This window comes from Oncorhynchus tshawytscha, linkage group LG13 (assembly GCF_018296145.1).
Source record: "Oncorhynchus tshawytscha isolate Ot180627B linkage group LG13, Otsh_v2.0, whole genome shotgun sequence".
NCBI lineage: Eukaryota > Metazoa > Chordata > Actinopteri > Salmoniformes > Salmonidae > Oncorhynchus > Oncorhynchus tshawytscha.
In genome coordinates, this window is record NC_056441.1 from 47,617,916 (window position 1) to 47,833,870 (window position 215,955).

General features: G+C 43.1%; 5 protein-coding genes and 1 long non-coding RNA gene across 22 annotated transcripts; 2 read left to right on the plus strand and 4 right to left on the minus strand.

Moving 5' to 3' along the window:
• Positions 1-4,711: 4,711 nt before the first annotated feature.
• Positions 4,712-160,023, minus strand: LOC112266050 (dedicator of cytokinesis protein 10-like). 10 transcript variants are annotated; one of them, XM_042295808.1, is made up of 57 exons: positions 159,436-160,023; positions 95,469-95,585; positions 94,020-94,109; positions 91,514-91,596; positions 70,811-70,883; positions 70,100-70,222; positions 68,307-68,441; positions 67,220-67,418; positions 63,241-63,326; positions 62,172-62,255; positions 61,740-61,898; positions 61,032-61,265; positions 60,740-60,862; positions 59,669-59,751; positions 59,301-59,423; positions 58,941-59,020; positions 58,327-58,514; positions 56,801-56,866; positions 56,595-56,687; positions 54,415-54,538; positions 53,832-53,953; positions 53,507-53,590; positions 53,067-53,159; positions 52,628-52,746; positions 52,414-52,483; positions 50,920-51,033; positions 49,936-50,007; positions 47,172-47,318; positions 45,811-45,894; positions 43,089-43,185; positions 42,951-42,983; positions 42,304-42,482; positions 41,031-41,147; positions 40,498-40,615; positions 40,280-40,401; positions 38,799-38,913; positions 36,557-36,623; positions 34,629-34,676; positions 30,941-31,045; positions 29,378-29,487; positions 28,924-29,039; positions 28,057-28,194; positions 27,644-27,826; positions 27,227-27,337; positions 26,452-26,667; positions 22,988-23,045; positions 21,955-22,053; positions 18,857-18,963; positions 18,538-18,660; positions 18,310-18,423; positions 17,671-17,676; positions 14,079-14,225; positions 11,475-11,685; positions 10,757-10,947; positions 9,743-9,843; positions 6,452-6,590; positions 4,712-5,850 (listed from the first exon to the last, which is right to left on the minus strand). In XM_042295808.1, the coding sequence occupies exons 1-57, from the start codon at positions 159,541-159,543 to the stop codon at positions 5,803-5,805; spliced, it is 6,495 nt and encodes a 2,164-aa protein (XP_042151742.1). In that variant the 5' UTR covers positions 159,544-160,023; the 3' UTR covers positions 4,712-5,802. The 10 variants fall into 10 exon arrangements, with proteins under 10 accessions (XP_042151742.1, XP_042151741.1, XP_042151739.1 ...); XM_042295807.1 differs by having other exon boundaries at positions 95,469-95,588; XM_042295805.1 differs by lacking the exon at positions 159,436-160,023 and adding an exon at positions 115,653-116,126.
• Positions 80,903-84,868, plus strand: LOC112265048. 2 transcript variants are annotated; one of them, XR_006078641.1, is made up of 5 exons: positions 80,903-82,398; positions 82,600-82,676; positions 82,784-82,967; positions 83,211-83,253; positions 83,409-84,868. It is a non-coding gene; the product is annotated as an uncharacterized LOC112265048 (long non-coding RNA). The 2 variants fall into 2 exon arrangements; XR_002955719.2 differs by having other exon boundaries at positions 80,913-82,676.
• A 1,071-nt stretch (positions 160,024-161,094) lies between the features above and the next one.
• Positions 161,095-169,926, minus strand: LOC112265937 (transport and Golgi organization protein 1 homolog). Of its 3 annotated transcripts, none has more exons than XM_042295821.1 (14): positions 169,827-169,926; positions 166,237-166,359; positions 166,040-166,061; positions 165,815-165,903; positions 165,520-165,597; positions 165,128-165,226; positions 164,960-165,038; positions 164,740-164,804; positions 164,507-164,558; positions 164,309-164,399; positions 164,181-164,223; positions 163,972-164,007; positions 162,159-162,226; positions 161,095-161,340 (listed from the first exon to the last, which is right to left on the minus strand). In XM_042295821.1, exons 1-14 carry the CDS (start codon positions 169,863-169,865, stop codon positions 161,187-161,189), a joined length of 1,038 nt encoding a protein of 345 aa, XP_042151755.1. In that variant the 5' UTR covers positions 169,866-169,926; the 3' UTR covers positions 161,095-161,186. The 3 variants fall into 3 exon arrangements, with proteins under 3 accessions (XP_042151755.1, XP_042151753.1, XP_042151754.1); XM_042295819.1 differs by lacking the exon at positions 169,827-169,926 and adding an exon at positions 167,768-168,425; XM_042295820.1 differs by lacking the exon at positions 169,827-169,926 and adding an exon at positions 167,768-168,415 and having other exon boundaries at positions 164,507-164,546.
• Positions 169,927-170,042: 116 nt separating this feature from the next.
• LOC121839075 (transport and Golgi organization protein 1 homolog) lies at positions 170,043-183,670 on the minus strand. Of its 5 annotated transcripts, XM_042295816.1 has the most exons (18): positions 183,647-183,670; positions 183,519-183,561; positions 183,310-183,345; positions 181,498-181,565; positions 180,209-180,679; positions 175,189-175,311; positions 174,992-175,013; positions 174,767-174,855; positions 174,473-174,550; positions 174,081-174,179; positions 173,913-173,991; positions 173,693-173,757; positions 173,459-173,510; positions 173,261-173,351; positions 173,133-173,175; positions 172,924-172,959; positions 171,112-171,179; positions 170,043-170,297 (listed from the first exon to the last, which is right to left on the minus strand). In XM_042295816.1, exons 5-18 carry the CDS (start codon positions 180,245-180,247, stop codon positions 170,144-170,146), a joined length of 1,038 nt encoding a protein of 345 aa, XP_042151750.1. In that variant the 5' UTR covers positions 180,248-180,679; positions 181,498-181,565; positions 183,310-183,345; positions 183,519-183,561; positions 183,647-183,670; the 3' UTR covers positions 170,043-170,143. The 5 variants fall into 5 exon arrangements, with proteins under 5 accessions (XP_042151750.1, XP_042151748.1, XP_042151749.1 ...); XM_042295814.1 differs by lacking the exons at positions 180,209-180,679; positions 181,498-181,565; positions 183,310-183,345; positions 183,519-183,561; positions 183,647-183,670 and adding an exon at positions 176,515-177,045; XM_042295815.1 differs by lacking the exons at positions 180,209-180,679; positions 181,498-181,565; positions 183,310-183,345; positions 183,519-183,561; positions 183,647-183,670 and adding an exon at positions 176,515-177,042 and having other exon boundaries at positions 173,459-173,498.
• On the minus strand, positions 180,526-187,214 carry LOC121838954 (transport and Golgi organization protein 1 homolog). The gene is made up of 13 exons (XM_042294928.1): positions 187,105-187,214; positions 185,573-185,695; positions 185,376-185,397; positions 185,151-185,239; positions 184,857-184,934; positions 184,465-184,563; positions 184,297-184,375; positions 184,077-184,141; positions 183,843-183,882; positions 183,671-183,735; positions 183,310-183,345; positions 181,498-181,565; positions 180,526-180,679 (listed from the first exon to the last, which is right to left on the minus strand). Exons 1-13 carry the CDS (start codon positions 187,177-187,179, stop codon positions 180,526-180,528), a joined length of 993 nt encoding a protein of 330 aa, XP_042150862.1. The 5' UTR covers positions 187,180-187,214.
• Positions 187,215-201,661: 14,447 nt separating this feature from the next.
• LOC112266051 (fucolectin-5-like) lies at positions 201,662-202,155 on the plus strand. The gene is made up of 2 exons (XM_024443540.1): positions 201,662-201,852; positions 202,005-202,155. Exons 1-2 carry the CDS (start codon positions 201,662-201,664, stop codon positions 202,153-202,155), a joined length of 342 nt encoding a protein of 113 aa, XP_024299308.1.
• Positions 202,156-215,955: the final 13,800 nt, after the last annotated feature.

Here is a 215,955-nt window from a genome sequence, read left to right on the forward strand (position 1 = left end):
CGTCACTCTAAAGCGGGAAGGTGGAATAAACGAGTCAGGAGTAGGTTTTCTTGATTGAACACAGTTCTCTATTGAGGGCATTTGGTCAACACAAACACTCCAACATAATCAATGAAAATCTTCCAAGGAAAAACATACATCTTCTTCTCCAGATGAAACAGGAACACAATAGGATTATCTTTAAACTACAACAAAAAGTCACGGGATTGTCACCGTCTTAGTGGTTCTTCCGGGATAGCTCCTCTCTCTCGGTGGCCATCTTCCAGAGATAAGTTTTCCCCCCTTCTCTGCTGGTTCCATTCTCTCTCATATAGGGGAAGGAGAGTATGTCATTAGTACCGTCAGCTGTGCTTAATTGCCTCTGGTTACCTTGTCTCCCATGCCTTGTTAGGCTACTATCCATGAGCCCAGCCTGCCCTCTGGTGGTCCTTCCACACTTACTATCACTCTGGTATCAAAGACTAGAATTTTGGCAACAACACAAGCTGGTTGAAGCTGTCTCCATGTTATTTTAACTTAGGCTATTGGATTTGCAACCAAAAATGAATATTGAATTCATTTTAGTTGATAACAAATCAAATAATCAAACCGATACCCAGTGGGATGATGACACACAAATGCTCCAAAGCAATTATTGTGCAATCCAGAGTAAAACAGTAGGATAGTGCAGTAAAGGAGCAATCTATTTAAAAAAAACTTGCTGGCATCTTTCAGCATAACAATATTTAATTGAAAAAAATCTATTTTGGCCTCCCTTGTAGCACAGCAGTCTAAGGCAGTGCATCGCAGTGCTTGAGGTATCACTACAGACCCGGGTTCGATCCCAGGCTGTGTCACAACCGGCTGTGACCAGGAGTCCCATAGGGCGGAGCACAATTGGCCCAGCGTCGCATGGTGCTCTAGTGTATCCTAGTGGCGGGCCGGGCGCCTGCAGGCTGAACGGTGTTTCCTCCAGCACATTGGTGCAGCTGGCTTCCGGGTTAAGTGGGCGGGTGTTAAGAAGTTGGGGACTTGCAGCGTTGAGACAAGATCGCAATTGGATATCACAAAATTGTGGAGAAAAAATTCTGCCATGCAACAAAAATCTCAGAGGAAGGAAGGAAGACAGGGTAGGATAGCCTAAACAATGCTGAGTTAAATTACAAAGTTTTACTGAGCTAGGTTATTACATAAATGCCTATGCCTAAAAGATACAGTGCCTTCAGAAAGTGTTCACACCCCTTGACTTTTGCAACATTATGTTGTGTTACAGACAGAATTTTAAATGGTTTAAATTGAAACTTTGTATAACTGGCCTACACACAATACCCTTTGATATCAAAGTGGAATTATGTTTTTAGAAATGTTTACAAATGAATAAAAAATGCAAAGCTGAAATGTCTTTAGTCAATAAGTATTCAACCCCTTTGTTATGGCAAGTCTAAATACGTTCAGGAGTAAAAATGTGCTTAACAAGCCACACAATAAGTTGCATGGACTGACTGTGTGCAATAATAGTGTTTAACATGATATTTGAACAACTAATTCATCTCTGTACCCCACACATACAAGAAACTAAGGTCAATCAGTCGAGCAATGAATTTCAAACACAGATTCAACCACAAAGACAAGTGAGGTTTTCCAATCCCTCACAAATAAAGGGCACCTATTGGTAGATAAGTAAAATTCAAAAAGCAGACTTTGAATATCCCTTTGAACATGGTGAAGTTATTAATTACACTTTGGATGGTGTATCAATACACCTAGTCACTACAAAGGTACAGGCGTCCTTCCTAACTCAATTGCTGGAGAGGAAGGAAATCACTCAGGGATTTCAACATGAGGCCTTAAAACAGTTACAGAGTTGAATGGCTGTGATATGAGAAAACTGAGGATGGATCAACAACATTGAAGTTACACAACAATACTAACCTAAATGATAGAGTGAAAAGAAGTCTGTCCAGAATGTGTTTTGGAAAAAAATTCATCCTGTTTGCAACATGGCAAACAGTAAAACTGAAAAAAAATGTGGCAAAGAACTTATACAAAGCGTTGTGTTTGGGGGAAATCCAACACGACACATCACTGGGTACCACTCTTCATATTTTCAAGCATGGACATGGCTGCATCATGTCATGGGTATGCTTGTTATCGGCAAGGACTAGGGAGTTTTTCTTAGGATAAAAATAAATGGAATAGAGCTAAGCACAGGCAAAATTCTAAAGGAAAACCTGCTTCAGTCTGCTTTCCAACAACAGAAACTTGGAGACAAATTCACCCTTCAGCAGGACAATACCCTAAAATACAAGGCCAAATCTACACTGGAGTTGCTTACCAAGACAACATTCATTGAGTGGGCTAGTTACAGTTTGGACTTGAATTTGCTTGAAAATCTATGGCAAGACTTGAAAATGGCTGTCCAGATGATCAAGCACCAACTTGACAGAGCTTGAAGAATATACAATCCAGGTGTGCAACGCTCTTAGAGACTTACCCAGAAAGAATCAGAGGTGTAATCGCTGCCAAAAGGGATTCTGATGTATTGACTCAGGGGTGTTTCAATAAATGTGCCCCCCAAAAAAATCTAAAAACATTGTTTTCACTTTGTCATTACGGCGTATTGTGTGTAGATGGGTGAAAAAAATATTTAATGCATTTTTTTAAATCAGCAAAAAACAACAAATTGTGGAATAAGTCAAGGGGTATGAATACTTTCTGAAGGTACTGTAATCAGATGATTAAAACTGGATACCGATTTTCTGGTAAAAACAGCTTTAAGAATTGTGACTGGAATTTGTACAAATGTTTAATGTAGACAATTTTAAGCCGTGACTAGGGGCATTTGTAATAGGGAAGCCTGTAATTACACCCTACAACTTTGTTTTTCCAGCGAGCAGCACAGGAAGCTTCTATGCAGGGCAAAGTGATGCACACTAAGTCTGAATAACTGAAAGTTTGACTATGTTTAAGGTAAAGGTAATAACTACTACAACATGCATTGTAAAATAGTTTGGTGGTAAACTATATTGACAAATGCCAAGACAGTGTAGTCCTAATGTAATGTGATCATCACTTCAATGAGAGAATGGAATAATGAAAAAATATATATACTGTTGAAGTCGGAAGTTTACATACACCTTAGGCAAATACATTTAAACTCAATTTTTCGCAATTCCTGATATTTAATCCTAGTAAAAATTCCTAGTCTTAGGTCAGTTAGGATCACCACTTTATTTTAAGAATGTGAAAGGTCAGAATAATAGTAGAGAGTGATTTATTTCAGCTTTTATTTCTTACATCACATTCCCAGTGGGTCAGAAGTTTACATACACTCAATTAGTAATTGGTAACATTGTCTTTAAAATTGTTTAACTTGGGTCACACGTTTCGGGTAGCCTTCCACAAGTGTCCCACAATAAGTGGGGTGAATTTTGGCCCATTTCTCCTGACAGCTGGTGTAACTGAGTCAGGTTTGTAGGCCTCCTTGCTCTCACAGACTTTTTCTGTTCTGCCCACAAATGTTCTATAGGATTGAGGTCAGGGCTTTGTGATGGCCACTCCAATACCTTGACTTTAAGACAGTTTTGCCACAACTTTGGAAGTATGCTTGGTGTCATTGTCCATTTGGAAGACCAATTTGCGACCAAGCTTATACTTCCTGACTGATGTATGGAGATATATTGCTTCAATATATCCACATAATGTTCCTGCCTCATGATGCCATCTATTATGTGAGGTGCACCAGTCCCTCCTGAAGCAAAGCACCCCCACAACATGATGCTGCCACCCCCGTGCTTCACGGTTGGGATGGTGTTCTTCGACTTGCAAGCCTCCCCATTTTTCCTCCAAACATAGCGATGGTCATTATGGTCAAACAGTTCTATTTTTGTTTCATCAGACCAGAGGACATTTCTCCAAAAAGTATGATCTTAGTCCCCATGTGCAGTTGCAAACCGTAGTCTGGCTTTTTTACGGTGGTTTTGAAGCAGTGGCTTCTTGTAGGGAGGTCATACAGGCACGTGGAGGCCACACACACTACTGAGCCTAATTTTGACTTGTTTTAAGGACATTACATCAAAGTTGGATCAGCCTGTAGTGTGGTTTCCTCTTTAATTTTGAGTGCGACTCCAAATCCAGACCTCTATGGGTGGATAAATTTGATTTCCATTGATAATTTTTGTGTCATTATGTTGTCAGCACATTCAACTATGTAAATAAAAAACTATTTAATAAGAATATTTCATTCATTCAGATCTAGGATGTGTTATTTTAGTGTTCCCTTTATTTTTTTTGAGCAGTGTAAGTGAAAAAATCTGTCAGCAAACAATTGTTGGAAAAATTGTGTCATGCACAAAGTAGATGTCCTAACTGACTTGCCAAAACTATAGTTTGTTAACAAGAAATTTGTGGAGTGGTTGAAAAACAAGTTTTAATGACTCCAACCTAAGTGTATGTAAACTTCTGACTTCAACTGTATGTATGTATGTATGTATGTATGTATGTATGTATGTATGTATGTATGTATGTATGTATGTATGTATGTATGTATGTATGTATGTATGTATGTATGTATGTATGTATGTATGTATGTATGTATGTATGTATGTATGTATGTATGTATGTATGTATGTATGTATGTATGTATGTATGTATGTATGTATGTATGTATGTACGTACGTATGTATGTATGTATGTATGTATGTATGTAAAGAAACATACTACTAGAGATTAATTTTCACTTACCCTGTGGTTTATGGACATTAACAAATTTTATTTCAATGTTATACATAAAACATTAGTTTGTTCATTCTTGTTTTTATTTAGCCAAACAAAAAATCATATATTTTTTTAAATATTAATAATTCTTATTTACAATTTAAAACAGTACAGTAAATAATAATAACAACATTATCAATCATAAAAATGTTATAAAACAAACTTTCAATTCGAAAATTTGTGAGCTGGGAATTCCAGAATGTTAGGATACAAAGTAGCTATGCGGAGTTGTTCTACATTCAAACAGGAACTCGAGGTGTGTTCAATCAAACAAGAAGTAGGCTACATGTCAATTTGTTCAACAGGACACAACGTTGTGGAATATTCCGATAGAAATAAATGATGTGGAATAAAACATGTCTCTCTGCCTTATAGAAGGATTCATGTTGGCTGAATCCATAGTATTTCTATCTGCATCATTCAACAATGTTTGGCTACTGAACGTGACCCTTAATTTCCTTTATAGAATTCCTTGAACTGTCATTTGACAATACCTTTTGGAATTGCTTACCCCAGGTGGCAAGCATTTGCAGCATAAATATAACCAACAGAATATGGACAAATTGTTGTGACCAGAATTACAAGCAAACTTTTGCTCTGTTGAACGCACCTCAAGCTCATTAAGGTCACAATTTTCTAAAGGGATGGGGCTGGGGAGAGAAGGCATGTGTTGTCTGGGTGTGTGTGTACAGAGTAAGGAGACGAGGTGGTCGGCAGGGGAGTGCAAACATGGATTGAGCCTTAAAAACAAAACAAAGTAAGAGTACAGCAGCCTGTTCTACTGAACATCATCATCATCACCAGGACTGCAGACCGGGACGCCAGACTACCACAACTCCAGACTACCACGACCAAAGTCTACAGACTTCTGGACTTCCCCATCCACTTCCCTTTTTTCCCCCAGTTCCCATAAAGTCACAGTTCCAGTCCCCTGCTCCTTTCTGTATAATTCCTGGCAGGAGGAAGAACGACATCTGTCACCAGGAGCCATTTTGGGTAAACATGTCCTCCTGGGCACTGTCAGATTCCAGCATGCCTATTGGCTGCTCAGAAGGCGCTGTGTCGTTCTGTTCCTGGTGGTCTTGTGTGAGGGATCTTGGCATGGAGGAGAGACATAGATAGTCAATTCATGTTTCAAATCACACAAACAGACATCTGATGAATGTATGATGCGACCAAGCACGCACCCAGTGAGGGAGATATTAGAAGGAGGAGCAGAAACTGAATGAGAGGAGTTGTCTATGCAGCTGAGATCCAATGAAAGAGAACAAATTAACAAAGAGAACAACACAAAGAGATGAGACCAAGAGACAAAACTCTAGCTAATCCAGCAAAAGCTCATGTGTAAAAATGATATCAGAGAAAGTAATGACGGATTAAAAAGAGTGATGACGTGAGAACAAAACTGTACCACACGAAAGTAAACGAACACATTGACATGAAGAGCGTGAAGGTTAGTACTGTAAGTAGCTAGGCTAATGACTGAACAGCCCATTGGCCGCATGTATCAAGCTTCTCACAATAGGAGTGCTGACTTAGGGTTTGTTTTCCTTAAACATCACAATGAATAAGATAACATGGATGGGGGTGGGAAGCTGATCCTAGATCAGTACTCCTATTCTGAGACATTTGATGCATACAGCCTCGGTTGTCTAAAGAAACAACAGTTTCAATGTTTCGGGGCGGTTCCACAGACCTGCTCATTCATGACGGTGGAGAGCTCTGTGAGCATGTCCCTGTAGTGGGCTCTCATCTCCTCCTGGTACTCCAGCTGGTCCTCCTTGATCAGCCGCTCGTTGACATCCAGCGCCTGGCCGCACGCCTCTGCAAACTGCCTTCAGGGCCAAACAGAGTATGTTAGGGCACTATGAGGGCCAAGAGTTTTCCTGACCATGTGACTTGATCTGGAAAAACTCTGGGTTCTAGTTGACCTTGACCTGAATTGACCCCAACCCTTTTGCTGAAGACAAATCTATCATTGATCTATGTGTGGCGCAGTTGGTAAAAGCGTGGCTCTAGCAACGCCAAGCTCGTGGATCCAATTCCCACAGGGGTCACATAACTAGGGCTGTGGTGGTCACGACATTTCGCCAGCTGGTGATTGTCAGGCAAATAACTGTTGGTCTCACGGTAATTGACCGTTAATATAAAAACATTCAGCATCTCCTGGCTTCCTACAAGCCACTGATGCAGACCTTTGGAACATCTACATCTTTAAAAGTCAAATAAATCCATGTAATATAGCCTACACCTTCATAATAAACCCATGATTTATTTTAGACATGTCTAAAGAAACATGATATGAAGAAAATGTAGTCTATTTCAGAAGAACAGAACAGCATACTCTGAGTTGTCCTTATGTTGGGTCCTGATCTGGCTATGCCAAATGGCTGTTGGCTACATTAGCTGTCAAGATTTCCTTAGAATTCCGTGGCATCATTTTATATTATTTTATAGTATGAAGAATACAATTGAACAAAGCTGAATAAAATAGAAAGGATATTTTCTCCAAAAGATTTCAGGGATAGCGCACATGCAGCTATTCTGTACTGAGCGGTTAACAAAGAAATAGGTACTAAACTCAGCAAAAAAAGAAATGTCCCTTTTTCAGGACCCTGTTTTTCAAAGATAATTTGTAAAAATCCAAATGACTTCACAGATCTTCATGCTTGTTCAATGAACCATAAACAATTAATGAACATGCACCCGTGGAACGGTCGTGAAGACACTAACAGCTTACAGACAGTAGGCAATTAAGGTCACTTAAAGTGCCCTTTCTACTGACTCTGAAAAACACTGAAAGAAAGATGCCCAGGGTCCCTGCTCATCTGCGTGAACGTGCCTTAGGCATGCTGCAAGGAGGCATGAGGACTGCAGATGTGACCAGGGACATAAATTGCAATGTCCATACTGTGAGACGCCTAAGACAGCGCTACAGGGAGACAGGAGGACAGCTGATCATCCTCGCAGTGGCAGACCACTTGTTACAACACCTGCACAGGATCGGTACATGCGAATATCACACCTGCGGGACAGGTATAGGATGGCAACAACAACTGCCCGAGTTACACCAGGAACGCACAATCCCTCCATCAGTGCTCACACTGTCCCGCAGACTGAGAGAGGCTGGATTGAGGGCTTGTGGGCCTGTTGGTTTGAGGCAGTAAGGCATTGAGATATTTTTTTAGACCAGAGGAAAGAGTGCCTCCTACTGGCCCTCCAACACCACTTCAAGCAGCATCTGGTCTCCCATCCAGGGACTGACCAAAACCAACCCTGCTTAGCTTCCGAAGCAAGACAGCAGTGGTATGCAGGGTGGTATGCTGCTGGCAAAGCTGCAGTACATCATGAGCTAATATATGTGGACGAGGCAGGTTTCAACCATGCAAAAACACAGGCCATGGCAGAAATATCCTCGGATGCCGTGTCATCATCAACGTCTTGGGACAATGTGGTGGCAACATAACAATGTGTGTGGCTATTAGTCAAAACGGTGTCCTTCACCATCATGCAATCCTAGGTCCATACAACACTGCACACATTATCACATTTCTGTACCCCCTCCACAACAGACTAATCCCTAATGACCAGGGGCCAGAGCAGCCCAGGTACGTTATCATCTGGGACAATGTTAGTTTCCACCGGGCTGCTGTGGTCCGCAATTGGTTCACAGGTCACCCACTTTTCATCGCACTCAATCTCCCCCATATTCTCCGTTCTTGAATCCTATGGAAGAATTATTTTTCTGCATGGCTTTGGTAGGTTTATGATCGCCAGCCCCACCAATGCATACCCCTTCTACAGGCAATGGAGGAGGCTTGTGGAGACATGGATCAGGGTTCATACCAGGCCTGGATACGGCACTCCAGGCCATACTTTCCACGCTGCCTAGCTCAAGACAACATCGCATGTGATGTGAACACAGTCTTATGGCCAGACCCACAAAGGCGGCGAGATGTAGCCTCATTTTTTTCTGTTCTTTTTTTTTTTTCCCCCGAGTACAAATGTTTTTGTTTTCTCTGACTGCGCTTTTGTTGTTTGAGGAGTTTTAGAACATTCTGAGAAAAAAAAAATGAAACTTTTTCCTCTTATTTGTATTGATAGTGTGTTATGTAGCAGAATACACATCCTTACTTTACACATTTGGATATGTGTGTATGTGTGTTTACTACACGTATGACAAAACTTTATTGCACACTGCTGTGCCCTGCAAAAGAAAAAGCCACACAAGTGTTCATTTATACGATCAGTGCGCAGTTGGTGCTTCGTGTGCTTATTCAAGTTATGGTTTGTGCGTACTGTATTGACACTTTGTTTGAAGAGTTTTGCAAGAATTGTTTGCTGGTTAGATTTAAGGTTTTGTGGTTAGTGTGTAGAGTTTTGCAAAAATAGCCTACAGTTTCAAAGATAGTGCCTAAGCAATCATTAAAAAAAATGTAAATAGTGAATGGAGGACAGTTTTCCTGTCATTAATTTTCCTGCCAGCCAGGTAGGCTATTACTCCTCTATTAAAGATAAGCAATGTGCTTAATATGAGGAAAGTTGAAAAATAAATATAGTAGGCCCAGCCTATAGAAAGCTGATGGGATCCTTTTAATAGCCATCACTCTGTTTTCTCCGCAGTTGCATAGCCTATAGAAATGTTGCGCAACATGAGCTCATGGGCTCTCATGAAGAGTTTGATTAGATTCTCCATTACATTTGCATTGATGTCAAAGTGATTAGGGGGACAATAGAGTGCGGAGTACCAGACAGTTAGCAAGTTTGGGACTAGCGACCATCAGCAGCATCAGAGCTTGGAGAAGCCTAATTACTGTGGCTAAAAAGGTCACATGGAATTTGACTGCCTTCATGACTCGTGACCACTAGTGTGGCGGTAATACAGTCACCGCAACAGCCCTAAACATAACTATACTAAACATTTACCTTTTGGATAAAAGCATATGCTAAGTGGTGCATAAATCAGGCGAAGTGTTGTGATGAATACCTGAAAATCTCCTTGAGCAGTTTGACTTGGTTGTCGGGGTACCTCTTGGCATTTTTCTCTTCCAGGAAGGCTCGGGCATAGGCCATGGGCCCTGCATTGACCTGTAAGGTAAGTTCATGGTTATTCACCTGCACCATTTTCAACAGACACTGCAGTAAGAAGAAGGGAACTGAGGGTAATGCAAATTATGCAACAGGCTAATGCTAGTGATGCAAGAGGCAAATGCTACTGATGCAAGACACTAATGCTAATAGTGATGCTAGAGGCTAATGCGAATTCTGTGGTTGCCATAGCCCCATGAGGTCACTTAGGCAGAGAGCTCCTGTACATTTTGTAAATATTTGTATATAATTAATAGATTTTTATGAAATGTCTGAATCACTAGTATACTGACCAGTGCTGTAATCACTGATCTTGAAATGCAAAACATTTCATAAAAATATATTAATTATAAAGGTGTTTTTTTCCCCCATGCGTTCCGGTACCTCAGAGCCCCCGCCCCTCTCATGCTCGCTTTTTGTTTGGTACCTCCCGATTTACAAATCAAGCACTGTTCTCGCGAGGCCCCGAGCAAACATTTTTATTTATTTAGGAAAATGGCTAACTTCCCACACTTCCACACATTTTGCCATGGGGCAGAAAGAAAAATGTGCAGTTGTATAGCTGATCTCATGCTATTCTACACATTTTCCCATGAGGCTGAGAGAAAAATGTGCCGTTTCATAGCTACATGGGGAGTACTGTACGTGTGTATCAGCTCAGCTATTTCTGAACTCACTAATGTGTGTATGTGTGTTGTTGTGTGTGAGCGTGTCAGTCTGTCAGTTGTGTCTGTCAGCTCAACTCACTTGAGTGGTAGTGTGTGTGTGTGTGTGTGTGTGTGTGTGTGTGTGTGTGTGTGTGTGTGTGTGTGTGTGTATACAGTACGTGTATGTCAGCTCTGCCATGACCTCTCAACAACTCCCTTCTGTGTGTCTCTCTCCATCTTTCTCCTCCTCCACCCCTACCCCTTACCTTGACGCTGACGCTACCCTGCAGTTTGAGCTGCAGCCGGATCATGTCAACCTCTGCCATGGCACACAGCTGGTTGAGCTCGGACACCTTGCAGGACATCTCGTCGATGGCCACCTCGATGGGGTTCATCTCCGTGCTCTGCTGCTCCACCACCTGGATACGCTTTTTCAGGTAGGGGAAGGTGGAGTTCGCTGGGTAGGGAGAGAGAAAGGAAGGGGGAGTAGACACAGGGTATGAGGAACCAATTGGTTAAACCTTGTGGTCCTGGGTGGCTCAGTTGTTAGAGCATGAGGAGCATTGTTAGAGCATAGAGTCAGGACCGTGGGTTTGATGCCCACTGGGGCTACCCATATGAAAAAATGTATGCTTTGGAGAAAAGTGTCTGCAAGATGGGATATATTTTATTGGGTTTGTTTAGGAATAAATTTTATTTTGAACCTACAACATAACTTTACTGGTCAGAATATTATCGCTGATTACAGCACTGGTCAGTATACTAGTGATTCAGACAGTTACAGCTCAGTATTTACTGGTTACTCAGACACTTCCTGTTAGTATAGTGTACTACCATACAAGCCAATGGCTCAGTGGGCTAGAGCGTCACCTGGGTTGTAGGTTCGAATCCTGCACATTCCACATACTGAATATATGTGAGAGTCAATGTCGACAGCTCTTTCGGATGAAAATATTAGCAAAAATGACCTTTTAAATAACTCACTTGTTAGTATGGTGCGTCTCTTGCACTGCTCCTCCACGTCGCCATGTTTCTTCCCCGACAGAGTGAAAGGCGTCTCGAACACGAAGCGATTGATGTTGTGGTGTCGCTCAAAGTCCGTCTTCTTCTCCTGCTGCTCCTTGTCGTCGAAGTAGGGCACTACGTAGGTCACCTGGATGTAGGCGTACTTGGGGTCCAGGTCTTTAGGATTTACCTGATGGGTTATATCAAACAGAACAATCAGTTCACTGTCTGGGTCGTATTCATTAGGTCGCTACGTAGAAAACCGTGGCAAAACATCTGCAAACAAAAACGAGAGTTACTTATGGTGAACGATTGAGTGTATTTTTTAGATTTTATTAGGATCCCCATTAGCCGACACCAATGGAGACAGCTAGTCTTACAGGGGTTCGACACACAACAAAAAATACTTTACAGACTAAATACTTTAGAATTGACATGCATATAAAACATGAACATGTATGAATCTATTGCTTACATACAGATGTCGTATCTTAATTTGATCATCCTGTTGTTACAGAAATTTTCCTGTACAGCTGGAAATGCAAACTTGTAGTGTATTTGAGGTTTAAAAGGCTTCTAAAGTTTGTAATTCCCACTTTAAAATGTCAGACTTGACATGCCGTAATGAAACTTTTATCAACCCCTACACATTTTTGTTCATGAATTATAACACACAATCATTTACATTTCCTGTTGCTGTAGAATTATTTTCCTGCTGTAGCAAACTGGCTCATATTAAGATCCTACATCTGTACACACAAAAAGTAGGTCACACGAGGGAGAGGCGTTGTGCCGTGAGGTGTTGCTTTATTCGTTTTTTGAAAACAAGTTTGCTGTTCACTTGCGCTATATGAGTTCCATGCAATCATGGCTCTGTATAATATTGTTCGTTTCCTTGAATTTGTTCTGGACCTGGAGACTGTGAAAAGACTGCTGTTGGCATGTCTGGTGGGTAAGTGTGTGACAGTGCTGTGTGTAAGTTTACTATGCAAACCATTTGGAATGTCCAACACATGCAGTCAGTCTCTCCTCAACTCTTAGCCAAGAGAAACTGGCATGCATAGTATTGATATTAGCCCTCTGATTACAACGAAGAGCAAAAAGTGACGCTCTGTTCTGGGCCAGCTGCAGCTTAACTAGGACCTTCTTTGCAGCACTTTTCTTTTTCACTTGGCCCCCCACACCCCCTGGTCAATGGTCATGCTGCTCTCCCTATGGTCATTCCCCCACACTCCCTAAACAGTCTTTACTCTTCCTCCAACCCAATGGACATTTATTTATTCATCACTGCTACAGTTCTGATATATGTAGTGTAATTTCAATAATTTTTTAAATGACAATTTTCATTATTTTATTTCACTTACTCCTTCTTGTTGGAGCTCGGAGCCTAAGATTTTCACTGTACTCTGCAATCACACCTGCAACCCCTGTACATGTGACCTTTAAACAATCCGAAATCTCTGAATCATATGACTGGACAATAATCAAGATGAGAGAAAACTACAGCCTGCAGGACTTGCTTTGTGTGGTGTCAAAAAAAGCAAAGATCTCTCCCCATCTTTACAACCATTGTTTTGGCCATGACAGTTAACAATCTAAGGTAACACCAAGTAATTTAGTCTCCTCAACTTGCTCAACATCCATACCATTCATTACCAGGTTCAGCCGATGTCTAGAACTTAGTACCAAATACACTGCTATTAGTTTTTAGAGATGTTCAGGACCAGTTTATAACTGGCCTCCGTTTCAAAAACTGACTGCAACTCTTTGTTTAGGGTTGCAGTAACTTTACTAGCTGTGGTTGCTGACCTATAGGTCTGGAAGAAAACTAACACATTTAGATTTTTGAGTGTAACACCCCATTAATTGCGATTCTGACCCTTTAAATTGCGCATCTAGCGAGTGAGGAACGTGCAGTATAATGTGCCGGTCAAGCGATGCTGCTCATTTCATAGCAAAGTTCGATACAAATGATACAATTACTCATGATATACTTCTGCCAGGCAAACCTACTTTGCAGTTAACGTTTAATTGAGACGGTTATCACATCAACTGGCTACACCAGGAGGGAAAGACAAACGTGCGCACCACACAGACAGACAGGGGCAATATTGCTAGAAATGAATTGGCAGATATTGTGTTAGGTTTGACTTTTTAAGCCAATAGCGGCTAACCGGGGGTGTCATGTTGTGTTGATTACCTAGTAGTTGGGAGCTGGCGGTGTCTGATACTTGTGAGATTTGTTTATGACAGTTTGCGATGGAACACGTGAAACTTGCATATACTTTCAGAATTGCTTGGTGAGCTACTCATACAGTAGGTGGGCTGCGAGCTACTGGTAGTTTCACAATCGACCTGTTGGAGCCCATGGTCTAAATGAATCACTACTTCACTGGCTGCTTTTCTATGGAGAAAGATTGCTGTCAAAATGTAGCAGTACATGAATTAATTTAAAACATTTTGACAACAATTTTTCTATGAAAGAATCAGAGACATGTACTAAAGACACCGAAACACTTTGAATAATACTGTATATGAAACATGTGACAGTGTTTGAACGCTGGGGGGAGGTAGTAGACTGACCTTGTTGGAGTCCTGGATCATCTTGACGTTGTCGGCCCCAAACTTGTCCGAGTAGAGTTTGAGGAGCCTCTGGGAGATCTCGGACAGTCCTGTCAGCTTAGGCTCCTTATAGATGAACTCTTTACTCTCCTCTTCCTCAAAGAACCCCTGTTACAGAAACACCATTTTACCCAACCACCTGTGTGTGTGTGTGTATGCTTGTCTGTGCTTCTGACTGTAAGTCACTCTGAATAAGAGCTTTTGTTGTAAAATCTAATGTAAATGTGTGTGTGTGAGTGTCTGTTTGTCTGAATGCAATGCCTGCGTCAATACTTTGAAGAGTATGTATATGTGCGTGTATTGTTTAGAAACGGTGTCCCTTTGTTTTCTTTCTTCATCCCTTAGCTGAATATTAATAACCCTTAGTTGGAATTTCTAGGCTCACATCACCCCTTAGTGGTTTACTGCGCTTCCCTATCAGTCAGGTCATGTGTTTCTTAGTGTTAGGTCAGCTTGTTAGAACACAATTGTAATCACAAAAGTTACTGACAAAATTGCAATGTTATGTTCTGGATAAAACATGTAGAGGTCATTCTCAAAGCACCGTGGGGTCAAAGGGCAATGAGGGTTATTTTCAGACAGTTTGTTCTTTCCTATGGAAAACCTCCTAGGCTCTGTCTCAATGAGTCTTTCTTCAATTCCTGGCATCCTATATTGTCCATCCCTCCTTTTAATTTATTTTTTGTACTTTAACCCATTTTTCTCCCCAATTTCGTGATATCCATGTGGTAGTTAGATCGCTGCAACTCCCCTACGGACTTGGGAGAGGCGAAGGTCAAGAGCCATGCATCCCCCGAAACACGACCCTGCCAAGCCGCATTGCTTCTTGAAACACAGATCACTTAACCCAGAAGCACCAATGTGTCAGAGGAAAACACCATCCAGATGGCGACCGGGGTCAGCTTGCAGTTGCCTGGCCCCCCACATGGAGTCGCTAGAGTGTGATGGAAAGAAATGGACAAGGAAATGGGACAAACCTTCCCCTTACTTAGACGACGCTGGAATTGTACACCGCCTCATGGGTCACCCGGTCACGGTCGGCTGTAACACAGCCTGGCATTGAACCCGAGTCTGTAGTGACGCCTCAAGCACTGAGATACAGTGCCTTAGACCGCTGTGCCACTCGGGGGGCCATCATCTCTTTCTTAACCGTATTGGAGGAAAAGGTCCAAGGTAGGGTTGAATGGTGGGAACTCGGTTACTGAGGTTTACTGCCCAAAACCACTACCTTTTCCTAGGATAAATAACTGTATAATGCATGTAGACCGATCATCTCATCATGGTACATTTTTTTTCTTGTAACAGGTAGGCCTGCATTTTCTGCGGGATAGCCTAAGCTACAGTAATATAAGAACCAAATGTGCTTCTCATTTACACATCTCTATTTGGCTTAGGCCTTCATTTTTTTATTGTAAAGATTTCATTTTTTTAAATTGCAGCTGCAGAATTTTGAAACAGCCTATCATTCGAATAATAATGTATTGCTTTAAATCAGATCATGTGCGAGCAGTCTGTTCAAGATTGATTTAGACAGTACCAGTCAAAAGTTTGGACACACCTACTCATTCCAGGGTTTTTCTTTATTTGTACTATTTTCTATATTGTAGAATAATAGTGAAGACATCAAAACTATGAAATAACATATGGAATCATGTAGTAACCAAATAATTGTTAAACAAATACAAATATATTTTATATTTGAGATTCTTCCATGTTGCCACCCATTGCCTTGATGACAGCTGTGCACACTCTTGGCATTCTCTCAACCAGCTTCACCTTTGCAGAGTTGCAAAGAAAAAGCCATATGACAGACTGGCTAATAAAAATAAAAGATTAAGATGGGCAAAAGAACACAGACACTGGACAGAGGAACTCTGCCTAGAAGGTCAGCATTCCGGAGTCGCCTCTTCACTGTGGACGTTGAGACTGGTGTTTTGCAGGTACTATATTTCATGATACTGCCAGTTGAGGACTTGTGAGCTGTCTGTTTCTCAAACTAGACACTCTAATGTACTTGTCCTCCTCTTTCTATTGTGGTTAGAGCCAGTTTGCCCTGTTCTGTGAAGGGAGTAGTACACAGCGTTGTACAAGATCTTCAGTTTCTTGGCAATTTCTCGCATGTAGCCTTCATTTTTCAGAACAAGAATAGACTGACAGGTTTCAGAAGAAAGTACTTTGTTTCTGGCCATTTTGAGAGTGTAATCAAACCCACAAATGCTGATGCAACAGATACTCAACTAGTCTAAAGAAGGCCAGTCCTATTGCTTCTTTAAATCAGGACAACAGTTTTCAGCTGTGCTAACATAATTGCAAAAGGGTTTTCTAATGATCAATTAGCCTTTTAAAATGATAAACTTGGGTTAGCTAACACAACATGCCATTGGAACACAGGAGTGATGGTTGCTGATAATGGGCCTTTTATGCCTATGTAGATATTCCATTAAAAAATCATCCGTTTCCAGCTACAATAGTAATTTACAGCATTGGAGCCAGTTTGTGCTGTTCTGTGAAGGGAGTAGTACACAGCGATGTACAGGATCTTCAGTGGACAAAAAAAGTGATTTTCTTTAAAAAACAAGGACATTTCTAAGTGACCCCAAACTTTTGAATGGCTACGTATGTCCTAGCCTACCTCTTTCAGGTAATGAATGATGGATTATGCATAATAAGCTTCTAACTAGCCTCTGTCTCCTGCGCAATATGCACGCACCTGGGCTCCTCTGGCCTCTCTCCTTAGCTCTTGGAGTCCCATGCAGGAAAAGCTAGACTAGAATAGCTTGTTATGTTTTTTCTGTTGTGCGTAATGTGCAGTAGCCTAGAGTATCATATATGTATTGGATAATGGCACAATCATTTAGGCTTTTTTGGGCTTGGGCTCATAAAATGTCTTTAATGTATGGCTCAATAGGCTTGAATTCTCGATCAAAGCGGCTAAGAGGGGATGAGAGGAATCGAGGAGTGATGAGTTGAGAAAGAGCCCTACATTCCAACATTCATGACCAGGGCCCGCATTCATAAAGTACCTCAGAGTAGGAGTGCTGATCTAGGATCAGGTCGCCCCTCTTATTCATTATGACATAAAATGCTAAACAGATCCTAAAATCAGCAGTCCCACTCTGAGATGTTTTGTGAATACAGGCCCTGGTCTGGCCTGCCTGCATGTATACTGCTATGTCATCTTGACACCAACTGTTCTAAGATCTGTTCAAAGGAGCTAGAGATTAGAGATTGGGATTGTTGAGGGGAAAAAGATTACTGGAGATTATAGGATGTAGGTTTCGGGGTCAATTCTATTTAAATTCCTTCAACTCAGGAAGTAAACCGAAATTCCAATTTCCTAATTTCTTTTCAATGAGGGAAATGTAAATTCTGCTTTATTCCTGAATTGATATATAATCGACCCCAAACCCCGGTAGGTATACATATCATGTAACAATATGTATACAGCATGTATCTTAGAAGAAAGGTTAGAGAAGCTACTACCGATGTAGGGAGAAGAGAGAAGGTAAGCGGAACAAAAAAGATCGGAAACATAAAAGAGACAAAAACTTACCGCAATCTTGATACAGAAAAACCAAAAGGAAGAAAAGAAAAAGAGCAGATGGAGGAATTAAAGAGACTGACTAGAATTAAAGAGACTGACTAGAATTAAAGAGACTGACTAGAATTAAAGAGACTGACTAGAATTAAAGAGACTGACTATTAAAGAGACGGATCCACCCCTCTCTCCATTCACCAAAGGTTAAATGTCTAAAGGATTCAGGCTCTTCTAAGATGTGCCCAACCAGCTTAGTGAATGTAGGAGTTTGACGTCCTTTACGGGACAAAATACTCTGTGAGACTGGGTTCGTACCAGAGGGCTATAGCTATAGCATGTACTGACTAGATATCAAGCTAGTCAAAGCTAGTAGAAGCTAGTAGAAGCTAGTTGAAGCTAGTTTAGCATCGCGCTGTGACATCATTCCTCCTCCCCTGAGACCTGAAAGACTGAATCCCAGAGCAGGTATGGTACACGCTAGCCTGAGTGCCAGTCTGTGTGTGCGATCCAGATCGATGCCAAACATGACAATGAGTAACAAGGAGTTAGCATGATAGCACAAACAGACTGTCACTCAGGCTAGGTACACAGTACACCTATCGATAAGGTGTGTTTGTCATTTTCAGTGTCTTCAGTGGCTCTGATGGCACTTACCAGTCCGTAGAACGCCACGCGGTAGTATCGGCCAAACAGACGCTTCTCAGAGTTCACGACCTCTGTCACCTTCAGGTAGGAGCGGTGAATGTCGTAGTACAGCTCCGATAGCCTCTGTGGATCACACACACACAATGTCAATCACATCTGATATTACTTCTGATCTCCTTCCTGTCAGAGTGTTTCTGGCCTGGTCAAGAAACAACCTTGTCCTATCCCCCCGGTCACCTTGAAATCTCGCCTCTTCTCAAAGACGGCAATGACGGGTTTGTTGATATCGGCGATGAGCTCGTGCCTCTCAGACTTCCACAGGTAGTCCACACACAGCTCCAGTTGCTCCACTAGAGTGTCCTACATACACAGGAAGGTTAGGATCTGTGTAGCATTTGAAGTCTAAATGAATAAGAGGGGCGACCTGATCCTAGATCGACACTCCTACTCTGAGACACTTTATGAATACGGGCCCAGGCTCTGCACTGCATTGTCATTGAATGATCTTCCAAATCTATACAATTGTTTGTACTGCAGCCAGTGGTGGTGAGGGTACCTCAGTGTAGGGGGTATCCTGAGTCCCTGTGTCCTCTTTCATGGCCCCCTCTTCCTTCACGTTCGGTGAGATGCACAGGAAGGCCGCCCAGCCCATGGAGAAGGACGCTGAGGTTTCAAACAGGATATGACATCAGAGAAGGAGGGACATAGGAGCAGAGAGCTCATAGGAACAACATGTTGTCACTCCATTCTTTATGCTTCTGTGCATTTTATCATCCAATGGTATGAACCCATACACCGCTAACTCTCGCACACACACACACACACACACAGTGGTACTTAACTTTCCTTGTGTTCCATATCAACAAACCCAAACAAAGAACAGGAACTCCATTCATTGTGAACGTGCTTTCTTTACACATATCAAGTGAAACGTTGGTGGACATCAATAAAGGCATCTCAAAAGGGCAAGGTAGACCACAGACATCAAGACATCTTTCAATAGCAAAGGCAAATCAGTGGACATTATACCTGTCTGGACATTCTGCAGGTCTTTTGAGTCATGAGGTATGTTCAGCATACCACTTAGAATGCATGTCCAATACATTGCTTTGTTCTAAGTGGTACGGCTAAGCCATTGCAGTGGACTTCAAAACACTGTGCATCTGTAATAATTCAGACTCCATTTTGCTAGTTGCAGTCAAAGTTTGGCCCTAGTATTTTCACTGTAAACAGTTTTCACTGTCTATATTGTATACTGTATATAGATTATGTGTACGTTCTATATACTCTGTTTATTGCTGTCAGCACCATTTCACAAGGTTAAATTCCTGGTAGATGTACACTTTACATACACTTAGGTTGGAGTCATTGAAACTTGTTTGTCAACCACTCCACAAATTTCTTGTTAACAAACTATAGTTTTGGCAAGTCGGTTAGGACATCTACGTTGTGCATGACAAGTAATTTTCACAACAATAATTTACATACAGATTATTTCACTTATAATTCACTGTATCACAATTCCAGTGGGTCATAAGTTTACATACACTAAGTTGACTGTGCCTTTAAACAGCTTGGAAAAGTCCAGAAAATTATGTCATGGCTTTAGAAGCTTCTGATAGGCTAATTGACATCATTTGAGTCAATTGGAGGCATACCTGTGGATGTATTTCAAGGCCTACATTCAAACTCAGTGCCTCTTTGCTTGACATCATGGGAAAATCAAAAGAAATCAGCCAAGACCTCAGAAAAAAAATCGTAGACATCCACAAGTCTGGAAATTTCCAAACGCCTTTAGGTACCATGCTCATCTGTACAAACAATAGTATGCAAGTATAAACACCATGGGACCACGCAGCCGTCATACCACTCAGGAAGGAGACGCGCTGTCTCCTAGAGATGAACGTACTTTGGTGCGAAAAGTGCAAATCAATCCCAGAACAACAGCAAAGGACCTTATGAAGATGCTGTTAGGAATGTTATGAATAAATGACTAAACAATATCCCCATTTTAAATAGAACTGTAACTAAGTAAACTTATACTCTGTTTTATTATATCTGATTAACAATATGAATTCATAAGTGAGGGATTGTGGAGCCTGAAACAGGGGGTAATTAAATAAAATAAATACCATTCCAGCCAGGTTGGAGAATATTGGAAGTGGGTTTTTTAATTAAACAGAAAAGGTCTTTAACCTATGGTTGAACCGACGAAACTTAGCTCTGGGGTGTTTTAGATAAGGCAGTGAGTGCATTCCCAGGTTTTCTGTTAACTAGAACTGTCAGCTAAGTGGTGATCGATAATGGTGAGGGGGTCAAGAGTTAATTCAGTTTTATTGTGTGTCCTGTGTGTGCGCTAGTGGGTCGGAATGAACTTTTAAACTTGCTCTGTCTTTGGTCGGGAGGAGGAGATTCATTCTAGAACCTGTGACGTCATATTTTGTATATAAACTGTTGTTCGTGGTTACATGGCATCGCGCCCCGAGAATAAATACTATTATCTATATTTGATAAGACTGGTCTCCGTCTATTTTATGCAAATAAGAATCTTACAAATTCTCATAAAATAGACTAAGTGAATTAATAATGAAATTATATCAACAGGTACAAAAGTATATATATTTATACAGTAAAACGAGTCCTATATCAACATAACCTGAATGGCCGCTCAGCAAGGAAGAAGTCACTGCTCCAAAACCGGTATCAAAAAGCCAAACTACGGTTTGCAACTACACATGGGGACTAAGATCGTATTTTTTGGAGAAATGTCTTCTGGTCTGACGAAACAAAAATAGAACTGTTTGGCCATAATGACCATCGTTATGTTTGGAGGAAAAAGGGGGAGGCCTGCAAGCCGAAGAACACCATCCCAACCGTGAAGAACGGGGGTGGCAGCATCATGTTGTTGGGGTGCTTTGCTGCAGGAAGGCCTGGTGCACTTCACAAAATAGATTGCATCATGAGGCAGGACAATTATGTGGATATATTAAAGCAACATGTCAAGACATCAGTCAGGAAGTTGAAGCTTGGTTCACAAATGGGCCTTCCAAATGGACAATGACCCCAAGCATACTTCCAAAGTTGTGGCAAAATGGCTTAAGGACAACAAAGTCAAGGTATTGGAGTGGCCAACACAAAGCCCTGACCTCAATCCTATTGAACATTTGTGGGCAGAACTGAAAAAGTTTGTGCGTGCAAGGAGGCCTACAAACCTGACTCCGTTACACCAGCTCTGTCAGGAGGAATGGGCCAAAATTCACCCAACTTATTGTGGGAAGCTTCTGGAAGGCTACCCAAAACATTTGGCCCAATTTAAATGCAATGCTACCAAATACTAATTGAGTGTATGTAAACTTCTGACCCACTGGGAATGTGATGAAATAAATTAAATATGAAATAAATAATTCTCCCTACTATTATTCTGACATTTCACATTCTTAAAATAAAGTGGTGATCCTAACTGACCTAAGACAGGGCATTTTTACTAGGATTAAATGTCAGGAATTGTGAAAATGTTTAAATGTATTTGGCTAAGGTGTTCGTAAACTTCCGACTTCAACTGTAAATGTACGAATAAAGTTCTGATTCTGAAGTAAGCATAGCTTGAATCGCCCCCACCCTTTACACATCCCTGTTCCGTGGCGGCACACTCACTTTCTCCATCTCGGGGGGTTAGTAAGGGGCTACAGTTAATGACATTGGGCTCCTCAGGAACCACACTTGACATCCTGGCCTTGTCAAGTTTCCAGTAGCCTGCGTTATAAGGAGGAGTATAGGAGTTTAAGGTACACAATGTAACTTTCCACTTGCTGTTTTGCCTTTTTTCACTTCACGACAAGCCAGTGCTTTACAGGGCATGCTTTCCACACCCGGCGAGTGGCGGCAGAAAGAGAGAGAGCGATGACGGCTCGTGCGCTCAACGGTGAAGCATGCATAGGCTAGCAAGCACATACCCGCGCAGATGGAGACAGAGTTCCCGTGTCATAGTAGCACATCACATACATGAGAGGATGTGAAGTCGCACTCACAGCAGCAGACACTGGCTAAGTCCCAAATGGCACCCTATTTCCTATGTAAGTGCACTACTTTTGTCCAGGGAATATGGTGCTATTTGGGATGCATCCTATGTTTGTGTATGAGAGAGTAAAGAGTGGATGGCCAGTACTGTAGCACATAGAGGCCTCTGTGTACTGATTGGATGATGTCATTGTTTCCAGACACTCGAGTTGTGAGAGAGCACACACAGCTCAGCTCTGACTAACCTCTCTTCTCTCACACACTAAGTAATATGCCAACACACAAAAGCATGCACACATACACAGTGTATAACAAACCCACAAGCACATGTATACACAAACACACGCACAGACACAAGCATACACGCACACACATCAACCCACTCATACCATTTCCACCCCTACACAAGCAGAAGAACTAGTTAGAAACAAATGTTTGCACAGAGAGGCTACAGTAGCCATATGTACAAAGCGCTGAATGATGATGTCACACATGCTGTCCAGCCAATCGATGGACAGAAGTGGCCAGAAGATTCACAAGCAAAGAGGTTATAGGTTCTCCACACACACATGCTGGAGAGAACACGCATGCACGCACACACACACACACACACACACACACAAGCTTGTTAGCAGTACTGCCATGTTATGGCCCACCGGGCTGTGCTCACCTCTCCTCTTGAGGGACTCAGCGATCAGGGCTGAGATGTGGATGTAACACATGGCTGCCTGAGGGACAGAGGAACAGGAGGAAAGGAGGTGAACAGTTTAATCACAGATACCATCACATCATTAACTAGGCGTCTCGAAGTAGGAGTGCTGATCTACGATCAGTTTGGACTTTTAGTTCACAATTAATAAGATTACCTGGATTACATGGACAGTGGGTGAGATGATTCTAGATCAGCACTCCTGCTCTGATATGGCCCCTGAACACTATCACATGGTGACAAACCTAGTCTTGGAAAGTGCATTATAAACACTTCCAATGGAGGTAGGCTTCTTGAGAATGGGTTTGAATTACCCGCTAAAATTGATGCTATGGTGTCAGAGGTGGGATGGTACAGTGGGTATAATAAGTATTCACCCCCTTAGATTTCTACACATTTTATTGTGTTACAAAGTGAGTTTAAAATAGATTTAATTGTGATTTTTTTTCTTCTTAAAAAGTAATAAAAAATGAAAACACAAATATTTCTTGATTAGATTTGAAATCAGATTTAAGTCAAAACTGTAACTTGGCCACTCTGGCACATTCACTGTCTTCTTGGTAACCAACCCCAGTGTAGATTTGGCCTCGTGTTGTACGTTATTGTCCTACTGAAAGGTGAATTTGTCTCCCAATGTCTGGTGGAAAGCAGACTTGAAGCAGGTTTTCCTCTAGGATTATGCCTGTGTTTAGCTTCATCCCGTTTCTTTTTATCCTGAAAAACTGGGCAGTCTTTGCCGATGTCGAGCATACCCATACCATGATGCAGCCACCACCATGCTTGAAAATAAGGAGGCAGTTACTCACTGATGTGTTGTCATAAGGCTTTGCATTTAGACCAAAAAGTTTATTCCAACTTTAGTGCCTTGTTGCAAACTGGATGCATGTTTTGCAATATTTTTTATTCCGTATATATGCATTCTTCTTTTCACTGTCATTTAGGTCATTATTGTGGAGTAACTACAATATTGTTGATCCACCCTCTGTTTTTTCTCCCGACACAGCCATTGAACTCTGTAACTGTTTAAAAGAATCACCAACGGCCTCATGGTGACATCCCTGAGCAGTTTCCTTCCTTGTCTTGCAGGTCAGTTCTGAAGGACGACTGTGTCTTTGTTGTGTTTGGGGGGTTTAATACATCATCCATCATTAACTTGACCATGCATGAAAAGATATTCAATGTCTGGTTTGTTATTGTTATCCATCTGCCAATCACTGCCCTTCTTTGTTAAGCTTTCGAAAAGCTCCCTGGTCTTTGTTAATGAATCTGCGCTTGAAATGCAATACTTGACTGAGGGAGCTTACAGATGTTGTTTGTTTGTTTGTTTGTTTGTTTGTTTGTATGTATGTATGTATGTATGTATGTATGTATGTATGTATGTATGTATGTATGTATGTATGTATGTATGGGGGACAGAGGAAGGGGGTAGTCATTTTTTCATTTTTCACACAGATGTTCATATAACTTATTATGTGATTTGTTAAACCAGATTTTACAACTGAACTACACTGAAGAAAAATATAAACGCAACATGTAAAGTGTTGGCCCCCTGTTTCATGAGCTGAAATAAAAGATCCCCAAAATGTTCCATATTTGTTTACATCCCTGTTAGTGATCATTTCTCCATTGCCAAGATAATTCATCCACTGGACAATAAAAGGCCACTCTAAAATGTGCAGTAATGTCACACAACACGATGCCTCAAGTTTTGAGGGAGTTGGCATGCTGACTGCAGGAATGTCCACCAGAGCTGTTGCCAGATAATTTATTGTTAATTTCTCTACCGTAAGCCGTAAGCTGCTAACTTGTTTTGTAGAATTTGTCAGTACGTTCAACGCCTCACAACCGCAGATCACATGTAGCCACTCCAGCCCGGGACCTTCACATCTGGCTTCTTTACCTGCGGGATCGTCTGAGACCAGCCACCAGAGACTTGAAGATAACCTGTAGCCAGTGGGTTTGGCGACGAGTATGAAGCGAGGGCCAAACAACGAGAGCGTACAGGTCGCAATGGTGGGTAGTGTATGGGGCTTTGGTGACAAAACGGATGGCACTGTGATAGACTGCATCCAGTTTGTTGAAGTAGAGTGTTGGAGGCTATTTTATAGATGACATCACCGAAGTCGAGGATCGGTAGGATGGTCAGTTTTACGAGGGTATGTTTGGCAGCATGAGTGAAGGATGCTTTGTTGCGATATAGGAAGCCGATTCTAGATTTAATTTTGGATTGGAGATGCTTAATGTGAGTCTGGAAGGAGAGCTTACAGTCTAACCAGACACCCATGTGTTTGTAGTTGTCCACGTATTCTAAGTCAGAGCCGTCCAGAGTAGTGATGCTGGACGGGTGAGCAGGTGCGGGCCACGATCGATTGAAAAGCATGCATTTAGTTTTACTTGCGTTTAAGAGCAGTTGGAGGCCACGGAAGGAGAGTTGTAATGGCATTGAAGCTCGTCTGGAGGTTAGTTAACACAGTGTCCAAGGAGGGGCCAGAAGTATACAGAATGTATTGTGTGGGCAAGCGATTCACTGATGTCAACGTTGTGAATAGAGTTCCCCATGGTGGCAGTGGGATTATGGTATGGGCAGGCATAAGCTACAGACAACGAACACAATTGTATTTTATTGATGGCAATTTGAATGCAAAGAGATACCATGATGAGATCCTGAGGAACATTGTCGTGCCATTCATCCGCCGCCATCACCTCATGTATCAGCATGTCGCAATTCTCTGTACACAATTCCTAGAAGCTGAAAATGTCCCAGTTCTTCCCTGGCCTGAATACTCATGTCAGCCATTGAGCATGTTCGGGATGCTCTGGATCGGCGTGTTCCAGTTCCCACCAACGTCCAGCAACTTCGCACAGCCATTGAAGAGAAGTGGGATAACATTTCACAGAACACAATCGACAGCCTGATCAACTCTATGCGAAGGAGATGTGTCGCGCTGCACAAGGCAAATGGTGTTCCCACCAGATACTGACTGGTTTTCCCATTCCACGCCCCCACCTTTAAAAAAAAAAAAAGTTCTGTGAATAACAGATGCACATCTGTATTCCCAGTCATGTGAAATCCATAGATTAGGGCCTAATGAATCTATTTCAACTGGCTGATTTCCTTATATGAACTGTAACTCAGTAAAAACTTTGAAATTGTTGCATGTTGCGTTTATATTTTTGATCAGTGTAATTTAGTCTTGCCTAAACAAAGGGGATGAATACTTATGCCACAACTATTTTTCAGATCTATGACAACAAAATATAGAATTCATTTCAGTTCCACTTTGTAACGCAACAAAAGGTGAAAAAAAATCCAAGGGGGTGAATACTTATGATACCCACTGTACATACCTCTGTACCCTGTATACACAACATAGCATCAGATCACACAACCCATAACATATCCCAGTAACCCAGTCCTACTGTACCTCGGAGAGGTCTCCGTTGCGGACGTGTATCTTGGCCATGCTCTCCAGCCAGGTGCGCCGGAGCTCGGGGGTGCTGGCGTAGGAGTTGGCCAGGCTGTACTGCAGGTCCACCAGCATCTCCGGGTCCTTCTCGTGCTCCTTCATCTGCGACGTGGCCATCAGCACCGTGCGGATCCGCTTGGTCAGGTCTTTCACCTCGGCAGGGAGCGGTGTGTTCTGGGAGGGCAGATGGATCATACACGATGACGTCACAGTTCATAAAAGGTTTTATTGTCCTTTTTGCCCGTAAACACAGGCAAAGGGTTTGTGGCTTCTGTGTGGCTCAGTTACAGAAACAATGTGCATGACGTCACATCAGATCAAACACGGGCAGTATGCACAGTCGCAGCATATACAAACATTATTAGTCACTAGAGGGAGTTAAGAGAGGAATCACTAACTCTCTAATTCCTCAACACCAGGGCTGACACCCAAATAAACGCCACCCTATTGCCATAGCTGGCCCCTAGACTAACTTACCAATCAAAAAATGTTTTGCTGACAAGGGCTAATTGAGTGACTATTAGTGACTGACATTACAAGAGAAAAACTGTTGATACACAGCGAAATATAGAAATTGCACCTTGTGTTGTCTAATTTTCTACCTCATAAGTTGACACCCCAATTGACTTCCCCCGCCAGTTGCCCATCCCTGATATACACTGTAGTGGATTTTAAAGGGAATAGGGTGCCATTTGGGATGCAAAACATTTCTCACTCCGGTCCCTGTTCTCACCTTGAGAGGAGCATCTCCGTTGGCAAAGTTATTGATGATGGCCAGAGACTGTTGGAAGCGTGAGCCTCCGATGCCAGCATCCGCAATCAGCTGACTCACTGCCTTGATCAGCTGGAGGGACGGAGGAGAGAGAGGAGGGAAAGGGAACGAGAGTGAAGGTGACGCTAATCACACCCGCTCTGAAACAGTGTGGCAATGTGTGTCTGGTCTCTGATCGGCTGCGAAACTGTCCGTTTCAGAGGTAAACAAAGCCATAGAAATATCGTGGCCTTTCTCTATCCAGGCCCTGTGTTCACCGAACAAAACAGTGAAAATAAAGAAAGCTCTGGCACACACACACACACACACACACACACACACACACACACACATACCCACCCCCACACCACACACATCCCTCCATCCCCGCTGACTGACCTGTAGGTGGGAGCGGACGATGGACTTTCCCTTGGTGAACTCAAAGTTTTTCCTCATGAAGAAGTAGAGGAGTGCGGAGGCCTCAGTCTGGGTGGAGCTGGAGCGGTGGTTACAACACTTCAGGATCTCGTAGCACAGGCAGCCACACAGGTCCGCTTTACCCTGGAAGAACGCAGAGGGGAACTAGAGAGAGAGAGAGAGAGAGAGAGAGAGAGAGAGGGTGTAAGAAGGGAGAAAGAGGGGAAGTAAGGAAGGGGATAGAGAGAAGAGATGGGGTTAAATAAGAAGAGAGTAGGGAAGGAGAGAAAGGACGAGAAAGAGGGACAGAGAGAGAGAGAGTTCAGCATCAATAATGTAATATGAAGTCAGTTAGTGTGCATGGGTGTGAGAGAGCTATCAGCCAGTACACAGACCTTCTGTATGAAGAGGCGCAGGGCAGCGAAGACATGTCTCAGGGTGCTGGTGGACTGATTGATCTGGAAGAAGAGGAGGTAGGTGTCGAACACCTTCTTCATCAGCAGGTTCTGACCCTCGTCCTGAAGTAACTGTTTCTGTGGGAGAGAATGAACAACAATCAACATATGCGCTTCCCAAATGGCACCCTATTCCTTATCTCGTCCACCAGCCGGCACTGCGGTACCAATTGAGTCTGGGAATAAGGGTACACTATTCCATATATAGTGCACTATTTTTAGACCAGGGCCTATAGGGCTCTTGTCAAAATCAGTGCACTATATAGAGAAAATGGTGACATTTGGGACACAGACGTAATATGAATCATAAAAGAGTCAAAAGACAAAAAAAGCAGCATGTCTAGGTTGCCGGGTTGCTTTACAGAGTATAGCAATTATAGGTATTGAGGGACAGCTAACTTGAGGACTGAGGAGTGCACAGTAACCTACAAGAACAACAGAAGATACAAATCCCTAGCTTGGAATACAAACTGAATATCTCAGATTCAGTGAAGTGAAACAATAGTGAATAGTTAAACAGATTTCAGGCGAAAAAGTCACTGTAGTTCCTAGTAATAACCACAAGGTGGAAGTGGCGTATTAAAATAGGCTCATGAATGACAGGTCTAGGATAAGGCAAAATTCTAGAAATTTCCCCTACAATTCCCAAGTTTTCCAGAAATCCTGGTCGGATTTCCTGTTTATTCCCCCGAGATTCCAGGAATCTTCCAACTGGGATTTCGGGAAAGTTGAGCAACCGTAACAGGTCTGTAGGTTTTCGGTATCGGTGTTTGACCATTCAGACAGTGGTCAGTGATGTTGTCTGACCTTGTGGTGATGGACAAAGAGGCCCAGGACATCCAGTACGATGAGGGCCACCTCGGTGGACAGATTGGCCTCGATGTCCGTCGGGCTCAGGTGGTCACCCTCTGGGATGTTCCCATCTGAGGGAAGGACAGCAAAAAGGGCAACGGTACAGCAGCACAGCTAGCAACAACAGCCCAACCCTAACCCTAGCAATAACCCTCACGCACCTAACAAAAGACAACACTAGAGACAGAATTATAATAGCTAAGTAATGTTACTCAGCACTGTAATAGATAAGAAATAGCACTATTGGCAGTTGGTAAAAGTAAAACAAGCTATTGGCCTAGGACAACAAAAGCTAACTTAACCAACTAAATAACAGAACACATTGATGTGAACTAAACAGTTTTGAAATGGGACCGGGGTGGCATTGCCCAGCAGTGTTGTTAGGCGGGAGTACTCGGGGGGACATTACCAGTCTCCATCATCTGCAGCAGCTTGGGGTTGGTCAGGGCGTTCTTGGCCCGGATGATGGGCATTGTCTGGGAGCGGGCGTGCCGATGGCCATCCTGTCCTGACAGCATCCTGGTGACCGGACGGTCAGGGGTCAAACACACAACACATAACTTTCAACCTCACAAGGGGTGGTGTTCAGCACGAAACAGACGAAACAGGTGAAAGCGTTTTGAAACAAAGAGAGATACTCCGTGAACTTATCCAATAGGAACGCTCATTTTACCCGTTTCATAATGTTTTGCGTTTCGTGAACACGACACCCAATATATTCACTCCACCTCAAAAACAGCCTGTAATTCTGCACTGCCGCCCAAACCCAAACGGACCAGTACACCCTATGCCCTATGCCCTTGTGGAGATCTGAGAGAACGTGATTGGTATAAGCAATATGGGGAAATGTCCAATTAACCTTGGAGGACCATTTATTGACTGCACCTGTCAAATCTTATCAGATCTCCACAAGTGCATAGGGCGTAGGGTCCAGGGGTCCATTTGGGATTGGTCCTAAGTGTGTGAAAATGTCTGAGAAAACAACATCCCCTGTAACGTGACAACACACATGTTAATGCGTCCACGTAGTTAAACGGGATTGCCGTTAAGACAGGGATCCTATTTTTAATGAGGGAGGATATGCAGACAAAGGACTAGCCAATTACACCACGCCACATGTATGGTAGACACTGGGGGGCATGCTGGGCAAACAGTGTGGCCACACTATGTCACATGACACACTCACAATGTCCACCATGGATGGTCACTTGTTCAGGACCATGAAGACGACACTGATGAGCAGCAATGGTGAACTAAACTCATAACAGGACAAATGGTGTACACAAACTCGGCTGGTTTAAGTCCTATTTATAGTCTCCTGGACTAAAAACGTATAGTTTACTGGACTTAACATGGAGTTGAGGGATATAGAGGCAGAAAGGAGCTTTTCTGTTCCACTTTATTTAGAGCTTTCGTCCAGTAAACCCCCCCCAATGTAAGACACCTAGCTATTGTTACATATACTGCCTGTAGAAAGTCTACACCCCCTTTAACTTTTTTAAAACTTTTTGACATCGATCTACACACATTTTACAATAAAACTGTAACGTTAAATTTTTGGGGAAAAGGTCAAGGGGTCTGAATACTTTCTGAACTCCACTGTATTTATTCACCCTTTTCACCGTGGGGACAACCTGAACTATATTATACTGGCTCTGATATCTTACTTTCACATGGTCCTTTCCAGCCCGGTTCCAGCAACTTTAGTGGATGCGTAACCAGGCCAGCAGAGTACAGCTCGGCTCAGCTCAGCTCAGTAGTGTGAAAAGGGTACGTGTGTGTGTGTGAGTATGTGTCGGACGCTGTGTGGAGCTCCGAGGTGAAGTTTTCCCCTAGGTACAGATTCCCCTCCCCCAGTCCTAACCTTAACCATTAGTGGGGTAAACGCTAAACTGATCCAAGAACAGGTGGTAGGGAAAACTTCACCCTGCTCCCTGTGTGGAGGGCCCCCAGGTAGCGACTGTGTGTTTACCATTGAGGGAGCAGGCCTGTGGAGGGCTGGGTGGAATGGTTAGAGCCCTTCAGGGTGCCATTGTTCTGGGTGCCCTGGGCCAGCTTTACCACGGCCGCTAGCTTCCTGTTCACAAGCCAATGACACCAGCGTTAAGTAACAGCATCATCATCATTATCATACTCTTCCTCCTCATTGTCAATTTGAACATCACAACCCAAATTTACCAATCATCTCAGAGTAGGAGAGCTGATCTAGGATCAGTTTAGCCTTTCAGATCATAATGAATCAGATTATTATAGACAGGGGGGTCCTGAACCTAGATCAGCACTCCTACTCTGAAACATGTGGAATCAGGTGGGCTAAAGCCATCAAGCCAAGCAGAAAGAGGAAGGGGTCATTTCAGTATTGAACGCTGCCACAGCAAAGTAGCGGGTTTAGTGGCGTTAGATAGAGAAATAAATTCATTTTTCCAATGTTAGGTTGAGGTTGCCGTTAGTTAGGAACTATTTTAAGGGCTATAGAGCATTAGTTGGAAGATTGTTTGCTTGCTGCTAATACATTAGCTAGTGTATGTGGTGACAGAGATGAACAGATGAATTGAGCCTAACGAGACCAGCTAATGCCATCTCAATTAGCAGATTTGTTAGTGGTCAGGTCACTGATGCTACTACGGTCAGTACACACAGAGAATGTAGAGCAGCGGATGGAGGGATGATGGGGAGGAGGGATGGTCATCATGCCATATGAATGCTACGTGATCATTAGCTTACATATGACAGCGGCAAAGCCATGCAGTAGCTACACACACACACACACACACACACACACACACCCACACACACACACACACACACCCTCACGCGCACACAACAATATCACCAGCAGAAGTTTTAGGGTTAAACAGTAAGAAGTCAGTCTTTGCCGCACATGAAAGTGTGGCCATCAATACATGTGCAGTCACATGGACCATCCATTAACACATCAATACACACATCAACACGTGGAGCGTGGAGGAGAAAACACAGAGGGGGAGGCAAGAGCAAGGTCAACGGACACACATTCCAGTGTGATCAGTGTGTTAACATGTCATATCAGTGTTTACGAGTGTCTCATGCCTTATCAATGTTACAGAAACGCTGACAAGTGTCACGGAAAACAGACGTTTAGTGGATGGGTCCCAAATGGCACCCTATTTGCCTTTGTTTAATCAAAATCAGTGGATTGGTCACATACACAGATGTCAAGTGTTATATGCAGATGCCTGCGAAATGCTTACGTTTCTAGCGTCAAACAGTGCGGTAGGATGTCTCGCAAATACAATACAAACACACACAAATAATAAAACAAATCTAAACAAGAACTCAAGAAATAGCAGAACTGGTCCTATTAACAGTCCAGGGGTAGATCTATTAGAGCCTGTGTCAGAATCTAGAATATAAATACATGATGTGTATAGACAGTATCTAATTAGGAAATAAAATGGTATGTACAGTAGTAGGTATATTAGGATGAGCTATATTGAGAATACAGTACCAGTCAAAAGTGGAATCATGTAGTAACCAAAAATGTGTTCAAGAAATCCAAATATATTTTAGATTCTTCAAAGTAGCCAACCCTTTGCCTTGATGACAGCTTGGCACACGCTTGGCATTCTCTCAACCAGCTTCATGAGGAATGCTTTTCCAACAGTCTTGAAAGAGTTCCCACATATGCTGAGCACTTGTAGGCTGATTTTCCTTCACCCTGCGATCCAACTCATCCCACACCATCTCAATTGTGTTGAGGTCGGGTGATTGTGGAGGCCAGGTCATCATTCCTCTTGTCCAGGTGGGATAGGGCAGTGTGCCCTACTACTACCCATAAGGGTAGTACACCCTGGTCAAAGGTAGTGCACTATAAAGGGAATAGGAGCAGGGGCCATAGGGCTCTGGTCAAAAGTAGTGCACCATAAAGTGAATAGGGTGCTATTTGGGACACAACCAGTGTTACAGGTGTGTTGTGTGTTACTGTATGTATGCTCCTGCTAGGCTGTATCCACTCAACAGAGAGATGTGCTGGAAATAAAAACCAATGAGGCGCAATTTACACGGAAAACGTTATATGAATGTCTCAGCAAAACCTTTACAGAGCGCTGTGGATGCACAAGTCATCAGCATACTTCAAAAAAGAGCTCACACTGAGTTCAGACAGGCATCAAAGTGTTGGCGCCACAGAGAAGGAGAGAAGGAGAGAGAGAGAGAGAAGAGGAGAGAGAGACAGAGAGAGAGAGAGAGAGAGAGAGAGAGAGAGAGAGAGAGAGAGACTATTCAAATTCCCCAGCAGCCTCTCTGATTAAGGTTGCATGTAACTTATCAGCCCCAGACAACGTATGTGACCCAAATGGCACCCTGTTCCCTTTATAGTGCACTTACTGGCTCTGGTCAAAAGTCTCCCAGCCCCTTCGTTTTTATTCTCCTAATGCCTGACATAGTTAAAAACGCCACATTCCCAGCCTTTTGTTGGCTCTGACAAAAAGAGAACAAAAAGAAAAAAATAAACGTCTCTGCTTTTTCTTCTTCTTCTTCACATTGAGGAGGAAATAAGGACAAATTAAATTAGACGAGAGGAATTAAAATTCAGGCGAAGAGAAAAAGTCTGGCTGGGAAAGCCTATGAATGCTCCAGGATCCACGTACACAAACACACAAAGTGTACCCCAATATCTATATCTGAGGTGTGAATTGAACAGCATCACACACTGGTTTGAGCTCACGAGAGCATATCCATGTGATCAGGCTCTTCACCACACACACACACACACACACACCAAACAGACAGACACATACACACCAACAAACAGACACACACACACCAACAAACAGACAGACACACACCAACAAACAGACAGACACACACCAACAAACAGACAGACACACACCAGCAAACAGACAGACACAGCAAACAGACAGACACAGCAAACAGACAGACACAGCAAACAGACAGACACAGCAAACAGACAGACACAGCAAACAGACAGACACAGCAAACAGACAGACACAGCAAACAGACAGACCCCCTCCCCCCAACTACCATGCTCTTGCCAACCACAACAGTGAGAAACGTCCCAGTTCGCCCACCTCGTTGTCAACATCTGTGTGTCTGCCATTAATCACATTTCCCCCATCCTCTCCACCCTCTCTTTCTCCCTCCCTCTATCGACTGCAGCCAGCAGCAGAACTATGGGGTTGGCAGGGGATCCACCCTCTTTCTTGTCTCCCCAGTAGATACAGACACAAGCACGCAAACACACATGCACACAGACAGACACACAGGCAGCAGCAGCTGTGGCTAGGGAGACAGTCAGTGAGCCCCACCCTGGATCCTTGGAGTAGTCTGGGTATGTGTGCATACGCATACAGTACACATATTCCGTTTGTGTGTGACCGACTGTTGCATGCGCATATATTATGCACATTAAGTGTGTATGTGACTGTGTGTCAGTTGGGGGGAGGGTAGTTGAATGTGTGTGTGGTTGAATGTGTGTGTGTGTGTGTCTGGCTGTTGAGCAAACATTACATTTCAAACAATCTGACACAAGGTTCTGTTGCATGTCTTTCATTGATAAAACCAATGAACACACACATACACACATGAACACACACAAAACCTCTGAGTGGGAGCAGGTACATAGTATCAGCTAAAAGCCCCTGTGGAAGGCTGATACTTACCTGGCTATGTGGCGCTTCCCCAGGAATCTAAAGTGTTGGAGACACAGCCTGCATAGAGGAAGAGGAGAGAGTGTGTATTAGGGTGTGTGTGTTGAGTATATAAGTTTATAAGCATGTGTGTGCGTGCTGTCACAATACATGTGTGTGCTTGTGCAGTCACAATGTGTGTGTGTATGTATGTGTGTGTGTGTGTGTGTCCAGTGTGAGCTGAGGAGAGATACTACAGCACTGTGTGTCTTGGAGCTGTGTGTTATAAAAACTGAAGCTCCAGCAGAGACAGGAAAGTGAATTTACTGCAGTGAATTTACTGCAGAGCTGAGTGGAGGCTCGGGGAGAAAAGTTGGAGCCTATTTCTCTATAACTCTCGTCAGTTTAACAGCCCCCCGCTCTCTCTCTCTCTCACTCTTTTATCAGTCTCATTCGTTCCCCTCTGCCAAGTCTCCCATTATTCCCTTCCTCCTCTGTCTCTCTCTGATATGTACACCTTCCTCCTTCCCCCCTCCACCTAATGAGAGGACAGAGTCATTAGGCCTACTAAAGTTCAACTACTAAAGTTCAAGTTCAACTAAGCTTATTAAAGTTCAACTTCAAGTTAGGTTTAGATTCAATCCGGACCGCAATTGGCATGCTGACTGCAGGAATGTCAACCAGAGCTGTTGCCAGAGAATTGAATGTTCATTTCTCTACCGTAAGCTGACTCCAACGTTTTAGAGAATTTGGCAGGGCATCCAACCGGCCTCACAGCCACAGACCACGTGAAGCCACGCTAGCCCAGGACCTCCACATCTGGCTTCTTCACCAGCGGGATCGTATGAAGAGGGGGTGGAGTATTTCTTTCTGTAAGAAAGCCCTTTTGTAGGGAAAACCCCATTCTGATTGGCTGGGCCTGGCTCCCCAGTAGGTGGGCCTAACTCCCCAGTGGTTGGGCCTATGCCCTCCAAGGACCACCCATGGTTGTGCCCCTGCCCAGTCATGTGAAATCCATAGATTAGGGCCTAATACATTTATTTCAACTGACTGATTTCCTTTTATTAACTGTAACTCAGCAAAATCTTCGACATTTTTGCATGTTGGGTTTATATTTTTGTTCAGTATACATCTATGCGGTATGGTCAAACAAAAAATGTAATCATTTCTTCTCTTCCTCTATAGGCTTCTTTACAACCAAGGTTAAAAGGAATGAACCATTTCTGTTACACAATGTACAGTGTTTTAGTGAAGAATGGTGAATTGATCAATAATGTGAGGGGGAAACGGTGGAACAGTGTTCCGTTGGAGGGGAGACACTGTTTATGTCCATTTCAGTGGCAGGACGGTCTTCGAAGCAACATCAATCACTACAACACCGTCAGAGGGTTCTTGTTCTTCAGCATGTGATAGGCCTACAGTACAAGTATGCAGTGCGCTAGATTTTTATTGATTGACAAGACCGTTCATTTGGCAATGAATATATCACAACTGTGAATTAGATCACAACTGTTTTTTTAAACACAAATGTGATTATTTTTGTAAAAGCTAGTGTTTTTATCAGGTGTGGGGTGTTGCATTATCAAACTACGATCACACATTTCATCTTTTGAGAACGTAAGCTTTTCCATTTCACCGGGGGGGGGGTCCTTTAGGAGGTTTCTGCTAGTCATCAAGCAATAATATTGGATTGGAGACACCAGCACCAATACCCAACCACATTAAAGTGTAAGTCAGCGGAACAATTCTCATTAGTGTGCTTGAGTCAGCAAGAACACTCTTTTTAATTCTCCATATTCTCCTTTTATTCAACTTCTTCCCAGCTTTGCGTGTTCAACTACTTATTTGAAGTCTGAAATGGGCAGCCGTGTCTTTGACAATAAACGCAATGTATCCAGCCACCTGTAGTATCTGCCCAGCGACACAGGGACACAGGAAGTGTTAACACTGTGGATACTCACTCCAGGATGTTGAAGAAGTCGGAGATCTCCTGGTGTATGGCTCGGTGCCAATAGGAAACCATCACCTCTGCAAATAGAAGAAAATGCAGTGTTCTTATCACACGTACCTGTACTTGTACTACTTCACTGTGCAAAAGCAAGAAATTGACTATTGATTGTGCCAGTATCGCGATACTCTAAGTATCATAGCAAGCAAAACAAACAAATGAACGGCCTTATTTTCGTCATCCAGAGTCACTTCCCAAGCGTTAGCACCAATAAGGCATAGTTTAGACTTCTTCCCGTTTTCTTTTTGTTGCCATGGAAAATCGAGTATACTGGTATCGTAACAACCCTACTGTAGGCTACGGTCTGGTATGGAAGAGGTTAACACCAAGGAATTGGTACCAGCTTCCCGGCTACTGCAGTGTGGGCTTAGCATATGGTCCGATTGCTAGCAGGCCACTGTCCTATTGGCTATGGTCTGGTAGTGAAGGGGTTAACCATATAACTACGTAAAGAACACATATGCAGTGCACTCCAAAAGGCACTGGGACAGTGACACTTCTTTGTTGCGGTTTTGGCTCTGGATTCCAGCAGTTTGGATTTGAAATGACGCAATGGCCGAGGTTAAAGTGCAGATGATACTTGTGCTTCTGTAACTTTCTCGCTCATCATCATTCGTGACTCATTCAGGATGATCCGTAACCATGGTAGCATCCACATCACTGTAGAAGTGTTTAGAGACTTTATGTTTTATTCTTACTTACAAAAAAAGTGACTTCAAAATGACACAATACATTATGCACCATTCCTTTCTATTGTCCACAAAATGAACTGAAACACAACCAAAACAAACAGCAAATACATCCAACAAATGTGTGTAGTCACAAGCTTGATGTAGACATTGCGTGCCGTGAATATTGGCCCAAATACACTACATGGTCAAAGGTATGTGGACACCTGCTCTTCAAACATCTCATTCCAAAATCATGGGCATTAATGTGGAGTTGGTCCCTCCTTTGCTGCTGTAACAGCCTCTAGTCTTCTGGGAAGGCTTTCCACTAGATGTTGGAACATTGCTGCAAGGACTTGCTTCCATTTAGTCACAAGAGTATTAGTGAGGTCGGGCACTGATGTTGGGAGATTAGGCCTGGCTTTCAGTCGGAGTTCCAATTAATCCCATCCTCAATGGAGTTGAGGTCAGGGCTCTGTGCAGGCCAGTCAAGTTATTCCACACCGATCTTGACAAACCATTTCTGTAGGGACCTCGCTTTATGTATGGGGGCATTGTCATGCTGAAACAGGAAAGGGCCTTCCCCCAAACTGTTGCCACAAAATTAGAAGCACAGAATCGTCTAGAATGTCATTGTATGTAGTAGTGTTAAGATTTCCCTTCACTGGAACTAAGAGCCTGAACCGTGAAAAACATCCCCAGACCATTATCCCTCCTCCACCAAACTTTACAGTTGGCTCTATGCATTCGGGCAGGTAGCGTTCTCCTGGCATCTGCCAAACCCAGATTTGTCCTTTGGACTGACAGATGGTGAAGCGTGATTCATCACTCCAGAGAACGCGTTTCCATTGCTCCAGAGTCCAATGGCAGTGAGCTTTACACCACTCCAGCCGACGCTTGGCATTGCACATGGTGATCTTAGGCTTGTGTTCTGCTGTTCGGCCATGGAAACCCATTTCATGAAGCTCCGACTAACAGTTATTGTGTTGACATTGCTTCCAGAGGCAGTTTTGAACTCAGTAGTGAGTGTTGCAACCGGGGACAACCAATATTCAGCACTCGGCAGTCCCGTTCTGGGAGGCTTGTGTGGCCTACCACTTCGCGGTGACATTTCCACTTCACAATAACAGCACTTACAGTTGGCCTGGGGCAGCTCTAGCGGGGCAGAAATTTGACGAACTGACTTGTTGGAAAGGTGTTATCCTATGATGGTGCCACGATGAAAGACACTGAGCTCTTCAGTAAGGCCATTCTACTGCTAATGTTTGTCTATGGACATTTCATGGTTGTGTGCTCAATTTTATACACACGTCAGCAACTGGTGTGGCTGAAATAGCCGAATCCACTCATTTGAAGTGGTGTCCACATACTACGTAACTTTTTACTACTTTAACCTCAGTCATTGTATAATTTCAAAACCCAAAATAAAATAAGTAAATAAATTGTGTCACTGTCCCAATACTTTTGGAGCGTACTGTAGTGAATTATACAGTTGGACCTGCATGGAGGTAACACTATGTGTCTCACCCTCCGATATGGTCTTCATGATGTGTAGGAAACACATGAGCAGACTGCGAGTCTCGGCCTGGTCCAGCTTGTCAAAGCGAGATCCAAAGCCTATCAGAGACTGAGGCCGGGCAAACTGATGACAGAGAGAGAGAAGGAAGGAAGGAAGAAGTTAGGGAGAGGGGGAGGGGAGAGAGAGGTGGGAGGTGGGAAGAGAGAGGTGAGAGGTAGAGAGGGGGTGGCAGAGAGAGAAGGAAGGAAGAAGTTAAGGAGAGAGGGAGGGGAGAGAGGTGGGAAGACAGGTGAGGGGTAGAGAGGGGGTGGCAGAGAGAGAAGGAAGGAAGAAGTTAAGGAGAGAGGGAGGGAGAGAGGTGGGAAGACAGGTGAGAGGTAGAGAGGGGGTGGCAGAGAGAGAAGGAAGGAAGAAGTTAAGGGAGAGGGAGAGGAGAGAGGTGGGAAGACAGGTGAGAGGTAGAGAGGGGGTGGCAGAGAGAGAAGGAAGGAAGAAGTTAAGGAGAGAGGGAGGGGAGAGAGGTGGGAAGACAGGTGAGAGGTAGAGAGGGGGTGGCAGAGAGAGAAGGAAGGAAGAAGTTAAGGAGAGAGGGAGGGGAGAGAGGTGGGAAGACAGGTGAGAGGTAGAGAGGGGGTGGCAGAGAGAGAAGGAAGGAAGAAGTTAAGGAGAGAGGGAGGGGAGAGAGGTGGGAAGACAGGTGAGAGGTAGAGAGGGGGTGGCAGAGAGAAGGAAGGAAGAAGTTAAGGAGAGAGGGAGGGGAGAGAGGTGGGAAGACAGGTGAGAGGTAGAGAGGGGGTGGCAGAGAGAGAAGGAAGGAAGAAGTTAAGGAGAGAGGGAGGGGAGAGAGGTGGGAAGACAGGTGAGAGGTAGAGAGGGGGTGGCAGAGAGAGAAGGAAGGAAGAAGTTAAGGAGAGAGGGAGGGGAGAGAGGTGGGAAGACAGGTGAGAGGTAGAGAGGGGGTGGCAGAGAGAGAAGGAAGGAAGAAGTTAAGGAGAGAGGGAGGGGAGAGAGGTGGGAAGACAGGTGAGAGGTAGAGAGGGGGTGGCAGAGAGAGAAGGTTGGAAGAAGTTAAGGAGAGAGGGAGGGGAGAGAGGTGGGAAGACAGGTGAGAGGTAGAGAGGGGGTGGCAGAGAGAGAAGGTTGGAAGAAGTTAAGGAGAGAGGGAGGGGAGAGAGGTGGGAAGACAGGTGAGAGGTAGAGAGGGGGTGGCAGAGAGAGAAGGAAGGAAGAAGTTAAGGAGAGAGGGAGGGGAGAGAGGTGGGAAGACAGGTGAGAGGTAGAGAGGGGGTGGCAGAGAGAGAAGGAAGGAAGAAGTTAAGGAGAGAGGGAGGGGAGAGAGGTGGGAAGACAGGTGAGAGGTAGAGAGGGGGTGGCAGAGAGAGAGAGAGGAGGAGGAAGACACACATTCTTCTTTATGCTGTAGCTATTTTCTTTTTGTTCTTTCTTTAATTATGAAATACTGCTGAGTGAGTGTTGTCATCTTTCTCACCTTTTCACACCCGTCCATCTTCTCGCTGTTCCTGTCACTGGTGCTGGGGTTGGACTCTATGCTGATCAGAGAACCCCGTGAGTCGGCATGGTTACCCGTGGAAACAGCCAGGGAGGAGAAGGCTGGGGGGGGAGGAGTTAGATTTATGGACCTTTATGTGCACACACAGTTGCAAACACGCCTACACACATGCAAAAGTATGCACGCACACACACTACCTGTGATAGAGTTGAGCACTTCTTTGGAAAAGGAGGCATCCACCGAGTTACCATGGCGAATGACGTGAGCCACCGGACCTGCCACGCCCACTCCCACACTCAGGTCATCTCTTGAACCCTGGAGAGGGGGAAAGAGTTCTCTAACACCACTAGGACAGAGGAAAACATTTCACAATGACACCACTAGGACAGAGGAAAACATTTCACTGTGACACCACTAGGACAGAGGAAAACATTTCACTGTGACACCACTAGGACAGAGGAAAACATTTCACTATGACACCACTAGGCCAGAGGGAAACATTTCACCGTGACACCACTAGGCCAGAGGGAAACATTTCACCGTGACACCACTAGGCCAGAGGGAAACATTTCACCGTGACACCACTAGGCCAGAGGGAAAAATTTCACCGTGACACCACTAGGCCAGAAAGTAACATTTCACTGTGACTCCAGCGGGCCAGAGGGAAACATTTCACTGTAACTGCACTGGGCCAGAGGGACACAGTTCACTGTTTAAATAGATCTCTTACTTGGTCACTGGAGGTGAAGTAGATGGGGAAGAGGTCTCGGAGGAAGAAGCGAGGCATGTTGTCCAGGATGAGGCCGTACAGAGGCAGGTAGAGAGACGCTATCCTCGCCTGCTTATCCTGGAGAATATGAAGAGAGAGGTAGGAGAGAAAGGGGGAGGGGCAGAGGGAGAAAAGAGAGGGGTGGCAGAAAGAAACAGAGGAGACAGAGAGGAGAGAGAAAAGGAGGGAATAGAGAGAGAGAGAGAATTTGAGACAGAGATAGAGCGAGAGACACCGATAGTGAGCGACAGACCTACAGAGAGTAAATATCAGGGGTTTTAAACCGTGCCTGATTGAGAGAGGAACAGAGATCTGTCAACAGTTGTACAGTGTTGGGTTTGGCAGGCTTCTAATCTCAGATGGGTTCTGGCTGTCTGGGGTTGAGTCCAAAATGGCACCCTATTCCCTACTGTACATAGTGCCCTATGCTTCCTGTACACCGAACCGCAGGATAGGGTGTGTGTGTGTGTGTCCAGATTAATGATTTCCTGCTGTTTCATATCATCCTAGCCACCACTGTAATGCGCCTCACTTTCCTAACACACACACTTTTAGTCAATCCAATATCTGTGAGAAAATCTCGACACAGAGAACACTCCTGGAAGTGTGACGTGATGAAAGGCAAAATAAAAAGTGATTTTTACTGTGTATACGTTTGGGTCAGCTGTAGTACATTGTACACTGTCCAATCAGAACATTTCAGTTTCCTAGGTGGAACATCAATATTGGTACAGCCTGGTCCCAGATCTGCTTGCACTTCAGGCAACTCACAACGGTAATCAGAGGAGTTGGCTAAACTAAAACAGAAACAGATCTGGAAGCAGGCTAATATTGCTACCTGGCCCTAGCTTACCGTCACAACTTTTATTATAGACAAACATTACATGATCAGATCTGGAACCAGAAATATGACAAACTGACTTGTTGGAAAGGTGATATCCTAATGATGGGGCCACGTTGAAAGTCACTGAGCTCTTCAGTAAGGCCATCCTACCGACAATGTTTGTCTATGGAGATTGTACGGCTGTGTGCTCGATTTTATACACCTGTCAGCAATGGGTCTGGCTGAAATAGTCAAATCCACTAATTTGAAGGGGTGTCCACATACTTTTGTATATATAGTGTACTTCTCAACTACAGGGCTCTGGTCAAAAGTAGTGCACTATAGAAAATAGGGTGCCATTGGCGACATTATATTATCATCTGGTGCATGGCGTTGGCGTGTGTGGCGTACCTTCATGGCATAGCGGGCATCCATCGAGTGCTTTGCCATCAGGTTCTTGAGGCTGGCGAGGGCCAGGTGGCGCAGGTCCTGCTCATCCTGCAACGCCAGGCCCAGCTCCCGTAGCAACAAGCCCGTCAGGAAGTGCTTCCGGCAGAACTCGCCCGTCAGGCTGTACTCCGGCACATCCACTAGGGGGAGAATAAGGAGAGAGAGAGAGGTGGTTGGGGGGGGAGTAAGACAGGGGAGAGAAAGAGGCAGAAAGAGAGAGTGTGGGAGGAAGAGAGAGAGAGAGAGAGAGAGAGCTCATGTACAAGTGGTTCTCAACCTTCTTTATAGCAGAGACCAGAAAGCTATGGTCCTTCCTTCCTTAGTTTTAATGTAAGCATTCCTCCAACACTTTAGACTAAATTGATGTCAGCTAATCCTTTTAGTGACTGGTAAGCAACATCTCAGTTGACCAGAGCTGGTCCTAGTACCAGAGGTTGAAAAACTGCCATATACTACTGCTGCCCATACGAGAATTCTCCTGCACAACCACCACTACACTAAATGTTAGAACTAAATGATGGGTTGTTTATTCCATCCAGTTCCGGTCGTATGGTAAAGAACACCAGTACAACATCATGTGAATATCACAACACGGGACCAATAGTTACCCTGAGCACTTTGCTTTTCTTGTGATGCATTGTCTGAAAGAGAAAGAACAGAAAAGAAAAGTGTTAAGCGGTGTAATGAATGCAACGGTGTTAAACGGACTTCGATTGGGTCCCTGTGAACCCCAGATGACCTCTGACCTGTGATGTGAGCGGACGGGAGGGGCAGACTGAGAGGGATGTAGTGCTCGTGGTTGCACACCTCTCGCAGGAACTCAAACTTGAACTCGCACAGCACCTGTTGGGAGAAACATCGGGGTCACAACTAGGGCTGTAGCGGTCACGAAATTTCGTCAGCCGGTGATTGTCAAGCAAATAACACCTTCACAATAAATCCATGTAATATAACCTACACCTTCACAATAAATCCATGTAATATAACCTACACCTTCACAATAAATCCATGTAATATAGCCTACACCTTCACAATAAATCCATGTAATATAACCTAAACCTTCACAATAAATCCATGTAATATAGCCTACACCTTCACAATAAATCCATGTAATATATCCTACACCTTCACAATAAATCCATGTAATATATCCTACACCTTCACAATAAATCCATCATTTCTTTTAGACAGGTCTAAAGAAACATGATATGACGAAACTGTAGTCTATTTCAGAAGAACAGAACAGCATACTCTGAGTTGTCCTTATGTTGGGTCCTGATCTAACTATGCCAAATGGCTGAGGGCTACACTTGTTCATTTAGCAGACAAGATTTGCTTCGAATTCTGCGGCATTATTTTATAGTATGAAGAATACAATTGAACAGAGCTGAATAAAATAGAAAGGATATTTTCTCCAAACGATTTGAGGGAGTGCGCACATGCGGCTATTCTCTGTTGAGCAGTTAACAAAAGAAATAGGGACTCCTATATGCTTAATTTAGAGTTATTAATGTAACTTTAGTTGTTCTATAAACGTTTGGCTATATGTTTAGATTTTTAATACACTAAAGCTGCATGATGAGACTCTAATATTTGAAATAAGTCACTTGAAAGGCATGAGCTCTGCTTTGGTTTTTTTGCGCAGGCCGTATACACTTAGTCAATCTCTCATTCACAATTTGAGAAGCACTTGATAATGCCTTGCATTTCCTGGCGGCATCCACTTTGTGTGGCCATAATCCATGCCTTTTTGCACCCCTTCTCCCGAAATGCTGGCCGCTCTGAAGCACCTCTCATCTCACTCACATGGCTCTCCGTCACTTGATTGGGTCTTTCCTACAGGCTACAAGTGAAGACAGACACATCGTGGACGCAAATGCTCGCGTCCTTTTCCAATTCCGAGGTGCATATTGAAGATATTGGAAGAACTGTCCACATTTACTTTTCGTCAGCCAACAAGATAAGTAGGCCTAACGAACAGCCAAGCACTAGCCTATGTCATTCTACTATCCCCCTAGTACAAAAGTTGACCTATTATTGACCTCCTATTCTGTGCGAGAAATACATATTCCAAAGAGTCTGGGACAGTTGTTGGATGCGATAGTTCCCAAATTAATACAACCACTACCATCAAAAACACTTTTTTTTTACGCACTGAGACTGATGCAGCAGATCAGAACGTTTAGCTTAAAATGTTGATAAACTGTTAAGCTATTTCTTCACATTATAAGTGCAGCAATGCCATTAGCGGGAAAACACCATTATCAAAAGTGACCACAAATTCGATTCTGCATGTAAATGCTTTTATTATAAAGGTGCATTTTTATGGTGAATATTATGTTCCCCAAACTTGAAACTCACGCGCTGACAGTTAGGCTCCACACCCGTTGTAAAGTGGATTAATGTGCTTCCTTTTAAAAGAAGCTATTTGGCCACTATGTTGTGATTACAAACATATAGGCTTATGGGCTAGGCTACATGAGGTGTGTGACTATGATTAGAAAAAGTTCAAAACAAAAAAGGCATTGTTTCTTGCCTTATGCTGGGCATAATTCACAAGTGATAATATATAACTCACAGGTGTTCGGCTAATATTGTCACCCATCAGACTAATCTTGTCTTTACATATACTAAATAATATATGTGTGAAATTCGTTTTTTCAATTTAAAATGGACCATTGTCATGCACCTGTATCAAAACAGGGACAGGGGAAAAAATACATGTCATCTCTGACTTAAATAGTGAAGGGAGGACGCTTCTCCCGTGGTTCATTTTCATGCCAACCAAGAAGGCTATACTCCTGTTGTAAAGATAAGCAATGTGCTTAATATTAGGAAGGTTGAAAAATAAATATAGTAGGCCTAGCCTATAGAAAGCTGATGGGATCCTCCTCTTTTTTTAATAGAGGCCACCATTCTGTTTTCTTGCACAATTGCATAGCCTATAGAAATGTTATGCAGCATGAGCTCATGGGCTCTCATGAAGTGCTTGATTAGATTTTCCATTACATTTGCATTGATGTCAGAGTGATTAGAGGGACAATAGAGTGCTGAGTACCAGACACTTAGCAAGTTCGGGAGGCTACTAACGACCATCAGCAGCATCCGAGCTTGGAGAAGCCTAATTACCGTGACTAAACCGTCACGTGGAATTTGACTGCCTTCATGACCGTCGGTGTGGCAGTAATACGGTCACCGCAACAGCCCTAGTCACCACCTGATTGACCGAATAGAAACACCACAACACCTCTGAAGTTCATTGTTTTCTATTCTAGTAGATATATAATTGTTGTCTATTGCATTCTATTCTACCGTGAGTGACATTGGCTATTACACCGACAGATGAGGAAATGCTTTATTCACATATCCTCCGTCAATGAGAAACAGAATGAGAAGGATGTGTGTATGTGTGTGTTTGTGTATGAGTGTGTGTGTGTGTGTGTGTGTGTGTGTAAGTGTGTGTGTTACCTTGTTGTCAGTGGCTGTGATCATGTTGACGTAGTTGCTGATCAGCTTGAAGGTGAACCCTCGGTCCATGAGGGTGAAGCAACGCTGGAGGGAGGGATGGAAAGAGGGCGGGATGGATGGAGGGAAAGGAGGGGGGAGGGAGATAAGGAGGAGAGGAAGGAAGTAGGGAAAGAGGGAGTGATGGATGGAGGGAGGGAGGTCAGCATTAGTTAATAAAGAACATGAAAGAGAGCGCCCATTTCATAATTTCACAACACAGTAAAACATGCTCTGGAACTCTGGCGACTACTAAGTATCTTTTAAACTTCCCGTTTTAGGATGGATGTGTCAATGTGTAGTTCATACATGCGTAATCTACTCCTCTGTAAACTGGTCATCTCTGTATACCCATCGCAAGACCCACTGGTTGATGCTTATTTATAAAACCCTCTTAGGCCTCACTCCTCCCTATCTAAGATACCTACTGCAGCCCTCATCCTCCACATACAAAACCTGTTCTGCCAGTCACATTCTATTAAAGGTCCCCAAAGCACACACATCCCTGGGTCGCTCCTCTTTTCAGTTCGCTGCAGCTAGCGACTGGAACGAGCTGCAACAAACACTCAAACGGGACAGTTTTATCTTCATCTCTCATTCATAGACTCAATCATGGACACTCTTACTGACAGTTGTGGCTGCTTCACGTGATGTATTGTTGTCTCTACCTTCTTGCCTTTGTGCTGTTGTTTGTGCCAAGTAATGTTTGTACCATGTTGTGTTGCTACCATGTTGTTGTCATGTGGTGTTGCTGCCATGCTATGTTGTTGTTTTTACGTCTCTCTTTATGTAGTGTTGTGGTGTCTCTGTTGTTCCTATATTTTTATTTCTCATCCCAGCCCCCGTCGCCGCAGGAGGCCTTTTGTCTTTTGGTAGGCCGTCATTGTAAATAAGAACGAAAGAATTCTAGCTCATGAGTTTCAGCCCTCGCATTTGAGTGACATCTAGTAAAAGGCACATCATGCCCACAGAGCAGAGTGAGAGAGAGTGCGATGAAGGGGTGCACATATATGCACAATATGTGACGTAGTATGCAATTTCCAGGGAGACCACTTTTGGCTCATGAGTGCTACTTTCAGAAATACTGTCTAAAAAGTATACAAAAGTACCGGAGAATCTCTTTAAGGAAATCAGTATCTAACAATAATTAGCAGTGGAAGCCATTTTCATTTACAGTTAGCTTTAATTGCATTCAACTCGGCTTCCGTATCATTAGTCAGGGAATATAAATGCATTACCCTCGGCAGCATTTGAGCCTGATTTCGACAAGCGCTAAAGACAGCTCCCTAAACATGTAATTTGTGTGCGATGTGTGTGATTCCCACCTTGACAAAGGCTGCCACGGCCAGGTTGGCACTGCGGGTTTCCTCTGCCAGCTCTTTGTTCTTCCAGAAGATGTGGTCGGACACGGTCATGACTAGGCTCTCCAGACGACTCAGGTAGGTTGAAGGGAACCTCTGTGGTCGAGGGAGCTGAGGCCACACATAATATGGAACTTAACAGAGTGTATTCGTTGCCCTAGCAACACCAAGGTCGTAGGTTCAATTCCAGCAGGGATCACATATACATACTAACAGCACTGAATGGAACAGTGGGACATAGGACAGATACAGGCCCAATATAAGGTCGGAAAGTAGGCCGCAGGGAATCTGAATATGTCTGACTTCAGTACTAACTTTCAAGTGTTTTCCACACTGCATGTATTATAGTGTATTGTGTTTGTGTATTTGTATGCGGTCTTTCCAAAATGAATTTCCCTGTAAAAGGACAATAAATTATATTGTATTATTCTGTAAGTTGCTTTGATAAAAGTGTCTGGTAAGTGGCATACACACACCGGACAGTTTATTAGGTACACCACCCCGTTCACAAAAATGGATTGCTCTTAACAGACAGTGATTCACTTGGCCATGGTTTGCTATATAAAGCAGCCATCAAGGCATTCAGTTACTGTTCGAATGAACGTTAGAATGGGCAAAACAAGTGACCTAAGCGACTTCGAGCGTGGCATCCAATATCACAGAAACGGCCACACTGATTAGCTTTTCCCGCACGACAGGACTCAAGGACTTTAAAGTACTTTTCAAGCGCTCATATTTAATTTTCAAGGACCATCAATTTGTAATAGTTAATATTATTATTTTGCAATAGTTGCCAACAGATGGCAGTATATCGCCACAACCTCATGCAAAAAAACGGAGTATTCGTCACTGGCTTACAAGTTCCAAATCAAATCAAATGTTATTGGTCATATACACATGGTTAGCAGATGTTATTGCGAGCGTAGCGAAATGCTTGTAAATAATAATACGTTGTTTCACTACATATTTACTATATATACACACGAGTGTTAAGTCAGTACTTATGATTTTGCAATTTGAGTAGTGATGAGCAGAGTTTTGGGACATGCCTACTGGTGAACCCCCATTTTCTATTTGCATGACCACACAATTCCATCTTAATGACTGTTTTTTGGGGAATTTGGGGATTCTGCTACTTAATAGCCGGCACCTTTAGTGTCGCCGGTCGGGAGAAGGGCTGGTGGGCTGGGTGAGGAAACTGCATGTTAACGACCAACAGAACAGCAGGAGCATGGCTTGATACAGTGGAATATCATGAATGAGGCGATTTGCAAAAAAAAAAGCTCTGGAGGTTGTTGCAGAGAAAAAGTCTACATAATGTAGAACTGGCGCAAGCGCGGGATGCAGCGTTGCGTCTTTCCTCCTTCATGTTGCTCTTCAGGGCCGATTCACCCACGCTCGCAATGTCAAAGTCTGACGCATGTTTTGCACCTTACACAGCGTGGGTTGGTTGTGTCCAGTGTCATAGTGGTGAAGAAAAAAGGTCAACTACAATGAACAAAAATATAAGATGCAACATGTAAAGTTGTCGGTCCTATGTTTCATGAGCTGAAATATAAGATCTCAGAAAAGTTCCATACCCACAAAAGGCAGGATTTAATTGACATTTGCTCTGCATTTTTAGCTATCGATGTGATATTTGGCAACGCCTAAACAGTCCGTACATGCCTGGCTGAGTGGCAGTGTGGGTGGAATGAGTGAGTTCGCCTGGCAACCGCAGCGCGAAACACGTGAGGAAATACAACTCAGTAGGCTGCCTGAAATACATTTTTCTAATATCTTTCATAAACATATTTATCATTATCTGTTCTCCTCTCATTTTAATTGTGCTTTTCAAGTACCAACTTGAGAAAATGTTAGATTTTCAAGGTATTTCAGTACTTGAATTTCAGAATGCCAAATTCAAGTGCTTTAAGCACCTCAACCACCTTGTGCGAACCCTGTGTCTAGAGTTTACAGAAAACATTCAGTCAGTGGGAGTCCTCTGGGCAAAAACAGCTCGTTGATGAGAGAGATTGAAGGAGAATGCCAAGAATAGTGCAAACTAACAGGTGGGCCACAGACAGACAAATAACAGCGCACTACAACAGTGGTGTGCAGAACGGCATCTCGGAACGCACATTTGTCCAGCCTTGTCACGGATGGGTTATTGCAGCAGTCGACCACACCGGGTTCCACTGCTATCAGCTAAAACAAGAAGAAACGAGCGACTCCAGTTGACACACGATCACCAACACTGGACAATTGAGGAGGTGAAAAACATTGCCTGGGACATGACAGGGAGTTCAGTTTACTTGATTGGGCTGTGGAATCCCCAGACCTCAACCCAAAAGCTCATCTTTGGGATGGGATGGAATGGGCTGCATGGACCAAAATCCCTGTGGAATTCTTCCGACACCATGTAGAATGCCCCGAAGACTGTTCTGAAGGCAAAGGGGTGTCCGACTCAGTACCCGATGGGTGTACCTAATAAACTGGCCGGTGAGTGTATAATATAATCATTAGATATACTCTTTGAGTAATAAGGTTTGAGAATGTGATGGTCTCTTTGCGTGAGTTAAATACAACAGGGACAATGATACTAAAATGTCAAAATGTATTCATCAGTGTGACAAAGACAGAATTTGTCTCATGTAGTGTTTATGGGTATGCTAATCGGTCACCTCCCCTCGCACAGGGAGTGTATATGTACATGTATAACAACTTCATATCTTATGTTTTTCTATACCTTGACATTGTCGGAGTCCACTAGATGCTGGGCCATGGACTTGACAATGAGCTCGAAGAAGAACCAGGAAAACTGCAGCAGACAGGGGTAAAAGGTCAAACAGGGGTCAGATCATCCGGGTTACGTTCAGTTAAGCACTCAGGGTCACATTCAACAGCACATTCAGATAGATATACAGTGCCTTGCGAAAGTATTCGTCCCCCTTGAACTTTGCGACCTTTTGCCACATTTCAGGCTTCAAACATAAAGATATAAAACTGTATTTTTTTGTGAAGAATCAACAACAAGTGGGACACAATCATGAAGTGGAACGACATTTATTCAGCCCCTTTACTTTCAGTGCAGCAAACTCTCTCCAGAAGTTTGCTGCACTGAAAGTAAAGGGGCTGAATAATTTTGCACGCCCAATTTTTCAGTTTTTGATTTGTTAAAAAAGTTTGAAATATCCAATAAATGTCGGTCCACTTCATGATTGTGTCCCACTTGTTGTTGATTCTTCACAAAAAAATACAGTTTTATATCTTTATGTTTGAAGCCTGAAATGTGGCAAAAGGTCGCAAAGTTCAAGGGGGCCGAATACTTTCGCAAGGCACTGTATATCACGTAGAGCAGATATGTACGATAAGGAATCCTAGCATGACTATGTGTGACATTTCTAAGTATGTCTTTATTTGGATAGTCCCAAATAGGTTTGTAGATGTTCAGTAGACTGTCAACAACATTTCAATGAACTATCCACTAACCTTAACGCTAGGCCTAACCCTTAATCCTTACTCTAACCTTAAACCCAACCGTAACCCTGTTAACAGAGATGCAGCAGACAGTTTGTTGACAGTGTGAGCATCTGTAGATCAGGGGACTATCCACCCAAATGACACCCTATTCCCTATATAGTGCATTATTTTTTTTAACCAGAGCCCTGATGATCCTATAAAGGGAATAGGGTGTCATTTGGGACTGGGTGTGGCGTCCCTCTAGGCTCACCCTGAGGATGTTCCTGATGGCCAGCTGCTCGTTGCTCTTCAGGTCAGAGGACATGCCCTTGGCCAGCTCCTCGTGGACCGTCCGGAAGCCATGCGACTCCGCCTTGAACACAAACTGACCAACCGCAGTGGAGAGAACAAGGTCAATGAGACAGACGGACATAGAGGCAGACAGAGACAGTAAGACAAACACACTGTACCGACACTTTTGCTCTCTCACTTTCTGTACATGCAATTAGTAGCATCAAGGGAACCAAACATGCAATATGCTTGGCTCTGCATTGAATTAAACCTACATAAAAACAAAACAACGCCCATTAAGGTTGATGGAATCAGAGTTGAGGAAGAAGAAAAAGCTGAGTCTGACAAAATTTGTAATAAATTATGCATCAAAAAAATCTTGATCTAATGTAGTTTTCCTTGGCACATGAAATGCATTGGGGTACGTGCTTCTGTACCGTATCTATAAATCTATGTGATTATTTTGGCACTCAATCTATTTCTCTTTGTGTGCGAAATGTTCCACCCACACTGTACGTGTATGGCACACACACACACCTCATTACCACAGACCCAATTGAGTTAATTCATTAACAATGGTAACCACACGTACCCGCACCCACACATATTGCAACAATGCACGCACACATGCATATGCAACGTGCCAAAACACACACATGCTACACGCACACAAACACACACATCTGGTATCCAGCCACACACACCCACACGGCGAGAAAGCGCTGGTCGAAAATTGCCTGCTGCTAGCCCCACGAGCAGCATGCCAATCAGTTGCCATAGCAACGCCAGTTCCATTACAGTGGCCCTCCCATTCTTTCCTCCCCTCTTCTCCTTCCACCCTCCCTCCATTTCTCTTTCTGTCTCTCTGCCCCTCTTAAAGATCAATTGTAGGATTCTCATTTTCTTTCTACAAGACATGAACAATCTTGTGGTAAGCTGGTTCTATCCTCCATTTCCCTTACTCACTTTGTCTCTTCCTCTGCCTCTCACTCTCTTCTTAACAAGCATGCCTTGCATTCTTATTGAAAAGGCTCGGTGTCCTTGTTTGCCTTCCACCCGACACCCCCCCTTCTCTCTTCCCCACAGCCATGCTTGTCTGTGTGTGAGCTGAGAGCCGTGTGTGTGTGTGGCAGACTCTCTCTCGTCTCTCTGTATCCACAGTGTTCTGGGCACATTGCCCTAGACCCTCAGCCACACTCCTGCACTCACCACACCCCAAAGCCCCCACTGTAGCCCACACACACACACGTACACACAAAGCCCCCTTCTCTCCCTTCACTAATGAAGCTGTCTGTGAGTTATTCTCCTCCCCTTTGCTCTCATTAGCTCTCCTCACCTCACCTCTCCTCTTCTCCCCTCATCTCCACTCAGCCCAACCCCTCTCCTCTACCCTATGACACCACCTGGCTAAACTGCAGAAAAACTGCTCTTCCTGCAAGACAGGGCTAACATCCCAATGAAATGAGCACCATACCTTTATGTAGGAGTGCAGGTAGTGGTCAAGTTTTTCTTCATGGCACTTGGCAACAATGTGGACCAGCACCCTGGTGAAACACAAGGTGGTCACTCAGTCATCATCATTGTCTGGCAACATTAATAGTTGGCAATGTGAATTCTGGCAACATGTATTCCTGCATGATCCGGTGGCAGTGAGAGTGGAGTCCGTGGCCTGCAGTGCCTCATCCTACCTGGTGGTGGTGGTGGTGACTTCGTCGTTGTCGTTCTGGGTGAGGACCTTGAACAGCTGGTTGAAGAGCACAGGCAGGAAGCGAATTATCACTGGAATCTTCTCAATGCTCAGTAAGCCCTGTGGGAGAGAGAGAGAATAAAGAGAATCAGAGAGAGAGGTAGTCAGAGACAAAGCGAGGATAGAGAGAGAGAAAGAGAGAGAGAGAGGTAGTCAGAGACAGAGCGAGGATAGAGAGAGAGAAAGAGAGGTAGTCAGAGACAGAGCGAGGATAGAGAGAGAGAGAGGTAGTCAGAGAGAGCGAGGATAGAGAGAGAGAGAGAAAGAGAGAGAGAGGAAAGACGGTCAGTGAAGGGGTGTATAGTATGGGGGTAAAATGCAGAACGGAAAGATGTGAAGTCATCTCTCTATCCTCCCTCCCTTCCTTCATTTCTCCAGACCTTTAGGCAGTTGAGGAAGTTTGAGGTAGGTGATTGGGAGAGGTCCGTGTCTCGTTTTTGGCACTGTTGAAAGAAGCGGTTCAGGTGGGGGTCCTGGCAATCAAGGAGAGAAGACACAGTCACAACCAGGACCACCATCACTGAGTGATCGACTGTGCACAGGAGATAAGGACTAAATCCAGGAGCAAACTGAACTTGCATCCCAAAAGGCATCTTATTCCCTACATAGTGCACTAGTTTTGACCAGAGCCCTATGGACAAAAGTAGTGCACAAGATAGGATTGCGCCCCAAATGGCAACCTATACCCTAAGTCACAATGTGATAACAAGGATTGACTTGCTGGAGTTGAAACCCATTAAAGGTTGGTTAAATAAGATTAGTATTTTATGTTTTACTTGTGGTGGTTTCATGGAGTGGCAGGGTAAGTACAGACTCTTACCTGAGTATAGACTGTGGAGAGGACGTTGGTGGAGACCTTGAATATGGGCTTACCTCCGTCCACCCACTTCAGATCTGAGCCGTTCTGGGGGGAGAGAGGGAGGAAGGGTCCCTGAGCACCAAGGAGATCCATGCTTGCTTAACACTTTACTGTTGTTCCATTTGGTGTGCTCACTTCATACCTCACTCGCTCTCTTTTTTATTGGCATGACAAAACTTACATTTGTATTGCCAAAGCAACAATGCTTTCTCTATCAATTCCTGCATCTCCTTCCATCCAAATAATTTTTTTCTACTTTCCCTCCCTCCCTCCCTCCCTCCCCTACCTTAGTCGATCCAGGTTCTTTGACGAGCAGGTATCCAGAGGGCAGGCTACAGGCCACAGGGATGTTGAAATCCTGTGAGGCCAGGCGACCCTCTCTGAGCAGAGGCAGCCACGAGTAGCCCACTGCAGTCACACACACACAGTGCACACACACACACACACGAAAGAACACATGGGAAAACACTATACTGTATGTAATGTGTAAATCAAATCAATAAAATGTATTAATAAAGCCCTTGTTATATCAGCAGTTGTCACAAAGTCTTCTTACAGCAAGCTCAATCAGAAGCAAGAGCACAGTAGTATTGGCCTGTAGATGTAGCATGCACCATCACACTCCAGAATCCAATAACACAATCACAACAGTATCGAGGCGATGTTGCTGCACAGTGATAAGCTAACACCAACTAGCTACCATCCAATCCATTGACAAACTTGCCTCAAAGACATATATGCCATCTAACAGATGCTTTCATCCATACATTTTTGGACTGCGAGCCCGAAGCGGGAACCAAACCCGTCGCAAACACCATGCTCTACCAGCTGAGCCACACAGGGTCACAGCATTTCTCCTTCCTCCCTACCTGGGGTCTCCAGGGCCTCCTTCTTCTTGGAGTTGGTCTTGGTGTTGATGTCACAGGTCACATGGTAGAAGGAGAAGAGTAGATGGTGCTTCTCGTGGAGCTGGGTGGGCAACTCAATCTTCACCTGAGAAACAGAGGATGACACAAAGGACCATTTCAGAAACAGGCAAAAAAAAAAAAATGAAAATCACACATTATTTAAAGTGCATTTAACAAACGCCTCAATATATTAAAAAAATTATAATATACAGTGTACCAGTCAAATATTCGGACACCCATATTCATGAAAGGGTTTTTCTTTATTTTGACTATTTTCTTCATTGTAGAATAATAGTGAAGACATCAACACTATGAAATAACACATATGGAATCATGTAGTAACCCAAAAAGTGTTAATCTAATTAAAATATATTTTATATTTGAGATTCTTCAAAGTAGCCACCCTTTTTCTTGATGACAGCTTTGCACGCGCTTGGCATTCTCTCAACCAGCTTCACCTGGAATGCTTCACCTGGAACAGTTTGAAGGAGTTCCTACATATGCTGAGCACTTGTTGGCTGCTTTTCCTTCACTCTGTGGTCCAACTCAGACCAAACCATCTCAACTGGGTTGAGGTTGGATGATCGTGGAGGCCAGGTCATCTGATGCAGCACTCCATCACTCTCCTTCTTGGTCAAGTAGCACTTACACAGCCTGGAGGTGTGTTGGGTCACTGTCCTGTTAAAAACAAATGATAGTCCCACTAAGCGCAAACCAGTTGGGATGGCGTATCGCTGCAGAATGCTGTGGTAGCCATGCTGGTTAAGTGTGCCTTGAATTCTAAATAAATCACTGACAGTGTCACCAGAAAAGCACCATCACACCTCCTCCTTGTTTCACGGTGGGAACCACATATGCAGAGATCATCTGTTCACCTTCTCTGCGTCTCACAAAGACACAGCGGTTGGAACCAACAATTGCAAATTTGGACTCATCAGACCAAAGGACAAATTTCCACCGGTCTAATTTCCATTGCTCGTGTTTCTTGGCCCAAGCAAGTCTCTTATTGTTGTCCTTTAGTAGTGGTTTCTTTGCAGCAATTCGACCATGAAGGCCTGATTCACGCAGTCTCCTCTGAACAGTTGAGATGTGTCTGTTACTTGAACTCTGTGAAGCATTTATTTGGGCTGCAATTTCTGAGGCTGGTAACTCGAATGAACTTATCCTCTGCAGCAGAGGTAACTCTGGGTCTTCCATTCCTGTGGTGGTCCTCATGAGAGCCAGTTTCATCATAGCGCTTGATGTTTTTTTGCGACTGCACTTAAAGAAACTTTCGAAGTGTGTAGTGATGGACTGTCATTTCTCTTTGCTAATTTGAGCTGTTCTTGCCATAATATGGACTTGGTCTTTTACCAAATAGAGCTATCTTCTGTATACCACCCCTACCTTGTCACAATACAACCGATTGTCTCAAACGCATTAAGAAGGAAATAAATTCCACAAATTAACAAGGCACACCTATTAATTGAAATGCATTCCAGGTGACTACTTCATGATGCTGGTTGAGAGAATGCCAAGAGTGTGCAATGCTGTCATCAAGGCAAAGGGTGGCTACTTTGAAGAATCTCAAATATAAAATATTTGGTTACTACATGATTCCATATGTGTTATTTCATAGTTTTGATGTCTTCACTATTATTCTACAATGTAGAAAATCGTATATATATATAAAGAAAAACCATTGAATGAGTAGGTGTGTCCAAACCTTTGACTGGTACAGTATATATATATATATATATATATTAATTGACAAGTGGCAGAACTGGTGTCACAGTGGTGAACAATCAACTGAGCCACTAAGTTCCGTGGTGAAGTTTCCCTTGGGTACAGATCTCGTATAATCTTCCCCTTCCCCCAATCCTAACCAATAGTGGGGGAAATACAAAACTGACCTAAGATCAGCATCTCAGGGCAACTTTATCCTACACCTGACACTACACGGTGAGGGCTCTAGCCTGGTATGCACATGTCTGATTGTGCTTCAGCCTCTCAAATTCATGATAATGAGCAGAGTTGGCCTAGGCAAAAACAAAACTGGCTACCAGGCAATTAGAGCCCTGCACATGCCCCTTCCAATCAATCTCTTCCCATTCCTCTCCCCCTAGCCATACACCTCTTCAACACACTCATTCCACACTCACCTCATCATAGAAGTCTGGGTTCTGGGAGTGGTGAAGAACCGTCGAACAGGCTGCTGTGGTGAAAACTGGACCCCCAGGCTTGCCGTATATGCACTGAAGCAACAAGTAAAAAAACAAATGAAGAGAAAAGTGAAGTTTTTCAAAAAATGCACCATGATACTCTAAATGCTATCAATGACAAAGAAGATATTGAGAAGATACTACACCTTCAAAGGTTTGGCAACTTCCTCATCTGAACTCCGAAACTCCACATAGACTGCAAGGTTACGAGCCTGTGAATGAAAATGACGTTGTTAGATTTAATGCGTGTCTGCAAAGAGGTACCATATGTGTACAGTGTGACTTGTGTGTCTACTACATGTCCTTTCCTTCATATCTAGTACAGTTTTCACAATACCAGTATCACGATACCAGCATATAGGTTTCCTTGCCATCATATTTCTGAGTATATCTAGTATAGATCACAAGTGATGTTTGATAAAGTACGACTAGAATTTATATATAAATGCCTGGATTACTTTAATTTTGGTGAATTTCTTATACAATGGGTTAAAGTTATGTATAAGCAACCCCAGATGTAAAATCGTAAATAATGGTTACTTCTCAGAGAGTATTGAGCTTTTAAGAGGAGTAAGACAAGGCTGTCTGTTGTCTCCATATCTATTTATTATGGCCATTGAAATACTAGCTATTACAATTAGATCCAACAAGAACTTTAATTAGAAATCCAGGGGATAAAAACAAAAGTGTTAATGTTTGCTGATGATTCTAGTTTATTCTTAAGTCCACAATCTGGATCCCTGCACAGTCTCATTGAAGATCTTTATCACTTTTCTAGCCTCTATGGATTAAAACTAATTATGACAAGTGTACCATATTACATATTGGATCGTTAAAAAATACAGTGTTTACACTACCGTACCTTACACTAGGTTGCAAAATAAATGGGAGATTTTCAATGTACCAATTCCATAGCACATGGTTTTATGAACTGGTACAAAAAACTACACCTAATTCGAACCTTCGAGTTTTTCAATTTCAATTATTATATCAAATTCTTGCCACCAACAGAATGCTATATATATGGGGCATACAACAATCTCAGCTCTGTAGATTTTGCTGTGAAGAGACAGAATCACTAGATCATTTATTCTGGTATTGCCCCTATGTAGCTTGTTTCTGGTCACAGGTTCAGGAATGGTTAAAAAAATCTACATGCACTTAAAATTAACCTTACAAATAGCAGTGTTGGGCGATTTGGAAAGCCATAGTCAGTCAATAAATAATATAATAATACAGGTAGGAAAGGTTTTCATCTTTAGCTCACAATCTGTGGATAATATATGATTAGAAAGGTTAGATTTTTCTGTAAAACATCACAGCACAATTGAAAAATATATGGTACATGGAAACCAAACAAGGGTGGTCTATGATGATAGGTGGGATGGGCTGAGAGAGGTGGGATTAAAGAGCTGAGGTCTATGGTGATAGGTGGGATGGGCTGAGGGTTGGGATTAAAGAGTTTATGTTTGGTAATGTATTATTGTTATGCGACTGCTTTATATAAAAGTACCATGTATATGTAACATGTATATGTAAAATGTATGTATATGTAGAAAAACATCTGTAAAAAAAATAAGATATTTATCCTCCTGGTGGAGGGGTTAATAATAAATCATAAAAAATAAAAATAAATTACAAAGTGGTGTGTCGGTTTGGGTGGTTACGGTACCTTGGCGAAGCTCTTCTGGCTGTCGTATTTGAGGTGTCGGGGGTAGACGTAGACGTGGTTCTTGTAGACGTGGTGTGGCTGGGTGAACTTGGTGGAGTCCTGGACAAACTCCTCCACCTCCACGGTGGCCTGGTGCTGGCTGCAGTCCTCGAAGGGCTTGACAGGCACATAGGATGACGTCACACAGTCTGCAGACAGAGAGAGAGAGAGAGAGAGAGAGAGATACATATGTAATACATGTAACACTGATGGCTATCAACAGTAGAGAAAGAGAGGTAGAAAGAGAGATAGAGAGAGGAAGACAGGGGTAGAAATAGAGAGAGAGGGGAGCGGTAGAGAGAGAGAAAATAAGGAGAGAGCGAGAGAGAGGGAAAATGAAGAGAGGTAGAGAAGAGAGAAGACATTTGTAATACATGTAACACTGATGGCTATTCAACAGTAGAGAGAGAGAGGGGGGGGGGGGGGGGTGGAAAGAGAGAAACGAGAGGTAAGAGGGAGAGAGAGAAAGAGAAAATAAAGAGAGAGAGAGAGAGAACAAGAAAGGGAGACATGAGGGTTGTTGAAGTGAGAAAGAGAAAAGAGAGAGAAAGAGAACATAAAAGTGTTGGACTAACTTGGATGCTCCATAGGGACATAATCCACTGTGATGTCCAGGTTCCCTGGAATGGTCTGCAGTTTACTGGTCTTCTCAGCCCTGCAAAGACACAGAGAGAGCCAAGGAATGAGTGAGCAATGAGCACCATACATTCTCTAAGACTAGGGGCAGGAGTTTTCCAGGTCAGATTAGGTAGTCATGATAAACTCTGGACCATGGGTTGAACTGACAGTAGTTGGTCTGCATCCCAAATGGCAACCTATTCCCTATATAGTGCACTACCTTCAACTAGAGCCCTATGGGCTCTGGTCAAATGTTGTGCACTAAATAGGGAATAGGCTATTTGGGACGCAATCTTGATGTCTTTTTGGTGCCTAACCTCCTGTATTCAGACACCAGCTTGATGAGATCTTCGGTGGAGATCTTGTTGCTCTCCTGTTTGAAGAGGGGCGAGAAGCGAGACTCCCGGTCCACCGTCCCCTGATTGTCCTTAAACACAGACCTGAGATAGACAGAAAGACAAGACAGACAGGCAGAACAGACAGGAACAGGTGAGACAGACAGATGGACGGATGCACAGACAAGACAGACAGACAGGAAAATAGTTTCGAGTGTAAGATACTTAATTACCTACACCTTTATAGACATCTGTGTGATGCAGGTTGCTCATTAAAGGAGAAAAGGTCAATAAATGGATACGGAGTGAGTAGGATTACAGAAAACACAGTGTGGCTCAGTGTCCCTCACCTGATGCACCAGGCAAAGGGCATGTGGTACTTCCCCAGTTTACTGCAGAACTGCTTGTTGGATTTCAGCATCTTCTGAACCGTCTTCAAAGGGACAAGAACAGAGAGAGAGAGAGATGGAGAGAGAGGGGAGCAGAGTGGGGGAGAGAGAAAGAGCGAGAGAGTCAGAGAGAAGGAAACATTACTTTAAAAAGGGGCAGCATTGTTGATATTCTTGAAGTCTGTCGGTGGGTTTCGGGAAAACACAGAAATGAATGATCCTCGACGTTGATAAATTGCAAGTCTAAATCAACTCCCGTCTGCTCATCCAGTCAACTTCCCAAACAAAGGCCAGGATTTGACTCTGTGGAATTCTATGGGGGCGTCTTGGAAAAAAATCTTGGAAAATCTGAGGAAAAATGTATTTCCAAACCATCTGATTTTCTGTGTGATTAAGGAGAATTTAAATAGAGCTTTACAAGAAATCTCACTGGAAAGACCTTGTAAAGGTTGTGTATACCACTGTTTCACTACTAAGGGCCAGGGGAAAACAAGCTCTGTTTTACTGTACGTTGTTCTACACACTAACTCCCCTCAACTTATGTTCCATAATAGATTGTCCAATAGGTAGAGTTTACACAATTCCTGTAATTTCCCCAAATGTCACATTTTTTCCAGGTTGGAGGATTCATAGATTTCCTGCTTATTACCTCCTGATTCCCAGATATTTCTAACCTGGATTTGTAGTTTTTATTGGTTGCAAGTCTAGTAGTATTTCTTTCTTTTTTTAGCTATTAATAATGTAAGTTTAAGTTTTATATTATTGTTATTTCATTGTTATTATTACAAATTATTTGCCATATTATTCTTGTTTCTAAGTAGTTTTTTTTGTGGGTTTTTTTGGACACTTGAAAACGAGATTGTGCATCTCAAGAGATTCCATCCCGCAAAACTTCAATTAAATAAATAAATACATTTCTGGGGAATTTGGGGAAAGTTACCTGAATTTTGCAACCCTACCCATAGGTAATAGACTATAAAGGTGAGGGGTGGTAGTTAGAGAGAATTGAACTGTGATGTAGAGTTGCGTCACCTTGCTGGAGTCTGTGTTTTTGATGTACGGCTCTGTTCCCACGGCGATATTTCCCATCAGCACCTTCTCCACCCTCGCCACTAGAACAATGTCCGTGTGGGGGTTTGTCACAGAGAAGATGGCCTGCGTACACACACCACACAACACACACACACACACACGAAAGGAGTAAGTATCTCTCTTTTCTCCCTATGACATTCCCAGTTCTGCCCTATCCCCTCTGTGTGTTGCTGAAACTGATCCTAGATTTGCACCTTTGGGAAACTTCCTCCGGAGCGTTGCTGTAGCGTACCTGTTTGGGGAAGCGGAGCCAGTCGTCCAGGTCCAGGCTGAGATGACAGTCTCCAGGTCTGTTCTCTGCAGGGGAGCTCAGGCCATTCTCCTGCCCCGCCCCGGGTCCTCCCGACCCAGCTCCACCCAGCATCTGACGCACCGTCTCCTGGTTCAGGTCAACATGGAAGTCGGCCGACACCTTCCTTCCCTCACGCACATCCAGCAGGGCCACAGTCACAAAGAAGGGCTCAATCTGATGGGGATATACTACATGTGATGAGCACCAGGGATTTACCAAGGTTTTCCAGCACACAGCTTTGACATGCTTGCTATGTTGTTCTACTGCACTTCAAACAATTTGTAGGCAGGTTGATTAGGATTCAAACCTTCTCTCTTATTCCTACTCCCGTATGCATTAGCATATGAGTATTGCACCAAGCAAATCATTCAAAAGATTAACACTATTCACTTTTCCAGTGACCACTGCACTCAATAGCTGATCTCGGATCATCCATCGCAGCACAGTAAACAACAGAGTGAAAAGTGTTTTGACCATTGAGCACTATCAGTTATGTAATACATGAGCGCATCTCAATATCTGCGGCGCTGTTAGTTGCAACGTCATCATGCTAAGTCGACCTTTAAAAGCTGCGGAGAACTGTACGTGCGCGCGTGCAAGTGAGCGTGAGATGGTGGTGGTGTACTTGTGGTTTTAAGCGGGTCTTACATTGGTGACCGGACCAGTCTCGGTCTCATTGATGCAGCCCTGCAGCGTCAGGTTGAGGGATCCACAGGCGATCATCAGTCTCCTCCCCAGCTTCTCCTCGAAGGGACGGATTGGGAGGCCCTCACCCCTAGGGTACTCCTCACGCGGACTCCTCAACACCTGACACAGAACCAGACAGCATCAGAGGGGCACACAATTGGACTATCAGTGGGCAGCGGGCTGAAGTTGAATGTGGTGTGTAAGCACTGGTCTGGACCAGAAGCCTGCAGACACAGAGGCCCTCCTGGGACAGAGATTATCATCCCTGACCTAACAGTGCTTAATTAACAGGTGAATTGTGCAGGACTGTACCACCAACAGTTCTGCACAAGGTGTGTTAACCCCTATAGGGTACCTACAGTGTCAGTGTATTAACCCCTAAACACTACCTACCGGGGTGTCAGGGTCCAGGGAGAACAGGTTGAGCCTCTCTTCTCTTCTGGCCGATCGGACCACCTCCTCAGTTTCAGAGAAATACTGAGAGAGAGAGAAGATATCCCCACAAATAAAATACAGAATATACAGAATATGTATTAAAGGAGGACTACAGGAAAAGGAGGACTGAGTACACCCCATTCTCATTGATGGGGCTGTAGTGGGGCAGGTTGAGAGCTTCAAGTTCCTTGGCGTCCACATCACCAACAAACTAACATGGTCCAAGCACACCAAGACAGTCGTGAAGAGGGCACGACAAAACCTATTCCCCCCTCAGGAGACTGAAAAGATTTGGCATGGTTCATCAGATACTCAAAAGGTTTTACAGCTGCACCATCGAGAGCATCCTGACGGGTTGCATCACTGCCTGGTATTCTTGGCCTCCGACCGCAAGGCACGACAGAGGGCAGTGCGTACGGCCCAGTACATCACCGGGGCCAAGCTTCCCGCCATCCAGGACCTCTATACCAGGCGGTGTCAGAGGAAGGCCCTAAAAATTGTCAAAGACTCCAGCCACCCTAGTCGTAGACTGTTCTCTCTGCTACCGCACAGCAAACGGTACCGGAGCGCCAAGTCTAGGTCCAAGAGGCTCCTAAATAGCTTCTACCCCCAAGCCATAAAACTCCTGAACAGCTAATCAAAAGGCTACCCAGACTATTTGCATTGCCCCCCCGGAACGCTGCTGCTACTCTCTGTTATTATCTATGCATAGTCACTTTAATAACTCTACCTACATGTACATATTTACCTCAATTGCCTCGACACCTGTGTCCCCGCACATTGACTCTGTACTGGTACCCCCTGTATATAGCCCCGCTATTGTTATTTACTGCTGCTCTTTAATCATTTGTTATTCTTTATCTATTACTGTTTTTTTGTTGGTATTGTTTTTTAAACTGCATTGTTGGTTAAGGGCTTGTAAGTAAGCATGTGACAAATACAATTTGATTTGATTTTAAATTAGCATAATACAAGTAGAAGCATTGATCATTTTTTTACGGGTCAAATGACATCTCCACATACCCACCTTGGCCAGCTCAGGGTTGATGCCGTTCTCGGTCACCTCTTCATTCTCAGGTAAACACACGTCGCTGAGAGACAGATCACAGACGTCTGGTGGGGAAAGAGACAGACAGTTACAGTCAATATCTCCGGTGAAATTCATGTCTCCCATTCCTGTTAGTATTGGCTCATTTCCTCTGGTCTTCAATGACAGCTATAGAATGAGAAGGAGACTGCCAGGCTGTTGTCATGGAAGCCGCCATACCTGAGTGTGTTCTGAGAGGGGTAAAGGTGGGGAGGAGGGGGGGAGTAGGGGAGCGCTCTCTCACACCGGCCTTCCCTGGCCTCTAATGGAGCTTACTGTATGTGTTTATCCTCTCACTACCATCCCTCCATTCAGTCAGTGTAGGTCAACCTTTTATGTGGTACTGTAAAAGAGGCCCCACACAAAGAGAGGGAGGGAAATAGACAGCTGTTTTCTTTCACATAGAGAGAGAGAGAGAAGGGGGAATAGAGAAAGAAAGAGAAAAAGAGAGAGAGAGGGGGGGAATAGAGAAAGAACGAAAGAGACAGACAGAAAGAGCAGAAGTAGTACAGAGCCCTGAATGTGTATTAGGTCTGCTGATGCTGCTCTTCTTCTCTCATTGCATGGTTAAACAGAACAAATACGACCTACGAAGATCGATCCAGATTCCGAGACACAAGTATAGGGAGAAAGTGGAGGAGCAATTCTGCGTGTCGGATACTAGTCATGTGGCAGGGGTTTCTAACGATCATGGATTACAAAGAGACAGCTAAACACTGTTTTCTCACGGTTCATGCAAAACGACTCTGAGCTGCCGAGGAGAGCCCCGGAGGACAACAAGGGCTACGTGCTTACGGTTTGGAGGAAGTCCAAGTCTAGTGGTTAGAGCGTTGGACTTGGACCGAAAGGTTGCAAGATCGAATCCCTGAGCTGACAAGGTACAAATCTGCCCTTCTGCCCCTGAACAAGGCAGTTAACCCACTGATCCTAGGATGTCATTGAAAATCTGAATTTCTTCTTAACTGACTTGCCTAGTTAAATAAAGGTCAAATAAATAAATAAAATGTAAGTCATTCAAACGTGTTGATCCTCGCAAAGCTGGCGGCCCAGGTGGCGTCCCTAGCCACGCCCTCAGAGCATGTGCAGGCCAGCTAGTTGTTGTGTTTTCTGACATTTTCAAACTCTCTCTAGCTATCATCCCTGTGCTCAAGAAAGGGAAAGTAACTGAACTGAATGACTACAGTCACTTCCGTCATCATGAAGTGCTTCGAGAGTCAAAGACCACATAACCTCCTCCTTCCCTTGACACACTCCACCCTCTCGAATTCGAATACCGTCCCGACAGATCCACGGACGATGCGATCACCATTGCACTGCACACCGCCCTCACCCATCTGGACAAGAAGAATGCATACGTGAGGATGCTGTCAAATCGACTACAGCTCAGCCTTCAATACCATAGTGCTCTCTAAGCTCACAAAAGCCCTGGGACTGAACTCTTCCAATGCAAGTGGGTCCTGGACTTCCTGACAGGCCGGACCCGGGTGGTGAAGGTAGGCAACATTACCTCTTCCCAAGGGTTGGAACCGGTTCAGGGAACAGAACCGAAAACCGGAAAATAAGTCATTTTTCAAGGAACCGAAATGGAACCTGGAACAAAAGTGACCCATACTGTTCCAGAAGAGAACTGTTATTTTAAAACATGGAAACCAGTAATAACTCTTTTACATTCCAGACACGCAACAAAAGCACCAAATGCAAAGCCCCCAATCTGTCACTCAGAAACTTATTCCAGCATCTGTCTACGAGCCGAAATCTTTGTGTATGTGTGTTAAGGCTACCTGCCCATCCCCCCTCCGAAGCATACTGCAGGCCACTGTACTGACGTTGGAAGCATGTGAAGATGGGGAGAGAGATGTTTTATTAGCTAGAGAAGAATGGATTCACTTTTTCAATACTAGTTAAAGGATTAGTTAGCATGTTTCACGTTGGATTTATTAACTGCAAAAAAGGTAAGACGTGTTTTTAATTCTGGCGGCGCTCTCACAAGCTTGTTTGCTTGATAACGCAAGCTTGTTAGCTAGCTAGCTCAAAGGACATTCAAAGTTCCTTCATACAGTAGAAGCCGCTCCTCCTGGGTATAATTCTGCGGGCCTAATTAAGATAATGTAACCCTCTCGCTCTCTCCCCACCCTTAACATTTCAGTCTCATCTTGAGCCATAGGCTACACTTGTCTTTCCATGACACATGTAAACAACTAGCTTGCCTGCTCTATCCTCACTGATTGGTGAATTAATGTAATGAGCTAAACGTTTAAAAAAAACTGTAGATTTCACAAGGTTAAAAAAAGGAACAGAAAGGGTACTTTTTTTGGGGGGGTTGAACCAGTTCAGAACTTATTTTTTTCTGGACAGAACTGGGGTTCTGTTCGGAATGAAACGATTAGACATCTCAGAGGAGCTGAAATGGTCTAACCACATGGACACTGTGAAGAATAAGTCACGGCAGCAACTGACAGGAGGCTGACGAAATTAAGTCTGTCCACAAGGGCCCTAACAGTGTTCTATAGGAGCACCATCCAAAGCATACTGTTGGGCTGCATCACAGCCCGGTACGGCAACACCACTGCCACTGACCGCAAGGCAATACAGAGGGTAGTACGCTCAGCCGAACACACCACTGGGTGCACACTGCCTGCCCTCCAGGGCACCTACAACACCAGGTGTTGCAGGAAGGCCAAGAAGATCATCAGGGACCTCAGCCACCTGAGCCACAACCTGTTCTCCCTGCTTCGATCACTCGGGTACGGGCAATACAAGAGCATCATGGCTCAAACTAACAGAATGGCCAACAGCTTCTATCCCCCCTGAACATCAGATTGTTGAATAGCCACCACTACTATAATAACTAACTCAGCATGACTTGTTAGTTTCAGGATTAGCTCTGGGAGCTCCACCAGCCAGCGCGGTTGATGAAACTGTACACCACACCACCTCCAGGTGATATTATATGGAGTTTAATGGCTAATAAGGCTCAGGTCAGTTAGTACACCGAACTTGATTTAACATCATGTTAGTACAGCAACCATGATGACTACGGCTATTACATCATTCGTAGTCGTTTTCACAACCTCAATTCTCCATGGTCCAGGGCGGTGTGTGCAATTTGTTTGGTTATATTCCATACTGAGGCTTTTAAAAAAAACTATTTTTAAGCTATAAAAACCAAGGTGGAGTGCTTTGCCTTGTGTCCGGTCTAATTTCCTGGTGGACCACAAACAATAAGGATCAAGTCACCGCACATTAAGTCTCAACTTAGCCATGGCAGAATATCCTTCAGCGATTATGAATACCAGATTATGAATACCTTAATGCACAAACAGATCTGGAACCAGGCTAGGGTTCTGTTGGGCATATTCTAATCTATATTCCAAACTCCTCTACTCTTTCCTCTCCCGCTCTGGGGCTATGAGGCTTAGGTGTCAGGATCTAAGTTTTTTTTTAAAGGAATATGTCCACTCAGCATTTGCTGCTCCCATAAGTTATTTTCTATGAAACTCAGTGATACTACATAATAATAAAAAAAATCACTTTTGGGAGACAGCAAACAGTCAGGGAACATCTTCCTTTAAGATGTTGTTTTCAAGTCTTGTTTTCAGGACACGTTACGATGAGTGTGTCTCTTCTCATCATCAGGGTTCGTGTTCAGTAGGCACACGGAACAAAAAGGATTCAAAATGGAGTGAGGTACTATCTGGACTCGTCAAAATAAGAAACCCTTTTTCTCATTATCCGTTGCGAAAGATTTTACTACACTGAGTCCTAATAAACCGGAACCAGGTCCAGAGTAGATGTAGGGTGAAGTTGCATCTAGACGCTGATCTTGGGTGAGTTTAGCATTTTCCCCACTAATGGTAACGGTTAGGATTGGGGGAGGGGAAGCTGATCCTGAATCTGTATGGAGGTCCAGAGTACTCACCTTGCCGTGTGTCGATGAGGTCTACATTCTTACGGTCCAGCTGCGTCAGTGGGGTGGGGCCGTCGTTGGGGCTGATCTGGAGGATCCGGGTCAAGGTACTGATCCACTCCTCCATGTCCTGCTCGCTCTCTGCCGCCAGCACGAAGTACGTCACCTCGTTCATCTTCAGCTCAAAGGCATACTTCCTCAGACGGTTGTTCTACAGGGGGTGTTTTGGTTAGTGTTAGTTCGCCCATACTTTGACAGACAAGTCAGTAAATTAGTGACTTTTGTGCATTTGGGTAGTGCACGACTAGTTGCGTCTGTGAAATCTCCTATCGTATCTTACCATATCGTATCCGTATTGTAACAATGTGTTACAATAACCCATAGGGCTGGTCATAAGTAGTGCACTATGTAGGGAATAGGGATGCAGTTGGGACGCAGTTAATAAGAGTTCTTTGGTAGCCTTCCTGCTGCATTTATAGACCTGACTACACCTATACTGAACAAAAAAATATATGCAACATCCAACAATTTCTGAGATTCTTCTGAGTTACAGTACATATAAGGAAATCAGTCAATTGAAATACATGAATTAGGCCCTAATTTATGGATTTCACATGGATTTCACACGGGTGCAGCCATGGGTGGGCCTGGGAGGGCATAGGCCCACCCACTGGGGAGCCATGCCCAGCCAATCAGGATGAGGTTTCCCCCACAAAAGGGCTTTAGTACAGACAGAAATACTCCTCAGCTGTTTAATCAGCTTCTTGATATGCAACACCTGTCAGGTGGATGGATTATCTTGGCAAATGAGAAATGCTCACAAACAGGGTGGTAAACAAATCTGTGAGAGAAATAATATTTTTGTTTTTGTTCAGTTTATTTCCTCTCAAGAGTCTTAGCTAGGGAAAGTTGCAACACTCCGAGCTCCTCGATTGGACAGTCTATAGGGAACCGGTTTTAATGTGTGCCAGTGGCGTTCTACAGATAGCAAGTGTGTCAATCTGTGTGTGTGTGTGTGTGTGTGTATATCCCCGAATGCATGCATGTGTGTGCAAATCTAATTTCACAGTCTGTTGGGACTCTATCATCGCCTACCTACCTGAACCACACCGGTACACGAGTCCAGGAAGATGCAGCCCTTGGGTTCTTTGGAGATCTTCTCATCTTTGTAAAAGTTCATGATGTAGGAGTTATCAGTCAGCTGTGTCAGCTGGAAGTACCTCCTCTTGAACGACTACAAGGACGTCAAAATAAAAATACAACCCCATCAAAATCAATTACAGGCAATAAAGACGTAGTTACCCTAACCCAGACAATAATCTGAGGTTCTGTCCCAAATGGCACACTATTCCCTATAAAGTGCACTACTTTTGACCAGGGCCCTATGGGTAGGGCTCTGTATAAAGGTAAGTAGTAGTGCACTACATAGCGAACAGGGTGCCATTTGGGACTCAGCCACTGACTATGTGACAGTAAATTGGACATGGCCTGGGCCAGTGGTGCTCTACATTAACACAAAGTCTCTTTAGAAGAGACAGGCCATAACTTAAAGCCACGGGGGACTGATGAGGTCATAAAAAAGTGCCAGGACCCTGCAGGGCCGGTCTAACTAAGAGTCTGCTTTTTCAGAAGACAGAATGGGAGGGAGAGGCTGAGAGGGAGACCAGGAAAAGAGTGAGACGATAGAAAGAAGAGAGAATCAAGAAATGTGTGTTTGCGAGAAAGAGGACTGTAGTAGGAAAAAGTCCTACGACGAGGTAAAAAAAAGATGGTGGGGAGAGGGGAAGAAACGCCAAAGAGAGGAGTACAGGCATCAGAGAGAGAGCGAGACAGACAGAGAGAGCAAGAGGTAGAGCGAGAGGAAGACAGGCATCAAAGAGAGAGCACGAGAGACAGAACCACAAAGAATTTGAACATTTCACTTTTGTTTGTAATCTATTTCACTTGCTTTGGCAATGTAAACATACACTTCAACAAGTATGTGGACACCTGCTCGTCGAACATCTCATTCCAAAATCATGGGCATTAACATGGAGTTGGTCTGCTAAAAGAGCCTCCACTCTTCTGGGAAGGCTTTCCACTAGATGTTGGAACATTGCTGCGGTGACTTGCTTCCATTTAACCACAAGAGCATTAGTGAGGTCGGGCACTGATATTGCTCGCAGTCAGCATTCCAATTCATCCCAAAGGAGTTCGATGGGGTTGAGGTCAGGGCTCTGTGCAGGCCAGTCATGTTCTTCCACACCGGTCTCAACAAACCATTTCTGTATGGACCTCGCTTTGTGCACAGGGGCATTGTCATGCTGAGACAGGAAAAGGCCTTCCCCAAACTGTTGCCCCAAAGTTGGAAGCACAGAATCGTCTAGAATGTCACTGTATGCTGTAACGTTAAGATTTCCCAAAACTGGAATTAAGGGCCTAGCCCAAACCATGAAAAACATCCCCAGATCATTATTCCACCGCCAATAAACTTTACAGTTGGCACTATGCATTGGGGCAGGTAGCGTTTTCCTGGCATCCACCAAACCCAGATTCGCACGTCGGACTTTGATGGTGACACGTGATTTGTCACTCCAGAGAACGCATTTCTACTGGTCCAGAGTCCAATGGCAGCGAGCTTTACACCATCCTATGATGGTGCCATGTTGAAAGTCCCTGAGCTCTTCAGTAAGGCCTTTCTACTGCCAATGTTTGTCTATGGAGATTGCATGGCTGTGTGCTCGATTGTATACACCTGTCAGCAACAGGTGTGGATGAAATAGACAAATGCACTAATTTGAAGGGGTACATACTTTCAATATATAGTGTGTTTCCCATGCCAATAAAGCCATTTGAAAAAAGTTAATCGAGAGAGGGGGGTATTGTTGGGGAGTCTGTGCCACACTTCCTCACCCGAACAGTGATGCTGTTGTTGACAGTGCTGTTGAAGTTCCCTTTATAGAGCCATCCTGATCGGAACACACCGATCCCTCCTCCTCCACACCCTCCTTTAGACGAGGACAAAGACGTTGTGTCCTGCAAAAACCAAAACAGACATCTTCAAATCAGGCTTGATGGGTACATCCCACGTGACAAACTATTCTCTATGAAATGCACTACTTTTAGGCAATCTAACTTTATAGGGCTCTGGTCAAAAGTAGTGCACTACAAAGGGTGTCATTTGGGACCAACTATGTCTCAATAACCAAGGTCTAAATATGTCTGCCATTGACATGCAATAAGATACTTTGTTCCATTTCATTCTATGATGCCTAATTTGTCATGAACATACACCTGCTGTAACTGAGCCGAAGCTTGAGGAGCCATAGAGGATATTGTTTTTGGAGAGTCATTGATTCTGGTTCAGTTGAACTCAATTGAATAAAGCTTTTACGCAATGTCCCTAAACCAAAAACAACTGAGTAGAAATATGAGAGCAGACGTGCATTATGACAGTTTAACAGTAGGACTAATCAATGGCCTCTGACTATTCATCATACTCAGGCTACGTCCCAAATGACACCCTATTCCCTATACAGTGCAATACTATTGACCAGAGCCATATGGGCCCTGTTCAAAAGTAGTGAATTGAAAGGGAATAGGATCCATGAAAACAGGCCTGACCTCATCCTTGTCCACGTCTTCATGATCAATCTCAAAGGAGTGGGAGGGCAACTTCTCCACCTTGTACAGCTTCCTGTGAGGGAGAGAGAGATTTGATATGTTTCTTTGTGTTTGCTTTGGCAATGTATGTGATTAACATGTCTCGTGGGCTTCATAACCACGTCTTTATAACAATTCAATAATGATGGGACGGGAGACGGGGATCAGTTCCAGTGGTGTAGAGTAACTAGGTAAAAATACTGAAGTCGTACTCGGTGACTTTCACTTTAATTGAGTCATTTTCTATTCTGTTATCTTTACTTTTACTCAAGTGTTACAATGGAGTACTTTATCCACCACTGATCAGTTCAACATTCAACACCCATGACGCTTTGCGCATACAACTAAGGTAGGTACGGTACCTAAGTACTATAGTATTCACTGTAGTGTTTTTGCAGACTTTACATACAGTATTCACTGTAGTCTTGTGGGGACTGAAGTGGACATACAACCTTTATATACAACCTCATCCTTTGGTCCGTTACTATAGTAATTACTGCATTGGTTTTGTGGACTGTCGTATACTGTAGGTTTTACTGTAGTGTTTTTGCAGACTATAGTATACTGTAGTTTTTAGGGACATTACTGTAGTATTTACTAAAGTGTTTTCGTTTAATTATCTTTGATATCGAAGTGGTGGGCTTTGTCGTTGAGGAAACATACTGGAGAAATACTAAAATAGCACATTTTCCATAACAGGTAGGCAAGGACTGGGTTCTGAATGTAGTTCAGAGCTTCTGCTCTATTCTATAACCTGTAGGGAACACAATATATGGTCTATACTGGGCATGTAGGTTTCTCACTTATGGGTGGCACAAATTGGGAGGGGAATGGGCAGGGGATGGCAAATTAAATGCTGTAGTATTTACTATAGCTAAAACAATCTAGTGTTTTTGCAGACATTTCTGTAGTATTTACTACAATGTTTTTTGTGGATAATACTTCTGTATTTACTATAGTATTCTACAGTATACTACAAAATGCAATACTAAGAACTACTATGATCGAGGAATAGTAGTGTGGAGTATAGTATTCTACAGTATACTACAGTTTATTACAGAATTATATAGTAAGTACCGTAGCATTCTATAGTACAATACTACAGTTTACTGTCTCATTTGCGTTCTTAGGTTTGTGTATGTCAAAGCTTGTGTGTAGCCATCTCTTCAGGAGTAGTTGCGATGCAGGCGAAGCCTTAGTGGTTGCGTGAGGTGTATTCCTGTAGGATACTTAGGAAGCTGTTCAAGCATTGGTGCAGTGTCCCTTGATCCTGAGACACTTTTAATGTTTCATGGTCTCTATGATCCTCTCCGCCAGCCCGTTGGCAGATGGATGCTATGGTGCAGACCTGATGTGCTGTACGCCATTCACCTGTAGGCTTGTAGCCAATTCTTGGGAAAGTAGCTGCGATCTGTTGTTGCTAACGAGTTGGAGTGGCGATCCGAACCAACTAAACACCTCCAAGCATCTCAATGGTCTTCCCTGCAGTAGTAGACCTCAAGATGACAAGCTCTGGCCACTTACTTTGAGCATCCACTACCATGAAAAACATTCAGTCTTTGAATGGAACTGTGAAGTAGATGTGTTTGAGTTGCCACGCCTCTTCCGGTCAATCCCACGGATGAAGAGGTGAAAGTTGTACTTTGCGAACCTTCTGACATGAGGAATGTGTTTTCGCTTTCATCGCAATGCTTCCATCCAATCCAGGCCACCAGAAGTAGGTTATCATTCCACAATGACCTGAGCGTAGCTGTTGCAACACTGGTTTCCTCAGCAAAGGTGGAATGATAACTATCCTCCCCACAGCAGACAACCGGACTATACTGACAGCTCAGTTCTCCTGGAAAGGTTTCAGTTCTGGAGCATCTCCTGTGGATGGACATCTCCTCCTCATGGACATCAACATCTTGGATGTTGATGTCCATGACTTCAGCTAACACCGGGTCGTTTGTGGTGTTTCCCTGCACTTGTGTTGAATTGACTAGTGCATTTTCCACTTGTCTGAAGAAGAAGATGTCCACTTGGCGTGACTCTGGTTTGACCACTTGTAGTGCTAACCTGAGAGTCCATCTGCGTTGCAGTGCAGTTCTGATTTGCGTTACTTGATGTCGTAGGTGTGTGCTGACAACAAAGCCCACCTTTGCACTCTGCTTGCAGCAAGTGATGGAATCCAAGTATGTGGTCCAAAGATGCTTGTCAGTGGATGATAATCTGTAAAAAGGGTGAACTCCCGTACAGATACTGGTGAAAGTTACGCACTCCAGAAACTATGCCTAGGGATTCTTGTTTTATCGGTGCGTAGTTCATTTCAATGTTCACGATGCAAAAACAATCAGCTTCCCTTCACCTGAAGCTATGATATGATATGGGACATGACTGCTCCCACACCATACAGTCTAGCATCACAAGCTAGTTGGATGGGCAATGATTGGTCAAAGTGTGTCCATGCCTCAGATTTCAGAATTGTTTCCTTGGTTTTCACAAATGCTTCCTCGCATTGATCTGTCAATTTCCATGTTTTGTCCTAACAAAGCAACTGATGCAGTGGCTTCAGCTTCGTTGCTAAGCTTGGGACAAAGCATCCATAGTTAGTAACTCAGGAAAGAACGTAGTTCGCTCACATTCTGAGGAGCTGGGCTGTCCAAGATAGCATTGACCGTGGATGGAGCCTTATGGACGCCCGTAGCGTCAATGACGTGTCCAATGTACTCAAATGATGAACTCGCAGTCTAGTCCTTCAGTCTCTGTAAGGTCGAATATACATTTTGGAGATTGTCCTCTTCATCCTAAACAGTAACGAGAAAAACTAATAGCGAGTTTCCATTGAGGCTGCTAGCCAAATATGCTAACGAGGGCAAATAAAAATAAATGAATTGCAAAAACCGGCAATCCAGCTCATAAAGTTATACATATATAGATAGGCAGGAGCTACCGAATGTCCTTTTTGGTGAGTTTGGACCTTTACAAGCGAATGTAAATGAAAGACATTATGCAAATTAACATTTTGAAGCATGCTTGTTTGAAGGAAGAACAATACTGGCTCTGGAGCAGCATGTTAACACGCTGTGTCTGTGTGGAGTCTAGAGTGGATAGGGCAATGGGCCTGCCTGCTGTGCTCTGAGAAGATGGGGGAGGAGAATATGGGCCGAGAATGGAGAGGGAAAGAAAACAGAAGGAAATCAAGATAGCAGCTGTACAGATAGCTCATCCAAAGGGCTTTGACTTCTCAAACACAGCAGACAGCTAACACAATATGATGCCCCGTCACCTTATTAAATCAGCGACTTACTTAGATAACTAGCAAGTAAAACTTAGGGGCCGTGTTAACGCAGAATTCTACAGGACAAAAGATAAAACGCATAAGAAATCTCTTGCTGCGTTTTGTAAATGCAGATCTAAAATGCTTCTTATGGTCTTATCTTTAAATCTGCGTATTTCTCCAAAGCTCAGTTGTCCTGAGTTTGCACAACACTGCCAAGACCTAGGACTAAGGGAGACACTCAAGTTGTTTAATACTCTATCTCTTGACACATTGATGAAAATAGTCTTAGCCTCTAAACCTTCAAGCTGCATACTGGACCCTATTCCAACTAAACTACTGAATGAGCTGTTTCCTGTGCTTGGCCCTCCTATGTTGAATATAATAAACAGCTCCATATTCACAGGATGTGTACCAAATTCACTAAAAGTGGCAGTAATAAAGCCTCTCTTGAAAATGCCAAACCTTGACCCAGAAAATATAAAAAACTAAAATCAGCCTATATCGAATCTCCCACTCCTCTCAAACATTTTTGAAAAAGCAGTTGCGCAGCAACTCGCTGCCTTCCTGAAAACAAACAATGAAATTCTTCAGTCTGGTTTTAGACCCCATCATAGCACTGAGACTGTACTCGTGATGGTGGTAAATTACCTTTTAATGGCGTCAGACCAAGACTCATCTGTCCTCATGCTCCTAGACCTTAGTGCTGCATTTTATACCATCGATCACCACATTATTTTGGAGAGATTGGAAATCCAAATAGGTCTACACGGACAAGTTCTGGCCTGGTTTAGATCTTAACTGTTGGAAGGATATCAGTTTGTTTCTGTGGATGGTTTGTCTTCTGACAAATCAACTGTAAATTTCGGTGTTCCTCAAGGTTCCGTTTTAGGACCACTATTGTTTTCACTATATATTTTACCTCTTGATGATGTAATTCGGAAAAATAATGTTAACTTTCACTGCTATGCGGACGATACACAGCTGTACATTTCGATTAAACATCGTCAAGCCCCAAAATTGCTCTCCGTGGAAGCCTGTGTTTCAGACATAAGGAAGTGGATGCTGGCAAATCTTTTACTTTTAAACTTGGACAAAACAGAGATGCTAGTTCTAAGTCCAAAGAAACAAAGATCTTCTGTTGGATCTGACAATTAATCTTGATGGTTGTACAGTAATCTCAAATAAAACTGAAGGACCTCGGCGTTGCTCTGGACCCTGATCTCTCTTTTGATGAATATTTCAAGGACAGATTTTTTACATCTTCGTAACATTGTAAAAATCAGAAACTTTGTCCAAAAATTATGCAGAAGAATTAATCCATGCTTTTGTCACTTCTAGATTAGACTACTGCTACCCGGATAAAGCACTAAATAAAACTTCAGTTTCAGAAAAATGTATCCATGCTTTTGTTACTTCTAGGTTAGACTACTGCAATGCTATACTTTCCGGCTACCCGGATAAAGCACTAAATAAACTTCAGTTCGTGCTAAATACGGCTGCTAGAATCCTGACTAGAGTCAAAGGATTTGATCATATTACTCCAGTGCTAGCCTCCCTACACTGGCTTCCTGTCAAGGCAAGGGCTGATTTCAAGGTTTTACTGCTAACCTACAAAGCATTACATGGGCTTGCTCCTACCTATATCTCTGATTTGGTCCTGCCGTACATACCTACACGACGCTACGGTCACAAGACGCAGGCCTCCTAATTGTCCCTAGAATTTCTAAGCAAACAGCTGGAGGCAGGGCTTTCTCCTATAGAGCTCCATTTTTTATGGAATGGTCTGCCTACCCATGTGAGAGACGCAAACTCGGTCTCAACCTTTAAGTCTTTACTGAAGACTCATCTCTTCAGTGGGTCATATGATTGAGTGTAGTCTGGCCCAGGAGTGTGAAGGTGAACGGAAAGGCCCTGGAGCAATGAACCGCCATTGCTGTCTCTGCCTGGCCGGTTCCCCTCTTTCCACTGGGATTCTCTGCCTCTAACCCTATTACAGGGGCTGAGTCACTAGCTTACTAATGCTCTTTCATGCCATCCCTAGGAGGGGTGCATCACTTGAGTGAGTTGAGTCACTGATGTGATCTTCCTGTCTGGGTTGGCACCCCCCCTTGGGTTGTGCCGTGGCGGAGATCTTGGCCTTGTCTCAGGATGGTAAGTTGGTGGTTGAGGGCTGTGAGGGCTGTGCTTTGGAAAAATGGGTGTGATTATATCCTTCCTGTTTGGCCCTGTCCGGGGGTATCGTCGGATGGGTCCACAGTGTCTCCTGACCCCTCCTGTCTCAGCCTCCAGTATTTATGATGCAGTAGTTTATGTGTCAGGGGTCTAGGGTCAGTTTGTTATATCTGGAGTACTTCTCCTGTCTTATCCGGTGTCCTGTGTGAATTTAAGCATGCTCTCTCTAATTCTCTCTTTCTTTCGCTCTCTCGGAGGACCTGAGCCCTAGGACTATGCCTCAGGACTACCTGGCATGATGACTCCTTGCTGTCCCCAGGCCACCTGGCCATGCTGCTGCTCCAGTTTCAACTGTTCTGCCTGCGGCTATGGAATCCTGACCTGTTCACCGGACGTGCTACCTGTCCCAGACCTATTATTTGACCATGCTGGTCATTTATGAACATCTTGGCCATGTTCTGTTATAATCTCCAACCGGCACAGCCAGAAGAGGACTGGCCACCCCTCATAGCCTGGTTCCTCTCTAGGTTTCTTCCTAGGTTTTGGCCTTTCTAGGGAGTTTTTCCTAGCCAACGTGCTTCAACACCTGCATTGCTTGCTGTTTGGGGTTTTAGGCTGGGTTTCTGTACAGCACGTTGAGATATCAGCTGATGTAAGAAGGGCTATGTAAATAAATTTGATAAAAATACTTTAAAGTACTACTTAAGTATTTTTTGGGGGTATCTGTACTTTACTATTTATGTTTTTGACAACTTTTACTTCACTACATTCCTAAAGAAAATATATTTATTTTTACTCCATACATTTCCCCTGACACCCAAAAGTACTTGGGCACATTTTGACAGGAAAATGGTCAAATTCACATACTTATCAAGAGAACATCCCTGGTCACCTCTGCTGCCTCTGATCTGGCAGACTAACTAAACACAAATGCTTTGTTTGTAAATTAATGTCAGAGTGTGCCCCTGGCTATCCATAAATACACAAAAAAACTATAAATTATGCTGTCTGGTTTGCATAATATAAGGATTTGAAAGTATTAATACTTTTACTTTTGATACTTAAGTATATAGAAGTATATATTAAAAAAATTATTCAACTTTTGCTCAAGTAATATTTTACTGGCAGATTTTCACTTTTACTTTAGTCATTTTTATACTCAAGTATGACTTGAGTACTTTTTCCAGCAAGTGCTTCTTGTAGCAGGCATTAGGCTAAATTAACACAGGTCTCATCAACAATCTCTCAAGCCCATGTGCTAGTGATTAGCCAGCCTATTTGTATATTTCAAGTTTAGCCAATTTAGACCTATTTGCTAGCTAAGTAGGTTGAACAGTTGAATTGTTATGAACACACTCTTCTGTCTGTCTCCAACTGTTTGAAAATTCAGTGTGTTCAGATGTTGATATCAAGTGTCCTAACTTTTTTCATAAGAATGAGAACGAGTTGCCAATTACTTATATAATTGTGTTTTATGCTTTCTCTACATTTATAAAACCCATTTATAAAACAGACTAGCTAGTATAACAGTTTTTGGCTAAAATGCTGCTAGCGGTACATGGTACACCAATGCTGTGCAACAAACTGAGCATTCATTTTCCAGAATCAATGTTCATTGAAACTCGTTTTAGTAGTGTCTGCTCTGCGCGCAATTTGAGTAGTTGAGACATAAAAAGGGTATTGCTAGAAAATAACTTATCCTCAATTACAGTAAAATAATGTTTCAATGTGTTTTGTGTCTATTCGGTGGGCCCAAAGCTCAAACGCAAATAGCGAGTTCAAACCGCTTGTCATAGAGGAAGATGTGTCCTCTTGTAACGGTATTCGTCGTCTGAAGAAGAGGAATCATCGGACCAAAGCTCAGCGTGGTAAGTGTCCATGCTTTCTTTATTAAAACTGAACACTATAGCAAAATAACAAAGGGGATAACCGAAACAGTCCTGAAAGGTGCAAAACACTAAACAGAAATTAAACTACCCACAAAAAACCTGTGGGAAAAAGTTACCTAACGATAGACAGCTGTCCCTGATTGAGAACCATACCCGGCCAAAACAAAGAAATACAATAACATAGAAAAAGGAACATAGAATGCCCACCCAAATCACACCCTGACCAAACCAAAATAGAGACATAAAAAGCTTTAAGGTCAGGGCGTGACACCTCTCAACTTTGTTGGCGTGACAGGCTGGGGGATAGGCTTGGTGTGTGCAAATCATAGAGGAAGAGGCGAAGCTCAAATCTGTCCAAAATTAGCCCAATGCGTTTCTATGGTCTTATTTTGGATTTGGACCGAAACTTGTTGCCAGCCTTCCTGCTTTTGGGACATTGACTCTCATTGTTAGGGTGGAGAAGTGCATCTCTTCATTATATACAGATCTCTGGTGTAAATGAGGAGGTGCATCCAGCACATGAGGAGCGAAAGACGGGCAAAAATACAACACAAGAACAAGCGGACATAAACGCTCATAAAAACGAAAAATAACAAAACCCTGATTCTTGCGATACAGGCATTTAGAATATCGCACCATACATTGGAATTAATCGAAAATGAGATATATCGCCCAGCCTTATGTGCCCCCCCACCACCACTGGAAATAAGCCTCCCGACTGTTCTAGTCTACTCCCCACCAGAGTATGTGAGCTGAGCGGAGCTGGACCGGAACGAGGAGCTGAGTGTGCCCAATTTGACTGTAGTGTATGCGGGGTGATAAGGGACATATATAAGCCTAGGCCACCGTACCACCTGACATGATACCAACGCCTTACTAATGTCTGCGTGAAGCCTGTATCACGTGTTAATGAAAGTCATAATGTGCATAGTTTATATTTATATGAATTAAATCTCAACCATAAATGTTGAAACGTACAATTTTTCCCGTGCAAGTAGACATTCCGTGGTAGCCAACTTGAACTATAGTGTAGCCTACGGCATGTGTATTTCCTGTTATCGCTAATGGCCTAGAAAAGATGATGCCCAATGTGTATATAATCGGTCTCTCCCTCAACACCTAATGGCATGTTATGATATGTTATCTCGCTGTATACAGATCTAGCTGTTGTTAGCCAATCATAGACTGTGTTGTTACCAGTTCCACATCAGTTTTGTGTCCACGGCTTTCAGAGGAGTTCATAGGTGCTATTCGGGACCCTTGGGATGTCCCTTCAGTCGAATAGAGCAGTTCATAGACTTTCCTAGAGGGTCTGAGCTATTCGGAATCATTGGGATGTCCATACCTCTATCAAGTCTAAATGTTAAAATGGTTAAATTTAGTGTTAGTTTAGGGTAAGGACGTTCCAAGGAATCCGGATTGCAGTGACCGTTCATAGAGTGAGCGACTGGCACGGTATTTGAGAGCTCGGCGGCAACACAGCCATTCATTTGTTGTTGTTTTTTTTTTAAGCAGCAGAAGGGATTTTCGAGTGTCGTCCCCAAATAGTTTCATTCGAGACTATGAAAATAATTACCAAGATGTACTTGATCCAGTTGAGGAGTAAGTAGGCTATACTTAAGTTGTGATATCGTTAGGAAATATTTAGGCCTACTGTATTTAGGCAAATGTTTGTTGATAACGTATTGTCGAAAGCACGTAGGCAATGTTATTTACTGTGTCGATAGTGGGGGTAGGCTAGTGTACAATAACGTAATTTGATGTGCTAGTATTATTTATTTAATGGATTAATTCAATTGTAAATGAAACTATTTTTCACTGAAGGGAAACGAGGAACAACTTCGATCGAATACCTAAAATCATGCCTGACAATATCACAACAGTATCCTAATATAGTGTGGATACAGCAGTAGCCTATTCTACAACAATATAAATGTATGTGCTAGTATTATTTATCTAACTGATCAATTATATTGTAAATGTGGATGGGTACTCTATTTCATTAATTGATTACGTTTTGTACAAGGTAGATACAGGAGTAGTCTATAGCCTACAATAATAATGTAATTGAGTGTGCTATAGTATAATTTATTTACTTGATGAAGACAATTGTAAGTGGGGATGGGTAGGCTACTTCATTCAGTGAATACTGAATATATTGCTATCTCTGGTAGTATGTTAATGACGGCTTTTCATCTGTTGAACCATGGCAATGTTAAACTAATTTCTATATCTCTAAATCTCTTTTAGTGACGAGAAAGACAAAATCGGCTTCACTGCAGGTGCTCAACCCACAAGTAACCACATCCTCTTCTCCTGTTCAACTACTAAAAATGATTGTACATATACCCCTGTTCCCATCTCAGTGTAACATGATCCATCCAAGGCCTCAGCTGGATGCCTAAAATGTGAGAAATGTAAGCGAGATGCTATACTGTGTGTGGATGGATGGAGTTCCAAGTAAAGACTTGAGAAGATGGCAAAGGAGATAGTGATGAGAGTGAAAGCATACGGTATGAAAATAAAGACCCCTTGGGATCTAAAATGAGTGTGGGGGTGCCTCGTGTCTCCTTTTTGTCCGTTTGAGGATACTACAGTCACCCCTGGTGGAGGTTCTTGGAACACTGCGATTTAAGTCGCAGAGGTTGACGGAAACCTCCCAAAGGTGGTGGTGCTATGTTGCATGTTATCTTGAATACCAGGAAGAGTACAGAATCAAATGGTGTAAACTTAACAGGCTCAACTTGTTCGGTACACTCTGAGAAAGGTTACGGGTTCCAAAAGGGTTCTTTGGCTGTCATCAAAGGAGAGAACTTTTTGGTTCGAGGTAGAACCCTCTGTGGAATGGAGCCCAAAATGGTTCTACCTAGACACAGAAGGGGTTCTCCTTGGAACCAAAAAGGGTTCTCCTATGGGGACAGCAGAATAATCCAATTAGTTTGTAGATAGTACCTTTTTATCTGAGTGTAGGCCTATATTGCAGTCGTGGTTCTGTGGATATCTGTGAAAAATAAAGTTAATTGGTGGTGGCGAGTTAAGATAATCAGAAATACTATTAAATATCCCCACTTTTAGCACACATTTGCAAGCAGGCAAAGTAGCCTGTGTGTGCTGAGGCACGTGTGATCACTCAACACTGACAGGACCAACAAAAAATACATGCTTGGGACTCCCGAGTGGCGCAGCTATCACGGTACCGTGTAAAAAAAAAACTGCACTGTTGGTTAAGGGCTTGCAAGTAGGCATTTCACGGTAAGGTCTACACTTGTATTCGGCGCATGTGACAAATAAAGTTTGATTAGATTCGAAATACCTAATCCTGGCTACTAATGTTCTAGCATTAATTTACTGAGGCAAGAAGATCAGAGATGTCAAGGTGGTACTCAATCATATGCCATGTGTTTGTGACACACATGTATGGTGATATTTTGAAGTTTTATTTGGTTTATTTTGCCTCCCAGGTATTTGCATTTAATGTATGTATATAATTACTGCTGCTAGGGGAGCTGTGACGCCAATGAAGTGAGTTAGAGAGATATTTAACATTTCTTCTTCATTATGGAGAATGACTAGTTCTGAAAACTAATGTTTCTCCATCTTATCATTTTACCCTATTAATTTAGGTATGTAATGTGCGAAAATGCAATATGACTCAAAATATTGAGGTAACATGGTTAATTACATAGTCTGTGAGTTTGATGATGTTTGAAGGCAGTTTTAACTGACTGAAAAACTGGTTGGTATTTTCCCCCATTGTAAGTAAGCTAATGGAGTTAGGCTAGATTGCTAATGGTTTACATGAACAAGAAAGGATCAACATGGCGTCCAAACTTTCTGTAAATGTTTTCTCAACGTTTTAGATGCAATTTGTTTTATTTTCTATGAACAAAGACTCAGTTTACTTTAGGTAATATATGTAAATATGCGATGTCACGATAAAATGTATTAAAAAAATTTTTTAACAGTTCGCTAGCTTGATGCTAACCAAATTTAGCTTGGCTAAGAGCTATAGTAGTTACCTTTAGCCTAGTTGGTTTTAGTCCATGTCAGCTTAATGTATTAATGTAATGGTTGTAGCATTGTTTTGCATAGGCGTTTTATAGGAGTTTTTTCTCTCCGAAATTGACACTGATAGTACAGTCCTCGTTTGGATGAACGGACCAACGGGACTACCATGGGCAAAGTCCCTTGACGGGTACCGGGAATGGTGGAATGACAATCTGATGGTAATTATCTTTGCAGACAACACAGCAGTGTCCAGGCCTCCAGAGTATTCACTCTATCGCCTGCTATATGGAGGGGAGCCACAGCAGTGAACTGATGTGAACAATGCAACTGTGTATATAACATTATTGTGTATACATTTTTGGGGATTGACTTAGAGTTTTTCATTTGCTGTTTTTGTATAACATACTTTGTGGTGGAAGTTGTGAAACCAGATCAGAACGCCTTCGAAGACCACCTTCAGGCACGGACTGAGAAGGATGTGGAGGTTTTTGACCAGGTAAAAATTATTGTCCGCTGTAAATGTATTTTCTGGCCTTCCAAGAGATATATAAGAGATGTATTTGTAACAATATGAAATATAATTGCATTTATTTCTATTATCAGTCAAGGTGAGACTGAACATGGACTGGGCACATGAGAAAAAGGAGAGCCACCTGAGAAGAATCAAGGGGACCAAGTGCTTCGACATCTGGGCGAATTACTTGGCTTGGAAGAAGGACGAAAGGAAGGCGAGACCCAGGAAAGCTTGGTGCTCTTTCGCTCCTAGCCGGGGTCAACATCCATTAAGGTGAATATAAAAATCTCAGATGATAACTATTTGCATTTGCTGCCTTGTGGTGGGTGGCATCGCCATGCTGTCAGCAGTACCAACACTGGCCCAGGGGTCAATCCAAATAGTCAATCTTAAGGCTAACCACTGGGTCACGTTAAGTAACCGCCACTTCCAGGTAGGTACTGTTAAGGTGTATGACTCCAGTCGTCATGACACCACACTAGAGTTTCTCACAACTCATCTCTCCATCTTTCCCAGGGACCATCCCTTACCAACCCCACTGACATCAACAATTAGACAGGTATCCTTTAACATTATTGCCTGTCTAATCAAACATCTAAATGAAATAATTCAAAAACTGTATTTCTTTTTACATACCTGAATAATTTAACCTGTGTGTTTGCTTGTTTAAGTCTGTCTCCTACCCTGTTCCTTTACTCTACTCCTGTTCTCCAGGACCTAGGGATTCTGCCTAACACCCAGACATGGATCCATTACCAACCACCCTCCAACTTTTCATTACATCAGCTACTGTTATTGTCAAGTTGTCATTATCCGCTAAGAAAGAGCAAGACAACTATCATACTGGGCACATAATGTGGGCTGCACCGATTTGCTAAAAACACTAGCACTGCAAACACTCAGAACAAAGAGGTCAGCAGCGCCTGGACTTTGCAGTTTCCCTCTTGAGTCCACAACATGTTGAAAAACAAGTGAGGACGCAGATGCAGAACCTCCTATCCACACAAGACTCACCTCCTCTCTATTCCACACACCATAATTCTGTATTTCAGTCTGATTGCCATGTGAGTGTACAAAAGAAATCAGAAAGTAAATTAACACACACGTACCCAAAAAATATCAATGGTTGTGTATTTAAATCAAAAATATTGCTAGATTGGTTTTCACAAGGTGTTTGTTATTGTAAATTGTAACGTATCCCTTGATGGTATTTGTTAGTTCAACATTATTAATTGTATTATAAGACTTACAATAGATATATATTCAACCACAAGGGTGTACTAATGTGCTATGATTTTTTTAAATCATAATTGAGGACTACAATTATTTCAGTGTAGGTAAGGGAATGCCTATTTAAAATGAAAACATGCCAGCCAGACAAGCAAGTGTATGAATCAAATGTATTTGCATATGAATGAGTGGAAATCAGTTAACTTTGTGATCTGTAAGGTAAATAACTGTGTGCGTGGGGGGGGGGCATTGAAATTATATTATGTTTATTTTGATGCCTGTTTATTCATAAAAAGCAGAAGATGGTAAATAACATTAATCACAATGGTAAGCCTATACAAATTAATAGGAATACATTTGGCCGAATTGGTAATATGATGTGGGGGAAAGTCGGGACCCTAGTCAGGCTTTTGTTTGTCAACTCCAGATTAAATATAGGTCTTCATGTGTAGGAAACTGTGGGCTAAATCAATGAAAAACAGCTTAAATGTTCAGGCTTCATCATGATCTGTGATCAAAACAGGCTGGGGTGTTTTTGGTTCCGTTTAGTCTAAAGATATGCGTAAGAAAGCAACTGCACTGAAATGAATAGCCTGATTCAATGGGATTCTCCTGAATAATAAATGTTTTTATCTGTTAAACTGTTTGGTCCATGCATAGATCCATACCAATTCTAACTTTTTGTTATTTTGCATTAGGTATAGCTCTACATTGCAGAGCATTTAATAAACCAACCACATTTTCCTGGGATGTTAAGGCTGCGCAAGACCTTCGATAGGCTAGTAGACTGTGGAAATAATCTGGAGTTTATCATTGTTGTAGCCTAAATCGCTTTATAAAATCTGGACTTGCTTTCCCTATGGCTAAGCAAACAAGTGGTAGCACATTCTTTTGCACGTCTCTATAACAAGGCCTATATCCTCACATAAACCCCTCAATTTGAACCCTGCTTTCCACAGAAATGTATAGACAAAGGATTGCATGGTGACAGTACAGTAAATGTGTCTGTTAATCCAGTAAAGTGGGGGGGGACACAAGGTAAAATCCTGACATCAGTGATTTTCAGGCCAGAGAAAGATGCCAGAGATTCCGAGTTGGATGACTGTTCAAAACAAAATCCCAGTCTGAGCTAATTTTACCCAGAGTTCCCAGTTGTCTTGAACGCATTGAAGTCGGAAGTCAGAGATTGCCAACTTCCGAGTTGTTTTGAATGCGCCACTAGAGACCTAGACTACCCACAGCAAAGAAAAGGAAAGTGGGATACCTAGTCAGTTGTACAACTGAATGCATTCATCCCAACCCCTCAATCAGAGCGGTGCGGGGGCCTCAATTGAAATCCACATATTCGTCGCCCAGGGAACAATGGGTTGACAGCCTTGCTCGGGCAAAACGACAAAAAAAGTTTGTCAGCTTTGGGATTCAATCTAGCAACCTTTTGGTTACTGGCCCAACACTAACCACTAGGCTACCAAGAATCCCTTGTGTTTGTATTGATGTGAGAAATAGGCTTATCTACACAATAATGGTGGCTGCGATATCAACTAGCCTAATAATTTTTGAATCGAGGTGATAGGCCTATTTTAGCTAAATCGACAACTGAAATTGATGAACTAAACACACTTAAACTAACACGTAACACATGTAGACGTTTTTAAGGCGTTCATGGTAAGATCATTCATAATAACTTACACGTGACGTGAACGCGTCGGCAGTTTGACTCCTTAGACACAAACTTGTCTCCACTGACAGTAATTCATGGCGTTATTTTATAGCGCTAGGAAGACGCTCGGTGACTTGGTGAGAGGTATCAGGAGCTTCATGAGGCTTAATTCTGGCATGAATCACCCCCCATAGCAGCGCGGAGTGAGATTCCCAAAGTCTGGGGCGTCAGCCTTCTCGTCCTCTAATATCGCTCCAGTAGTTGTCACTTCACAAGCTCAGGGCATGCCCGGCTCAGCATGCAGCTGTAGTCTACTTGTGTGCTGCTATAGCAAGCATGACGGTGTACTTACTTACGTGCACATGCTAAAAGTAAGGCGGTGGTTAGAATACTAAGTGTGTCATTGTAGCAAAGTATGCATCAACCAAAAATCTTATCTCTTAAATGTTTCGTTAATTTTTGTTCTATTATCTATATAATAGGCCATCATTGATTTTGGTTCAGTAGGCCTGGTATATTCCCAGATTCAAGGAGCTTTCCGTTTTGATTGGGTTATTTTGCCTAAAAACCTAAGACTAGCCAAAAGGGTGTTTAGCATCCACAGTGGCTCTGCAAGTGTGGGAAGGGTATTCTCCGACTTTGCAGGCACCACATCACATGAGCCTGAAGCCACAGACTGGCCAAACTCGTGTTTCTAAGGCACTAATAAGTCATTTTTCAATTCATTTGTATTTAATTACAAGTAAGTCACGATATTTGCAATTTATAGACTTTAATGATTTAATATAACGAAATGTTTAATTGCTGAGAATTTATGTACGTACCAGCTTATTGTGTCGCACTCGCAAATGCTTCTCAATGTATTTCTTTGTAGGCTATATAGCCTTGAAATAATATAAATAATATAGGCTAAATAATTCATGTTTGTTCCATCTTAGGCTCCATGTCTGGCTCCTGACCTATTTAGAGTGTTTACAATGCATTTGGAAACTATTTCGATCTGTTCACTTTGTTACGTTACAGCAGTATTCTAAAAAGGATTACATTGACTCAATCTACACACAACACCCCATAATGACAAAGCAAAAATTGTTTTTTCAATTTTTTTGAAACAAAACAAACTGAAACATCACATTTACGTAAGTATTCAGACCCTTTACTGAAACATCTCTTTGTTGAAGCACCTTTGGCAGCGATTGACAGCCTCGATTCTTGGGTATGACGCTACAAGCTTGGCACACCTGTATTTGGGGAGTTTCTCCCATTAGTTTCTGCAGACCCTCTCAAGCTCTGTCAAGTTGGATGGTGAGTGTCGCTGCACAGCTATTTTCAGGTCTCCAGAGATGTTCGATTGGGTTCAAGTTCGGGCTCTGGCTGGGCCACTCAAGGACATTCAGAGACTTGTCCCGAAGCCAATCCTGTGTTGTCTTGACTGTGTGCGTAGGGTCATTGTCTTGTTGGAAGGTGAACCGTCGCCCCAGTCTGAGGTCCTGAGCACTCTGGAGCAGGTGTCCATCAAGGATCTTTCAGTACTTTGCTCCGTTAATCTTTTCCTTGATCCTGACTAGTCTCCCGGTCCCTGCAGCTGAAAAATACGGTGCCATGTTTCCTCCAGATGTGACAATTGGCATTCAGGCCAAAGAGTTCAATCTTGGTTTCATCAAACCAGAGAATCTTGTTTCTCATGGTCTGAGAGTCCTTTAGATGCCTTTTGGCAAACTCCAAGTGGGCTGTCATGTGCCTTTTACTGAGGAGTGGCTTTTGTCTGGCCACTCTACCATAAAAGCCTGATTGGTGGAGTGCTGCACAGATGGTTGACCTTCTGGAAGGTTCTCCCATCTCCACAAAGGAACTCTGTCAGAGTGACCATTGAGTTCTTGATCATTTCCCTGACCAAGGCCCTTCCACGATTGCTCAGTTTGCCGGGCGGCCAGCTCTAGGAAGAGTCTTGGTGGTCCCAAACTCCTTCCATTGAAGAATGATGGAGGCCACTGTGTTCTCGGGGACTTTCAATTAGTGGAGACATTTTTTGGTACCCTTCCTCAGATCGGTGCCTCGACACAATCCTGTCTTGGAGCTCTACAGACAATTCCTTCGACCTCATGGCTTGGTTTTTGCTCTGACATGCACTGTCAACTGTAGGACCTTATATAGAGCGGTGTGTGCCTTTCCAAATCATGTCCAATCGATTCAATTTACCACAGGTGGACTCCAATCAAGTTGTCGAAACATCAAGGATTATCAATGGAAACAGGATGCACCTGTATGTGGATTGCACCTGTATGCATGGATTTGTTTCAATACTTCAAAACCAAGTGGCAGGTCCAGCGAGTCATAAAAATAGATGCATGTTAAATCGTGATTTTGAAGAATGAATCCAGTTAGGAGCGGCAGTTTTTCCCCCTGTGAGCGCTGAGCGTTTTGTAGCGCCACTGTTTGAAAGGACATGGAAGGCTGGACCACAAGCATCGTTCCATGAGCGGGATTTCCAACCTCTCAACTTTGCTTACTTGCTCTTTCTCCCCGCCCTCCTCTACTCCCCTCATTCTGCCTTCCCCATGTCTCTCTCCCCTCACAGACAGTCGGGGGGGGGGATGTCTTCCATTAGGGATATCAAGAGGGAGAAGACTACACTTAAAAGCCTCCAGGCAGAAAGAGAGACGGTCTCCGTTCCAAAAGGCACCCTATTACCACTACATAGTGCACTACATTTGAACAGGGCCCATAGGGCTCTGGTCAAAAGTAGTGCACTATGCAGTTAGGGAATTGGCTGTCATATGGGACGTAGACAGGGAGGATGTCCTGTTTCTATGTCTCCTTTCATCATATCGTAAATGTACTAGACTCAGTAATGACATTCAACCTCAACTCTACTGTTGATACCTGTGTTGTGATAGCAACATAACAGTCCAGCAGTGTATTGTAGTAGTAGTAGGGCCTGTTTAACTACACAGGCAGGGGCTAACTTGAGCCCAGAGTTGATTCTGACCAGATCACATTGTCAGGGAAAACCCCTGGCTCTGTGTATAAGTTCTAGGATCACCTAGGTACTAACTCACGATTACAAGACACAGTTCGAAACCTTTGGCGCTCTCACTCCCCTGAAGGTGTCTGCATACATAGGTTCAGTTTGCTCCTAGCAAAACCCGGCTAGGCGAAGTAAATACTCCCTTGCATACTCCCTTACAATACCTTTGCTTGAAAAACTAGAAAAAAGTGGCAATATTACGGTTTGTCCCTCTTGAGACGCCATAGCAACAAGTACCCTTCCTCAAAATAGTCCGAATGAATCTAAGATAAGTCAAGAAATCTGTCATTCTTTTTGACGTTTTTGCCGAGGAAGTTTTAGATGTAACTAAGATGTTTGGTGCAGTATTTCTCAAATGAAATGTGCATGAAAACTAGTCGTCTGTTGTTGAATGACAACAAACACTTAATTGAAGAATCCCTGCTTTTGACCAATCACTGATGAAGGGGCATAAACTTTGGCTACCGAATTTCGACAAGCCTCAAGAAAAAATGTTGTGTGCTCAAACAGCCGGAAAAAACCCTGCTGATCGCTGCCGAACACCAAAATGAACAAACGTAAGAAAAATGTTGTGTAATATATCCGTGAACTCTTTTGACTGGGAAGCATACGGTAAGCTTTACTGTAGAGGTGCTGGGTGCATGGAGTTGGATAGAGGGTAGACTTGCTACACAGCTTGTTATAGCATGGGCAGCGCCATCGAGGTCTTTTCCATTTTAAATGGGTTAAAGGGACAATGTTCGGTTTTGGTAAACAGCAGATTGCTATGATAATCTCCCCAAGGGGCAAAGATAGGTGTTCTCTCTTCTCCATCTCTATGGCTGGGTGTCTGAGCTGAGCCCTGACTTACTGTATGTGTGGCCGAGTCCTCTCCATCTCCTCCCGAAATGGACCCGACAAAGGGCTGTGTTTGTGTGTGCACTGAGCCCTCTTTTATACGGACAGCAGACCCAGCACTGGAACTAGTCTCAGCAAATATAATTCATGCCATCTTTTTAAAAGTGTCTCCAACAGGCTTAAAAAAAAGGCCATCTTCAGGGACACCCCTGTGTTTGGACGTCATAGTTTGAATAGTCTTGCATCATGCCAGACTTCAAGGCTCTTGTAAACTCAGCAAAAAAAAAGAAACAGCCCTTTTTCAGGACCCTGTTTTTCAAAGATAATTCGTAAAAATCCAAATAACTTCACAGATCTTCATTGTAAAAAATTTAAACACTGTTTCCCATGCGAAGACACAAACAGCTTACAGACAGTAGGCAATTAAGGTCACAGTTATGAAAACTTAGGATACCATGAGAGGCCTTTCTACAGACCCCGAAAAACACCAAAAGAAAGATGCCCAGGGTCCCTGCTCATCTGCGTGAACGTGCCTTAGGCATGCTGCATGGAGGCATGAGGACTGCAGATGTGGCCAGGGCAAATATTGCAATGTCCGTACTGTGAGACGCCTAAGACAGCGCTACAGGGAGACAGGACGGACAGCTGATCATCCTCGTATTGGCAGACCACTTGTAACAACACCTGCACAGGATTGGTACATCCAAACATCACACTTGCAGGTGCCTTACTGGGGTAACATCTCACAGCAAGAACTGGTGAATCTGGTGCAGTCCATGAGGAGGAGATGCACTGCAGTACTTAATGCAGCTGGTGGCCATACCAGATACTGACTGTTACTTTTGATTTTGACCCCCCTTTGTTCAGGGACACATTATTCCATTTCTGTTAAGTCACATGTCTGTGGAACGTGTTCATGATACGTCTCAGTTGTTGAATCTTGTTACGTTCATACAAATATTTACACATGTTAAGTCTGCTGAAAATAAAGAGGACGTTTATTTTATTGCTGAGTTTATGTAATCTCTGGAGAGACACAGCTTGTGAAGATGACTAGCTTATAGTGAACTGGGCTGTCAATTGGATCCCAGACGTATAGTATGATGAGCCCAAACTGATATCAGATCTGCTGATAACTGTGTGTCCAGGGAAAGACAGAGGAACTGATTCAGAGAGAAAACTCATCATGTGGATATAACCTCTATAAGAGCATGTACATCATCTCTTAGTATCTATGATGTTAACTACTGTACACAGTATCAAAAGTAAACTATGGATCAGTTTTAGAGTCGATGTACAGTATATGAACTCAAAAAGATTGTAAGTTCAACAAACTCAGAAAGGTCACGTGAAATTAACTGGACTCCAATATAACCAACCCATGGGAGACCAGGAGAACATTACAGTGGTCTGGATAGGGGTCAGAGGTCAAAGAGGCCATGCTCTGATGGCTGAGTGACCAATGCACAGCCCTGACATCTCCGCAGCTGGACAGCCTGCCACTCAACAACACATCCCACCGACGTCCACCATTTTGTTTTTTGTTCCCATTGTTGACATCACAGAGAGCTATTTTTCAAGAGGCCCGTTATGCAACCGCAGACCACAGGCTGAATCTTAAGTGGCACCCTATTCCCTATTTAGTGAACTCTGGTCAAAAGTAGTGCACTAAATAGGGAATAGGGTTCCATTGGGGACACGGCCCCTGGATCTTCTGGTCTAGCTGAGGTTTTCAGCTGCGTCTTTCCTGGTGTTTATGTGAAGTACGCTTTTGGAAAGTCTGGCATGCGTTCCTGACAAAGACGCCATGTCAAAAACAGTTAAGCCCTGAAGTGGGCCCTGTCTAACTTAATACCCATAACATCATGACACTTAGAAGTGCACGAAGTACTGTGCTTTTCTTATGCGGAACAATGAAAATACGTACACACACTGCTCTGTACATTGGTGTAATCATAGACAAGGGTTGCAAAATTCTGGTAACTTTCACAACATTTCTGGAAAACCTGGGTATTTTGGGAAAGTTGACGGAATTTTGCAACTCTTTCATAGCCTGTTCTGTACCTGGGAAGTAGCCGGTAATCTCCTGCGTACTCATCATATTTGTAATGGACCACGTGTAGTTGGGAGTTGTAGTACTCGCAGGCCTGGAATAGAGGAGAAGAAAGAGGAAGAGGATGAAGTGGAGGGGAGAGAGGTTCTGTTAATGCCTAGTGCAGGTGAATAACAGACAGTTGATTATGTCTGTATATATGACCGTGTGTGTGAGAGTGTTTTATTTCATGTATTTATTTTAACAGGGAGTCGCATTGAGACAATGGTCTCTTTTGCAGCTACACAACAAATTACACATAGGGAATATACCAGTCACATTCCTCAGCAAAGAGGTTCTCAATCAACAACAATAGAGATTTGTGTGTGTGCGTCTTGGCATGGGCAGTTGATGCTTAAAATCCCCTCTGTCACAACGTGGTTCTTATACAGCTCTACAGATGTCTATCAGAGAGTAGTCTCACACACACACACACACTCTATCCATTGAAATAAGTAGATCCAAGGCACAGTAATGGTAATGTAAATGCAGTGTACAGCTTTGTTTTACATGAGTAGCTGTCCTCATACAACCCAGTGTGACGCAAGCTAGGGCTGCAGAGTCTGCGTCCCTCTTCAACATTAATGTCATGTCCCAAATTGCGCCCCATTCCCTACATAGTGCACTACTTTTGACAAGGGCCCATAGGGAAAAGGGTGCCATTTGGGATACACACTTAATGTTGTTGAGGGAGGCAGACTCCGCAGCCCTAGCTTGCTTCACACAGGTAGTCTTGGAATCCATGATTAGATGAATCAAACCATAAGAAGAATTGAATTAACATTCTGTCCCACGGGCTTGAGTTACAGACTTTCTTTCTCTCCCTCTCGCTCTCTTCTCTCTGTCTCTCACATGCACACAAAGCGCAGATACGCAAGCTCGGCTGCGCGCAAGCGCACTCCCTCTCACTCGTTAACACACACAGACGCTCACGCACGCATGCACTCTCACCCTGTCTATCTCTCGGCAGTATGTTTTCTCTGTTCTGTGGATTCTTATCTTCTTTCTGTCTGAGTGGCAGTATCATTATCTATCACTTAAGCACAGCTCCACTGGCAGTCATCACATTCATTATTAAAGACACTCAAAACATATTTACTTCTACAAGGCAATAACACGTCTGTGAGCACATACTTAAATAGCCATTCTCTTTCTTCCAGCTCTCTCTCTGTCTGTCTGTCTGTGTGTGTGTGTGTCTAGTCTCTCACACGCACCCCATCATCAGTAAGCTGTGACGGTGTGGTGTCTGGTGTGTTTCCGTATGCAGCGAGGATATCTGTGAGACAATGTTTGGCTAATTTGAGCACTTCCTCCTAGCCAGCGTGTGCTGTAACTCTTTCACTTCAGCCACACCATCAAACATGACTTGTCACACGATAAGAGCATGAAAACAGGCACACCCAAATGGCACCCAATTCCCTACAGTGCACTACTTTTGACCACGGCCCATAGGGTACCACCCCAAATGATTGCCCTATAAAAGGGAATGGGGTGCCATTTGGGTCACAGCCACAGTATAGGCTTATCAGATCCACATCTTCAACTGACAATCCAATAGGGGAAATGTATGCAAAATTTTGCTGGTCGTCATCATTTGCATTTCTACGGTTCCTCAAAAATAGATGAAATGGTTTCATGGTGCAAAAGGTCGCAGTCATTAGTGCCCTTAGTGTCTTTGCCAGCCTAACTAAGCTGAGTAGAGCAGAGTTCCTTCAAAACAACAGGATGCAGTGGACAAAATCCCTGCTCTCCCTCCTCCCTCCCTGCATGGTCAGCAGGCAGCCTCAGATGATTCAGCTCCATAGACGAGCTCATTGGAAGCAGCAGTCAGCAGTCCAGTCAGCTCAGCCACACAGCTCTGACAACATGGGCTGGGTCTCCCCCCACACACACACTCCAGATGCTGTTGATTCCCAGAGAGAAACATGATCCAGCAGCAAGCTGCACGGCTGTACTTCTCGTTCCCTCTGGTTCAGAGGAGGAGCAGTAACTCCAAGGCATGGGTTCAGAATACATTTTAGGAACTTTCTCGCATGTATTCCGTACATAGGGACTGAAGTGGGTCAAGGACCAGGAAGCGCTCTCTCTCTCTCTCTGTAGTCTTGCACTTTCACTAATAGAGCTAGCCGGGGAAACTCTCGTTCTCTCTCTCCCACGCACACACACACACACACACACACACACACACTCGCTCGCAGGCACACAGAATCATACACAGCTCCTGGAGGAACAGAACACATCTGTGCTCCTGATGTCATTGCCTTACGAGCTCATGATGTTGATGTAGACCTCTGTGTTGAGGATATGTTTAAAGTACACTAACAACTGCATGTAGTCCGGACCCTTACCCGGACAACCACCACGCCAAGCTGCCTGCCTGCCAGACTGAATGTGGAGTCAGCCCTGCTCCGTAGCCCTCCTCTGCACCCGAGCTCAATCACACAACAAAGCATGGCACTCTCTCTCTCACACACTCACCTGTCTGACCAGCAGACACTCGGCCTGGAGCTCGGCCCCCTGGGGCACGGTGGACTGCAGTGTCCGTCTCTCCAGAGGCACTGTGAACACCTGGGGGACAGAGGGGAAGGAGAAATCAGATGGGGAGGGACAGTTTGATGTCAGGTAAAAGCTCATCTCTTGTGAAAGACTGTCGGGTCTGGAAGGGGTGTGGACTTGACATCTCAACCTCTTCCCCTAGAACAAAAAACTCTGTAGCTGTTGTTGACGCGAGAGCGGGTTTTGGATTACTGAGATTAGGTACTACATGCAGTCGTTGGATAAGATATATGTGCAAGTCTGAAAATGTAAATGCTTGAGGGGACATATGAAATCTAAGGATACAGTCTTTACCACTATGATGTACTGTCAGATCACTGAGCCCTATTCCAGTGTGTCAGCACTTGACGAATAACATCCGACCGAGAGCTCCGGTGTCGTCATAATTCATTCATAAATATTGAGGTCAAAAATAGCAAATGGCTCAAATAAATCATCCATACCTAGAAGGAAAGATTGAAAGTTGGAGAAATACTGATCTCACTGATTATTACGCAGCTAGTGGCAACTCAATGCAATTCTGTCCCAAATAGCACCCTTTTCCCTATGTAGTGCACTACTTTTGACCAGGGCCCATGGGACTCTAGTCAAAAGTAGTGCACTATACAGGGAATAGTGTGTCATTTGGGACGTGGGCCACTGAGCACAGCCAAGTTCCCGCCCTCTCTGATCAATGCTTGGTTCTGATTTACTGTGTCTGCAGTTAGCTGTTTAAAATGCAGCACACTCAGAGGAAGGACATTTAGTTTGGGGTTTTGGAAGCGAATTAGGTTTGTCCATTAGCAAGTGACTTGGAGTTTCAATTAGATTGAGCTATGGAGTCCCAGCAAATGAAACAGAACTGTTTGGTTGCCGTGTGTGTGTGTGTGTGTGTGTGTGTGTGTGTGTGTGTGTGTGTGTGTGTGTGTGTATGTATACATCACGGTAGCAGAGTCATGACTTTAAACATCAACTCGAGAGCCGAGTCATTTCCCGAAAACCAATTAAAACTAGTTAATAGGAAGTGGCGGTCTTAAGGAGTCACATTAGCGCACTAATTAAGTCACTAATGAGCAACAGCCACGGGACATTGGGGAGCAGAAGCAATGGGGGGAATGAGGGGTTGAGAATGCAAAATGAGTGTGTGTGTGTCTGTCCTTCCGTCTTGTTGAAAAACATTGGTGTGGCTGGCATGAGCCAGACACACACACACCAACACCCTCATTCCCACACACACACACAGCAAACGAAATAAGTGAAAGGAGGTCGTTTGTGGGTGACATACAGACAGATTTGACAGAGACAGGATGGCATTCACACACACACACACACGTCTCAAACGCACACGCACATACAACCCCCAAGCACTGACACAGACATGTTTGTACCCACCGTGAAATCGTTGTCGGGGAAGAGGAGCAGCTCTCGGAGGGGGTCTTCCTTCAGCTCATCTCCCAGGTCACAGATCACAGCCTCATAGTCCAGAGGGTCTATCAGCTTGGGTTTCTCCTGCTGGAACACACACACACAGACAGACATTTGACTTATCCCATATGGCAGTGAAATAAATACTTTGGTACTACTTGGGGAAACGCAGATGAGAAAGTGGCGGAGGCAGGATTCAAATCCCGGTCCACGTGGAACACACTCGTTTTCAAAATTGCGAGGTCAGCCATACACTTGATGACTGCTGTAACAGTCACATCATGGGATATCCAACATAGTCAACTATTAGGTCACACAGAAAGTCTTCTACATCTAGGACTTATCCTGCTGTAACACACAGAGAGAGAGAGAAAGACAGACAGACAGTCAGCGACACAAATGACTAGGCTAACACCAAGTGCAATTTGCCTCTACACTGTTGAATAATCATGACTCAAACCTCTCTGAACTCTGAGAGAAGTCAGCCAGTCAACAAGTATTCTTCAAATCAAAGACGAGCCAAATGGTGTGGCTAGGCAAATTGTCTAAAACCTCGGAATATCTGTTAATCTATCAATCTCTTCTTTTTTTCTTTTCTATTGAAACGGCATGAAAAACTAGCTACCACCTCACTTCCTGTGTTCACTCCGTCACAATTGGATCAGCTCCACAAACATCAAGGCTGCACCCAAAATGTGGCCCCGTTCCCTATAGACCCTGGCCAGAAGTGGTGCACTGCATAGTGAAGAGAGTGCCATTTGGGACGCAGGCCCCAGTCTAGAGGGGCGGGGAAGAGAGAAGTAAAATAGAGGATGAAGTGGTTTACATGTCATGTGCCAAACCAAACTGAACCAGAAACATGTCGAGCTGTTCCCCTCTTTCCAACAAGGGAAACTGTTTTACTGACAGATGGAGACTATATCACATTAGCAGTGAACATAACAGCTCAGAAAACATATTTAAATGATAGGCTCAATGTCACCTATTATTTTTAGATTCTGGTGCTTAATAGTATTTCGATGCAAAGGACTACAGAGATTTGAGTTCTGAAAAGACAGTAGACTGATATGTCACAAAGGCAGAAGTTTACAATACGTTTTAGGTTAAGGGTTAGGCTACACATCTGCACAGCACATGGTCTCAACAAGCCCATCCAGACAGAGCGTTTCACAGAAAGCGAAATGGACTGCACATGATGAGACGAGGCTATTTCCGTCCTCAAAGGAAAGCAGTATGTCTTATTCATCACTGCGAACAAAAACTGTGGTCAGAGAAGTGGAAAACTGGAGACCTGTGTTCTCTGTTTACACGCCCATAGTGGGGGGTTCCGACCACTATCCCCTGTTCAGTTAGACCAGGGGGTGTATTCATTAGTGCACAACGTAGCAAAACGTTTTGAAAAGGAAATAGGGTTTATTGGATTTCTTAAAAGGGTTTCTTAAATTCAGCTAGGTCCCTCCACGTTTCAGCCTGTTTGCTTCCGTTTGGTTCCTCGTGAATACAACTGACAGAATGCCCCGCTCACCCACAGGGGAAAGAGGTAGAAACCAAGCCGTCATTGAGGCATAAAACCACGACAAAGAATGTGACAAAAAGCGAAAGACTGAAAAATACCCAGAATCATAACATTCCTTGTTGTGAGGAAGGATCTTGGTGTGACTCCACTGTAAAAAAAACTATTTGTTTATACGAACTGTACCTGACTGGAAGAGAGAATGACGACTGAGGACAATTTCATTTCTCAACCTCACAGAAATGTCTACCAAGACAATATCTTTTGCCTGAGTGGCCTGTGGTCCAGCGGTTAGTGCCGAGTACCCGCCCCGGCACACATGTTTAACCAAAACTATCCATCGGCATGGGTTCGAATCTGCCTCGCAATCTCTCCTACCTTGGTTCCAGTCAGTAGGGATCTTACCATATACAGATGAACCGGGGGAGGGGCAGGGAAACACATGAACAACAGCCTTTCATATTCAGCATTCATTCACGCTGTTGCCAAATCACTTAATCACCCTACTGAGCAGGGCTGTGGATTTGGCTCATTCAGTTTTGACTCTGGACTTGACCAGAGGTACTGAGAGGTCAAATGGCACCCCTTAAGTTTTGGTTCCCCTTTAGTCTGGTCAAAAGTAGGTGCAATGGTGAAGGAGTAGGGTGTCATTAAGACAGACAAAACTGCTTAGAAAATGACACAACAATGTGTAAGGAAATGGGCGCTGATGACAGTCGGCCGAAGCTAGCTTAGCGTCGTACAGTGGCGGTACCTTCCCTGACGCCGGACGTACTATCGGCTCAGTAACACAACAGCTTGGTACTGACTGAGACTTCAGAGTCAGCCGTGTTGCTATCGGCGTCGTATCAAATCTCAGAGCAGCTTGATACACGCTTCGTAACACCTACACGTTCGGGGTCTATATTGCACCAGACTACATCAAACCCGATATAGTTAGGAAGTTGCAGAGCATTTGTACAATCAGACCTACGTATAGAGGCGAACAAGTCCCTTGCTGACAACCTCATATCTCCAGTTTAAATGTTGTGAACAAAAAGATGCCCTTCCTGATTGTACATGGCCACTCCACTGGTTAAAAACTCAGATAGCCTTAGGGAGCAATACTGTTGGAGTCTCTGCCAGTTACAGATACCAACATACCGATCACATAGTCAAACAGGGAGGCATTGGCTAACTAGTATTAGACAAAGGCTAGCAATGTCCAATTCCAAACTGTGCCTCATGTTGACGGACAGGTGCCGTGTCGAGTGAAGTTGCCCCATCGAGACTGATCTTGGGTCAGTTTAGTCTTTCACCCACTAATGATTAAGGTTAGGACTGGGGAACGGGAAGCTGATCCTAGATCTGTACCTAAGGGGAACTTCACCCCGGATCGACAGGTGCAACAGAAAGGAACAGGAAGCCCAGGGCAATAAAAACACACAGGTACAGCACTGCACTAAAGAGGGAGATAGCTAGATAGAAAGAGAAAGAGGGCATACATACAACACTCAGGCGGTTGAAATCGTTCCGCACACGCCTGTTCTTATCCCTGTTCTTCCTTCGGAACGTGATCTTACTCCTGAAACTCATCCTGATTCAAAACAGGAGACTACTGCACACGGATACCGGTGACACACACTGACACGAGAACACGGAGAGGACATGTGTTCCAGCAGGCAGAAGCAGAAGGTCCATTGAAGGGTGTGCGAGACCTGTTGGAGCGCGTGGTGGCCCAAGGAGGAAGTAGAGGCTTGATGTCACACAGTGACAGAGGTGCAGCAGGGGAAACTTACAACAAAAAAAGCAAGTCCAACCACCAAACCACTCTTTCTCTCTCTCTCCGTTTCTCTCTGTAGACCGCTCTCTCGCTCTGTTCTAAATCTCACCACATTTTCGGGATGGATTCCCGCTGGGGCCCCCCATATGGAAAATGTACTGTATGCACACACTACGGTCAGTCACTTGGTATAAAAATGTCTGATAAATGGCATTAATTATATCATTATTATTATTATTATTATTATTATTAGATACATTAGCCATAGTACCATTACAGGGCTGGCTATACTTAGTTGTGCTTGGTACTGCTTGGTAATACTGACACTGCGTACACACTAAAGTGACCACATCCCCTCGCTACGGCACACAACTGAATTCTTACAAACTGCCACCATGACACACTCTCGGTTTTTGTCTCCATGGTTGTAATCAATGCCCAACACTCTCACTCTCTTTTCACAAACATGCATGCACACACGCACGCACACACAAACACACGCACACAACCTACAGTTGAAATCGGAAGTTTACATACACCAAGGGTGGAGTCATGAAAACTCGTAAAAATCCAGAAAATGATGTCATGGCTTTAGAAGCTTCTGATGGGGTAATTGACATCATTTGAGTCAATTGGAGGTGAACCTGCAGATGTATTTCAAGGCCTGCCTTCAAACTCAGTGCCTCTTTGCTTGACATCATGGGAAAATCAAAAGAAATCAGCCAAGACCTCAGAAAATGTTTTTTGTAGACCTCCACAAGTCTGGTTCATCCTTGGGAGCAATTTCCAAACACCTGAAGGTACCAAGTTCATCTGTACAAACAATAGCACACAAGTATAAACACCATGGGACCACGCAGCCGTCTCAGGAAGGAGATGCGTTCTGTCTCCTAGAGATTAACGTATTTTGGTGTGAAAAGTGCAAATCAATCCCAGAACAACAGATTCTGGAGGAAACAGGTACAAAAGTATCTATATCCACAGTAAAACAAGTCCTATATTGACATAACCTGAAAGGCCGCTCAGCAAGGAAGAAGCCACTGCTCCAAAACCGCCATAAAAAAATCCAGACTACGGTTTGCAACTGCACATGGGGACGAAGATCATACTTTTTGGAGAAATGTCCTCTGGTCTGATGAAACAAAAATATAACTGTTTGGCCATAATGACAATTATTATGTTTGGAGGAAAAGGAGGAAAAAAGCGGAGGCTTGCAAGCCGAAGAACACCATCCCAACCGTGAAGCACGGGGGTGGCAGCATCATGTTGTGGGGGTGCTTTGCTGCAGGAGGGACTGGTGCACTTCACAAAATAGATGGCATCATGAGGGACAAAAATTATGTGGATATATTGAAGCAACATCTCAAGACATCAGTCAGGAAGTTAAAGCCTGGTCGCAAATGGGTCTTCCAAATGGACAACGACCCCAAGCATACTTCCAAAGTTGTGGCAAATTGGCTTAAGGACACCAAAGTCAAGGTATTGGAGTGGCCATCCCAAAGCCCTGACCTCAAACCTATAGAAAATGTGTGGGCAGAACTGAAAAAGCGTGTGCAAGCAAGGAGGCCTTACAAACCTGACTCAGTTACACCAGCTCTGTCAGGAGGAATGGGACAAAATTCACCACACTTATTGTGGGAAGCTTGTGGAAGGCTGCCCAAAATGTTTGACCCAAGTTAAACAATTTAAAGGCAATGCTACCAAATACTAATTGAGTGTATGTAAACTTCTGACCCACTGGGAATGTGGTGAACAAAATAAAAGCTGAAATAAATCACTCTACTATTATTTCTGACATTTCAAATTCTTAAAATAATCATTATTAATAATTTTTACTAGGATTAAATGTTAGGAATTGTGAAAAACTGAGTTTAAATGTATTTGGCTAAGGTGTATGTCAACTTCCGACTTCAACTGTACATTTTGTCTTATTTTAAAGCCTCTTAAGGGGAAAGTAATCTAAAAGTAACTGAATGTAATCAGATTAATTTACTGAGTTTGGGTAATCCAAAAGTTATGTTACTGATTTGGGGTACGTGCTCAGTCCCCTCCTGTACTCCCAACCACCCCAGTCATAGAATGTTCTCTCTACTACCGCACATCTCATTCCAAAATCATGGGCATTAACATGGAGTTGGTCCCACCTTTGCTGTTATAACAGACTCCACTCTTCTGGGAAGGCTTTCCACTAGATGTTGGAACATTGCTGCGGGGACTTGATTCCATTCAGCCACAAGAACATTAGTGAGGTCGTGCACTGATGTTGGGCAATTAGGCCTGGCTTGCAGTCGGAGTTCCAATTCATTCCAAAGGTGTTCGACGGGTTGGAGGTCAGGGCCCTGTGCAGGCCAGTCAAGTTCATACAGAAATAGTTGGTCAAAATCAGTGTGAAAGGACCTCGCTTTGGCACGGGGGCATTATCATGCTGAAACAGCAAAGGGCCTTCCCCGAAACTGTGGCCACAAAGTTGGAAGCACAGAATTGTTTAGAATGTCACTGTATGCTGTTGCGTTAAGATTTCCCTACACTGGAACTGAGGGCCTAGCTTGAACCATGAAAAACAGCCCCAGACCATTAATCCTCCTCCACCAAACTTTACATTTGGCACTATGCAGTCGGGCAGGTAGCGTTCTCCTGGTTTCCGCCAAACCCAGATTGGTCGGTCGGATGGTGATGAGTGATTCATTACTCCAGAGAACACATTTACACTGCTCCAGAGTCCAATGGCGGCGAGCTTTACACGGCTGACACTTGGCATTGCGCATGGTGATCTTGGGCTTGTATGCAGCTGCTCGGCCATGGGAACCCATTTCATGAAGCTCCCGACTAAAAGTTATTGTGCTGACGTGGCTTCCAGAGGCAGTAGCAGCACTTACAGTTGACCAGGGCAGCTCTAGCAGAGCAGAAATTTGACAAACTGACTTGTTGGAAAGGTGGCATCCTATGACTGTGCCACGTTGAAATTCACTGAGCTCTTCAGTACGGGCCATTCTTCTCCCGACTGTAGGTATACCTGTAACTGCCAAAATAAAGGAAACACTTGAGTAAATGAGGGATACAATATATATGTTATGGTGTGGGATGCATTTTCCTGGCATGTTTAGGCTCATTGAAGCTGTTCTAGCAGCTCGTGGTGGCGTAAAACCCTTTTAAGACATACGCAATGTCTTTCCTTAATTTTGGCAGGTATGTGTTTGTGATAAAACTATTGATCCTGTGGCTAAATTATGCTCTCTGGTATTATAATTATTATAATAATTGCCTCTTGGGCCACCTACGGGCTTGGGCCCAGTCCCTGACTCACACAATTGACTAGTCACAATTATTTATTATGCAGTTTTTATTATTAATCAGTAACCCAATCAAGGCAGGGCACCCCAGTTACCCACCTGGGCCCCCTACCTCCACTACTCCCCCCAGCTGATGATTAGCAGAGCGGAAGACTGTCTACACTCATTGAGAGCGGGCTCCTGAGTCTTCATGTGGTTGGCGGTTGCATATACATATATATATATATTACACTGAGTGTACAAAACATTAAGGACACCTGCTTTTTCAATGACAGACTGACCAGGTGAATCCAGGTGAAAGCTATGATTCCTTATTGATGTCACTTGTTAAATACACTTCAAATCGGTGTAGATGAAGGGGAGGAGACAGGTTAAAGTAGGATTTTTAAGCCTTGAGACAATTGAGACATGGCTTGTGTGTGTGTGTGTCATTCAGCAGGTGAATGGGCAAGACAAAATATTTAAGTGCCTTTGAACAGGGTTTGGTAGTAGGTGTCAGGTGCACCAGTTTGTGTCAAGAACTGCAACGCTGCTGGGTTTTTCACGCTCAACAGCTTCCCATGTGTATCAAGAATGGTCCACCACCCAAAGGACATCCAGCCAACTTGACACAACTGTGGGAAGCATTTCAGTCAACGTGTGCCAGAATCCGTGTGGAACGCTTTCGACACTTTGAGTCCAAGCCCCGACAAATTGAGGCTGTTCTGAGGGAAAAGGGGAGGGGTGCAACTCAATATTAGGAAGGTGTCATTAATGGTTTTGTCCACTGTATATACCGTATATATTTCCTTAATACACATTTCCTTAATACATACCTCTTAGGCCCCCCACGGCCTGGGCCCAGGGGCTTCAGCACTGGTAAGCCCCTGCATTAATCCAGCCCTGCCTATTCCCTATATAGTGCATTACTTTTGACCAGAGCCCATAGTAATGCATTATATAGAGAAAGTAGTGCACTATATAGGGAATAATAGGGTGCCAATTGGGACGCACACCTCAGATCAACAACTCTCCAGGCATATGTTAGTATAGGGCCATTCCATTTGATTTCAATAACTTTGACACCAAAACATTCAGGAGATAAAGCTGCTCAAAGTTGACCCATTTTGCATACCTCACCCTACAATGACACTGTCATGTCTTCATTACTGAAAAAGAGAAACGGTTGAATTTGATATCATTTGAAAGCTTACAATCAGGATGGTCAAACTATTTTATAATTTCTTGAAAAAAAATTTTTTCTCTCAACATTATGTCAATTTTTAACCTTTAATGGGCAATTATCGAAAAACGTGTAAACTGATTTTTTTTCATTTTCACTTTTGTAGCTTAGTCCCTATTTTATGTCCTCTGAGGTGTTCATCTTGCGCCCGCCATCGGTTGAGACACGGCATGCTCTTGAATAAAGTGTCATGTTTTGGCTGATAAATGTAGCTACTAAACATTACATTTCAACTTTCACATAGTACCACAAAGATAGCTGGAGGTCCACACATCAGGGTTTGTTTACTTGAATGGGAATATCTGTTCTTTTCAAATTCTACTTTCAATCTTTCATAGGAAAGCTATTGAAATCATAGAAATATAGATAATAGAAAATACATTCCCATCTAAGTTTTACATTCAACGGTGGGTGGAGCGGTAGCCATCTATCTTTGTGGTAGTAAATGGAAGTAAAAATGTCAATACAATATAAAAATCAATAGTGTACCAGCTAATTTCAGTGGTCTGAAGGGATAGAAACAAAATCCATAGAATGGACCTATGAGTGAATTGGCACCCACCCTGTATTCAAGAGTATGCTGTGTCTCAACTGATGGCGGACACACCTGAAAAACCCTAGATTATGTCAATTAGGGTCTAAGGTCCAACATACACTGTATATACATAAAAGTATGTGGACACCCCTTCAAGTGTATTCGGCCATTTCAGCCACACCCATTGCTGACAGGTGTATAAAAATCGAGCACACAGCCATAGAAAATCATTGGCAGTAGAATGGCCTTACTGAAGAGATCAGTGACTTTCAACGTGGCACTGTCATAGAATGCATCCTTTCCAACAAGTCAGTTCGACAAATTCCTGCCCTGCTAGAGCTGCCCCGGTCAACAGTAAGTGCTGTTATTGTGAAGTGAAAATGTCTAGGAGCAACAACGGCTCAGCCGCGAAGTGGTAGGCCACACAAGCTCACAGAACGGGACTGCCGAGTACTGAAGCGAGTAGTGCGTAAAAGTCATCTGTCCTCGGTTGCAACACACAAACTGCCTCTGGAAGCAACGTCAGCAGCTGTTCGCCCAGAGCTTCTTTAAATGGGTTTCAATGGCCAAAACAGCTGCACACAAGCCTAAGATCACCATGCGCAATGACAAGTGCAGCATGGAGTGGTGTAAAGCTCGCAGCCATTGGAATCTGTAGCAGTGGAAACGTATTAACTGGATTGATGAATGCCGCTTCACCATCTGTCAGTCTGAAGGACGAATCTGAGTTTGGCGGATACAAGGAGAACGCTACCTGCCCCAATGCATAGTGCCAACTGTAAAGTTTGGTGGAGGAGGAATAATGGTCTTTGGCTGTATTTCATGCTTCAGGCTTTCAAATGATACCAAACTCAACCGTTGATGTTTTTCAGTGATTAAAACATGGATGCCTCATGCTAGGGTGTAGTATGCAAAATGGGTCAACTTTTGAGCACCTCTTTCTCCTAAATGTTTTGGCATTCAGGTTCAAAAAGTCACTTTCTGACCACTTCTGCAGTGGGCAAAAATGTATGGAAAGTTTTGTTAAAATCAAAAGGGGTAAGGCCATAAAGTGATTGAATTCATATAGAACGACCCTATACAGATGGACCTAACTTGTATCTAATGGACAGAGAGAGAGTACAGTCTGAAAACACACCGTGAGCGTGTCATACTCAATATGTTATGTACCTCTCGGTCTTCCCTCTAGCTAGCCCCCTTCTCTCTTGCTCTTAGTGACAGTTAGACCACAGACCACTTTTCTCAGGCAGATCAGGGAAACAGTGTCTCTCTCACACACACACGAGATTAATGGTTGACACCTCTAAACTTCCAGTAAGAGAGGACACATTGATCCCACATAGTAGTACTGCTATTAGTAGTGGTAGTAGTCATTCTACTAGTGGTAGTAGTACAATTCTTCCTCCTTATTTCAAACTATTTTGAGTTCCATAATTGCTTAATATTTAGAAAATCTCCATCAGTGTGCTTCATCAACAGGCTCTGTTGCACGCCAGCCCATTAAGTCCTTTGACGAGCTTCTAAAACACCTGCAGCCCATCAAACATCCAACCACCCCTCTCTCTCTCTCCTTCCTTTCCTCCTTCCCTTATTCCCCCCTCGAATTCTGCCTCAGCTGTCTGGGCTGCTTCCATCCCTCCCTCTTTCCTGTCTACCCACCCTGACTCACTCACTTCCACATCCCACCAAAACAGCCCCTTTCTCCTTCTTTTCTCCCTTTCTCTCCATCCACCCCTGTGCTGATTCTGTCAGTAAACTGCAGCTGTGCAGGATTAAAATAGAATGAGTGCAGGCCTTGGAATTAGCAGCGACTGCTTATCAAACAGGGGTGTGAACGAGAGAGAGAGAGAAAATAGACTGAGGGAGAGAGACACAGAGAGAGAGAGACAAAGAGAAAATAGACAGAGAGAGAGTTAAGTTAATTAGGATCTCCATTAACTACTGCACATGCAGCAGCTACTCTTCCTGGGGTCCACATAAAATGTACAAATATCTGATAAAGTACAGAACAGTTATAGGCAAGAACAACATAAGATATCACAATAAACAAATAGAAAAAGTATTACAGTTAAAGAGAGAGAGCGAGCGAGAGAGAGAGAGAGAGAGAGAGCGAGAGAGAGAGTGAGAGAGAGAGAGAGCAAGAGAGAAAGCAAGAGAGAGAGACACACAGAGAATGTAGGCTGGGGGAGAGAGACACATACAGTGGGGCAAAAAAGTATTTAGTCAGCCACCAATTGTGCAAGTTCTCCCACTTAAAAAGACGAGGCCTGTAATTTTCATCATAGGTACACTTCAACTATGACAGACAAAATGAGAAAAAAAAATCCAGAAAATCACATTGTAGGATTTTTTTATGAATTTATTTGCAAATTATGGTGGAAAATAAGTATTTGGTCACCTACAAACAAGCAAGATTTCTGGCTCTCACAGACCTGTAACTTCTTCTTTAAGAGGCTCCTCTGTCCTCCACTCGTTACCTGTATTAATGGCAGCTGTTTGAACTTGTTATCAGTATAAAAGACACCTGTCCACAACCTCAAACAGTCACACTCCAAACTCCACTATGGCCAAGACCAAAGAGCTGTCAAAGGACACCAGAAACAAAATTGTAGACATGCACCAGGCTGGGAAGACTGAATCTGCAATAGGTAAGCAGCTTGGTTTTAAGAAATCAACTGTGGGAGCAATTATTAGGAAATGGAAGACCACTGATAATCTTCCTCGATCTGGGGCTCCACGCAAGATCTCACCCCGTGGGGTCAAAATGATCACAAGAACGGTGAGCAAAAATCCCAGAACCACATGGGGGGACCTAGTGAATGACCTGCAGAGAGCTGGGACCAAAGTAACAAAGCCTACCATCAGTAACACACTACGCCGCCAGGGACTCAAATCCTGCAGTGCCAGACGTGTCCCCCTGCTTAAGCCAGTACATGTCCAGGCCCGTCTGAAGTTTGCTAGACAGCATTTGGATGATCCAGAAGAAGATTGGGAGAATGTCATATGGTCAGATGAAACCAAAATATAACTTTTTGGTAAAAACTCAACTCGTCGTGTTTGGAGGACAAAGAATGCTCAGTTGCATCCAAAGAACACCATACCTACTGTGAAGCATGGGGGTGGAAACATCATGCTTTGGGGCAGTTTTTCTGCAAAGGGACCAGGACGACTGATCCGTGTAAAGGAAAGAATGAATGGGGCCATGTATCGTGAGATTTTGAGTGAAAACCTCCTTCCATCAGCAAGGTCATTGAAGATGAAATGTGGCTGGGTCTTTCAGCATGACAATGATCCCAAACACACCGCCCGGGCAACGAAGGAGTGACTTCGTAAGAAGCATTTCAAGGTCCTGGAGTGGCCTAGCCAGTCTCCAGATCTCAACCCCATAGAAAATCTTTGGAGGGAGTTGGAAGTCTGTGTTGCCCAGCAACAGCCCCAAAACATCACTGCTCTAGGACATCTGCATGGAGGAATGGGCCAAAATACCAGCAACAGTGTGTGAAAACCTTGTGAAGACTTACAGAAAACGTTTGACCTCTGTTATATACCCTTTGTTGGCAATGACAAAGTATTGAGATAAACTTTTGTTATTGACCAAATACTTATTTTCTACCATATTTTGCAAATTAATTCATTAAAAATCCTACAATGTGATTTTCTGGATTTTTTTTCTCCTCATTTTGTCTGTCATAGTTGAAGTGTACCTATGATGAAAATTACAAGCCTCTCTCGTCTTTTTAAGTCGGAGAACTTGCACAATTGGTGGCTGACTAAATACGTTTTTGCCCCACTGTAGATACATTTGGGCTCTATAACAAAGACCAAACAGCAAAAACATATACATGATCAAATACAAAATCTTCAAATCAACTATTAAACACTACCAGAACACACTGAATTATCCAATTACACAGGTCAAAATACAAACCCTCCAACCCAAATAGGCCTGTGGTGTTGATGTTATCCTAAATTAAATTATAAAATATACAGACCAAAAATTCCAATTGGCTTTACTTAAACTCTTTAACATCATCCTCAGCTCTGGCATCTTCCCCAATATTTGGAACAAAGGACTGATGACCCCAATCCACAAAAGTGGAGACAAATCTGACCCAAATAACTACTGTGGGATATGCGTCAACAGCAACCTTGAGAAAATCCTCTGCATTATCATTAACAGCAGACTTGTACATTTCCTCAGTGAAAACAATGTTCTGAGCAAATGTCATATTGACTTTTACCATGTATTCACCCTGCACACCGTAATTGACAAACAAACAAACCAAAACAAAGGCAGTCTTTTCATGCTTGGTTGAGGTCAAAAAAGCTTTTGACTCAATTTGGCATGAGGGTCTACAATACAAATTGATGGAAAGCAGTGTTGGGGGAAAAACATACAACTTTATACAATCTGTGTACACAAACAACAAGTGTGTGGTTAAAATGGACAAAAACACACACATTTCTTTCCACAGGGCCGTGGGGTGAGACAGGGATGCAGCTTGAGCCCCACCATCTTCAACATATATATCATGAATTGGCGAAGGCACTAGGACAGTCTGCAGCACACGGCCACACCCTACTAAAATCTGAAGTCAAATGTCTATTGTTTGCTGATGATCTGGTGCTTCTGTCCACAATCAAGGAGGGCCTACAGCAGCACCTATATCTTCTGCACAGATTATGTCAGACTTGGGCCCTGACAGTAAATCTCAGTAAGACAAAAATAATGGTGTTCCAGATGTCAGAACTACAAATACAAATTCCATCTAGACACCGTTGCCCTAGAACATTGGTTCCCAAACTTTTTATAGTCCAGTATCCCTTCAAACATTCAACCTCCATCTAGCACATGGGTCAGCGCACTCTCAAATGTTGTTTTTTGCCATCATTGTAAGCCTGCCACACACACACACACACACTATATGATACATTTATTAAACATAAGAATGAGTATGAGTTTTTGTCACAACGCGACACGTGGGAAGTGACAAAGAGCTCTTATAGGGCCTGGGCACAAATAATAATAAATAATTTTGCTCTTTATTTAGTCATCTTACATATAAAACCTTATTTGTTCAAGAAAAATGGTGAATAACTCACCACAGGTTAATGAGAAGGGTGTGCTTGAAAGGACGCACATAACTCTGTAATGTTAGGTTGTATTGGAGAGAGTCTCAGTCCACACTTTCTGTGCCTGTATTTAGTTTTCATGCTAGTGAGGGCCGAGAATCCACTCTCACATAGGTACGTGGTTGCAAAGGGCATCAGTGTCTTAACAGCGCGATTTGCCAAGGCAAAAAACTCTGAGCGCAGCCCTATCCAGAAATCTGGAAGTGGCTTCTGATTAAATTACATTTTCACAGAACCACTTGTTGCAATTTTGATGAGGCTCTCTTGTTCAGATATCGGTAAGTGGACTGGAGGCAGGGCATGAAAGGGATAACGAATTCAGTTGTTTGTGTCGTCCGTTTCAGGAAAGTACCTGCGTAATTACGCACCCAGCTTACTCAAGTGCTTCGCTATAATCAGATTTGACATTGTCCGTAAGTTTGAGTTCATTTGCACGCAAAAAAAACCTACAATAATGGAAAGACCTGTGTGTTGTCAGAAAAGAGCTCCAACTTCTTAATCATAGCCTCAATTTTGTCCCGCATCATTGAATATAGTTGTGGAGAGTCCCTGTAATCCTAGATTCAGATCATTAAGGTGAGAAAAAACATCCCCCAGATAGGCCAGTCATGTGAGAAACTTGTCATCATGCAAGCGGTCAGACAAGTGAAAATGATGGTCAGTAAAGAAAACTTTAAGCTCGTCTCCCTTGATAACCAGCGCACTTCTTCTGCATGTTGTAAAAGCGTTACATGGTCACTGCCCTAATCATTGCATAATGCAGAAAATACACAAGAGTTCAGGGGCCTTTTAACCATTTACACTGTAGTGTCCAAAACCTCTTTCAAGCTGTCAGGCATTCCTTTGGCAGCAAGAGCCTCTCAGTGGATGCTGCTGTGTACCCAAGTGGCGTCGGGAGCAACTGCTTGCATGTGCGTTACCACTCCACTATGTCTCCCTGTCATGGCTTTTGTCCAGTAATTAAAAAATATTCTCTCATGTTGACCTGGTTTCCAGTGGTTTGCAGAAGAGGATGTCTACCTTAATTGGGGCGGCAGGTAGCCTAGTGGTTAGAGCGTTGGGTTACTGGATCGAATCCCCGAGCTGACAAGGTAAAAATCTGTCTTGCTGCCCCTGCCTAGTTAAATAAATGTAATAAATAAATAAAATACCCCCAATAAACGTAACGGACATATAGCAGGAGCTGTAGTAACACTATCCGTCTTACTACTCGAAAGTCGTCTTTATTCTCACTCAAAACACTCCTGTGGGTTATTTTTCAAATGGTCTTGTTTAGTTTCTAAATGTCTGCGCAAGAGTGAAGGTTTCCCGCGAGAGAGTAACGGTTAATGTGATTGGATGTTAATTATTTGACTAGGCTACCTGTATTTGACAATGTGTTATTTTGCCGAAAACTAGATAGTTTAATTTTATTTTTGGCAGTGAAACGAGGCTACTCAGGCGAGGAAAAAAACCTCACCCAAATGTATAGCCCGTTTCTTTTAAAGTGAATTCATGACGCAGTGACATGGCAGGAGATGTTTTGAAACAATTACTGCTTCGCATACATGCCAGTGAATTACAACTGTGTTCCATCACAGCAGCAAGATTTGTGACCTGTTGCAACAAGAAAAGGGCAACCAGTGAAGAACAAACACCATTGTATATACAACCCATATTTATGTTTATTCATTTTCCCTTTTGTAACTATTTGCACATCGTTACAACACTGCATATAGCCATAATGACATGTAAAATGTCTACTCCTTTGGAACAATTGCATAAGTAATGTTTGCTGTTCATTTTGTATTGTTAATTTCACTTTTGTTTATTATCTATTTCACTTGCTTTGGCAATGTAAACATATGCTTCCCATGCCAATAAATCCCTTTGAATTGAGAGAAAGCGAGAGAGCGATATGATGCGAGAAAACACGAGAAGACGGAAGGAAATAGATGAAAAGCAGAGCTGACAAGGCCATGTAATATCTTGGGAGTGTGACCACCTGTAGAAGCTGGGAATGTTTATCTCAATTACAATTTATATCTACGTCCCAAATGGCACCCTATTCCCTTTGCAGAGCATTCCTTTTGATCAGGGCACATAGGGCTCTGGTCAAAAGCAGTACACAGCACTATGTACTGTAGGAAAAAAGGTGCCGTTTGGGAGGCAGTAATAGTCTGTTGTGTGATGGGAGCCAGAGAGTTTATGTTTCCTAGTGCTGAAACAGCACAGGACAGGGTCCAGGACCAGACTGCAGCTATCGCCATCTGGATCACATCAACTCAGTCCACATCTACTACAGAGAGAGAGAGAGAGCAAGGGGGAGAAAGGGGGGTAGAGACAGGGACAGAGAGAAAGAGAGATGAGGGGATAGAGGGGGAGAGAGAAAAGAGGGGGAGGAGAGGGGGAAAGAGTAAAGAGAGAGGGCTAGAGAGAGTACAGAGAGTGAGAATATCATACTCTTATGAACAGGGGAAGGAGGCAGATAAACAAATATATTATTAGGGTTAGAGCAAATTAGGGTTAAGTGCTTGGCTCAAGGGCACATCAACAGATTTTTCACCTTGTCGGCTCGGGTATTCAAACCAGCAACCTTTTGTTACTGGCCCAACACAACCTGCCGAGAGAGGGAGGAGATAGAGAAGCAGAGATGAAGGAATGGAATGGCAGGAAGTCGTTACATATTTCCTCTTAACACCAGTGTCAGCGACATGCAGATAGGGACCATGGAGAGTCTGAGAACAGCCTAATGTCTGGACCTCAATCAACCTTAGTTTAATGAGCTTCATACTGCAGCGCTCACCCTGAACTTGATTACTTTTTTGTTGCTATTTATGGAGATACATTGCAGTCAAAATGCTGGGAAGAGAGTATGCACTGAGCTCACAGTGATGGAAGACGTGAAAAATGTTTTGACAGCAATGTACAGAGCCTTCGGGGAAGTATTCAGACCCGTTGACTTTTTCCACATTTTGTTACGTTACAGCCTTCTTCTAAAATTGATTAAATAACAATTCCCACAGCAATCTATACACAACACCCCATAATGGCAAAGCGAAATCAGGTTTTTAGACATGTTTTCAAATTTATTAAAATAAAAAAACAGAAATACCTTATTTACATAAGCTCAGGTGCATCCTGTTTCCATTGATCATCCTTGAGATGTTTCTACAACTTGATTGGAGTCCACCTGTGGTAAATTCAATTGATTGTACATAATTTGGAAAGGCACACACCTGGTCATACAGTTGACAGTGCATGTCAGAGCAAAAACCAAGCCATGAGGTCGAAGGAATTGTCCGTAGAGCTCCGAAACAGGATTGTGTTGAGGCACCGATCTGGGGAAGGGTTCCAAAACATTTCTGCAGCATTGAAGGTCCCCAAGAGCACAGTGGCCTCCATCATTCTTAAATGGAAGAAGTTTCGAACCACCAAGACTTTTCCTAGAGCTGGCTGGCCAGTCAAACTGAGCAATCGGAGGAGAAGGACCTTGGTCAGGGAGGTGACCAAGAACCCGATGGTCACTGACAGAGCTCTAGAGTTCCCCTGTGGAGATGGGAGAACCTTCCAGAAGGACAACCATCTGTGCAGCACTCTACCAATCAGGCCTTTATGGTAGAGTGGCCAAACAGAAGCCACTCCTCAGTAAAAGGCACATGACAGCCCACTTGGAGGAACCAAAAGACTTTCAGACCATGAGAAACAAGATTCTCTGGCCTTAAGAAACCAAGATTTAACTATTTGGCCTGAATGCAAGCGTCACGTATGGAGGAAACCTGTCACCATCCCTACGGTGAAGCATGGTGGTGGCAGCATTCATGCTGTGGGGATGTTTTTCAGCAGCAGGGACTGGGAGACTAGTCAGGATCGAGGGAAGGATGAACGGAGCAAAGTACAGAGAGATCCTTGATGAAAACCTGCTCCAGAGCGCTCAGGACCTCAGACTGGGGTGAAGGTTCACCTTCCAACAGAACAATGACCCCTACGCACACAGCCAAGACAACGCAGGAGTGGCTTCGGGACATGTCTCTGAATGTCCTTGAGTGGCCCAGCCAGAGCCCGGATTTGAACATCTCTGGAGGGACCTGAAAATAGCTGTGCAGCAACGCTCCCCATCCAACCTGATAGCTTGAGAGGTTCTGCAGAGAATAATGGGAGAAACTCCCCAAAATCCAGGTGTGCCAAGCTTGTAGCGCCATACCCAAGAAGACTCGAGGCAGTAATCACTGCCAAAGGTGATTCAACAAAGTACTGAGTAAAAGGGTCTGAATACTTTGTTTTTTAAATTTTTAATAAGTTAGCAAAAATGTATTTAAAAAAACTGTTTTGCTTTGTAATTATGGGGTATTGTGTGTAGATTGATGAGGGGAGAAAACAATTTCATGAATTTTAGAATAAGGCTGTACCTAACAAAATGTGGAATAAGTCAAGGGGTCTGAATACTTTCCGAAGGCACTTTTTCTCCATAGCTGTGGCTTCTTGGGAGCCTTATCATGTTTGAGCTACATCCGTGTTAGTCATGGATGACTTTAATGAATATTTTTTATTTATTTAACCTTAGTTTAACTAGGCAAGTCAGTTAAGAACAAATTCTTATTTATAACGACGACCTAGGAACAGTGGGTTAACTGCCTTGTTCAGGGGCGGAACGACAGATTTATACCTTGTCAGCTCGGGGATTCAATCTAGCAACCTTTCGGTTACTGACCCAACGCTCTAACCACTAGGCTACCTCCCGCCCCTCAAAAAATGTCTATAAAACATATTAACGTGCTTTTTTTATGTTCTTGTGATTTTTGGCCATCCCCTCGACTCATGTTGGTTGGAGCGCTCTCTACTTCCCTCCCAACATGCATTACATAGATTAATTCATTTAAGTTCTTCATGTCTTCCATCACTGTGAGCTCAGTGCAGACTCTTTTCCCAGCCCATATCTGTCCGTCCTGCTTCCTCTCCTACACCGTCAGGTCAGATGTGGGTCAATGTCTTAATGGACCAGGAGGATTACGAGTCCTCAGCTCCCTGCAGACTACCGTACAGGAGAATGGTCTGCCCGAGCGTCTTACTCGTGCCCCTGTACAGGACCAGAAAAAAGGAGAGGAAAGCAGAGAAGGGAAGATCACCAGACCAGGAGTCTTTTACCCTCCTAGTCTTTTCTTCCTCTGTCTCTCTCCGGCTCCTTCCAGCAGGGAGGACTACACTGTGCATGGGTCCAGTCTGCAGATGAACAAGACTTTAAGTGCCACAAGGAGAAGGTGAGTGGGTAGACAGACAGGTTCCTCTGGTATATGTGAGGAGAGAGAGAGAGAACTTTGTGGTTGCCTGGCTAGCCTCCCCTACGATGTCTAGAATGGAAATACATTCTAGATCGTCTGATTGGTCACAAAAAAACGACGGGTTGCACCAGAGCCAAAACACACGGGGGTAAAGCGACATTTTGAAAACGTATCATTGACTTTGTTCCTCCGATTGGTTACGTCCAAACGTCGATGACTTTGTTTTGTACAACACCCTTCATTTTGACGTCACCACAAACGACTTCAATGATTGCAGTCTCAGACTGAAGTACGTAGCGAGCAACAGAGCAGCGTAAGAACTCAGTTTGAGTCGTCAGGCAAACTTTATGGATCACACCCCTGCCAAAATGAGCCTGACATTTTTTCTACTTCTTCAATGTTGTCATCCATGCAGCCCTCGGGAAACAGAGGCTGATATTGATGCGTGTCCCAGAGAGGGGGATTGTGCATACAACGACCAGGCATATGGACGGTCGGACAGACAGGGACATTGAAATACAGATGCAGCCAGGATTGTCGTCACCATTCAACAGGGGTAACTATTAAATATCTCTACACCCCTGCTCCTCGGCACCACCTTGCCACCCTGGGTATATCCTCACCTCACATACCATCCGTCTCAGACTCCCCACTGATGTCACACCTACTAATTTATGAATCATCATGAACCAAGCTGTCACGTCTCAACGCTGTCTTAATAACTCTGGGGTGAAGCTTCCTCTAGGTACAGATCTTGGATCAGCTTCCCCTCCACAATCATGGCCTTAACCATTTGTAGGGAAAATGCTAAACTGAACCAAGAGCAGCGTATAGGGGCAACTTCACCCTACTGCTCCTAATAATGGATCCAAATGGTATTGCACAATCAGTATCACTGTCACTCACAGACAGAAACATAAGAATGTTGGCCAATCCAGTATCCTACATTTGTTCATTTGCTCATTCATTTACCCGTTGATTTAGACAAACACTCACATCTTATCAGCAGCCTACTAGACGAACCATGAGCAATGAGGCACATTTTTTCCCACAGAAACTAAATTCCTCAGGACTGAACCCCAGCCAGCCCCCCACCCCACTTCTCTCCCTGTACACCCCCGCCAGCCCCCTGCTTCTGTTTTCGCCCCACTCCCTCACACAGCTCTGATCACATCATGCCTCGCTCCTCGATAATACTGTGCATTACCCTTCACACACCCATGCACACACACACTCAGTCACATGCACACACACACACACAGAGGACACACTAACATACAGCAAGGGGAGAAAACCACATGGTAAAACACTCGTATCTAAAAATAGGAGACCAAACAGATTCCCTCTAGCCCTCTTACACACACCCCAACCCCCCCCAACCCCAACAAAGGAACAAGGGAGGCTGCAGCCTACAGCTCCGCAGTCTGATGTTAGTTACCATAACGATGATGGTGAGGGCTCTACTTCCCCCGGAGGTGGCGTGGCCCTCGCCGGGCGGCAGGACGTCCGGGGATAGCTGGTCCTGGCGGGAGCACATGCGGGCACAGTTGGCCCGGCCCACGGAACGCAGGGCCTGGAGGAGCACCAAGCTGGCCGAGCAGCCCATACCCAGGTACCCAACCACGTCACCCCCAGACAGAGCCCTCTGCCCTGGGATCACCACCCAGCTCTGGCCACCTGTCCCTAGCAGTCTGGACCTTGGACCAGCCTAATGGAGCTAAGTTCAGGAAAGCCCAGCTACAGCCTAGTCCAGTCCAGGTTAGGTTAGCCCAGGTTCCCCCTGTAGCCCTGCTCCAGTCCTAAAGCACCGGTGCTCCAGCCCTGCCTGCCTGCTTCGTACTGCAGACCCACTGCTCTCTAGCTCTGCACTGCTGAGCGCTGGGCTCCCTCCAGCTGCAGGAGACAGAGGCTGCCTTGTCTCTCCACTCTCCGCACTGATCTGCCTACACTGCAGCTGAACACAGCTGGCTCCTCCAATCGAAGCAAGCCACGGCCATCAGCTGACCAGAACTGACGGTCAAACACACACACACACACACACACACACACACACACAGGCACGCACTCACTAGCACCCAGTCTCACCCGCTCCCTCTAGGTCTCGTGCACTCCCTCCCTCTTCCACACATACTGTACACACTCACACAAATATTCTGATTGGGAGGGAGATGGTAAAAAGCCTGGAAGTCAATCCAAGCTGGAGCAAGCTCCAGGAATTGCACTATGCATACGCAAAGGGGTGAGTGTGTGTGTGTCTGTGCATGCGTGTCTAAAACAACCAGCTGTGTTACATCAGCAGTTTCAGTGTCGTTCAACTATCCAGACCAGACACCTACTCTCCACACACCATCTCTCGCTCCGTACTTCTTTCTCTTCCTCTCTCCTACTGAAGAATGTTGAAATCTGGCTCATACTGTACACTCACTTCGCGGTACCTGAAGTGCTGCCGCCTGCACCGAAAAGCAGAATAGCACAGAGCAAGAAAAAGAGGAGAGAATTTTTTTATTTTACCTTTATTTAACCTTTAATTCTTATTTTCAATGACGGCCTAGGAACAGTGGGTTAACTGGTCTAGGAACAGTGGGTTAACTGGTCTAGGAACAGTGGGTTAACTGGTCTAGGAACAGTGGGTTAACTGCCTGTTCAGGGGCAGAACGACAGATTTGTACCTTGTCAGCTCAGGGGTTTGAACTTGCAACCTTCTGGTTACTAGTCCAATGCTCTAACCACTAGGCTACCCTACTTAGTGGAATTGACAGAAAGAAAGAGAGGGAGAAAGAGAAGCGAGAAGAGAGTGAGAGGAGTGTGAGGGAGAAAGAGAGAAAGAAAGAGAGGACAGAGTAAGGGAGAAAGAGGGTGTGATTAGGGCTGTTGCGGTGACCATGTTACAGCCATACCAGCAGTCATGAGTCATGACCGCAGTAAAATTCCATGGTAATCTCCTCTTATGCACTCTGGACATCCATTGGTAGTACCCAGCTGACTACTGACCATCAGGTCGCTAATGGCCTGGTACTCAGGGCTCTATTGTCCATCTAACCACTCTGACATCAACGCAAATACAATCTAAAATCACATCCAACACATCACCAAAACAGTATCGTGCTTTTAAAACTCACCTCACTGGGATCAATCAAGTTGAAGAAAGAAGTTCAACAACGGGTTTAAAACATGGTCATTGCGGGACGTTGTTTCAAAGCCAAACACAACGAAATGGACAGCGCTTTCTAAGGTGATGATTTTATATTAAGCCTGAAAAAAAAACTGAAATTAAAATAATGACAATACATAGCCTAGCACATATTATGCATGGCAGAAAAACATATAATAACTGATTTCAGATGGGCACACAATTGGTACATAATTGCTCTAGCTAGCTAGCCTCCAAAATTAAACAAATTCTCGTAATCGCCTTTGAGTGTGGACTGTATTATTATGCATACTGGATGGACTGGTTACCTCATGCTATGCTCCAAACTTTCTATCCATGAGTCTTAGAGAGAAAGTATAGAACTAGGCGATGCTGTTGGTTCACTGATTGTGCAGGGCGGCTTACAGTTAGCCTACAATTATAGTGGATTTGTATTTGATTTTGAATAGCCTAGTAATAGGGATTTTGTTATATTTTCATAATTAAATAGGCTGACACGTTACCTTTAGCTAAAGAATTTCTCCACACCATGCGTTTCCATCTCCTCTCTTTGCTTCAATTCCTTTCTCCAGCTTGCAGAGAGAGGGGCTGCCAACAGTTGAATTGAATATGTTTTGTTTTGAAAACGTGTTACTATCAATATTCCCGAACAGATTTCACTTGGTTCCCCAAAGTAAACACCGGGTAGCTGCAGGAACAGGGTAGGCGAGCCGCTGGCATACAGAGTTTGGGCGGAATACCCAAGAGACTGCATACAGCAAGAGACTGCATACAGCAAGAGACTGCATGCTCCTCAAACAGTGGTTGATGCCTGGAGTGAAATAACCGGGTAGCCTACCAGCATGATTGAAAACCGAACCAGTGGGAAAGCGGCGGCCTCCATTCGCCATTCCAGTGTATACAGATGACAACATTCAGTCATTTCCCCCCTGGCCCTGCCCATTTGATAATGAGCCATTCCAGTGCATACAGATGACAACATTCAGTCATTTCCCCCCTGGCCCTGCCCATTTGATAATGGGCCATTCTAAATTGAATCAAATTTTACATATTAGCAAAGACTCAATTCAATTGAGAATAGTCTGATGGGTGATAATAGGACCACTTGATGAGCGAACAGCATGTGCAGCCTGGACTCAAGGAACAGAGCGCAAGTTTTTTTCCAGACTTTATCAAATCATCAATAGTCTATAGTTGCATCATGCATCCCATTTATGTTTAGATTGGATCATTCACAACTAAAGTTGCCAAATAACTCTAAATCTAGCATATAGGACTTGTTTCAAATGATCACTTTTACACTCAATACAGCCACTTCATATGCATACTCGCTCCCGGAATGGGACAAATATCCTTTCTATTTCATTTAGCTGAGTTCAAGTATATTCTTCTTACTCTAAAATCCTATAATATAAAATAATGGCACGGGATTTATAAGCATATCTTATCTCCTAAATAAACACGCCTACAGCCTATGGCATGGTGTATAGCCAGATAACATACAGTAGTCCAACACATATTCTGTTCTTCTGAAATACATTTTCTTCATATCGTGCTTATTTAAACCTGCCTAAAATAAAACATTGATTTATTGTGATGGTGTATATATTTAATTTATATTTCAATGTAAACGCTCCAAAGGCGTGCATCAGCGGCCTGCATGCGGTTTATATGCGTGGAGGCCTGGAGATGCTAAACGTACGTATCTTAATTAATGGTCAATCACTTTTACATGACCATAACCGGCGGGGAAAATCGAATGACCGCCACAGCCCTGGGTGTGCGAGCAAGAGATGGAGAAAGGATGGAGAGCGAGACAGAGATAGAGGGGGAGAGGGAGAACAGAGAGCGAGAGATGGATATAGAGGGGGAGAGGGAGAACAGAGAGCGAGAGATAGATAGAGGGGGAGAGGGAGAACAGAGAGCGAGAGATAGATAGAGGGGGAGAGGGAGAACAGAGAGCGAGAGATAGATAGAGGGGGAGAGGGAGAACAGAGAGCGAGAGATAGATAGAGAGGGAGAACAGAGAGCGAGAGATAGATATAGAGGAGGAGAGGAGGAACAGAGAGCGAGAGGGATATAGAGGGGGAACAGAGAGCGAGAGATAGATATAGAGGGGGAACAGAGAGCGAGAGATAGATATAGAGGGGGAACAGAGAGCGAGAGATAGATATAGAGGGGGAACAGAGAGCGAGAGATAGATATAGAGGGGGAACAGAGAGCGAGAGATAGATATAGAGGGGGAACAGAGAGCGAGAGATAGATATAGAGGGGGAACAGAGAGCGAGAGATAGATATAGAGGGGGAGAGGGAGAACGAGATGTGTATACTAGAGTAATTATAGGTTACCATGGTTCCAGAGAAAACAAAGAGGGAGGGACTCCCTGAGTTTAATGTCTATTGAGGAAAGTGAAGCATGTGAAATTTCTCTACAAGTTCATTACAGCTCATGGTATCGCATCGGTCCAGCAGTCGCAGACAGTTTACTGGGCCTGAGAGTTGATTGGCCTAAGATTGGCCTAGGGTGGTCTAGAGGTCTAAGCTGCTACCTCTGGGACATATATACTGCTGCAGCATGGGTTTGAATCTGGAAAACTGCTATTTCAACATACTCTCTCTATCCTGTCCAATAAATATGCGAGGGATGGGACTTGACCCACTCCCTTTAAAAGAAAAATAAATAACGCCGAAAAAGGACTGATTGGACCAACAGAGATTAGGCACTGAGAAGGAGAACGAACGGCTGAGGAACAAAACTCCCAACCGTCCAATCTCAGGGAAGACACTAACCATAAGGCTACTGATTTGGTTTAGGGATTTTACTGTATGAGGATGCTATTATCTTGTGTTGAGTCTGCTGTTGCTGCCCTGCTGTGTTTCCAGTCAGGCCTGTGATGGTGGGTCTGATACAAGGGGCCAGACTGTCTACCCAGCGTTTACCTGGAGGACACAGACGTGTTCTCCAGGTCCTCGTGGTTAAGAGCACTGTCTAACGAGATGAGGACTGGGATATATTCACTAGGAAGCAAATGGGCCGAAACGGGGCGGGACCTACTTATTTGTCCAATAAGAAATGGTTGTTTTTCGTTTCCCAATTGCAAAACATTTTGCTACGGTGTGCACAAATTAATGTGACCCAGGTCCAAAAGGTTGGCATTTCCGTGTCACATCGTAAGCCTGGCTTCGCCTTCTACCTTTGAACTCTGCAGGAACTGCCTTATTGACCAATATTGAGAACAGGAAGGAAGGAAGGAAGGAAGGAAGGAAGGAAGGAAGGAAGGAAGGAAGGAAGGAAGGAAGGAAGGAAGGAAGGAAGGAAGGAAGGAAGGAAGGAAGGAAGGAAGGAAGGAAGGAAGGAAGGAAGGAAGGAAGGAAGGAAGGAAGGAAGGAAGGAAGGAAGGAAGGAAGGAAGGAAGGAAGGAAGGAAGGAAGGAAGGAACTCACTCACTCACTCACTCACTCACTCACTCACTCACTCACTCACTCACTCACCACCACTCACTCACTCACTCACTCACTCACTCACTCACCACCACTCACTCACTCACTCACTCACTCACTCACTCACTCGGAATCTGCTATAATTCCCCTGTTCTGCATTCCACAGAATATAACAACCCAGTTTGATCGTTCTCCCTTTCTGGCACTTTCAAACGAAATGCTAAGCAGCACCATAAACCCGGTCTGGCTATTATCTAAACTCTATCCAGACACACACACACGCTTGCTCGCACTCACACACACACTGTATACATAAAACTGATCCTAATTCCCTGATGAGATAGATTGCTGGTGTAGGGATACACTGTATCACAGGGCAGAAATACTTGAAAGCAATGCTATTATCCTCACATCACAATATTGTACACTAAGTGCTGGGTGAAAAAGTCTGAATATAGAAAATGCATAAATAAAATATATTGCTCCTCTACTGTATATACCAACCATAGACTCACATCTCATCAGTTTTCCTCCACCACAAGGTGAGATGAGCCCTTTTCTGTTCTCCCTCTCCTTCCTTGGCAGAAAACCAGTTTGCTATATATACACACCAAACCAATTCTTCTGGATTTACTGTCCGTTAAGTGCAGGAGCCTAGAAAGTAGAGGGCGAGGGTTTGTTTCTGGAGTTGTTTTTGGACTTGCCCTCCAGCACTACACACCTGATTCCACTATTCAAAGACTTAATGATGAGTTGATTAATGGAATCTAGTGTGTAGTGCTAGAGGGCAAAAACTCAAATGCGGCCCTCTTTGGGTTCCCAGGACCAGGATTAAGAAACACTGCTCTACATAGTACAATATTTCTGACCTTCTGAGGACCATGGGCCCTGGTCAAAAGTAGTGAAAAATGTCATAATTCAATAAATGTTCAAGAGAAAAAAGGGAACTTCATAGCACATTTTCTACATTTTCACTTGATGACATATAGTCAGGAGTAGAGGTCGACCGATTAATCGGAATGGCCAATTATTTAGGGCCGATTTCAAGTTTTCATAACAATCGGAAATCGTTCATTTTGGACGCCAATTTTTGCCGTTTTTTTTATTTATGTATTTTCTTACACCTTTATTTAATCTTATTCTTATTTACAATGACGGCCTACACCGGTCCAACCCGGACAACGCCGGGCCACTTGTGAGCCGCCCGATGGGACTCCCAATCACGTCCAGTTGTGATACAGTCTGGAATCAAACCAGGGTGTCTGTAGTAGACTCCTCAAGCGCTGAGATGCAGTGCCTTAGACCGCTGCGCCACTAGGGAGTGGCTGCATGATGCAAGGGGACCGCTACAAAAATATGACCCAGGATTACAGCCTCACGCTCAAACCAAGTTCCATGCTTCCTTCAATACTCCCCACTTCGCAAACAGTTTGACCCTATCATTAAAAAAAACACACACATCTTGAGCACTGTTCCACACCTGGAAAACAAGTTTAAAAGAACCCCCGCGGGTCGTCTTCAGACGCATCCCCAACATCAGCCAGATGGTGGTGAGGTCTGATCTTCAACCGGTACCACGTCGCACCTTCCTAGACAAGGTGCCGGATGGTAATTCCTGATGTGGCCGATGTACCCAGTGTAACTTTACGAACAAATGCACAATGTTCAATCAAACCTATGACGGGAAAAGCCATTTAAGATTAAGGGCATCATTACGTGATTCAACAAACAATGTGCTATACCTGATCGAGTGTATTTGTGGTCTGTGCTATGTAGGAAAAAACTAAACGAGCTCTAAAACACAAGAATAGCGGAACACAGGAGTAATATCAGGACTCTTGACCAGAGATTTCATAGAGGCTCGTCAAAACATCAGCTCTTAGCTCTCAGTACATTGGTATCGAACATGTTAAGACCCCTGGGGGGGGGGGAATATACTGATAATCTATTACTGTAAAGAGAACTGTATTGGTTTCACAGTTTGTCCGCCATGTCTTCTAAAGATCTGAACCAAGAGTTTAATATCAGAGCATTTCTTACATGAATGTTACGTTGATTTGTCTGGTCATCCATGTCTCCACTTGGTCCTTTGGTACATACTGTCTGTCCATAATAGATTTTCTGTAACTACTGCATGTGCTCATCTCATTGATAACAAATTATTGGAGGTACACAAGTTGTTTTTGAAATAGGTCACTGCTATTACAGTATATCTACCGTTAATCCTGCGTGTAATGGTCATATCGGCGGGTATTCCAACATTTTGTACATACATATTTTTTACTCTTGCCTAGACTTTAACTTGGACTGATTTGTAGGTATATAATCCTTTATGATTATATACTTCTGTAGTTGATTATGATTGACTATGCGCAAAAGGGAATTTAATTGTTTCCACACCCACCATGTGTCATGTGCGTAATGGTCATGTGAGGTGAAATGTGTATATTTTGGAATGTGAGCACTCAGTCTGTTTGACCTGACTAAGATCCATTTCGGATCTAAACTTTGTCAATAAAGCAGTGAATTGGGAGCATAAACAGTGTGTGGTCCTTCCTGTTTTTACAAGTATTCTTTATTAGACCACAACCTACATTTTTTAATTTGTATATACTTTTAATGGTAATTGTCTGGAGGAGTGGCTTATTGGAGGTGTGGCGTTCAGATGGGTATTGTTGGCCACCCGTGAGATTAAATGTCATTCCTGTTAATTTTATCACATTGCATATTTTAATATATAATCAATAACGTTATTATTTTAATACCATCACAAAATGATAACTATTCCAACATTAGGATACGCATAGGCACTTCAGGGACTCAACTTGTGTAAGACTCATTAAGCTACAAAAGTGTCAGTGCTCAACCTTAAACATGTGTTGACAAAACAACAGAACAGATCAACTGGAATGACATTTACTCTCACAAGTGGCCAAAAATAACTATCTGAAAGCCTCTGCCCTACTAAACCACGCCTCCAGTCTTCTGAACTGACCCGCAGGGTCAAAAATAACTCACTGTGTCTTCTGTCCACTATTTACCCATCGCTGGGTTGTTTTTAACCCAGCATTTTTTTTGTGCGGTTGCAGTGAATGGTAGACCCTGTCTGGCCCACTCAGGGTTGCCAAGTCTAGCAAAAGAATATATCCCAATGACCTCTGAAAACCCACCCACAAGGCCTGAAAACTAGCTAAAAGAAAAGTGTTTGCACACTTATCCAATAAATCATTTTTTAACATAACGTTATCGAGCGAATTAAGAATATCGACGTAATTTTATAATGATGTAGGCTAAGAAACACAATTTGGTTGTCCATCAAAATTATAATTCTTGCGAGTTTAAGATTAAGTCGCAAGAGAAAATATAAATCCCCCTTATTAAACTCTCTAGATCATTTTCCATCAATGGATGTTGATTTAACTTGTTTTGACTGCTATGATTAAGCAATAAAGCCCGAGGAGGTGTGGTATATGGCCAGTATACCACAGCTAAGGGTTGTTCTTAGGACATAACCCTTAGCCGTGGCATATTGGCCATATACCACAAACCTCTGAGGTTCCTTTTTGCTATAATTTTTTTTCTCCCCAATTTCATGCTATCCAATTGGTAAGTTACAGTCTTGTCCCATCACTGCAACTCCCACACGGACTCAGGAGAGGCGAAGGACGAGGAGCCATGCATCCTCCGAAACTCCACCAAGCACCACTGCTTCTTGACACAATGCTCGGTTAACCCGGAAGCCATGTGTCGGAGGAAACACCGTACACCTGGCGACCGTGTGAGTGTGAATTGCACCTGGTCCTCCACAGGAGTCGCTAGTGCGCGATGGGACAAGGACAACCCGGCCGGCCAAACCCTACCCTAACACCGGACAATGCTGGGCCACTTGTGGGCCGCCTCATGGGTCTCCCGGTCACGATACAGCCTGGGATCAGCTTTATTGCTATTATAAACTCGGTACCAACATAATTAGAACAGTAAAAACTATTTTTTTGTAATTCCCGTGGTACGTGGTCTGATATACCATGGCTTTCAACCAATCAGCATTCAGGCCTCAAACCACCAAGTTTGTAATTGTACATAAATCACATGTGCAAAACTACAGGTAAAACCGACAGGAGAGTTTAAGATGAACGTTTTTTTTTTTTTTAAATTGGCTATTTGTGAGATTGACTTGTTATTTCATTAGGCATAAGCTACTGACTAAAATATGGGTTTATAGTTGCAATTCTACTTTTCCATGGTTTGCTGAGCTAGATGCAGGTAGCCTATAGGCCAACATCTCACGTCAGAGAAAAGTCCACAATGAAACTGACGTTAAATGTGGAGAATGATACAAATTTTAATAGAGCTGAGACCATGATCACAATTGATAACTTTCAATCTAATTAACTAAACATGGTCATTAATTCATTGCGTAATAACAAAAGGCTACAACAACAAACTGAGTTAAAGCTCCATGTAGACGACACAAGTGGCACAAATTGATTTGCAATGTCTCCAGTGATATATTGTCATTTCAACATACAGTTGAAGTCGGAAGTTCACATACACTTAGGTGGGAGTCATTAAAACTGGTTTGTCAACCACTCCACAAATTTCTTGCTAACAAACTATAGTTTTGGAGGTTAGGACATCTACTAAGTCATTTTCCAACAAATGTTTACAGACAGATTATTTCACTGTATCACAATTCTAGTGGGTCAGACGTTTACATACACTAAGTCGACTGTGCCTTTAAACAGCTTGGAAAATTCCAGAAAATGATGTCATGGCTTTAGAAGCTTCTGATATGCTAACCGTCATAATAAGTCAATTGGAGGTGTAACTGTGGATGTATTTCAAGGCCTACCTCAAACTCGGTACCTCTTTGCATGACATCATGGGAAAATCAAAAGAAATCAGCCAAGACTTCAGAAAACAAATTGTAGACCTCCACAAGCCTGGTTCATCCTTGGGAGCAATTTCCATATACCTGAAGTTACCATGTTCATCTGTACAAACAATAGTACACAAGTATAAACACCATGGGACCAAGCAGCCGTCATACCGCTCAGGAAGGAGACGCGTTCTGTCTCCTAGAGATGAACGTACTTTTGTGCGAAAAGTGCAAATCAATCCCAGAACAACAGCAAAGGACCTTGTGAAGATGCTGGAGGAAACAGGTACAAAAGTATTTATATCCACAGTAAAACAAGTTCTATATCGACATAACCTGAAAGGCTGCTCAGCAAGGAAGAAGCCACTGCTCCAAAAACCGCCATAAAAAAGCCAGACTACGGTTTGCAACTGCACATGGGGACAAAGATCATACTTTTTGGAGAAATGTCCTCTGGTCTGATGAATCAAAAATAGAACTGTGTGGCCATAATGACCATCGATATGTTTGGGGGAAAAAGGGGGAGGCTTGCAAGCCGAAGAACACCATCCCAACTGTGAAGCACGAGGGTGGCAGCATCATGTTGTGGGACTTCAAAATAGATGCCATCATGTGGAAATGAAAATTATGTGGATATATTGAAGCAACATCTCAAGACATCAGTCAGGATGTTAAAGCTTGGTCGCAAATGGGTCTCCCAAATGGACAATGACCTCAACCATACTTCAAAAGTTGTGAAAAAATGCCGCAAGGACAACAAAGTCAAGGTATTGGAGTGGCCATCACAAAGCCCTGCCCTCAATCCTATAGAACATTTGTGGGCAGAACTGAAAAAGTGTGTGCGAGCAAGGAGGCCTACAAACCTGACTCAGTTACACCAGCTCTGTCAGGAGGAATGGGCCAAAATTCACCCAAATTATTGTGAGAAGCATATGGACTTCTGACCCACTGGGAATGTGATGAAAGAAATAAAAGCTGAAATAAATAATTGTCTACTATTATTCTGACAGTTCACATTATTAAAATAAAGTGGTGACTGACCTAACTGACCTAAATAAGGGAATTTTTGCTCAGATTAAATATCAGGAATTGTCAGGAAAACTGTATAGTGTATACTGTATAGTGAACTACTTTTGACAAAAGCAATGCACTATGTAGTGAATATGGTGCCATTTGGAACCTAGAGCCAGTGTGTGTGAGGCTGGGGTTGACATGGTGAAAACATTCCGCCGTTGTCATGACGACTGCAACAGGATGCTGACACTCAGAGCCGGGAATTACCAGCAGAAAACTTCTGCTTTGGCCCCTGAGTATCTGACAGGCACAGCAGAGGCACAAAAGGTCCCTCTTTCACTTTCTCTTCCCATCTTTCTTTTGCTCTCTCTCGCTCTCACCCTCTTTCTCTCTTTCCCTTGCTCCATCTCAACTCTCTCGCCCTCTTTCTCTCCCCCTCTCTCTTTCTCCATCTCAACTCTCTCGCTCTCACACTCTCTCCCTGTCACTAGAGTACGTTTACTTTGTAAAGTATTTGCTTAGATAATGTCATTAACACATAATATAGTGGAATACTGTAACAGCATTATTATAACAGTAGTATATTCATAATATATGCCATTTAGAAGATGCTTTTATACAAAACAATTCAGTCATTCGTGCATACATTTTACAGATGGGTGGCCCCAGCAGGAATTGAACACACACCCCTTGCACCATTCTCTACCAACTGACCCACACAAGAGCCATTTGTAACACTATTAACAGAGTGGGAGGGAAGAGCAAACTTTGTTTGAGATTAAGTTTGAGTTAGGTTTTAGCTAAAGTCAAAGTTGTTTGAAACCTGTAACTTCTCAGTTTGCTGCTGGCTGCTGTTCTACACCACAAATGGAACAAATTTCTGTGGTGCATGGTGAGGTGTTGGGACACATGCATGCACACACACACACACACACACACACACACACATACAGTACCAGTCAAAAGTTTGGACACACCTACTCATTCAAGGGTTTTTTGTCATTTTTACTATTTTCTACATTGTATAATAATAGTGAAGACGTCAAAACGATGAAATAACACATGGAATCATGTACTAACCCCTAAAAAAGTGTTTAACAAATCAAAATATATTTAAGATTTTAGATTTTTCAAAGTAGCCACCCTTTGCCTTGATGACAGCTTGGCGTTCTCTCAACCAGCTTCCTTTCTAGGAAGTGTTTCCTAGCCACTGTGCTTCTACATCTGCATTGACTGCTGTTAGGGGTTTAGGCTGGTTTTCTGTACAGCACTTTGTGACATCAGCTGATGTAAAAAGGGCTTTATAAATACATTTGATTGATTGATGAGGTGGAATGCTTTTCCAACAGTCCTGAAGGAGTTCCCTCCCACATGCTGATCACTTGTTTGCTGCTTCTCCTTCACTCTGCGGTTCAACTCATCGTAAACCATCTCAATTGGGTTGAGGTCGGATGATTGTGGAGGCCAGGTCATCCGATGCAGCGCTCCATCACTCTCCTTCTTGGTCAAATAGCCCTTATACAGCCTGGAGGTGTGTTTTAGGTCATTGTCCTGTTGAAATGATAGTCCCACTGTCACACCCTGACCATAGTTTGCTTTGTATGTTTCTATGTTTTGTTTGGTCAGGGTGTGATCTGAGTGGGCATTCTGTTGTGTGTCTAGTTTGTCTGTTTCTGTGTTTGGCCTGATATGGTTCTCAATCAGAGGCAGGTGTTAGTCATTGTCTCTGATTGGGAACCATATTTAGGTAGCCTGTTTGGTGTTGGGTTTTGTGGGTGATTGTTCCTGTTTTGGTTTTTGACATTTCTTGTTTTGTTAGTCTATTCATGTATCGTTTCTTTATTAAAGAACCATGAATAATAACCACGCTGCGTTTTGGTCCGCCTCTCCTTCGACTCAAGAAAACCGTTACACCCACTAAGCACAAACCAGATGGGATGGCGTATCGCTGCAGAATGCTGTGATAGCCATGTTGGTTAAGTGTGCCTTGAATTCTACATAAATCACAGTGTCACCAGCAAAGCATCCCCACACCATCACACCTCCATGCTTCAAGGTGGGAACCACACATGCAGAGATCATCCGTTCACCTAGTCTGAGTCTCACAAAGACACGGCGGTTGGAATCAAAAATCTCAAATTTGGACTCATCAGACCAGTGGTGACCCATCATTCAGGGCAGGTGGTGTGGAGCCCCACCTTTTTTGAGCCCCACATTTTTAGCACCCTTGGGTGCTGCCATATAGTTACATTAGAAGTGCCCATCCAAGAAGGCTCAAATTCATTGGGCACTTTGATTGGATTGATGTCAAAATCATACTTTAAAAATCTTAGCTAGCGGTCATCATTATGAATCAAGTCGACAATCTACTGGCAAATCATTTTTAATCTTTGCCATATGAAGAGAAATAATGAAGAGAAATTATAGATAAAACGTGTCGGTGCTCATCGGCCATTGGACATAAACATTACACAACAAGTTGGAAATCAACAAATCAATCACTGATCACAATCACTGATAGTCTCAAATCTGGGTTTAAGTGTCTCTTTTCCAAGTTTAAAATGATAAACATTCAACATTGGCCATACTGTCAATGAAGCATGATTTGAGCCGTGCTCAAAACAACTGTTTACACGGAACTGCGAGAACTTGACTTCAGTAAGTTCAAGACAACTGGGAATGCAAAAAAAAAACTAGCTCTGACAGGGAAATGTTTTGAACGGTCGTCCAACTAGGAATTGTAAATCGTGAACTCGGGCCTCTTTCTAGAGCTTGACCTGAAGATCAATGACGTCATTATGATTCGACCTTGATTTTTTCAGAGTTCCCAGTTGTCCTGAAAGCACCATAAATCCAGAGAAGGTCACACTTTGTTGACAACATTTGCCCACGAAGGGCCACCTTCCTGTTCAAGTCCAAAAATGTCATGTATGCTACTGCATAAATGATGTAATATGCCAGAGAGATATGTATACTGTAGCTAAGAAAGTAATACTAAGTATATGCTGTGTAGTAAGCTGTTAGTAGCCCATGTGCCTCACACTAATAATTTGGTCTATTTTCCCATCTTAATTTCACCTACTGTTCTGACTTGGTGGTGCACATGTAGCCTATAACCTGTTTTAGAGAAATGTAATCATCACATTTTGTAAGAGCTTTCATTGTCTGCTTATTTGCATCCTTTATTTATCCTATGGTTCTGACTTGGTGTACAGGGATAACACTAAGAACGGCCCATGTTCTGAATTCTCTCACTGTACATTTCAAAAGTGCTAAACAAATAGTTAGTTATATTGACTACGCTCATTGTCTTAAATCAAAATTACGTATTGCATCTTATCCGCTTGTCGCCCCCTTATGCCATAGTTTGTACATCTCAATTGTCATTAGAAGCCACATTAGCTGAAGCAAGTCAGCCATATCAGCTATGTTTATGTAAAAGGAAGTAAATGAGGCTGAATGAACTGTTTCGCTGCCAGACAAGGCTCCGCTGATAGCCAGGTGTAGCATTGGGAAGATGTTAGGACTGCTTTACGTAGGACCTAACAGTTTGTGGGCACCGTTTGTCACCGTTATAGTGCAATATATGTATTGTTTTGTGTTGAGTAGAGGCTTTGCTGGCCAACTTATTATTTTTTTTGCCCCACCAGGATTTACATGCTAAAATCGCCCCTGCATCAGACCAAAGGACAGATTTCCACCATTTTAATGTCCATTGCTCGTGTTTCTTGGCCCAAGAAAGTATTTTTCTTCTGATTGCTGTCCTTTAGTAGTGGTTTCTTTGCAGCAATTCGACCATGAAGGCCTGATACACACAGTCTCCTCTGAATAGTTGATGTTGAGATGTGTCTGTTACTTGAACTCTTTGAGGTGCAATCTGAGGTGCAGTTAATTGCTGATTTCTGAGGCAGGTAATTCTAATGAACTTATCTTCTGCAGCAGAGGTAACTGGGTCTTCCTTTCCTGTGGTGGTCCTCATGAGAGACAGTTTCATCATAGCGCTTGATGTTTTTTGCGACTGCACTTGAAGAAACTTTCAAAGTTCTTGAAATGTTCCGTATTGACTGACCTTCGTGTCTTAAAGTAATGATGGACTGTCATTTCTCTTTGCTTATTTGAGCTGTTCTTGACATAATATGGACTTGGTCTTTTACCAAATAGGGCTATCTTCTGTATACCTTGTCACAACACAAGTGATTGGCTCAAACGCATGAAGAAGGAATGAAATCCCACAAATTAACTTTTAACAAGGCACACCTGTTAATTGAAATGCATTCCAGGTGACTACCTCATGAAGCTGGTTGAGACAATGCCAAGAGTGTGCAAAGCTGTCATCAAGGCAAAGGGTGGCTACTTTATAGAATATAAAAATACATTTTCATTTGTTTAGCACTTTTTTTTGTAATTACATGATTCCATATGTTATTTCATAGTTTTGATGATTTAAAGAGAAATGAAAGAGTCCAACCTTTTGACTGCCACTGTACATACACACACCCACACCTCTGCTCTACAGTCTTCAAACCCACAGCCTTCCTCCCCTACGATCACATTCTCGGTAAAACCTCTATTGCCGGATATAGCACAATTCGCCCGTGTTCTCTGAAACAAAGCCTTGAATAAAACAGGAAGATCTCTCTCTCTCTCTCATACACACACACACACACACACACACACACACATATATATACACACACACACACACACACACACACATATATATATATATATGTCGACAGTGACTATGGTGTATAACAAACTACAGCTGCTCTGCTAGAAGGGGGAAGGTTGTAGTGATCTATGGTCTACAGTAGTCAGTACAGTACTCTGCCATTGCCATCTAGTGCTGAGCCCACAATAAAACATGCACAAACAGCAGAATGCACAGATCAATACTTTTTTGTGAGAGTGGTGTGTGTGTGTGTGAGAAAGAGAGAGTCATAATAGCAGATTGTAAATCCCTGTTTATATTTGTGTTTACTCCAAGGAGCCTTTGAATGAGTGTGTGATAGATGTATAAACCTGGGGTGTGTGTGTGGTTGTGTATGTGTGCGCGTACATCAGATAAACCAGCCTCTTTGTGATGCCCTCCAGGTGGCGCCCTAACCCTGAGATGTATATCAGGGAACTCGCTGAGCGTTTGTTTATGGAAGGAAACCATTAAAGAAGAATTAAAGTCCTGGACAGGGGGTAACAGAGGAACAGGGGAGGAGGGTTGGTGAAAACAGAGGATGTCAAAAGTTTCCGCTCTCTCTCATGCAAGTCTCTTCCTCCCCTCCCTTCCCCCTAGATATGTGAACCTCTCTCTCCGTCTGTCCCTCTCTCTCCCTCCCTCCCCAGCCCAGCCGTCCTCCAGGGGGGAGAAGGAGAGGGAGAGAACCACAGATCACAATCATCAGAAGGAAAAGAGGAGATTAGAGGAGACATGGTCAAGAGGCTGGAAGGTGGTGGTAGTGTAGTGACAAGGTGTCTGTCTGTTCACCTGTCTGTCCGCCCTGCCTTTCTGCCCCCATGGTAAACATGAAGACATTAGGCATGTATGAGCTCACAGAGGGGTTACGTAAACCCAACCTAGCACAGCTCAGCTCAGTGCTGTGATCAGATATGCACCACTGGGGCTGTGTCCCGATTAGTTATCTATTCCCCATGGGCCTTAGTCAAAAGTAGTGCACTAGGGAATAGGGTGCCATATGGGACGCACTACTAGATCTCAGAGAGAAACAGAAAGGGACACAAATAGCCAGCTATCGGTGGAGCAGAGACACACAAACCCTACTGTCAGAAAGAAAGCAGGGTCTCATTAATTAATCCACCCACGTGGCAGTTCACCCCCCCTCCTCCGACCCTGCTGGAATCACACAACACACAGCTCACAAGGCCTTGTCTTCACTTCACTGTACTAACTCTTTTCTTTACTTCTTCCCCCATTATTCCCTCCAAGGATACAGCTCTCATTAAAACCTCAGCTTCTCTCACTGTCCCCCCCCTCTCTCAGTCCGACATTGAGTTAAATGTTTCTTCTATGGATCTAAACTTATGCCATGTTCCCCACTAATCAGCTGGTAGCAGGAAGACAAAGCGGACCATTTAGAGCATGCTGTGAGACATGGGGTACAGAATGGAAGAGGCGTGGAGGCCTAACATAGAGAACAGGGGCTCGGTCCAAAAATCAGCCCCTCTGACCTAATTTACAGTACCAGTGGGACCCAGACCCAAATATGCACACTATTCCCTATTTAGTGCACTACTTGTGACCTATTTTATAGGTAATAGGATGCAATTTGGGACGCTACCCAGATCCCCAGTGCAGAGCAGACCTCCTACCCCCTACCTGGGACAGACTTGCCTGTTACTCAGTGCAGCCAGGGGTCTGGAGACGAGCGCTACTGCAACTATCAACACTACACCGACAACTACGTTGCTGCACCGCTACAGCAATAACTACTGTTATATCAGCCCTATAACAAAATGACAACGACAGTTACAACTAGTCTTAGAACAACCACAACTAAGCTGAGAACAACAACAACAACTAGAGTTCAATTATCTGTATAACAACTGTGGCAGAGCAACTAACTACAGTATAGTACAGTTGCAGTACCATTGTAATATCTACAATAGCAACAACAACAGGCAGGTAGCTTAGCAGTTAAGAGCGTTGGGCCAGTAAACAAATGGTCGCTGGTTAGAATCCCCAAGCCGGCTAGGTGAAAATCTGCCAACGTGGCCTTGAGCAAGGCACTTAACCCTAATTGCTCCTGTAAGTCGTGCTGGATAAGTCTGCTAAACGACTAAAATGCCAAAACAGATGTAAACAATAACTGTAGAGGTAAGAAGTAGCAGAAGGAGCTTTCACAAGTACAACAAGTAGCAGCGAACGAGGAGCGAGCACAATTCTGGGGGTGCGCTTTGTCTTTTTCCATCCAGGAGAACAGAAAGGTAATGAGAACCAGAATGTTAGGGGTCGGCGAGGAAAGCCAAGCTCGCACTCCCTGCGTCCCAAATGACACCCTGTTCCCTTTATAGAGCACTACTGTTGAACAGGGCCCATAGGGTTTCCCATAGGGTTCTGGTCAAAAGTAGTGCACTATGTAGCACGGCTAAAGCGTTATCCTCTGCACTGATTGAATGGGAATTCACCTGGGAGGAAGGCAGGGAGCGAGAGAGGGAAGGAGAAGAAAGAGAAAAGCTTTGGAGGCAAATTTACTGTATGTGTCACTGCGAATACACTTAAATCTCACCCCACATCTTTCCGACTTTATTATCTTGATGCTTAAAGTCATAGGCTTCATCCCAAATGGTACCCCATTACCTTTACAGACCAGGACCGTGGGTGCCATTTGGGACGCAGGCATATAGTTCCAAAACAACACACGTGATGTGAAAGAATACAACGACGAACAAAGTAAAACATGCCACTAGGATTATGTCCATAACGGTGATCTTGTCGCCGCCGTACACATTAGCATTTATTTGCTTAGCATAGCTGTTTATCCATGTCGGCTTACATACTGTATTACATCCCACCTGGACAAGAGGAATTCTTATATAAGAATGCTGTTTATTGACTACAGCTCAGCATTCAACACCATAGTACCCTCCAAGCTCGTCCTTAAGCTCGAGACCCTGGGTATGAACCCCGCCCTGTGCAACTGGGTCCTGGACTTCCTGACGGGCCGCCCCCAGGTTGTGAAGGTACGAAACATCACCTCCACTTCGCTGATCCTCAACACTGCTGCCCCACAAGGATGCGTGCTCAGCCCCCTCCTGTACTCCCTGTTCACCCATGACTGCGTGGCAACGCATGCCTCCAAATTAATCATCAAGTTTGCAGACGACACAACAGTAGTAGGCCTGATTACCAACAATAACAAGACAGCCTACAGAGAGGAGGTGAGGGCCCTGGGAGTGTGTTGCAGGAAAATAACCTCTCACCCAACATCAACAAAACAAAGGAGCTGATCGTGGACTTCAGGAAACAGTAGAGGGAGCACGCCCCTATCCACATTGACGGGACCGCAGTGAAGAAGGTGGAAAGCTTCAAGTTCCTCGGCGTACACATCACTGACAAACTGAAATGGTCCACCCACACAGTGTGGTGAAGAAGGTGCAACAGCGCCTCTTCAACCTCAGGAGGCTGAAGAAATTTGTCTTGGCTCCTAAAACCCACAAACGTTTACAGATGCACAATTGAGAGCATCCTGTCGGGCTGTATCACCGCCTAGTACGGCAACTGCACCGCCCGCAACCGCAAGGCTCTCCATAGGGTGGTGTGGTCTACCCAATGCATCACCGGGGGCAAACTACCTACCCTCCAGGACACCTACAGCACCCGATGTCACAGGAAGGCCAAAAAGATCAAGGACAACAACCACCCAAGCCACTGCCTGTTCACCTCGCTATCATCCAGAAGGTGAGGTCAGTACAGGAGCATCAAAGCTGGGACCGAGAGACTGAAAAACAACTTCTATCCCAAGGCCATCAGACTGTTAAATAGCCATCACTAGCACATTAAAGGCTGCTGCCATATATACAGTGGCAAGAAAAAGTATGTGAACCCTTTGGAAATCCTTGGATTTCTGCATAAATTGGTCATACAATTTGATCTGATCTTCATCTAGGTAAAAACAATAGACAAACACAGTCTGTTTAAACAAATAACACACAAACAATTATACGTTTTCATGTCTTTATTGAACACACCGTGTAAACATTCATAGTGCAGGGTGGGAAAAGTATGTGAACCCTTGGATTTAATAACTGGTTGACCCTCCTTTGGCAGCAATAACCTCAACCAAACATTTTCTGTAGTCGCAGATCAGACCTGCACAATGGTCAGGAGGAATTTTGGAACATTCCTCTTTACAAAACTGTTTCAGTTCAGCAATATTCTTGGGATGTCCGGTGTGAACAACTCTCAAGGTCATGCCACAGCATCTCAATCGGGATGAGGTCAGGACTCTGACTGGGTCACTCCAGAAGGCGTATTTTCTTCTGTTGAAGCCATTCTGTTGTTGATTTACTTCTGTGTTTTGGGTCGTTGTCCTGTTGCATCACGCAACTTCTGTTGAGCTTCAATTGGCGGACAGATAGCCTAACATTCTCCTGCAAAATGTTTTCATAAACCCGGGAACTCATTTTTCCATCAATGATAGCAAGCTGTCCAGGCCCTGAGGCAGCAAAGTAGCACCAAACCATGATGCTCCCTCCACCATACTTTACAGTTGGGATGATAGAACGAACACACAACAGATAGTGTTGTGTGTTCCTTCCAAACAACCCAACTGTAGTTTAATCTGTCCACAGAATATTTTGCCAGTAGCGCTGTGGAACATCCAGGTGCACTTTTGCAAATTTGTTTGTTTTTTTGGACAGTGGTGGCTTCTTCCGTGGTGTCCTAAACATGAACACCATTCTTATCTAGTGTTTTACATATCGTAGACTCGTCAACAGAGACGTCTTTGCAGGATGGCCACTCCTGGGGAGAGTAGCAACAGTGCTGAACTTTCTCCATTTGTAGACAATTAGTCTTACTGTGGACTGATGAACATCAAGGCTTTTAGAGATACTTCTGTAACCCTTTCCAGTAAACAATTCTTAATCTTAAGTCTTCTGAGATCTCTTTTATTTGAGGTATGGTTCATATCAGACAACGCTTTTTGTGAATAGCAAACTCAAATTAAGTGGGTGTTTTTAATAGGGCAAGGCAGCTCCAACCAACATCTTCAGGTTAGCGGACTCCTGACTCCAAAAAAATACAGAAATGTGTGTGTTATTAGTTTAAGCACACTGTCTATTGTTGTGACTTAGATGAAGATCAGATCAAATTTGATGACCAATTTATTTAGAAATCCAGGTAATTCCAAAGGGTTGACATACATTTTGGTGCCACTGTACATAGACTTGAAATCACTGGCCACTTACATAAATGAACCACACTGTCACGTGTGCTCCCTCTCCGGCCTATAGGTCACCAGGCTGCTCGTTATGGCGCACACCTGTCACCATCGTTACGCGCACCTGCACGTCATCAGACTCACCTGGACTCCCTGATTATCTTCCCTATAAATGTCACTCCCTTTGGTTCCTTCCCCAGATGTTATTGTTTCTGTTTCATGTCTGTGTGCTGTTAGTGTTTCTTGTTTTGTATGATGTTCCGTTTATTTTATGTCATCAAGGCAAAGGGTGGCTACTTTGAAGAATCTAAAATATAATATTTTGATTTGTTCAACAGTTTTTTTGGTTACTACATGATTCCATGTGTTATTTCATAGTTTTGACATCTTTATTATTATACAATGCAGAAAATAAAGAAAAACCCCTGAATGAGGTGTCCAAACTTGAAATATTTGTATTTTTGCTCTGCCTCCCTCCTCCTCCTCCTCCCCACTGCTTTTATTTTCTCGTATTATTTTTACAGATCCTCGGTGAGCTCTCTGCCCAGAGTTACACACACACACACACACACACACACACACACACACACACACACACACACCCAGCATGGAGCCAGAGACTGAGTGCAAATCCCAAACAGAGTAGAAGAGACACAAAACACAAACCCTCTGACTCTCCACATAATATCAGTTTACAGAAGCGTGACAGCATTATTCATCTCTCTCTATTGTACCCTCTGCCTTTTAAGTCAGCGGATCCTTTCTCTACTTATTGTTTATTTTGCCTGGACAGAGGGGGACGTTGTTTCCCCGGGGGCGTTTATCAACGTGGCACCTCCCTGAGTCTGTCACCTGGAAGTGGCATTGGCACCGGGCCAAGGGGTCTGCTTTTGATGGGCGCGCATCTCTTCACACACACACACACACACACACACACACACACACACCTCGAGCCCAGAACTCTCTCCTTCTCTTCTCCGTCTGCTAAACATTCTTTTTGGTCATTAACTCACAAAATGTTATAAAAATAACAGGCAGACAGACACTGCAGTCATAATAGCGTAATCTGTGTCTCAAATGGACCATAGGGCCCTGGTCAAAAGTAGTGCACTATGTAGGAAATAGGGTGCCATTTGGGACGCAACCTGAGTGTGAGCGGGCGTTTTGTCTGAGAGCAGATGAAACATGAATGATGCCTCAATGGCGAACGATGATGATGCATGCGGCATGGCAGTGGGATGGTGGGATGGTGGGTACCCCGCGGACCTGACAGACGGTTCCCTGCTCTCTCTCCTCTGCCCACCACTGCCCAGGCAAGGGGCAGAGAGGAGTCGGACGGGCTTCATTATTTCCATCACTGCAAAAAAATATGGCAGAAAAAAAAATGTACAAGACAGCAATGCCCCCCTCTCCCCCTGGGGAAACACCCCCCGCTCTAACTGCTTCTATGACATGTTCACCTGTCCCAACATAAGAAAACACTTTTGGGAGACAAACACACACAATCATATCTCAGCTGGACTGCAGTATGCATGTGCTGATATGCCAACTCATGTTCATCCAGTGTGCCAATCCGGTTGGCACTGTCGTCACTGCCCTGCCTGCCATCACTCTGCCACACCAGCAGCGTGTGGCTCAGCAAAGGCTGGCATCAGAGAGAGACTTGCACACACACACACAAGGTCACTGGTTGGGGTCTTGGCTACAGGGGCTGTGAGCGAGGTCTGTTGACATTGTCCAATCAGCAAAGTCTGCTTTAGCCCCTGCCCAATCAGAACACTTCCCCTCCCTGCAGAGTCCTTATACTGTGTGATTCTGCTGAGTATAACCAACAATGAGCAGCAGGGCTCAACCTGTGTGTGTTTGTTCTGTGCTAGTGCTGAGCTGCTAGTGTATTCAGTATGCATAGAGCGGGGGGGCGTACAGTAATGGCAGCAGCAGCATACTCCGGCCTCCTACTGCACTCGGGAATGCAGCCCTAAGAGCTCTGGAGAGAGCGCTCACTCATCAACATCTGCGTCACAAATGCACCCTATTCCCTACATACTGCGCTTTCAACCAGAGCCCTATAGGCAGATCTAAAAGTAGTGGTGCCTTGGTCAAAAGTAGTGCACTATATAGGGAATAGGGTGCCATTTAAGATGTACCCAAAGCAGAAAAATCCTATTCTTGGAGTCTGATATGGATACCCCCCCATCCCCCAGAAACCTCTTTAGATTGTGGTATCGTTTGGAGTCAGGGTGTTTGCAAAACCGGTAGGGGCGGTAGAAGTGATGTCTGTGCGTCAGTCAGTGAGAGAGAGAGAGGATTGTGTGAATCTCTCTGTGTGTGCATGCGTGGATGCGTGGATGTGCGTGAGTGGATGTGCTCTAGACAGAGTGGATAGGGTTTTGTCCAGGCAGACAGACAGGGGTGAATGCTAAGCTTTAATGAAGCATAGCCTGGTCAGCAGTGGCTGAATGGCACGAGCCCAGAGCCTCTAAACACACTCCATACATACTATTGTAAAGCTCCACCAGCACAATGCAATGCAGCCCAAGCGATCCCTCTTCTCTCTCATTCACCCTTTACCCCACCCCCCCTCTCTCTGCATCCTCCTCTCTCTCTGCATCTCAGTCAAAACAGCCATGGCCAAGGACATTTCACCCCCCTCCCTTTCCACTCTTTACCCATTGGGTTTAATGATCTGCCATCAGAGAGTTAATCCCCTAAAGCTGACACACACACAGTGTGAGCGGGGATTACAACGCCTAGCTACGGGATATTGAGAGGTGTACACACACACACACACACACACACCCCTAGGGTCTTTCTCAAAATGCATACTGCCGTGATCCAAGCACACAGTTTGGAGCACTGGAAAGTCAGAGTATGAGTCCAAATCAAAGTATGCGAAATGGAGCATGGAGGGCACTTCTCGAATGCGTACTCTGTTTGTACATATTTTGAAGCATGCATCGATACAAGCTTCAACAGGAAGTATACGAAGAAATATGACACAACCTCGTTAAAAATTATGCAACATTTCTTGAAATCAATGGCGGCTAATATCTGAGCTAAAGTGAGAGAAAATACACTGACTTCGGAATTAAATGTTTCCTATTCACATCTTATACAGTGCCTTGCGAAAGTATTCGGCCCCCTTGAACTTTGCGACCTTTTGCCACATTTCAGGCTTCAAACATAAAGATATAAAACTGTATTTTTTGTGAAGAATCAACAACAAGTGGGACACAATCATGAAGTGGAACGACATTTATTGGATATTTCAAACTTTTTTAACAAATCAAAAACTGAAAAATTGGGCGTGCAAAATTATTCAGCCCCTTTACTTTCAGTGCAGCAAACTCTCTCCAGAAGTTCAGTGAGGATCTCTGAATGATCCAATGTTGACCTAAATGACTAATGATGATAAATACAATCCACCTGTGTGTAATCAAGTCTCTGTATAAATGCACCTGCACTGTGATAGTCTCAGAGGTCCGTTAAAAGCGCAGAGAGCATCATGAAGAACAAGGAACACACCAGGCAGGTCCGAGATACTGTCGTGAAGAAGTTTAAAGCCGGATTTGGATACAAAAAGATTTCCCAAGCTTTAAAAATCCCAAGGAGCACTGTGCAAGCGATAATATTGAAATGGAAGGAGTATCAGACCACTGCAAATCTACCAAGACCTGGCCGTCCCTCTAAACTTTCAGCTCATACAAGGAGAAGACTGATCAGAGATGCAGCCAAGAGGCCCATGATCACTCTGGATGAACTGCAGAGATCTACAGCTGAGGTGGGAGACTCTGTCCATAGGACAACAATCAGTCGTATATTGCACAACTCTGGCCTTTATGGAAGAGTGGCAAGAAGAAAGCCATTTCTTAAAGATATCCATAAAAAGTGTTGTTTAAAGTTTGCCACAAGCCACCTGGGAGACACACCAAACATGTGGAAGAAGGTGCTCTGGTCAGATGAAACCAAAATTGAACTTTTTGGCAACAATGCAAAACGTTATGTTTGGCGTAAAAGCAACACAGCTCATCACCCGAACACACCATCCCCACTGTCAAACATGGTGGTGGCAGCATCATGGTTTGGGCCTGCTTTTCTTCAGCAGGGACAGGGAAGATGGTTAAAATTGATGGGAAGATGGATGGAGCCAAATACAGGACCATTCTGGAAGAAAACCTGATGGAGTCTGCAAAAGACCTGACTGGGACTGAGATTTGTCTTCCAACAAGACAATGATCCAAAACATAAAGCAAAATCTAGAATGGAATGGTTCAAAAATAAACATATCCAGGTGTTAGAATGGCCAAGTCAAAGTCCAGACCTGAATCCAATCGAGAATCTGTGGAAAGAACTGAAAACTGCTGTTCACAAATGCTCTCCATCCAACCTCACTGAGCTCGAGCTGTTTTGCAAGGAGGAATGGGAAAAATTTCAGTCTCTCGATGTGCAAAACTGATAGAGACATATCCCAAGTGACTTACATCTGTAATCGCAGCAAAAGGTGGCGCTACAAAGTATTAACTTAAGGGGGCTGAATAATTTTGCACGCCCAATTTTTCAGTTTTTGATTTGTTAAAAAAGTTTGAAATATCCAATAAATGTCGTTCCACTTCATGATTGTGTCCCACTTGTTGTTGATTCTTCACAAAAAAATACAGTTTTATATCTTTATGTTTGAAGCCTGAAATGTGGCAAAAGGTCGCAAAGTTCAAGGGGGCCGAATACTTTCGCAAGGCACTGTATGTTTCCTGACTACAATATTTTATCTTGATATGTTCATAAATACATGCTGTGTTGATTTTGGCATGTTTACCTACCTACGTACCGTATATCGCAAGCCCATAATAAGTCAATAGGGCTAACTGGCTAGCTACTAACGTAAACTCATACATCGCCTTGGTCCGTACAATTGCCCTTATTTTAAGTGCCCCAAAAACGTAATACTTCCAGATCAACTGTAATGTCAATACCATTGTAAATCACAATTTCTCCCCTTTCCAACAAAATCAATGACATGACCTAAACGCTGCCCGTTTCTGCATAATTCAAGCAGGCAATGAGCCCCGTCGGGTCTTTTTAAAAATGGCGGGTGGGGAAACTAAACTAACATTTACATACCTATTTGAAGGTTTGTGTCGAATTTGAATCGGGTTTTTAGGGCGATGCTAAAGTGATCTTCTTTGAGAATGATGATCGCTTGCAATGATGACGCAAAACATGACTAGGATTTCACGTCAACACAGTCGCTACAGTCCCATTAGTTTTCTTTGTAGCCTCGTTTGAATGTTGCGGTTGTGCACATTTGTACGGAATGTGGTGAGTTTACGTTAATACTGTTAGCTAGCCAGATAGCCATGAATAATTGTTAGCTAGCTATCCATGAAGAATTAACATTACAGTTTATTGCATAATATTAGTTTTAGGTCATGTTTGCCTGTTAAACTATCTGGTTAGCTACATTATTACGATTCACATATAGCTAGCTGATAGTTATGAAGTAAAACGGTTGCTTTGTGTAGTTAAACAGGCAAAAACGGTTCAGTGAATAGGTAAGTCCATAGTAAGTCAATATGGCTACCTGGCTAGCTACCTTGCATAACATTTTAGGTCATTTTTGCCTGTTTAACTAATTGCCTAACTAGATTATTACAATTTTACATATCTAGCTGATAATTATGAAGAAAACTGTGTGCTTTGTGTATATCTTGTTTCGTCTATTGTTGCCATTGTCCTCGTCTGGAAGACGGTTCAGTGAATGGGGAGATGAAGCGTGAGGTAATACAGTAAGGGGAGTTCTTCTCAAATGTATGGTTTTATGCATTCTCCACACTCTAGTCCTCACAAGAACGTACTCAAGAGAACGTGGTCGGAGAATGAGAGCGGGTGGAGCACCGTTGTATACATATTGAGAAACACCCCTAGACGCATATGGTCAGGGGAGACACACACAGGCACACACACAGCTGAGATCACTGTGCATGGCACCAGCCCCCCCCAGTGAGGTCACACAGAGTTCAAACACTGGGGCGATTCAGCCATGAAATGAAAAAAAAAAAAAAGGAAAACACGGTCACTTCTGAGTTCTGACCAGCTCCAGTTCTCTCCGCTGCCTCATCTTTTCTCTCCTTTATTTCTTTCTCTTTTTCCACAATGAGGCATTCAGGGGGGAGAGACACATCCACGCCGTACATGGTTCCAAACATGTCAGAGTGAGTCTGCGGTTCAGTCATAACACAAGTCAAAGACCCATTCACTTCCCATAATCCCCGTCTCTATTCTTTTCAATGGTGTACAAAAAAAAAAAATGTTGACAGTGACAGAAGCAAACGCCACACACTAGAGGAGTCCTATAGAGGTTTTAGGGTCTGAAATGATCAGAACGTCGTTGTGAGGCTTAGACATTCTACCACTTTTGCACTGGTTACCGTAGTCACACTATAGGGCCGACCCGACCCGAACCTTACTGCGCGGGCTCGGATATTTCCTCTCACATCTTTATTTCAAGCGCCGTTCAAGCAACCATGGTAGATGTGTACCTAGGACAGCCCAGTACAGCTCAGCTTGACACAGCACTGTTTGGCTATGTAGTTAAGGTTAAAGGGAGGATATTTATTCAGTAGCCATCGTGTAGTGTAATCACACCTGGAGTTTTACCTGACCCCGTGACCTGTCCAGGAGAAATCCATGAGCGCTAGTTTTAACCCAGTCCAGGTTACTGCGCCGTATGTTTCACCTTTTAGAGGAGGTCAATATTTGGAGGGTCTCGGAGTAGCAGTCAGTAGGAGGGGGAAACATGGGAAAAGAGGTTAATCCCCCTAATGTAACATTGTGCTTTGGCAATGTATCAATATTCCATTAATGCAAATTCATATTGATGTTGACTGAGCACACAGACCGCGCCAGCTCAGTCGCCTTGCCTCACGCTTCATTCGAAAAGACTGAATCGGCGAAGCCCACACTGCACTCTCTGTGACAGATCGACATCCTGTTGATGTGCGATGTGACCTGTGCATGCACCCACTTTGACACTCTGCAGTACATCAGCCGTATAGCACCGGAACCAACAACCTACTCTTCGGGCCAAGGTTATATTTTTGGTTGCGTCCCAAATGGCACCCTATTCCCTATATAGTGCGTCACTTTTCAAAACAGCGGAACCTTGTACGGCATAGAGTGTGTGTATGTGTCACAAAAGCAGTGCACTAAATGTGGAATAGGGGGTCATTTGGGATGCAGCCTTTGTAAGTGGCTGTGCAGAGGAAAAAGACCTGTAAGTTCCAGTGCAGAGCCTTGCCCCTTGACCGAAGTTAAGGACAAGACATCAGGGTGATGTTCATTAGGCAACAAATGAAAGAAAATTGGACTGAAACGGGGAGGGAATAACTGAACTTGTCGAATAAGAAACACTTGTTTTTCTTTCCTGCTGCAAGTGTTTTCTTATGGTGTGCACCAATGAATACGACCCAGGCTGGAATGGGATGGTAGAATGGTCGTGATATTAGTGCCATCGGTTTTTACTATCCCAGTGAGCCTGTAAAGCTTTGTAGGTAATGGTCTGGTTTCTCCCTCACAGAGCTGGGACACAGCTCCTCTATCCACTACTGCGCAAACAGACAGACAGGCAGGCCATCACCACACATACATCTAGAGCAGATAGATCTGCATAGACCACCAGCACACACAGTCCTAGAGCAGATAGATCTGCATGGACCACCAGCACACACAGTCCTAGAGCAGATAGATCTGCATGGACCTCCAGCACACACAGTCCTAGAGCAGATAGATCTGCATGGACCTCCAGCACACACAGTCCTAGAGCAGATAGATCTGCATGGACCACCAGCACACACAGTCCTATAGCAGATAGATCTGCATGGACCACCAGCACACACAGTCCTATAGCAGATAGATCTGCATGGACCAACACTGCCAGTACAGACAAACATACACCTATAATCCATAGGTCAGTTCTACATGGTGGCAGGCAGGCCACGGTGCCAGACAGACGGACAGTGGTCACTCCCCTAATTGCTTTGGGTGGGATTGAATCCCTCTCATGCTGTTGGTCTGGTTTATAAGCTTGTTTGGGTTCCCCTCTCCAAAAACACAGCTTATGTAAGGAAATGGCAGTGCTGGCATGCAATATGCAACAGGCCTCATTCATATTGCAAAGCAATCTGGACCTAAGGGGAATAGCTACTCTCCCCCATGTGTCACGATCTAGTAGTTCTACAGATGCTAGCTTTAATTGGCAGAGTGCTTGATTTGTTGGACGGCAAGAATTCGGGAAACAAATGCCTGCTGTGATGCTGAGTCTCGGAGTAGAGGACACTGGAGCTTGGCCTTCAATGTGCAGGCATACAGAGAGGTAGACACACACACACACACACGAGAGAAGGGTGTGGTGTATCAGGATGAGCCAGAAGCATGGTCCAGTACAGAATGTTGATGTGGCCCAGAGAGATTAGAGAGAGACACAGTCACATAGTATCAGATGGGAACAGGATTGGCACTAGTGTAGGTGACACAGCTCTGTGACACACACATCCTGTGGTTAAACAGCAGTGTGCATGTGTGTGTCTCTCTGTGCATGTGTGTGTGTGTGACAGCGCCGTCATCAAAGAGTTAACCTTGCTGACTGCTAAAACATGACTTCCTGCTACGCAGACAAAGGCCAGGTACACACCAGCTGCATACCATAATGGCACCTTATCCCCTATATAGTGCTCTACTTTTGACTATGGACCATGGTGCTCTGCTCAAGTGAAGTGCACCATGTAGGGAACAGGGTGCCATTGGGAAACAGACATACCATTTAACGAACCCAGAGGACCAGTGAAGTACCTCAACAAACAGGCACATGATGAATGATTTAGCTGCCTAGAGAACAACGATTGACAAGTCAAAACATTTTCAGGAAACTAGATCCAGGATTAGTAAACAACCAACGGCATCCATCCGAACTCTTCAAGACACACATGCATGCGGGCTAACAACATTCAGACAAAAGGACGGACAGAGACCTGCGCGCGCACACACGGGACAGTGTGTGTCTGGAGGGGGATAATTAAGTGTCTGTGAGCAGTATGAGGGTGAGGACATGCTCCTCAGTGAGGGAGACAGACTGACTCTCTCACTCTCTCACGCACAAGCCTCAGATAGCTTGTGACCCAATATACCCCCCCCCGCCCCATCCCACAAGTAGGTCTAATCAGAGACGTGCGACTGCCATCTCATCCCAGCCCTACTGACAACTTCACATACTATTCATTACTCTAAGAGACAGGGGCAGATAGAGAGAAATGAGTGCCTTATACCCAAAACAATATCTTCTATGGCTTCTGGGCCTTCATACTTAGTGCTCCGGGGTAAAGTGTCCCCTAGGTACAGATCTAGGATCAGTTTCCCCTACCCCAATCCTAACCTTAACGCTGATCTCGGGGCAACATCACCCTACACCGCAGTCTACCGGACACGCAAAGACAAGTCGACCATCTCCTCTATGGCCATTATCTGATCACCACGAGAGTGAAAGAGAGAACAACAAGGAAAAGTATCTTGTTGCGATTACAAATGACTGACGAGATTCATTTCAACGTGCGTCTCTTGATCTGACAGCGTGAGAGAGCCAACGTTGAACCAGATGTCCTGTAGCTAGGCCGTGTAGCTGTCGGGAGGAGGAGAGATACGAGAGGAGTCAAAATGATACAAACATTTCCTTAGTTTACATTCCATCATAATTAAGCCCGCTCTGTAGCTCACACAGCATTGACTGGACAGGGCCCGTGTCCCAAATGGCAATTAGACCATGCCTGAGGATTGGTGAGAAACCAGACTCAGTCTAACCGTCAGACCAAAAGCTCCAGGCCCTGGTCAAAAGTAGTGTAGTATATACGGAAAGAGGTGCCATTTGGGACGCACACAGACACAAAGTAATGACCAGGCAAGCATCCATTTTTCCCTTCATGGGATTATAAATGGGCCCCTGATAAACAGCTGATTTGGGTCTCAGACAAGTGAGACTGAGTCTGGTTCTCACCGATCCTCAAACATAGTCTCAACGCAAACTCTTAAGCTCCTTATGCATGTGCAGTATAAGGTGCTCCATCGTTGCCATGGCAGACCCGGGGATTCGAGCCCACGCCACAACGTACTCCGGAAGCTAGCGTGCTAGCCACTAGCCTACCAAATCCATGGTTGTGGCGGGCCAGGGGCGGCACTATTACAAGTCTCTACTGAGGAAGGCAGTAACGATGCTTACTTAGCCATCCGCTACACATGCATTTATGGTGTGTAGCTTTATACACTACCAAACCAGTAGGTGTTCCCACAACTTCATAAACAACCCCAAGTGGCATTCATGTAAAGAAAATTGCTCCGGGATGAGGTTTCCCCTGGTTGCAGATCTAGCTTCTCCCCTAAACCTAACCTCAACCATTTAGTGGGGAAAATGCTAAACTGACCCAAAATCAGCGTCTAGGGGCAAGTTCACCCTATACACCCAGAAATTCGGGACAGAGACCGAACAACTCGCAGATGATGACTACAGGGCAAACGGACAAAGTGTAACCAGTCAGGCAAGTCCTCATGCCCTGACGCGGAGTGATGATGTGTCACGGAGAGGGAGCTGAGCTGGGATGACAGCAGCTTTGCTTCCAACCACCAAACCACCCATTGAGCCGCACTGGTTGACACACATTCTTAGTTCTTAAATGGCACCCTATTCCTTAGATAGGGCACTGGTAAAAAGCAGTGTACTATGGGAATCCTTTAGGTCCTGGTCAAAAGTAGTGCACTATATAGGGAATAGGGTGCCATTTAAGACATATCCGTAGCGCTGAGAGTCAGACAGAGATATAGATATATATACACAGGGGCCCACGGCATAGAAGTAGTCTGGAACTCAGTCTGACGTGACTGGTGACCATGGAACATGGGGTGAACTGGCAGTCACTGCTCTGTCTGCCTGTGTGTCTGTCTGACTGTTATTCCTCTGTCTGTCTGTCTCAGTCAGATGCACTGCGGTATAGAATTAAGCAATAAGACACGAGGGGGTGTGGTATATGGAAAATATACGACGGCTAAGGGATGTTCTTTCGCACGACGCAACGCGGAGTGCCTGGTACAGCCCTTAGCCGTGGTATATAGGCCATATACCACAAACCCCCATGGTGCCTTATTGCTATTATAAACTGGTTTCCAACGGAATTAGAGCAGTAAAAATAAATGTTTTGTCATACCCGTGGTATATGGTCTGATATACCATGGCTCTCAGCCAATCAGCATTCAGGGCTTGAACCACCCAGTTTATAATTGTTAATAACTTTCGATTCTTGCCACCAGAGACATTGATGGAGAGCTTACTGCGAGTGTGTGTGTTACTCCCATATGGAGGGTACATTTAGAGGGTTTAGCAGGAGAAACCCGCAGCACCTCATCATCTCAATAACACACTAAAGAGCACTGCCTCTCTCCATCCCTCCCTTACATACTCATCCTCTTCTCCCACTCACCATAATTACACTGCGAGTTTAGGGACTTCCTCTGCTCTCATCGTCCCAAATGGCACCCTATTCCCTATTTAGTGCACTACTTTTGACCAGGGCCCATAGGGAATAGGGTGCCATTCTGGACAAAGCACATGTTTAACACCAACATTCTCGATTGCATGTACAGTATTGTATTTATCCTGTCACTTTTTTCAATCTAACATTAGATTTCATGCTATCGTGGGTATATTTGATCCTATAGGCATTTTCGGGTCAAAATCAAATCAAACTTTATTTGTCACATGTGTAGACCTTACCGTGAAACGCTTTAAGAAAATATTTACCAAATAAACAAAAGTAAAAAATAATAAAAAGTAACACAATAACAAACATTATGTACAAAAGAAGTAAAAAAATAAGTTACAAACAACGCAAACGATTGGTTACGGGCATGTAAAAGGTCAGCCATCCTCTTCCGCGCCATCTTACATTCTACATTCTACACTGTTTCTACTGTCTACTGTGTTATAGAGTGCAGCAGTGAAGGAGGATAAGCCCCAGTGGAGAGAGAGGAGAGAGAGAGGAGAGACAGAGAGAGAGAGGAGAGAGGAGAGAGAGACAGAGAGAGAGAGGAGAGAGAGACAGGAGAGTGTGTGTGTGTTTGTTTGGCTCTACTATCCTTGTGGGGACCAGAAGTCCTCAAGAGGATAGTTAAACAAGGAAAATTGTGACAAGTGAGGACTCTTCGCCCCACAAGGAAAAACACTATTTTAGGCTTGGTGGTTAGGTTTAGGATTAGAGTTAGAAGTTTGGGTTAAGGAAAATAGGATTTTGATTGGGAATCAATTAAATAGTCAAACAAACAAATGTGTGTGGTGTAAAAGAGGAAAAGAGAACCTTTCGGAGTCCTATTGGTTGAGGTTTGGGAGAGGGTCAGTGAGAGAAAGAGGGCAGGAGAAGGAGAGAAAGAGAACAGTCTGCATACAGATGTTGTGGGAGAGCAGTGGCATTCCTCTCGGCAACCCCCTCCTCCTCCCACAGCGAGAGAGAGAACAACCCCCCCAGAGTGAGAGGAGAAGACGAGGGCCCTGTCACCGAGTCACTGAGCTCTTTTCATCAGGGGACACAAAGGGAGAAGGGAGGAGAGGAAAGGAGTGGGGCGGAGAAGAGAATAAGAAAGTAGTGGAGAGGAGAAGGGAGGAGAGGTGAAAAGAACAGAGGAAAGGGGTGGGGTCCTCGACATCTGCACATCCTGCCATATCCCCTCCTCCTTCTACCCTTTCCCATCTCTGCTCCCAGGGCATGCAGTGAGAGTGAGTGAGTGAGTGAGTGAGTGAGTGAGTGAGTGAGTGAGTGAGTGAGTGAGTGAGTGAGTGAGTGAGTGAGTGAGAGAGAGAGAGAACGATGTAGAGTGAGATGAAAGGAGAGAGGCTCACACAGTCACACCAGCCCTGACAATGTGCATGGGACAAAAACAGACTAAAGGGCATGGAAACCAGAAGAGCCGGAAGAAAAAAGGAAAATCATGTTCGACCTTTTAAGGTTTATGTGGCCTTTCCGTACATACAGATGTAGGATCTTATGAGCCAGTTTGCTACAGCAGGAAAATAATCCTACAGCAGTATTATGTGGATTATAATTAATTGGCATTTTTGAAGGAGTGTCTAGATTTTTCGTAAGCCTCAAATACACTACAAGTTTAGGATGTCCTGCCTTGCAGGAAAGTACTCCTGCAACAGGGTGATCAAATTAAGTTCCTACATCTGTACTATGGCTACTTGGAAGATGCAGCCCGTCAGTCCGGTACTCAGTCAGTCAGTCCATCCAAGTCTTGACCTGCCCATTCCCATACAGCCCTGCCAGATCAGGCAGCAAGCCAGGATCGGAAGACACAAGGGGAGAGGGTGTGTACGCTCCCAAGTGGGCACACAAGGGGCAGGAGTGCAGCAGAGATTCCGTGTCTGATTCCCAAATGACACCCTACTCTCTATATATAGTGCACTACTTTCGACCTAGAGGCCTACGTGGCAGCTCTGTATAGTCTCTGGTCAAAAGTAGTGCATTATATAGTGATACTAGGATGTCTTTTGAGATTTGGCATTTGGTCTGGCATGGCACTGTGCCCAGGCATCCTCTAGGAGTCGTCTGGGCATAGGGCAGGTTGAACACAGCAGGTAGGCTTGGCCTCTAGATGACTGACAGCTGTCATCTAGTTACCGTTTACAGATCGTGATGACGGAGGAGGACTCAGTCCAAACAATGACAATCTGGTACTAGCACACACACTATGTCCGCCCTCCCGGGAACACACAAACACCCACTCCCCTCACACACCACCCTCCACACACTTTCCCATTAGGCACCACAGAGAGATTGACCTGCCTCTCTTGCCTGCAGAGGATGTTGTGTGCATTTACTAGGCACTCAAACCAACACACACTAAACATCTTTCTGTCAGTCTGAGCTAACCCAGAGAACGACCAATGTGTTGGAGCTGCGCAGGCCGCAGGACAGGACTGAGAGACACACAGAGAGGAAAAATAGAGGGGAAAGCCAACGTGAGATGGGCAGCGCCAATGAAGAGGTGCCAATAGGAGAAGAGAGAGAGAGACAGGTGAAGAAGTGCCAAGAGAACAAGAGGGAGATGGAGAGCGAGAGAGCTCTTCATCGCTCTCTTCATCTCTCTCTCTCTCTTCCTCTCTTGGCACCTCTTCACCTCTCCCTCTTCCCCTCTTGGATCCATTTCATTTCAGAAAGACACCCACCATCTCAGAATGATCTGAAATCCTTTGGGGTTTTTTACCCCCTTTTTCATGGTATCCAATTGGTAGTTACAGTCTTATCTCGTCGCTGCAACTCCCGAAGGTCGAGAGCCGTGCGTCCTCCAAAACACAACCCAACCACAGTCCCACTGCTTCTTGACACAATGTCCACTTAACCCGGAAGCCAGCCGCACCAATATTTCAGAGGAAACATCCCTTACCCCTGGCGACTGTGTCAGAGTGCACTGCGCCCGGCCCGCAACAGGAGTGCACGATGGGACAAGGACATCCCTGCCGGCCTAACCCTCCCCTAACCCAGACGACGCTGTGCCAATTGTGCTCTGTAATTGTGCTCTCTCTCCAGGTCGCGGCCGGCTGCAACAAAACCTGGACTCAAACCCAGAATCTATAGTGGCACAGCTAGCACAGTGATGCAGTGCCTTAAACCACTGCGCCACTCGGGAGGCCCCTGAAATCATTTCTGTAGTTAGAGATAGATAAGACTGGCATTCCTTCACCATTATTTTTTTGAAATATAATTTGCTCCCTGAGAAATTAAGTTAATTGATTGCACCCAACTTGACCTTTTTTTTAAATGTATAGGATTCATTGAATATTCAATAAATATAGTACCTAACACGCAATATGGAACAAACATTTCTCTAACAATAAGGAATCCAAAGAAATTGTCAAAAGCCCCCCATGGAGGACGGGCTCATTGTAATGGCTGGAATGGAGTGTATGGAACGATATCAAATACATCAAACATATGGGAACCCCGTTTCAATCCATTCCCACCATTACAATGAGCCCGTCCTCCTATAGCTCCTCCCACCAGCCTCCACTGGAGTATACAGTATAAGTTGTGTCTGACAAGTAGTATGGAGCTGTGGCTTGGAGTATTGTTTCTTCATGCTATGTTATGTCTTCTCAGTGAATTTGGTGATGGTTTTTAACCCCTGTTCAGAGAAATGAGTCGCTAGGTTTATGGGAATTGAAGTTGCTAGGTTTATGTCCCATTCCACATCCTGATTTTACCAGGTTCTGACCACTAGATGGTGCTGTTTCTACTATTAGGGGATATTTACTTGAAAGAATCCCACTCCCCTCAATGGTAAAAGGATAGTTCACCCAAATTACATATTGGTTTCCTCATCCTGTAAGCAGTCTATGGACAAGGTATGAGAGCAATCTATGCTTTGGTTTTGTTTACCTGGCCACTGTTTAAAATACTAACTTTTTAGCATGTTTTTTTTTACCTTTATTTAACTAGGCAAGTCAGTTAAGAACAAATTCTTATTTTCAATAACAGCCTAGGAACTGTGGGTTAACTGCCTTGTTCAGGGGCAGAACAACATATTTTTACCTTGTCAGCTCAGGGATTCGATCTAGCAACCTTTTGGTTACTAGTCCAACGCTCTACCCACTAGGCTACCTACCACCCCATGTGTAGCACAAATCCAATGCAAGTGAATGGTACCTATTTGAAACAGTGGAAAACAAAGCCAACACATGGATTGCTGTCATATCATGTCCATAGGCTGCTTACAGGGTAAGGAAACCATCTTTCACTCTAATATTGAGGGGGGGTTCTTAAAAATACAATGCAAAATCACCTGGAACAGCACCATCTAGTGGTCAGAACCTGGTAATATCAGGATGTAAATTGAGACATAAACCTAACAACTTCAATGACTAATTTCTCTGAACAGGGGATACTACTTGTCAGACACAGAACCAGTTTTCAGTTTTCTATCTTTCGCAGAGATCAAATTATATTTCAACAGAATGATGTTGCGGGAAGGCCAAATCTTATCTGTTTCTGATAGAAACAATTTCAGAACAATCTGAGATGGTAGGTATCAAAATGGTGGTAGGTATTCTTGTCCTTTTTGAGGTAGGTAGAAGATCTGGAAGAGAGAGAGAGATGAAAGGAAAATGTCTTACCTTTATTACAGCTGTCCCTCAGATGCCTGGTAAATTATATCCCTGGCTCGCTCTTCATACGCAACTCCACAGTGCTTTTTTACTCTCTTGGGTCTATGCAACCACAACATCTGTCCCTCTCGACAACTAGAAGTTTACAGTTGCACGCAGACTCAAAACAACCCCTCCAGCGGCGGCTTTTCCTTAATGGATTCAACTATTGACTGTACTGGCCGTAGACAGGAGAGATGGTGCCGACCCGGAGCCCTGACCCCACCTAGGTAATGTTTTTGTACTTTTATGTTATTTCGAACAAACTGATATTACACAATCAATACATCGTGCATTGCTAGAAAACGGATCAGATTAACAGTCTCTGTCTCAGAGTGTAGAGAGAGAGAGAGAGACTAGCCTGTCAGACAGCTCAAAGAGAAAGACTCCAACTGAGGACACCAACATTGTGTGCCTTTGCCATCTCCGTGGACAAGCTCAAGAGCTCTTGACATTGCAGTTAAATTTCCTGTCGATCTGATATCAAGCAAGGGGCGGGAAAATGTCACATTTAATTACAAATAATAGAAGTGTTTGACTGTTATTATAGTATGCCAACACCATTGTGTATCAGCAACACATTCTATCTTCCACTATGTGGTCAGGGCGCTTGAAGTACATGAGAGGCTGGCTGTCATCAAATCAAAGTATATTGGTCGCGTACACAGTTTAGCAGATGTTATAGCAGGTGCAGCAAAATGTGTGTGTTACTAGCTACTACTGGCTTCTAGGTTACAGGGTTTAGGTCCATAAGCATTGAAGACAGTCAATCCAGGAAGTGATTTGAATTTCAAATGCAAAAATGGCTTGATTGAGAAGTCCCTAGGAAATTGTATAGAATTTCAGTTTACTTCCTAAAACTGACTTCAATTCCAATGGACACTAATCCTGGCTGGGCGGTTCCCTCCATAGAATTACATAGAGGTCCGATATTCATTTGTTCTATATGTTCCACTCCCCCATATAAATAGAATCTAGATAATATTTCTATGCCTCCTCCCTCCCCCTGTTCTCAGGGCTGATGAGAAAGTGAAGCTGATCAGCCTCAGGAGGCACAGGACCCAGCAGGCCCTATGGGGAAAGATGGAGGGTGACTCTGACCTTTATCTTGGTTCATCTGCAGGGAAACTAGTCACTAGGGATGCACATCTTTACCTTTCAAGACAATTCGATATGTATCTAGATAGATAGGTTCTGATATGATACAGGAACAATACATTTTAGTTTGGAAATTAGTTTGAAACGATTCAGTGCGATTCAGTTTAATTAGAGAAAGAAATCAGTGCGATTTGGTTCAATGCACTCACATTTGTTGCATAAACACATTTATTTTCCATTCTAAATTAAAATCTGCTGCCGATATAGCTAGTGAGTTGGGCCTCTTTGGGCTGGATCTGTCTGAGCTGACGTGTCTGTGTGTGTGTGTGTGCGTGTGTAAATGATGTATGTCTATGGGGTATACTATGTAGGCACCTGATCTGAGCCATAAGGGACACTAAGCATCTATCACCCTACTACCACTATCAGATTAGGGGGGACAAAGTAGCCTAAATCCAACCCCACTTTGGTTCTGAAATCACCATTACCCACTAATTAACTTCTCAAGTTTGCAGATTGTGTTTGAGCTAGTAATGCATCAATATTTATGGTTTACAACTCAACCATCTAGTTTGCTGACGACATAACAGTGGTAGGCCCGATTACCAACACTGAAGATACAGCTTAAAGCAGGGATCATCAACTAGATTCAGCCGCGGGTTGATTTCCTCTTTAGCGGATGGTCAGGGGTCCGAAACATAATTGCTAATCATTTGTAGACTGCAAATTGACGGCAAGAAGCCCAAACAGATATAATATTTGACTAAAACAATCATTTCATAAACGGCTGACATTTGTTTACGATCACATATATACAGTGTCTCTATTATGAGCAGGAATGCCTTGGAGCTGATATGCTGGTGTTTTTACAGTCTTAGGTCCAACAATTAAATAGAAAGCCACACGCGGGCCAAAGTTGGAGAACCCTGGTCTACAGGGAGGAAGTGAGAGCCCTGGGGGAATGGTGGTAGGAAAATAACCTCCCCCTTACCGTCAACAAAACAAAGGAGCTGATCGTGGATTACAGGAGACAGCAGAGAGAGCACGCCCCCTATCCCCATCGACGGGGCCGCAGTGGAGAGGGTCAAAAGCTTCAAGTTCCTCGACGTGCACATCACCGAGGACCTGAAATGATCCCTTCACATCGACAGAGTGCTAAAGAAAGCGCAAGAGCGCCTCTTCAACCTCAGGAAGCTGAAGAAATGTGGTGCATCACCTCCTGATACAGCAACTGCACAGCCTGCAAACGCAGGGCTCTCCAGAGTGTGGTGCGGTCATCACCGGGGGCACACTGCCTGCCCTCCATGACATCCACAACACCCGGTGTCACAGGAAGGCCCAGACGATCATCAAGGACGTCAGCCACACGAGCTAGGGCCTGTTCCTTCTAGTTGGCGGAGACAGTACAGGTGCATCAAAGCTGGGACCGAGGCTGAAAAACAGCTTTTAAATCGCCAGTCCATTAGTGTTTTAAAAAGTCATTACTAGTCGGCCTCCGCCTGGTACCCTGCCCTGAAATACAGACAACACACCTGTTCTATTGATATACTGTCTACACATATACAGTACCAGTCGAAAGTTTGGACTAGAGGTCGACCGATTAAAATCGGAATGGCCGATTAATTAGGGCCGATTTCAAGTTTCCCTAACAATCGGAAATCGGTCATTTTGGATGCCGATTTTTCAAATATATTTTTTTACACCTTTATTTAATCTTTATTTAACTAGGCAAGTCAGTTAAGAACACATTCTTATTTTCAATGACAGCCTAAAAGGAACCACCAGCGTTTATATGTTCTCATGTTTTGGGCAAGGAACTTAAACGTTAGCTTTCTTACATGGCACATACTGCACTTTTACTTTCTTCCCCAACACTTTGTTTTTGCATTATTTAAACCAAATTGAACATGTTTCATTATTTATTTGAGGCTAAATTGATTTTATTGATGTATTAAGTTAGAATAAGTGTTCATTCAGTATTGTTGTAATTGTCATTATTACAAATACATTTTTAAAATCGTCCGATTTAATCGGTATCGGCTTTTAATGTCCTCCAATAATCGGTATCGGCGCTGAAAAATCATAATTCGGTCAACCTCTAGTTTGGACACACCGAGTCATTCAAGGGTTGTTCTTTATTTTTTCTACATTGTAGAATAATAGTGAAGACATCAACACTATGAAACAACACATACGGAATCATATCGTAACCCCAAAAAAGTGGTAAACAAATCAAAATATATTTTATATTTGATATTCTTCAAAGTAGTCACCATTTGCCTTGATGACAGCTTTGCACGCGCTTGACATTCATCCAGCGTCATGAGGTAGTCACCTGGAATGCATTTCAATTAACAGGTGTACCTTGTTAAAAGTGAATTTGTGTGAGCGAGCGGTTTGCTGATGTGAACAGAGTGCCCCGTGGTGGGGTTATGGTATGGGCAGGCATAAGCTACGGACAACAAACACAATTGCATTTTATCGATGGCAATTTGAACGCACAGAGATACCATTAATGAGATCCTGAGACCCATTGTCGTGCCATTCATCCACTATCCTCACCTCATGTATCAGCATGATAATGCACGGCCCCGTGTTGCAAGGATCTGTACACAATTCCTGGAAGCTGAAAATGTCCCAGTTCTTCCATGGCATGAATACTCAGACATGACACCCATCAAGCATGTTTGGGATGCTCTGGATGGACGTGTACGACAGTGTGTTCCAGTTCCCGACGATATCCAGCAACTTCGGCACAGTCGTTGAAGAGGAGTGGGACAACATTCCACAGGCCACAACCAACAAGCCTGATCAACTCTATGCGAAGGAGATTTGCCGCTCTGCATGATACTGACTGGTTTTCTGATCCATGCCCCTGCCTTTTTTTTTAAAGGAATCTATGACCAACAGATGCATATCTGTATTCCCAGTCATGTGTAAATCCATAGATGTTGCATGTTGCGTTTACATTTTTGTTCAGTGTTTGTATGTATGTATGGCACAACTGGTGGGCAATGACCTGTCATAATGAAAGTTGAGTCACTGGGCTTTCCCACTCATCTATAAATTGTTGCTGCCCCTAGCTCAGATCTAGTATCAGATTCCCCTCCCCCAATTCCAACCTTAACCATTACTGGGCAAAATGCAATACTGAACCAAGATCAGCGTCTAGGGGCAACTTCACCTTAAACAGTAATTGTCATCTCAGAGCTGTGGTGGCAGTAACGTTAGGACAGCCATGTGACAGCCAGGGTGACAGATACCACCTCACACATTCGACACTGATGTACTGATAAAAGCAGAGAGAATAGCATAGAAACCCATAGTGAAGATCTGCAACAAAAAGAATGATTGAAAATAAAAGGAGATGAGAGAGATAGGGGAGAAACCTACCAATTAAAGTTTACAACAAAAGGTGCACAGGTCGTGAGACAAATTTGAGTAATCATGGTGACAGTGACACATTCAATACCGCCTTGCCCACTCTTGCCTGCATCTAGCTAATCTAGGATGTAATCATTAGACCAACAGTTACAAACAACAATTTCTAGTGGACAAATTCAGGTATGATCCCCATTTTGTTCCGTCTGCTTCTGTTTAAGAAATGTTTTTAAACAGAATCGACGGAACGAATTACAGCCTTGATCACCTGTAAACACGGTTCACGTTGCTAGCAGTCACATCCAGACAGCATAATCACTTTGCTCATTGTATATTCCTTCTCGCATCTACACGCTCCCCTCCTTTCACCTTTTCCCTTTGCTTGTGGACTGTGACCAGGCAAAAAAAAAACATTTTCAAGCCAAACCTTCATGCCATAACCACTATCCGCTACACACAGCCTACATTGTTGTCACCATATTTACTAATCTCATAGTCAACATAGCTACTAGAACTCGTTAGCAAACAATCATGTAGTCATGCAGTACAGTAAGCAGTTTAGCAGTTACACCGGCCGGCCGCATTGGCAATAACTTAATCAAACCAAAAGCTTGCCTTGACTTGGAAGAGTTCCAGTGTTGGATAGCCATGACCAACTAGCTAACATAGCATCCCTCTCTGTTTGAGCCGGTTGTTTGATTAGGCTAAACCAGCTTGCTGCATTCGCTAGCTAAGTAAGTGCAAGTGAACAAAAATATAACAAAGTATTCCTCTCTCTCTCTTCTTCATATTCGAATAAATTAATCTGTTCAAAACTGTTGAACAATTGATATTCTCTTTGAGTCAACTGCTCACCACATTTGATGCACTGCAGTGCTAGCTAGCTGTAGCTTATGCTTTCAGTACTATATTCATTCTCCATTCCTTTGATTGGGTGGACAACATGTCAGTTCATGCTGCAAGAGCTCTATTAGATTGGAGGACGTTCTCCGGAAGTTGTCATAATAATAATAATTACTGTGCAAGTCTACGGAAGGGGTGATTACCATGAGCCTCCTAGGTTTTGCATTGACGTCAATGTACCCAGAGGAGAACGGAAACTAGCTGTCCTTTGACTACACCATTGTGCTACCCCAGAGTGTGAGGTTGAGGCTACTGTTGGCATTCATTACAACAGTGCGTTTTAATACATTTTGGAGTGAAACATTCATATATTTAATAGTTTTAGAGTAGTTTCTAACTTTAAATATTTCACTACTTAAATTTTTATGAAATTCACTGAGGATGGTCCTCCCCTTCCTCCTCTGAGGAGCCTCCACTGGTAGGTACAACACACACATCTTCCAGAGCCAATGTATCTTAATTCAAATGCCAATCCATCCGAAATGTGTGAATGGGTGGGGTAAAATAAGCTACGTTGTCTCACCCCATCGCACCGCTGTTTTTTTTTTTACACACACACACACACACACACACACACACACACACACACACACACACACAAACTGGGCTGATGTTACTACTGCTTACGTCATTCAGCATCCTCGGCTCAAGGCAGGAGGGCATTTCCCGCGGAAAGCCAAGGACTAGGCTACAACCAGGACCGTTATTTATTTATTTCAACGAGGCAGCATGGAAAATACCGAAAATCACTAGAGAATAGGCGGCTGCTTCGATTTGAGCAGCAAATCTCGATACGAGTAAAACCGTGAGGTGGGTAACGTTATTAAGTATAAGCATTCACAAACCTCGACCCATGTCCTCAAATGCAACATTGTAGCCCATTTAAGGAAATCCTTTTACACGAATGCCACATTGTCTCTTTCAGCATCAAGACAAACTTCCCTTCGCTGCAAACATGCAGGCATATCACAGTTGATATCACAATTCAAATGTACCAGCTGTGTTCATTAAACCCAAATCGCGTCAACACAATTCTGAACGTGCAAATGGTGCAAATGGTGCGGCTCGCATCTCCAACAGTCAATTCACAATCAATGGGTGGCTCTAGGCTGTATAGCGTCATTGTAGGGTACAGGGGGGAACCCTACACATCGAGCTCTATAATATAGGCCTACTCAGCATTACTGAAGAAGGTGCAGTCGTAACCTTTGTTTTTCCCCATCGACTCACCGTCATTGCCGAATGTCTGACAGCATTGGATGCCGTCTGCCTTATCTCCGCCGCACTCCCGGGCTTGAGCAGGTTCTTCGTGAATCTCCGGGTCGATTCCGCTGCCATTTCAGAACGGCCCACACTATTCCTCTGGTTCAAGTGCCGCCGTTCAACGCGTTCGTCTATTGTAAATCCACTGTATACGCCAGCGACGGCTCTGCTCGCCTGCTTGTCTCGCTGCTGCGCCTACTAGGCTACTAGTACTACACAGCAGCCCTGCTTGCGTAGGCTACAGATGCCTATTCAGCGAGATTCTACTAATTCCCGTGCGCTACAGAGTCAAAGGAAGCGGAACTAATGGCCAATCTCCTCCAAGGCAAGCCCCCTGCCCAACGAGACCACATGCGACCAACCCTGGTCTGCAAGAAGCCTTTTTAAACTATTAACATAGGATGGGCTTAACCAAACAGTACGCTTCAACCCCACTATTGATGACTATCTGTTGCTGAATGCAAGTCTACGAAATGTTCAAATTGGTCATAAAGCACAATTCTAATAGGCCTGCAATGACAGTGACCATTACGTCTACAATTTGACCTCTGCCACAGGTCTAGACCAGACCAAGGAGAGAAATCTAGGTGAATAACCACCAGAATGGCATTAACTCATCAGCAGTCTACGCAGGACCATGGTTGGAGGGGAGGGAGGGAAAGGAAGGGAGGAAAAATGGTAACACAGCGACCTATTGTGGTGGAATAGGCTAGTGCTAGTCAGTCATTAATGTTTGTTTTTTTCTTCGATAGGCAGCATTATCATAACAGGCTACACAACGCCTGTAGCATGGTTGCAACTATACTGTATATCCACATTGACTTTCTGGTATTTTTTTGCATTGAACTATTAACCAATAGCAAGCCCTACTTTGCATAAATGATCATGTTAGCTGGCTATCAGGAAGGAAACAGAAACCCAAAAATGGCATTAGGCCTTCAAATTTGACAATTCCAAATCATTTTTTAACCAGGCAAGTCAGTTAAGAACAAATTCTTATTTTCAATGACGGCCTAGGAACAGTGGGTTATCTGCCTGTTCAGGGGTAGTCCCTTGTCAGCTCTGGGTTTTGAACTTGCAACCTTCCGGTTGCTAGTCCAACGCTCTAACCTCTAGGCTACCCTGCCACCCCATGACCTATGTCCTTGTGAAAACATGATGCCAATATGATCACGGCTATCCAATGGACATCTATTCGTCCACTCATCATTTTCGTGATTCAGCACAAAGCACTCAAGTGAACCATCTACAGCTGTTAAGATGTCTAGGTTTCTTGGACAGCTCAGGTCTCTAAAGAGAGTCTGGGTATCAAAAGTGAGGACAAATCGACCTTCACGTGGGGGTTTCCCGTCGGCAAAATAGCCCTGGAGACCTAGAAAATAGACTTCATCATAGGCCTACCATTTGGCTTTGGTAATTGATGGGATATGTGGCTTCCATGGAGGTCTTGGCAGGTAAGCCCCATGGAGTTGTATCTTACCTAATGGAAACAGAGCAGAAATCTGCATACAAAGGCATTTTTAAAGAGTTGGATGATATCTAATGAGACCTACCATATAAATGACATAAAACACGTGTCCAATTTAGCTTGGTTGATTTTAAAGAAGACTTCTTGCAGTTGTTTGATGGAATAAGGCATCTGGATTTATTTATTGTACTCTGCTTCACCCCGTGTCCTGAGAATAATTGCACCAAATGTACAATTGTATGCATTGCCTTCATATCTTCATTAGTGCTTTGAAAGCTTTCAGAACTTTGCAGGTTTTCAAGAAGGGTTTGTTGGTCTTGGTTGTTTTCGGGGGCTTGGGGATGGTCTTGATCAGGAACCCAGGTTTTCCTATTTTCAGCTTCTTAGAGGTTAGTTGAAAAATCCTAGAAAGAAATCACAGTTCTTAGAGAGGACTGCCCAAATTGTCCCTAACAGGGTAGATCTTGACTAATGCCACGTTCACGTGCTATAATAGTTATCGAAAATTCCAAATTCAAACTAGGAAGTTTCCCTTGAACGACCCTCCAAATCGGAATTACAAGTGGGAAACTGAGAAAAGCTGTTGCCGAGTTGTGACGTTTCACCACTGACCTTTTACCGTTTCAACCAAAAGATGACAGCAAATACGTTTTTGACAACTACAACCCTGTTAAAATTGATAGTTTGGCCATATTGTCAATGTTAAGGATGCTAGCTAACGTAATTATGAGCAACGTCAGCTAGTTTATCAAGCTAGCTAAAATCGTATTGGTTGGATAATTATTCCAACCAAAAAGCACATGAATGAAACAGTCGTATTTCCTAGAAAGTAGGAAGTTCCGACGAGCACGTGAGCGTGGCATAAGCACTCAACTGACCACAATGAGGGGTTGTGGTTGTAGCTTTTAGTGTCATAGAATGTAAATGATGTTTTAGGGTTAAGGATGGAATGAAATTCCCTTCTATAGTTTACAATTCAGATGTCCACTCATCAATAATGTTTTTTTTTATTTCGTTTTTTTAAGGAGACACTCCTGCTGTAGTAGGAAGTAGAGGCTAGGGAGAGAGGTCGGTGGATGAAGACAGAGAGGAAGAACACGGACAGACGCCGAGTAGTGACTAGAACCCGACGAAACCGTGGCATGGTCCAGTCGAGTTTTAGCACTCGACATGCCTCCGACAGTAATATATTTCAATAGAATTCATTGACTGTTGGACTCACCTCTGGCGGAGTAGCGCTGCCTCATTCTTCTCCATGGCCAGAGCATGCTCGGCAGCAGAGGCTCTCCGCTAAAGACAATAAACGAATTACAGTACTACTTGAAAGTATGTGATCCTCTTGTGCAATTACAGATATATTGTAGTTTTTACATTAAAATCTTAATTGAATCAGAATCAGTCTTTTTTATCTGACATAACAGGTTAATATTTACCAATACCATATGTTGTTGCAGAAGAAATCATGCGTGTAGTAGAATGTTTTGTTTTTAAAGGAATTATTGCAGGTGCAAAAATAATTAAACCCCAAGTTGCATTGGTTAAATCAGTAAGTATGTCGAATAAGGTGGGTACATACTTGGGTACCAAATGAACCAATAAAAGGAGAGATCGTTAGGACAGAGTTTGGGCTGGACTATGATAATAGAGATAAGAAACCTGGTCAGTTTGGTGTTACCCATCCAGGTGAATGCAAAGCACACCATGCCAAGAGGAAAGGAGATCTCAGAGGACATCAGGACGAGGGTAGTGAGAGCACATCAGTCTGGGAGAAGGCTATAAAATCCTCTTTAAAAGATTTGAGCTCAGTCCTCTGTGAGGCATTTACAAATGGAGAGCATATAACATGACAGCAAGTCGGCCTAGAAGTGGACGCCCTTCCAAAATATCCCCAAGAGCCACAAGAACAATAATAAATCAGGTAAAAGCAAACCCAAACATAACTTCTAAAGATTTGCAGACCACCCTTGCTGCATCTCCGGTAACTGTGCAAGCTTCAATAATAAGAACACTGAATCCAAATGCCATTCATGGGGGGGGTTGCTAGGAAGAAGCCTCCGCTGTCAAAAAAATAACCAAACTGCCCGTCTTAAATTTGCCAGAGACCACCTGTACAAACCTGAGTGTTTCTGGAAGTCCATTCTCTGGATCAATTCATCAAAAAATTGACCTTTTTGGTCACAATCATCACCGCTATGTTTGGCAAAAACCCAACACTGCCCACCACCTAAATAACCTTATCCCAACAGTCAAGCATGGTGCTGGGAATGTCAAGATCTGGGGCTGCTTTTCCTCCTCTGGATCCGGATGACTCCACATCATTAAGAGAACCATGGATTCTGAGGTATACCAGGAGATTCTTGAACAGAACGCCAGGTCATCAGTCAAGGAGCTGAAGCTGGGTCGAAAATGTGGCTTCCAACAAGACAATGACCCAAAGTACTCAAGCAAATCTACTAAAGAATGGCTCACGAGAAAGAAGATTTGTGTTTTGGATTGGCCAAGTCAAAGTCCTGACTTAAATCCAATCGAGATGCTGTGGCAGGACCTGAAGCAGGAAGTTCATGCCAGACACCCCTCACTCAAATTGGCTGAGTTCTGTAAGGGGAGTGGGCAAAACTCCCTCAAAACAGATGTCAGAAACTGATTACTGCATATAGGAGACATTTACTCCAAGTTATCGCTGCTAATGGAGGTGCCACAAGCGATTGACTGAAGGAGTTCATGTATTTTGCACACATCAAATCTGAGTTTCTGTTAAACAAACCTCTTTTGTCAAATAAACAATGAAAATATATCATAATTGTGTTGGTTTCTGTCACTTACTTGGAATGTTTTTATTACGAATTGGGGTTTAGATAAGGATTTCATATGTATATTTTATAGCAAAATAATGACCAGCCCTGTAGGGTTTACATACATTCAAGCAACACTGTATATCTTAGTGTACAGCAAGACACAGAGTAACTAGCAAAACGTAGCTTATAACACCTTAGTGCAACTACAGTAGCTAACTTGAAAGTGAATGTTCTACTTACAGATATGGTCTGGATTTTCTCTTGTAGCGTGGCAATCTGAAGAGAAAACAAAAATTGCATTAGAAATGTGTGCAAAGACATCCTATCACATGTGACCCAATACGAGTGTTGATACTGGGGCTTATGGTTTAGTTTAAGTACTTCGTAGTTTAGCTTACTATTGAGCGGTTATGGATCAGTATTTGGCAGGCTGTCTTAGGCTTACTTACATGTTGCTTTTCCTCATGTTTGCCTTGAATCAGGGCTTTGGTCCTGTGAAAAGACAAACACCAATGTACATGTCATGTGAATGAGAACAAATCCTAATATGATCAAACTAATTTCAAAATCCACTTACAGCTCGTTTAGAGTCTGTCTATACATCTTCTCAGTGCTGTGGAGTTTTTGATGTAGAGCGGCATTCTTCTCTTCAAGCTGACAATTTTTGTCTGTTGCAAAGTAAACAGATATACATGTAAAGTAAAGAACATATCAATACAGAATAAAGTGATTCTGGTTGGTGGGACATATGTTGTGTGTTTGTAACATAGCCTACCCTGAAGACCCCTGTTCACCTCCTCCACTGTGGTGTTGATCTGTAGAAGATTCTGCATTTTTAAGTGCTAGAGCCAGCAAACAACTGATCCATTGTAAATATTATAGTATTTACAGTTTTGGGGTAAACTGAAAAGAGGGACCTTTCTGTAATCACATCCATTCTTTTCATCTACTTATTTCAGCAACTTAACCAAATGTGTCCTAGCTTACACAGACTATACAGTAACTTACTAAGCTTGCATCCTTCATCACAGTGACCTCGATCTCAATGTTTTCCTCACTCTTGATCTCTGTAACTAAGGTGATTATTTGATCAACAAATGAATGCACATTTAGTTGTAGATAACCCTGCATGGTTCTACCCTCGAACAATCCTGACAAGTAAGCTTAGTAGGTCGATAAACAGTTTGCAAACTTTTTACACGCTGGTCAAACCGTGTGATTTACTCACCGGTAGATTGGGTGTTGGTGGCACTAGGGATCCTGGCATCCCCACCGTGATGCTCTTTAAGTGGTTCCATCGGTCCCCACTGTTGGGAGCCATAACATAAACCCCATTAAGATAGCTCTTTATCATCATACCAAACCAGTGAGTTTGATTGAGCAGTAATGGACTTACAACAGCTTTCAGTTTCTGTATGCGTTCAACACGCTCCTGGAGCTGGAGATGAAATGCCTCCATTTCTCCAGCTCTGATGTCCCATTGTTTCTTCATATCCTTGGGATAAAAGAGATGGGCTCAATGTTAACTGTGTGATAAACGTCTGACCATGACAATTAAACAAATTGATAAATGGACTATACTTTGACCGTGAGTTAATAGTTCAAATACATTTTCACCGGTAGACAGGTAGTTATTTGACTTTGCACCTATACAACTCCATACATTTCCAGAAACTAAACATTAGTCAATGTCAGTCCATTAGACCTGATGACACATTGGTCATACACTGTAGAGGGCAGGGAAACTAGTTAAAGGGGTTGAGGAATAATAGTTCTCTGACTGCTTACCTCCAGCTCCTGACTATCCTCTTGAGAGGACTGCAGGCATGCCCGCAACCTTTTCACTGGTGCGTCATAGTCCTTCAACTAAAAGCCAACCAGATTTAGAACATAAGTTACAATGATCATGGAAAAGTATATGTTACTGCAGGTATGCCCCCGACCTTTGCATTCTTTTCATCTACTTAGTCATAGTCCTTCTACTAAAACCAACCAGATTTAGAACATAAGTTACAATAATCATGGAAAAGTATGTTAATCAAGTCCAGAATGTCCCAGGTCTGACTTAGCTTCTGAAACGTACCAGTATCTCCATTTCAGACAATTGAATCATTATGTCACATTTGTTTTTCGATAGCTGGGCGAGTTTCACGTTTAGCTGTGTCTCAGTCACTGGAGATACAGATGGGAATATGAAATTAGTCTTGGTTCAGGCATGACTAAGGAGCTACATCTACTGTATAAAATGTAAGTACAAAAGCTTTCTTCTCCTCATCTGAGCTACTTAATGAAAGGTAGGAAAACTCACATAGACGTATCCTGCTTTTGATCTATGAGAAACAGAGACAAGGCAATGAGAACAACGTTTAAACATGGACTACGTCATACATCATTAGAAGATCAATCAAACTGCAAAATGAGCCTTTCCCTCAATTCATTTCATTTCCATAAGAAATTGAAGTGTATGAAAATTGTTGTAACATGGTAATAATACAAAACGTTTACCACAAGGACGGTCCTCCATAGTAATATCACACCAAAAACAACCAGGGCAGCAGGGAGAGTGAGCTCCCATCCCACTCCAGGATGGGTTGCTCCAAACCATTCCTCTTCTAGAGAGAAGAGAAACTGGACAAACAAACACACAAGTGCCACATTACCATTTATTATGGAATTCACATCAGATTGAATGGACTGTCAGTGAGGTAGAAAGGTAGATTACCAAAAAGGATCTCTGTGGGTACTATTTACCAGTGGTGTAAAGTACCTTAATAAAGTACAAATCCCCCCAAAAACTACTCAAGTAGTACTTTTACTTTTTAGCTGCACCAACATGTCAGAGGATACACTGTTCAACTGACAACAGAGGTCTGCCTGCAGGCTAGATAGCAAGATGTGCCAAGTAAAGCCTCCCCAAAACCCTGCACTAACCTGCTGGGCATATTGTGAACCGCCCTATGGGACTCCCGGTCACAGCCGGTAATGACACAGCCTGGAATCGAACCCCAGGCTGTAGTGATGCTTAGATTGCTGCGCCTATGGGGAGGCCCTAAATAATGTACTTTTCATTTCAAACATCTTCCCTGACACCCAAAAGTACTTGTTGCATTTTGAATGCTTAGCAGGACAGGAAAATTGTCCAATTCACGCACTTATCAAGAGAACAGCTCTGGTCATCCTTACTGCCTCTGATGGCCCTACTCACAAAACACACACACTTTGTTTGTAAAAGTGTTGGAGTGTGCTCCTGGCTATCCGTAAATTAAAACAACAAGAACATTGTGCCTTCTGGTTTTGTTAATACATGGAATTTGAAATTATTTATAGGCTACATTTACTTTTGATACTTCAGTAGTGTGACGACCCTGGGTTTTCAGCGGAAATCGACGCTGCCGCTCGAACATGCTTTTGCGACACAGTCGATAGCGCGCCGGACCGCGGGCTCGAAGGTCGAGGGTTCGAGACGTGCTCCATGCCTGTTTCATTACACTGGTGTCAGAAGTGATCGGACCTTGCATACACGACAGTGCGTGTGCTTGGCCGGTGAGCGCGTTCCTGTAAGACCTAGAGTCGCAAGCTAGCGCGAGGACGCGCTCTTTGAAAGGAGGGAGTAGTGTAACGAACCTGGGTTTATAAGCGCGGAAATCGATTCTGCCGCTCGAGCATGCTTTTGCGGACAGTCGATAGCGCGCCGGACCTCGGGCTCGAAGACCTGCTCCCTGCCGTTTCATTACAGTATATTTAAACCAAATACCTTTAGACTTTTATTTAAGTAGTATTTTACTGGGTGACTTTCACTTTTACTTGATTTTCTATTAAGGTATCTTACTTTTATGTAGGACAATTGGGTACTTTTTCCACCACTGCTATTTAACTACTCTTTCAACTAAAGCCATTTCATATTTGCATTTTAAGCTCCATAGACTACACCAGCCACAAGCCCTTCACACTTCTACCATTATTAGCCTACTTCAATACAAGCAGGCACACATTATGTTCAGGAAATGTCCTTGTCTAGTTTTGTACTCAGGCCTACATCCTTTAGTCCTCCAAGAAAAAGCGCGAAGAAAATGGTAAATTGGCCAATCACTCCTTGTTCGGGCATCGTCATGGCGGGCCAAGGAGCACCAAACTCCGGTACACCTACTTCTTGATACACATCCATATCGATGACTGAACCAAAATACACAAGACTCTATTTTTTAAATGCATGCTTTGTGACGTCATAATAGAGACATTATCAAGCCGCACCCCTTAGTTACTGTTGCGAGGTCCGACATGGTTTTTTTCTTCCAGCAAAGCGCATATCCGCATTGAAATGGATGGAAGGCCTACGGGTCAAAATGATCTCAAACTGTGTTGACACAGATTATAAAATTAAACCCATCGTCAAGGAATGTTAGGCTCTTGATTGACAAGCTGACGCACCAACTATTGTGTCATAGGCCTAAATTATCACAATTCTTTAGCCAGCAGCTGAAGGTTCTGATTACAAAAATAACAAATAAAGGCAGAGCTTAGGGCCTAAAACACTTTATTATTTAGTCATATTCAAAACCATAAGAGGATCATAACACTAGCCTAATTTTTAAAAAAACATAAGGGAATAGGCCTACAGAATATAAAGTAGCCTAAGATATTTTGGTTTAGCTCTTCAACAGTTGATTTTAGACAGTAGCCTAATCCCACATCCCTAATTTAATTTAGTTAGTACATTTTAGTTTGGAAACACTCAAGTCATTAAAAAAATACAAATATTTATTTTTTAAGAAATTGTCATCTCCTATACACAACCCTCCCATGCAAATGATTAACAGGTAGGCCTAAATATGTTTATTCTTAACTGCATACAAAATTATTTCCAACAACCAACTCAGTAACATAAGCCTACAAGTGCTCAACAAATGCTCAACATAAAATCTTGAGTGTTATGAGCAATTAGATAGGAATCAAATGTTTAGGTCTAACAATATGTTAGGGACCAGACACCAGAGCATCTGTATTTAAACGTGCCCTCTTTAACAGGCAATTAACTTCAGTTTTTATGTTAAACCCAATGGATGCCTTTATGGATTTAAGTCAAACACTTATTATACTGAGTGACGAAGCAGACTCAGTGAGTCTCCGTCTGTCACGTCCTGACCTTAGTTCCTTTTTTATGTCTCTGTTTTAGTATGGTCAGGGCGTGAGTTGGAGTGGGCATTCTAGGTTTTTGTTCTAGGTTTTGTATTTCTATGTTTGGCCTGGTATGGTTCCCAATCAGAGGCAGCTGTCGATCGTTGTCTCTGATTGAGAACCATACTTAGTGGGAAAACAGGCTACCTATGTTTTGTGGGTAGTTGTTTTCTGTTTTTGTGTCTGCACCAGACAGAACTGTTTCGGTTTCGTTCATTCTCTTTGTTGTTTTATTATTCAGTGTTCAGTTCAAAATAAAAAGATGAACACTTACCACGCTGCACCTTGGTCCTCACCTTCTTCCACCAACGACAGCCGTTACACCGTCGTTACTAAAGCACATTGTTGAATTTCACTTATATTGTTGGCTCTCCTCCTTATTTCCCTATAGGATATATATTTAGTAATTTGTTTCCCCAAAGTAGGCTTATACATCTTGTTTTAATAAAAAAAATTGGCCATTATCATGAGTATTTACCCTGCGCAAATCTAATGTGTTGGGGAAATGTTCTTCTCGTTCTTCTCGTACTTGAGTGAAACATTTAAATACGTTAATTTACCCGTATATAATCCTCCAAGATAAGTTTACACCCGCAACTCTAACGAGAAAGAGCATTTGTTCTGATTTTCATAAATTAGTATAGGCCTACATTTCCCATAAATTAGTGTAGGCTAATTCGCACGTCTCGCTGAATGGACATCTATTCGTCCACTCTTGTTCTACTCGTGCTTCTGCGCAAAGCATTCAAGTGAACCATCTACGGCTTTTAAAATGTCCAGATGTTTTGGTTTCTTGGACAGCTCAGGTCCCTAAAGAGAATCTGGGTATCAAAGTGAGGACAAATCGACCTTCACGTGGGGGTTTCCCGTCGCCAAAATAGCCCTGGAGACCTATTAAATAGACTTCATCATAGGCCTACCATTTGGCTTTGGTAATTGATGGGATATGTGGCTTCCATGGAGGTCTTGGCAGGTAAGCCCCATGGAGTTGTATCTTACCTAATGGAAACAGAGCAGAAATCTGCATACAAAGGCATTTTTAAAGAGTTGGATGATATCTAATGAGACCTACCATATAAATGACATAAAACACGTGTCCAATTTAGCTTGGTTGATTTTAAAGAAGACTTCTTGCAGTTGTTTGATGGAATAAGGCATCTGGATTTATTTATTGTACTCTGCTTCACCCCGTGTCCTGAGAATAATTGCACCAAATGTACAATTGTATGCATTGCCTTCATATCTTCATTAGTGCTTTGAAAGCTTTCAGAACTTTGCAGGTTTTCAAGAAGGGTTTGTTGGTCTTGGTTGTTTTCGGGGGCTTGGGGATGGTCTTGATCAGGAACCCAGGTTTTCCTATTTTCAGCTTCTTAGAGGTTAGTTGAAAAATCCTAGAAAGAAATCACAGTTCTTAGAGAGGACTGCCCAAATTGTCCCTAACAGGGTAGATCTTGACTAATGCCACGTTCACGTGCTATAATAGTTATCGAAAATTCCAAATTCAAACTAGGAAGTTTCCCTTGAACGACCCTCCAAATCGGAATTACAAGTGGGAAACTGAGAAAAGCTGTTGCCGAGTTGTGACGTTTCACCACTGACCTTTTACCGTTTCAACCAAAAGATGACAGCAAATACGTTTTTGACAACTACAACCCTGTTAAAATTGATAGTTTGGCCATATTGTCAATGTTAAGGATGCTAGCTAACGTAATTATGAGCAACGTCAGCTAGTTTATCAAGCTAGCTAAAATCGTATTGGTTGGATAATTATTCCAACCAAAAAGCACATGAATGAAACAGTCGTATTTCCTAGAAAGTAGGAAGTTCCGACGAGCACGTGAGCGTGGCATAAGCACTCAACTGACCACAATGAGGGGTTGTGGTTGTAGCTTTTAGTGTCATAGAATGTAAATGATGTTTTAGGGTTAAGGATGGAATGAAATTCCCTTCTATAGGATACAATTCAGATGTACACTCATCAATGTTTTTTTTATTTCGTTTTTTAAAGGAGACACTCCTGCTGTAGTAGGAAGTAGAGGCTAGGGAGAGAGGTAGGTGGATGAAGACAGAGAGGAAGAACACGGACAGACGCCGAGTAGTGACTAGAACCCGACGAAACCGTGGCATGGTCCAGTCGAGTTTTAGCACTCGACATGCCTCCGACAGTAATATATTTCAATAGAATTCATTGACTGTTGGACTCACCTCTGGCGGAGTAGCGCTGCCTCATTCTTCTCCATGGCCAGAGCATGCTCGGCAGCAGAGGCTCTCCGCTAAAGACAATAAACGAATTACAGTACTACTTGAAAGTATGTGATCCTCTTGTGCAATTACAGATATATTGTAGTTTTTACATTAAAATCTTAATTGAATCAGAATCAGTCTTTTTTATCTGACATAACAGGTTAATATTTACCAATACCATATGTTGTTGAAGAAGAAATCATACGTGTAGTAGAATGTTTTGTTTTTAAAGGAATTATTGCAGGTGCAAAAATAATTAAACCCCAAGTTGCATTGGTTAAATCAGTAAGTATGTCGAATAAGGTGGGTACATACTTGGGTACCAAATGAACCAATAAAGGAAAGATCGTTAGGACAGAGTTTGGGCTGGACTATGATAATAGAGATAAGAAACCTGGTCAGTTTGGTGTTACCCATCCAGGTGAATGCAAAGCACACCATGCCAAGAGGAAAGGAGATCTCAGAGGACATCAGGACGAGGGTAGTGAGAGCACATCAGTCTGGGAGAAGGCTATAAAATCCTCTTTAAAAGATTTGAGCTCAGTCCTCTGTGAGGCATTTACAAATGGAGAGCATATAACATGACAGCAAGTCGGCCTAGAAGTGGACGCCCTTCCAAAATATCCCCAAGAGCCACAAGAACAATAATAAATCAGGTAAAAGCAAACCCAAACATAACTTCTAAAGATTTGCAGACCACCCTTGCTGCATCTCCGGTAACTGTGTAAGCTTCAATAATAAGAACACTGAATCCAAATGCCATTCATGGGGGTTGCTAGGAAGAAGCCTCCGCTGTCAAAAAAAATAACCAAACTGCCCGTCTTAAATTTGCCAGAGACCACCTGTACAAACCTGAGTGTTTCTGGAAGTCCATTCTCTGGATCAATTCATCAAAAAATTTACCTTTTTGGTCACAATCATCACCGCTATGTTTGGCAAAAACCCAACACTGCCCACCACCTAAATAACCTTATCCCAACAGTCAAGCATGGTGCTGGGAATGTCAAGATCTGGGGCTGCTTTTCCTCCTCTGGATCCGGATGACTCCACATCATTAAGAGAACCATGGATTCTGAGGTATACCAGGAGATTCTTGAACAGAACGCCAGGTCATCAGTCAAGGAGCTGAAGCTGGGTCGAAAATGTGGCTTCCAACAAGACAATGACCCAAAGTACTCAAGCAAATCTACTAAAGAATGGCTCACGAGAAAGAAGATTTGTGTTTTGGATTGGCCAAGTCAAAGTCCTGACTTAAATCCAATCGAGATGCTGTGGCAGGACCTGAAGCAGGAAGTTCATGCCAGACACCCCTCACTCAAATTGGCTGAGTTCTGTAAGGGGGAGTGGGCAAAACTCCCTCAAAACAGATGTCAGAAACTGATTACTGCATATAGGAGACATTTACTCCAAGTTATCGCTGCTAATGGAGGTGCCACAAGCGATTGACTGAAGGAGTTCATGTATTTTGCACACATCAAATCTGAGTTTCTGTTAAACAAACCTCTTTTGTCAAATAAACAATGAAAATATATCATAATTGTGTTGGTTTCTGTCACTTACTTGGAATGTTTTTATTACGAATTGGGGTTTAGATAAGGATTTCATATGTATATTTTATAGCAAAATAATGACCAGCCCTGTAGGGTTTACATACATTCAAGCAACACTGTATATCTTAGTGTACAGCAAGACACAGAGTAACTAGCAAAACGTAGCTTATAACACCTTAGTGCAACTACAGTAGCTAACTTTGAAAGTGAATGTTCTACTTACAGATATGGTCTGGATTTTCTCTTGTAGCGTGGCAATCTGAAGAGAGAACAAAAATTGCATTAGAAATGTGTACAAAGACATCCTATCACATGTGACCCAATACGAGTGTTGATACTGGGGCTTATGGTTTGGTTTAAGTACTTCGTAGTTTAGCTTACTATTGAGCGGTTATGGATCAGTATTTGGCAGGCTGTCTTAGGCTTACTTACATGTTGCTTTTCCTCATGTTTGCCTTGAATCAGGGCTTTGGTCCTGTGAAAAGACAAACACCAATGTACATGTCATGTGAATGAGAACAAATCCTAATATGATCAAACTAATTTCAAAATCCACTTACAGCTCGTTTAGAGTCTGTCTATACATCTTCTCAGTGCTGTGGAGTTTTTGATGTAGAGCGGCATTCTTCTCTTCAAGCTGACAATTTTTGTCTGTTGCAAAGTAAACAGATATACATGTAAAGTAAAGAACATATCAATACAGAATAAAGTGATTCTGGTTGGTGGGACATATGTTGTGTGTTTGTAACATAGCCTACCCTGAAGACCCCTGTTCACCTCCTCCACTGTGGTGTTGATCTGTAGAAGATTCTGCATTTTTAAGTGCTAGAGCCAGCAAACAACTGATCCATTGTAAAATATTATAGTATTTACAGTTTTGGGGTAAACTGAAAAGAGGGTCCTTTCTGTAATCACATCCATTCTTTTCATCTACTTATTTCAGCAACTTAACCAAATGTCTCCTAGCTTACACAGACTATACAGTAACTTACTAAGCTTGCATCCTTCATCACAGTGACCTCGATCTCAATGTTTTCCTCACTCTTGATCTCTGTAACTAAGGTGATTATTTGATCAACAAATGAATGCACATTTAGTTGTAGATAACCCTGCATGGTTCTACCCTCGAACAATCCTGACAAGTAAGCTTAGTAGGTCGATAAACAGTTTGCAAACTTTTTACACGCTGGTCAAACCGTGTGATTTACTCACCGGTAGATTGGGTGTTGGTGGCACTAGGGATCCTGGCATCCCCACCGTGATGCTCTTTAAGTGGTTCCATCGGTCCCCACTGTTGGGAGCCATAACATAAACCCCATTAAGATAGCTCTTTATCATCATACCAAACCAGTGAGTTTGATTGAGCAGTAATGGACTTACAACAGCTTTCAGTTTCTGTATGCGTTCAACACGCTCCTGGAGCTGGAGATGAAATGCCTCCATTTCTCCAGCTCTGATGTCCCATTGTTTCTTCATATCCTTGGGATAAAAGAGATGGGCTCAATGTTAACTGTGTGATAAACGTCTGACCATGACAATTAAACAAATTGATAAATGGACTATACTTTGACCGTGAGTTAATAGTTCAAATACATTTTCACCGGTAGACAGGTAGTTATTTGACTTTGCACCTATACAACTCCATACATTTCCAGAAACTAAACATTAGTCAATGTCAGTCCATTAGACCTGATGACACATTGGTCATACACTGTAGAGGGCAGGGAAACTAGTTAAAGGGGTTGAGGAATAATAGTTCTCTGACTGCTTACCTCCAGCTCCTGACTATCCTCTTGAGAGGACTGCAGGCATGCCCGCAACCTTTTCACTGGTGCGTCATAGTCCTTCAACTAAAAGCCAACCAGATTTAGAACATAAGTTACAATGATCATGGAAAAGTATATGTTACTGCAGGTATGCCCCGACCTTTGCATTCTTTTCATCTACTTAGTCATAGTCCTTCTACTAAAACCAACCAGATTTAGAACATAAGTTACAATAATCATGGAAAAGTATGTTAATCAAGTCCAGAATGTCCCAGGTCTGACTTAGCTTCTGAAACGTACCAGTATCTCCATTTCAGACAATTGAATCATTATGTCACATTTGTTTTTCGATAGCTGGGCGAGTTTCACGTTTAGCTGTGTCTCAGTCACTGGTGATACAGATGGGAATATGAATTTAGTCTTGGTTCAGGCATGACTAAGGAGCTACATCTACTGTATAAAATGTAAGTACAAAAGCTTTCTTCTCCTCATCTGAGCTACTTAATGAAAGGTAGGAAAACTCACATAGACGTATCCTGCTTTTGATCTATGAGAAACAGAGACAAGGCAATGAGAACAACGTTTAAACATGGACTACATCATACATCATTAGAAGATCAATCAAACTGCAAAATGAGCCTTTCCCTCAATTCATTTCATTTCCATGGGAAATTGAAGTGTATGAAAATTGTGGTAACATGGTAATAATACAAAAAGTTTACCGCAAGGACGGTCCTCCATAGTAATATCACACCAAAAACAACCAGGGCAGCAGGGAGAGTGAGCTCCCATCCCACTCCAGGATGGGTTGCTCCAAACCATTCCTCTTCTAGAGAGAAGAGAAACTGGACAAACAAACAAACAAATGTCACATTACCATTTATTATGGAATTCACATCAGATTGAATGGACTGTCAGTGAGGTAGAAAGGTAGATTACCAAAAAGGATCTCTGTGGGTACTATTTACCAGTGGTGTAAAGTACCTTAATAAAGTACAAATCCCCCAAAAACTACTCAAGTAGTACTTTTACTTTTAGCTGCACCAACATGTCAGAGGAAACACTGTTCAACTCAACAGAGGTCTGCCTGCAGGCTAGATAGCGAGATGTGCCAAGTAAAGCCTCCCCAAAACCCTGCACTAACCTGCTGGGCATATTGTGAACCGCCCTATGGGACTCCCGGTCACAGCCGGTAATGACACAGCCTGGAATCGAACCCCAGGCTGTAGTGATGCTTAGATTGCTGCGCCTATGGGGAGGCCCTAAATAATGTACTTTTCATTTCAAACATCTTCCCTGACACCCAAAAGTACTTGTTGCATTTTGAATGCTTAGCAGGACAGGAAAATTGTCCAAATTGTCCCTTATCAAGAGAACAGCTCTGGACGCCTCTGCTCACAAAACACACACACTTTGTTTGTAAAAGGAGTGGACTAGTAAATTAAAACAACAAGAACACTTCTGGTTTTGTTAATACATGGAATTTGAAATTATTTATAGGCTACATTTACTTTTGATACTTCGATTGACGACCCTGGGCCGCGGAAATCGACGCTGCCGCTCGAACATGCTTTTGCGGAGTCGATAGCGCGCCGGACCGCGGGCTCGAAGGTAGGTTCGCGCTCCATGGTTTCATTACACTGGTGTCAGAAGTGCTCTTGCATACACGACCTGCTGGCCGGTGAGCGCGTTTTCATTAGCGCAGTATATTTAAAACTAGTGTAACGAACCTTTAGACTTTTATTTAAGTAGTATTTCATTACAGTATATTTTAAACTGGACTTTTATTTAAGTAGTATTTGACTTTCACTTTTACTTGATTTTCTATTAAGGTATCTTACTTTTATGTAGGACAATTGGGTACTTTTTCCACCACTGCTATTTAACTACTCTTTCAACTAAAGCCATTTCATATTTGCATTTTAAGCTCCATAGACTACACCAGCCACAAGCCCTTCACACTTCTACCATTATTAGCCTACTTCAATACAAGCAGGCACACATTATGTTCAGGAAATGTCCTTGTCTAGTTTTGTACTCAGGCCTACATCCTTTAGTCCTCCAAGAAAAAGCGCGAAGAAAATGGTAAATTGGCCAATCACTCCTTGTTCGGGCATCGTCATGGCGGGCCAAGGAGCACCAAACTCCGGTACACCTACTTCTTGATACACATCCATATCGATGACTGAACCAAAATACACAAGACTCTATTTTTTAAATGCATGCTTTGTGACGTCATAATAGAGACATTATCAAGCCGCACCCCTTAGTTACTGTTGCGAGGTCCGACATGGTTTTTTTCTTCCAGCAAAGCGCATATCCGCATTGAAATGGATGGAAGGCCTACGGGTCAAAATGATCTCAAACTGTGTTGACACAGATTATAAAATTAAACCCATCGTCAAGGAATGTTAGGCTCTTGATTGACAAGCTGACGCACCAACTATTGTGTCATAGGCCTAAATTATCACAATTCTTTAGCCAGCAGCTGAAGGTTCTGATTACAAAAATAACAAATAAAGGCAGAGCTTAGGGCCTAAAACACTTTATTATTTAGTCATATTCAAAACCATAAGAGGATCATAACACTAGCCTAATTTTTTTTTTTTAAACATAAGGGAATAGGCCTACAGAATATAAAGTAGCCTAAGATATTTTGGTTTAGCTCTTCAACAGTTGATTTTAGACAGTAGCCTAATCCCACATCCCTAATTTAATTTAGTTAGTAAATTTTAGTTTGGAAACACTCAAGTCATTAAAAAAATACAAATATTTATTTTTTAAGAAATTGCCATCTCCTATACACAACCCTCCCATGCAAATGATTAACAGGTAGGCCTAAATATGTTTATTCTTAACTGCATACAAAATTATTTCCAACAACCAACTCAGTAACATAAGCCTACAAGTGCTCAACAAATGCTCAACATAAAATCTTGAGTGTTATGAGCAATTAGATAGGAATCAAATGTTTAGGTCTAACAATATGTTAGGGACCAGACACCAGAACATCTGTATTTAAACGTGCCCTCTTTAACAGGCAATTAACTTCAGTTTTTATGTTAAACCCAATGGATGCCTTTATGGATTTAAGTCAAACACTTACAGTGCCTTGCGAAAGTATTCGGCCCCCTTGAACTTTGCGACCTTTTGCCACATTTCAGGCTTCAAACATAAAGATATAAAACTGTATTTTTTGTGAAGAATCAACAACAAGTGGGACACAATCATGAAGTGGAACGACATTTATTGGATATTTCAAACTTTTTTAACAAATCAAAAACTGAAAAATTGGGCGTGCAAAATTATTCAGCCCCTTTACTTTCAGTGCAGCAAACTCTCTCCAGAAGTTCAGTGAGGATCTCTGAATGATCCAATGTAGACCTAAATGACTAATGATGATAAATACAATCCACCTGTGTGTAATCAAGTCTCCGTATAAATGCACCTGCACTGTGATAGTCTCAGAGGTCCGTTAAAAGTGCAGAGAGCATCATGAAGAACAAGGAACACACCAGGCAGGTCCGAGATACTGTTGTGAAGAAGTTTAAAGCCGGATTTGGATACAAAAAGATTTCCCAAGCTTTAAACATCCCAAGGAGCACTGTGCAAGCGATAATATTGAAATGGAAGGAGTATCAGACCAGTGCAAATCTACCAAGACCTGGCCGTCCCTCTAAACTTTCAGCTCATACAAGGAGAAGACTGATCAGAGATGCAGCCAAGAGGCCCATGATCACTCTGGATGAACTGCAGAGATCTACAGCTGAGGTGGGAGACTCTGTCCATAGGACAACAATCAGTCGTATATTGCACAAATCTGGCCTTTATGGAAGAGTGGCAAGAAGAAAGCCATTTCTTAAAGATATCCATAAAAAGTGTTGTTTAAAGTTTGCCACAAGCCACCTGGGAGACACACCAAACATGTGGAAGAAGGTGCTCTGGTCAGATGAAACCAAAATTGAACTTTTTGGCAACAATGCAAAACGTTATGTTTGGCGTAAAAGCAACACAGCTCATAACCCTGAACACACCATCCCCACTGTCAAACATGGTGGTGGCAGCATCATGGTTTGGGCCTGCTTTTCTTCAGCAGGGACAGGGAAGATGGTTAAAATTGATGGGAAGATGGATGGAGCCAAATACAGGACCATTCTGGAAGAAAACCTGATGGAGTCTGCAAAAGACCTGAGACTGGGACGGAGATTTGTCTTCCAACAAGACAATGATCCAAAACATAAAGCAAAATCTACAAAGGAATGGTTCAAAAATAAACATATCCAGGTGTTAGAATGGCCAAGTCAAAGTCCAGACCTGAATCCAATCGAGAATCTGTGGAAAGAACTGAAAACTGCTGTTCACAAATGCTCTCCATCCAACCTCACTGAGCTCGAGCTGTTTTGCAAGGAGGAATGGGAAAAAATGTTAGTCTCTCGATGTGCAAAACTGATAGAGACATATCCCAAGCGACTTACAGCTGTAATCGCAGCAAAAGGTGGCGCTACAAAGTATTAACTTAAGGGGGCTGAATAATATTGCACGCCCAATTTTTCAGTTTGTGATTTGTTAAAAAGTTTGAAATATCCAATAAATGTCGTTCCACTTCATGATTGTGTCCCACTTGTTGTTGATTCTTCACAAAAAAATACAGTTTTATATCTTTATGTTTGAAGCCTGAAATGTGGCAAAAGGTCGCAAAGTTCAAGGGGGCCGAATACTTTTGCAAGGCACTGTATTATACTGAGTGACGAAGCAGACACAGTGAGTCTCCGTCTGTCACGTCCTGACCTTAGTTCCTTTTTTTTATGTCTCTGTTTTAGTATGGTCAGGGCGTGAGTTGGAGTGGGCATTCTAGGTTTTTGTTCTAGGTTTTGTATTTCTATGTTTGGCCTGGTATGGTTCCCAATCAGAGGCAGCTGTCGATCGTTGTCTCTGATTGAGAACCATACTTAGTGGGAAAACAGGCTACCTATGTTTTGTGGGTAGTTGTTTTCTGTTTTTGTGTCTGCACCAGACAGAACTGTTTCGGTTTCGTTCATTCTCTTTGTTGTTTTATTATTCAGTGTTCAGTTCAAAATAAAAAGATGAACACTTACCACGCTGCACCTTGGTCCTCACCTTCTTCCACCAACGACAGCCGTTACACCGTCGTTACTAAAGCACATTGTTGAATTTCACTTATATTGTTGGCTCTCCTCCTTATTTCCCTATAGGATATATATTTAGTAATTTGTTTCCCCAAAGTAGGCTTATACATCTTGTTTTAATAAAAAAAATTGGCCATTATCATGAGTATTTACCCTGCGCAAATCTAATGTGTTGGGGAAATGTTCTTCTCGTTCTTCTCGTACTTGAGTGAAACATTTAAATACGTTAATTTACCCGTATATAATCCTCCAAGATAAGTTTACACCCGCAACTCTAACGAGAAAGAGCATTTGTTCTGATTTTCATAAATTAGTATAGGCCTACATTTCCCATAAATTAGTGTAGGCTAATTCGCGCGTCTCGCTGAATGGACATCTATTCGTCCACTCTTGTTCTACTCGTGCTTCTGCGCAAAGCATTCAAGTGAACCATCTACGGCTTTTAAAATGTCCAGATGTTTTGGTTTCTTGGACAGCTCAGGTCCCTAAAGAGAATCTGGGTATCAAAGTGAGGACAAATCGACCTTCACGTGGGGGTTTCCCGTCGCCAAAATAGCCCTGGAGACCTATTAAATAGACTTCATCATAGGCCTACCATTTGGCTTTGGTAATTGATGGGATATGTGGCTTCCATGGAGGTCTTGGCAGGTAAGCCCCATGGAGTTGTATCTTACCTAATGGAAACAGAGCAGAAATCTGCATACAAAGGCATTTTTAAAGAGTTGGATGATATCTAATGAGACCTACCATATAAATGACATAAAACACGTGTCCAATTTAGCTTGGTTGATTTTAAAGAAGACTTCTTGCAGTTGTTTGATGGAATAAGGCATCTGGATTTATTTATTGTACTCTGCTTCACCCCGTGTCCTGAGAATAATTGCACCAAATGTACAATTGTATGCATTGCCTTCATATCTTCATTAGTGCTTTGAAAGCTTTCAGAACTTTGCAGGTTTTCAAGAAGGGTTTGTTGGTCTTGGTTGTTTTCGGGGGCTTGGGGATGGTCTTGATCAGGAACCCAGGTTTTCCTATTTTCAGCTTCTTAGAGGTTAGTTGAAAAATCCTAGAAAGAAATCACAGTTCTTAGAGAGGACTGCCCAAATTGTCCCTAACAGGGTAGATCTTGACTAATGCCACGTTCACGTGCTATAATAGTTATCGAAAATTCCAAATTCAAACTAGGAAGTTTCCCTTGAACGACCCTCCAAATCAGAATTACAAGTGGGAAACTGAGAAAAGCTGTTGCCGAGTTGTGACGTTTCACCACTGACCTTTTACCGTTTCAACCAAAAGATGACAGCAAATACGTTTTTGACAACTACAACCCTGTTAAAATTGATAGTTTGGCCATATTGTCAATGTTAAGGATGCTAGCTAACGTAATTATGAGCAACGTCAGCTAGTTTATCAAGCTAGCTAAAATCGTATTGGTTGGATAATTATTCCAACCAAAAAGCACATGAATGAAACAGTCGTATTTCCTAGAAAGTAGGAAGTTCCGACGAGCACGTGAGCGTGGCATAAGCACTCAACTGACCACAATGAGGGGTTGTGGTTGTAGCTTTTAGTGTCATAGAATGTAAATGATGTTTTAGGGTTAAGGATGGAATGAAATTCCCTTCTATAGTTTACAATTCAGATGTCCACTCATCAATAATGTTTTTTTTTATTTCGTTTTTTAAAGGAGACACTCCTGCTGTAGTAGGAAGTAGAGGCTAGGGAGAGAGGTCGGTGGATGAAGACAGAGAGGAAGAACACGGACAGACGCCGAGTAGTGACTAGAACCCGACGAAACCGTGGCATGGTCCAGTCGAGTTTTAGCACTCGACATGCCTCCGACAGTAATATATTTCAATAGAATTCATTGACTGTTGGACTCACCTCTGGCGGAGTAGCGCTGCCTCATTCTTCTCCATGGCCAGAGCATGCTCAGCAGCAGAGGCTCTCCGCTAAAGACAATAAACAAATTACAGTACTACTTGAAAGTATGTGATCCCCTTGTGCAATTACAGATATATTGTAGTTTTTACATTAAAATCTTAATTGAATCAGAATCAATCTTTTTTATCTGACATAACAGGTTAATATTTACCAATACCATATGTTGTTGCAGAAGAAATCATGCGTGTAGTAGAATGTTTTGTTTTTAAAGGAATTATTGCAGGTGCAAAAATAATTAAACCCCAAGTTGCATTGGTTAAATCAGTAAGTATGTCGAATAAGGTGGGTACATACTTGGGTACCAAATGAACCAATAAAGGAAAGATCGTTAGGACAGAGTTTGGGCTGGACTATGATAATAGAGATAAGAAACCTGGTCAGTTTGGTGTTACCCATCCAGGTGAATGCAAAGCACACCATGCCAACAGGAAAGGAGATCTCAGAGGACATCAGGACGAGGGTAGTGAGAGCACATCAGTCTGGGAGAAGGCTATAAAATCCTCTTTAAAAGATTTGAGCTCAGTCCTCTGTGAGGCATTTACAAATGGAGAGCATATAACATGACAGCAAGTCGGCCTAGAAGTGGACGCCCTTCCAAAATATCCCCAAGAGCCACAAGAACAATAATAAATCAGGTAAAAGCAAACCCAAACATAACTTCTAAAGATTTGCAGACCACCCTTGCTGCATCTCCGGTAACTGTGCAAGCTTCAATAATAAGAACACTGAATCCAACTGCCATTCATGGGGGGGGGTTGCTAGGAAGAAGCCTCCGCTGTCAAAAAAATAACCAAACTGCCCGTCTTAAATTTGCCAGAGACCACCTGTACAAACCTGAGTGTTTCTGGAAGTCCATTCTCTGGATCAATTCATCAAAAAATTTACCTTTTTGGTCACAATCATCACCGCTATGTTTGGCAAAAACCCAACACTGCCCACCACCTAAATAACCTTATCCCAACAGTCAAGCATGGTGCTGGGAATGTCAAGATCTGGGGCTGCTTTTCCTCCTCTGGATCCGGATGACTCCACATCATTAAGAGAACCATGGATTCTGAGGTATACCAGGAGATTCTTGAACAGAACGCCAGGTCATCAGTCAAGGAGCTGAAGCTGGGTCGAAAATGTGGCTTCCAACAAGACAATGACCCAAAGTACTCAAGCAAATCTACTAAAGAATGGCTCACGAGAAAGAAGATTTGTGTTTTGGATTGGCCAAGTCAAAGTCCTGACTTAAATCCAATCGAGATGCTGTGGCAGGACCTGAAGCAGGAAGTTCATGCCAGACACCCCTCACTCAAATTGGCTGAGTTCTGTAAGGGGAGTGGGCAAAATCCCTCAAAACAGATGTCAGAAACTGATTACTGCATATAGGAGACATTTACTCCAAGTTATCGCTGCTAATGGAGGTGCCACAAGCGATTGACTGAAGGAGTTCATGTATTTTGCACACATCAAATCTGAGTTTCTGTTAAACAAACCTCTTTTGTCAAATAAACAATGAAAATATATCATAATTGTGTTGGTTTCTGTCACTTACTTGGAATGTTTTTATTACAAATTGGGGTTTAGATAAGGATTTCATATGTATATTTTATAGCAAAATAATGACCAGCCCTGTAGGGTTTACATACATTCAAGCAACACTGTATATCTTAGTGTACAGCAAGACACAGAGTAACTAGCAAAACGTAGCTTATAACACCTTAGTGCAACTACAGTAGCTAACTTGAAAGTGAATGTTCTACTTACAGATATGGTCTGGATTTTCTCTTGTAGCGTGGCAATCTGAAGAGAAAACAAAAATTGCATTAGAAATGTGTACAAAGACATCCTATCACATGTGACCCAATACGAGTGTTGATACTGGGGCTTATGGTTTAGTTTAAGTACTTCGTAGTTTAGCTTACTATTGAGCGGTTATGGATCAGTATTTGGCAGGCTGTCTTAGGCTTACTTACATGTTGCTTTTCCTCATGTTTGCCTTGAATCAGGGCTTTGGTCCTGTGAAAAGACCAACACCAATGTACATGTCATGTGAATGAGAACCAATCCTAATATGATCAAACTAATATCAAAATCCACTTACAGCTCGTTTAGAGTCTGTCTATACCTTCTCAGTGCTGTGGAGTTTTTGATGTAGAGCGGCATTCTTCTCTTCAAGCTGACAATTTTTGTCTGTTGCAAAGTAAACAGATATACATGTAAAGTAAAGAACATATCAATACAGAATAAAGTGATTCTGGTTGGTGGGACATATGTTGTGTGTTTGTAACATAGCCTACCCTGAAGACCCCTGTTCACCTCCTCCACTGTGGTGTTGATCTGTAGAAGATTCTGCATTTTTAAGTGCTAGAGCCAGCAAACAACTGATCCATTGTAAAATATTATAGTATTTACAGTTTTGGGGTAAACTGAAAAGAGGGTCCTTTCTGTAATCACATCCATTCTTTTCATCTACTTATTTCAGCAACTTAACCAAATGTCTCCTAGCTTACACAGACTATACAGTAACTTACTAAGCTTGCATCCTTCATCACAGTGACCTCGATCTCAATGTTTTCCTCACTCTTGATCTCTGTAACTAAGGTGATTATTTGATCAACAAATGAATGCACATTTAGTTGTAGATAACCCTGCATGGTTCTACCCTCGAACAATCCTGACAAGTAAGCTTAGTAGGTCGATAAACAGTTTGCAAACTTTTTACACGCTGGTCAAACCGTGTGATTTACTCACCGGTAGATTGGGTGTTGGTGGCACTAGGGATCCTGGCATCCCCACCGTGATGCTCTTTAAGTGGTTCCATCGGTCCCCACTGTTGGGAGCCATAACATAAACCCCATTAAGATAGCTCTTTATCATCATACCAAACCAGTGAGTTTGATTGAGCAGTAATGGACTTACAACAGCTTTCAGTTTCTGTATGCGTTCAACACGCTCCTGGAGCTGGAGATGAAATGCCTCCATTTCTCCAGCTCTGATGTCCCATTGTTTCTTCATATCCTTGGGATAAAAGAGATGGGCTCAATGTTAACTGTGTGATAAACGTCTGACCATGACAATTAAACAAATTGATAAATGGACTATACTTTGACCGTGAGTTAATAGTTCAAATACATTTTCACCGGTAGACAGGTAGTTATTTGACTTTGCACCTATACAACTCCATACATTTCCAGAAACTAAACATTAGTCAATGTCAGTCCATTAGACCTGATGACACATTGGTCATACACTGTAGAGGGCAGGGAAACTAGTTAAAGGGGTTGAGGAATAATAGTTCTCTGACTGCTTACCTCCAGCTCCTGACTATCCTCTTGAGAGGACTGCAGGCATGCCCGCAACCTTTTCACTGGTGCGTCATAGTCCTTCAACTAAAAGCCAACCAGATTTAGAACATAAGTTACAATGATCATGGAAAAGTATATGTTACTGCAGGTATGCCCCGACCTTTGCATTCTTTTCATCTACTTAGTCATAGTCCTTCTACTAAAACCAACCAGATTTAGAACATAAGTTACAATAATCATGGAAAAGTATGTTAATCAAGTCCAGAATGTCCCAGGTCTGACTTAGCTTCTGAAACGTACCAGTATCTCCATTTCAGACAATTGAATCATTATGTCACATTTGTTTTTCGATAGCTGGGCGAGTTTCACGTTTAGCTGTGTCTCAGTCACTGGCGATACAGATGGGAATATGAAATTAGTCTTGGTTCAGGCATGACTAAGGAGCTACATCTACTGTATAAAATGTAAGTACAAAAGCTTTCTTCTCCTCATCTGAGCTACTTAATGAAAGGTAGGAAAACTCACATAGACGTATCCTGCTTTTGATCTATGAGAAACAGAGACAAGGCAATGAGAACAACGTTTAAACATGGACTACATCATACATCATTAGAAGATCAATCAAACTGCAAAATGAGCCTTTCCCTCAATTCCTTTCATTTCCATGGGAAATTGAAGTGTATGAAAATTGTTGTAACATGGTAATAATACAAAAAGTTTACCGCAAGGACGGTCCTCCATAGTAATATCACACCAAAAACAACCAGGGCAGCAGGGAGAGTGAGCTCCCATCCCACTCCAGGATGGGTTGCTCCAAACCATTCCTCTTCTAGAGAGAAGAGAAACTGGACAAACAAACAAACAAATGCCACATTACCATGTATTATGGAATTCACATCAGATTGAATGGACTGTCAGTGAGGTAGAAAGGTAGATTACCAAAAAGGATCTCTGTGGGTACTATTTACCAGTGGTGTAAAGTACCTTAATAAAGTACAAATCCCCCCAAAAACTACTCAAGTAGTACTTTTACTTTTTAGCTGCACCAACATGTCAGAGGATACACTGTTCAACTGACAACAGAGGTCTGCCTGCAGGCTAGATAGCAAGATGTGCCAAGTAAAGCCTCCCCAAAACCCTGCACTAACCTGCTGGGCATATTGTGAACCGCCCTATGGGACTCCCGGTCACAGCCGGTAATGACACAGCCTGGAATCGAACCCCAGGCTGTAGTGATGCTTAGATTGCTGCGCCTATGGGGAGGCCCTAAATAATGTACTTTTCATTTCAAACATCTTCCCTGACACCCAAAAGTACTTGTTGCATTTTGAATGCTTAGCAGGACAGGAAAATTGTCCAATTCACGCACTTATCAAGAGAACAGCTCTGGTCATCCTTACTGCCTCTGATGGCCCTACTCACAAAACACACACACTTTGTTTGTAAAAGTGTTGGAGTGTGCTCCTGGCTATCCGTAAATTAAAACAACAAGAACATTGTGCCTTCTGGTTTTGTTAATACATGGAATTTGAAATTATTTATAGGCTACATTTACTTTTGATACTTCAGTAGTGTGACGACCCTGGGTTTTCAGCGGAAATCGACGCTGCCGCTCGAACATGCTTTTGCGACACAGTCGATAGCGCGCCGGACCGCGGGCTCGAAGGTCGAGGGTTCGAGACGTGCTCCATGCCTGTTTCATTACACTGGTGTCAGAAGTGATCGGACCTTGCATACACGACAGTGCGTGTGCTTGGCCGGTGAGCGCGTTCCTGTAAGACCTAGAGTCGCAAGCTAGCGCGAGGACGCGCTCTTTGAAAGGAGGGAGTAGTGTAACGAACCTGGGTTTATAAGCGCGGAAATCGATTCTGCCGCTCGAGCATGCTTTTGCGGACAGTCGATAGCGCGCCGGACCTCGGGCTCGAAGACCTGCTCCCTGCCGTTTCATTACAGTATATTTAAAACCAAATACCTTTAGACTTTTATTTAAGTAGTATTTTACTGGGTGACTTTCACTTTTACTTGATTTTCTATTAAGGTATCTTACTTTTATGTAGGACAATTGGGTACTTTTTCCACCACTGCTATTTAACTACTCTTTCAACTAAAGCCATTTCATATTTGCATTTTAAGCTCCATAGACTACACCAGCTACAAGCCCTTCACACTTCTACCATTATTAGCCTACTTCAATACAAGCAGGCACACATTATGTTCAGGAAATGTCCTTGTCTAGTTTTGTACTCAGGCCTACATCCTTTAGTCCTCCAAGAAAAAGCGCGAAGAAAATGGTAAATTGGCCAATCACTCCTTGTTCAGGCATCGTCATGGCGGGCCAAGGAGCACCAAACTCCGGTACACCTACTTCTTGATATCAAGCCGCACCCCTTAGTTACTGTTGCGAGGTCCGACATGGGTTTTTTTCTTCCAGCAAAGCGCATATCCGCATTGAAATGGATGGAAGGCCTACGGGTCAAAATGATATCAAACTGTGTTGACACAGATGATAAAATTAAACCCATCGTCAAGGAATGTTAGGCTCTTGATTGACAAGCTGACGCACCACCTATTGTATCATAGGCATAATTATCATAATTCATAATTATCATACAAAAATAACGAATAAAGGCAGAGCTTAGGGCCTAAAACACTTTATTATTTCGTCATTTACTAATATTCAAAACCATAAGAGAATCACAACACTAGCCTAATTTAAAAAAACATCAGGGAATAGGCCTACAGAATATAAAGTAGCCTATCTAAAATATTTTGGTTTAGCTCTTCAACAGTATATTTTAAACAGTAGCCTAATCCCACATCCCTAATTTAATTTAGTTTAGCTAGTTAGTTTTAGTTTGGAAACACTCAACTCATTTTAAAAAATACAATTATTTATTTTTTAAGAAATTGTCATCTCCTATTCACAACCCTCCCATGCAAATTAATAACCGGTTAGGCCTAAATACGTTTATTCTTAACTGCATACATAATTATTTCCAACAACCAGCTCAGTAACATAGGTCTACAAGTGCTCAACATAAAATCTTGAAGTGGTATGAACACTCAGATATGAATCAAATGTAAAACGTTAGGTCTAACAATCCGTTAGGGAACAGACAACAGAGCATCTGTATTTCAACGTGCCCTATTGAATAGGCAATTAACTTCAGTTTTTATGTTAAACCCAATGGATGCCTTTATGGATTTAAGTCAAACCCTTATTATACTGTGTGACGATGCAGACTCAGTGAGTCTCCGTCGTTACTTAAGCACATAGTTGAATTTCACATATATTATTGGGTCTACTTCTTATTTCCCTATATGATATATATTTAGTCATTCGCTTCCCCAAAGTAGGCTAATACATTTAGTTTTAATTACATTTTTCTGCCATTATCATGAGTATTTACCCTGCGCAAATCTAATGTGTTGGGGAAATGTTGTTCTCGTTCCCTTCGTACTTGAGTGAAACATTTAAATACATTAATTTACCCGTATGCAATCCTTCAAGATAACTTTATGCAAGATAGGTTTACACCAGCAACACCCATGAGAAAGAGGATTTGTTTTTATTTTCATAAATTAGTATAGGCCTACATTTCCCGTTGCTTGTAGGCTAATTCGCGCGTCTCGAGCTCTTTGTCTTTTGTCATTGTCAGGATCAAGTAGGCCGTTATGCGAATGCGCTTTGATATTGAAGTTTAGGCTTACTACAGGAATCAGACCTGTTATTTTACTACATCTAACTGTTTCAGGTTTTGCTTAGCTTAAATTCTACCTTTAATAATTAGTCTATAACAATTGAACTTCCTTTCAAAAACCCTTTTAGATACCTTTAATAAGTATTCCTTCTCATTTTCCATCTTTCGTTCACCTTTTTCGCATCAACGTTAAAGAACAGTGTTGACCACAAGATGGAGACAGAGTAAAGGAAATAGACATATCAAAATGGAAACGGATTCTCCAACACACAGGAAGGTTACTACTACAGGTTGCTGTAACTCATTTCAGTATGTGAAGCCACAGCGACCGGTGTTTACCTATCAGTAATGAATAGACTCGTGTGTCCTTTACAGGTATGCATTTAGCACCATAATGGACAGTGTAACTATACAACTACACTAGAGTGTTTAATTGCATGATTTGTATTAGAGAACACGTTTCAGTAAAATAAAGACAACAGAGAGATATACTGTCCTAAAATTAACCTTTCACGCATATTATCGCACACACACATACGCACACTCACACACACACACACACACGCTCATACACTCTCTCTCTAATACACCAGATGTATTATTGGGAGGAATCACAGGAACATGTGCAGTCTGACAGGCCATCTAGTCTCACCCCAGCGTTGAGGACAGAGCCAGGCCAGCAGCTAGCCGCCAGGGAAGGAGGAGGAAGAGGGAGAGGAGGAGGAGGAGAGGAGGCTGGGGGCCAAGGGAGCCCAGGCAGGATCACATATCTCTGGGCTAATTTCTCACATGGTAGAGGAGCCTTCTATCTCATTTCCTCCTCCAAGCCCAACATCCTCCCAGGAAAATAATTTACAAGGTAACAAAACAGGATTGTGTGTTTGACTGAGAGCAATGTTGTCCTCCCACCCGGTGCGGAGAGAGTGAGAATGAGAAAGAGAGAGGGGAGAGATGGTGTGCAGCACTGCCAGAGAAAGACAAGCTGACGGTGGATTTATACGACCCTAGAGAGAGGGAGATGGGGAGCTAGACAGAGAGGATTATGGAAATAGAGAGGGAGAGACAAAAGTGCTACAGAGAGATTGAGAGGGGGAGAATGAGAAAGACAGAGAGACAGATTGTGTAGTCTATTGTCTCAAACCTGTGGCCTACATGGAGGTAGGAGCATGTCAGAGTTGAGCAGACTGGGTGGAGGGTCTCTCACCTGCACATCCTACCAGTAGACATAGCACCAGTTGTACTAAACATTTGTACCTAGTCATGGAAAATGAGAAATTAAGGTTATGAGAAGGTAAAAGAGAAAGATGGATTTAGATTTTAGATTTCAATGTAGTGTTTTTCATGAGAGAACAAGGTTCAAAGTTGAGAAAGTCAAGCCCCTTCATTTTTCATTCTCTAAAGATCCTGTTGGAGCTCTCTATGGCTACATCCCAAATGGCACCCTATCCCTATATAGTGCACTACTTTTGACCAGGGAGCATAGGACTCCGGTCAAAAGTAGTGCACTGTATAGGAAATAGATAGGGTGCCATTAGAGACAGAACCTACTTCCCCTGGACAGGTATTATCACCAGAATTTTCATCAACAGCGCATGTGACAGGTAGTATCACCTGCATGTTCATCAACAGCACATGTGACAGGTAGTATCACCTACATGTTGTAGTATCAACTGCATGTTCATCAACAACCCATGTGACAGGTAGTATCACCTGCATGTTCATCAACAACCCATGTGACAGGTATTATCACCTGCATGTTCATCAACAACCCACGTGACAGGTATTATCACCTGCATGTTCATCAACAACCCATGTGACAGGTATTATCACCTGCATGTTCATCAACAACCCATGTGACAGGTATTATCACCTGCATGTTCATCAACAACCCATGTGACAGGTATTATCACCTGCATGTTCATCAACAACCCATGTGACAGGTAGTATCACCTGCATGTTCATCAACAACCCATGTGACAGGTATTATCACCTGCATGTTCATCAACAACCCATGTGACAGGTAGTATCATCTACATGTTCATCAACAACCCATGTGACAGGTATTATCACCTGCATGTTCATCAACAACCCATGTGACAGGTATTATCACCTGCATGTTCATCAACAACCCATGTGACAGGTATTATCACCTGCATGTTGATCAACAACCCATGTGACAGGTATAATCACCTGCATGTTCATCAACAACCCATGTGACAGGTAGTATCACCTACATGTTCATCAACAACCCATGTGAAAGAGGGGATGTGACATAAAATACCAGGGTTTAAGACTTCCACATTTCTCTCAATGCTGAGTTTCACATTTCAGAACCTCTAATCTCCCTAAAACAGCAGACAGGGTGTGAATCCTCTATAGACCTGCCTTTCCACTTAGGAACGGGATGGGGAGCGTGGCAACACAGGAGAGGTGTGCGTTTATGCGATTCCAATAAATATAGACAAGACAGTTAGGTATTGAGAAAATAAAGTGTGTGTTCAAGTATAAGAAGACAAGAAAAGATCGGGATACTTTGCTGTATTGATTTAAATGACATTGTCAGGATTTTGATGAGCTATCTTTACGATGAAAGGTTTACTCATAGAGATAATATCATTCGATGGGTTTACCTACAATATTATTGATAATGAATAATCCCCTACAAATGTGCAGCAATATGAGCACTTTTAACAGTTCATAGTACTTAAAAAAAATAAAAAATAACAAACCTATTTTTTCTAATAACTGTAATGATAATAAACATGTTTTACTTGCTCACCCAGTTTGAGTCCATGGCACTCTGTGTGTTGGAATGGAATGAATTGTAAATCATTGTCTTACTGTAATGTAATAATAACACAGCCCACACCCTCGTCCTGCTCTATGCACTAAACTGAGGCCGTCAACTGACAGATACTTCAATACTCCTTTCTGTCCTGGCCAGGGGACAGCCGAAGTGTGTGTGTGTGTGTGTGTGTGTGTGTGTGTGTGTGTGTGTGTGTGTGTGTGTAAGCCAAGGCAGAGGTGGAGGAATGCGCACTGGGGTAGGGGCATGGAACACACAGAAGAGGAACCAAAAGTGTGCGTTATGACATTACAGTTAAGCAAACACACACACATGTCCACACACACACACGCCTACAGTGTGTGCTGAGTCTCAGATGTGTTTTAAGTGCAGCACCAGCAGCAGTAATTAGTGATGTCTCAGAGTGTGCCTTCATTTTTAAACGTGTTAATTAATAATGATCCCACTCCTGTCCCACTCAGGCAGCCCTGCTTGTTTCTCAGAGTACGGGCTTGACTGATTAGTGTTCCTCAGAGCCAAAGGGTTTCATGCATAAGTGCTCTTGTCGCTCACCGAGTCTCCAAACTACCCTGAGTGTACAATAGTACTGGTACAGAGATCAGCTACAGTATGTTTCTTAAACATGCTGAGTGTGTGTGTGTGTGTGTGTGTGTGTGTGTGTGTGTGTGTGTGTGTATGCATGTGTTTCATGTGTGTGTGTGTGCCTGTTTGTACAGCACAACTGTAATATCTGAGTCTAGAATACTTGATTACTGTACTGAGAGATCCACATGTGTACACAATTCATCATACTCGTATTAGAATGTGACCTCTTTTCTCTCTCCTTCTCTCTCCCCCAATCTCTCTGTATTTCTCTCCCTCCACCCTACCCCCTCTTTCTGTGCCTTGTGAGGCCTGCCTGGCTGGTGATTGAACACAACGTGCTATTCAAACACTCTCAAATCACAGAGAGACTCTTGATGTCTCTGTTTGCATTAGAGGCCGAGCCTGGGAGTGCAAATGGTCCTTCAAAAGCCCATCACACTCAATTAGACTGCCATTCTGACAACGTGCTCATGTGTCCCTGTAAACGTATGGACTAGACAGATAGACAACTAGGGTAGTCTTTGGTTGAGTGTGGCAATACATTGACATTCAACGACAGAGACACACACCACAGACATAACCATACTCACACACGTACACATGCATGTGCGTGTGTGTTTGTGAGTGTGCGCGCGCGCGCGTGCATGTGTGTGTGTGTGTGAAAGGTGTGTCTGGTGCCTGGGGGTTAAATCAGCCAGATGAAAGGTGATGATGAGGTCTGGTTCCTCAGTATAGTGACAGCTGTATATTAATCTAAAGAAGTTCTGACAAATCAAACAGATTTTTTTTTCTCTCTCCCCTCTTCACTCCCAATAAAAACCCCACCCCTAGAGCCCTCATCATCCAGCAGAGGTACAGGACTTGAAACGAAATTGATTTCATCTTTAAGGGGATGGGGCTGCTTTGAAACAGCACCAGCTGCCGGTGATGCATGACTTTTCTTTTAGGATTTTTTTTTAACACTTCAACAAACTTGAGCCATATTGTGACGGATAAAGGCCTGAACATCAGCAATACAAACTAATTCTGTAATTGAGAGATGAAACGGACACATTTTGCAGGTTCTGAGAGTCCCGATCGAACTGGGAACATCAATGGGCCCCACCTGGGAGTGACACAGAGCGTTGTGCGGCTCCTAGAGGATTTGAGCACAGTTGCACATTAGCCCACGTAAATATTACTGTGATATATAAAGGATACAGTATTATTAGTCAAAGACATGATGGCCTGTACTCATAAAGCACCCCAGTGTAGGAATGCTTATCTAGGATTAGTTTGACCTTTACAATCCTAATGAATAAGATGACATGGACAACAGGGTCCTGATCCTAGATCACTCCTAGTCTGAGCTGCTTTATGAGTACGGGCCACAGATTCTACACGGGAGATTTTACTCCACTGTGTTCACATGGAACATCTAGGCCTAATGTCTCTCAGTCCCTGCCTCTCCTCAGATGAACAGTCCCTGGCCCTCTGGTGGCCATCTGAATCCCTCACCTCTACAGAAAATGACCAAGTCAAACACATGCAGGTACGGTAACACAATCCTAATAAATGGTCATAACAGACATTCATAAAGTAATATGTTACATTAAACAATCATATAGACAACCCTATTTAAAATGTATTGATACAATAGAAAGAAAAATATCTTGTTTTTACCTTTTGTGTTTTCATTATTTAAAAGCGCACTTGTTTCAATTAAGGCTAGACATGATCATAATAATCAAAACCAAGCAAATCAGTTTAAAAACACAGTGACACATATTACACATATTAGCCACTCATTTGTAGTTTGTAAGTGTGCATATAAGTAGCTAAAAAGTTCTTCATTATGTCTTATTAGGCCTTAACTACTGTAAGTGGTTTCTTATTCAATCATTATAAGTCAAGTGTTACTGGCCAATCCTTAATAACCTATTTGTTAGCCATAATAAAGACATATTAGTAATAATGAAGAGCAAGTTACACAAGAAACAGATTCTTAGTAAGCTGTCTCAATGTGGGACTATTAAGGACATAGTACCTTAAAATGTGTTACCTATTCTAAAGTGTAACCATATTTTTATTTTCAGAAATATTGTCCAAAAAGGACCTCATTGGACAGAAAGGGGCACACTCCCCACACCCATGAGTAAAAACATATCATGTTTGCCCGATGTGAAGTATTTGTGTAGTTTCATGAAATAAGAAATGTAGATCAAATCCAAGTTTATTGGTCACGTACACAGACTTGCAGATGTTATTGCAGTTATTGTGTTTCTAGCACCGACAGTGCAGTAATAATACCTAGCAATACAATATGCATGTAATCCAAAAAGTTAAAGAAAGAAAAAGGTAAGAAATATCAGAACAAGCAACGTCAGAGTCTGGAATATAAATGTACACAAAAGTATGTGGACACCCCTTCAAATGAGTGGATTCGGCTATTTCAGCCACGCCTGTTGCTGGCAGGTGTATAAAATTGAGCACACAGCCATGCAATCTCCATAGACATAGCTGCGAAGAGGTAGGCCACACAAACTCACAGAACGGGACTGCCGAGTGCTGAAGTGCGTAGCACTTAAAAATCGTTCTGTCCATGGTTGCAACACTCACCACCACTCTATAAGCAACTTCAGCACAATAACGGTTCGTGGGGAGCTTCATGAAAAGGGAAATTTCCATTGTCAAGCAGCCATACAAGCCTAAGATCACCATGCGCAATGCCAAGCGTCGGCTGGAGTGGTACGAAGCTCGTCGACCATTGGACTCTGGAGCAGTGGAAACGCGTTCTCTGGAGTGATAAGAGAACCATCTGGCAGTCCGACGGACAAATCTGGGATGCCAGGAGAACGCTACCTGCCCCAATGCATAGTGCAAACTGTAAAGTTTGGTGGGGGAGGAATAATGGTCTGGGTCTGTATTTCATGGTTCAGGCTATGACCCTTAGTTCCAGTGAAGGGAAATCATAACGCTACAGCACACAATGACATTTTACACGATTCTGTGCTTCCAACTTTGTGGCAACAGTTTGTGAAAGGCCCTTTCCTGTTTCAGTATGATAATGCCCCCGTGCACAAAGCAAGGTCAATACAGAGATGGTTTGTTGAGATCGGTGTGGAAGAACTTGACTGGCCTGCACAGAGACCTGACCTCAACCCCATTGAACATCTTTTGGATGAATTGGAACCCTGACTGCGAGCAAGGCCTAATCGCCCAACATCAGTGCCCGACCTCACTAATGCTCTTGTGGCTGAATTGAAGCAAGTCCCTGCAACCATGTTCCATGTTGCAGCCTTCCCAGAAGAGTGGAGGATGTTATAGCAGCAAATGCGGGACAAACTCCATGTTAGTGCCCATGATTTTGGAATGAGATGGTCGACGAGCAGGTGTCCACATACTTTTGGTCATGTAGTGTATATTCAATACACCATACAGCCTACATTCAACTCAAATTTTGACATGAACAATTAGCAAATAAACGTCCATAGTGTATATGTAGACTATAGCAACGATCACTTTGAGTAAAAAGGGAAAAACCAGGAAGAGCAAACACTCCCTCACTGAATCATAGGCCCATCATAGGCCCATCAAATACAATGATTTAATGTCTAGCGTGTTCTAATCTCATCAAGGACAATTTAGCATTTTTGTTAATTTGTAAATCGGGAGGTGCCAGAACAAAAAGTTAGCACGAGAGGGTGGTGTCCTGAGGAGTTCTGAGTTACCGGAATGCTTAAAAAAATAACACAAAAAACACCTTTATAATGAAGCATTGCATGCATATCATCGCATTTGCGAAGTGGCATTGAGCAGTAGAGTAGAGGTGCTTGCAGAGGTTGTACCCATCGGGAACATTTTTAGTAGCCTAGGGTCCTGGAAAACGTTTGCCTTTTATAAACACATTTCGTGGGGTTCTATGTCAATTTACATGACTGGAGACTTTGGCAGAATCTTTTTTAATATCGCACAAATGACAGAAATGACAGGCTACTTTGACACGGACAAACTGAGAATCTGAAATCAATTTAAAAAAATACCTTGTCTTGAATCCATCAATAGCCTTAGGTGTGTGGAGACACATATTGTAGGCTACATTATGAGGAGGAAATTATAGTCCTAAAAATGCTATCCAGTTTCACTGACTCGCACAATGACGCGCAGCTCCAATAAAGCCTACCAGTCCCAACATAGTCAACATTAGAAACGTCATGGTCGATCTCATCCTCCTGAAGGGAAAGCACAGAGCAAATTCAACAACGGCTTTAATAGGAACCAGTCCACAGAAACGTTGACACAAAGACTGAAACAATCTTTTAGGCTGCTTTTATTCAATCACAATATATTACTATTATCAGTTATAATTTCAGCTCATCAATAAATAACAATATTATCTAACCAATAAGCACACAGGTTCTACCAACAGGGCTGGAGCATGGACATACCAAGGAAACAACAAGACTGCAAATAGAAGGAGTTTTATTTTCTGCGGCAGCAATTCATAGTTTTAATAGTTTTAGCATCAGCTTCGTTCTTATATTCAATAGATTCGTAGTTTCACACATCAATAATCAAAGCTCCGCATATATAAAATCTACAGCTCTGTTGCTCGCAAAAGCACACATTTTGTTGTGTTACAAAGTGGAATTAAAATGGATTTAGTTGTCATTTTTTGTCAACTATCTACACAAAATACTCTGTAATGGAAAAGTGGGAAAAAACTCTAACATTTTTAAGACATACAATTAATATATCTTGATTATTATTATAATAATTATTATTATATCTTGAGTATTCAACCCCCTGAGTCTATACATGTCAGAATCACCTTTGACAGCGATTACAGCTGAGTCTTTCTGGGTAAGTCTCTAAGAGCTTTCCCCACCTGGATTGTGCAACAATTGCTCATTATTCTTTTCAAAATTCTTCAAGCTCTGTCAAATTGTTTGTTGATCATTGCTAGACAACCATTTTCAGGTCTTGCCATAGATTTTCAAACATATTCTCGCCACACAGGAACATTCACTTCTCCATTCCAGTTCATATTAATGGCTGGAATGGGGTCAATGGAATGGTATCAAGCATATGGAAACCACATGTTTAATGTGTTTGATGCCATTTCATTGACTCCATTCCAGCCATTATTATGAGCTGTCCTCCACTGAGCAGTCTCCACTGAACTCTAGTGTAGATTTGGCCTTGTGTTTTAGGTTATTGTTCTGCTGAAAGGTGAATTCCTCTCCCAGTATCTTGAGGAAAGTAGACTGAATCAGGTTTTCTTCTAGGATTATGCCTGTGCTTAGCTCCATTCCGTTTATTTTTTATCCTGAAAAACTCCCCAGTCCTTAAAGATTACAAGCATACCCATAACATGATGCAGCCACCACGATGCTTGAAAATATAGAGAACGGTACTCAGTAATGTGTTGTATTGGACATGCCTCAAACATAACACTTTGTATTCAGGACAAAAAGTTAATTGCTTTTCAACATTTTGTGCAGTATTACTTTAGTGCCTTGTTGCAAACAGGATTCACGTTTTTGAATATTTGTATTATGTACAGGCTTCCTTCTTTTCAACCTATTAGTTGAGTTAGTATTCTGGAGTAACAACAATGTTGTAGATCTAACCTCTGTTTTCTCCTAACGCAGCCATTAAACTCTGTGACTGTTTTAAAGTCACCATTGGCCTCATGGTGAAATCCCTGAGCGGTTCCCTTCCTCTCTGCCAACTAAGTTAGAAAGGACGCCTATATCTTTGTAGTGATTGGGTGTATTGATACACCATCGAAAACGTAATTAATAACTTCACCATGCTCAAAGGGATATTCAATGTCTGCTTTTTTTTTACCCATCTACCAATAGGTGCCCTTCTTTGCGAGCTGTTGGAAAACCTCTATGGTCTCTGTGGTTGAAATCTGTGTTTGAAATTCACTGCTCGACTGAGGGACCTTACAGATAATTGCATGTGTGGGGTACAGAGATGAGGTAGTCATTGAAAAAATTATGTTAAACACTATTATTAGTCCATGCAACTTATTATGTGACTTGAACCTATTTAGGCTTGCCATAACAAAGAGGTTGAATAATTATTGACTCAAGACATTTCACCTTACATTTTTAATTAATTTGTAAAAATGTCAAAAAACATAATGCCACTTTGACATTATGGGGTATTGTGTGTAGGCCGGTGAAAAAACAATCTCAATTCAATCAATTGTAAATTCAGGCTTTAACACAACAAAATGTCTTCAAGGTCAAGAGGTGTGAATACTTTCTGAAGGCACTGTACATTACGATTAGGCTGCCACACTGGAATGTGGACTAAAGGCACATTCACCGCTCTTAGGCACGCCAACCTTCACAGGTAAAGGGAATTTTCTGGCACAGGGAGGGAACACACTGGAATTTTATAAGGCAAATCCCACCCTCCAATAACGAGACGGACCTGAACGCAACCACAGTTAGCTGACGCATGTCACACAAAAAAAGGAAAGGGAAGAAAGGGATTTTTTCTTTATTTTTATTTTTTACATTGTAGATTAATAGTGAAAACATTAAAACTATGAAATAACGCATATGGAATCATGTAGTAACCAAAAAAGTGTTAAACAAATCAAAATATATTTTATATTTGATATTCTTCAAATAGTCACCGTTTGCCTTGATGACAGCTTCGCACACACTTGGCATTCTCTCAACCAGCTTCACCTGGAATGCTTTCCAACATTCTTGAAGGAGTTCCCACATATGCTGAGCACTTGTTGGCTGCTTTTTCTTCACTCTGCGGTCCAACTCATCCCAAACCATCTCAACTTGATTGAGGTCGGGGGATTGTGGAGGCCAGGTCATCTGATGCAGCACTCCATCACTCTCCTTCTTGGTCAAATAGCCCTTACACAGCCTGGAGGTGTGTTGGGTCATTGTTCTGTTGAAAAACAAATGATTGTCCCACTAAGCCCAAACCAGGTAGGATGGCATATCGCTGCAGAATGCTGTGATACTGTAGCCATGCTGGTTAAGTGTGCCTTGATTTCTTAATAAATCACAGACAGTATCACCAGCAAAGCACCCACACACCATAAGACCTCCTCCTCCATGATTTACAGTGGGAAATACACATGTGGAAGTCATCCATTCACCCACACCGTGTCTCACAAAGACACAGCGGTTGAAACCAAAAATCTCCAATTTGGATTCCAGACCAAAGGACACATTTCCATGGTCTTAATGTCCAGTGCTCGTGTTTCTTGGCCCAAGCAAGTCTCTTCTTCTTATTGGTGTCCTTTAGTAATGGTTTCTTTGCAGCAATTCGACCATGAAGGCCTCTCTTTGCTTATTTGAGTTGTTCTTGCCATAATATGGACTTGGTCTTTTACCAAATAAGGGTATCTTCTGTATACCAACCCTACCTTGTCACATCACAACTGATTGGATCAAACGCATTAAGAAGGAAAGAAATTCCACAAATTAACTTTTAACAAGGCACACCTGTTAATTTAAATGCATTCCAGGTGACTACCTCGTGAAGCTGGTTGAGAGAATGCCAAGAGTGTGCAAAGCTGTCATCAAGGCAAATGGTGGCTATTTGAAGAATCTCAAATATAAAATATATTTTGATTTGTTTAACACTTTTGGTTACTACATGATTCCATAAGTGTTATTTCATAGTTTTGATGTCTTCACTATTGTTTCACAATATAGAAAATAGTAAAAATAAAGAAAAATCCTTGAATGAGTAGGTGTTCTAAAATGTTTGACCGGTAGTGTATAATCTACAAAACCTGCTAACTTAAAACTTTTACATGAAGAACTTTATTTCAAATGAAATGTAATAGTACACAAAAGTAATTCAAATACATATCTAAATTAGGCCTTATTTTACCATGGCCATTCCCTGTAAGCCTACACAAAATAACAAAACACAAGTAAATGGTCAATTGTTCAAAGTAATAGTTATCTAAAGTTAAAGTAAGGTAGGTACTTACAAGTATTTAGGAGCTTTTGATTAAAGAATCTGAGTTGCAGGTTTCAGTCGTGAGGTGATGGAGCAGGTCTGGCCTTATTATATCCCTGCTCATGTAAAGGGGGTGTAGTAAGGATGAGGACATGGATGGCATGAAGTATTGACAATGTATCTGAATAAACTGAGAAGGGAGGCGATTTGAACCACTGTACATTTTTTTTTAATGTTAATTTATTTTACCTAGGAAAGTCAGTTAAGAACAAATTCTTATTTTTAATGACAGCCTAGGAACAGTGGGTTAACTGCCTGTTCAGGGGCAGACCGATAGATTTTTACCTTGTCAGCTCAGGGGTTTGAACTTGCAACCTTCCGGTTATTAGTACAAACCTCTAACCACTCGGCTACCCTGCCGCCCCAATGTGACCAAGTGTGACTGAAACTTACATGAGAGCCACAATGACTCAACATACTCCTGAAGCACGATCAATACCACTGCGGCAGGTGTTGAACATTTGGGTGAGCTATACACACTGTGGTGAAATGCATCAGATACATGTTTATTTAATGTGTCAATGTATTTGTACCTGTCAAATTACCACAATTTTGGGGGGGTATTTTAAGCAATTGATAACAATGCCCAACTCCGCAATGCTTTAAGCTTGAAACAAGCTGTTGATTTCAGGAGAAGGATGTGATTCTGGTGCACATGGGGATATCTGGATGATCGTCTTTATGTCATTCAGGCTGTGCTACAACCTTCTTAAAGTGGCAATCAGCAGTAGAAACAATAACAAAGCGCCCTCCCCGCCTCTGCTTTGGCAAAAAGCTGAGGGATGGGGCTGGAGAAATGTCATCAATCTCAAATTCGTAGACAGAGTTATGGATGCAAGGACTGACCATCCATGATATCAAAATGAGAGTTTTAACCAGGCTATGTAGTGCTTTTTTTATTTTTTTTTAAACATTTCTATATTTACAAGCTTGTATTTTGGGGTTCCTGCGTTGCACTTCATCATTTATTTCCTCATATAATCATTGCCGCGCGAAGGGTTCTGAAAGAACTGCAGCGCCCCTGTAAATTGAAATGCATTTGCCAAAATGATAGAATTTCTGCTGTCTGTTCATAAATAAATGACATCATTCAGAATAGCCTACTACGCCAAGAGAAGCCCTATAATTTAGCCACAGAGGATCAATCGCTTATTTATTTTTTTAAATAAAAAGCCTAGCTGTGGATTGTAGCCCAAAGAACAAGGAATAGCCTACAGTCAGGAACGCGCGGCAAATCTGTCAGTGAAAAAAGCAGCATGCAGACCAAACAGGACACAATATTTCAAATACAATTGAGGGAAAACAAAGGTTCGAAAGCAAATGGCTCCTGCTGAAAAGTGAAGACTATGCTGCAGGCTACCAAAAATATCAATGGATCAACTTCCAAATATTGTTATGAGAGAGAGAGAGAGAGAGAGAGAGAGAGAGAGAGAGAGAGAGAGAGAGAGAGAGAGAGAGAGAGAGAGAGAGAGAGAGAGAGAGAGAGAGAGAGAGACCAATCACTTTATATTGCATTTGAGTATCATTGAAGTAATGTTACAGGTTAATTAGTAACTAATTCAGAGCAATCAGCTCTTATATGAACTAATTTAAATGTGTAACCACAATTAGGTTATTTCTCACAACTCTTTTTGCATCTTGTCCAGGAAAGAACGTGTCATTACGGGGGAAAACACACCCAGTAATCAATACTGGCCTTTATTATGTTCTAAACGCCATTGATGGGAACCGTGACACATGGCTCCTGCACACTGAGATTGAACCTAACCCATGGTAGTGATTGGACCTGCTTAATACATACAGTGTTCTTCATTACCATCACCAACAGAATTGATTGTTGTTCCAGAAGACTGAATGGAGCTGAGATCTGGATTGGAGACTCTGTGGAGGACAACAATGGCAACAATCCCAGGTGAACTATGGGAGTTGTGGTTCCACTGAATTGCTCAACTGGGCAAATTATTCAATTTTGTTAGCGTCAGAGTGAGTTCACATGGGACTGTGTGCAAACAGAGTCATAGTTACTATTTCTGCAGTAACTTGTCATTGTGATTCATCCTGCAGACGTGCTTTGGTCCCTTCTGTCCCAGAGCGCGCCTTCAGCACCTTCCATTGTAACGGCATGGAGGGACAATACATCAACGTGGTCATTCCAGGGAGGAATGAGTTCCTGACCCTGTGTGAGGTGGAGAGCTACGGGGCACCACTGGACTGAATCTGAACATTGATACGAACATACCACTAACACTCAAACTACAGCAACCGTACACTGTCTCCTGGGCTTTTCATTACTTTTGGGATTATAAATAATCAGACTCTGTTTTATAGACTGTCCGTAAGTAACGCCTCTGCCATTTTAATGGCTGCTAAAGTTAAAGTATTTGGTGAAGATAAAGAGTGAATCTAGAGCATTTCACGCGATCACATCATGTCATCTAGACAAGAATTTAATGAGATGTTAATTATAGGTCCTTATAAATGTACTAATCATCAGTAAAGTATATCTGCATGACCTAATATAAAGTGAGGGCTATTTATACTTTATAAATGTTTTGAGTGACAAGTGGAATTTCTCACAGAAAGATGGACATGCCATTGGTAGACACTCTGGCAGTACCTGGTGCTCCTAATATAATAATAATATATGCCATTTAGCAGATACCTTTATCCAAAGAGACTTACAGTCATGCGTGCATAAATATTTTATGCATGGTTGGTCCTGGGAATCAAACCCACAATCCTGGAGTTGCAGGTGCCATGCCTACTGAGCCATACAGGACCACCTTCTTAATTAAGATCTCAAAATGGCCGCTAGAACGTATCAATGGTTAAACAATAGACAGGAAAATATATTTGTTTTTATTCCGAAAAACAGAAACACTGTTGTAGTAGTGCGAAGTGTAACTTTTAAACACAGTCTATACTGAGTAAAAGTAATGGGGTTTTTTTGTCTGAAAATGCTAACGTTGGTATTTCTTGGCTTCTACCCAAACCAATGTGGATTGCAGACACTCCTTAAAAGTTCTGCCAGACAAAGCAGTGTGAAAATAGTGCAGTAATACAGTGCAGTAATATGTAACAATACAAAACAATGCACACACATCGCAAAATACAAAAAGAAAGCAATGTCAGAGTCTGGAATATAATATACATAATAGGTGTGCAAAGACAGTATGAATAGAAAAGGGGTGTACAGCAGTAGTTATACTGTAGGATGAGCTTTGACTAGAACACAGTATATACATATAAAGTGGGTAAAACAGTATATGGGGTACAACATTATTAAAGTGACCAGTGTTCAATGACTATGTAGATAGGGCAGACAGACAGATAGACCTAGAGCTTGGATGAGCGTTCTCTGCCCGAAAGAAAGGCTCGCTTCTTGCCCCAGCTTCGACCAAACAGAGAATTAATTGGCTCGTTTGCCAAGAAAAACACTCTAATCAGTCGGTTTCCTCTCATTAAAAGTGAATTAGTTTGACACGAGTTCCCTGCAGAAGAAAGTATTGGCCACTTAGAACTCATTAGAGCTAATGGAAAACATCACACTGAGGAGCTGGTGGAGATGGAGGAGAGGGGAACGCACGTACAGGATGTCCACAGTCCACACACATGCAGGCTACGCAAGCTCATACACTAACACACAGTCACACGCACACAAACCCACAGTCATCAGTAGACATTCATTAAAACATATTAAGGAGTGTCAGAAAGTAGAAAACAAACACATGGTGGATAGTGAGGGGTGGACTGTGTACTGTAAAAAGTCTTTAGTTCTGCTAATGAAACCCGTTGCCTAGAACCATTTGAGTAACCCAACTCAAAGTATGTCAGTGTTCAATACTTCAAGTTATAAAGTGACCACCACCCATGTGGTTCTCTTTTTAAGTTCTAAGTATTTAACTGTCTCACAAACGTTTTGACACTAAATTGTATTGTGTATTCTGAACTATAACGATTGAAGTTACTTAATATTTGTTGTATTGAACATAAAAAATGTAGTGCCCATTTTACTTAAATTATTTAACCTTCATTACACATTTTTGTCAAGTGTGAGTAGTTCTGATGAGTCGTTTTCAGTGGTCGGGTCTTAATGTTTAATGTTGTTTTCTGTACTTGACGAGGTGACATATGAACCCGTGCTCATTCCAGTAAACTGTAAGCATTTAAGTGGTGCGCATGACCTTGTTCATGGTGGGAATGGCTTGTCTCGTTATTAAACGTCAATTTGCTTGACGGTTTTGATAACCATTCATCATGATCAATTACACCTCATAGCAGAACAAACTTATAATGATACAGGGTGAGACCCAGATGCAGACACAGGGGGCAGATGGTTTGAGTCTCTGATATTTAGTTGAAAACAAGGGGCAGGCAAGAGACAGGTCGTGGACAGGCAAAAGATCATAAACCAGGTCAGAGTCCAGGAGGTACAGAGTGGCAGGCAGGCTCTAGGTCAGGGCAGGCTGAATGGTCAGGCAGGCGGGCTCAGTGTCAGGGCAGGCAAAGAACTAGAAAAACAGAGATTTGGAAAAAGCCGGAGCACAGAAAAGACGAACTGGCAACAGACAAACAGTTAACACAGGTATAAATACCATGGGAATAATGAGGAAAACAGGTGACACCTAGAGGTGGGTGGAGACAATCACAAAGACAGGTGAAACAGATCAGGGCTTGACAAAACTGCTTAATACTATTTTAGAAATATACTTTTCTTTCTTCAAATATGCATACAACATTATGTAAAACTATCATAAAGTCTGAAAATTTTGAATTACCCACAGTCCTCTAAAAACAGTGCCACTTGGCCCTATTAAGTATTAATAACTTGCAGAAACGAAATAAATCTATATCAGCACAACACAGATAAAAGTGTTTAAAGTGTTTTTAACTAAAATATGAATGTGCCTGACAACTACTTTATTACTTTAAGTAAAAGACACACAACATAATAGAATCAAGTAAGTACAACTTATTTAATACATGTTAGATTGACTTTAAAATATTAAATAATCATAACTTGTAAAAACTCAATAACTTTAGATCAGCAGAACACATAAATAAAGTTATATTAACAAAGTCATCTAATATTTGTTAACAGTACTTAAAAAACGTTAAGTGATAAGAACATCTGATTGACATCTGAGTGAGCACCACTTATGTGTCACTTTGGCATAAAGGGTCGGGAGACAGGCGCAGGAATGCGTAATAGGGTTTTTTATTTCCCAAATGACAGCGTGCTGTGTAAAGGCACGGGGACGAAGACCAAACAAAAACATATACAAAACACAGGGTTGAAACTCAAACAAAAGAGAGAGGAGTACCTCGAATAAATTACACAATCGCACAATGATTATCACACGGGACGAGACCGGTAATCATCTGCAAAATATACGTGGCACGGAAGCCCAAAACAACATAGCACATGTACTCACACGAACCAACGGACATTGGAACAACAATCGACAGGACAATGGTAAACAAAGGGCACACTTATACAATTACTAATCAATGGGAATAGGGACCAGGTGTGCGTAATGACAGTTCCGGAGGGATCCGTGACAGTATGACTCGAGTTTTACAGGCAGTTGGAGATGTTTGAGTAGCAGACACATATGGCCGGAGCCTAGTCTCTCAACAGCTCCACTCAAAACACGACAACTGTGCTGTAGAACAGATCAGGATTTTACTAGAGGGAGGAACATACTGCATCTCAACTTTACTATTCCATTTCATTGTTATCCATGTCCTATCACTTCATATCAAATCAAAATCAAATCAAATCAAATTTATTTATATAGCCCTTCGTACATCAGCTGATATCTCAAAGTGCTGTACAGAAACCCAGCCTAAAACCCCAAACAGCAAGCAATGCAGGTGTAGAAGCACGGTGGCTAGGAAAAACTCCCTAGAATGGCCAAAACCTAGGAAGAAACCTAGAGAGGAACCTGGCTATGTGGGGTGGCCAGTCCTCTTCTGGCTGTGCCGGGTGGAGATTATAACAGAACATGGCCAAGATGTTCATAAATGACCAGCATGGTCGAATAATAATAAGGCAGAACAGTTGAAACTGGAGCAGCAGCACAGTCAGGTGGAAGTTGAAACTGGAGCAGCAGCATGGCCAGGTGGACTGGGGACAGCAAGGAGTCATCATGTCAGGTAGTCCTGGGGCATGGTCCTAGGGCTCAGGTCAGTTGAAACTGGAACAGCAGCATGGCCAGGTGGACTGGGGACAGCAAGGAGTCATCATGTCAGGTAGTCCTGGAGCTCAGGTCCTAGGGCTCAGGTCCTCCGAGAGAGAGAAAGAAAGAGAGAAGGAGAGAATTAGAGAACGCACACTTAGATTCACACAGGACACCGAATAGGACAGGAGAAGTACTCCAGATATAACAAACTGACCCCAGCCCCCGACACATAAACTACTGCAGCATAAATACTGGAGGCTGAGACAGGAGGGGTCAGGAGACACTGTGGCCCCATCCGAGGTCACCCCGGACAGGGCCAAACAGGAAGGATATAACCCCACCCACTTTGCCAAAGCACAGCCCCCACACCACTAGAGGGATATCTTCAACCACCAACTTACCATCCTGAGACAAGGCTGAGTATAGCCCACAAAGATCTCCGCCACGGCACAACCCAGGGGGGCGCCAACCCAGACAGGATGACCACAACAGTGAATCAACCCACTCAGGTGACGCACCCCCTCCAGGGACGGCATGAGAGAGCCCCAGTAAGCCAGTGACCCAGCCCCTGTAATAGGGTTAGAGGCAGAGAATCCCAGTGGAAAGAGGGGAACCGGCCAGGCAGAGACAGCAAGGGCGGTTCGTTGCTCCAGAGCCTTTCCGTTCACCTTCACACTCCTGGGCCAGACTACACTCAATCATATGACCCACTGAAGAGATGAGTCTTCAGTAAAGACTTAAAGGTTGAGACCGAGTTTGCGTCTCTGACATGGGTAGGCAGACCGTTCCATAAAAATGGAGCTCTATAGGAGAAAGCCCTGCCTCCAGCTGTTTGCTTAGAAATTCTAGGGACAATTAGGAGGCCTGCGTCTTGTGACCGTAGCGTACGTGTAGGTATGTACGGCAGGACCAAATCAGAGAGATAGGTAGGAGCAAGCCCATGTAATGCTTTGTAGGTTAGCAGTAAAACCTTGAAATCAGCCCTTGCTTTGACAGGAAGCCAGTGTAGATATGTTGCAAATATATCTTATTCCCATTACAGTAATTGTGCTTACATTTACTATTGATACGTGATTGAGTAACATGTATTGTAATGGTTGAGTCAATGGATAATTTACATGAAACACAGTCCCCATTCCTCTCACAATCTCCCATCTCACATTTTACTTTCTCATTCCTCACTTTGTCACCCTTTCTCTGTCTCCCCCCAAAACCCCATCCTTTCACTCCCTAACTCCTGTCAGTCTAACCCCTCTCTCTCACCATCATTCCTATCACTCTCACCCCTATCTCTCACCATCATTCCTGTCATTCTCACCCCTCTCTCTCACCATCATTCCTATCACTCTCACCCCTATCTCTCACCATCATTCCTGTCATTCTCACCCCTCTCTCTCACCATCATTCCTGTCACTCTCAACCCTCTCTCTCACCACCATTCCTGCCTCTCTCACCCCTCTCCCTCACCATCATTCCTGTCACTCTCAACCCTCTCTCTCACCACCATTCCTGCCTCTCTCACCCCTCTCCCTCACCATCATTCCTGTCATTCTCAACCCTCTCCTCTCAATACAGACGCACACTCAGAAGAATGCTAGTAATTACAGGAATGAGCCTGGCACAGCTTTTCACTCTGATGGCCCTCTCTAAACACAATCAATAACCGTTGTTCTCACAACACCCTCACACATCAGACACACACACGCACGTGCACATGCTCACGCACACGTGCACACACACTCTCCTTCTTATCCTCTTTCCTTATTTCCCCTCCCTCCTTTCATCCTACCATTCCCTGCTTGAGTATGGTCTGTCCAACCAGCTCTCACTTCCTCTTCTTAATGAATCATGAAGTTGGACTTTTACACGCTAATAACGTTTGTTTTGCAGCGAGTGGGGTGGGGAAGCACTAGCGTTTGTTTTCCTTTAATTAGGTAGCCATGTTCCCGAAAGCGAGGGGCTAACGTAGGCCCGGACCCCAGAAACAGGGCAGAGAGGAACCGTTTAGTTCCAGCATTCATTAATACATGGGCATAAGACGAATGGGCGCGGGACACAGATGGAGACGGCTCAGGATACATACAGCCTGGCGCAGCGACATTAAGCACAATGATAGGAAACGTCCAGCAGAAAACAGCAGCAGCGGTGGTGCTGAGAGAGAGGGAAAGGGAGAAAATGAGAGAGGTAAAGGAAGAGAGAGGAAGAGAGAAAGAGAGAGAGAGATAAAATAGCAGCCGCAGTGGTGCTGAGAGAGGGAGGGTCAGAAAGAGAGGGAGAGAGAGGGAAATGAAAAAAGAGTAAGAGGGGGAAAGTGCTGGAAAACCTATGCAGACTACCGGGTAATGAATCCAGACTGGCATGTAATATGGAAGAGAACTTTATTTTGGGAGCATGACAGAGTGTATCCTATGAGTCTGTACTATGTCATGATGTGAAAGAGTCAGACAGCATGAGGAAATGGAATGTCCTGTCTGTGAGCAACCAGCCAAAATACAGTAAGTATTATGTTTCCCAAATGGTGCCCTATTCCCTATATAGTGCAATACTTTTGACTATGGACCATGGGTGCCTGCCTGTGTGTGTGTGCATGCGTGCGTGTTTGAGTGTACATGTGTGTGTGTTCGTGCACGCCTGCATGTGTGAGTGCGTCTGTGTACATATTCCTGTCTTTGTGTGTAAGATTTGGGGATGACGTTGTCATTGAGGTGTGTGTGTGTGTTACTGTGTGTCTGTGTCACTGTGTGTGGGTCTGTGTCCCAGCGTCGCAGACATAATAGTCTCATCAGACAGAACCTTTGTGGAGTCAATATCAAAGCCCTCACCTCTGGTGGCTGACCTTTCACAGCAGTCAGCCAGGTCCTCCCAGAGCTCAGCTGCAGGGGGACGATCAATCTCCCCCTTTCACCGACAGCACAACACAAAGCCAATCACATGGACAAGCCCGTGACACCTCACACACCTGCTGATGAAATGTCACAGGAGGGGCTGTGTCTGGAGGACCATGGGGGGGGGGGGGGGGGTAGTTTGTGTGCGTGTGTGTGTGTGGTGTGTGTGTGTGTGCGTGTGCGTGTGCGTGTGTGTGTGTGTGCATTCAAGAGAAGAGAAAGTCAAAGTTAAAGAAAGCACTCCTCTTCTTCACTAACTTTTTTTAGACATTGTTCTGGAGATATGAGATGGAGAGGACTCAAATTATACATTTAAATGAATCATAACTTCAGATCCACCAATGTACTTTAAATTTCACAACAAATCTCTCAATGACATCAATGCACCATTAGGCAGTACATGAGTTACTATGTACGTCCCATATTTATAAAGCGTCTCAGATTAGGAGTGCTGATCTAGGATTATCTCCTACCTGTCCATATAATCTTATTCATAATGATCTAAAATGGCAAAACTGATCCTAGATCAGCGCTCCTACTATGAGGCGCTTTATGAATACAGGCCCAGATTTCAAGTTGTGATACAGCCTATGGCAATCAGTGATGCGTCTTTAATAATGGGTCGCGTGACCTGTGACCTCACAGATAGGTTGTCATCATGACATATATGGCTGTGTGCTTAATCATAACCCCAAAAATAATCATCTGTTCTTTTTTGGTAATTTCCTGTTGGAGGTTAGCCAATGACGTGTCCTTCCCAGAGTTACTACATTGTTGTTCTTTGTGAGGGAAGTTCCATGCCAAGAAAAGCCTTTGGAGCTGATCCCAGTGACATGTTCGACAGATGAGCCTGAGTTCCGCTGCCAAACTCACCTGTACCGCATTCACCTGTAGCCCTGACCCCTCCCCCTAGCACACAGACCTATCAGCACCTGTCTTAGTAAAGCCCTCTGTCAAATCAAAGCAGTTCTCTCTACCTGAGAGAAGAACATGGTTGGAGGAGGCTCAACATATACGGGCTCCACAACAAACGTTTGGAAGAGCTGCTCCGTTTTATGGTTCCTGTACCCTCAACGCTGTGATACGGTGTCCATATTAGGACAGCCTCAAAGCTGAGTGATGAACGAGACTTGGGAGGATGGCTACATTAGACTATGGTTTATGAAAGCATTTGAGCTTACTGTGATGGGCTTCCTGACTGTCCAGGACACCATACCATAGGACGTGACTGATCAACCAGCCACACACAACCACTCTCTTTTCACATAGATTTAGTAAGATTATCATCAGTATATTACAATATTGACTTGATTAATTTCAGTGATTGTATTGCTGTGGCCAACATTGGGTTGTCCCTTTGACATAAAGCTAGTTTGAACAGAATTGAAGTGGAATGAACAGTATTTTCTTAATATCTTGATGGCTGTAGAATTTAGGGCTTTGTGTTCAATTCTGGTTTATCAGTTGAGGAGGCAGTGCTTTGCTAATCAATATTGTGGCAACAACAGTGTAGAACAGCGTCAAGAGTCTCCTAGTCCTACAGCATGTCTTTGAGCGAGGCCATGCCACAATAGCACGATGAATAGTCCACTTCCTGCTCCACTTTAAGTGAAATTAGAAGCTCAATTGCAGATACTGACTTAGACTTCCTACTGTACTGTACACACATACACGTATGAGGTAGAGAATGTTAAACAAATATATATTTTTTTGAATGATTTTATTCACAGCATGCATTATGTAAACTCAACAAGAGGTCACGGGATCTCCATGGTAGGTTGGAGGAGCAGGAATGTGTCTGAAACATTTTGTTAAAGGGAAAAATGTGGGAAATTGTCTCATATGAATGTAACCTCGGTTTTCACCCCTCATATGAGCATTATTGATTTGTTTACTTTAAAGAGGCCCTTGAAATTCTTCAGATAGGGAACGATACAGCCCAGTCTTCAGAGAGAATGGAGGCACCGGTCCAACTGTGAATGTCTCCAAGCATGCTACAGGCAAGAGACAAACAGAGAGAGAGAAAGAGAGAGAGTGATATGTATGGGGGTGGGGGGGGTGAAAAGACAGACAGAGGGAGATAGAGCCATACGGAGAGAGAGAGTGAGCGAGAGTGAGCGTGTATGTGAGAGAGAAAGAGAAAGAAACGAAGAGAGGAAGAGAACCCCATGAAACCCAGAGTTTCCGAGACAATAGGAGTTGCCTGCACAGTTCCTTTCTTAACAGTAAAGGGAATGGGTAGCGGCCCGAGCCGTTGCAATATCCATGCATTTGACAGAACTCAGGGTATATCATGGCTTATTGCATTACGTGAAAAAAGGGAAAGGGTAGAAATAATCAAAAATGCATCAGAAATAATGCACTTTTCAGAGTCTATCCATCATTGTTTCGCCACCCTCGATCCTTTACGAGAAGTGAGTGAGAGACGCGAGGGGGCCGCTCTGCAGTCTTTGCGAAGAGACGCTCGCCCTCGCTCAGGCAGCCAAAGAGGGGCATGGGGTAATTAAATTGCATGTCGCTCTCTAAGAAAGAAAATGAATGAAATAGATGAATCCTATTGCATTATGCCACAATTGTAACCCGAGGAAAACTAATGGTATAATAATTGTTTTAGCTGCCCCCCCCCCCTTCCCTTTTGAAAAAAACAAACAAACACAAAAAACAGGGGACCACTTCAATGCATATGCAACTCTACGGCGCACAGTCCATCCACTTACATATCCAACGGAATGTATAACACCAAGTTCTGTTTTCATATCCAATTCAGACAACACTATGGTCTATCCGGCCTTAGATAAAGCTATTTTAATTGGGAGCACCTAGTGCTGTTGATATTCTATCATCCTGACACCATAAACCACAGTCTGTGTTTCTCTCTTTGCTGTTCATAAATGCCTCCGAGTGCCTCTGTCCATAGAATGAATGCCCGTGCTTTGTAGTTGTTGACTATAAAATGCTTTTTTTTTAAAGAAGAAAATCCTGGAATCGTGAGCAAAAAGGAATCTAAATAAAAGATCAAACCGAGAGCTTCAGCTAGAACCAGAAGGCTCGTAGTCAGAGCAATAACTCCACCACACGTCGTTGTGAGTTATCTTGACACTCTCAGTAATACCAGCAAGCTGTACACAGGTAAGTGATCATAGCGCACTTGAAAGCATACGCCTCTTGAAGAATTCTCCTTGATTACCTGCTCACTCAGGTAAGACTATGCAGATTCGCTGCGAGAGCACTTGTGTACGTGAAAAGCGAGGCTGACTAAATATGAACTCGTAAAAACATCGTCATGTTTTGTAAACACTCCGATCCACAAGGCTCAAGGCTTTGTTTATTAGATGAACTGACTCAAACATGTACGGTGTCCATATTAGGACAACTTGCAAGCCCCCTTGGCCCTGTTCCCTGGTCTGACCAATAGATGGCAGCACTCAGCTGTATATCTGCTCTGCTATGATGTGGTTCTGTACAGGCAGGCAGGCAGGCCTTTAATCTCAGCGGTCTACAGCTGATACACAGAATCACACAAGAAATTGGCCCAGCATATAAAATACCTTAAAGTAGGTTACTAATGAAAGTCTAAATTAAAACCCAAAGAACCAGAGTTTGATATCTTATGACCATAACATAACATAACGCATGTGAAACTCAAATTCCTAAGAAGATCTCTTATCAACATAAATTTGATTACTGCAAAAGTGTGGGTTATTCATGACTATCTCTGAATAAGAATCCCAATCAGCAGCTGTCAACTCCTGACCTTTAACTTCAGCCTGACCCCAGGTCTCAGTCCTTCACACTGCAGCATGAGCACTGCCTGTCACCCTGTCTGACCCTGCACTGACACATGGACGCACACACACGCACACACACGCACTAACACACACACAAACACACGTGCACACACACGCACACGCACACAAGCACTGTCACACACACACACGCACACACATATATGCACACACACATCTTTGCACATACGCAAGTGGAAGATCATTTCTCAAACTTAGAGGAATGAGAAATGTAGTTTTTCTAGTGAAGATAGCACTTTTTTTTATTTTGGTATGTATATGCTGGAGGGGCTGGCAGAATGTGAACAGGGTTGGGGGAAGTAGATTTCATCCTGTTCCTTCTGTTATTTGATTTCCTGTTTTACAAAGGCGACAGTCAGAGAAAGAGCTCATGTTAAAAGAATCAAAACAAGCTCAAATAACACCCTTTCTGCCTCTCTTCGGGGCAAGAAAGTGCACTGCCTATAGTGCCTCCGACTCAAAGCCCGCTCCATCTTTACTTGCACAAAGAAAAAGAAAATCTCCCCCCTTCACCCCTTCACTCCTTTAATGATACCCATCAGTGTTATGGCAGGCAGTGCCCCCCATATTAATCAGGGCTACCCCATGAGGAGTGTTACGGAGCAGCACACCTCTCCTTACTGTGTAATTACAGACAGGCGCTAATCAGGGCAGCCTACTGGTGCTGGAGGAGGCGGGAGCGAGGAGGAAGAGATGGGTGGGGGGTGAGCCGACGGAGGTGTTAATAAACATTCCTGCTGCTCTTTTTGTTCCTTCCCGCGGTTAAAACAGAAGAGGCGCCCGCACCACCGCGGCCCGAGTCAGGGTAGTAGCGCCGCCATCGCTGCCACAGACACCCCTGGGTGAGACAGTCTGAAAGGTCTCTCTCTCTCTCTCTCTCTCTCTCTCTCTCTCTCTCTCTCTCTCTCTCTCTCTCTCTCTCTCTCTCTCTCTCTCAGACAGAGATGCACACACACTTGCATACACCCCTCTCCTAGGGATATTAAAAACACACTCAGGCGCTGTGTAGACATATCATCTGAATACTAAAGCCCCGGTGATTAGCATAAAGAGGCCTTCCAGTCATAGGGAGGTGATTTGACATTTGGCATTGAAATCAGCACCACCTCGCCAGATATATCTAACAGCATTATACATTTATTTTATTTTAAGATAGAAAGAAACTGGGAGTTGGTTGGTTACCCCCGGTGCAGGGCTCAGAGCAGTCTTGTGTTTCCTTCTGGTTCGTACACGTACAAAGACACACCGAAAGGAGACGGAAAGAGAGGAGCATTTGTCTTTCCTAAGGATGTCAGCTTCTGCTTTTCAAAGAGTTCACTTGTGTGTTTGTGCAGGGGAACAGGACTTTTTGCCACTGATGGACTCAATCCTAACTTTATAACGTTCTGATGCAGTGGCATGTATATATAACATGTATAAAGAATGTCAAGTGTTGTTGTTAACATGTTCAACACCTTAATCACTCCATTGTCAAGGTTTCTCAAACTTTATCCACCCCGGGAAAGAAAAGTACCCTTTCTTCTTTTGCCTGGGGTCATTTCTCAGGCTGGCTGATGTGTGGGATCTTTGCCTGTTTCTCTGTTCTTCAAATGAAACATCAACATTTCTCTTGACTGCCAGTCATGTGGTCTGCCTGCCTCTGCTCTGAGTTAGTGAACACTAACTGTAATCACGATATGGGATGCGCCCCAAAACCACTTGTTGTGCCTGTGCCTCCTGTGGCTTAGGTCCAGCCAGAGGATGGTTGTGTGACTAATTGAGCAGGATCCATGGATCCACAGCCTCTCTTGGCCCTACTATGCCCAGATCCGCCATCTCCAGTGTGGGCAGACCTTGAGAGGATCCCTCCCTCCCCCTCCCTCCCTCCCTCCCTCCCTCCCTCCCTCCCTCCCTCCCTCCCTCCCTCCCTCCCTCCCTCCCTCCCTCCCTCCCTCCCTCCCTCCCTCCCTCCCTCCCTCCATCACCAAGTCAACATGTTCCCAAAATAACCATATAAACAAGCCCTGGACAACAGCAGAGAAAGAGACTTGAGAGACTAAAAGCCTCTAAATGCCGGGAACAGTTCAGAATCAAATGGAAATAGGAAATAAATCACACGTGACGGGCGAGCCGTGGGTTTTTCATGTGCTTGTTGTTGTTGTGGCAGATTCTGAGGGTCGAGTTGAAAGCATCAGGCTAGTGAAGTACAACAGCTTTTATTGCACAGCGAGACACATTGTTTTGGTTATTTTTGATGATAATCTTAATATACAGTTGAAGTCAGAGGTTTACATACACTTAGGTTGGAGTCATTAAAAGTAGTTTTTCAACCACTCCACAAATTTCTTGTTAACAAACTATAGTTTTGCCAAGTCGGTTAGGACATCTACTTTGTGCATGACACAAGTCATTTTTCCAACAGTTGTTTACAGACAGATTATTTCACTTATAATTCACTGTATCACAATTCCAGTGGGTCAGAAGTTTACAAACACTAAGTTGACTGTGCCTCTAAACAGCTTGGATAATTCCAGAAAATGATGTCATGGCTTTAGAAGCTTCTGATAGGCTAATTGACATCATTTTAGTCAATTGGAGGTGTACCTGTGGATGTATTTCAAGGCCTACCTTCAAACTCAGTGCCTCTTTGCTTGACATCATGGGAAAATCAAAATCAGCCAAGACCTCAGAAAAAAATTGTAGACCTCCAAAAGTCTTGTTCATTCTTGGGAGCAATTTCCAAACGCCTGAAGATACAACGTTCATCTGTACAAACAATAGTACGCAAGTATAAACACCATGGGACCATGCAGCCGTCATACCGCTCAGGAAGAAGACGCGTTCTGTCTCCTAGAGATCAACGTACTTTGGTGCGAAAAGTGCTAATCAATCCCAGAACACCAGCAAAGAACCTTGTGAAGATGCTGGAGGAAACAGGTACAAAAGTATCTATATCCACAGTAAAACGAGTCCTATATCGGCATTACCTGTAAGGCCGTTCAGCAAGGTAGAAGCCACTGCTCCAAAACCGCCATAGAAAAGCCAGACTATGGTTTGCAACTGCACAAAGATTTTACTTTTTGGAGAAATGTCCTCTGGTCTGATGAAACAAAAATAGAACTGTTTGGCCATAATGACCATCGTTATGTTTGGAGGAAAA

Bases quoted from the DNA above. Each gene is read 5' to 3' on its own strand.
- LOC112266050 (XM_042295804.1), bottom strand. From the start codon at position 115,820: ATGGGCTGCTCGGCCAGCTTGGTGCTCCTCCAGGCCCTGCGTTCCGTG. The intron at 53,591-53,831 runs GTAGGGGAGGGA...CTCTCCCCCCAG, and splicing joins AAGAACCTGGATCGACTAAG to AACGGCTCAGATCTGAAGTG. The intron at 50,008-50,919 runs GTGAGCCTAGAG...TGTCTGCTGCAG, and splicing joins CCATCAGGAACATCCTCAGG to TTTTCCTGGTTCTTCTTCGA.
- LOC112265937 (XM_042295819.1), bottom strand. From the start codon at position 167,896: ATGGATGTGTATCAAGAAGTAGGTGTACCGGAGTTTGGTGCTCCTTGG. The intron at 165,227-165,519 runs GTAAGCAGTCAG...TTTTATCCCAAG, and splicing joins AGGATAGTCAGGAGCTGGAG to GATATGAAGAAACAATGGGA. The intron at 164,224-164,308 runs GTAAGTGGATTT...GTCTTTTCACAG, and splicing joins AGACAGACTCTAAACGAGCT to GACCAAAGCCCTGATTCAAG.
- LOC121839075 (XM_042295814.1), bottom strand. From the start codon at position 176,643: ATGGATGTGTATCAAGAAGTAGGTGTACCGGAGTTTGGTGCTCCTTGG. The intron at 174,856-174,991 runs GTGAGTTTTCCT...CTGTATCACCAG, and splicing joins CAAAAGCAGGATACGTCTAT to TGACTGAGACACAGCTAAAC. The intron at 173,176-173,260 runs GTAAGTGGATTT...GTCTTTTCACAG, and splicing joins AGACAGACTCTAAACGAGCT to GACCAAAGCCCTGATTCAAG.
- LOC121838954 (XM_042294928.1), bottom strand. From the start codon at position 187,179: ATGACGATGCCTGAACAAGGAGTGATTGGCCAATTTACCATTTTCTTC. The intron at 185,696-187,104 runs GTAGGCCTGAGT...TTGTTTGTCCAG, and splicing joins TTCTTGGAGGACTAAAGGAT to TTTCTCTTCTCTCTAGAAGA. The intron at 184,376-184,464 runs GTAAGTCCATTA...GGCTCCCAACAG, and splicing joins TACAGAAACTGAAAGCTGTT to TGGGGACCGATGGAACCACT.
- LOC112266051 (XM_024443540.1), top strand. From the start codon at position 201,662: ATGGGAACCGTGACACATGGCTCCTGCACACTGAGATTGAACCTAACC. The intron at 201,853-202,004 runs GTGAACTATGGG...TTCATCCTGCAG, and splicing joins AACAATGGCAACAATCCCAG to ACGTGCTTTGGTCCCTTCTG.